Source organism: Cervus elaphus, chromosome 32 (genome assembly GCF_910594005.1).
Source record: "Cervus elaphus chromosome 32, mCerEla1.1, whole genome shotgun sequence".
Taxonomy (NCBI): Eukaryota; Metazoa; Chordata; class Mammalia; order Artiodactyla; family Cervidae; genus Cervus; species Cervus elaphus.
The window spans coordinates 40,642,314-40,887,744 of record NC_057846.1 but is presented as its reverse complement, the minus strand read 5'-3'; the positions used below and the strand labels follow the sequence as shown (position 1 = coordinate 40,887,744).

Here is a 245,431-nt window from a genome sequence, read left to right as displayed (position 1 = left end):
GGAGCCTGGTGGGCTGCAGTCCACGGGGTCGCGAAGAGTCGGACACAACTGAGTGACTTTGCTTTCACTTTTCACTTTCATGCATTGGAGAAGGAAATGGCAACCCACGCCAGTGTTCTTGCCTGGAGAATCCCAGGGACGGGGGAGCCTGGTGGGCTGCCATCTATGGGGTCGCACAGAGTCAGCCACGACTGAAGCAAGTTAGCAGCAGCAGCAGCAGCAGTAATTAACACAGCATTGTAAATCAACTGGACTTCAATTAAAACAAAGTAAAGAATTCCCTGGAGGAAGGAAGATGGCTCCAAGCTCCATAAGATCCCTTCCATAAGGATCCCTTCCATAAGAAGGGAAACTGCTGTAGAGTTCTTGGTGGTCTGGCGAGGACACTGGATTTTCTATCCGCCAGGGATTGGAGATTGAAGTCCATCTTGCCCATAGCATCGTCCATTGTCAGGGAGACTCCCTAGGTGATAACCAAGTCAGACATCAAGTCGTGTCTCCAGTGGGAGAGAAGGAAGTGCTCTGTGGGGGCTGTGCAAATCCCAGGTGATCTGCCTGCGGGAGCAGGCGGTGTAGACCAGCATCGCTCTCCACAGGCGTGGAGCTCACACGCTGCCCCAGCCCATCTGGGTTCCGCCCCTGACCCTGCCACAGGCCGGCGTGGATCGTCGGGCAGGATGACTTTCTCTAGATTCCTCATCTATGAAACAGGGATGATAGTAATCCATCAAGTCTGGAAGTGTATGGCTGTCCTCAAGGACATCTTCAATCTATAAAAAATATATTTTTATGGGCACATGGTAGTACTGACTTTTTAAAAAATATTTGTTAATTTGACCGTGCCGGGTCTTCAATCTCCGTGGAGGCACGTGGGGTCTTTCATTGTAGCGTGTGGGGGTCTACTGCGCTGACGAGGGATCAAATCTGGGCCCTCGCATTGGGAGGACAGAGTCTCAGCCACTGGACCACCAGGGGAGTCCCTTGTCATACTGACCCCTGTCAGAAAAAGATTGTGAAAGAATAAACGGGTAAAAGCAGATTCGTAAGTGCTCAGATCAACTCCCCAGCTCTGTTCTCTCCGCCTTTCACCCTCCAGTTCCTTTCAACTCTGTAAATAAAGCCTGTTGGAAACTGAACTAATGAAAGTGATCCCGTCCATAGACCCGTGTCCGTGTCATGCAGTTGACTATTGCCTTGTGGCTACACCTGTTTTGCAACTATTCCTAAGTTTAGTTCAGAATTCCTTATTCTCTCTATACGTCTAGGCTCTTTGGGCTCTCCTTTGAACCTTCTGTGACAATTTTACTGTTTCCCTAATTAATTCATGAGTTGAATAAAATCTTTGGAATGTGTTCATTTTATATATCCATATGACAGTCATGGTTAGCCAAGAAAAGTATCGGTCATAAGACTAGTTTACGTCCATGCTTACTAAACGATTAGCTTCGGTTCTGGAAACTACCGAAATCACAGTTCTCGGATCCTTATATCAGAACAAGAAGAGCAAGAAGGTTTTTGAATCCTTGTTATCTGTATTTTGACTAAGGATCACACAGTGGATTTCAGAAAGCTTTATTTAGACCATATTTGTAGTTGTGTGTGTGTGCACTCAGTCACGTCCAACGTTTTTGCGACCTCATGGACTGTAGCCTACTAGGCTCCTCTGCCCGTGGAATTTTTCAGGCAAGAATACTCAAGCAGGTGGCCATTTCCTACTCCACAGGATGGTCCCGACACAGGAATCGAACCCAAATCTCTCTGTCTCCTGCATTGACATGCAAATTCTCTACCACTGTGCCACCTGGGAAGCCAAGTATGTACTTAATAAATGTTAATAAAATGCACTGGTTTTTAATCTGTTAAAAAGTAACAGGGGGATGTCTCTGGTGGTCCAGTGGTTAAGATTCCGCACTCCCAATACAGGGGGCCTGCATTCGATCCCTGGTCAGGGAACTAGATCCCACATGTCACAACTAAGACTGGGCACATCCAAACAATTTTTTTTTTAATTAAAAAAAAAAAACACAAAGCCACTTCTTGGGGGAGTTTTCTAAAAATCCTTTTCACACTTCACAGGGTTATTGTGGAGTTGGAAGTGGGTTAACGCATACATGATCCTTAGTAGCGCTTGGCACATGGGAAGCACCATGCATTAGTGATCTCTGTAATTATCTAGACCACAGGGCTCAGTACCCTATGATATAATTGTTAACGTCCATCTCCCTCTACAATGTAAGGTCCTTTGGGATAGGAACTGCCGCACAGAGAACAATAAAAACAAAAGCCAAGAAAGAACCTGGTAGACAGCCAACAGATTAGTTGAATAGTGTCACAGAGGTTGGCAAATTTTTTTTATAAAGGACCAGACAGTAACACAGACTTTGCTGGTCACGAGGTCTCTGTCCAACAACTTAAATCTGCTGTGTGGGTGGGGAAGCCACACAGACGTTACATAAATAAATGTGGGCGGCTGTTACAGTAAAACTTTATGGATGCTGAAATTTGAATTTAATATAATTTTACACAACATGAAATATTATTCATCTTCTGATTTTTTCCCGAACATTTAAACATGTAAAAGCCACTCTCAGCTTGAGGGCTGTATAAAAACAGGCAGTAGGCCCGACTTGGCCATCAGCCATGGTTTGTTGAGCCCTGAATTAGATGTTGGGTCCATCAAAGCCAAGAATTTTGTCTTCTTTATATAGCCTTTCATCCAGTCCTTCTAGTGGAATAGATGTTCAGATATTTGTGGGATTAGGCAACACATGGACAAAGGCAAAAGGGAGACATTTTAGGAGAGTAACTAACTGAATCATTTCAGAAAGGTTCAACCTGTAGTTTGACAGGAGGATGCAAGCTTGGCCGGGGCCTGGCCGCGGGTGGGTAGAAGGGACTGGTCCCACGCACATCAGCCAAGTCTCTGTCATCATCACGCTTAACTGAAACCTTCAGTGACACTGATGTTTTTACAGACTGCCCATCAGCTGCCTCGAAGCCTTTTCAGAACAAAATGGAATTATAAATAATTCTGAAGAGTCTAGGCTGGACAGAAAACGTGACCTGAATCACATTACAAGATCCCTTCTCCAGACAAGCTAGAAAACCTGTTGGACTTATTCTGTCGACCCCGGTCAGTTTCATAGACCTGAATTGGGAATTTTCTAGAATTAGGAAACTGGCATCTTAGTGACCAAACACACAGAGGCCCATGAGTGTGATCCACCTACGAGACTGAAGAGGCTCCGGCAGGAGCTCCGGAGGCCGCAGGCTCCACCTCTGGGTGACCCTGCCTCTCGCCCCCTCGCTCTCCGACTCCCTCCACGGTGTTGTCTCCTGGACCAGCAGAAGCATTTGCCTCCAGCCTGGTGAACCGTCTCCTCCCTGAAGATCATAGCCCCTGCACACCATCGCTGAAGTCACTGCCACAAACGTACGGCTGTATTTTCGCTTTGTGTTGTTGTGTTAGTTGCTCAGTAGTGTCCGACTCTTTGCGATCCCATGGGCTGTAGCCCGCCAGACTCCTCTCTCCATGGGATTCTCCAGGCAAGAATACTGGAGTGGGTTGCTATGCCCTTCTCCAGGGGATCTTTCCGACCCAGGGGTCAAACTCAGTCTCCCACATCTCAGGCAGATTCTTTTCCGTCTGAGCCACTGTAATTCCATTTCATTTTTTGTGCCTCCAATTTCATTTAGGGCTCAGGCAAAGGTTATTGTGGAGGGTGAACTTCCAAACAGGAATCCCATAAAAAGCAATATTTCTTAAGGCAGACCTATGACCAGATCAATTAGAACATCTCTGTCCAGAGAAACTCTCTGGAATATGAAGGAAAACAGGACAGAAACTGGAAAAGAGCTCAAGTTGTAAAGACACATTTATTTTTAAGATAATTAATTTTAAAAATGTTTAATTATGAAATAAATTAAAAAATATTAAAAATTGAAATGTTGATTTGTAATGTTTCAGGTGTACATCAAAGCGATTCAGTTATATATATGTGTGTGTGTGTGTGTGTGTTTCTATTTAAAGCCATGGTTTTTCCAGTAGTCATGTACGGATGTAAGAGTTGGACTATAAAGAAGGCTGGGTGCCAAAGAATTAATGCTTTCAATTTGTGATGCTGGAGAAGACTCTTGAGAGTCCGTTGGACTGCAAGGGGATCAAACCAGTCAATCCTACTAGAGGAAATCAACCCTGAATGTTCGTTGAAAAGACTGATGCTGAAGTTGAAGCTGCAATACTTTGGCCACCTGATGCAAAGAGTCAACTCATTGGAAAAGACCCTGATGCTGGGAAAGATTGAAGGCAAAAGGAGAATGGGGCGGTGGAGGTGGAGAAGGTTAGATCGAATCATTGACTCAATGGACAAGAGTTTGAGCAAACTGCAGCAGATAGTGATGGACAGGGAAGCCTGGCATGCTGCAGTCCTTGGGGTCTCACAACTTAGCAATTGAACAACAACAACATATTCTTTTTCAGATTCTTTTCCATTATAGGTGATTACAAGATATTGAATATAGTTCCCTGGGCTATTCAGGGAACTGAATAAGTAGGTCCTTATTTATCTACTCGCTATAAAGTAGTATATATGTGTTAATTTATATGTGTTAAATTATCTACTCACTATAAAGTAGTATATATGTGTTAATCCAAAACTCCTAACTTATCCCTCCTCCTTTTCCCTTTTGGTAACCATAAGTTTGTCTGTGAGTCTCTTTCTGCTTTGTAAATAAATTAATTCATATCATTTTCTGGAGGTTCCACACACGAGTACAATCATGCTTATAAAAGGCGGGCAGCCCCAGCTTGCCACTTTCTGCATTTCTTGCCACATACATCTGCAATTATTGCAAAATAAATTTAAAACATTTAGGGAAACCTGCAGTTATTTCAACAAATATTCCAACCGACCAATTATTTTCCCAAACCTCTGGAATTCTCCAATTTCTACCTGCTTGACATTGGGGTGAACCTTCCTGCTTTTATCTTACATTTTTATGTCTTCAGTTCAAACGCTCAGATTCAACTTCAAACTTTATCACCCTTCTGCAAATATATGGGCCCCTCGGGACGTAGTCACTCACCTCACACACGTGGATTAATGGCTTGTGGTTACCAGGCTGAGGGATGACTTATGGGGTCATAGAAAATCATCCCCATCTTGTGAAGACTTATATCAGATCTCGGTAGCTGCAGCTACAAATGTTCATCATTTGGAACTAAACTGTAAAAAGAGAGTTAAGTACAGACGAGGAGAATTCTTGCTTATAACAGAGGAAGTGTGTGTTTCGTTGCTAAATTGTGTTTGAGTCTTAGCGACCCCGTGGACTATAGACCACCAGGCACCTCTGTCCACGGGACTTTCCAGGCAAGAATACTGGAGTGGGTAGCCATTCCCTTCTCCAGGAGATCTTCCCCACCCAGGGAATGAATCCAGGTCTCCTGCATTGCAGGCGGATTCCTTACCATCTGAGCCACCAAGGAAGCCCCTATAACAGAGGAGGTTTCAGATGTGGGTTGGGTTCATTTTTTTAAAGCTATTATCGCAAAACAGAAGTGGGGCTTCTAAACCCGAGTAACTCGCCCTCCGCTGCCAGAGAAGGGGAGGAGGGGTTTGGGGAAGGAAAAAAGACTTAATGCTATTATTTATTTTTTAACACACTTTATTTTTTAGAGCAGTTTTAGGTTCAGAGGATTTTATTCTTCATATGCTTGCCTGTTAGCTTCCTGTTTCCTTCTTTAGAACCTTCTCAGCTATCTTTTATTTTTCTTGCCTCATTGCTTTATAGTGATAAATAGAAATGATAAAAATGAACATCTGTACCCTATTCCTATGCCATATTTTACCACTAAGCATAATAATAGCTATAAGTTTTTCATAGATAACTTTTTAAAAATTTAAATACATATACAAATTTTTTGTACAATGCTGCGTTGGTTTCTGCCATGTAATACGCAAATAAGCATTAGAAAGAAATGGTTATCATGTCCTCTTTCCTGAATGCAGTTTCATGTGCTAAAGTTTTGATTTCTTTAAGTTACTATAAACTGTGTGGTTGCTGGTTACTAAGTGGTTGAACTCTGTAGTTTACTTTTAAAAGATGGATAATGTGAACGGAAGTTATTTTTTCCTTCCATAAATCCCTGACTGAGTCCACAGCCCCTTTTGCCCCAATAACCTAAAGTTAGTGGCTTTCAAACTTTTCCTTTTTTGGCCTTTTTAGGCCCCCAAGCTAAGACATTAAAAATTGCAAGCCAGTACACACGTATGCATGTTTAACTGAAATAAAAGTCTCACAAAACAAGGTTTGCCTTCACTGTTTCCTCTTACAAAAGCAGTTTTCTGCAATTTTCTATCCCATATCCTCTTAAGTGGGTTTTGACCTGCCAGTATAAAAACCACGGTCCGAGAGGCTGACTGTAAGCTGTGGGACTGGGGCCCCCAAGTGACCATTCTCACACATTTGCATTAGAAAATGATGCAGCAAATAAAATCATGTTTTTATTATTTCCTTTTTTTCTTCCTTCCTTCCTCCCTACATCCCTCCTTCTTTTGTTTCTTTCTTGCCTCACTGTGAAGCTTGTGGAATCTTAGTTCCCCAACCAGGGATTGAACCTGGGCCCTCGGTAGTGACAACGTGGAGTCCTAACCACTGGACCACCAAGGAATTTCCCAATGTATTTTTGCCTAAAAACCAATGTTACAAAGATCAGTTGAAAGGGAGAAAGGAAAATAATATCAGGGGGGAAAAATCAGGATTTCATAAGAGACACATTTTCAGGGCCAGTTTTCCAGTGAAGTAGAAGGCACATTATGGTATGTCACCGTGAGGTCTGGATCAGTCTGTCCAGGGATGCAGAGACTTTAGTAAAATACTGCGATATGCCTGACTGCACCAAATTCGCTCATTGCGCTGTTAGTTTTGGTATCTAGCACCAAAATGCCTTTTTGAATCTACACAGTGTCTTGTGGTTGACTATTTGTGATTATGAGCTTGCATATCTTAAGCCCTGGACACATTTAGTCAACTTATTCTCAGAAATGCAGACAAGACGGGCTGGCCTCCTTCACTGGGCGTGCACCTGAGCTGCTGGGTCTGTGGGCATGTTCGCGGGGGAACGTTGGGTGGTGGGTCCAGCAGCTGTAGTTCAGGCAGGTGGACAAGACCACAGTCATTCTGGAAAAGGACCAGGGAACGGCATGGGGTAAAACAGGCTTTGGAAATTAAAAACAAAGATTCTGAGGCCTGAGTCCAGAGGGGGGAAAAAAAACAGGCTTTAAGGAATAAAAGATTCACTTTATCTCTGGTACACTCACCAGTATACCTAGTTGCCACAAGGCAAGAAGCTCCACTATTAATTTTAAAGTTCTCTCTGTTCTGGTGCTTTATTGCAGAATATGCTCATGTATTTCTTTTCCCTCACAGAAGCCTTTCCTGTTCCTGACAGCCACCAAAGAGACACTTGAAGTTGATCAAAGAAGTATGATGATTTCTAGACATTATCAGTGATCATAAGGCAAACCTCCCTTTTTGAAGCCTGGTGGCTCAGACAGTCAAGAACCTTCCTGCAACGCAGGAGATGCAGGTTTGATGCCTGGGTCAGGAAGATCCCCTGGAGGAAGGCATAGCAACCCACTCCAGTGTTCTTGCCTGGAGAATCCCATGGACAGAGGAGCCTGGTGGGCTACAGTCCATGAGGTCGCAGAGTCGGACACGACTGATTGATAACACTTTCACTTTCGCTCCTTCTACTCCAGGAGCTGGCACTTTTTTTCCACCTTCACCCTTGGGCACAAACTGTCTCTTAGTAAAAAGCACAGCTGTCTAATTAAAAGCTTTTCTTGCCTGAGTCTTGGGGAAGTGACATTTCTACGGTAATGCTGTAAGAGGATCCGGAAAGGGCCCAGCAACCTGACACTTTCACTCTTGGGGGAGGCCTCAGAGGATAGAACCGAGCCTGTCCATTCTGCGGACAAAGCTGAGCCAGGGAGCTGTAGTGGCCGGAGAACGCGAGGGCATGGGCTTGGCTGTTCACCTGGGACTTGGGTCCAGGCCTCTTCCCTTCCTGGGGGATGTGGGCTGGCGCTTACCTCTCTAAACACTGTAGCCACAGGGAACACGGCAAAAAGTCCGGTGGATCCACTGTCTTATGACAAGTCCACTACTCTCAGGGCATCTCACAACAGGCGTTTTCAGAATGATTTTCAAAGAAAAACTGGGGGACTGTGGCCTTATAGTTAGCACTTGAGGCAGACTTGTAAAGTCATAGATCACAGGAAAGGGCCTGCTAGCTTCCTTAGTCCAAAGGAGGGGGTTAAGGGGCCTAGTCAAGGCAGCTGACCAAAACCAGGACTAGAAAGCACATCTCAGCCTTCACGCTAAAGCTCTTTCTGCAAACAAGGAGGGCAGAAAGGAGAACTGGAGCTCTGATTTCCCTCCCGGTGCCTTTCCAAGACAACAATGAACTATGCATCTTTAGGTTTTGTGTTCTTATTAAACTTTGGTGACATGATTATGCAATGGCTTCTCCGACATTCACTGAAATACTCTCATTTGAGATGAGAAACAGCAAGAAAATTCACTTGGTGAAGACAGAGTTGCTCCTGAGTCCTGGTGAGGAACATTTTCCAGTGTGCCCGACACGAACACGTAGTGGCCTGAATAAAAGTGGGATTCGAGATCAAAGAGACCTGGGTTCACACGCCAGCCACATTCCTGGCTGATTGATGTGAAGGGTTTTTTAGTTTCTGGGAAAGAATAGCTTCCATTAGCATACTGTTTATAGTGAAGTTTCAGGGAAACTTCAAAACATTTCTCTTTAGGTGACTAGCCTCAGAGATTTTATTTTTCTCTATTTAATTTTTATGAAGGTGAAAGTCGCTCAGTTGTGTCCGACCCTGTGACCCCATGGACTATACAGTCCATGGAATTCTCCAGGCTAGAATAGTGGCGTGGGTAGTCTTTCCCTTCCCCGGGGGATCTCCCCAACCCAGGGATCAAACCCAGGTCTCCCACATTGCAGGTGGATTCTTTACCAGCTGAGCCACAAGGGAAGCCCAAGAATACTGGAGTGGGTAGCCTTTCCCTTCCCCAGGAGGGTCTTCCTGACCCAGGAATCGAGCTGGGGTCTCCTGCATTGCAGGTGGATTCTTTACCAGCTGAGCTATCAGGGAAGCCAACCTTAATTTTTTTTTTTTTAAATAGGAACATCATCAATTTACAGTGTGTTGCTTCTTTACCAACTGAACTATCAGGGAAGCCAACCTTAATTTTTTTTTTTTAAATAGGAACTTCATTAACTTAGAGTGTGTTGCTTCTTTTATGTGGGCAGATTCATTGACATCTACACACACCAGGGCTTCCCTTGTGGCTCAGATGCTAAAGAATCTACCTGCAATGCGGGAGACCTGGGTTCGATCCCTGGGTTGGGAAGATCCCCTGGAGAAGGGCATGGCAACCCACTCCAGTGTTCTTGCCTGGAGAATCCCACGGACAGAGGAGCCTGGTGGCTATGGTTCATGGGGTCGCAGAGAAGTTTTTGGAGCTTATGTTCTAGTACAGTTTATTGAAGCATGCTGACTAGCATTCCTTTTACTCTAAAGCACATTTGCTTGTGAACTATTTATATATGTGTTAGTGTGTATAGGTTTCTCTCACCTCCTAATTTCTATTTTTTCCCCACTTTTTCCCATTGATAAGCATGTTTGTTTTCTCTCTCTCTTTTGAAATGCAGTTCATTTTGTTGAGTTTCCGACTCCACCACTAAGAGACATCACATGATGTCTTTCTATGTCTTATTTAGTATGATGATATGTGGGTCCATTCGCGTTGCCGGGGCGGACATTACTTCACTCCTCTTCATGGCTCAGTCGGAGTCCGTTTTCTCTCTGCACCACTTTTTGCTTACGCTCTCATCTTTCCATGGACATTTTCATCGTATCTGTGACTTGGTTATTTTAAGTACAGTGCTGTGGTGCCCACATCTTTTCAAATTCAGGCTTTCTCCTGCAACCCACTCCAGTATTCTTGCCTGGGAAATCCCATGGACAGAGGAGCCTGGTGGGCTACAGTCCATAGAGCAAGAGTCGGACACAACTGAAGAACTAAACCAGCCCTACAGCCCACATACCCAGGCATAGAATTGCCTGATCATCTGATAGCTTGACTTTTGGTGTCTTAAAGGAGCTCCCTAGTGTTCTGCATGCAACTCTATACCCTTCTCATTTTCTCGGACAGTATAGGAGGTCATCCTTTCCCAGGACCTTCTCCAGCACTTATACGTAGATGTTTAAATGATAACCACTTTGACTGGTGGGAAATGATACCCTGTTACAAGATTCAATCGCTTCTCTTTAATCTTTTTAATTGATTTTATTTTTAATTGAAAGATAACTGCTTTGCAATATTGCGTTGGTTTCTGCCATACTTCAACATAAATCACCCACAGGTATACGTATGTCGCCCTCCCTCTTGAACCTTCCTCCCACCTCCCACCCCTTCCCACCTCTCCAGGTTGTTACAGAACCCCGGTCTGAGTACCCCTGATGCATACAGCAAATTCCCATTTAGCCTCAGAGATTTTTGCCTGTTTCACTTTAACTCTGCAAATGCAGTATATGGTAAATGAATGAAGGTAGAAAAAAAAGGTCTTTGGTTTTTGATTGGTCCTTAAATGCCTCAACTTAGAAACTGACATACATATACCACCATCCAAACCTGGGAGCACTCGGAGGCAGAGAACTAAGAGGCAGAACAAAGGCCTAAGAGGGCAGCAAATTCTGTTGCCTGCTTTGAGAGCACGGATGCTCTGAAGTCCCAGCCACTGCACTGCTCCCTCTGGGACTCGGGGTCTGTCACAGTAAAGTGATTCTGTTGACTAGATCAAGTTTTTCATACTTGACCACCAGCCCAGCAAGAAATTCTGTTTTTCCTTTTTTTTTTTTTGCCGTACCACGTGAGTGCCAAGTGGAATTTCCTTGGCCAGGGATTGAACCTGCGCCCCTACAGTGGAAGGATGGAGTCTTAACTCCTGCACCACCAGGGAAGTCCCAAGGAAATAATTTTTCATCATGACCTAGCACACATTTGCTTATATCTGAAACTCCATGAATACTCATCCTTCTTTTGTGTAACGCACTCTACTTCCTACTGTACTTTCTCTTATATTTATTATGTATGTATTAATTTATTAAGTGCCATGCCACCTCATTTGGTAATTTCTTTAAAAAAAAAATGTATTTATTTGGTTGCGCCAGGTCTTAGTTGAGGCATGTGGGACCTAGTTCCCTGAAAGTGCAGAGTCCCAGACACTGGAAAGTCCTTCCTTTGGTCATTTTACAGGATTCCCTCTGGGCAGCTGAGGGGGCTCGTGAGAAATATTCTTTTTAAGACCTTCAGAGGCTGCCACATCTAAGAGAGTGACAGTGCTCTGGTTTTCCTTAGGATCCCCACCTAAGTTGTAGATGAAGCCTTAACTGGACTCTTAATTTATCTTTTCCTGTAAAAAAACCCATGACATTTCCTAACCAGTTCTCCCCCTCCTTGAAGTGGAGAGTTGGTCTGGTTAATACTGAAAAAAATTTTTCCTGATATTAACCTAGAAAAAAAACATAAAACCTCATCTCTTTTCTGTGGGCTGTGCTGCAATGTTTACACGGTTCGGGCTGACCCTGTGTCCTTCAAGAGCGGGAAAGCTTGGGGTGACTTAGGATTTTACAGCTTGACATATGCCAGGCAAACAGGCAGTCTGTAAGCAAAAGCAAGGAGTACCCAGTCAAATACTTTGCACACATGCAAATGCATGGAAATTTATATGGCAAGGTCTGAATTCCAAAATTTGTTTTTTAATTAACACAGCCAACCAAATGCATAAAACCTCACAAAATGAGTGTAGTGGAAATGTCTTCTCTTCTATTTTTAGACTGAAATATGAAGCCCATAAAAGCGAGGCTGTCATGAATCTTCATGTTTGGGGATAAAGTGACTTATAACCAGGGGTGGGTGGGGGAAGAAGTCTCCACACAAGCCACATCTAACAGTGGTAAACAGTTTTTATTCAGGCAATGAAACATGGAAAAAATATATTAGTAATCATTATAATAATTTCATTTGTGTGAGTATAACTTTTACAAATATTTACCTGACATATAAAAGGGAAATCACTTGTGCATATAAAATTTATGTTGACGATTATTCCACACAACACAATCCTGACAGCAGTAGTCAATGCAGCGTTAGATTCCTCCGGACGAGGCTCCTCACACACTTCATGGCACCCATGGGAACACAGTGGAAGCAGATGTGCAATTAACTAACATTACTTGTTGGCACATTAGTAAGTACACAGGGGTGTCTATTGGCAAATACACACTTGGCTACAAGCGACATTGAAAAGTTTGCAACCTCTGAGATTTGAAAGAAATGCCTGGATCCTGTCTCACTGGGTGGAGGACCAAGCGCGAGGCTGAGGGTATAAAACCTGCAGACCACCCTGCATTGGCGGGGGGTGTGGGGAAGGTTGGGGGGTGGTTTCAGAGCTCACATTTTTATATGTCCCCTTGAAAATTATCCAGAGAGCATCACTTAACAGCAGGACAGGGAGATACTTTGTGGAGCACATTTCAGATGCCACTAAAAGGCAGAGGGGGAGAAAAGTGGCGTTCTTATGATTCTAAAGTGACGATGGGTACTGGGAAGGTTCAGGCCACACCTCAGCGCCACGCCTGGCCTTCGCCGCCTCAGTCAGAGGGCTGGATGGACGACTGCCATGGCCAGCATCGCTCGCCCCATCTCCATGGTACAACTATAACCAGAGGGTGTGTACAGATATGTGTGTGTGTGTGTGTGTATATAGTAGCTGTAACCATATTATAGTTAATAAAGTCATTCCTTAGGAATCTTGTTAGTCCAAATCTAACTGCATGCTAAGAGGCACAGAAATGGGATTGCATTTGGACGAAAAAAATCATGAAAAGTGCAATCTTTAGTCTCCAGAATGCTAGCTCTGGGCACTAGGGAGGGAGTCTTCCCCGGAAAGTGTCATTCATACGACCTTCCAGAGGAGATCCTTAGAGAGAGGGCTCTAATACGTCTATTCCTTTGCTTTTTCTACATGGGAGACTCAAGGTTTGAGAGACAGACTGCTTTTTTCAAGTCACTGGGATCTGGAGGCCAGTCAAACCTTTTTGGACAGAAGTCTCCTTGAAATACTTCTTCATGAAAAGCTTTGAAGAAGATGACCCTACAGACCTTTGGCTTGACATTCTGGGATTCCCAGACTGTTATTTGTTCTTTAATAAGGAAATAATAATCTGCCATCTTTTCAATTGTTCAGAATATATACATCTTTACTTTAAAATGCTTTGCCTGAATCATTGAATCCTTCCAACCTCTAGTTTCTCTCTTCCCAACAAGAGGATAAAGTAAGAAACCACCCGAGTCCAAGAGCAAACTTGCACGGTTAACAAAACTACAAAGACCACCAGCTGTCTCGTGGACGATTCACGAGACAGCTACGAACTGCAGCAAAAGACCAAAAGGGAAAAAAGAAAAAGGGAGCTTTAGGGACTTTACTCCACTGAAAAAGGACATGCTGGATCATTTCCAGTTAGTGCACTCAGACTCGCCAAACGAGTTCTTACAACTCCGTTTTGAGCTTCAGAGTCATCGAGTCTGTTACCTGTCGGTACCATGACTGCTTCCCTATGGCTGCGTTGAGTCAGCCCAGGGATATCTGGGGCACTTCACTCTCCCAGCTTATAACCAGTCAGGATGAATCCGGGACCCAGCTAAAAAGTGTCCAGGTATTTGTGTGAGACTTGCAGAAAGCATGGGATGGGAAGAAAGAGTAACTGGCTGGTGAGAAAATCTGACTTGAGCCGTCCTCCAAAACCCAGTGTGAACCTTTCCTTGGACTCCATGTCACCTGGGAAGGCTGCCAGGTCCTCGGCGTTTCTCACGGTCATGTGCTTCCACACTTCCTAATCTTGGCTGGGTCTGAGGACACTAGAAGCCATAAGCAAAGTGGGCTTCTCACTGTTTGCAGGAGCATCTCCAAACAAAGGAAATGTCACGAGGTCTGTCAATGGCTTAGCCAACCAAGTGACGGACTGAGGAGTCTGGTTACATCAGATCCTCCCATTAAAACACTTCTCGGTAAAGACCAGCTGCACTTTGGCAAACTCAGAAATTAAAAAACAAAAACAAAAAACGGCTCTGGATCCACAGCCTCAAGCAGACCACTCACGCTCCCAAACCACTGTCCAGGCCAGCGGCTTTTTCTCATTTCCCTGTCATGTTTGTCACGGGGTGAATTACTGCCCAATTCACAAGTAATTTGGCCCACTGGTGTTTTGGAGCAAAACTCTAGGCTATATTCTTATTCCCCAGAGTAGGTCTCTTTCCCTTTTTTAAATAAACATCCTTCGTTCTGCTCAGTATACTCTCTTGATGTGACAGTTGTACCTGCTACATTTTTCTTCCTGCAGGAGACTATCCATCCACTAAATCAGAAGGAAGACCATTTCCTTGTAATGGCCATGGCAGAGTGGCCAGTGGCAAACGTTACTTAATGTGGGCCTTTTTGCTTTCCTCATGCAGTGACTTTCCTCAGTAGGGTCTAGTTTCTCAGGGGTCTCTTTCCACTAGCGTGCTCAGGAAGGATTGTCATCACCTCTGTTTCAAGACACAGCTACTATTTTCTCTTTCAACACAAGCAAGAAGCCTAAAAAAAGAGGACTGTGGGATTCTAATGGAGACCATGATAATAAGCCTTTCATGCTTATTATGAAATAATAAGAGCAATATGAAACAAGTAAACACAGATACGTCACCAAAACACAGCAGCAAAGAGGTTTAGCAACGTTTCTTTCTGCAAAACTGCGAAGTGAGTTTCTCTAGTCGTGAAGCGTTGGAAGAGGGTATGGTCACACCGCCTGAGACACCTGCTCCTCCAGGGCAAAGGCTACAGTAGGGCACTCACTTCAAACCACGGGGACTGCTTCCAGGGCCTGAATGATTGTCACATCACTTCTCCAAACACAGATCATTTCTGCTTTTCTGGTTTGTTGTTGCTTTTTTTAAGTACAAAATGTTAAAGACAGTAGGCTTTAAAATACAGCCTAAGCACCAATTATGGGAAATGCATATCAGTAAAATGGGACTTCTGGCTTGAAAAGACATTACTGACCTCCGTGGGGCTAAAGATTGCACCCGTGTGAACAGTACAACGCTAAAGAAAAGGTCACCTTGAGAAAGCAAGGGAGGGTCTCCACGAGGCACAATTCATTGCTGACGTTGTATCATGCAGTAGTTTTACAGGAAGAGGACCACAACTCACGTGTACTGGAGATAACACATGTCACCACGAAGACGCTCCGGGTGTTCAGGTTAAGACAAACGAGCGCTTTAAGATGCCTGCGTGGATTTGGTTTTGCCTATTGAACGGGAGGGGTTTCACACGGGAAATTTCCATTCGGGGGTTAAGGTTCCCCGCCACTCTGAATGGAGTCCAGGAACAGCTTGAGGAATTTGGTTTTGTGAGTAGGGGTCTGCTCCCTCTGCCAGTAGTCAAACAGCTGTGGTTTAAAAATACTCAAAATGCACTGATTTGGGGAGTGACTCATGTGATTTTCCTGCCCGTTTGGTTGAAAATTGTTAATTATACTATCTTTCAGCTTGAAAGGATTTTTTTTTTTTTTTGAAAGGATTTTTTTTTGGGGGGGGGGTGCTTTAGGGGAAAAAAAATTTGAAGACTAATTCATCACACTTGCAAAAATCCATCTGCTGCTTTACCTTACAGTTGCTAATGGGGTTCATTAAAGGAGGTCATCTAAACCTTTTACAAGCAGATTTCCTTTGCATATTGCAAACAGAAAGAAAATAGAGAGCAAAACGTCACTCTGGGGCAACAAATGGAAGTAGAGGGGACTGATGGCTCCAGGACGGACTTGCCAAACCCCAGTTGTGAGGGAACAAAGCAGATCCCCTGGGTCTGAGGACTAACCCCAGAGGGGCGGCGGCACCCAGGCTGAGGGCCGTCCAGACAGGGGGGGACAGGATGCCGTGGCCAAGGGTCCCCCCCATGTGACACCTGAGCCTGAGGTTAGGAGCCATGCCACACATGGAGTCTGCGGGTTTCACCTCTTCAACCCCCCAAATTCTGCAATTGGCATTTTGAGCCACAACTCTGTTTTCAGATAGGGTTTTAAGTTTATGGAAATATGCCTTTCTGTAGAGAAGTTCTTATTTGACTATGCTTCTGGGGGGCGGGGGGAACAAACCAGCATCACGTATAAATATGCGCATATGTGTGTAAGACAGTGAACGTGTCCATAAATAGGTACTCAACTGGAAGTAACAATAGGCCAGATCATCTCCTCAAATAAAACCACTAATATTGAAAATTAAATGTAAAAGATGTAATAAATAAACTTAAAAAAATCAGGTGGACAGGATATGGTCCCAAGTAATAGCCATCAAATCATAAACTGAACACACCTGGGCAAAGTAAAGAAGACTTTAAAACGAACCAAAGATAGAGAATCCTGCCCAGAGCCCATCGATGGGATGGTCGGGCCACTCTCTCCGCGTCTGCGTGATGAATCCTCCAGCGTTTTCTCGGGGCGGGCGTGTCGGCAGCAAAGCGGGACAGGCAGCAGTAGGCATGTGCTTTCATAAAGTTTTTTTTTTTTTTCTCTGCAAAGGGGCAATTATTCCTGGATAAGGCAAGATAATCGTGGTCACAAGAGAAGCAGCCGAATGCAGATCTGCTGAGCTTACAGGGGAAACTCAGTCCGTCTTTCCCAGCTTGGCAATCAGCTCGTCGCAGATTTTCGTCAGTTCTTCGATTTCTTGGTTCTGAAAAACAAACAATGGGATGATGCACTGTATGTTCCAAGATGAAAGGATTACGGTGAAATGGTCCTTAGACTGCCCATACCCTCTCTAGGCACCTGACTCAGTGGTTCTTCACTGTTCTGCATCAGAAACCCTTTTAAAGAAAGTTTTTTGTTAGTCGCCTCAGTCGTGTCCAACTCTTTGTGACCCCATGGACTGTAGCCTGTCAAGCTCCTCTGTCCATGGAATTCTCCAGGCAAGAATACTGGACTGGGTTGCCATTCCCTTCTTCAGGGGATCTTCCTGACCCAGGGATGAAATCCCAGTCTCCTGCATTGCAGGCAGTTTCTTTACTGTCTGAGCCATCTGGGAAGCCCTTTAAAGAAAGGAAGGCTCTATACCTTCTCCCCTAGGAAATGATCATATGTTCGCCAAGTTCTGCTTAGACTGAGTAAGGGGAGAGTGTAATGATTGGCCCTCTGAAGTTTGCTTCTCAAATGTCCTCGCTGTCATGGCAATCACTTGGGGGTATTTGTTAGAAATGCCGGATATCTGGGCCTCACTTGCTCCATCAGCGTCTCCAGAGACCTGGGATTCTGGAGGCTAAGATACCAAGGGCCACCATCTCTGGGGTTATCAGACCCACCCAATAAAGCCCCTGCCCTGGTGGAACAGATGCCACAGTCCTGAAAACACGTTTGGAAACACAGTAACAAAAACAGAAGAGGCACAAAGAATGAAGTCTAAGAATCACTGAGCAGCGATGGTTTTTGCTTATGTAGCAGTGTCTAGACCATGGCACCGCTGACATCGGGGCGGGGCGGGTCTTGATTGTGGGGTGTCCTGTGCACCTTGGGGTGTTTGGCAGCATCTCTTGCCTCTACCCACGAGATGCCCACAGCATCTCCCAGTCAAGACAACCACATACACCTCCAGATTTTGCCTAATGGCTCCTGGAGGGCAAAACTGCAATGAAGCGGGACAATAGCTTCATGTGTTACAGAAAAAAAAAGAAAAGAGAAAAAAGGCAACGTCGGAGCCTACGCCTTTGGTCCACTGAGCTTCCGTGAACGTGACCTTCCCTCTGCCCTGCCTGTGGGCAGGTCCCACTCACGCTCCCCTCCTCTGTCTCCACTCCAGTAAGTGGACTGAAGCATCTGAGCAAAGAGGCGAGGTTCCTTCACCCAGACCCAAGAGGAGGGAGCCGCGGCTGAGAGGCAACACCGAAGGCCTCCCGGGCATGACACCCCACCCCTCGTACCTTCTGCTGGAGGGCCCTCTCCAGGGACTCCACCTTCATCTGCTCCTTGCGGAGCCCCGCGTGCAGCGCCGCGCTCTCGGCCTTGGCTCTCGTTCGAACCTGAGCGATCTCCTCGTTGGCTCTGTCGTGGGAGGAGGGGCAGAACACACGGCCTGTCACCGTCACGGCGCAAGAGCCAGGGGGCCGACACTTGTGGCACAGGACGAGTCGGCTGACTCACCACAGAGGGGAGACAGCAACCAGTGAGCTACAGGACTCAATTCTAATTTATAAAAATTTAATTACACATATCCGCTAAGGAGATCTCCCTGGTGCAAACTACTGGCAGAATTCATCTCAAGGCACACGGTGCCCTTCAAATTCACATGCCACCCAAGAATGGAAGCACAGGCCAGTTTCTACAAAAATCTTAGATTTTTAAAAAAAAATCCAGTACAACAGTAAGTAAGCAGGATCTTTGTGGATTAACACAGCTAACAAGTCAGGAATACTAACTGTTGGCATCTATGAAACACAGACCTACAGGCAACTTTATTAAAGAGATGCAAAAGGAAAATTTAAAAACCACAGATGTCATTTGATAAACAGTTGATTGATGAAAAGATGCTAAAAACTCACTGTAATCAGAGGCGTGCAAATTAAAACGATAAACTTTTAAAATGTATCAGCTTGGCAAAAATTAGCCAGGATGATCTTGGCCTGTGTTGGCCAAGATGCAAGGTAAACTGGCTCGGGTGCTGACGGGGAAAGAAAACCCACAGAGCCCTCTCTGTGGACGCGGTCCAGCAGGAACACCTCCGCCCAGCGAGTCCACCCTGGTCACCTCCCCCGAGGAGCAGGCGCCCCAGCACCACGCTGATGGCACAATGTGTTCACTGCCGCACTGCTTGCAACAGGAAAAGGGTGAAATGCCCGTCCACTAAAGGGATGAGATAGTCTACAAACTAATAATTAGATTGAACAACATTCTGACATGAAAAAAAAGGGCCATAATATACGATTATGTGAAAACAAAAACCTGTGTAATACTGCATTATTTTTTTCAAAAAGTCCAAAGCCATTGGGTAGTATTTGTAAAGGCTCATAGAAAAGATTAGAAAGACGCAAAATAAACCTTTAATACAAATGCCTCTGGGGGTGGGGAGGGAAAAGGGGAACTTACAAGGCTTTACAAACAGGAAGGTGGCAGAATGTACAAGGATGTATTACTCTTTAGTTAAAAAATAAAGTTGGGTACATCCTTCATAGATCCTTTATTCCCCAGGATACATTCAAAATGCATCAGATTTAAGAATAAAAAAAATTAAGCCTTATTTAATAACCTATAATGGAAAAGAATCTGAAAAAGAATATACATATGTATAACCGAATCACTTACTTGAAACTAACACAACATTGTAAATCAACTATACTTCAACTAAAGTCAAAACAAAACAAATTTTAAAAGACAAAAAGAAAACTAAGCCATTAAAAGTACTGGAAGGCAGGGACTGCCTTGGTGGCCCAGTGGCTGAGACGCCACACTCCCGATGCGGGGGACCTTGGTTCAACCCCTGGTTGGGGAACTAGATCCCACATGCTGCAACTAAGACCCAGCACAGCCAAATAAATCAATAAAATTAAATATTAAAAACATGTTTAAAATAAATAAATAAATAAAAGTACTGGAAGGCAAACATGGGAAAATGTTTTACACTGAGCATGATGAAGATCTTTGTTATTATGACAGACGATCCTAAAGCTACAAAAGAAATGATTGAGAAATTACACTATATAAAAGTAAATTTTTGCATATCAAAAAAACACTATGGGTGGAGCCAAAAGGTAACAAACTAGAAAAATTATTCACAACTCATATCACAAAGGGCTGTCATCTGTAATATAGTTATATTTAAAATACATAAGCTGACACTAGAAAACTAGGCAAAAAAGTCATTCATGGAAAAGCAAATATATATACAGATGGCTGCTAAAATATGTTCAATTTCACTCATAAAATACATATGAATCAAAACTACATTGAATAAAAGAAATGCTCTATTGCTTGCCAAAATAAAAGAAGAAACTCAACTAAACTGAAATAACCATCTTTTGCTGGTTAGATGTAGTGAAAATCTGAATCCTGATCTGTTGGTGAAGCTGCATGGGAAAAGAGCTGCTTTCACACACTGCAGGGTTGTAAGGTAATAAAAGTCTAACGAGGGCAACTGGACAATATGATCACAGTTGTAAATCCATAAATCCCTTTGCCCGGCAGTTCACGTACAGGGATCTCACCCGCCTCCCAGACGGTAATATCTGAGGTTACTTCACTGCAGCACTGTTTGCAGTAGAAGGTGCTGAGTAACCTAAGTGTCCAACAGGTGGGACTGGTTAGGTAAAGGATACATTCCCACAACGGGACACCAGGTTTAAAAAATAAATAAAGAGGCTCTTCATGGGTTGACACAGAAAGATTTCCGAAACAAACAGTGATTCTTTTTTTTCCTTTCCTCTGTTGGTCTTCCCACAACAACATGAAAAATGAAATTCTTCCGCACAGGCTCTTACTTGTCTAGTTTTTCCTCGGCGTGGATCTTCAGGGCCTGATACCGTTGCTCTTCTTGTTTAACTCTGGCTAAGTAATCTTGAGCACATTTTTTCAAGGCTTCTTCATTCTGTTACCAAGTGACAATTTAAAAGGGAAAAAACAGGTCATTTTGCTTCTCTTCTACTAGTAACCTGCCATGCGTCAAAAGCTTTCCTTTTTTAAAACATGAGAAAACCTAATTACATTCAGATGCCTTCAAATAAGACTCCATGGTACTTTGAAAAAGGCACAAATAATTCCCACTGAGGAAACTGTAGATAACATCATGTATTAACTTTCAAATCAGACACTGAGCTACACTGACACGCCTGCTTCAGGAAGTGTGCACGCAGGAGTGTGAAGTCGCTTCAGTCACGTCTGACTGTGTGCAATCCTGTGTCTGTGGCCCCCCGGGCTCCTCTGTCCATGGCATTCCCCAGGCAAGAATACTAGAGTGGGTTGCCGTGCCCTTTCTCCAGGGAAGCTTCCCCACCCAGGGATCGAACCTTCGTCTCTTATGTCTCCTGCGCAGGAGGGCAGGTTCTTTTCCAGTAGCACCACCTGGCTTTGGGAAGGCCAAAGTTATTCAAAACTGAAGGGCAGGACTTCCCTGGTGGTGCAGGGGACATGGGTTCGATTCCAGGTCTGGGAAGATTCCGCATGCCGGGGAGCAACTGAGCCCGTGGGCCACAGCCTCTGAGTCCGAGCGCAGCAACTGCCGGAGCCCACACGCCTACAGCCCGAGCTCCACAGGAAGGGAAGCCGGAGCCAAGAGGGCCTTGCTGCAATCAGAGAAGGCTTGAGCAAAGCAACAAAGACTCGGTGCAGCCAAAAGCAGACAAAAAAACTGAAGGGCAATCTGATTCCTGTTTTGGACACCCTGGACAGTCATTTTTATTTTAATATGAAAAAAAGAATACTCACTGCTATAAATGTGTCTTTAGTGATGGTGGGTGACCAAATTAAGTCAATATGCCCACTTACACCTAAATTGGAAACTTTACACTTTCTTCTTTGATACTTTCAGCTTAAATTTTTCTGTGCTATGGCTTGATTCCCTTTTACTTTTGAAAAATTGGTGAATGACCAAGAAGAACGTTTCTAGAACTCTTCCAAGGTCTGAGGGCCCCAGCTTCTTACACGCTGTGCCACACTCTGGTCGTGCCCAGGGCTTGTTGCCCTGACTGAGGATAGGAAGGATTCAGACATGCCACCCCGGGTCCCCAATTCCCTGCTTCCAGGCCACCCACACCTTGGGCACATGGGTTTGATGACCCATCACCAAGAAGACACACCACATCACCAAGAAGACACACCACCGAGGAGACAGAAGGCAAAGGACAGGTACCTTCTTGAACCCTTCCAGGACGCCCTTCAGGTTCTCGTATCTCCTGAACAGGTCGGACAGGGACCTTTCCACCGAGTTGAGGTCGGCCAGGGCCTGCTCCTTCTCCATGGTCAGCTGCTGGAAGCTCTTCTGAGAGCTCATGCTTGTCCTCTGTTCATCTTCTGTGAGTCATGATCAGAGAACACGCATTCACCCAACAGGCAGTTCACAGCTGCCCTCCTGAGCTGCGAGGCAGCACTCTGGCGGGGTGGAGGGGGGAACCCAGCAAGGAAGGTGACAGGTTTCCACCCTCAAGGTCTGGCACTCTGGTGGGGGAGACAGGCCACAGGTGGTTGGAAAAGAATAAAGCAGGACAGGAGGGTGGGGTGCCTTTTACACCAAACTGCCAATCAGAGGAGAGATGTGAGCAGAGACCCAGAGGGCAGGAGCCATCGGGGGCATGGATGGCATAAGTTATCATCTCAGCACTTCGGTTAACATAGAGAGACCTGAAGTGACTTAGGGAGTCAGTCCTTATGACAGCGGCTACAAGAGGTTCTAAATTCAATGCAGGAGGATGAAGCACTGTCCTTTCTGAAGGCCCTGATGGGTCTGCCGCAGGGAAAGCGGGACCTGCAGTGGAGTGAGGCCCAGAGACGTCCCACTGGAGGGGGCGGGGAGCGGGGTGGGAGGAAGGATGTGGAGAGGCCGCCCACCCTGGTGCTGGAAGTGTTCATCCTCTACAAGGAATCTAATCTTAATGGTCCTCAATATTTGCAGATTCTGTATTTGTGAATTCGCCTGCTCGCTGGAATTCCTGTGTCGCCTCCAAGTCAAGACGTGCGGTGGGTTCCCGGCTGTTTGGGGGCACGTGTGGGGCGGCAGAGAACTGGGGTCACCCGCCAAGCACGTTCTCACCTAAGGCTGGACCAGGAGGTGCTCTGCCATGTTGCACACTGCCAACAAGGGCCCTATTTAGTCTATTTTGGGCCTTATTTTTGCACTTTTGTGCTTCCTGTTGGGAAATTTTAAATGGGCCCCAAGCCTGGGGCTGTGGAACTGTCTTGTATCCTAAAAGCTACAAGGCTGGAGGTGTCTCGGGGGAAAACACACGTGAGATGAGCTTCGTCTGGGTACGAGCTCAGTATTAATGAAACAACAATACACCCTGGATAAGGTTAGGTATTGACAAAATTGTTGCGACCTCAGGCTCACAGGCATCTGCTTTGCCTTCCTGAGGATCAGTGGGTTAGAATTGCCTAATTCAGTGTTTGTGGCAATTTTATAAAAACAACAACTGCATATAGTGAGAATCAACCGTATCTCAGGGATGGACAAACTGAGATTTATATTCTGATTTGAAAATCAACTTTGGATCCTGAGGTTCATATTCTAGAGAAAAATTTCCTTACCAATCATTTGGGCAATGGTCTTCTCATACTCAGCCACAATTTTCCTTAAACAGATAAAAAGTCTTATCAGAAGAGAATATCCAGACAAGGGAAGTTGGACAAATGCTGCCCTAAACAATTAAACACAGTAACATGTACTGACAAACTTACATAACCCAGCTACCTGCTTTGGGGTGCCCCCCTGCTTTTTTTACATTTGATGTAAGATTTGTTAATGCTCAGAAAGGCTTTTCTCAAGGTTCTGTTTAACAAGGCTTACATTTTATTTGGGCTTCCCTAATAGCTCAGTTGGTAAAGAATCCGAGGAAACAAGTGCCTTCATTTTTCTTTGCACCTGTGTGAACGACCCCAAGGCAGTCTATGAATTCTCCCTAGAGAAGTAACTCTTTTACAAAATGAGTTAATGATATCCTGGGGGCTCCTCCTAAGAGGCCTGATCCGAATTCAGGCTTTCCTGGCCCCAATCCACTCTTACAGGCAGTGGGTCCCCTGTGATTCAGATCCAGGTTTTATTTTATTGTCCTAATTCCAGAAGCATTTTAGTTATTCAAAGTTATTTAAAGATTACCCTGTCCTGTTCATGAAGGAAAAGTGCAATCTTTTCCTGACCCTCCAGTGACGGGTGCCCCTTCCTGAGACCCCTGGTGAGAAGAACCACTCCCTTGGTCCTCACTCTGATCAGGCATCCAAGTTCTCATGAAGGCGGCTAAAAGCTCCCCGAGATCAGGGACTGTGCCTTCCTCCCCAACAAGCCAGCACAGGGACCAGCAAGCACTCAAAACACCAAATAATACAAGAGCCACACACTAGAGTGGACCCATTTAAAATGTTTCAATCAAGTGCCCGCTGAACGGTTTGTAAATTATTTATGTCCCCCACTCTTTGATGCCATTTTTAGTTATTTCGCAGCTCTTAAATGTACGAGTGAATAGTAAAAATAAAAAGATTCCAAGTTACAGTCAGTCAGCTTTGTTTCCTGTTAAAATGCTTTTTATACTCTATCTTGTGGCTATGAAATCTGAAGCTACCATGTATAATTCGTTTTAGAAAAGGATTATGGATTGTAATGCCTCCATAATTGAAGATGTCAATAAATCTTATTATTCTATATTTCAAATGGGTATTTTTGCACAAATTTGTCTTTTCAAAAGACAAGGATTCTGTGGGTTCTGCTTACTTGTCATGTTCTGAACAACCCAAAATAAGCTACCACATTTGAATACAGAAACTGGTCAGTAATCCTCAGGAAATGACCTTACCCATCACAAATTAAGGTACAAATAGCAAAGCCCTCAAGTTCTCAAGAGCTGGTTCTATGTAAGCAAGTACTGTGCTCACTTCCTTTCCACTAAATCTAATAATACATAAAGGTACCCACCCCTCTCCCAAACCTCCAGCCTAACCTCATCTCCAAGACTTCTTGCCGGGTTTCTTCGTATTTTTTCTTCCATTCATTCGCTTCGATCTCTTTAGTGATTATCTAGATTATAATGCAGACAAAGCTTAGTTTTACCGACTCAGTCTCTTTACAGTTTGAATTCAAGACTAGAGCCTGAAAACAACACACAGCCAATGTTCATCCCAAGATATTCATTCTACATTAGGAATAAAAAACCTCAACTTCTGTGTGTAATGCTCATAGACACTGGGGAAATGTTGTCAGCCACATAAGGATGCTGAAACGTGGTCACCAGGGTGAAGGGGAGCAAGAACCTCTCCCAGGAAAGCCCCAGGTGGGAATTACCATCTCTATAAACTCCAGGTTGGTCCAGGGTCTGGCTCTTGGCCTAGAACCCTGCTGGGTCAGGACGCCAACAGCTGAGCCACTGGTCTAGCAGACTCCTCTTAAAGGTAAGACGCCAGAGCCCCACTTTATTAGTAATTAGGCTGAGACATGAAACCGTCACAGGATCAGAGCCGGGGGAGCTGGCCTGGCCAGGCAGTCTCTTTCTGCAGAGATTTCGGACTGAGTCAGAACAGGGCTCAGAAGGTCAGTGCCTCCGGGCAGAGGCACCCAACTCAAGGTGGGCAAGATCCTGCTTGTTAGACCAAGACCCATATCCTACATTTGGGAGGCCCATGCTAGCTGGAAAGGAACACTCTAAATTTACGGTCTCAGGCGCCTCTTCCCCTGAACAAGGCTCAGATGGGTACCTGTCGTTCTCCTGCGATTATACTTCCCTGTGCTTCTTTCTGATTGGTACAATCTTTATTTTGGTGCCATGAAGCAGGATTTCAAGAACCAGAAGCCAGCCTCTCTGCTTCAGGGAGGAAGTAGGAACACCTTTGTGTTTTTTTGGTCACTCTTTACAGCATACAGGATCTTTTCTTAGTTCCCCCTGTAGGGGTGAAAGTCTTAACCACTGGACCACCAGGGAAGTCCTAGCACATCTTTGCTTTGATACATCTGGTCAGTGGTTATCTCATAATTTTAACTCTCAGAAGAAAGAAGACACTTTTCTCATTTACAAGACTTTGTGGAGCCTCCTGACCACAGCGTTTTGACAACAGGACTAGCTGACACCACTAATTACCAAAGTTATTGCTCTGTTTTAAAGGTTTGAAAGACCTAGGTCAGAAGTACCTAATTAACCATTTTCATCACATTATAAAAATAAAATCACTATACCAAGGGAATTACCTTCTTTTAAAAAAGTGGAACAAATCCAAGAAACATATAAACCAAACACATCAAACACAGCACAGAGGTGTAAGGGGAGGGTGGAAAGGAACTAATGGTACCTAACAAGTATCTTTCCTATTTTCCAGATCACCCAGGAAAGGCCTGGCAGTGATCTATTTCAAACAGAAGACGTTCAATAAACATGACAGAGGAACTTGAGAGTTAATTAAAGAATGGATGAAGGTAGGAAGCAATTTTATATTCCTACAAGTCTAGAATTGAGGAACTCTTAGGCATGAGTCTATATCCTCTGTAAAACGAATGTGCTGACTTAGTTACATATGTGGGTAAAGTTGGAAAAATTCGGTACTTAAAACTTGAAGGATAAGTGATAAAGAAGTGTGCTAAAAAGTTCTCAAGGACACTTCCAAGCATCAGCTTTGCCCCTTGGACACCAGAAGGCCAGGACTGCAGCTCCAAAGGGCCGTTTTACAGGGAGCCCTTTATATGAGCTCTCCAGCCAGGGAGGAAGAACTCAAGCCAGCGGAGATGGAACCTCCCCACTGACACACGGGCTTGACAAAGAAATGAGCAACAGCGGACGTGGCACGGAAGCCTTCACCTCTTCCCTTATCAGGGTGAGCACGGCGGTCTTATCTGATTCGCTGAGGCAGATGCCGTCCAGGGGGCTCTCCACTCCGCAGCCCACGGACACGGGGCTCTTCTCCACCGGGGACTCCAGCAGTGCCTGTGGGGGGAGCAGGTGCAGGTAAGACGTATGGGCCTCGGCTGCTTAACCCCAAGTACCCTTCCACGACTTCCTCCTGATGAGAATGACCACATCCTTTAAAAACAGGTTGGAAGGGCAGGGGATGGGGGGAGCCAGAGGGGGGCAGGGGAGGGGGGAAGGAACCAGCAAGGGGAAAGCTTTAAATCAAAAACAAAAAATTAAAGAATGACCTTACGATTGTGAGTGGGGGGAGGGGGAAGGACAGGGGAAAGGGATGGTTAGGGAGTTGGGGAGGCACAGGTACACACTGCTGTATTTAAAAATGGATGACCAACAAGAAGGACCTGCTGAATACAGCTCAGGGAACTCCGCTCAGTGTTCTGTTGCAGCCTGGATGGGAAAGGGGTTTCGGGGAGAATGTGTGTGTCAGTCGCTCAGTCATATTGGACTCTTTGCAACCCCGTGGACTGTATCCTGCCAGGCTCCTCTGTCTGTGGGATTCTCCAGGCAAGAATACTGGAGTTGCCACGCCCTCCTTTAGGGTATCTTCCTGACCCAGGGATCGAACCCGAGTCTCCTTCGTCTCCTGCACTGGCAGACGGATTCTTTTACTTCTGAGCCACCAGGGAAGCCCTTGGGGGAGAATGAATACATGTACATGTAGGACTGAGTCCCTTCGCTGTTCACCTAAACTATCACCTTTTTAACTGGCTATGCCCCAATACAAAAATAAAAGTAAAAATTTTTTTAAAAAAGGAAAAAACATTCTAATGAGTATCAGGCAGGTCTGAGATTCTCTTTTAACAGGTGACTTAAGAGAAGTTTTCTTCTCCTTCAAAAAGGAGAGAGTGCAATTATCTCAGAGGTCAGTCACCAGACAGTCATGTGCAGAAGAGAGAAAAACATCTGCTGTTAATATCCTGTGAACCTGGGGATCTCTGGGGATGACGTGGTCCATGGAAATAAATTTCAAAACGCGTGTCAACCTTTTTACATGCTGCCTCCTGTGTACTACACTTTGGCCACTTTGGATGGAAATGTTTCTAAAATGACTCTCAGGCCTAAGCAGGCAGAAATGGCGAAGATAAGTGAACGCCGACCCCACCCCGGGACGACCTGGGGTCGTTGGGAACGGGAGAGGCCCCGAGGACTGGCGCGCAGACCCAGCAGTGCCGTCGGGGCACAGGCGTCAGGGTCTGGGCTGCAGTTCCTCATCCCAGACCTTCCTGCCGGAGTTTTTAGCTCCCTTCTGCTAACATGTCACCTTCTGAGGTGCCAGCCTGATTTTTTACCATAAACATGCGTTCCCGGAGCCATGGGCGGTTAGGATTTTGTTTTTCACAGGGATGTGGACTCTGTACCACATTTCTTCCTAAAAAGCATTTTTGAGGGCTATTTCCTCCCACCTACGTTAACTTTTTGCATAAGTGGAGAAAAATCTGATCCATTAACAACCAAAATGCCAGCCAAAGTGACCTGGGAATCTTTTTTTCTTTAATTATTAGAATTAGGGTTAAGATTGTGGAATAATCTTAATCATCTAAAATGTCAGCATGACTGACCAATTAGTTTACTGATTATAATCGATCTGGTTCTCTGGTGTCTTGTTTGAATCAAATTTGAATAGGAAATCCAAGGTCAACTTAGACCAGGGGTTTGTAAACTTTTCAAGGTCATTATGGACTGACCCTCACTTTAGAAAACACTCAAGACACACTCACCCTCCCTCTAGCAAGGACTCAGACACACACACAGTTTCTGCAAACAGCTTCACAGCCCTCAGCTGAGGGCCCAACACAGAAACCCTGGGCTGAGGCCACAGATACGGGAAACACACAAGCCACAGGCTGGCAGTGCCCTTCCCAACAGCGTTTGGGGGAGGGCGGCCCACCACCTGATAGAAGTCCAAGGCCCCCAGAAACACTCTTATCTTGGGAAAGACCCGTCACCAGAGCCAGAAGGCAGTCTCTAATAAGACGGCCCCAGTGACCCCAGCTCCTGCATGAGTTCTGCAGCCTCCCACCACCCCGAGTTAGTCTGGACCCAGCGACGCTCGTCTAGGAACAGAAGATAGTAAACATCACCGGGTGTCACTGGTTTACAAACAGGCTTCAGGCTGTGAGAAGCTCTGGAGAAGCCATGTGGGGAGGTCTCGCTGTGTGAGAGGGCCTGAAGTGGATCCACCCCAATGGAGCCGGGAGGTGACCGCAGCCGGTGACAGACCCCGAGTCAGGGGCACCCAGCCAAGCCGCTCTGGGACTCCTGACCCCAAAATTAGGAGACCGAGAGCGTGTGCTGTCGGTCACTTGATCACCAGCACACTGGACATCTGAGTCACCCCCTTACCTCTTGTGCCACGCACTCCTCATCAAGAAACCTCCCTCTGGGGACTTCCCTGGTAGGTCCAGTGGTTAAGCATCTACCTGGCAATGCTGGGGACTCAGGCCTGATCCCTGGTCAGGGAACTAAGATCCCACATGCCACGGATCAACTAAGCCTTCAGGCGGCAACTACTGAGCACTTGAACCACAGCTAGAGTCCGAGCACCGAAATGAAAGATCCCACAGGACGCAACGAAGACCCAACGCAGAAAAAAACAAACAAAAAAACCCAAGCAAAGAAGAAACCTCCCCGCAGCAGTCATGCTTCCCCTGTGTAACTCGCCTACTAGGTACTGCCCACACTTTTTTTTAATTTGTTTTTCCATTTATTTTTATTAGTTGTAGGCTAATTACTTTACAATATTGTAGTGGTTTTTGCCATACATTGACATAAATCAGCCATGGATTTACATGTGTTCCCCATCCCAATCCCCTCTCCCCACACTTTTGGTTCATCTTGTTATACTGATGATTTTAAATGAATACATTTTATATCAGTCTTTTGAATAAGTCAGAATCCCTGGGAAACTGGCCCCCTGTGCCTTCCATGACCCTCACGTTAGAAAGAATTTGGGAAATAAGCCAAGTTTTCTTGGTAGGGAAAATATCTGTCTCTTCTGGAGTTCTGCATCTCAGGCATCTGCGAGGGGATAAATGAATTCGGCCTGCCTGCCTGTTTAACGACTTCGCTCTAACAGACGAGGTATCTGGAAGGGGCAGCGTTCTGCGCTGGAAGATCAGACAGACCTTAGACAGAAGTGAACACACCCAGAGGCCTGGGCTCTCCCTGGCCACTCCCGCTGCCTGGCCATATGCCACAAGCCTAGTGCTCAAAACGCAACAGCTCTTATGAGGAATTTATAGCTGTGGCCTATTTTAGCTGCCTTTCCTGGTCCTCTAGGATTTATTTAGCTTTCTTACATTCCTCAGTCCTTCATGATGTTTCTCAAACAACACAGAAAGCCTACAGAATCTACCATCATCAGAAACTGGCCTGGCCATCTCTTCCAGGGCTGGGCAACCTAGTATGTGTTTAATAAAGATGTTAAACCAATCAGATCACTTATCACTTACATTCTTCCGAAAGGATCCTGCTTCACATCTCCTAGTCCTTATCCCTGTCCCACAAAGCATCTACCCTTGGGGACCCATGAAGACCTGTCTACAGACAGTGGGGCCCAGGGATGTCTTGGCTGCAAGTTGACAGTGAGCACAAATGCCACAAAGTAATTCTCTGCACTTGTCCTGGTGATGGGAGAATCTGGGTTCCTCATCTGTCAGGCTCATCCCATTTGTTCTTGAACCTGTCAGAGCAGGGCCCCCTCCCCCCACCACTTCTAACAGAGACACATTGTGAACTCAACGTTTGAGAAGTTTAAGGTTTCTCTGAAAAAAATAATAAACTCAATCCTAAGTTGAGAGATGCTGCAGACCAGCTGCTGAGAAGTGTGACGACTGTCCGCTGGCCTTAGTCATTTCACCCTGGCCATTCCCCCGAGCTGGATGGAGGATGCAATAGGAACACCCTTCGAAGTGACACTCATAGGCTCACAAATGCAAAAGCTAGATTGAACAGATTTCTCTCCTTTTTAATTAATTGATCTTTTTGCTGCCCTGGGTCTTTGTTGCTGTGTGCAGGCTTTCTCAAGCTGCAGTGAGTGGGGACTACTCTTCGTTGCAGAGCATGGGCTTCTCACTGCGGTGACTTCTCTTGTTGCGGAGCATGGGCTCTAGGTGTGGGGGCCCAGTAGTGTGGCACACGGGCTTAGTTGCTCCCGGGTGGATTCTCTTTTTTTTTTTTAGTGTATGTGCTGCCGAAGAGAGCACCCAGGTGGATTCTTAACCACTGGACTGCCAGGGAAGCCCTGAACAGATTTCTTACGCGGTGTTTTGAATATCGCAAGTTCTTTATGCAGGGTTTATTCAACATTCTAAAGAAGTAGAAATTAATTTCAGCCAGTTCAACTGGGATTACCATTCAAAGATCATGACCCAGGACGTGCTCTTTGCAAGGGGCACTGCAGAGAAACCCCCTCAAATCCCAGAGGAGTGCTTCTGTCGAGAAACAACTGTCCTTTGTGATGTCCCTGACCCCTATGTGCATGTCCTCCTCCTGCCTGGTGTCCACAGGTCCCTCCCCCGCCCCACATCACTCACTCTGCGCCCTCCAAGGAAACACGTGGGTCATGGCCCAACAGTGAGTCATGAAAACAGTTCCTGGAGCAAACAATGTGCATTAAAAAGCTGTAACGGAATAGGAAAAAACCAGAATGAACCACTGGAAGAAACGTGGAACTGTCTTGTGCAATTTGTTTTATAAAAATACAAACGCACGTGTGGAGAGAGTTTCCTATGTATCTATTAGTTAAGATGCAAAACGTGGGCATTCCCGGTGGTCCAGTGGTGAGAGTGGTGCTCTCACTGCTGGGGACCCAGGTTCAAGCACTGGTCAGGGAACTAAGATCCTGCAAGCCTACTGGAGTGGCCAAAAAAAGATGTAAAAATGTATTTTTACTGTGGATCAAGGTAAAGAATGTTTCCATGGCAAATTCACCTACTCCTTCAGCTTCAACCATCCTAAGGCCCCTCAGATCTATTAAAGCCAAGCCACACTTTTCCTGAGCTTGGGCTGTGTACTTCTCACTGCCTACAGGACATGTGAACCGAGAAGCTGGCCACACAGACGTCTCAAGGCCACATGTCTAACACTGAACTTGCACGATTCCGCTCTCTCTGTATTCCTAGTATACTGGCTCCTGTGTTCAGCAGTGTTCACTGTGGTCAAGGCTGGGATACAGCAGTGAGCACAGTCATAGCTCCACCTCGTGGAGGAAGCCAGGGAGAAAAGACAGTGACCCCAAGGGGCAGGTCCACAGAACTGAATGAAACCCCGTCTGCTTGGGCACGTATGTGATGTGGGAAGGAGGCAGGGTTCGTGCAGAAAACCAAGTCAGCAGCAGTCGAGTCTGAGCTGAGCCTAGAAACAAGGAAAGCCAATGAAACAGTTTAAGCAAAAAGGAACAACTCCAGCTTATGGAAAAGGAGGACAGAATAATCCCCAGAAGAGGGAAGTTTGTTAGGAAACTGCCACCATATTTAAAAAGGCTGGTGGTGGCCACAGGTTTGACAAAAGTGGAAGGATTTACAACACTTAATCAAAGTTAATTCCACTAATAACAGGACACATGGACACACTGACACCCACAAGGTCACTTCTGACGTACTCGAGACAAAAATGCACAAACTGAATTTCCTGAGGAAACACTAGATAAGCCCAAATCGAAAGAAAGTTGACAAAACAACTGACCAGTACTCTTCAAAAGAGTCAAGGTCGGGGAGGACAGAGACAGATTAGGAGCTATCACAGATTAAAGGAGACTGAGAACACGGGAACCAAATGCCTTGTGGGGTCCTGCCCTGGATCCTGTGCCAGAACATTACTGGGGCAGCTGATAAAACCTGAATACGGTTTACAGACTGGGCAGCAATACTGTACCAGTATTAATGAATTCTGATAACTGTATTGTGATCACAGAAAAGGTTAGTGTTTGAGGAGCGTGCATGGGTACAGGAGGTACAGGAATTCTCTGTACTATTTTCGTAAGCCTAAAAGTTACAAAAAACCCTGTTTTTAGCTCAGCTCAAATCCAGCCTTCCTGACACCTGCCGTACAGTGGGTCAGCCCTGGGGACGCAGCCTGTGCAACACTCACCACATGGGAACCGTTTCCACCTTGCATCTGTGGCCAGGGAAATAACGGAAGCCGTGTCTAAGTTAAAAATTCTCAGAAGCCGCGTTTACAGAGTGAAAAGAAATAGGTGAAATCAATTTTAATAATATAGTTTCGTTAAAACAGCAGATCCAAAATGTCAACATGTCATCAACATAAAAAGCTACAGGCATTTCATTTTCCTTTCTTTTTGGTATGGCGGCTTCAAATGCTGGCTGTACTTTACACCTGGGGGACATCTGGGGACATTCAGCTACCGTCTGAGCACTGGTGGTCTCACTCAAGACACCTCAGACATGCGCTGAGCTTCCCAGGTGAAGGAACTGAGCTTTATTTCTATTTCGTGCCCATCACCAAACACTGATGAGAATTTAATTACTGAGTTAACATGGGTTTCAAAACAAAAACTGAAAGCTCCCATGCCCACCCTGCACCCCCATGGGCCTGGGAACTCACGGACACAGTGGATCCATCCTTCTCCATCTTCTGACACAGATCCTTCTCGGTGCCTAAAACACAGAGGGTCATTTTTATAGTCATCCCGAGAGGTGGGTGCCCTTCCTTCCCACTGAGAGACTCCGGGAAACCCCAGTGTGGGCCTGGAAGGACATCTATGGACCCCTGAACCCCAGTATCTCAAGACCCTCAAAGGCACACTGCATTCTGTTGACCGCTGTGCTGTGTTCAAAGTCCAGAACGCCCAGAGGAAAGAGGCGCCAGTCGGCCACAGGCAGAATCGTGTCAAGTGGAGAGAACGGCAAGACTGCCCCCTTGTGTCCATGAAGAGTTTTGCAAATGAGCTGTACTAACCACAGGATCATTTCACAAAAAGCAAACTGTAACACTGGAAAGTATTTTATTACCAAATTGAGGAGAGAATCTAAATTCCAGCCCTGAAGAGTACCCTCAATGGAATTAATGTAGCAGATCAAAAAAAAAGGCTCTAAATTTCGATGCCTGGAAACTCAATGTCCTCTCCACACCCTTCAAGCTGGTTTCCTCATTCCCACTGACTCCCACCACGGGAGTCAACATTGACAAAAAACCAACACTATGATTTTTCTAATTAAAGGTATACGCATCTGCTGAAGAAAAATTTTAAATATGGAAAAACACACAAAACGCTAAAGCTACAATCCTCCACCTACAATCACAAATTATTATTTTAGGGCACTGTCTAGAGTGAATTATTCATAACACAAATGTGACCATTGGTATTCCACTTAGAAACCCTATACTCAAAAGCCCGAATTCCTCAGGACAACCTTGCCTCGAGTTCCCACTGGCCCAGGACTCACAGGGAACTGCTGGGAATTTCAGCTGTGCGGCAGGCTCCTTCCCATCCCCGTGAGAGATTCCCTGGGGCACCTCTGTGTCTGTATCCATCAGGACCCAGTCCAAGGGTGACCCCCGGGAACAGCTCAAACACTGTACACTCACACCCTCCCACCCCATGCTCCCGGGCCTCTGCTCACTACTCAGTCATCAACAGGGCTAATAGGAGTCGCTGTTCTGTTAGCAGAACCCCAGCTCTGTAAGCTTCTGCCAAAGGAATCTCCTCCTAGTGAGGAAGGGAGTAATTCAACAGACATGGACAAGGCCCCTGCAGCAGGGGAAATTTGAAGATGAATCACTCACAGTCCTTAAACCTCAAGGAGTTATCAAAGATGACCTTCTGTAACTACTACACAGAACAGGAACAGAAGAAGAAATGCAGTGGGAACCAAGTGACTTTTCTGAGACAGACCTACAAGGAGGGGCAAAATTTCTACAGGGTGAGGGTACAGAGAGTATTTCATACACAAGAACTAAGTGTAGGCATGAGTCCTTGGGGTGAGCCTGAGTAACAGGTAAAGGGGTACAGGGGGAAAAGGCAAAAGGGGTCTTTGGGGAAAATGTCAAAGCAGGAAGAGGCCTGGGAAGAAATCTGGAACAGTCCCCGGAGTGTTTATTTTACAGACAGGAAACTGAGACCTGGATGGGGGCGGGGTGGTGGTGGTGGCTGGGGAGATAACTCTTGTAAAGTGCAGATTTCCACCTGCTTCTCTGATTTGATAGATCATGACCTTTTAAAATCTAAATATAAAAGCCCATTAAATTATGTTGCTGAAGATATTGAGTTTCCAGTAATGGTTAATGAAGTCAGGAACAGGGTGCCAAGCCCTTCACAAGTCAAGGTTAAGGCCACAGATACAATCTGGGACCTGGCAAAGGGCTTTGGATCTAGAATGTTCTAAGGTGGAAAACAGCGAGAAGCTTCAGCACAGGGAACTACCTGTGCTCCCTGATATAAATGCTGCCTGATATAAAACAGATAAACAATAAGGACCTACTGTATGGCATAGTGAACTATATTCAGTGTCTTGTAATAACCTATATTGGAAAAGAATCTGAAAAATACATACACACACACACATACATTACATATATATATATAATTGAATCACTTTGTTGTATATCTGGAGGTAAAACAACATTGTAAATCAACTGCAATTAAAAAAAAAAAGAACACTGTCTAGTGAGGAGACATGACTTACTATGCATAAAGCACTCTTAACCTGTGCCTACATGTGGAAGTAACTATATCTGTTAGTTACTACCATTTCTATACATGAAACGAGAACTAAAAAATCACAACATGGTTGCAGATCACTACACAGGAAGCTGTGGCCAGACTGAAATAAATTATTGAAAGATATCAAGCAGTCCCACACACGGGTGTCTCCGTACACTCTGTCACACTTATCCACATGTTGCCTGGCATTCCACGGATACCCCTTGGTGTCTCCTCTCCAGGCAAAGAAGCAAAGCACAGACCAGCAGCCTAACCTATCCTTCAGGGGGCCCGGTTCTCCAATCGCTCTAAGCTGCCTCCTTGCCCTAGGCTTCCAGGCATTTTTATGCGTATGTACGTAAGAAAGATGAAGATTTGCTTGCGTACCTGCTTCTGAGGATGAAAACGCATGATTTATGGCAGACACAGGAACATTGGAACATTCAAAGTACTCCAGGTCGTCCTCTGGCTCACCTTTCCCCTCGGCCCCAGTGGGTTTCTGACCCGATGACGTGGACGCCAGCTTCTCCTCATCGGTAGCATGACCGTCCCTGTTAGAAATGTCTGAGATCTGGGAGATCACTGCTCCTTCATCCTGGGAAAGGCAACAGAGGCGATGCTACCATTTAGGAGGGGAAACTAACATGTCAGGAACGGCAAAGCAGCCGCCATTCCATACAATGCTCCCCACGGACCTGGGTACCAACCAAGGAAGAAGCTGCAGCCTCTGAACCATGGAAGGTTGTATTTTCTAGGGCTTACCCTCTGTGATTCAACTCCAGGGTTTGAAAAATTAGGCTTTTCTAGCCTAAATTATAAGAAAGAAGCTTAAGTGGCCCAAGGCAGTAGTTTTCATATTTTTACCTCTAATAGTTAATAAATTATGTACTCCATTGTATTTTCAGGTGACATCTAAAACCTTTCAGTATGAGTTTAAACAGTCACAAAGGACATAATATCTGCTACGTATTATTTATTTGCTCATTTATCTTTCCATCCAGTTTTATTCAGATGTAATTGACATACAGTACTATATAACTTGAAGCTGTATAGCATAATGACCTTACACACGTTATGAAATTATTACAGTAAGTTCAGAGAACATCTATCCTCTCATATAGATACAAAATAAAGGAAAAAAATTTTGTTCTATTTTAAATACTGATTTTGCTTATTAATTCAATTTAGTTACTCTAGTGATCCAATACTTTATCATCTATTGAAAACTGAACATGAATATGCTCTTAATGGTCAGAAATTTACATCATTCCTTTTCCTCTCTAAATTTGTATTTCCTCTTTACTTCCATTGAGAAATTATCCCAAAGAAATATATTTGCATGCCTGAAAGTCTTTTAAAGTTCTACTATTACATTTATTAAAAAAATCTTTTTTCTACAAGCCTAAGTCTTTAAGTCAGACTTTACTTCTTTGGGCTCCAAAATCACTGCAGATGGTGACTGCAGCCATGAAATTAAAAGACGCTTACTCTTTGGAAGGAAAGTTATGACCAACCTAGATAGCATATTAAAAAGCAGAGACATTACTTCGCCAACAAAGTTCTGTCTAGTCAAGGCTATGGTTTTTCCAGTGGTCATGTATGGATGTGAGAGCTGGACTGTGAAGAAAGCTGAGCGCCAAAGAATTGATGCTTTTGAACTGTGGTGTTGGAGAAGACTCTTGGGAGTTCCTTGGACTGCAAGGAGATCCAACCAGTCCATCCTAAAAGAGATCAGTCCTGGGTGTTTACTGGAAGGACTGATGCTGAAGCTGAAACTCCAATACTTTGGCCACCTCATGCGAAGAGTTGACTCACTGGAAAAGACCCTGATGCTGGGAGGGATGGGGGGCAGGAGGAGAAGGGGATGACAGAGGATGAGATGGTTGGATGGCATCACCGACTCAATGGACATGAGTTTGAGTAAACTCCGGGAGTTTGTGATGGACAGGGAGGCCTGGCGTTGCGATTCATGGGGTCACAAAGAGTCGGACACGACTGAGCGACTGAACTGAACTGACTGAACTGAAGTCTTTAAGTGTCAACATTTTTTTTCTTCTGGAGCATTATTTCATTTACAAATGCACAATTTATTCTAAAAATACTAGTGTTTGGTAAGTACAGTCAAACACAACAGTAAATTTTTAAAAAATGGCAATTATAACATTTTGTTGCACCAATTTTAAAAACTTTTACAAAGTAATAAGTGTTATTTTTCTGAAGCAAGTCCAAGGTAAATTTTTCATGTGGGTAGTTTTCAAATTATCCTACTATAGCACAGGGAACTCTGCTCAATGTTATGTGGCAGCCTGGATGGGAGGGGAGTTTGGGGAAGAATGGATACATGTAATATGGATGGCTGAGTTCCTTTGCTGTCTACCTGAAACTATCACAACATTGTCAACTGGCTTTATTCTAATATAAAATAAAAAGTTTAAAAACAAAGGCAAACAAACAAACAAAAAAGGTAAATTTCTCATGGTTCTTTTTGCCTGCTCTTTAGCAGCATTTGAAAGTGGACAGTTCATACATTTGTAATAGATGAAAAATCAAATTGCAAATCTTTTTTTCTTTAATCTTAAACTATGTACCAAGTTTTGATCCTAACCATGTAAGTTCAACTTAAAATGCATTATATTAATCAATGAATGTACTTCTGTAATGGTTATACTGAAATAAAATTTTAAAAAGGAAAAAAAAGTAATTCACTGCAATCAAATGGGCCTGGGTTTGGGGGGAGGGGTTTATTTGTGTTTCCCAATTAATTCATATAGTCAAGGATAAATATTTATTGCTAGAATGAAACAAAGGTCAGCATCAATTTTATTCCTGCTTTCCATTTTCATAATCAATTAGAAGCCAGAAGACTTACTAAAAATAAATAAGTGAAATAGAAAAAAGTTTGATAACAGAAACATCTCAGTTCTTTGAACCCCTTTCCAAGTTATGTACCAAAAAATTCTATCATCAATAATTTTCTTTTTAATGGAGATGTAAGTGACATATATCACTGTGTCAAAAGTTATTTTTAATCCTCAGCTGACAGTTCAGGCTCTCCTATCTGGTGGAAAGCAATGAACTGGAAAACCATCGGACTTTAAAAATATATTATCCAGTCATTGCAGTTAATCACCTTAAAACTTACACCAACATTTCAAAGCCCTCTTTAGTGCTCAGAGATTCCATATCCAATAGTACAGCAATAAGACGGAGAATGAGAAGGAACTTTCCCCTCCAAAAAGTGAGAACAAAGTAACTGTGAAGGAACAGGCTTCCTTTGTCTTAAAGGGCCCTTTCTCAGATCCACTTAGGAAGTCAAGGGCCTGGGAATCGGCTTCCTTAAAGCGGAGTACTCAGATCCCACTGGAAAAATCTTCGTTAGCCACCACCCTCAGGGGGAACACTGGTCTAAGAGATAAGCTGACGACAGGGACAGACTTACCTGAGAACACCCATCCAAAGCAAGAGACTGGGCTTCATATTTCTTCACCTTACAGCCACTCCTGGGGAAAAACAAACAGAACACCAGGCTGGTTTGGCATCACATGGAAAAGCTCCAGGCCGTGAGATGGAGCAGACAGCGGTGTGGGCAGAAACCAGCCAAAGCGCACAGCCCCATACGAGTCACACCACCACGCGTCAGAGACGGGAACACCTTCCCGCCTCTGAATCCTCTCCTGAGAGACAGGACAAGCGAAAACTGTAATTCAGTGACCCCCTCGCTTGTTTCTGCGGGATGCTAAACACCGGCTCTCAGGCCCCTATGGTTTTTAACTATAACAGCGTTCCCAAGAGCAGCCCCAGCATCTGGAGACGGCGGGTCACGTGATCCGCGCTCACCTGGCTTTGACAGTCACCAGAAAAATTACCACGCCGGACCACATTCTTTAAAAATTCTTTATTGTGCTAAAAGCCACAGAAGTCTGGTAAGACAGCTCCAGACCTGTGTGCTCACAGAGGGCTGTGGGCAACAGAAAGTATGAAGATAAAATATCTGAGCAATCTGTTACCGCTCCTATTCAGTAGTAAGATAGAAAATGAACGTCATGGCCGGAACTGGGGACGCTCACACCGCCCACTATGTTTAAACTTGCATGTAATTTGTGATCTGAAGACTAGTCCAGATTCCGTTCTGTTTTAATGAACCTAAAACTTCCAATACCACCACTCTGACCCACTCAACCCCATCACCAAATTGCAAGTTCTTCTTGTTTCGTGGGACAAAAACAAAGACCAGCATATACGGTACCAGAATATGGACCCCCACCTTGTCAGTGACTGATTTTCTTTCCTAATGCCTGAGTGTCACCCTGCTACCAAACTCAAGCTGAGCTGACTCAGTAAAATGTATCCCCTGTGCTCCAAGGCGGCAGCCTTATCCTATCAAAAAAGTCAACTGTTCCTGCCGCGAAACAGCACAGCAGTTCCTCAAACCACCGCGGGGATGACCAGGCGGCCAAGCCAGCACGCAGCATCACAGCGCCACACGGGGCGTGCCAAGCCAGGGACGCAAGCTCTCGCACCTAAGGTGGGAGGGCCTGTCTCCAAGCCTTTGCGTACAGATGGCAAGGCTAAGCTGACTCATGAAGTGGCAAATGAAATGCGAAAAGTCATCAGAAGATTCAACTCAGAAAGGGAGGCCAACATGCTGTGGAGGAGATGGTCCAGGGAAGGTAAGGGAGGAACTGCCAAGGGTCCCGGGGGAGCCGGAAACAGCAGGAGTACTTACAACAGAAAACAGAGAAATTTCACTTGTTCAGTAGTCCTGATGCACCAACAAAATTAGAGACGGGAAAGAGACAGACAGATGGAGAAAAAAATCATGTAAAGCCTGGAATATTTATCTCTAGTCTGGCAGATGTAAAGGCTGCAAAGTTCTATGAGATGAGACAAATTATAAATGTCAGATTCGTCAATATGACCACTAGTGAGTGAATGACTCTCAGGAGTGAGAGTGGTGGACACTCAGAAATGCCATGCGGTCAAATTTAAGGATGAAAAGTAAACTATCAAATAGTTGTAAATGTAAAAAAAAAATAACATTACTTCTGAGTATGTTTACTCTTAAATGTCGTCATCCAGATTAAAGACAATCAATGCATGAATAAAATATAATTGAAAATATATCTGCTTATACCTACTGTCAGTGTATATCACTAAGAAACTCAAAATGACTTTACGTAATTTATCTTATTTGCCCGACAAAATCCCAATCATAGGATGATCTATTTTATTTCATTTTTATTATACAACAGTGACTATATTTCCCTGTGCTATACATTAGGTCTTTGCTGTTTATTTTATATATAGTAGGGTGTATCTGTTAATCCCAAACTTCTAATATATCCCTGTCCCCTCACCTTTCCTCTGTGGTAACTGTAAAATTGTTTTCTATGTCTGTCGGTCTATATCTGTTCTGTAAATACATTCATTTGTATCATTTTTTCAGATTTCACAAACTGAGTGATGTCATATGACATTTGTCTTCCTCTAACTGCAAAGTCAGTGAGATTTTGATAGATTTGGCCAAGAAGATTTAAATATCATTTGAAATAAAAAAAATTTTTAAGTTAAAAAAAAGATTAGTAAAGAAAGTTTAGCATGCATTAAGCTGTCTTTATACTGGATGTCTCTATGTTACAGGAGAAGAATCTGAGACGCCAGTTCTACCATCTTTTAAGAAGTCACACAAGGACCCTGTGAACTCTCTGCTAGGTGCTACCTACTTCTACCTGTTTACTTCCACTCTTTTCTACAATAACAGAATTTGCTAAATAAAACCCCAGAGTTACACAAGGGGTTGAGCATCTTTCTCCTGTGGAAAGAAGGAGACAAGAGTCTTGGTTGCATAAGAGTTTTTTAAAAAAAATATACATAAGCTATTTTAGACCAAGACGTTCATTCATCAAAAACAGACTGGGAGGAAAATGCTAGCAAGTGAGGGAAGTATGTCTGGGAGAGGGTACTCCTTGCTACCGAAAACAAGATGTAGGATAAACTTTCCTCCCTTTGGATTTAATTTTATGCCACATGAATGCACGGGCTACACACCTTCAATAAGCGACTGAAAGAGAGGCTCCCAATGAGCCCTTATCAACCCTGAGAGGTAGGGTCACTGATATTTAGAGGACCCCATATTAGGAAGCACTTAGGCAAAGACCTGGCCATCGCATCCCCCAGGTCACAGGTAACTAGATACAGGTAACTAACCTGAGCCACAGAAGAGCACCCTGAGGACACCTGATCAATATTTTTTGGCAACTGTTTAACTGCCCGTCTGGCTCGGCAACCGCTTAACAATCGAAGAACAGAGCAAGAACCACAGATGACCTTTCATTCCCTTCAGACTTGGTGGGGATATTCTGAGGTTGCTGAAGATATGAGTTAGATTCAGGCAACTGGTTAAAAGATTCTTGATTCTTTTCCTTACTAATAAAAGCCAGAAGTTTGACCAGGAGACGTAAGAATTCACAGTAGCTCTGAGTGGTAGGCTTGTTTTCAATAGGAATCACAGCTTTCTGTTCAAGTGGAAAGACTTCCATACGCCCCTTCCCCCATGTTACTGACACTACACGGGTAACCTGCTGCCCTGGGAGCTTTGCTCCATCCAGAGAAGCTGCAGACGGTGGCTGGCACTGATCCTTGAGTTCTGCCTATGACACCCTACAGCTCAGACAGGATTTCTGAAAACCATCAGATCTCTACCTGCTTAGCTCATGACTTTTTTTTTTTTTTAAAAAGCAGGAAAAAACGTATCCAAGGTTAGAGGGGAAAGAACTCAGCGGAATAAGCTGAGAATTCAGAAGCAAGGCAGACATCTAAAAAGGAGACCCTCTGGCATCTCTGATTCCACAGCAGAGTCAGGCACAACAGTGAAGGCTGTGTCAGAGGCTACAAGCTGTGTGCCTGCCCTGGGGGCCTCCCCCCAAACCAAAAGCAGTGGCCAGACTCTCAGAGAGGACACAGAACACAACGCCCACGCCCGGCCCCACTCACGTTATTAAACGCGACTTGGCCTTCTTGGGTGATTCTAAGATTTCATTAACATGATTACCGGCGGGAGAACCAAAGTCACCGCTGGTGAAAGTCATACTGGGTTTAAAGGGATCCTCGGACTCGTCAAAGTGGTCCGGGTCAAAGCAGTAGGAGCCCTGAGCGGAGAGCGGGGGCGAGTGCTGCCGCGCCAGGGGGCCCCCGCGGGGCCGCAGGGTGGGGCTCGCCCTGGGGCCCGGCTCCGATGGCACCCCGGCGCCGTGAACCTGTGGCATGACTCTGCTGCCCAGTTTCCGGCCGGGCTTCCTCGGGAGGGCTCTCCTGGACTCCGTGGTCTCCGCATCTTCGGCGAAATCGAACTCGCATTTCAGCGGGCGGCTCCTCGCCTCCTCCGGCTGCTCGGCCCCCGAGTCGTGGGCATCTCCGCCTGGCGTTTCCATCATCTCAGGGGCACACTTCTGGCTCCCGGCCTTCCCATCCTCCCCATCGGGACGCACACCCTCCGGGGCAGAGGCCGCTTCCAAGAGCTCGCCACCCAGCGCCTTCTTCCGCAGGGGCACGGGCCGGGGCTTCCGCAGGCGGCTCCGGCCGGCCCCGGGCTCTGGACGCGGGCTGCCCGCCCCGGGGTCGGCTTCCCGGGCGGCGCCCGCGGTCATGGCCTCGTCTTCTTGCGCGCGCGCGGCCGGGCCGAGGAGCGCGGCCGTGCCGGGCGCCCCGGGGAAGTCCCCACAGTTCCTGGATTCTATGGAAAACGGCCTCACGACGGAGATCTTGCTCGCATCATGTTCGGGTTCTTCTCTGAAATCCTTGACTGCGCGAGACCCGCTAGCGGGCGGCGCTGCCTCCTGTCCTGCGGATCTAGAAGCAGCCGCAGGTGAACAGTTTTCAACCACTTCTGCTACCAGCTCTTCGTCCACTTCTTGTGAGTCTGAAACAAAACAGAAAAGCCATCGGTTAACAAATGACCTTTTCAGCATTAGTGAATCTTCACTACTAGCTGAACCCACAGGGACAGATGGCAGGTTCTCCCCATTTTGCTTTTACAAGCATCCCTAAGGTTCTGTAGCCATGGTGGTGTGGCCTGAAAGGGGAGACTGGTGGTACCTCTGAAGGGTGCCTGTGTATTACCCAAGTCATGATAATAATTTACTTGGGCTTCCTTGGTGGTTCGGTGGCTAAGACTGCACACTTCCACTGCAGGGCACATGGTTCAGTCCCTGGAACTAAAGATACCCCATGCTACCCACTTCAGCCAAAAAAAGTTATACAAATAACGATTATACCGAACAGACCTATTTAAGAAAAGGCGAAGTAGATCATGGGCCCCCTGCAAAGCCTATTAAAATGATGCTGAAATTCCATAGGTTAAAACAACTGGTTTGGAAGAAGCTTTGGACCCTGACAGCTCACAAACAGGGATCTCATCTGGCACGGACACCGTTCCCAAGCGCTGCCTGAGAGGTTCAGGGTCCAGATTTTTATGCAGCAACTGGATTTTAATCTCTGGATGTTAAAAATAAGAATTCCTTCTTCTCCAGGATAGAATTTAAATAACTGGACTGTTTTAAAATTAAATGAAACACTCATCATGGTTTGCTCAGAATAACTTGTCTGTACATGTAAAAACTGAAAGCAGCAAATAAAAAAACTAATTAGAAAAAGCAGATATAGCAAAGTGGTTTCAGGAACAAACATTCCTTATTTTACTAAGACACAAATCATAAAATAAAAGTTTTACTTTTAGAAGCTTTGTCTCCAGCTGGCCTGAATTCTCTCAAATCATTTGTGAAAATGAAAGATCCTTTTTAATCGGGGTCTAATAAGTAGAAACACTGCTACCAGGAAGTTGTGTAAATGAGGGTATTTCTTAAAAGCACAAATGAAGATAGTGCTTTCTTGACTCAGGTATCTGAAGTGACAGCAGAGTAGCAACTAAAATAAGTAAACTGGTTATTATCATACTGTCTCATGATTTAACAAAGACTCAGAAATGACCATCGAGTCATACTTCCTAACTGTAATCCAGGATCAAAGAGCTGAGTGTCACTAGGAGAGGTTTTGAAAGCACTCACACATCTTTTTACACGATTCCTTTATGGCTGGAACTCGGCAGTGCATTTACAAACTACTCTGCACAGATGCTTCAGATACTCTACTAATGTTCAGTATGTCTTGTTCTTAAAGATATATTTAACTGTTATTAATGCTAGAATTTAAAAAAAATATTTATTTTATTGGCTGAATCGGGTGTTAGTTGTGACATGCAAAGTCTTAGTTGCAGCATGTGGGATCGAGTTCCTTGAGCAGGGATTGAACATGGGACCCCTGCACTGGGAGTGCACAGTCTTAGCCACTGGACCACCAGGAAAAGTCCCCAGTGCTGGAATTTTTTAAAAAGCTCTCAGTACATGGTATCTGGGATTGAACATACTTCAAAAGGATTTTCTTTTAAAAGACAAAGCCAAAAAAAATAAAAAATAAAAGACAAAGCCGCTGTGGCAAAATCTTGGTAACTGTTGAATCCAGGGCTGGGTATATTGGAGTTTTCATTGTACTATTTCCTCTATTGTATATGCTTGAAATCTTGCAAAATAAAAAAATTTAAAACTCAACTGCCTTACACAGAATTTTAACGAAAACATTTTAAAGTGTACTGACTATTTAACTTGAGTGCCTACAGATTCTCTATTCTCCCTCTACATATTCTCTACATATTTGAGCTGTGATGAGGGTGTTATTGTTTCTCTGTGCTGATGGGAGGTAACAGTGAAAACATGCCATCAAAAACCCGGGGCTGCAAAAATCTACATGTGACAGTCTTGGTTAGAAGCCAGGCTGGGTTTGGGCATGCCTACTCACACCCTAGCATCAGTCGATTGAAAAAAATAAAAAATCTTTATTATCTCGAAGTACAGAAAATAACTACTTATTTTACATGAGCCACAGAGAATGTTTAAGCAGATTTACTTATAAATCAGATTTATGTTCTCAACAGCTCTAGCTGAAATGCAGGGAAGGGTTGGAAGAAGGTCAAAAAAGGAACAAACAGAACCGCTAGTGTGTTATTCTGGGGCTTCGACTAGGGCGGTGCTAATGGAAGGGAAGAGACGTGCACAGCAACTGAGAAAATGAGGTGAGACGGAGAAGGCTTGTGAGGCGCTGGATGCAGAGCTGCAGAAGGAGGCGTCAAAGTCAGCATGCACGTTTTCAGCTCGTGAAACGAGGGGAGGGTGCTACTACTCAGACTCGGGGGTACCAGCCAAGGAGCTTGGGGCTGTCAGACTGGGGCTCCAGGTCTGCCCTGGACACAGAGCTGTCTGGGACCCTGAAGCAGAGAAACTGAGTAGGAAGTGAGTAAGTAAACGCAGAGAGATCTAAGCTGCGATGAGGACGGGACATAACTGAAGCGATGACGTTCATGTCATTACCTTCAAAGTCAATTTCATTCTACATTTTTAAGGTACAAGCTGATTATCTTTTTCTCTAAAAAGTTTACCTAAAAAAAGATTAATTTAAATAAAAACTTAAAGTGTATCTTTTGTAAATTAAAAGTAATACTATTAATAATGATATCTGTACCTTTATTAATTATGATACAATGTCAGCTATGTAGGAACATATCCACACATCTTACTTAAGATGCTTACTGAAACATCTGTGACATGCTATCTGGTATTTGTTTTAAAAATAACTGAAGTAATAAAACAGAAGAGAGAGGATGAGGGGATGATGGGACCAAGTCTGAGAAAATCTTGACAATGATTTAACCCGGGAGGTAGGAACACAGAGGCTCCACTTTTCCATATGACATTGGGAGCTGAGGACAATCAAAGAAAAACTGTCTTTTGTTACGTAACTTCTCTCCCAATCTCTCCTTGCCATTGAGACATTCTAAACGTTTACGGTCAGTCTCTCTCACGGGAGCCCTGTCCTCTGTGTTCTTCCCCTACAGGCTGGAAGATCAGTTGAAGCGAAAGGGTGAGGCTGAGACAGGAGAGGACAGTGTCTCCAGCCCAGTGGCCCCGTCCCTTCTGGCAACATTTGGTCATTTCCTGATCCCTTCACCATCAATCCCACACCTCCCAAAGATGGAGAGAAGACCTCTGGAGTCGCCCTTCCCTGAGTCTCTCCTAGCTTTCTACTTCTGCCCTAGTCTCCCCTATCAGCAAAGGCAGGGCCTTCCCACTTCCCATCCCCCTCCACTTGGATCCACTCCTCCAGACCCCAACCTTCCCCATGACCACCGGCCATGAGGGATGAGGGATGAGGATGGATAAGACTCGGCAACCTGGGGACACCTGCGGGGCTGCTGCATCCTAGAGCACACCACCCAGCAAGGGGGAGGGGAAGACAGACAACACCCCTCGCCTGAATTCAGCCCCCGGTCTGAGCAGAAGACCCCCACCCAGCATTTCTTGTCCAACTCTAGGCAGGTGCCCAGTGGGCAAACCTGCCCATCCTAAGTGCACTCCCCGCAGGCCCCAGCCTGGTCCAGCACCGTCAGTCACCAGGACAGAGCACTGCCAGGCGGGGAGGGGAGAGGACAACTCACTGATTTAAGCCAGGTTGGAGAGTTTGTGAAAATGTAAAAGCAAAAACCAAGCTTCTCACCTAACTTGAAATGATATGTCTGAGTAAGGTTTTATTTGCATTTACACTCTCCGTCAGCAAGCGTCCCGGTGCCAGCTGACCCCGCCTACCTGGGGCTGCCCCAAAACAGGACCTAAAGGGCAAGCGCCGCACCGCTAGTAACTGAAGAAGTAAAACCGCCCAAGTGTCCTCAGGCTCCGGGTAGGTCTCCCACTGCTTAGCATGAGTTCTAACCTCGGTCTTCGGTCCTGGCTTTCATCTCAGAGCCCGTTATATAACTAACCTCTATTCATCCTTCCATTTTTACACAAACCCTGCTCTCCTTCAGAACCTTCCTCCCAGGGGCGCCGATAAGCTATCTCCCTGGAACAAGTCTCATGCGTTTGGATTCTGACAAGCACAGCACTGCCTGGCGGCATGGTGAACAGACAGAGATGAGATCAGTGGATGATTTCAAAGCAAACACTGAGGAAATCCAAAAATAGACCGACATTCCCACTTCTGCCACGTCTGTTGCTGTTAATCAAACTCTTCCTTTCAAAAAGCACCCTCCCCTAGATCTAAAATGTGCGATGCACCCATGGGTGCCCTAACACAGATGCCTTTTATGCTTATTCAGGATGTAGGCTAGTCTCTTGTAAAAAGGGATCTTCCCTCCCCCCGCCTTTATATTTTTAAAAGAAAAGGCACAGAATGCCAAAATTCAAAAGGCTGAGGTAACAGCTTGACTTTCTGCTTTGCGCTCTGGTACGATGAAAATATGGGCTTCCCTTGTTGCTCAGTGGTAAAGATCTGCTTGCAATGCAGCAGACACAGGTTCAATCCCTGGGTTGGGAAGATCTCCTAGAAGAGGGCATGGCAACCCATCCAGTATTTTTGCCTGGAAAATCCCATGAACAGAAGAGCCTTGCAGATTGCAATCCACAGGACTGCAAAGAGTCGGACACGACTGAAGCGACTAAGCAGCAGTTGCAGCATGTTGAAAATATACTGGGTTCAAATACAAGTGCATGAAAAACCTTGAAAACCTCAGAAGAGGGGGAAATGCCATGCACAGAAAATATTTTTGAAACTCAGAAATGTATTCAGCTAGCATATACTTAGAACCTGCTCAGCTGGCTGCTTCCACATGGATAACCTCATTTAATAGGAGGTGAACCGCAACCACTCAGAAAACACTGTATATTAACACTGCAGATTTGGCATTTTTCTCAAATATGCTTGACTCTTCCACCTCAGATTTTAACTTTCAGGTGAAATGCTGTCAGCAAGCTCCATTTGGATCTGCCCATCACTTCCTCTGCTTCAGCTATAAGAGGTCTCTTTCATGGCTTTTTCTTTTTTGTGTGTGAACCATTTTTAAAGTATTGAATTTGTTATAGGATTGCTTCTGTTTTAGTATTTTTGGTCCTGAGGCATGTCAGATCAGTTCCCTGACCAGGAATGGAACCTGCACCCCCACACTGGAAGGTGACATCTTAATCACTGGCCTACCAGGGAAGTCCTCTCTCTTATGGGTTTCTAAGTACTGGACATGTGGGACTCCCCTGGTGGTCGAGTAGTTCAGACTCTGCGCTTCCACTGCAGGCGCCCAGGTTCCATCCGTGGTTAGGGAACTAAGACCCGACAAGCTTTGCAGCAGGGCCAAAAATCAAAACAAATACTGGACATGTAAACTGATAAATCCACCAAAATTTGAACAGGCCTCCTGTGTCAACACACACGCCGGCCTCCTTCTAACCTCAAAATTAACCAGCACATCACATCCAAGTCTAGGATGCAAGGTCCGACTCTGAGGCTAAAACAAAATCTCTTAACCAATACATGAAAATGAATGTCTGTGCAATAATTCAGGAAGAAAGGGTCTCAGATAAATGTTCAGAGGGTCCATGAAGCCCCAGAAACTCAGTGAAAAATTACATCAGAGCCTTCTCCAGGGAAGAAAATCCATAGCCTTCTCCAAAGCCTAGCCTCAGAAGCCAAGGAGCAGAAGCTTGTATTTCAGCACCATGTTTAGGGCAGCTCAAAGGGCTCCTCTCTTTACTTGAGAGTTACAACTTCAACTGCCTCCCCACCCCCCATCCACCCTGCAATCACCACACCGAGCTTTAAAGGACCCTTGGCTACTGGGGAAAATATCCTAACATCAAAGAACAAAGCTCACCACCTCTCAGAACATTCCAAGGGAATGCTGCAAGTGCTGTTTTAAGTAGTTTTAAGTGTGGAATAAACGTCTGAGAGGGTACACTCACCAAAACACACATTTCAATAGTCTGTTTAAACAGGACTTAGTCACTGGCTCTGCATATGTTGACATTAAGATGGGAATGATGGGTGGGTGGCCAGGCCCGAAGGGGCACTGAACGTGTGGTGAGAGCTGGTGGGGATGGTCCTGGCAGGGCACTGGTGTGGAAGGAAGGGGCGCTGGGACAGACTACCCCATGGGGAGTCAGGCCTCTGAGGAACAGACCTGGGTGAATACTTTCCTTCTTTGGAGGGTGGTTTGGAATTGGAGGGCAGAGTAAGGGCAGGAGGCAGCCAAAACCTGGCCTAAGTCCGCAGAGCTTTCTCCACGCTCTGCCTAAAGGAGCCCCTCACCTTCTCTAACTGCCAGTGCCCGAGGAGCCTACCCTCGAGGGGCCGCCGCACTGCCAGGCTGCAGGGGCCCGGGGCCTGCACTGGCCCCGCAGAAGCCCAGTGTCTGAGGCCCCAGGGAGACAGGCGTGCACACCCGACGGGCAGGGGACACAGGGGTCGTGGCCGGACATCAGGGGACTGCGTCCAGCACGACTGGTACCGAGCAAGGCACAAGGTGGGGAAGAGGAGGGAGCCAGGCAGGGACCGCTGGGCTTGCTTGGGGACGGGCGAGTTTACAAATAAGGCTCATGTGATCACAAGGGAAGTTAAGGGGAACACACAGATGGTGTGGGAATGGAGGAGACAGGTTAATATACTAACACAGACCAAAAAGACGTTAATTCTACCAAATGCAATATGTGACTCAGTTTGGGTCCAATGTTAAAGACATTCTAAGGAGAACTGGGGAAGCCTGACTGAATATGGCCTGGGTTAGATGGTATTAATTAGGTTAACTTTACTGATATGATAGTCTTATGGTTAACAGGAAAAGCATCTTTACGTTTTAGAGATACACACTTAAATATTTAGAGAAAATGTCTCATCTTATAAATCCTTCAAAAAAAAAGAAGCAAGCATGGTAAAATGGGGTGATAAGTACATGGAGATTCATTATACTTTTCTATTATTACATGCTTACACTTTTCATAAGGTTAAAAAAATAAGAATATCTAGAAAACACTTTGGAAGGATGTATTTTTAAATAGTTCATCCCTTAAATTGGGACAAGGGCTTATTTTTTTTCTCTTATCTATTTTCTGCTTTGTGTCTGCAATGAATCGCACGTAGATAATTTTCCACAGCTACATACAACAATACATATTTCCGCAGAGTTCAAGACAACAAGTTCCCTCTTTTCCCAGGCGCCCTCTGCCTCCCACCCCCAGCACAACGCCGAGGAACAGAAGCCCAGATCCCTATGATCCGACCCCCCCCCCCCCCCCAGTGCCTGGATGCACTTGACCCCTTTCCAAACCTGGTTTCAGAAAACGACCTCCAGACACAGCCTGTCACAGAAGGACGAGAAGCAACTTAAATACACTGTCGGTGCACCATGCGACCAGACAAAACATTTCTCCAAGAACTGAAGCAGGAGGGTAATCACAGTCTGGCTGTATCAGCAAGTGTAAAATTGGCAAGCAAATGGCAGGCGGTTTCAGGCAGAAATGGAACAGCACAGGCTGTGGGAAGGAGCCAGAGGTGAGCCAGCTGTGCAACGGTGGAGGACGCGGGAGTGCCCGACGGGCAGACAGATGGAAGGACAGTCCCAAGGCGGAACAGATGCATCCAGTGCAGTTGTCTGCAAAGGCTCTCAGAGCGGCGAGAGGGCACCTGCCCTCCCCTCTCCTGTTCCTCCTCCCCGCCCCGCCCCCACCCTCTATCCTAAAACAGACACTCACCTGTTCAACGAACGACAGCAATACTGAGGTCACACTACACGCCAGGTAACTTTGCTTTTTTAACATTTATTCATTTATTTTTTATTTATTTGGCTGTGCTGCGTCTTAGTTGAGGCACGTGACCTCTTAGATGTGGGATCTAGCTCCCTGACCAGGGATTGAACACAGGCCCCCTGAATTGGGAGCAGAGTCTTAACCACTGGACCACCAGGGAAGTTCCATGTCAGGCAATTTTTGAGGGTCTCCAAATTCCTTTGTTGTTCTAATCACTGCTGTGATGAATAGTTTTCTGTACGTATCTTCATACTAGAAGAGGTAGTATAATAACAACGGCCTCTGTCCAAGGTTCCTGGCAAAGAGCTCCTAAAACCCTCGGAAGTTTCCTGGATGACTGGAGTGTCATGCGACTGATAACAAGCCCCCTTTGATCACACCTGAGTTTAATGAGGCGTCTCAGGGTGGAGGCCCCCGAGGGTGTCCAGATGGGGCTGGTCACCGGGAAGACCAGACTCGTGATGAGAAGGTGGGAACTTTTGGGAGCTGGCGACTGATCGGGTTATAAGAAGCCTTCGACGGTGAGAGTCACAGGGCCCCCAGGCAGGTGGACCCACAGAGGTGCTGGCGAGGTGCCTGCCCCCACCTGGCCCCTGCAGCTCTGCCATTCGCCTGATCCTGAGTCAAACCCTTTACAGTGAACCAGTAAGCGGATCTTCCTGAATTTTTTTTGAGTCCCTGTAGTGAATTATAGGGAGAAGGCAATGGCACCCCACTCCAGTACTCTTGCCTGGAAAATCCCATGGACGGAGGAGCCTGCTAGGCTGCAGTCTATGGGGTCGCTACAAGTCGGACACGACTGAGTGACTTCACTTTCCCTTTTCACTTTCACACATTGGAGAAGGAAATGGCAACCCACTCCAGTATTCTTGCCTGGAGAATCCAGGGACGGGGGAGCCTGCCGTCTATGGGGTCGCACAGAGTCGGACACGACTGAAGTGACTTAGCAGCAGTGAATTATAGGAGCTGAGAGGGGGTTGTGGGAGCCCCCTCAAAGCTGCAGCCAAGCAGAAGGGAAGTGTGGGCAGCCTGGGGACCTGGGAAGCACCTGACAACTCAGGGGAGGGTAGCCTTGGGGGACTGAACCCTGAAATCTCCGGCGTCTGATGCTAACTCTGGGCATTAGTGCCAGACCAGGACTGGACTGAGGACACCCAGTCCGTGGGTCCACCCCTCATGGAATTGGTGTTTGAAAAGACACCACATATTTGCTGTCAAAAAGAAAACCCCTCTCAACTACAAGTGCTATTTACATTTATTCACATATTTACGTATGCTAATAACCTACAGGTTGACCACAGGCAGTAGAGAAATATAGTCTTATCTAGTAGCAAGATGAAGGTTCTGTCTCCATGTGATGGAAAATGCAGCTTGAATTCACGGTTACCCAGGGCTGAAGAACTTCACAAGGGAAACTAGGCAGACGCTGCAAAACGTCCAGCAGTGATAACCATCCCTGCATCCCCCAGGAAAAAGAACAGAGGGAAAATCTCCCCACAGCACTGTTTACCCTTATCGCTACTAGCTGTCTGATTCCAGGTCAATGATTAAAACAAAACAACATATTGTGGTGCAACGTTAAAAACTGTGTTTGAAGCAGCTAATGACATGGAAAGATGCTGGCTGTATCTTGTTAGAGAAACCAGTTTCTAGACAACACTGGGACCAGAGCCTTGGCTTCACTTTCAGAATGACTTATCCACAGACTGCTTTTTGTGTAACAATTTTCAGGCGATAAACCTTAGAGAAGCACTAAATTATCCCCCAGTGTTTCAGATGTATAAACAAATGACTAATATTAAGCCAATCCTCCCATTTCCAGGCCCAGAATCCTTCTTATTAAGCACAAAAATCGCTTCTTTCTCAAACCTAATCCGCTTCTACCCTTTCTCCTCTGTCTTCATCTCAACACAGGACTCTTGTTCCAAGCCCACCCAGCCCCACCCCGCCTTCTTTTCCCAAGACAGAAGGGTGGGATTTATTATTGTTAAGGGCTATTTTTGAAGGATCTCCCTCCTGACAAAATTCTTCATAGTTACACTACTATTGTAACTGTGCTGCGAGTTCCAGCACTTTATTTCACACTCACAACACCCCTACGAGGTGTTCCTTAACCCCATCTTACAGGTGACGAGCCCACAGCTCAGAAAGGTTAGAACCGAAAGCAAGGGAGCAGGAGAGAGGAGAGGTGTGGAGCCAGGTCTAGGGTACAGGCGGGCCACGGCTCACCCATGCTATGCAGCCTCTGAATTAATTCTAGAGCTGTCTTCAATCACTCAATTTCTCTTCACTCCTGGGATGACTCTTAGAAAACCCTAACAGGGCCACAAGCCCAAGAAGAAAGGTTTTGAGGTGGAGGTTCAATGCTACAATAGGACACAGTCAAGTATATCGCTCTGCGGGGTTACGTCTATGAAGGGGGCGGGCACCCGAGTCAGGATGGAAGCAGGGGCTGTCGGTGTCTAGAAACAAACCATCCAGGCCGTGCTTCTGAGCGCTCACAGGTCAGGGACAGAACCTCATGACCAAGTTGGGCTAGACATTCAAACAGGGGGGACTGGGGGCTTCCTTGGCAATCCAGTGGTTAGGACTCTGGTACTCTCACAGCCCTGGACCTGGGTTCAATCCCTGGTCGGGGAACTAAGATCCCACAGGCCACGTGGAACAGGCACAACGAAAACAAAAAGGTGGGACTATTCCTCCCTCACTGCAGGGAGGTGATCTCACGGTTTCACACAACCCCCTGGGTGCAATGTGTCTCATAACAGGCAAAGCTCAATCTGACAGCTGCGAGAACAGGCCCCTGGTTATCAAGGCCCTGGGCCTGGACTTCTGAACTCTAGCCCACAGGGTGGGTCTCTGCAATTCGGGTCCAAAGAGAGGATATACACAGAAGTAACACAAACTTGGAGGGCCTGGCGATGACAGAAGTTTGACAATTGTATTACTGACTGTGAGCCAAGCTGACTGTGAGTCACAACACTAAGAAATCCTACATAAAGATCCAAACCAGATGTTCAGTGTCAGCACTCCCTAATTAGCTTAAACCCTTAGGTGCATCAGGACCTGAAGCCTTAAAATCAAATCATAAAATAATGTCTAAGATAATCATCTACCCAACCAACCACAGCCCCTGTGAGCCTGTGGCACGCGCTGCGCCCGGCATGAAGTGACCACAGAATAGGCACGTGGGGCTTATAATCCCGTTAAGGAGACGAGAGCCACGCTCCAAGCCCCTTCAGAGAACAGTCAGGGGTTGAGCTTAAGGAAGTTCCTACCACCTCCTCACATGACCTCCCCTGTTCCTATGGAGAAGATACCAGCACTGCTCCACCTCTGGACTTGTCTTCCCGTTCTAAGAGGGTTATTTCCCCTATGAATCTGCCTCCGTATTTAGCAAGAGGACTTTCCAGACTAAAGTAATTCTTCATTTTTGAAAACCAACTAAGTTGTATTTTTTTTTTTTATTTTTATATTTTTGGCTGTGCGGTTTATAGAATTCTTAGTTCAATCCCGAGTATATAGGATTCTTAGTTCAATCCCAAGTATATAGGATTCTTAGTTCAATCCTGACTAGGGATTGAACCCGAGCCCTCCACAATGAAAGCACAGAGTCTTTACCTCTGGACCTCTAGGAAGTCGCTAGGTTGTATTATAAAAGGACTTTTATTGCTGACAGAGCAGTAAGCTGGGAGAAGGTGAGATGAATGAATGCAGTGCCTCTAAGGTACAGGTTACAGGAGAGAGGAGGACATCTGGGGCTGAACCAAGCTCAATGCTTGTCCTCAGGCCTCAAGAAACAGCAGTTCTCGGGGCTGGGCAGGAGCTGAGCTCCTAATGCGGCACTGATGCCCTCCAACCCTGAAAGTTTATAAGCTATGTTCTGCTACCCCTCAAGAAGCAGGTAGACAGGCCCCGAAACCACTTTAATTCCCCTCCAGCCCAATCTTAGCTTATATTCCTTTGGTAACAAGGTCGACAATCTCACCCATGAAATGCAACTCACAAAGGGGGAACGTAGTAGAAACGTGAAGTTGCATTAACTGTGGACAGTGGTGCCCTGGAACTAAAAATTTATAACAAATACACTACTTCACAGTCATATGGTCTTCAAGGCACTTCCATACATAACTGCTTAACCTGATCCTCAAATCAACCCTGTGAAACAGGCACAGCAGGGCTTATTAATTAATTCTGTTTGAAAACAAGAAAATGACACTATGAATAACTGTATGTTAACAAATTTAATAAGTTAGATATGAGAGACAAAACCTAAAAAGACACAAATGACTGAAACTGACTCAAGAGGAAATAGAGAAATCTGAATAGATCTAAGATAAATAAAAGAGACTGAATTAGTAAATTAGTAAATTAAAAGCTCACCATCACATACACAAAAAGATCTGAACCAGATTGGTGAATTTTACCAATCATTTAAAGAATAATTAACATCAATTGCTCACAAACATCCAAAGACTACATAGGAACAGGAAACACTTCCCAATTCATTCCATCAGGCCAACATCACCCTGATGCCAAAACCAAAGATATCACTGAAAGTACAAAACCAAAACAACTAGAGACTAATATTTCTTATTGAAAATCAGCACAAAAGTCCTCAAAACGCCAGCAAACCAAGTCCACCAACACACGAAAAGGCATGATTCACTCCAGGAACGCCAAGGGTGGTTTAACATCTGAAAATCATTTAGTGTAACGTATCACAGCAATAGAATGGAAGACAAAACCCATATAATCATCTCAATATAAATGGAAAAAGAATCTAACAAAATCCAATGTCTTTTCATAATTAAAAAAAAAACTCAACAAATAAGGAATAAAAGGGAACTTCCTCTGACTTCCCTGGTGACCCAGTGATTGAGACTATGTGCTTCCGCTTCAGGGAGCATGGCTTCGAGCCCTGGCTGGGGAAATTCCACATATTGCACAGTGTGGCAAAAAAAAAAGGACTCCTCCAACTTGATAAAGGACATCTATGAAATGTCCACAGCTAATATCATATTTAATAGTAAAAGCTGAATGCTTTTACCCTAAGATCAAGAACGAAGTAAGAGTAAGACCGTCAGCTCTCACCACTTCTATTCAAAATTGTACTCAAAGATTTAGCCAGGTCAATTAGGCAAGTGAAAGAAAAAAATGCATCCAGATTGGAAAGGAAAAGTAAAACCATCTGTACTTTCAGATGACACCACTTTTTATACACAAAGTTCTGAGGCATCCACCAAAAATTATTATAACTAATAAATGAATTCATCAAGGTTTCAGGAAGGATCAATATGCAAATATCAACTGAATCTCTATACACCTGCAATGAAAAATCCAAACTCATAATTATGAAAACAATTCCATTTACAGCAGTATCAAAAAGAATACAATACTTTGAAATAAATTTAACAAAGGAAGTGCAAGATGTGTTTTATAAAAATTACAAAATACTTTGAAGAAATCAGAGAAGATCTAAATAAATGGAAAGGCATTCCATGTATATTTAATATTTTTAGGGTGACAATCTGCCCCAAACTTGACTATAGTTTGAACACAGTCTCTATCAAAATTCCAGCTGACTTCTTTGCAAAATTAACAAGCTGATCCTAAAATTCATGTGGAAATGTAATAGACCTGGAATAGTTATAACAAGTTTGAAGAAAATATAACAAAGTTGGAAGACTGACACTGATTTCAAAACTTACGATATATCTACCATAATCAAGACAGTGTGTTTAAGGAGACATACAGATCAATAAAACAGAATCAAAAGTTCAACTCTTACATCTCTTGTCAACTGATTTTTGTCAAGGGTGCAAAATTAAATAAAAAGGGGGAAAAAGTCTTTTCAACATAGTGCTGGAGCACTGGATGTCCACAAGCAAAATAATGAAGCTGTTCCACTTCTTCACAACATGAATAAAAACTAGCTCAAGACTGATCAAAGACCTAAATGTAAGTGTTCAAACTATTACAAGTTTTAGGAGGAAACACTGTAGTAAATCTCTATGACTGTGGTAGGGCAAAGCCTTTTTAAATATGACACCAAAAGCAGGGGAAAAAGTGACAAAAAAGAAGTACATAAACTGAACTACATCAACACTAAAAACTTTTACACTTCAAACGCTATCAAAGAAAGAGTGAAAAGACAACCCACAGAATGGGAACAAAATATTTACAATCAGATATCTTATAGGGGACTTGTATTTAGACTACATAAGGTACTCTTTACAACTCTCTAAGATAAGTAACCTAATTAAAAAATAGGCAAGGAATCTGGATAAACATTTGCTAAAGAAGATACACAAACAGCCAAAAAGTATGTGGAAAGTTGCCCAACATCGTTAGTCATTAGGGAAACACAAATCAAAACCACCACGAGACATCACTTCACATTTATGAAGGTGGATACAGTCAAACAGATAACAAGTGCTGACTAGGATGTGGAGAGACTGAAAACCCCCATATACTCTTGGTAGGGATGTAAAAGGGTGCAGACACTTTGGAAAACAGTTTGACAGCTCCTCAAAATTAGAAATATTTACCTTATGACCTAGCAATTGCACTACTAGGTATACAGCTGGAGAAATGAAAACCTTACACCCACATAAAAACTTGAACATGAATGTTCACAGCAGTATTATTCATAACAGCAAAAAAGTGAAAACAACTCAAATGTCCATCAACTGATGAATGGGTAAATAAAATATGGTTTATCCAGAGAATGAAGTATTAATCAAGAAGTAAAAAAAAAACAATGAACTACCAATATATATGCTACAACATGGATGAACTTTGAAAAACATTACGGTAAGTGAATAGAATCAATCAGAAAAGACTACTACATATTGTATAATTTCAATTACATGAAATGTCCGGAATAAATAAATATACTGAGACATAATACAGTAGATTATCAGTTGCCTAGGACTGGGGGTGGCAGAAAAATGGGGGCATGACTGCTAATGGGTACAGTATTTCTTTGGGGTAGGTGATAAAATATTCTTAAAATTAGGTTGATGTGGTAGTTGTACAACTCTATTCATATATTATAAACCCTTTAAATGGTGAACTGCATGCAAGTGAGTTATATCTCAATAAAACTGCTTACAAAAGAGAGAGAACAGAGATTCAGAGGGTAACAGGGTAGATAGCATGTCCTGCAATTCCTACAACATGTTCTACTACACCACAGACTTACACTTCAGAAAATGCTTTAGATAGTCTGTTATGCGTGTCCCATACTTGAGAGAGCTGGTAGGTCTCAGCATCACATCAATTTGGGATTTCAAATTTTTCTCAAGGAAGCCTACCATGTGCTAGATAAACTCTATTTACAGAAAGAGGTGAAAAAAGTGACATCACCCTTCTTTCCTCTAACAGATGCAGCCGAGTGTAGGAAGCATCTTAGAGACATCTCAGCTGGCACGCTCAAAAGGCTTTTGGTTTGTTTTGGGGGTGGGGGGGTTGTTTTTCTTAAAAAAATTCTTCCATTTATTTCTTGCTAACATTTGCCTTCTCAGACCTCCCTCACACATTCCCTTGCTAAAACTACCTACTGGCTGCAAAAACGTCTGGGAAAGCCAAGGAGGCCAAGGGGCCTGGGGAACGGAAGGCAGCCGGCTCCCTCCAGACTGAGGCCGGCAGGGATCTTACCCCGATTCCCTGTGTCCCCGAAGCAGAAACTGAGCGCCCAAGACAGAGCTGATGCGCAGGGTCACTGCTGAGCAGACGTCTGATACATACAGGACCCCCTGCCACAGAACAATGTATACAGAGTAAGCGGCGCTACAGCCGCTCAGCGCTCCTACCCACAGGAGGAACACCTGTTCTTCACTTGACACTTTCCCTGTGAAGACCCCTCCTCCTTTCAGGGTCTTTCCTCCCAGTCCTGCTCTCCCAAGTTTGAACCAAGGTGGGGCTTCAGAAGGGAAACAAGGGGTCTGCTCTGAGAAGGCTGTTAATAAGGTACACATTCACATTAGGCAAGTGTCCAAGATGTTACCTTTTTCTCAGTTTAATGTCTCTGAGTTCCCAGTCCCTCAAATTCCCCCAAAGTTGAAATATACTTCATATATGCATGCTCTTAGCCACTCAGTCCAGGACATCAGCCTTAAAATGGAGTAGGAGTGGACACAGTATACTGTCCACAGACAGGATAACAGGACACGAAGGCCTCTTCCAGGACTGCTGGGTAGACCCCAATGGTGTGGGCTGCAGGACTCACGTTCCCGACAGCCACGGGGCCCCAGGTCACCCAGAGAGCCTGGGCGTGGCGAGAGGGGTCCAAGCGGATGAGTCAGGGCAGGAAAAAGAAGAACCGCTTCTGAGGTACGCTGCAATGTTAAGACGTCACTACTAAACAGCAGAAAAACACCACCAACACACACAGACACCCATGCCCGAATCCAGACAACATACTGTCTAAATCTCCTCCTCCCCGCAAAACCAAACAAAAATATCACCCAGGAGCTGGGGGAGGGGTGGGGGGAAATAACTAATTTATTTGCTTTTTATAACAGTCAGAGCCAGGCGCTGGAAGCTTCTAACTCCTGAGAGAGGCAAGACTAACATGCAAGACTCCGCAGGTAAAGAACCACCTGGAAAGTCATTTGATAAACTGGAAAAGCTTTGTGCTAAGGATGAAGTGCCTCAAATTTCCAAATGAGTGCTCTGTGCTGTTTTATTTAGAAAGAGAGCCAAACCTTCCCCTCTGAAGGTCAAAGTTACCATAAGATAAGAGGGTGGGGCCCACAACCAGGAGGAGTCCGCCCTCCCCACCCTGAACCCAAGGTTCCCTGGAAGCTAAGCCAATGACAGGTGTGCCTTCTCTTCGCACTCAGGAGGTGCCCTGGGGTTTTGGAGCCACCTGGATTTGCTTAAGGCTGCATTCCCAATAAAGCTGAGACCCCCTCCCCCAAACGGGCAGAAGCCCCAGAAGGCCCCCCAGAGTCATCTGCTCCCTGTCCCCAGCAGGCAGCAGCAGGAGCAGAGGAGAAAGGGCGCGTGCTAATAGACAGCTCCTCCTCGCAGAGACCTGAACTTCACTGCAGCCAAACCACAATACGCAGCTCTTCAGAAATCATTAGGAGAGCGTTCACAACACCAACTGCCTCTCTCACAAAGTAGCAACCGCCCACACTGAGCCGGGAAGCTGACGCAGGATAGAGAGAAAGAGGGAGAATGTTTGACAGGAGAGAAGGCTCCAGACAGAGCGACCAAACGCCTCTGCGGCAGGACGGGAACCCTGGCCGGAAACCACGTCGCTGCTCCTGTCCTTCTGTTCCTGCACGTAAGAAGGGCGGCAGGGGCATCCCTGGTGGTCCAGTGGGTGAGAGACTTTGCCTTCCATCTCGGGGGGTGCCGGTTTGATCCCTGGTCAGAGAGCTAAGATCCCACATGCCCAACGGCCAGAAAACCAAAACATAAAACAGAAGCACTATTGTAAAAACTCCATAAAGACTTAAAATAGCCCACATCAAAAAATCTTTTTAAAAAAAGAGGGGCAGAAGGAGGACCAGAGAGACAGAGCAAACAAGAGATTGATGGCAGGCAGCCTCCAAGGCGGCCCCCAGAAGTCCCACCTCCTGGGAGTCACACCCTTGGGCTCGGGTAACCAAAAGGATATTGTAGAAATAACAGTATGGCTTCTGAGGCTGTCATCAGACACCGCAGCTGCCATACTGGAAGAACGCTCAGGCAACCCCACAGACAGAGCCCCACCGCACAGTAAAAAACTGAGATCTTCCACCCACAACCAGCACCAACGTGCCTGGCATGGCTGAGGAGGCGTCCTCCAGCCCTGGTCAAGCCTTCAGATGACTAGGGTCCCAGCCAATGCCAGGACTGCATTCTCACCAGGAATCCCAAGCCAGAACACCCAGCTGGGCTGCTCCCAAGTTCCAGACCTCTGAAAACAAAGTGAGATAATAAACATCCAGTGGCTTGAGCTACTACCCAGTTTCAGAGTTATCTGCTATGCAGCCTTCAGTTCAGTTCAGTTGCTCAGTCATGTCCGGCTCTTGGTGGCCCCATGAACCGCAGCACACCAGGCCTTCCTGTCCACCACCAACTCCTGGAGTTTACTCAAACTCATGTCCATTGAGTCGGTGATGCCATCCAACCATCTCATCCTCTGTCGTCCCCTGTTCCACCTGCCCTCAATCTTTTCCAGCATCAGGGTCTTTTCCAATGAGTCAACTCTTCACATCAGGTGGCCAGATTATTGGAGTTTCAGCTTCACCATCAGTCCTTCCAATGAACATTCAGGACTGATCTCCTTTAGGATGGACTGGTTGGACCTCCTTGCAGTCCAAGGGACTCTCAAGCGTCTTCTCCAACACCACAGTTCAAACGCATCAATTCTTTGGTGCTCAGCTTTCTTTATAGTCCAACTCTCACATCCATACATGACCACTGGAAAAACCATAGCCTTGACTAGATGGACTTTGTTGGCAAAGTAATGTCTCTGCTTTTTAATATGCTATCTAGGTTGGTCATAACTTTCCTTCCAAGGAGTAAGCTATGCAGCAATACAGCCTCTTAAGAAGCTCCTCCTTCTACGCCAAAATGGGCGCAAAGTCCCAGGAGGCTGCACACGCCCCCACACACCTGCCTCTCCTCACCCACACACGACTCACGGGTGGAGAGGGAAGCAAAATGAAGGCAAATGTTCCAGGTGCCTTTTTATTTCTCACGGACAAGCAGACACTGAGCACAAAGGAAGCAAATGTTTTTAATCCAACACTACTGCTTACCCAGTGATGCTTTTACTTTTCCCCCTTCTGACTCGATGTCTAAATTGTACTGTAGGCTTCTGATGTTCAAAATACATTTTACCCTTCATACATCATATATGCTAAGTTAACATGTGTGAAAGATGTAATCTCTTGATGATTTTTCTTCAAATTACATCATCTTACAAGATACTAAAGAACAGGCTTTCCCCCATTACATACTCTGTCCTGGCAACATTTTAAGAACTTTTCATTTCCTCTGATAAGTCATTTCCTAAGTCAGTGAAGACAGAGAGATTCATACATTCCCTGCAGAGAGAAGCTGGGTGTGTGATCTTCAAAGCTGAATCTACAGGACTTCCCTGGGGGTCCAGTGGCTGAGACTCCACCCTCCCAACGCAGAGCTGGATCTTGGTCAGGGAACTGGATCCCACAGGCCGCAACTAAAGATCCCGCAGTCAAATAAACAAACCTTCCTTTTGAAAGTTGAATTTATGACCCCACTGTACTACGAGCAGTATAGGCTCCGACTGTTTCCCAATTTCTAGACTGGAAACCACGAGTGGTCTATTTCGAAGCATCATTGTTATGAAGCCAAATAAGATGCTGAAAAAAAAATGCATTCAATACATACGATAAATGCAGCTAGAACAGAAAGTTGGTGGTCTGTTAGGCTGGAATTCTGCAGGGGGAAAGCTGGAGATCAATAATTTGCTGTCGTGATTTCCAGCAATGACAGAGGGAACAGGGATTGGCCAGGACAGTATCCGGATCTGCCAACAGAACTGCCAGATCACATTTTTCCACTTGTGAATTAATGAGATATTCCATTTGGTTACTATTCTCTTGCCAAGTCTGGCCATCATCAGTCTAGGCCCTGGGGATCTGATTATATTTGTGCAAGCCCATGAAATGAGGTTCATGTACGTGTGAAGGTGAGGGTGAGACCTTGAACTTACAAGCTGCAGTCCCTTCCTGGGTCCAAGGTTAAACCGTTCCTGGACACTTCAGTGACCCCTAGTTATCAAATCCCTACAGAGATGGCTATTTTGGGTGGATAAACCATGGTCTCCCTGTCACTCACTGGAGTTCAGAAGACTGTGACAAAATGGTATATTCTGCGAGGGCTTCCTATGAACAATATTATTACTAGTCACTTGAAAAAGAAACTATGACTGCTCTTTAAATGTGTTAAATGGCATCAGACCACATCCATTCTGTAGGTGGAGCACTGCTGTTGTTGTTTAGTTGCTAAATTGTGTCCGACCCTTTACGACCCCATGGACTACATGTAGCCCACCAGACTCTTCTGTCCTTGGGATTCTCCAGGCAAGAATACTGGAGAGGGTTGCCACTTCCTTCTCCTGGGGATCTTCCTGACCAAGGGACAGAACCCAAGTCTCGTGTTTCCTGCACTGGCAAGCAGGTTCTCTACCACTGTGCTACCTGGGAATTAAGCAGTAGCAATGCAATTTAGCAGGGCTGCCCCTTCAGTACACCAGAGAAAACACGTCCACCGTCGGAAGCTCTCAAAGGAAGCTATACTGTTTTATCTGGGGCTCAAGTGAGCCCTAAATTGGGAAATGCAGGTCTGAGGCGAATATAATCATCACGATATTTAAGAAGGTCTTGAATTCGCTATTCACATTAAAAGAATAATAACTACTTTGACACTGACTAAAATAAAATCTTCATTTCCAGCAGGCAGACTCTGCCCCTGCCCCCAAGATTTTTATTTAATACTCTCTGAGTCTCTGCGGGGGGAGCACCACACAGAGGTAGCGGTGCTCCTTACACGGCTCCTTTGTTGTTGCTGTTGTTTACTCACTAAGTCGTGTCCAGCTCTTTGTGACTCCATGGACTGAAGCCCGCCAGGTCCCTGTGTCCATGGGATTCTCCAGGCAAGAATACTGGAGTGGGTTGCCATTTCCTTCTCAAGAGGATCTTTTCAACCCAGGGACTGAGCCTGTGTCTCCATGTTTCCTGCACTGACAGGCAGATTCTTCACTGAGTCACCAAGAATGCCCACATGGCCCCTTTACATTGTTATAAAATAAAGCAACAAAGCCGCACGGCCGCATCCCATTTACTAACTAGTGGGAATTTCCAAGCAGAGAGCTACAAACATTACACAGGGCTGGGGGTGGGGGATGGAACTATATCATGCTGCCGAGGTTTTTAAGCGCATTTCAGAATAATATGAAATAGAGTAATATAGAAACTTAAACTGTGAAAGAGCCAATACAATAAGAGCATTAACCTGGAATGCTGCTGAAGGAGCCACTGGGGTGGACTGTCAGGTAACATGAAGGGTCCTCATTGGTCGCACTGTGTGTGTTATGTCACTCAGTCGGGTCTGACTCTTTGCAACCCCATGCCAAGCTCCTCTGTTCATGGATTTGTCCAGGCAAGAACACTGGAGTGGGAAGCCATTCCCTTCTCCAGGGGATCTTCCTGACCCAGCAATTGAACCCAGGTCTCCTGTATTGCAGGCAGATTTGTTACCATCTGAGCCACCAGGGAGGCCCGTTAGTCCCATTACCTCTAAGACATTCTAACAAAGCAATCCCTGCAGCAGGAGCCTGGACAGGGCGTCAAACTAAGTCCCTAGGAGAACCACACTCAGATGCGACTGGAACACTTCAATGTTTGCATATTTGCTTATACAAGTAGCCCAAAGCCTTAGGATCAAACATCTAAGACTCAGAGTTTAATAAGATTTCCCTTCTAAGTCTTACATAGGTACAATCTAAACCAATCAACCATACAACTTATACCAAAAATACACCACAGCAACAGTCAAATTACAAATTCTCAAACACCCAAAGTTACATTAGAAACAAAAGTGAAAAGTCTCTGAGTTTGTACTTGTATTAAATGATTGCCAAATTCTCCCCACTCTTCCCTAATTTCCTTTTTTCTCATATCTTTTATTTTAGTCAATTGAAAATTAAGTATGAACCAGACTGAAACGTCACTTTGCGAGGGAGACAAATAGCCAGCCCAAACCAGTCTTTCCCTGGAACAGCACCCAGAACCCACAGTTCATTTGCTAATTAATCAGCTACAGCCTTGTAGCTTTTTTAAAACTAAAGTTCAATTATAAAGGTCAGATTATACAGTACTTAAACTTTATCATTTTACCAAAATCATCGCAAGCGTGAATCAAGGTCGGCAAACTTCCTGTAAAGAGCCAGATTGTAAATATTTCAGGCATTTGCCTCTGTTCTGAGTATTCAATCTGCTGTCTTACTGCAAAAGCAGCCAGACTACACCTAAATGCACGGCTGCATTACAAAATGAAACTTTACTTATGGGCCCTGAAATTTGATCTTCGTATACTTTGCACACAAAATATTGTTTTCCGCCATTTAAAAATGTAGAAACAGTTCTCAGCTCTCCAACAGAACAGTAATAGGCAACAGCAGGCCTATGAGCTATTGTTGGCTGATGCCTTATTTACACTGACCCAAACTATGTCAACAAACAAGTCGGCAGTCCCCACAGGCCTCCGGCAGTAAACACCTATTGACTGACCCTGTTTATCTCTCTCCTGTTCTGGAGGACTATCTTATGTGTTTGGTGTATCTACTCATCTAATCAACACATCAAACAGGGTAACTGTTCCAAGGGCATAGAGAGCTTCAATGTGAATTAAAATTCCCTCTCTCAAAGAAAGGTAACAATTTGTAAACAAAGGCCTGTGTGTTTGTGTGTGCAGGCTGGGGGAGGCTTCCATTAACAGAGGACAGCAGAGAACAGCCACTGCAGCTTTCACTTTTATAATCTAAAACACGGGACAAAACCACAGTCCATCAGCACTGGAAACAACAACAAAAAACAATGAACTTGGGACCGTACCTCTCAAGTGAAGTCTCTTGAGTGATGTCTCCTTACTGATACATCTCCCAGCAAAGAGAAAGAACAGTAATATCAGCAACTTAAACACCCTTTGCAAAGCTTATAGATCATCCTGCCAGAAGACAGAGTCTTACATGATCTACAAGTGCTGTTCCCCTGCATCAAAGACTAACCATCTTTTTAGGGGGTTTCCCACGTGGTGCAGTGGTAAAGAATCTGCCAGTCAAGGCAGGAGATGAGGGTCTGATCCCCGGATGGGGAAGATGCCCTGGAGGAGGAAATGATAACCTGCACCTGTATTATTCTTGCCTGGAGAATCCCAAGGACAGAGGAGCCTGGTGGGCTGCAGTCCACAGGATCGAAAGAATCGGACACAACTGAGCAAAACTGAGAATGCACACCACCTTATCAGGAGTCAAATAATCAACAATTTTTAGAAAGAGAACCTTCCAGGCCGAGAAATTAAGACTTCAACATTTAGACTCCAGGAATTTTTGCCCACTGATATCTTCCCTGGTCAGACCTGTGCTCTGGCTGTATTTTTACACTCACTGTGTACGCATGACAAGGCCATCCACAGAACTCTGGACAAGGACTGGTGTTGGGGGAAGAAGCCCCAGAGGGCAGGATACTGCCAGGCCGATGGGGAATCATCCTGTTATTTAAAGACACTAAATGGCAAGACTTCATCATATGTACTGCTTGCTTCCCAGTTTGCTCCGCCTGCCACTTTCACGGTCCACAATCCTGAGCTACTTCACTGAGCTTTCTTGATCCACGCTCAGCTGCATCTGACTCTTTGTGACCCCATGGACTGTAGCCCCCAGGCTCCTCTGTCCATGGGATTTCCCAGGCTAGAATACTTGAGTGACTTGCCATTTCCTCCTCCAGGGGATCCTCCCGACCCAGAGACCGAACCCACATCTCCCACGTCTCCTGCGTTGCAGGCGGATTCTTTACCGCTGAGCCATCTGGAAAGCCCTTTCTTGGTCCGTGACTCTCTAAAAAGAAAAATTCTAAAGAGACCGAGAAAAGAGAGTTTGAGCCATAAGTGACCAAAACTTGTAAAAATGAGTCAGTGGTACAGGAAGGACCAAACAATTGGGTCTGTGTGGTTCTGGGGGCCTGGGCCATACTGGCCTCCATTCAATTAGTGAAGAATCTGTCAGGATGAATCAGACCACCAGCTGACAGGATGGTGAGGAAGCAGGCGGCCCAGGCTGAGCAATTCAAAGAGGCTTTCAAACTGTCTTGTGAGCTTTATTTAAATTTGAGGGGAAGGCCACAGAAAAGCTCTCTCAGGCTTTCAAATCTCCCTTCAGATCTGCCAATCTTGAGAGAAGAAAGGGGAAGCTATGAAGCAGCATCTTCTGTCATGGAGACTGCTACCCAGCCAAGTGGCACACACAAGTCCTCCAACACGCAAAGCTGCCTGTTCCCATGCGGTCTCTGCCTGAACTCATGGTAAAAAAGCGACCCAGGGCCAGCTAAGTGAATTTTCAGTGTCTGTTCCCATGCGGTCTCTGCCTGAACTCATGGTAAAAAAGCGACCCAGGGCCAGCTAAGTGAATTTTCAGCAGGGCAGCACAATATGGAGCTCACCATTTATTGATTTATTAAAAAAATTTTTTTAGCCACACCACGTGGCATGTAGGATCTTAGTTCCCTGACCAGGGATCAAACCTGCGTCTCCCTGCATTGGAAGCGTGGAGTCTTAACCACTGGACTGCCAGGAAAGTCCCTGGAGCTCACCACTGAAAGCAAAACCAAATCACAAAAAGCTGGTTTCATTTCCCCACTAAGTCCAGCTCCATCACGAAATCCAGCACAGACTTCCTGTGAGCTCCCCGGGCGACCTATGAGGAAGTTGCTAAGCAAGGAAATATAATAACCGTTGGGAGAATAAATTCACGACCTGATCAAAAATTAGGTAACATGGTAACTGAAAGCTGGCTCTATTTCGTCACTGCAGGTGACAATGCCACTCACCGGAATAGAGGAAACACAGGAAAAGGACATCCATCCCAGAGTCCCTTCTCCAGACAGCAGCCAGCTATCCTTTGAAAAAGGAAGTGACAGCACTGTCCCTCTGTTCAAAGCCCTGCTGTGGGTTGGACTATACTCCCTCCAAAAGATAAGCTCAAGTCCTAACTCCCCACACCTGGGAATGTGGTTTTATCTGGACAGTTGAGCCCTGAACAATGTGGGGGTGAGGGGTGTCTATCCCCAACCACTTAGTACAGGTGAAAACCCTCCATATCCACATTTCTCTATCCTTGGATTCAACCAATTGTGGACCGTGTAGTACTCTAGGACAGTGGTCCCCAACTTTTTTGGCACCAAGGACCCATTTCACGGAAGATAATTTTTCCACGGATGGGGGTAGGGAATGGGGAATGGTTTCAGGATAACCCAGTTGCATTACATTTACTGTGTACTTTATTTCTATTATTATTACATTAGATCCACCTCAGAAAATCAGGTATTAGATCCTGGAGGTTGGGGACCCCTGCTCTAGAACATACTTAGTGAAAAAAAATCTGTGTCAAGTGGACTAGCACAGTTCAAACCCATGTCGCTCAAGGCTCAACTGTAGTATCTCTGTAGATGTAACTAAGTTAAGAAGAGGTCGACTTGGATTGGAGTGCTCGCTAAATCCAATGACTGGTGTCCTCTCAGAAAGCCACATGAAGAGACAGAGATACACAGGGAGAAGCTGACCAGGTAAGATGGGAGCTTTGCTGCCACGGGCTAAGGAACACCAGGAATCACTGGCAACCACCAGAAACTAGAAGAAACTAGGGAAGAAGCTAAGGAAGAATTCACCCCTAGAACCTTTGGAAAGGGCCAGGCCCTGACAACACCTTGATTTCAGACTTCTAGCCTTCAGAACAGAAAGGGAACCAATTTCCATTGTTTTAAGCTGTCTGGTTTGAGGCACTTTTTAAAGGCAGTCCTTCCGATCTCACTCAGAAGGAAAATGAATGCCTTGTGACAACAAGACCCAGACCGTCCCCTACCTGGCTGACTCCGGCTCCCTGCCTAGTCACTGCTGCAGCCACCCGGGCCTCTTCCCTGACTTCCAACATGCTGCCCCCCTGGGCACTTCCCTCCCCACCCCTCCGCCTCAGGCTGGTGCTGTCACAGACCTTCCCAGGAGCCATGCTCTCTGCTAGAAGAGTTCTCCTCAGGAAACTGCACATATGCCCCCTCAATTCTCCTCCAGGACTCTGTTCAAGTCCGCTGATCAGTCAGGTTCCCCACCCCATCAGCCTTCAGCACCTCCTACCAGCCCTCCCCCAGCTCTGTTCCCCCTTCCCCAGCTTCATTTTTCTCTGTTCTACTTAGGACCAAGCTGACAGGTGTGTGCGTGCGTGCTAAGTCACTTCAGTGGTGTCTGACTCTTTGTGAACCCAGGACTATAGCCCGCCAGACTCCTCTGTCCATTGGATTCTCCAGGCAAGAATACTGGAGTGGGCTGCCAGGCTCTCCTCCAGGGGATCTTTCCAACCCAGGGATCAAACCTGCGTCTCCTGCACTGCAGAAGGGTTCTTTACCGCTGAGCCACCAGGGACGCCAAGCTGACAGGTAGGTACATTCTGCTTGCCCTCTGAAAGGCCTGTCACCCTCCATGATGCTGGCCTGCAGAGATGACTGTTTTCACTGCTGAATCACAGCCACTCTAAACAGCTAACTGCCTGCCATCAGGCCAGGTGAGATTTTACTCAGAACTGGCTGAGGGACAAAAACGGTTTCTGCTAATTGAGAGGAACAGCAGCAGCCTCTGCAGCTAAAACGCAGGCTCAAGGTTGGGCTCTGAGTGCAGAAGGGCATCTCCATGCCAGGCTTTCTTGGGTGGACTGGGGCTCACCACCATCCCTGGTGGAAGCAGGGGCGGTGAAGAACTTTGACACCGCCTCTTAAGATTCCTGCTTGTCTAAAAAAATTCAGCTCCTACCTCTAACTCTTGTCTCCAGCCACACCCTGAAGAAAATGCGCAGGCCTGAGAAATGTGTGAAGCCAAATCTAAACACACCTCCATCCCGACATCACCACCCACATTTTTGTTTTTCAGGGCCCAGCAGGAATGTTCTGATAATGATAATTTCTTACTGCAAAATGTACAACCTACTTAGAGAAGAAAGCTTCTGGCTTCCACACTCGGAAAAATACAAACAAACAAACCATTTCAAATATGCCAGGAGCTTTCAAACAGCTCCTGCTCAGTAAGGAGACAACCCCCTACCTTTTAAAATGGCCCTGAATTAACACTTTCCCTTCCCTTATTTACATTTTCAAAACTTTAAACAACAGCAGCAAAAAAAGGCAGAATAAGGGAAGTCTTTCCTTACCTTGGGTCTTGGCCCCGGAGCCTGCCAGTCCGAGGTTTGACTCACAGGATTCCTTGAGAGGGGATCGGATGGGCGTTTCAGTTTCAGGGGTCTCAAAATTACCTTCAGAATCCGAGCTGCCAAGGGGGAAAAATGAGGAATTACCACTTTCAACGGTATTTCCGACACCCCTTTACAGGCTACATCTCCACAAGGTCCAGTATTTCTTGCTAACTTTGCACCCCGCGCAGGGGTCCTCAGTGTGGACTGGCCCCGGGGTGGGGGGTGGGGGGGAGGCTGCAGTGCTGTAGCAGCGCCCTCCTCGGGCTTCCGTCTCCCTGAAATCTCCTCCATCCTCCGGGGCCTTTCTCCAGCAACGTTTATTTCTGAGGTCATCCTTCCCTCTGACAGCCCCCCAAAAGCCCCTTCAACAGACTCCTTTTCTCACAAGAGCCCTTTGCCAGAGGCTTAAAAATTCAGATCGCCCCTCAGCCTAAAATCACGAAGCCAGTTTTCGCCACGATGCCCTTTTTCTGGAGTTAGGCCTCTCTCTACCTGTGTGCAAGGCACCCGGCCAGAGGCCGAGGACGCTGTCACCTGCCTCCCGCAATCACACGGGTTGACAGCTTAGGAGAGACGACCATTTCTCCTCCAGCGGCCAGGGGGCCCGGCATCTCGCGACCTTCTTCACCAAGGCTGCATTTTCGGGGACACAGAGGAGTCCCAGGAGGGCCTTGGAGCGACTTCTTCCCCGTAGGGATGGCCCCAGGTGCCAGCGGGTGTGATCCAGGACTGTGTGTGTCTGTGTGTGTCTCCAGCGGGTGTGATCCACGACTGTGTGTGTGTCCTGCGGGTGTGATCCACGACAGTGCGTGTGTTTGTGCAAGGGCGGGGGCTGGGGGCTCGAAGCTTAGAGAAAGGGACCGAGGCACACGGGGATGCGGAGAGATTGCAGATTCTGGTTTAGGTTCAGAAAGCTCACACTGAAACGAGGGGAGGGAAACACCCGGCGGGAGGGCACAACGTCCTTAACTTTCGACTGCACAGAGGGGACCTGGTTACGGGCAGGGACGGCAGCACTGCCATGAACACGGTTAACGCGGGTGGCGAGAACACACACACACACACAGACACGCACACGCGCGCGCACACATAATGAGCCGCGGATGGATGGATGGATGGCAGCGCGTCCGCATCTCGGCAGCAACGCGTGTACTTGCCTGAAACTCAAGGATTTGGTCTCGGCTTGCGAGTCCTCGTCCTCGGGGTCGCCCTCGGGCCCTCCGGCCTCGTCCTCTCCGGCGCCCCCGCCGCGCACCGCGGACCACGTCCATCTCGCCCACTGCACGGGCGACAGGATCTGCCAAGGGCTGAACGCCATGCGCGCGGCTCCTGCGGCCCCGGCTCCTGGGAGGAGGGGAGCGGGGACCGGAGACCGCTTTTTTCTCCCTTTCAAGATGGAGGGACCCGGTGACAGGGGCCCGGACGCGCTTCCAGCGGAGGCGCGGATGTGGTTTCACGGGCGCCGTCGGGGGCGCGGGCGCAGCGCTTCCTCTCAGCCAGCCAGCCGGCCGGTTGCGCGCCGCTCCCTCCTCGTCCTCCTTCCCGAACGCGCGGCCGCGGCGCCGAAGCCCCTCCTGGGGCCTCCTCGGGGCGGGGTGAGCGGAGCCCGGGTCGGCGGCTCGGCCTCGGCGGCCCGGCGGCCCGGCGTCTGCGTTCCGAGGGGCCCGGCTCCCGGCTCCCGCCTCCCGGCCGGCCGGCCGCGCCTCAGCTGCCGCGGAGCCGCGCCCCGGGAGCCGCCCCCCTCGGGCCGTACCACCTGCGCTCGCCGCGAGGGGCGCCGACGGAGGCGGGGCCTCGGAAGCGCGCGGCTCAGCGGCCGGGCCCCCCCTGCCTTCGCGCCGCGGTGGTCGCGCCCGCGCTGCGGGGGAAGGGGCTTGGAGGCTGCTACTCTGGAGGCGGCGACTGGCCGAGGACCTGAGCGCCGTCAACGGTTCTGCCGGCTTCCCGTTTTTCCGAGTCGGCGCACGCTGGGTGTCCCTCCTTCCCTGTTTATTTTTTCATCTTGCTACTGCGACTTAATGGCGTTGGTGATACAGGCTCGCAGAGTTCAGCCTCTTATTGTAAAAAAAAAAAACACAGAAAACCAACTTTTGAGGCCGCTGTTAACGGCGTTTTCCCCTTTCTGATAGAACGGCGTGGAAAATGTCAGCCTTTTCACCCTCACCCGTCAGATCCCTCAGTGGTGGTACAAGAGTAGCCAAGGGCTGGAATTTTTAGATGTTTTTTTCGCTCCCCAGTCCGCACTGGTGGACGCGCCGTGGCCAGGTCTTGAGTAAAGGGTGCTAAATGACACTGAAATTATAGCCTGATCCGTCTCCCATTCTCTGTCTCTCTCTTTTTTTTTTTTTTTTTTGAGGCTTTCTTTTCATAACTTCGGTTTCTGACACTGTTTGCTGCTTCGAAAGTCGGTCAACAGGCCTGGTGATTTCAGCCTTCAAAGGGGAAAAAAAAAAAAAAACACCCCAACTCTATGTTTGAAGGGAGAGGGAAGTAAGTAGCAGAGCTGTCCTCGGATTTTCTTCATTTTCATTCCAGGAATTCAGCTTAGGGACGGCGGAATAAATTGCCTCAACCGACTGGGCTTCACGATCTCCGTGCCTGGATAAAGGCGTTTCTTATCCTACTCTTAATTTTCAGAGTTGCAGGTTCCCACAGAAAGAGCAGCTCCAGAATTAAGAACAGAGGCTGACACTGCCAGATAGACGTCTTCCCCTGAAAGTGGTTGGCATAGCATACTGTTGATGAATCATGACTGCCTTACACATTTTGATAACAAGAACAAAAGCAAAAATGATGCAAGATAAGGCCTGGCGGGTGGGTCTTAACCATAACAGAAGGGCAGGGGTTTGCCTGAAGTCTAGACGGGCTGGGGTGTCTGGATACTTTACAATTCATCCAGCTCCCAGAGATAAACACAACAGTTTTGATCGTTCTGGAGACTACAAAATAAGCAGGAGTTGTTTTTTTAGGTCTACGTGAAATATGCCACAACACTCTCCCACTGTTTGTATTTTTAGGTTTATGGCTCACCACACAACCCTTCAGATTATAAGGTTCCCCAGGTTCCTGGATCTGACACAAGTGTTTTGTTGCTTGGAAATGATATTGTCCATATACATCAGTGGGCTTCCCTGGTAAAGAATCTGCCTCCAATGCAAGAGACATAGGAGACGTGAGTTCGATCCCTGGGTCAGGAAGATCCCCTGGCAGAGGAAATGGCAACCCACTCCAGTATTCTTGCCTGAAAAATCCCATGGACAGAGGAGCCTAGGGGGCTACAGTCTAGAGAGTCAAAAAGAGTCGGACAGAACTGAGCAACTAAACGCACACACACACACATACATCAGTAATTGTCATATACTAGGTCCTGTTCATTTTACTCCTGAATGTTCTCAAATCCTTTCATTTCTCTGCAATTCCATTATGATTCCTGCAATCCCCATTTTTCATAGATCCTCTGTAAATGTCTCCCAACCGGTTCTACCTCGGAGAGTTTTTCCAGCCCAGGTCACCTTTGCCTGGCTGATCTGTGACTCCTACTCTAGCCTTGCTGTTCCTCTGCTCCAGCCCTTTAAAGTTGTAGCCATAATCCCTACAGAATTGGTTCTGAACCTTTCCCATGTCCAAGAATCATCTGTGACCCTTCTTTAAAAATCCAAATCCAGGGGAGGTCCTCAGTGGTCCACCAGCTATGACTCCAAGCTCTAGGTGCAGGGGGGCTGAGGTTCGATCTCTGCTCATGGAACTAGATCCCACATGCCTCGACTGAGACCCAGTGCAGACAAATAAACATTAAAAAAAAAAAAAAAGACAAGCACTTAGACTGGGAAAAAAAAAATTTTTTTTAATCCAAATCCAAATTGCCCCAGCAGGTTCTAGAAATTTGTATTGTGACTAAGTGTCCCAGGGAATTTATTCCACAGGATAAATTTAGGAATGATGACTAGCTTGAGTTGACTAAATGTTGCTTCTGGAACAATTTCCCTTTTGCCTGCACACTCTTCCCCCTACCCCCCCCCCCCCCCCGACCTCAAGCCCTCAGACCTTGAAGGTCCAAAGATACCAGCGCAGGTGTCTCCTCTGGGAATTCTCCCTGCTTTCTACCATCTCTATACCCTGAACATTCACAGTGACTCTCAGTGTGGCTCAGTGCTAAAGCATCTGCCTGCTATTGCAGGAGACATGGGTTCAATTCCTGGGTTGGGAAGATCCCCCAGAGGAGGGCATGGTAATCCACTCCAGTATTCTTGCCTAGAGAATCCCACAGACAGAGAAGCCTGGTGGGCTACAGTCCATGGGGTTGCAGAAGAGTCGGGCACTACTGAGCGACTAAACAACTATTAATAGTTATCACCAGAACAATAGGCATACATCAGGATGTCCCAGGACATAAGGTCACCCTACACACTATACATAATATGTTTGTTTACATGTCTTTCCCAAGTCTGAACCATAAGCTTCTAAACAGTAGGGGCCACATCGTAGTTATGACTTATTTTCCTTTGCCCAGAGATCATTACTGGACTATACTGTCAGTAGGGTGTTGAATTAATGTGCAGATAGTTTACAAACAGACCTAAGTTTGGCTAGCGTGCCAGAAATTCCTAAAGCCTGACTCTTCCTGGCAAAATCAAGATTTTGAACCAGCCTACAACGGAAACCAGAGAAGTGATGGCCCCAGCAAGACAAAAGCTTATCCAGAAATTTCTTGAAATTGGAGAAACAAAAGCCCAGGTTTCTGAAAATCTCTGCAGATTCCTGGACTTAATGGGAACAGCAATAAAGTAAGTATTCAATAGCTTGAATTAATTTTATTGTCTAGAAGAACAAATAATGAGGCTGATACATCAATTTTCCTATAACTCTGGAAAGAACGGGCAGTGTTTGACCAAGAAGGTAAATCAAATCACTTTGCTGCTGCCCTTAGCTTCAAGGACTAGAATGTCTGCAAATGGAATGTCTTTGTTTTGGAAATGACCGGAAGCACAGGAAGGGCCCATCTGTTCTCTTCCTTCCTCTGCTTCTTGCCCTTCACAGAAGCTCTGGGTCAATACTCCACGAAAATCTTTTTTATTTTATTTTTTTATTTTTTTTCCACGAAAATCTAAAATGAAACTCCTTGAAACATCCACAGTGGTGGCCGGGGCAGACACACACACCTTACCACTAATGAATTCCCCAGAGGAATCTGCGAAATGGGTCTCTTTGGTAAAAAATAGAATAATATAGTAAGCCAACTCCACACAGGCAAACAACTAGTCATTTGTATGGCACAGCTACTGTGAGAATGTCGGGGTTGGAAGGGGTTGTGGCAGGAGGGGAGGGCAGGGGTAGGGCGGGGCCTGACCAGGAACAATTCCTAAACCTAATTAAGGTGGCGGTGGTGGTTTAGTTGCTCAGGCAGGTTGCCCACCAGGCTCCTCTGTCCATGGGATTCTCGGCAAGAATACTGGAGTGGGTTGCCATGCCCTCCTCCAGGGGATCTTCCTGACCCAGGGATCGAACCCAGGTCTCTTGCATTGCAGGTGATTCTTTACTGACTAAATCACCAGGGAAGCCCATTAAGCACTAGATCTTAACTCATACTGAACTTGATCGTGCAGTAGGGCGAGCAAACACAACACCCTTCCTGGATAATGTGTCGGACATGACTTAGCAACTAAACAATAACGACAAATCTCTCACTCGAGAAGTATTGGAGCTGCAAGCAATCCACGCACAATGGGAACCCTTTTACAACAGAAGGAAGAAAAAACAGCTACTGTGAACAAAACCTTTTCCGACGGCCAGTGAAACGAGAAGGCCGTGTGTATGAGACGATGTTCCCAGAGAGGATGAGGGTGGTTCCAGGGTGGCAACGGGGAAATCACAGAGTTGAGGTCACCACCGAGAAAAAGCTCAGGCAGGCAGGCAGGCAAACGCATCAACTTATCTGTATTTCCTAACAATTTACAAATTCGGTGAGCAAAAGATACACCTAACTTCAATTAAGATGAAATGCCAAATTGAGGGATTCCAGGTGGCGCTATGGAGAAGGCAATGGCACCCCACTCCAGTACTCTTGCCTGGAAAATCCCATGGGCGGAGGAGCCTGGTAGGCTACAGTCCATGGGCTCGCTAAGAGTCGGACACGACTGAGCGACTTCACTTTCCCTTTCCACTTTCATGCATTGGAGAAGGAAATGGCAACCCACTCCAGTGTTCTTGCCTGGAGAATCCCACGGACGGGGAGCCCGGTGGGCTACGGTCTATGGGGTCACACAGAGTCAGACACGACTGAAGTGACTTAGCAGCAGCAGCAGCAGCAGGTGGCGCTAGAGGTAAAGAACCTGCCTGCCGATGCAGGAGATGCAGGAGACACCAGTTCGATCCCTGGGTCGGGACGATCCCCTGGAAGAGGGCATGGCAACCCACTCCAACCCACTCCAGTATTCTTGCTTGGAGAATTCCATGGACAGAGAAGCCTGGCGGGCTACAGTCCATGGGGTCACACAGAGTTGGACACGACTGAGCACACGCATGCCAGATTGATAAATGTCATCAAACCGGAGGAGTGGCTCTAAAGGGCTGAGAAAAGGCACCGGCCCATATGACTTGAAACAGCTGATGGCAACTAAGTATGGATGACTCAGTAGAACCTTGACAGACCATCTCCCCTCCCCATCCTGCTTTTGAGAGTCACCTTGTTCACGGAGCACACGACACAGTGGGGCGTTCCTGGTGCATGCTCACTCCATCAGGCCCGCCACTGGATGGTCTCGTCTCACCCCACTCACTGAGCTAAACCCCCTCAACCCTTCACTTTTGTCTTCTCGAATATAGGAGAGCAGAAGGTCTCTAAGATGCAATGATAACAGTACCTTACATAATCAAGTTTCCTCCGATCCCTACAACACTCTCCGGGAGTGGGGCGGGTTTTCCTATCCTCAGTTTGCTGATGAGGTAACTGAAGCAGAAAAGGCAGTCACCGGCCTAAAACCGTGACACGGGGCTGACTCTGGAGCCTGGTCTCATACCTTTCAGTACTCTTCTTGAAGAACGCAGAAATCACTCGAAGCCACTTGGTGGCCTGAGATTCCGTCAGTGGGACACGCTACTGAGTTTCTTGCTGCTGCTGCAGTGGTGGCTTCCTGCTTACCTGGCCAGGGCTCCGAAGTCCCAACTAGGAGTACCTCGCTCCACCCACGAAGAAATGCCATTGCCAACAATGGCATCTGAGGTATTCAGGTTAAGTTCAACATTACAGCCTTAAACCTTGCAAGATCCAATGTTATCCTTTACCTGCAGGCTACAGAATCTCAAACTTCCCTCCAACATGTCCAAACCAGGGGACTTATATTAATACTATGCGTTTATACCAAAAATTACATCCTAAAGAGAACCCTCTTCCTCATTTTTTTAAAAAACAGAAAACCTGGATTTATGCCCATGGCTAAGAGGCTTGAAGAGCTCCAGAAAGATGAAAAGGGATCCAGATTGCATCCATTAAAGACTTGGCCAAGCATCCCACCTAGAGGACCTGCTCAAAGACCCTTGCCCAGGCTCTGCTCTGGTGAATGACTCTCGTCAGGTCCACTTTCTCATTTATTTTGTTCTCTATCACAAAAGCAAAATTTGACTTCCCCAGAAAGTATGTCATTGCACCCAGATTACAATCAGACCTAGAGGAGAACATGACAGCTTTCGGAGAAGTGGGAAAAGGAACAGATATATGTTATCATGTTTACACGCAACTAGTGTCATGGAGGGGCTTCCCAGATGGCGCTAATGGTAAAGAACCTGCCTGCCAATGCAGGAGACACAAGAGACGCGGGATCAGTCCTTAGGTCAGGAAGATCCCCTGGAGGAGGGCATGGCAACCCACTCCAGTATACTTGCCTGGAGAATCCCATGGGCAGAGGAGCCTGGTGGGCTACAGTCCACGGGGTCGCAAAGAGTCAGACACGACTAAAGCGACTTAGCATGCAATGTCATGGAAGAACCCATTCTGTGAGGTTTTTTGCTCATCCCTAGCAGATGTCATGACTACATGTTTACTAACTTTATAAGAAAGTTCACTTTCACTGGAATGTAAGAGTACTAGAAAAACAGCTGTTGAGTACAAAAGATATAAACAGACTTAGGTCAACCAGTCCGTTCTATGTGAGAAAAATAACCCAAGCATTGTCACTGATCCTTCACCAACTACCACAAATCTACAGTTGAAAACAAACACAAAAGACCCACTGAGAGTGGTGAACTATCTTTAAATTCAGAAACACCTAATCCTAATAGATAAAGGTTTTTCCTGCTAAACAACATCACTGCAATTGCAGAGCCTGTTCAACAGGTATATCAGAATTACTGATTTAGCACATTCTGTTTTCTTCTGTGGAACTTACATTCTTTTTAGAAGATGAAACATTAGAAAAGGTCAGAGAGCTCCAAGACAGAGAGTTTCATGCACAAGTAACCCATCTGAAACCCTAAGTTGTTTATGAGTTTAAGTTTCTAATAATACACATTGCTCCAAATCTGAGAGATCTACTTTACTTCATGAACCTGTGAGGGGAGACTAGAATTGAGACTGTCTGGAGTGAAGGAGGCTGAAGGGAATTTGGGAAACCTGGGGAACCTAGGAAATTAAAATAAAATACCATTCCTTCTTCTGTTTTGATTCCCTTTCTTCTACCTACCTCCAAAACAGAATAAACCTCCCCCAATAAACCTCTCCATGTATTAGACTAGAAGGTCATTGATCAGATGGCCTAGATTTTCCGAGATCATCCTGATGTCAAATATTCCATCCACCATCCTCATAAATACATGTCCCCATTTTCATTTATGAAACGTTGTCACTAAGAAGTTAGAAGGTATGGGGACTTCCCTGGTGGTCCAGTGGCTAAGACTCTGCTCTCCCAATGCAGGGGGCCTGTGTTCGATTCCCACCCAGGGAACTAGACTCTGCACGCTGCAACTAAGATGGAACCTCCCACGTGCCACTACTAAGACTAAGACTTGGCGCTGCCAAATAAATAAATACTGAAAAAAGAAGAAGAAGAAGAAAAGAAATTAGAGGGTACAGACTGGGAGGGCACTTAGAAAGGGCAGCAGAGATTCATTGTAGGAAGATGGGAGAATGGTATGTACTCAGAAGAAAGAATAAAACCACATAAAGGTTTCCAGAGTAATTGGGAAACCCACTCCACTGAAGGGCTCACTCTGGACATGTGTGGGGATTTCATCACAGGACCTCATGTGTTCGTGGCTGAAAATCTCATGTTTCTCAAAGACAAAGATAGGAAGCTAAGAAGCAAATTCCATGACATGGTATGCAGCCTCCTGTTACTTCTGGCTTTTATCCTTTTACAGTAAAAGTTTCACTGCCATAAGTTGGCTCAGAAACTACATGTGTGTGGAAATTCAAGGAAACTATGTCCTTTTATATCTCTGTTACAGTACAAAGCAGGGAGAAGGGAAGTCTGTCCTTTCTGTGGGTGTTAAAATTTGTGAAAGTGCCAAATATTAACACATTGCTCATTTTCCTCACTAATAAACACAAGCTAAGTGACTAGCTGAAAGTCAAGAAGGGGATTAGTTCTGCAAACATTTAGAAACATTTATGCAGAAACAGGCATATCCTTGTTCTGTGAAACAGAACAAAAAGCCCAGAAAGGTAAAATATCTTACCTTGTCTTACAGGTAAGATACAGGAATTTGTTATATGATAGAGGAGAGGTTACAATACAGTGGGGAAGGAAAGATGACTTAATACTTGGTTGAAGGATTAATTGGTTGGCAATGGGAAAAAGATCACATTCAACCCTTACCTCAGAGCATATACCAAGATAAATTCCAGATGGATTAGATGGCTAAATAGTACAAATCAAACCACGGGGGAGAAAACCATCCAGAAGCAACAGTATCTGCCAGAGCTCTGTCAGAAGGCTGACTGTCCAAACTTCGGAGTAATTAACAAAATAACACACAAAATAATGATCGGAGATTTGGCTCCATAAGAAGAGGAAAACTCCTCATGTCTGCCTTCAAATTAAAAGGCAAATCAAGAGACATCCCTGGTGGTTGAGTGGTTAAGAATCGGCCGTGCGATGCTGCGGATGCAGGTTCAGTCCCTAATTGGGGAACTAAGATCCCATAGCCATGGGGCAACTAAGCCCACACACCACTAGAAAATCCACGCGCAACACAACTAAGACCCGATGCAGCCGAATAAATAAATACATATTTAAAAGGTAAATTGACAGGCTGAGGAAAATAGTGGCAACCCAAAGCTGGCACTGTTATTATCTAAGGAACTCAGTAAGAGCTCCCCTTTCTCCTCCTCTGAGCACTCTCTTCTTTCTAGCAATCCTCTGTCTGAATGTCTTTCTACTCTGAAGAGGCCACAACACCATAAACAAAAATCCACCAAGTTTGCGGGCTTACAGACACCCCCATATCTACTCAAAGGAAGGTGCCCCCTTATGGGCCCTTCCCAGCATTGGTTCTTGACCTCTGGACCACCAGGGATGTCTCTTGAATTGGTGAGTTCTTTAATGAGAAACCTGGCTAAATTCTGGTAGATCACTGGCTCCTGTTGCAGAGCCCGGCTCTAGGGCGCAGGGGCTCAGTAGTTGGGCCCAGACTTGGGTGCCCCGTGGAATCTCCCCAGACCACAGAGAGAACTCGTGTCCCCTGCATTGCAGGTGGTTCTTAACCACTGGGCCACCAGGGAAGTCCAAAAATAAAATACCTTCTGTGTGTGCTCTCTTTGAAGGTACCTCTTAAATCCAAGTGGTTGTTCAGTACTGTCAGAAATATTTACTGTTTGTTCCAGCTGACAGCTACGAAGTATCTCTGTGGTCAGAAACTGGCCACGATGCAGAGCCTGATAGAAAAACTTTTAGGCCTGCTTCCCTAAAATAAAACTATGTACTCAGAGGGAAAGAAAAACCTTCTAAAGCCCTTGTAAAAGGATTTATAGGTGAATCGACCTATGATATCATTTAAATTGCAGCCCAATTCCTCAGGAATTAAAAGCAACTGTCCTTCTCTCACATATCTTTGAAAAACCAGAAATTCTGCTCCAGCAACTCTTATTTAGGTCATCTCTTTAAAATACCAACTTCAAGGAGGGGATTCTTATCAGGAGGAAAACAGAAGGGATAAAAGGTATTTTGAAACTTAGGCAACTGAAAAATCCTAAAGGTCTTCTCCATAAATATTAATAAAATGCTTTAGCCATCTGAACAGGTCACCTTAGGTTACTGCAGCTGTCAGAAATATAATTTGGATCCAATCTCTTTTATACTACCTGATTCATGGCTAAATCTTTCAACAAAAGCTATAAGGTCTCTGTTGGCATCTGTCTCTGTGTGTGTATGTCTATGTGTTGTATGGTATTATCCACCTTCGGATGGTATTGCTAAAATTAATTTGTAGAAGAGCTCTATTTAATTGGCTTGAAGAGAATAAAGCACTTGTATGTATGAAGGATACCTACAACTTTCAGAAATACGATAGAAACTAACTTAAATATTTCTCAAGTTTACTTGATCTGAGAAAATCTTTGGTAAATAAAGTCTAGTTTAAATTTGTTGAATAGGTATGTCTTCAGAATTATCAGCATTAAAATAATGACAAAGCACATTATCCTAGTTGGGTTCATTGGTTTAAAAAGTTCATGTTATCTCTGTTATGAAATTTGTCAGCAAGAAAAATAGCTTGGGATGATGGCTGATTTTGTCAAAACATCTTATGAAAATTTTGAGTTTAGTCTAAACATAATTATTGAGAACAGGAGAAATAAATAAGACACTGCAGAATAAAATTTTTATGTGAACTTTTGAAATAATCTCCCCAAATCTTTTTGGTAACCTGAAACCTTAAAGTTTCGCCAAGTTCAATTAAATGGTGGATAGTTATCAAATATCTAAATCATTTACAAATAAAGCAAAATAATTATTGAACACAGATTTGTCCATTTGGGGATTTCTTCTACAAAGGAACTAAAGATATTTGGGTTTATTAGTAAACATGTTTTGTGCCCCATTGAAAAATTTACTATGAGAACACATTTCTACAGATTATAGAAAGCATTTATACACAAACACATACACAGAGTATTTACAAATTCACCAAGCCACAGAATGCTAATATAAAAGAAGGTTCACAATTGTTTATCACTTTATTTTCACTAAAAATTAAGGTTTTCAGCAGCCATGAAATTAAAAGATGCTTGCTCCTTGGAAGGAAAGCTATGACAAACCTAGACAGCATATTAAAAAGTTGGGACATTACTTTGCTGACAAAGGTCCGTGTAATCAAAGTTATGGTTTTTCCAGTAGTCATATACAAATGTGAGAGTTGGACCACAAAGAAGGCTGAGAGATGAAAAATTGATGCTTTTGAACTGTGGTGCTGGAGGAGACTCTTGAGAGTCCCTTGGACTGCAAGGAGATCAAAATAGTCAATCCTAAAGGAAATCAACCCTGAATATTCACTGGAAAGACTTATGCTGAAGCTGAAGTTCCAACACTTTGGCCACCTATTATGAAGAGTTGACTCACTGGAAAAGACCCTGATACTGGGAAAGACTGAGGGCAGAAGGAAAGGGGGGTGACAGTGGATGAGACAGTTGGATGGCATCACCGACTCAATGGACATGAGTTTGAACAAACTCTGGGAGATAGTGAAGGACAGGGATGCGGCAGTTCATGGGGTCACAAAGAGTTGGACACAACTTATCGACTGAACAACAAAGAAAATCACTGCCTAACAGGCTCAAGAACCCCAAGATATTGAAAAGAGAGGAATTCAAACTATAGGTATTATAAACTCTCACTCCTTCAGTGGAGTCCTTCTTTGACTTACTTTATTTTGATTGGTTTGTATCATGGGGATACATGCACTCCAAAATGCACTCCAAACATTAGGAAATTTTCCTGTTTGTAATAATCATAGTAGCCTCCCCGTCATGCTGTATTTTCTCAAAAGATTTAAATGTATGTTCGTAGCCACTAACCACCAAGCAAACGATCTCCCTGAGACTGGAAGGCCAGGAAAGGAATGAAGAAAATGACCAGCTGAAAAAATGTGAGCCTGAAGTTACAACCTGTAAATACCACATGGAGAATCAACAAAAACTGAGAACTTGAGAAGAGTAGCTGAGAGTGGCACTAACACCTTACATTTTTACCACATTTCTCAGTGACAAATGGGCTTCCGTGGTGGCTCAGACAGTAAAGAATCTGCATGCAATGCAGAAGACCTGGGCTTGATCCCTGGCCCGGAAAACCCCCTGGAGAAGGGAATGGCTACCAACTCCAGTATCTTGCCTGGAGAATTCCATGGACAGAGGAGCCTGGTGGGCTACGGTCCATGGGGTCGCAAAGAGTCAGACAGGACTGAGTGACTTTCACTGAGTCTGATCAAAAGGGGGAACTGTTCAAAAAAAGACAATAGGCCCAAATGGGGTCACTTGTGCTAAGCCTACTATGCCAAATGGAGACTTAATACCTAACCTGATCGCAGTTTCAGCCTCTCGCAGGAATATGATCTTAACCAGACAGTCTGGAATTCCCTGGTCAGCACTAGGGAGGTAAATGCCTCATAGCCCCCTACTGCTAGCCCCCAACAGGGAAGTGATCTTGCCTGAAAATGACCCACCCTTGTTAGTTTCTCTCTCCTGTCCCTTCTGTCCATAAAAGCCTTTCATTTCATGCAGCTCCAGGGAACTCCCTCCTATTAGCTCCATAGGATGCTGCTTGATTCTTGGCTCACAGAATAAAGCCAATTTGATCTTTCAATTGACTTGGTTGAACTGTTTTCTAACATTCCCTTTAGGTTGGTTTCTTCCAGGAAACCATGTTGATGAGGCAGATGGCACTCTTGGGAGCCTTTCTTCCCATCTGGGAAAAAGCGGGAACATAGTGGGGCTCTGTGGAGGAAGGTGGCAATGAAGCAGGCTGCCAAAGCCCCATTTTGTGAAGCAGGAAGCTTAGGAACTTGAGGGGGCGGTGCTCTTTTGAAAAAAATTACAAAAGAACCTTACAGAACGCCAGAGCCGCTCTGGAGATCAAGGAGGGGCAGCCCAACTGAGGAGTCTTGAAGTTCAAGCTTCATTAGCTTCATGGTAAATTCAAATTGGTAAGTGGAAATATTGATACACTGAGGGAAAGGAAGGGTGGATAGTGGACAAGGATATTATCTTGTTTGGGGAGATTTCCTTGAAAATAATGGTTTTTATAAATCCAGAAATACTATATAGTAAATATGAGAGTCTTATCCCAATTCAAAGACTAATAACTGGCTTCCCCGGTGGTTCAGTGGTAAAGAATCCTCCCGCAATGTAGGAGCCACAGGAGATGTGGGTTCAATCCCTGGGTCAGGAAGATCCCCTGGGGAAGGAAATGCGACCTACTCCAGTGTTCTTGCCTGGAGAATTCCATGGACAGAGGAGCCTGGCAGGTTACAGTCCATGGGGTCCCAAAGAGTCGGACACAACTGAGCGACTCAACAACAACAACAACAACAAAATAACTGGCGGATACTCTGTAAATGAATTAATCATTGTTATCCTTTGTCTGTAACACTAACTGGTATTAGTGATGATTTTCAGCATGTGCGTGCTCAGTCACTCACTCACGTTGGACTCTTTGCAACCACATGGACTATAGCCCCCCAGGCTCCTCCATCCGTGGGACTCCCCAGGCAGGAATACTGGAGTGGGTTGCCATTTACTCCTCCAGGGGATCTTCCTGACCTAGGGATAGTACTGGTGTCTCCAGCATCTCCTGCATTGATTGGCAGGCGTAGTCTTTTACCACTGAGCCACCTGGAAAGCCTGACGATTTTCAGCACTCACCCAACAAAGGACTTCCTGAGTATTTTCTTTTTTTTTTTTTTTTTAATTTTAACTTTTTGACTAAGCCATGTGGCATGTGGGATCTTAACTCCCTGACTAGGGATCAAACTCTCACCCCCTGCATTAGAAGCACAGAGACTTAACCATTGTATCGCCAGGGCAGTACCTAGAAACTATTTTCTTATGGACTCATAATTAGTAAAAAAAAAAAAATATATATATATATATATATATATACACACACATATATGTATATATATATATTTGACTATGCTCCATGGCTTACAGGATCTTAGTTCCCTGACCAGGGACTGAACCTGGGACCTCGGCAGTGAAACTGCAGAGTCATAACCACTGGACTTCCAAGGAATTCCCAGGATATTTTGTTAAAATTATCTTACAAAACTAGTGTAAGCAAGGTTACCCTTACTGCTCTTTTCGGCACCTCACCACATATGATATAGTAAGATCATATGTATTTTCTATTTCCTTTGGTCAAGGCATAGCTGGCTACTGAGTAGGTTCCTGAACTAACAAGTCCCTGACATCCAGCCTAAGCATCCACCCCAGATCTCGCAGAACCACAGGAAGTTTTAGCTGGAAAGGTCCTTTGCCAAAGATCACTGGGCCCAGTATCCTGGTTTCCGGACAGGCAGGTGAGTCCTCGGCGTTAAGGATTTCCTGAGGAATACCAGGCACCGAAGTCTGCATGGCTGGGACTCAGACATCGTGGGGAGGACATCTGAATTCCAAGCTTTCTCCCCAACCCTGAAGGATATTACAGGGAAGCAAAATTCACTACCCCAAAATGTCTCTTTGGCGTGTGGATTATTTCACACACCAAGGTGAAAATAATCAAGGCCCCAAAACTCAGGAAGAAATTCTGACTTTCCCCCAACTGATTAAAACCATTCAGATAGGGAGTTCCCTGGTGGTCCAGTAGTAAAGAATCTGACTGCCAATGAAGATGACACAGGTTTGATCCCTGGTCGGGAAAGATCCCACAGGCCAGGGAGCAACTAAGCCCATTCACCACAATTACTGAGCCAGCACTCTGGAGACCCAGAGCCACAACTACTGAGCCTGCGCGCCCCAGAGCCCATGTTCCGCAACACGAGAAGCCTGTGCACCGCAACTAGAGAGTGGCCCCCACTTGCTGCAACTAGAGAAAGCCTGCAAGCAGCAAGGAAGACCCAGTGCAGCCAAAAATAAATAAATTTAAAAAATTATTTTTTTTAAATTATCAAATCGAGGTCCTCTTCCCAGGACAGAGCTGTCACCAGGGTCATCTGCAGAGTGGGCTCAGCGTGGCAGGGGCATAAAGACCAGGGTCCTCTCTGGGCCCCAGTGTCTCTGCAGGCCCAACACACAGTTGCTTACCAAACATTTGCTTTTCCATCTTGATGTGAATTCCCTTCCATCCCTCCAAAGTCCCAAAACATTACCTCCAACATCCGCTCTCATCTTCAGCTGAAGGTGGTATACAAGGTGAGGGTTTCTGCCGCTTTGGTGAGTGACTCAGTTTTCCTGGGTCTCTCCCATGGATGTATGTTATTGAACTTTTGTTTGACTTTCTCCTGTTAATCTGTCTTGCTGGTGGTTTAGTTGCCCAGTCGTGTCTGACGCTTTTCGACCCCACGGACTGTAGTCCGCCAGACTCCTCTGTCCATGGGATTTTCCAGGCAGGAATACTGGAGTGGGTTGCCATTTCCTTCTCCAGGGGATCTTCCCCACCCAGGGATTGAACCTGGGTCTCCTGCATTGCAGGCAGATTCTTTACCAACTGAGCTACCAGGGAAGCCCTTATGTCCATTTAATTCCTAGACCAGCTAGAAGAACCTTGACAAGCAGAGGAAAATATCTTCCTCCCCAACAATGTACACAGTTGACCTGAGCAACAGAGATACAACATCCCCCCAAATTCACCTCGTTTGAAAAGGCAACACGAACTGTTTAAAAAAGAAAAGGAAGGGACTTCCCTAGTGGTCCAGTGGCCAAGAACCTTCCTTCCAATGCAGGGGATGTGGGTTGGATCCCTGGCCGGGGAACTAAGATCCTACATGTTGTGGAGCAACTACCGAGCCCGTGCCACAACGAGAGAACACACTCACCACAACTAAGACCTGATGCAGCCAGAGAAATAATTTTTTTTTAAGTACACTTAAAAAAAAAGGAAGAAGGAACTTCTCTGGCTGTCCAGTGGCTGGGACTCCATGCTGTCAGTGCATGGGGCCTGGGTTCTATCCCTGATCAGGGAACTAGCTCACACACGACATATCTAAGATGGAAGGTCTTGTGTGCCACAACTAAGATGCAGCATGGCCAAATAAATACTGAAAAAAACAAAAAAAAAACCTAAACACTGTCATGGCTGAGCAGAATCTCTGGAGGAGTGGTCTCAGGACATGAGTCCACCTTCTCCCTGCAACTGCCAATTTGTCTGATGAAAGCACCTTTCCTTTCTATTGACACTTGCCTCTTGAATTATTGGCTTTTGAGTGGCATGAGCCGAACATGAGTTTGTAAGAATTCCTTCATTCAGTCATCCCGCACACTTTACAAACGACCAGGCAGACCCAATTCTTGCCCTCACGGAGCCTGCACAGTGGTGAGTTCAGTAAGCAAAGAAAATGTGTAACTTATTAGCTGTCATGGGTGATGTATAAGGAAAGTGCAGGACCTCCCAGAGAGGCCCAGGAGGCTGGGGAGGGAGGACGAGTGGGGATGAATCAGGGAGTCAGGGAGGCTGCTCTGAGGACCAGCTGAGGGAGGAGCCTGAGGACTGTGTGGTCAGCAGCCCCGGCTCGGCAGCAAGTGGGACTTAAGCCAAGTGAGTGAGGGGAGGATCCTCAAGCATCAAGGAGCATAGTCTTTGAAACGGTGGATTTTGGATGGCCCAGAAAAATACCAGGAAGAAAGGAAAACTTACCCAGAGTTCTGTTTTTGGCTATAAAGAGCCAACTGTTAAAATGATGGTGAGCAACACCCCCGTTTTTATCTTTTTCTTAAAGCAACTTTTATACTTGGAATGAAGTTATTTCTATTTTTCCACTTACTGTCTTTCCCAACCAGAAGTGTGTTCTGTGAACACAAAGCGTCTTGTCTACCTTGTTTTGCTCTGTAATATGTGGCGACTGGATGAACAGACAGAAACCTCCCAAATCAACCTGATTCCTACACCAAGCATGTACTATGAGCAGGATGGACAGACAGATAAGCAGACAAGACAGATGAGCAGTTAAACAGACAACAGACAGACAGATAGGTACTTTTAAACAAATGAAATTTAAATATACATATTGAGGGGATATATTTATACGTATGGGCTTCCCCTGTGGCTCCGCGATAAAGAAACCTCCTGCAATGCAGGAGACGCAGGAGACTCAGGTTCGATCCCTGGGTCGGGAAGATCCCCTGGAAGAGGGCATGACAACCCACTTCAGTATTCTTGCCTGGAGAATCCCATGGACAGAGGAGTCTGGCGGGCTACAGTCCATGGGGTCACAAAGAGTTGGACACGACTGAAGTGACCGAGCACACCTGTTTACTTACAGCTGATTCACACTGTTGTACAACAGAAACTAACACATTTAGTCGCTCAGTCGTGTCCGACTCTTTGCGACCCCATGGACTGTAGCCCGCCAGACTCCTCTGTCCATGGGATTCTCCAGGCAAGAATACTGGAGTGGGTTGCCAGGCCCTCCTCCAGGGGATGTTTCTGATGCAGAGATTGAACCTGCACCTCTTACATCTCCTAAGATAAACCATAATGGACAAGAATATTTTTTTTTTAATTTTTTTATTAGTTGGAGGCTAATTACTTCACAACATTTCAGTGGGTTTTGTCATACATTGATATGAATCAGCCATAGATTTACACTTATTCCCCATCCCGATCCCCCCTCCCACCTCCCTCTCCACCCGATTCCTCTGGGTCTTCCCAGTGTACCAGGCCCGAGCACTTGTCTCATGCATCCCACCTGGGCTGGTGATCTGTTTCACCATAGATAGTATACATGCTGTTCTTTTGAAACATCCCACCCTCACCTTCTCCCACAGAGTTCAAAAGTCTGTTCTGTATTTCTGTGTCTCTTTTTCTGTTTTGCATATAGGGTTATCGTTACCATCTTTCTAAATTCCATATATATGTGTTAGTATGCTGTAATGTTCTTTATCTTTCTGGCTTACTTCACTCTGTATAAGGGGCTCCAGTTTCATCCATCTCATTAGGACTGGTTCAAATGAATTCTTTTTGACGGCTGAGTAATATTCCATGGTGTATATGTACCACAGCCTCCTTATCCATTCATCTGCTGATGGGCATCTAGGTTGCTTCCATGTCCTGGCTATTACATGGACAAGAATATTTTTAAAATGTATTAAAAAATAAATGTACTGTTCTCAGTTAGACGTAAGGGTTTATTCCCAGCATCTCCTGTTTTCATCACGAGCTCTGCTCCCAAAGGGAGGAAGTGGAATTCAGACAGTGGGGCCAAGACCCTTCCTGACCCCCCAGAGCCCACGCTCTCATCTCCTCTCAGCCGCATAACAAGCCTCGGCGTGTCCACGTGATTTACAAAACTTGCTCCCCGTGGAGGGATGTTTAGGCGCTTCACTGTTCCTCCTTACAAAGGAAACCGGGATGAATAACACATCTTCTCCCGTGTATAGGATCACTTCCTAGAGTTAAAACTCTAGATCGCATTTTGTACCTGGAGACACAGAGCCAGACTGCCTGCCAGCAAGGCTGTACTGACTCACAGCTTTAAACAGCAGAGTAGGGGACAGCCCCTTCCCTAAATCCTCACCTAGGCTGCATTAGTCCGTCTTCTAAAACGCTGGCAACTGGGGAGGAATGCGATGCCATTGCTGGCTTTATCTGAACACGTCTGATTATCAGTGAAGTCCGAACATCTTGTCCTGTATTGACTGAAACGCTGGTGGACTTCCTTCCTTTTCTTCTTTATTTCTCTTTTTGGTAAGTGGAGTGTTTCAATCCTTTGCCTGAAATTAGTAAAATGGGGGGGGGCGGGGGGTGGGGGAGGTGTCCCTGACCAGGCAGCATCAGCATCACCCGGGAATTAGAAATGCAAACTCCCGCGCCCCATGCTGGACTTGTCGAACCAGAAACTCTGGGCGTGGGTCATCCAGCGGATGACCACTCTGGATAGACTTAATGCCTTAATCTGGATAGATTTAATGCCTTAAATCGTTGGGATTTCACTCACACTAGACTCTCATTCTCTGTACAAGAAACATGTCCCTAACTTCTAAACTGGAGATACAAAGCTTTTTGATCAACAGCAAGCTCAACACTTCCTCCCTAAATCAGCATTTAAGGACCTTTAGTCCAGAAGATTCTGTAGATAATTAATTAAGACCCTGGTGGCTCAGCAGTAACGAATCCACCAGCAATGCGAGAGACCCGGGTTCCATCCCTGGGTTGGGAAGATCCCCTGGAGAAGGGAATGGCAACCCACTCCAGTATTCTTGCCTGGAGAATTCCATGGACAGGGAGTCTGATCGGCTACAGTCCATGGGGTTGCAAAAAGCTCAACACGACTTAGCAACTAAACCACCACCACCACCATATAACACAGGAAACTCTTTTCAATACTCTATAATGACCTATACAGGGTCAAAATCTAAAACAGAGCAGATATACGTACATGTAAGTCTGATTCACTTGGCTGTACATCTGAAACTAACACAACATTGTAAATCAACCACACTCCAATAAAAACTTTTTCAAAAAGAGAGAGACTGTGAATTACCACAACAAAACTCACCTAACTCACAACAGCCAAATCAACGCTGAGAAGGGACTCCCTGTTCTCATCTGCCCAGCATCGGACCCCTTTTTGAGCCACAATCTGTATTGTCTCTGACCCTCCACTGTTGGGACCTGCAGTCTGGCTCTGGTACAGGGGTGGGCAAGCGACTCGGCCTGACTCAGCACCACTCCCCCCACTGTCCCCAGACCTCCCACCCCGACAGCTCAGCTCCCCCAAGGACCTGGGACCCGAGCCCGTCGAAGGTTTCTGTCCTGGACAACCTCTCTCAACTCTTCCATCACTATGCCTCCTACTTCCTGCAGCAAATCCAGGCCCTTCTGCAGGATTCCCAAGGGAGAGAGGGTGTGCTGACCACTGCCCAGAGGGGCCACTTGCGTCCCGGGGGACAGGCTGAGCTCACTTCAGCCATATCCGGGACCGGACGTGCAGAAACGTGACTCTGTGCTGGGATCAGCCACCAGGATGGGCATTTCCATTAGTCACTAGCCTCCTGGGCCCATAATCCCTTTATTTGAGACGCTCCGTAAGCCTTCGGCAGCGACAGCTGGCAGACACATTTCCCAGGCTGCCGGGTGCCGGGGTGGATACGTGGAGACCGCGTGGCAACATTCCTCAGCCTCACTCCAGGGCTCCCGGTACGTCTGTAGGGGAAAGCTTGGCCTCGGACGTTCCCAGAACTGCCCCCCTCGTCAACACCATCAAGGGCCAAATGCTCAGGACTTCCCCAACTCAGAGCCATCAACCTGCCCGTGTGCTGGGACCTTTACTTTTTCCCTCTGATGCTGATTTTTGTTGTTGTTGTTCTTGTTCTCAAATAAGCTATTCAGGATGTCTTTATCTCTGTATCCACACTTGATGAAGCTGACTTGTTCCAGAACGTCTATGGAGCGGACCCAGGGCCCCGCGGATACTCTCTGAACTCCGGACACATAAAGCAGACACGTTACAGACCACACAGCGCGAGGAGCTGATGTGTTCCACACACCAGTGATGCAAGTGCGGAAGGCTCCAGGCTGCCCAAAAAAGGAAGCGGCACGGCTCAGCTTCCTTAGAGGGCTTGCGGCCGCGAGAGGGCCGCTGTGTGCGGGCAGGCGAGAGGAGGGGCCCCGCGGGGAGACGCGGGACCCAGAGCGTTTCAGGCCGGAGAACAAGGACGTCAGAAGCCGCCCTCCGCGCTCCGTAGAGAGAGGCAGAACTCAGGGTGTGACGGGTCAGTGGGTGTTCACGCTCCGCCCAGACTCACCCCAGGCGGTCAGCCCGGCGGGCAGCCAGGGCCTCCTGACACCTGTGTGTGCAAGGGTCACCGCTGCGTCAGCAAGGCAGGGCTGGCAGCACGGGGAGTCCACACACACACACACATATCTGTACACACCCACACCCCACACATATCTGTACACACCCACACACACACCCCCACATATCTGTACACACCCACAATCACACACCTACACAAATCACAAACACACCCCCGCACAGACACACACACACACACCCACACATATCTGTACACACCCTCACACAATCACACACCTACACAAATCACAGACACACCCCCACACATATCTGTACACACCCTCACACCCCCCACACACATATCTGTACACACCCACACCCCACACATATCTGTACACACCCACACCCCCCCACATATCTGTACACACCCAAACACAATCACACACCTACACAAATCACAAACACACCCCCCCACACACACACCTTCACAACATCCCACATGAACTCACACACCACACATATACATACACACACACTCACACAGTCACACGCACACCCCACACATATATACACACATTCACCTCCTACACAGTCACACACACATCCCACATATACATACACACCTACACACAACCACACACACACATTCACAGGCCACACACACCTTCACAACACACACATACACCTCACATATATATATTCACCCACACACAGTCACACACACACCTTCACAACACACACATACACCTCACATATATATATTCACCCACACACAGTCACACACACACCACACATATATGTAACCACCCACACACCCTCACAACATCCCACATATACTCACACATACACACTCACACAGTCACATACACCCCACACATATATATACACATACTTCCCACACATAGTCATACACACACACACTACACATACACTCACCTCCTACACACTACAGTCACACACACACCCCACATATACGTACACACCTACGCACAATCACACACAAACACACACCACCACACAGACGCACACACACACCTTCACAACACACACAGACACCTCACATAATCAGCCACACACAGTCACACACACACACCCCACTCAAGCATTTCAGTCCCAAACACAAAACCCTCCCCAGTCGCACTGATCATCCAAACAGGGGTATGGAATCAACCAAACAAAACAGACAATTGTCACGGATTAAAAACTTTTCCTTAAAAGAGAAAGGCCCTGAACTGGGCAAAGATTGCCGAATGGGAAACACAAGAGGAATTTGAAAGTGTAAAGCAAAAAAAGTGAGAAAAAGGCACGTTGGAAGAGCCAGTCAAGTCCTAGAACTGTCTGGGCTTTAGTCTCTGAAGAATATTCCTCCAAGCTGGGATGACCGGGGCCTGTTGAAGGGGACGCCCTGACCTGTGGTGTGGGGGGGTCTCCCCCTTTCTGAGGATGAAACCGTACTCCACAATAGCCACCAGGGGGCGCCAGAAAACTCTGTTACACATTCGATCAGCAAATTTTTTTGAAGGGCATTTCTTTCAGTTTGTTTCTATCCATCAAAAGGTCACAGTGAGCCCCGTTTCTGAGTCCTGGGCGTTTATACTGCAGTTCAACCAGTGGACAGTGGGAAGGAGGGGGAAGACTTCCACAAAAATATGCTCTGAACCACGCAATTTGGAGGAGTGATGAGAAATAACACACCCAGGAGAGGTGGATCCCAGACAGCAGGAGGAAATGGAAATATCAAAACCCTCAGCTTCATCCTCCCCCGCTCCCTAGTCTGTTTCCTTTTCCCTTACACGTACATGTAAGCTAGCATCCTTAGACTCTCTGGTTTTTATCCCACCCGGCCCAGGAGCCGGCTAAAGACCGGCCTGGTCACCGCTGGCCAACCAAGGCCAGAAACTAAGCACGTGGTGGCTGGTGCCCCCTGGTGGGAGAACTAGAGAACAGCACCCTCTACCGGGCCAGAGGCCGGTGGACCACAGGTGAAACACAGGTGAAGTCCATTGAGGACCTCTGTCTCCTCCTCCCCGCCAGCCACTCCTGAAATGTGGGCACATCTCTCAGTTCTAATCTTGTCAACAGAACCTGCCAAGCCCCAGGTATCAGCTGTAAAGGTGGCCCATGTTATTCACAACTTGTTTCCCCAAATATCCATCAGCGGACATTTCACAGGAATCATGGCTTCACCCGTGGTGGAACCAGAGAATCACGGATCGAAAAAGGCAAAGGAGGCAACTGGGAAAGGGACAGAGACAAGACACCACTGGACCCAGAGAAATGCCAAGAAGGTGACATCTGGCAGGTACAACGTCAGTCCTCTTCCCACCATTATGTCCGGTCCAAGCCTTCCGAGTTTTGTTTTCTCAAGCTCCTACTTAAGAACAATTTTGAGGTCGCCATGGAAACATAACATTTTGCAGTTGTTAGGAAAGCAAGACTCACAGATGAAAATAATTCAGCAAAGAAACCCCAGGGAGGCGTTCTAGCCGCCCTGTGTAAATGCAGCACAGTGTTCGGGTATTTGTCTACAGAATGGGTTGTATTTTTCAAACATTTACTGTCCTCAAATATTTATTTCCCTGAAATTGTGCTATCAGTAGGGAGGGACCCATAAAGACTTATTTTCTAGCATATAAACAGAAGCCTGAGCTGGTTAATAATTTGCTCCACGGTAGACCCACTCTGGAAATGACCGGTAATCGTTTCCTTTCAGCTAGGTTCACTTGAATTCTGCCAGCTCTGCAGCCTTAGTTTCTCAACTTTTCCAGGCCTCAGTTTACCCATCTGTAAAACGGAGGCAACAGATCTACTTCACAGGGTCCCTGAAAGGATGAAATGAGCTAATGCCTAGGCTCAGGACCTCTGACTCTCGTAACTTTTCTGTACTGTTCGGTGGTGGTGTTCAGTCGCTCCGTTGTGTCCGACTCTTTTGCAACCCCATGGACTGTAGCCTGCCAGGCTCCTCTGCACATGGGATTTCCCAGGCAAGACTACTGGAGTGTGTTGCTAGCCAGCCACTCCTCTTTCAGGGGATCTTCCTGACCCAGGGACCAAGCCCACGTCTCCTGCATTGGCAGGCAGATTCTTTACCACTGAGTTACCAGGGCTGCCTTGTCTGTACTGTGTGGATGTGTATTTTTGTTTGGAAAAAGTCTATAAAAGTTTCATATTATCACGGGATCTCTGACTCAATGAAGTTTTCAGAGCTATTGCTCTAAAGTGAAGCATCTTTGTCAGGTTCCTGAGAACGCTCATCCAGACCAGTGACTTCTCAAGCTGTCAGGCTTTTATGGGGACAAGCGGTACAAGATAGATGTACGGGTTATATTGGAAACAGAACTATCCTGCCTTCAGAAAATAGATACGATTCTAAAGTTTCTACATTCTACCCCCTAAATATAAGTAAGCCAAATATGATTCCTTGTTTAAAGCCAGACATAATTTCTTTTGCTTAAAATTTCTATTAATAACATTCACAGCAGACACACCATCAGATTGGCTAAAGGTGAAATTGTACCAGGTACAGCAAAAAAAAGTAAAATAAAGATACCCAAAGTATCCTTAACAGTAAGAATCCAGAGAATGAAGAAATGTCAAAGTGAAGGATTCTCGCACTTTCCAAGGTTCCCAAGTCTCCAGAGGTAGAAGACGTGTACAATCAGGAGAAGGGACAGAGTGGTTTATCATCTGTCATTCCTGATATAAATCTGCTAGGACGTTGTATCATGTTACTGCAGAAACTAAAGTGTAGACTGTACATGAAAAATGTGAGCCTGCCAAAGCATGCGGGTGTCCTGAGAGCATTTGAGGGTACCACTGTTTCTGCACAGGACGCTAAATTGTTTGAAATGAAACCTTCAGATGTACTGCAGAGTGACCCAGGGCGGTGTAAGACCTACAAGAAAAGTTCAGTCATTAAATGTCCTTTTGCCCCAAACTCCTTTTCCAAGTTACCTCCCCTTGTCCTACTCTCTGGCAAATGTCCTGCCCCTCATACTATTATCGATGAATATTCAGATTTTATACATTTAGAAATGCTTTCCTCGGCCCCTGTCAATTTCCACGTAAATAATAAACAACAGTCACAGTGCCTGAACATAAGAAAGTGGTCTACTCAAATCTGTTGAATGAGTGAGAATACAGAAAAAGCCATCAAGGGTTAAACAGAAGGAAAGGATTTTTTAAATGGTGTTACAGCACGGGGAATTGCCGGCGGTCCAGTGGCTAGGACTGGGTGCTCTCGTCTGGGTTCAAGTCCTGGTCGGGGAACTAAGATGCCACAAGCAGCACCACATGGCCAAAAAAAAAAAAAAAAAAAGGTATTACAAATCGGTGGGGAGAACAAGGATTATTTAAAAATATTAGTACTGGAGTAACTGATTATCTATTTTGAAAAAATATATATATTAGAGCCTTATCTTACACTAATAATTCTAAAAATTTCAGATGGAGTAAATGGTTTCTTATAAAGAGAAGGACTTCATGAAACAGCTAGAAGAAAAGAGTTATCTCATTTGAGGACAGGGAAGAGCTTACTATAAGCATAAAACAGAGGGGGGAAAACCCAAAGCAAAGCATGATAGGTTGTTTTATATTAAAAAGTAACGTGACTACTAAATGTAATATGCTCTGGAACAGAAAAAAAAATCAGGTTAAAAACTAAGGAAATCTAAAGAAAATATGGACTTTAGTTAATAACAATGTATCAGTGATGGTTTCAATAACTATAACAAAAGTACCATAGTAATATAAGTTAATAATAAGGAAAACTGCTTTTGAAATCTATGGGGACTCTTGGCACATCTGCTGAAATTTTCTGTAAATCCAAAACTGTTCTAAAATAAAAAGCTAATGAACAAAATACCTTCCCTTCAAAACAAAACAAAACAAAAACAGAGGACAGTGGTTAACAGGTTTGTTTAAGACAATGGCCAGGCATGTAGGTCTCTGGATTCAGGCTGCCTAGGCTTGAATCTCAATTCTGTCACTCCAGATGTGATAGCCAGCTGCTGCTAAGTCACTTCAGTCGTGTCTGACTCTGTGCGACCCCATAGACAGCAGCCCACCAGGCTCCCCCACCCCTGGGATTCTCCAGGCAAGAGTACTGGAGTGGGGCGCCATTGCCTTCTCTAGTATGTGACACCCTAGACAAGTTAATTAACCTCTCTGTATCTATTTCCTTGGGCTTCCCAGCTGGCACTAGTGGTGAAGAACCCTCCTACCAATGCAAGAGACATAAGACACAAGAGTTTGGTCCCTGGCACTGGGTTATTTGGCACTGGGACTTCCTTGATATCTCAGTTGGTAAAGAATCCACCTGCAATGTGGGAGACCTGGGTTTGATCCTTGGGTTGGGAAGATCCCCAGGAGAAGGGAAAGGCTCCCCACTCCAGTATTCTGGCCTAGAGAATTCCCTGGACTGAATAGGCCATGGGGTCGCAAAGAGTTGGACATGACTGAGCGACACTTTCACTGGGTTATTTTAAGAGGTTTGACAGAAAACAACAAAATTCTGTAAATCAATTATCCTTCAATTAAAAAATAAATTAATTTAAAAAATCATATTAGTGAATGTACATGCGAGACTAACATTTTCCAAAAACATAATAAGTGCTCAGTAAATGTTAGTTGGCTTCATAGTATAAAGAATTCTCACAAAAAATATAGAAAAATTAGTGCGTGCGTGCATACTAAGTCACTCTAGTCATATCCAACTCTGTATAACGCCATGGACTGTAGCCCACCAGGCTCCTCTGTCCATGGGATTGTCCAGGCGAGAATACTGGAGTGGGTTGCCGTGCCCTCCTCCAGGGGATCTTCCCAAGCCAGGGATTGAACTCAGGTCTCTTCCTGCATTGCATGCAGATTCTTTACCGTCTGAGCCACCAGGGAAGTCCTGAAAAATAAGTACCTCAGTACAAAACTGGCAAAGAGAAATTAAGACATTAAGAAATTACAAATGGCTGATAAGGAATGACTCGGTGGTCCAGTGGTTAAGAGTCTTCCTTCCAATGCAGGGGATGAGGTTTCAACTCCTGGTCAGGGAACTAAGACGCCACATGTCTCTGGGCAACTGAGCCCGCGTTCCACAACGACTGAGCCCATGGGCTCTGGAGCTTGTGCTCCAGAACAAAAGAAGCCCACAGCTACAACTAGACAGAAGCCCCTAACCCTTTAAACTAGAGAAAGCCTGTGTGCTGCAGTGAAGACCCAGGACAGCCAAAAAAAAATGGCTAATAAACATATAGGGGGAGAGTTCACGCTCACTGATAAAGAATTTAAAAAGTCAAACCAAGATTATAATTTTTTCCTCTTGCCAAACTGGCAAAGATGGAAAATGATAGTGCCTAGCATAGGAAAGGATGCTATTATACTGCCAAAGTGACAGTGGAAGAAAAGCTATGACCAACCTAGACAGCATATTAAAAAGCAGAGACATTATTCTGCCAACAAGGTCTGTCTAGTCAAAGCTATGGTTTTTCCAGTAGTCATGTATGGATGTGAGAGTTGGGCTATAAAGAAAGCTGAGCACCAAAAAACTGATGCTCTTGAACTGTGGTGTTGGAGAAGACTCTTGAGAGTCCCTTGGACTGCAAGGAGATCCAACCAGTCCATCCTAAAGGAGATCAGTTCTGAATATTCAGTGGAAGGACTGATGATGAAGCTGAAACTCCAATACCACCTGATGCGAAGAACTGACTCCTTGGAAAAGACCCTGATGCTGGGAAAGATTGAAGGCAGGAGGAGAAGGGGATGACAGAAGATGAGATGGTTGGATGGCATCACCAACTCAGTGGACATGAGTTTGAGTAAATTCCAGGAGTTGGTGATGGACAGGGAGGCGTGGCGTGCTGCAGTCCACGGGGTTGGAAAGAGTTGGACGCGACTGAGCAACTGAACTGAACTGAAAGTGGCAGTGCTGGGGGATGGGGGTATAATTTGGGATGACTTTTGGGGGAGTAATTTGACAATATACAGTAATACATAACTAAATATAGCCTTTAGAATATTTGCATTTTCACTCTATAATTAAACTTCTAGGAATGTGTTCTAAATTATTGATCAGAGATGCACAAATAATTATAAGAATATTTACTAACTGTGTTACTTAGATGAGCAAAAATGGCAAGCCTCACGCATAACTGGCAGGAATGTAAAATGGTAAAGTCCTTTGGAAAACGATTTGCTGGTTCTCTAAAAGTAAAACATAGAGTTACTACATGTGTGTGTGCTCAATCGTGTCCGGCTCTTTGTGACCCATGGACTGTAGCCCACCAGGCCCCTCTGTCCATGGGACTCTCCAGGCAAGGATACTGGAGTAGGTTGCCATTTTCTACTCCAGGGGATCTTTCTGACCCAGGTATCAAACCCGTGTCTCTTGTGTCTCCTGCATTCGCCAGCAGATTCTTCACCACCGCACCACCTGGGAAGCCCCAGAGTTATCAGGTGACCCAGCAATGCTACTCCTCAGCAAACACCCAAAAAGAACTGAAATCAGGTACTCAATCAGATACTTGCACATCAGTGTGCGTATCGGCACCATTTACAACTGCCAAAAGCTGGAAGCAACCCAAGTGTCCATCAAGAGATGAACAGATAAACAGAATGTGGTCTCTACATACACAGGAATATTACTGAGCCAGGCAAAGGAATGAAACTCTGAAACAGGCTACAACATGAGTGAACCTTCAGGACATGATTCTAAGTTAACGAAGCCAGCCATAAAAGGACAAATATTCGATGATTCCACTTATATGAGGAACAGGTAAATAGAGACATAAAGTAGAATAGAGGTCACTGGTGGCTGGGGGACGGAAGTAAGGGGGGTGATTGTTTACTGGATGCAGAGCTTCTCTTTGGGATGATGACGAAGTGTGAACGGATGCTTGTGACGGTGATGCAACATGGTGAATGGACTTAATTGAACACAAAAAGGATTAAAACGGTGAATTTTATCTTACATATACTTTACCACAATAGAAAATTGCAAAAAAAAAAAAAGCATCCTATAGGACTCAGAGGGAGTTTCAGAACATGGACCTCCATGGCATGTTCCACGGCCATTCAGGAAGCTACCGATTCATCTCCTGACCTGGGGTTAACAAATTCACACAGCCTGCAGCACACCCTGGCTACCAGCCAACAAAGATATTAAATAACCCGCTTCGCTAGCCCAGGACACCAGCAGCTGTGCCCATCCCCCGCCTTCTCTTGATTTTTGACACGAAATATGAATCAGCCGGGAGAAGCTGTGGAGTGGAAGTAAGGGTGGGGAACCGCTGACGCTAAAAGAGAGAAGCAATTGAGCAAAACCAGACCAGAACCTCTTTGGAGTCTCAATCCTTGAGAGAGTATCTCTCTTACCTTTTAATGATTTGCAAAAAGGGATTTTTCTTCCCTTAGTAACTCTTGTTTAGTATATCAGCTACCCTCACTGTCTAGAAGTTGTGCTATCTAAACTCAACATACACACACAAATAATTTCCATGTCCTGAAATGCAAACCATTTCCTGGGGGGGTTGACTTCACCAGAGAGACAGGCAGCCAACATCCTTTAAAAATTATATATTTCCACCATGTCACCAGTCCCTCCTTCAAGCTAAGTACCTCTTTCAACATTTATTCATAGAGCAGGTTTTTCTGGGTCTTTTCCACAAACTTGCTCTAAGTCTCTCTCTTAACTGTACAGTAAAACAGTTTAGATGGATGTTTGAAAATTTTCTACAGCAATCGGGGACCTAAATGTTTTCAATGAAAGTAAAAATTATGGGGTGAACAACACTGAATTTGAAAGCCGCGGGTTTCAAGTACGTTGCTTCCTAAGATTACTTGTTTTGAATCCTGTTTGCTTGTGTCTAAAACTTCAAAGCCAGCACCTCTTCATGTCAGGACTTGTGTTCATCAAAAGGCTCTATCTTTTGTTCTTGCTATCTCTGTTGTTGTTGCTATCTCTGCAGTTCATGAGACCTTTATAGAACCTGCATGTAATTCACGTGATCAGAAAACCCCAAGGCAAAAACACTCCAGTTCTCAGAAACTCCTGACTTTGCCAATGATCTAATCCATTAGAACATATTCCAAATGCAAACTAAGATTGGCCTAGAAATTTAACTGAAAGCGTTGACAAGTGCATTATGGTTCATTCCTCATGGACAAACTCAACAAGCCCTAGATGAGTTAGTTATACACCATAGTCCTAAAGGAAAAATAGGTTCTGCTTTATGTCATTGTCCAAACCTCGCCACAAATTATTTACTGCTGTTAGAAAACCCATCTTGGCCCCATTGCCAAAAATAGTTCAACTCAGGAGTCAGTGTTTTCAAACATTTCACCAAACTACCACATCCCCAAACACAGGGCCATTCTCAGGACAGAGCTTCTTTCTGCAAAATGGAAATTAATTGAGGAAAAAGTTAACTCAAAAGAGCCAGTTTTGGTTCTTCAAGAGGCCTCGCTGAATGAGCATGCAAGTCAACCTTCCCTTTAGAAGAGTCTTGTGTGTGTCATTTCAGTTGTGTCCAACTCTGCAACCCTACAAACTGTAGCCCTCCAGGCTCCTCTGTCCAGGGGATTCTCCAGGCAAGAATACTGGAGTGGGCTGCCATGCCCTCCTCCAGGGGATCTTCTTGTCCCAAAAGTCAAACCCACATCTCTGGCATTGGCAGGCAGTTTTTTACCACTAGAGCCACCTAGAAGGGCCCCAGCACAGACTCAGCCTTACTCAAAATACACATCCCACAGAAGCGAGCGTAGCGCCTGGTTTATAGGTACATACACATGGGAATGTATTAATAACTCAGGTAAGCAAGCACACCTGGGTACCAACCCTGCACTAATAATACACACTAGTTCATAAGGTAGGTATGATTACTATTGCCATTTTAAAGATGCGGACATCTGCCCAACTGAAGAGTTAAGTGATTCCTTTCCAAAGCTTCCTGAACTAAGCTACTGCTGGACTTCCAGCCCAGGTCTGCCTGATCCACAGCTTCTGCTCTTAATCACTACCTGTGCAGCCTCCTTGAATAACTGAAATGACATCTCCCTGTAGCTTTTACCAAAGCCGACTCACTTGCTTCCTCCGGTTTGGGGAAGGTAGACCTTCCTACAAGCCTATAAGCTATAATCTTCCATAATAATCAGTTTTATCTTAAAATCAGAACTTTCTCTTCATACATGTCCCTACTTGTTTACATTTCTTTTCAAAAGTAATTTTATTTATTGACTGCACCTCATGGCATGCGGGATCTTAGTTCATCGACCAGGGATTGAACCCTTGCCCCCTACACTGGCAGTGTGGAGTTTTAACCACTGGACCACCAGGGAAGTCCCCCATATGTGTTGATATTTCACAGTAGAACTCTGTTAAGACAGATTTATCTGGTTAAATTTCATACTTGATTAACTTTTTCTGCAATATAAATTGTGAGCATTCTGAAACATACTTTTCTCCCTCAAAAGACAAATGCCAGTGTTCATGCATCACTTGTGAGATTTTCATGTATTTTTATGTTTTTTTAAAAAGGAACAATAGATTTTAAAAATGCAACGGCCCGAGTAGGGGAACTTCCTTGAGGTCAGTATTATCCATAGCTGCCATGTGTCCGGCAGGAAATCTGTAGCCAGTGACATTAACAATGACCGTGGAGACACTTGTGGCTGTACATCCGAATGAGGCAGGATAAAAAGCATGCGTTTCGCTTTTCATGTATATCACAGGCATCAGAGCTCGTATTTCTCACCTTTCACCTGGTCTGTGCCAAGTGGTTTATAGGGCTGACTCATTAAGCCTGCACACTCTGATGAGGCCGAAACTCTCAACACAGCCCACATGTGTTTATGTCCTTCTTAATGCCCTCACTGCAGCAGGGTAGGGCATTCCTGGGTGGTATTCCTAGGTTTAGACCAAGGATGGCTTTAATGATTATTTTTAGGCAAGCTTTGGTAAATATATAAGGCATGTGCAGAATCTCCTTGGAGAAAGAGACCTTCTGTCTATTGCAAAAGTGCAGGATAATCTGACAATCAAAAATCAAATCCTCACCCTGACAGCTGAATCCAGCACCAAAAGCCCTGAGTTCGTTTCTCCAGCATCCTATCAGAGAACGATTCAAATATTTACTTTCGAGTTACACCAGCCACATGCTCACCAAGATTAAATAGTCAACCGTCATCCTTGGCTAAAACAACTTACCGCTCAGAGATAAAACCTATTAGCTTGCTTTTCATATAAATACACGATCTTACGTCATCCTCAGAGCAGCCTGTGAACTGGACGTTGTCTTCATTCCCATTTTACGTACAAGGAAGCAGACTCAGAGAGGTTAAGGACCAGATAAAAGCGCTCTAGATACTAAGGAGCAGAGCCTAGAATTCAACCCCGGGCAATCTGCCTCTAAAACTGTGAACATCATCTCTGTATTACACTGCCTCTTCTGTTTGCTTGTTTATTGAATATTTATTTATTTGGCTGCACTGGGTCTTCGTTGTGGCACAGGGATTCAGTAGCGGAGGTTCAGTAAGTGCACTGCAGGGGCTTGGCTGCCCCATAACCCACCATACCCCCTGCAAACTGCTCCTGCCACGGGAAAGCTTAGTTCCCAAACCAGGGATTGAACCCTCATCCCCTGCACTGGAAGAAGAAGTCTTAACCACTGGACCACCAGAGGCGTCCCTTACGTTTGCTTTTTATAAAGTTAAATCAACTTCGGCAATTTTTTTCTCATTAGGTATAAGCATTGCTAATTCAGATTTCTCCCTCATTTGGGAGGAATTAAAGGAAAAAGTGGGGTGTGTTCTGCCTGCTGAGATAAAAGTTCGTTTCCTAAAATCAATCCCAACACTCCCGTGGGAAACGGCCGCAGCAGGACCTCTGGAGTCAGAATCTGGGTCCCCCACCTTGTAGCTCTGTGACCTTGAGCAAGTCACTTCTCTTTGTATTGATATTTCAGCTTCCTCACCAATAAAATGAGGGCCACAAGAGAAACAAATTCAGTGTTCTTGGGGACTAACACGCAGAGTATTTAGAACAGGGTTTGGTACATTTTTAATCTACTCCATAATTCTCATCTATTCTTATGATTAATAAGATGCCTGGACTAAGTTTAGATTCGTGATCATATGTAAACCATCAGGAGGAACAACTAACATGTCTATCATCTGGATATTCTGGAAGTTACTTTGTCTTGAAAAGAGAATCCAAAGAGGCCCCTCCCATGGCCCAGGCTGTCTGTATGTGATGGCTAAGTGTATCTTTCTCCAACTAAACAGCTTTGGCATTGGCTGAATTAAAATAGAGTATGGATTCTTTGACATTACCTCCAAAACACACACACACACACACACACTTTAACATTTTTCATTAAACGCTTAAAGATGGTTTGGGTTCTCAGATAAATAGTTATCATCAACGTATCCTCTCTGCGATAAGGCAGCAAGGCCATCTTTCAAACCCCAGCAACTTGCTCTAAATCACGTTCCTAAAAACGTCCCTTCGAAACTTGCATTTCAGTACTCGGTGTCCCCAGTTGTTGCTGTCCCAGAACAAAAGCCTAATTGCTGCCGCTACAATACAGTCCTTTCTCTGAGATCATCATGAAGCCCTCGGAGCAAACAAGAGGGAGTTCTTGCGAACAACGAGCACGGCGTCAAGTTCCTGGACCCTGAAGGCCAACACGAGCCGAGTTATCTTTGCGACTCAAGTCCCTTTCTAATCTCTTCCCCTGCAGCAACTGGCTCCGTCTCCGGGGTGTTTCTGAGCCCTTGAGGACACGTGTGTGTTCCTGCTTGGACGAGTCTGGAAAACTTCGGGGTCCTCTCATCCCCGCCCCCTCCCCTCTCCGGGCGCAGCAAGGACGGGCGCGGGTCAGCAACCCGCCTGGAGGCGATACTGTTCCCGTGGGGTCGTGGTCGTGCGTCCCCCGGGCCCCGCAAGGTGAGGCTCGGGGAGGGATGTCCCACCAGGCCCACCCCTGAGCCCCGCAGGCGCGCGCGGGAGTCCCCCCTTTCCCAGCCCGGGTGGGACGGGCGCCGTGCGCTCCCATCCCGGGCCGGCAGGCAAAGCCCCGAACAGCGGCCCCGGGGGTCTGGGGGGCGGGAGTGGGGGTGCTGGGACTCACGCGGTCTCTCGGGGTCTCGGGGACCTCTCCACGGTCGGCTCCCGGCCCCTCGGGCTCTGAGAGTGGGCGCCTCCCATGGCTCAGAGCGCGGGGCCCCGGCTGCGCCCGCCGGTGGTTGCTCCGCGGCGCGCCGGCCCGGCCCGGACCCCGCCGGGAGGAGGAGGCGGGCGCCGGAGGAAGGGTGGGGCCGCGGGGTGGGCGGGGGTGCCGGGGACAGGGTCCCGGCCGCCGGGAGCGCCGGCGAAAGGGCGTTGCTGGAGACGCTGCGACTTCTCCGCCAATCGCAGGGCTCGGCCCGCCCGGCGGCCCAGGGACCCCCGCCCGGAGATCCCGCCCGGGCGAGGCTGAACGCGCGGGTCGAGCAGCCAGGGAGCCACCCCCCCCGGGCGGCGGAGGGCGACAGGTGGACTGGGGCGGGAGGGCCCGGCGGCCGTCGCGCTCGCAGTTCGCCCCGGCCGCGGGCCGGCCCCCGGGGAGCCCCCGCGCGCGGCTGCCAGTGGCGCAGCTGGGAGGGGGCCCCGCGGGGCGGCCGTGCGGAGAAGCCCCGGGAGGGGGCGGTGTGCGCCCGCACCCCAGACCCGGGCCGCCTTCCCCGCCGGGCGGCCTCCCCCAGACACTCGTCCGGCACAGAGGCCTGCGCAGAGTCGTGTAGAAAACGACCTGTTCGTGCCCCCCAAAACTCGGGACAAGTTACTGCGCCCTCCCCGAGTCTTGCTTTCTTTTCTTTTGTAAAATAAGAGGGCTATGATCATTCTTGACCTCTTAATGTCCCTTCCGGTTCTGACAACCAATGAATGAATTCTCTTCCGAACTCTTGTGTTGGAAATAAGATCCTGTCCCTCCCATCACCCCTGTCATGTACCTACTCATACTCCTTACAGGGCTTCCCTGGTGGCTCAGATGGTTAAAGAGCCTACGTGCAATGCAGGAGACCCAGGTTCAATCCCTGGGTTGGGTAGACCCCCTGGAGGAGCGAATGGCACCCCACTCCAGTATTCTTGCCTGGAGAATCCTATGGACAGAGGAGCCTGATGAGTTACAGTCCTTGGGGTCACAAAAAGTCGGATTCGACCGAGAGACTAACATACACACCATACTCCTTATAACTTACTTTCAAAATATTTCAGGCTCTTCTTCATCCGTTCCCTTCCCACCTCCCAATTCGCTCCCCTCCAGCTATCTCTCCTCCATCTCAGGATTTTTTTAGTTTAAAATGTAGAATGCCCTCTTTTCCTAACACCTGTTTATCCTTCCAGCCCCAACTCAGATTGCCTTCCACACCACTATCCTGTTTTCTGATCTTACAGCTTTTTATTATTGCCTGTTTCCTTCACTAGAAGGTAAACTCCGCGACGAAGGGGAGTTTGTTTTCACTGTCCTCCCAATACTGCCGGGCACATGCCTAGTAGATACCCATCATTGCTGATAAATGCATCCATCCTACATATGTTATCACCCTGCTCCCATATCACTTGTTAATTCCTCCAGCATAGCACCTACCGATCTTATTTTGCAACTATCTCTTCATTTATTTGTCTTTCTGTTCTTTAAGGGCAAGAAAACTTCCTTATCTCCGTATCCAAGCTTACTGCCTGGCACAACGCCTGTATCCTGGCTTATGTACAACAAATATTTGCCAAATGAATGAATGAACCTGTGGTTAAGCGCACAGACTGGTGCTGAATGTTAACTTCCTCCTTGAGTGGAAGCTACAGGCAGGAAAGATGTATGCAGCTATTTTCACATTTCCACAAAGGATGGGAAACCCCTCCTATATTTACAATGACTCTTTTTTTTTAATGTCAAATGTTGACTTCCTGTTTATACATTATCTTTACCCTCCTATAGCCAGAGAGTCCCCAGCATTCAGGATGCTGCTGCATTGTAGATAGACATAAACAAGCAAAATATTGGGGGCTGGGAAAAGAAAGATTAATTAGTACACCAGTAGAGTGAGACTGGGGCAATGAGGTTTTGTGGGGGAGGATTTCATAGAGCTGAAGAAAAGTTGACTCTTGGCAGATGATTTTTTTTTTTTGAAGTTCGAATTCTCCCCGCATTCTGTCTGGAATACTAAGGCAATGTGATCATCGAAGTGTCATTGAGAAGGCAAACAACCCTGTCAGAGCTGTGGCCCCTTCCCCAGGAACTGTTCAGCCCCTCCCAGGGAGAAAGGTGGGTCATTCCAAGGGGGAAATGGAAGGGGAAGCCAGGAGAGAAGGAAAAGGGGGATGGGAAAGTTTTCTCCCCCTCCCCCACCCCCAGTAGACAAGATGGGCTGTTGGGAGGAGTTTTCTTACTGTTTCCGCAGAAAAGCGGAGGGTAGCATCACTAAAATGGTTGAAAGGAAAAGAAAGGAAGCCTATATCCTACTGCGGTGCAGAGAAATAGAATGAAGGAGAAAAGGAGTCTGCTCAAGAATGTGAAAGGTGGTCCCACAGGGGTGCAAAGGGCATCTCTACTGAGATGCTTGCGTTTACTGCTCTTACTGCCCTGGCTTATCCAGAGACGGTCATCAGTGAAGTCAGTGAAGGGAATTCTTTCTTTTTTTTTAACTTTTTATTTTATATTGGAATATAGCTGATTAACAATGTTGTGAGGATTTCAGGTGCACGGCTGAGATCAGCCATACGTATCCATGTATCCATTCCCCCCCAACCTCCCCTCCCATCCCGGCTGCCTCATCACGCTGAGCAGAGTTCCCTCTGCTGTACCGTAGGTCCTTGTTGGGTATCCATTTTAAATATAGTCGTGTGTACATGTCAATTCCAAACATCCATAACTTTCCTTCCCCTCATCCTTCTCCTGGGCAACCATAAGTTTATTCTCTAAGTCTGTGAGTCTGTTAGTGAAGGGAATTAGTGTTTGGGGGAAATAAACAGAATGAGGGCTTTTCAGAGAAAAGGCCTGATGGGGACCAGGAGGGGTAGTGTCTGATACCCAGTGTTAGGGTTTCCCTTTGTGCTTTGTAATTCTGTTAGTAAGGCATTTTTTAAACATTGAAAAAAGAGTAAAAAAAAGACAATTTAACAAACTGAAATTCAAGATTTCCCCCGAGATGGCAAAAGACATCCTTCAGTTATCAAATCCTACCCCCAGAAGGTGACTTTTGCTCAGAGGAGGGATGGGAGCTAATGCTCTTTGGGTACCAGAATACTCTGTGCTTGGTGGTTGACAAAAGTAACCAGTTAGTCCTCAGAGTACTGGGGAAGGATCACAGTAGGTAATATTTGTTGAATACTTTATGTGCCAGATTCTGTTCTCAGTGCATTAGATTTATTAACTCATTTAGTACATCGGGACATTTTGGGTAGGTACTTTTAGTATGCTCAATTTACAAAGAGTAAAGTGAAGCACAGAAGGATTAAATACACTTAAGGCCACTCCGTAAGAAATAGCAGGACTTTCCTGGTGGTCCAGTGGTTAAGAATCCACCTCGCAATGTAGAGGACATAAGTTTGATCCCTGGTCTGGGACGATCTCACATCCCACGAAGCGACTAAGCGTGTGCACCACAACTACTGAGCCGAATGCTGCAAAGACTGAGGCCCACACGCCCCAGAGCCTCTGCTCTGCGACAAGAGAAGCCATCACCAATGAGAAGGCCTCGCACCGCAACTAGAGAAAGCCGTCTCACAGCAATGAGAATCCGGCACAGCAATAAGTAAGTGAATGAATAATCGCAGAGCCCAGGTTCTAACCCAGGTAGGCTAGGTCCGGAGCTATCACACAGAGCTTAGCTTCTGTTTCCTTAAATTTGACACTGTCCACCCCACTTCAAGCTGAAGAAACTGACAAGTAGAGAGGTAAGTCCAATATTTAAATATTCAATATTTAAATGCCCAATTTCAATGGGCATTAAATATTAAATACTAAAATATTGGACTATTGGATATTCACTATATCCAATAATAAAATATCCAATATTTAAACCCAGTTCTGTCTTGATTACAAAGCTTATGTTTCACATGTATGCCCCCCCACCCCAGTAATCATGCCAAATGAATACCTTTCAAAGTAGATAAGTTGGGAAGCTACATGCTTATCTTAGAGATGTACCATCCTTCCTATTTTGGAAATTATTTAAATGCCAATTTATAAGCCACAGGATAAACTGGATTTATTGCTTACAAGTCACACACTGTTCTTGAAACCAGGTTAATGTCAGTGCTCCAACACTGTTCTCAATTTTCAGAATAGTTTTGACTACTCTAGGTCCTGTGTCTTACTGTATAAATTTTGAAATAAAATTATACATTTCTTTTTATTTATTTATTTATTTTTTAAAATTTCTTTTTAAAAAACCTGTTTGGTTTTTTACAAAAAACAGGGATTCTATTGACTAATTCAAACGGGGATTCCCTGTTTAACAGTTTTGAGACTTCTGATCCATGGACATGATATAGCTCTCTATTCATGTAGATTTTCTTGAATTTCCCATAGTTTTATAGTTTTCAGCCAACAGGTCTTACATATCTCTTGCTAAATTTATTCCTTAGTGTATTTATACTACTGTAAATGGAATTGTTTTATAACTTACTTTCTAAATGTTAGTTGCTAGTAAATAGAAATATAGTTGACTTTTGTATATTGTATCCTGCAACCTTGCTAAACTCACTTATTACTTAATAGCTTTTTTGTGGGTTCCTTGGGTTTTTCTATACAATATCATTTGCACATATAGTGTTACTCCTTCTTTATAATCTGTATGCTTTTTTCCTCTTGCTTTGCTCCACTGACTAGGCACTTCTGCTGCTGCTGCTGCTAAGTCACTTCAGTCGTGTCCGATTCTGTGCGACCTCATAGATGGGGGCCCACCAGGTTCCCCTGTCCCTGGGATCCTCCAGGCAAGAACACTGGAGTGGGTTGCTATGTCCTTCTCCAATGCATGAAAGTGAAAAGGAAAGTGAAGTCGCTCAGTTGTATCTGACTCTTAGCGACCCCATGGACTGCAGCCTACCAGGCTCCTCTGTCCATGGGAGTTTCCAGGCAAGAGTACTGGAGTGGGTTGCCATTACCTTCTCCGAGGCACTTCTATACATTGTTAAATAAAACTGGTAATCCTTGCCTTGTTCCTTATCTTAGGTAGAAAGCATAAAATTCTTCACATTGTAGTATATTAGCTGTCAGATTTTGTAGATGCAGTTGAGAAGATTTTTTTTAATTTATAATTTACTAAAACATTTCTATGGTAAAAGGATGTTGAATTTTGACAAATGCTATCTCTGCACTTATTAAAATGATCATATTGTTTTCCCCCATATTCTATTAATTTGTTGAATTACAGATTTTTTTTGGATGTTAGATTAGTCTTGTATAGCCCCTTGATCATGTGTATAGTTTTCTTATATGCTGCTAATATTTGGATGACTCATATTTTGTTGAGGAATATTGTATCTATATTCATGAGGGTTATTGGTCTGTAGTTTCTTTCTTAAGATGTCTTCATCTGGCTTTGGAATCAAGATAATAGTGGCATCATACAACGAGTTGGAAAGTGTTTCTTCCCCCTTTATTTTTTGAGAGTTTTTAGGATTGGTATTAACATCATTTCTTCTTTAAATGTTTGATAGAATTCACCAGTGAAACCATCTGAGCCTGGAGTTTTCTTTGTCAGAAGGCTTTTCAACTCCAAATTCTGTAATTGATATAGTGTTGTTCAAGCATTCTATTTTTTCTTGGGTCAGCTTCATAATTTACATCTTCCCCAGAAAGTGTCTGTTTCACCTAAGCAGTCATTTTTTTTTTTTTTAAGCAACCACCTTTCTTATCTTCCTTTTCTTAATACTGATTGATTGATTGATTGATTGTATCAGGTCTTGGTTGCTACATGAGGGATTTTCCTTGCAGCGTGAGGGCTCTTCATTCCAGTACAGCCTCTCTAGTTGTGGCACACAGGCTCCAGAGTGCATGGACTCTGTAACTGTGGCGTGTAGGCTTAGTTGGCCTGTGGGATTTTAGTTTCACAACCTGGGACTGAATCCACATCCCCTTAGGTTTTTCTATACGATATCTGCATTGATAAGCAGATTCTTAACCACTGGACTGCTGGGGAAGTCCTTAGGTATCACATTTAAAGGCATAAAGTTGTTCATACTACTAATAATGGATTGTTGTTTGGATCGGTTTTAATGTCTGAAGGATCTGTAGCAACATATTCTTTCATTACTGATATTGGCAATTTCTTTTCTTCTTGTTTGTCAGCCAGGCTTGAAATTTATCAATCCTATTAACTTTTTCAAATGACTGGCCTTTGGTTTTACTGGTTTTCTTTTTTCTGTTCTCTATTTCATTGATTTCTGTCTTTATAATTTCCTTCCTTCTGATTGCTTTGGGTTTAATTTGCTCTGCTCTTTTTCTAGTTTTAAAGGTGGAAACTTAGATCAGTGATTTGAGACCCTTCTTTTTTCCTCTTAAAGGCATTCAAAGCTATAAATTATTTCCTAAGTGCTATGTTAGCTACATCCCACAGATTTTGAAATGTGTTTTTGTTACCCTTCAGTACAAAATATTTTCTGTCTCTTGTGATTTCTTCTTCACACCAGTCAATATTAAAAGGGTGTTGTTTCATTTCCAAATACTTGGGATTTTCCTAGCTCTCTTATTGTTCTTAGTTTCTAATTTAATTGTGCTGTGGTCTGAGAACAAACTTTCAAAATTTACTGAGACTTGTTTATGGTCCAGAATATAATCTATCCTGATAAACCCATTGTGTGCACTTGCGTATACACTTTGCGGTTGTTGGGTGAAGTGTTTCTCTAAATACCAATTAGGTCATGGTGGCTAATACGGTTGTTAAGATTTTCTGTCTTTGCTCACTTTTGTTTGTTTATTCAATTTCTGAGAGACATTAAAATCTCCAGTTATGATGGCCTATTTCTACCTTTAATTATGTCCATTTTTGCTGCATGTATGTTGAAGCTGTTCCTGAGCACAGACAAATTTGTGATCTTTATGGCGTCATGAGTAATTAACACTCATCATTCTGTTATCTTTAGTAATAAATTCTTTTTGGAATTTATTTTTGTTTGATACTAATATAGCCTCTCTAGCCTTCTTGTGCTTAATATTGATATATCTTTTATTATCCATCTGAAAGAGGAGAGTGAAAAAGTTGGCTTAAAGCTTAACATTCAGAAAACTAAGATCATGGCATCCGGTCCCATCACTTCATGGAAAATAGATGGAGAAACAGTGGAAACAGTGGCAGACTTCATTTTCTTGGGCTCCAAAATCACTGCAGATGGTAACTGCAGCCATGAAATTAAAAAGACACTTACTTCCTTGGAAGAAAAGTTATACCAACCTAGACAGCATATTAAAAAGCAGAGATATTACTTTGCCAACAAAGGTCCATCTAGTCAAAGCTATGGTTTTTCCAGTAGTTATGTATGGATGTGAGAGTTGGCCTATAAAGAAAGCTGAGTGCCGAAGAATTAATTGCTTTTGAACTGTAGTGTTGGGAAGGACTCTTGAGAGTCCCTTGGACTGCAAGGAGATCCAACCAGTCCATCCTAAAGGAAATCAGTTCTGAATGTTCATTGGAAGGACTGCTGTTGAAGCTGAAACTCTAATACTTTGGCCACCTGATGCGAAGAACTGACTCACTGGAAAAGACCCTGATACTGGGAAAGATTGAAGGCAGGAGGAGAAGGGGACAACAGAGGATGAGATGGCTGGGTGGCATCACTGACTCAATGGACATGAGTTTGAGTAAACTCTGGGAGTTGGTGATGGACAGGGAAGCCTGGCATGCTGCGGTTCATGGTGTTGCAAAGAGTAGGACACGACTGAGTGACTGAACTAACTAACTAGTTTTCATCTATCTTTGCATTTAAACTATTTATTTGTTTTTTTCTTTAACTGGAATTTATTTTTCAGAGAAGTTTTAGGTGCAGAGTTAAAATGAGCAGAAAGCACAGAGAGTTTATATATACCCCCTGCCCTCAAACTCACACAGCCTCCCCACTACCAACCCCCTCCCTCCAGAGTGATACATATGTCACAACCAATGAACCTGCACTGACATGTCATTGTCACCCAAAGTTGATAGTTTACATCAGGGTTCACTCTTGGTATGTATCCTACAAGTTTTGGCAAATATGTAATGACGTGTCTCCACCACTGCTGTGTCATACGGAATAGTTTCACTGCCCTTAAACATCCTCTGTTCTCTGCCTGTTCATCCTTCCCCTTCCCTCTCCCCTGGCAACCAGTGATATTATATTTTTATTGTCTCCATAGTTTTGCCTGTTGCAGAATGTCATGTAGTTAGAATCACACAATATGTAGCCTTTGAAGACTGACTTCTTTCACTTAGGACGTGCATTAATTTCTGCATGTCTTTTTTGTGGTTTAACAGCTCTTCATGAAAAGTGAAACTGAAAGTGTTAGTCACTCAGTCGTGTCCGACTCTGCGATCACACGGACTGTAGCCCACCAGGCTCCTCTGTCCGTGGAATTCTCCAGGCAAGAATACTGGAGTGGGTAGCCATTCTTTTCTCCAGGGGATCTTCCCAACCCAGGGATCGAACCCAGGTCTCCTGCATCGCAGGCGGATCCTTGACCATCTGAGCCACCAGGGAAGCCCCATAGTTCTTCATGTGTTAGACTGTATTATGGACATCATGAATATGAAGTTGTGCCGATTTCAGACTCCACTACTTTTCACTGGTGAGAGTTGTTTTCCTTTCATCTCAGCAGATCATTTTCTCGCGGGGCTTGAACTTCGCCCCCTGCTTCTTGGGTGGCAGCTCCAGTCTGAGTGCAGACTCCTGTGTAGCTGGGCTGCTCTGAGTATTTTCTGCACACGTGTTTCAATGGTTTGGCGATCTCCACTTAGGACTCTTTCCTTTCTGGGTTCCCCCACTTTTTTCAGCATTCATCATTTCCTGACTTCACTTCTTTCATCCCTTAGGAGAGCAGGCAGAACTTGAGAGTTTCCCCTATATGCCTCTTTATCACACAAGCCACTGGGTGGACTACACTTAGCCCTGTGCAAAAAGCATTGGCCGCAGGGACTTCCCTGGTGGTCCAGCGGGTAAGTCTCCAGGCTTCCAGCGAAGGGCGAGTGGGTTCAATCCCTGGTCGGGAAACTAAGATCCCACATGCCCCGAGGTGCAGGTGCAGCCAAAAAAAAAAAAAGCTGTGGCACAGAGTCCACTTGTCTGACTCCTCATCTCCTCTTCTCCAAGCAACATGTAGCACCAGAGTCCAACTATTTCTCTTTCTTCAGTGCCCTTACGTAATTGCATTATGTATTCTATCCAAGTTCTAGAGTTTCTTTCCTTTTTTTATATATTAATTAATTTATTTTTGGCTGCTTCAGGTCTTAGTTGCAGCACCCAGGATCTTTCCTCGTGGCATGTGGAATCATCATCGTGGTGGGTGTGATTCTCTCTACCTGCAGCTCACGGACTCAGTTGCCCCAAGGGACATAGGCTTTTAGTCCCCTGACCAGGTATTGAACCCATGTCTCCTATATCAGAAGGCAGATTCTTAACCACTGGACCACCAGGGAAGTCCTCAGAGTTACCTTCCGTAGGAATGGTCCTAATACCCAGTAGAGCCTATAATGTCCAGGAGTAAAAGCCCATATCTCATTCTTATGAAATGGTAATTCTCAGCTTTATCACACATCTTACTCATCACAGTTTTCCTGAGTGACTCTGGCCTGCTTTCAAAAATCAAAGTCACCTCCACAGGATATAGATTCGTTTATTCGTTTGGAATACTAAAAATAATTTGCTATGGGCCCTGCAGTTGTTTTAAGAGATAAGTACCAAAGTAGTTCATTGCATAACTGTAATAAGTCTGTAATCTCTCAAGGTGACAGAGACTAATATTCTCTAATACCTGTTTTCCCCCTCTCTCTTAAAACAAGCAAAAACAATGCTGGTTTTTAGATATTGTGAACAAAAGCTATGTTTCCCAGTCTCTATTGCACTTAGATGTGACCAAGTACCTAAATTTTGGTCAATGGAATGGCAACAGAATTGTCAAGTTCAACTTCTGAGAAGTATTGTTCATGGCCAGTGGGGAGGGTACTATGGCCTGAATGTTCGTGTCCCTCTAAAATTCATGTTAAAATCCGAACATGCAAAGGTGATGGTATTAGAAGAGGGAGCCTTTGGGAGACACTGAAATCATGGTGGTGAAGCCCTCATGAGTGGGATCAGTGCCCTTATAAAAGAGCTCCAGAGAGATTCTTTGTCCCATCCACCTCGAGAGGACACAGTTAGAAGGCACCGCTATGAACTGAGAAGAGGCCCTCATTGGAAAGCAGCCGTGCTGGGACCACAATCTCAGACATCCAGCCTCCAAAATTATGAGAAATAAATTTTTGTTGTTTATAAAGGACCCAGTCTGTGGTATTTTGTAATAGCAGTCCAGATGGACTAAGACAGGAGGTGATCCCCCACCCCCAACTTTTTTCTTTTTTTTTGGTTCTTTCTTTTCCCTGCTGGCTGGAATGCTTTTGAGATAGCTGAGTTCATACAGCCATACATAAACTTGAGGTGGAAGGACTCTAATCCATAACACCACGGAACCTCTAAGCCTGCCCTGACTTGCCTACCAACTGATTTCTTTTATGTATATGAAAAATAAACTTACATGCAGTTTAGCCACTATCAGTTTGGATTTCTCTAAGACTAAGCCAAGGCAAATACAAATCAATGTTCTGGTCATTAAACTGAGGAGAAGAAGGGCCCCATTGTCTTGAAGTTAAATCTCCTGTAGCTGTAAGAATTATCATACTTAGCAGCCTACCAGTAATCACCCCATTTTGTTCTATTTACAAAGTGTGCTAAGTAAACTAGTCTTAACCTTCATGTTTCCCAGGCCTGAAGTTCAGCTTTGGCTGAACCTCTCTATAAAACGTCTTCCCAGGCATCACTGCTAAGCAAATCTATTTGTTGTTATTTGTCATTTAGTCCCTAAGTCATGTCCAGTACTTTTGCGACCCCATGACTGTAGCCCGCCAGGCTCCTCTGTCAGTGGGATTTCCCAGGCAAGAATACTGGAATAGGTTGCAACTTCCTTCTCCAGGGGATCTTCCTGACTCAGGGGTTGAACCTGTGTCTCCTGCATTGGAGGCAGATTCTTTACCATCTGAGCCACCTGGGAAGCCCAAGTAAATCTATGCCCTATTCCATATAAACTTCCTCCAATGACATGCTAAAGCATATTAAAAAGCAGAGACATTACTTTGCCAACAAAGGTCCGTCTGGTCAAGGCTATGGTTTTTCCAGTGGTCATGTATGGATGTGAGAGTTGGACTATAAAGAAAGCTGAGTGCAGAAGAATTGATGCTTTTGAACTGTGGTATTGGAGAAGACTCTTGAGAGTCCCTTGGACTGCAAGGAGATCCAACCAGTCCATCCTAAAGGAGATCAGTCCTGGGTGTTCTTTGGAAGGACTGATGTTGAAGCTGAAACTCCAATACTTTGGCTACCTGATTCGAAGAGCTGACTCATTTGAAAAACCCTGATGCTGGGAAAGATTGAAGGCAAGAGGAGAAGGGGACGACAGAGGATGAGATGGTTGGATGGTACCACCGACTCAATGGACGTGAGTTTGAGCAAGCTCCAGGAGTTGGTGATGGACAGGGAGGCCTGGCGTGCTGCAGTCCATGAAGTCACAAAGAGTCAGACATGACTGAGCCACTGAATGGAATGGAATGCTTCCATTCCCTTCTCCCTCAGTGCTATCCTGACTGATTGATTGATTCACTCATTCATCTGACAAGTATATATAAACGCCTGCCTTGAAGCCTGTCTTAATCTCAGTTCATCTTTGCGAACATACTGGATGAGGTGAGAGTCGACTGAAGCCTGCTACAAGCCTCAAGATGACCGACCCTCTTGCAAGAAAGACAAATATCATAAGGTATTACTAGTATGTGGAATCTAAAAGTGGTACAAATGAATTTATTAGACTCACAGATGTAGAAAACAAACTTATGGTTACCAAGAGGGAAAAAGGTAGGGTGAGAGATAAATTGGGAGATTGGGATTGATATATATACACATACACACACTGCTACATGTGAAACAGATAACTAATAATGACCTTCTGAACAGCAGAGGGAACTCAATGCGCTGTAAAGACCTACATGGGAAAAGAATCTAAAAATGAGTGGATATATGTATATACACCACTCATTTGTATATATATGATATATATATGTGATATATGTATATATACCACCCACATATATATATATACACACACAACAGTGTAACTGATTGACTTTGTTGTGCAGCAGAAATTAATACAACATTGTAAATCAACTATATTCATTAAAAAATAATTTTTTTAAATAAAAAAATTTAAAAGATGACCTTCTTGCAAATCTACATCCTAATTCCACCTTGCATCATTGCTTTAGCCTAAACAGAGCAAAAAATTAAAAACTAAGAGGCTGATTCCTGGAACAGAGCTGGAAAGGCTTTTAGAGGCCATCTAGTTCCACCTTCTTTTTTTTTAATTTAAGTCAACCAAGGCCCTGGTGTGCCAGCGACTTGCCCAAGGTGAAGAGACACAGCCAAGGTTGGAACCCGGAGGCAGATTTGCCCATCCCTGCACAGTCCTGCTCCTTCTTCAATCCCGATCTCCTTCATTCACACCTAATCTAAATACAAAGATCATACGCCTGTTATTTTGATTAGAAATAAAACATTTTACTTTAGGAGCCCTCCTGTATATCCTCAGTGTCAAAGGGAGAAGTTACCTTTGTTGTTTTTTTGTTTTTTTTTTTTTATTAGTTGGAGGCTAATTGCTTCACAACATTTCAGTGGGTTTTGTCATACATTGATATGAATCAGCCATAGATTTACACTTATTCCCCATCCCGATCCCAGAAGTTACCTTTGTTGATTGTCTTTGAAATGATTCCCAGCCGACTCTGAAGAATGAACACGCCCGCAGCCCAGACCAGGACCTTTTTTCCTCTGACTTGGAACCCTTGGGACTGAAGAAAATTAAGTCAGGTGGAAGTCACATGCTGACTTACAAGGTAACTTTTTAGTGCAAGTTTCCAGCCAAATGCCCTTTGCCCAAGGCGACTTCTCAGCAATTCCTCTGTAATTCCAACAGCCACTTGCTGTGACTGTTCTCCAACTCGCTGTGCTAGCAAAAAAAAAGTGGGAGGGGGAAAGAAAGTGTTCCCCTATTTCAAGGTGAGGCAACTGTCATCTACCATAAGCAGGAAGTTTCCAGAAGAGAGCTAGTGCTTCAGACCTGTGACCTTGGTCTCCTGCGGAAGCAGCTGCCAAGTTTACGATTTCAATCTGTATTCTCAGGGAGAGGAATGAATGCACTTAAAAACCTTCTTCTTCTTTTTTTAAAATTTCATTTAGTTGCCATTTCTAGTCCTACATAATGCTTCAGGGACACTGCAAGCTTTGTGGGCTTTTTATTGATTTACTTTTTAAGCACAGTATTTTTTTGCGCTCTGGCATTGTGTTCAGAGACAGAACCTGCCTCTAATTCAAACATCCTGGATTCAGTAACCACAAGTATCTTCTTGGAATATTAACTCTTAGTACTTTTCTGGGTCTCATGTGATTTTGGGGTAGTGACCTGGAACAGCCATTGGGTATTTAAACATGGATTCCCACTCCATTGGTCTTCCCTGCTGGCTCAGTGGTAAAGAATCCACCTGCCAAGCAGGAGACGCAGGTTTGATCCTTGGGTCGGGAAGATCCCCTGGAGAAGGGAATGGCAACCCACTCCAGTATTCTTGCCTGGGAATCCCATGGACAGAGGAGCCTGGTGGGCTACAGTCCATGGGGTCGAAAAAGAGTTGAACATGACTGAGTGACTAAACCACCACCTACCACCTCCCACCCCACTTTCTGGTCCTGGGAGCGGAAGGTCAGAAGAGCTCATCCACCAATACTTTATTTCCACCCCCTGACCCAGCAGGTTTTTGACTTTAGTTATTCCACCAAAAAACGACAAAGCAGACACTAAAATGAGAAGGCTGGCAAAAGTCCTGAGGGTCTGGGTTCAAGGAAGCACTTTCACATGTGAGCCTTTGGAATTAAAATCAGTATGCATGGTTCACTGTATAAAAATAGCAGAATGAATATAAGAAAAAAAAATCTACTATTCTCTGGCTGGGCAAAACAAACAGGGTCTATGGAATCTGAAAATACTTCAAAGCAGAAACAAACATTAAAAGGAAATCTTTAAAGAGAGACAAAGTAAATATTAAAAGTCTTTTTGGCTCAGAAGCTAAGGCTGTCCTAAGAGGTTATGTACAGACCTCGCTTGTTTATCTTAGGACATTTGTGAGCCAGGCAGACCTGCCAAGTTGCAAGAATAAAACAGGCTTTTAACCTTTTAAATAAGTTAAATAAAAGAAAAAGTAACACAGGTAGAACAAAGCATCAGAGCCACACTTTCTTCGGGAAGTTTTCCACTTTGCTGCAGTTGAAAGACCAGAGTTGCACTGCAGTGATTCCACATCTGCAGATTAAAATCCAGGGGCACCCATAGGAGTTAGGATGGAAGAAAATAAAAGTATCCTGCCTTGCCAGGTGTGGTGTATGCACAGATCAGAAGGAAGTGCTGTTGTTCTGCAATTTTTCATGTTCAAGGCACAGGACATTTCCAAACAGGATTTGGCCTGTGTAGTCTTAGCTTTGAATTTTTCAACTTTTTCTTCCTGGTACTCACAGCATTTTATCTACACTCCACGTTGCTATTGATACTGTAATCTACCCCCCCCCTTTTTTTGAGCATCTGGAGTCTAAGAAGGTGTGGGCAATAGAGTGGGAGTCATAGTTTCCATCCCCCATGAATATGCTTGGTCCCTGATCTTATCTCTAGGACAGAGCAGGGCATAAGCTAGCGAGTGTAAGAAGAGAGGGGCTTGAGCAAGGTGGAATGAATATGAGAAATGGAATCCTTGAGTCTTCAGGATCAAGGCAGCTCGTCGTGGGGCCCAAGACCTGAAAGAGGCCAGTGGGATCACCTCTGCTCAAGATTCCTGAAATGGTTAGCCAACTTCTCCTTGGAAACTTCAGAGGTCTTTCTGGCAGACACAGAGTTGGAGCACTTAGACTCTTGTCAAAAATGGATTTAGCAGCCCAGCATCAAGGAATGTGGGCTTCCCGGGTGGCACAGTGGTAAAGAACCCGCCTGCTAACGTAAGAGAGGCAAGCGACGCGGGTTCGATCCCTGGATTGGAAAGATCCCCTGGGGGAGGAAATGGCAACCCGTTCCAATATTCTTGCCTAGAAAATTCCGCAGACAGAGGAGCCTGGTGGGCTACAGTTCACAACTGAGCAACTGAGCACACAGCATATTAAGAAATATGGTTAGCGGCTAATGTCCAGCTGTTATTGCTTTCAGAGTCTGCCCAGGATTTTTCTTTTCTTTATATACAATCTGGCTAAACAAAACATTTATTATTTTAACTTTAAAAAAAAAAGCCTTTTATATTGGAGTATAGCTGATTAACAATGTTGTGATAGATTTAGGTGCACGGCAGAGTGACTCAGCCATACACATACATGCCTCCACTCTCCCCCAGACTCCCCTCCCATCCAGGCTGCCACGTGACGTTGAGCAGACTTCCCTGGGTGCTACAGTAGGTCCTTGTTGGTTATCCATTTTACATAGAGCAGTGTGTACATGTCCGTCCCCAGCTCCCTAACCATCCCATCCCCCATCATAACCCCCCTGGTAACCACACGTGCGTTCTCTAAGTCTGTAAGTCTGTTTCTGTTTTGTAGATAAGTTCGTTTATATCATTTCTTTTTAGATTCCACATTTAAGGGATATCATACGATATTTCTCTTTCTCTGTCTGACTTACTTCACTCAGTATGACACTCAGGTCCATTCATGTTGCTGCAAATGCCTGGGCTTCTGAGCTATCAGCCTTCTCTGGCAGCCCCCAGTCAGTGGCTGAGCAAGGTGGTGGTACAAAATCCTGGCCACTCCAGCCCAATGTGGGAAGTCTCTCTCTGCCAATCTTGACTTTAGAGCTTCACGTTAGCTCAGCAGAGACTTAGTCCGACGTGTAGCATCACTGTCTGAAGGCTGTCCTATTCAATCTTGGCAACAGAAAGTGGACATTAGGCAAAAACTAATGAAATCTAAATGGTGTATGGACTTTAGTTAATAATAATGATGTATCCATATTGGTTCATGGCAGTCCAGTTGTTAAGACTTCACCTTCCAATGCAGGGGGTACAGGTTCAATCCCCAGTTGGGGAACTAAGATCCCACGTGTCTCATGGCCCAAAAACCAAAACATAAAAACAGAAGAAATGTTACAACAAATTCAATAAAGACGTTTAAAAAATGGTTGACACAAAAAAAATTTTTAAAAAGTTGTTACATATGCACCACGTGCGTACATGCTAAGTCACTTTAGTTGTGTCCAACTCTGTAACCCTACGGACGGTAGTCCTCCAGGCTCCTCTGTCCATGGGATTTTCCAGACAAGAATACTGGAATGGGTTGCCACGCCCTCCTCCAGAGGATTTTCCTGTCACAGGGATCAAACCTGCGTCTCGTCCATCTCCTGCATTGGCGGGCGTGTTCTTTACCACTAGGACCACCTGGGAAGTCCATGTATGCCTCACACAACTGTTAGATGATAACATTAGGGGATTTTGGAGGTGGGTTATATTGAAACACTCTGTACTCCCTTCAACAATTTTTCTGTAAACCTGAAACTGTTGTAAAAGACAAAAAAATTATTTTTTTAAAAAATCACCCACTTATATTGTTTAAATTAACTTTCCTATATTTAGTTAACATCTGCCTGTCAATCATTTTATTCAATGCCATTCAGTCTTAAAGAGTAGCTCCAGATCTGAACTCTACCAATAGATAAACTCTGGACAGAGGGACTACTGTCTTCTCTGATGTATTCCTCTGTCAGTATGACCTATTTGTGGGGAGTGGTTTGCTTAATCAGCAGTGAAGTGATGCCCTTCCAGTTGTCCTCTGGCCAGAGATCATCACACTGGTGTGTGATGAGATACAGAACCTGTAGCAGAATGTGTACCGACTACATCATTAATGCATTGTTTAGTCCGGCTGACTTGTTTCCATAGCAAGGCTTTCTCAATGAAGGAAGCTGTGTGTTGCCTCCCCTCTGCCTCAGCCTGCTCGTCTCGTGCTGACCGGGTCACTGATCCGCCACAACCTTCAGCACCGTTTCCTCCTTCCACGTATAAACACACTTGACGTCCAGTGCGTTCCTGCTGCCCACCAGCTTCTAGTAAGTGGGACTAACTGGGATAGAAATCCTACAAAGAGTATGCAAAGACTGCTCAGAAGGAGGGCACTGGTGAGAAGGTGTGACGGTGTGGAAGTGGCAAAGCCCTCACACTGAGTCCTAAGACTTCCAGTCTTCTCCTGGATCCAGAGAATATCCAGCCACTGACCGGCTGTGAGTAAGGACCTTCCCCTGCCCAGACCTCATTTCCCTCATCTGTAAAACAAGGTGGTGGACTCCAGTAATTTCCGAGGGTATTCAGATTTTCATTTTGTTTTTGTCTACTGGCCATGCCATGTGCCATGTGGGATCTTAGTTCCCCAGCCAGAGGTTGAATCCACGCCCCTTGCATTGAAAGCACGGAGTCTTAACCACTGGACTGCCAGAGAAGTCCATGTTTTTTTTGGTTTTGCTTTTTGGGAACATTCTAGTTTTTGTGCTCCAGGATTCAATTATTTTCTTCAATCTTATAGAAGTGTAGCTGATTTACAGTGTTGTGTTAATTTCTACCATAGAGCAAAGGGACTCAGTGATGTATATACACACACACACACACACACACACACACATTCTTTTTTATATTCTTTTCCATTATGGTTTATCACAGGGTATTGAATATAGTTCCCCGTGCTATACAGGAGGACCTTGTTGCTCACCCATTCTATATACAATAGTTTGCATCTGTTAATCCCCAACCCCCTGCTATAGGATTCAACTCTGGAGTCAAACGACTTCCGCATCCATACAGTCCCTTGGCTGGGCTCTTCCACAGTCTTGGTGTCCCCATCACACCTGCCACCATTTTGTCTCCTACAGCGTTTCATCTGGTGACAAATCTGCTGGCTTCAGCACGGGAATGTCACTGTGATGGCCAGCTGCCAGGCCCAAAGATAAGAGAACTAGAGAGTCGGGGGGGGGGAGGTGAAAGGCCTTCTCAGCAACATGTATCCCCCAATGACTGAATGATGCTTCCGTGAAGCATGTCAACACGTGTGGAGTTTTCCATTTCCGCATATAGAGAGCTTGGAGGTCACCACTCTGTCCTAACAACAAGTAAAAAGATAAACAGACTGAAAAGTCAGTAACTCCTCTGGGATTCATAAGAGGCGGGGAGGACAGAGTGCAAACCACTGCAGCCAGGACTGAAGAGACGTACCAGTGAAGGCAGGAAGTCGCCACTTAGTGGAGCAGAGATACACAATCAGAACCACAGCAGAAATCATGCTGGGGTGAACAGTCACTGACGAATTGCTGGGGGCTCAGTAAGGACAACTCTGAAGGTTTAAAACTCCAAGGGGACCCAGCACTGTGAGATTTACCTCCAGGAGCTCAACCAGATTCCCACAGAGAAAAATCCCCCGGGGCTTCCAGCAAAGGTAAGGGGCAGGAAACCATTTGAAACATTCCAGAGCATTCCATTCTTCTTTTTCAATTTTTACTTTACATTGGAGTATCATTGATTAACAATATTGTGTTAGTTTCAGGTGTATAGCAAAGTGATTCAGTTATACATACACATATATCTATTCTTTTTCAAATTTTTTTCCATTTAGGCTATTACAGAATGTGGAGCAGAGTTCCCTGTGCTATCCAGTAGGTCCTTGTTGGTTATCTATTTTAAATATAGTAGTGTGCATATTTCAATGTTTCAGTGATAGTGAAGTCATGTATGGGTGTGAGAGTTGGACCATAAAGAAAGCTGAGCGCCGAAGAATTGATGCTTTTGAACTGTGGTGTTGGAGAAGACTCTTGAGAGTCCCTTGGACTGCAAGGAGATCCAACCAGTCCATCCTAAAGGAAATCAGTCCTGAATATTCATTGGAAGGACTGATGCTAAAGCTGAAATTCCAATATTTTGTCCACCACCTGATGCGAAGAGTTGACTCTTTGAAAAGACCCTGATGCTGGGAAAGATTGAAGGCAGGAGGAGAAGGGGACGACAGAGGATGAAATGGTTGGATGGCATCACCGACTCGATGGACATGAGTTTGAGTAACCTCTGGGAGTTGGTGATGGACAGGGAGGCCTGGCATGCTGCAGTTCATGGGGTCCCAAAGAGCCAGACACAACTGAGCAACTGAACTGAACTGATACGTCAATCCCATACTTCTCCCCTGCCCCCATTTCCTGCTTGTCTTTGAATTCTGTCTTCAGCGAAAACTAGTTAACCAGAGTCTACCTTGCTGTGATCAGAGCCTAACTGACCTGGGAAGGGAAATACTCAACTCCAGCCCACCTGAACCATCCTCTCCTAAAGAGGCTGGAGTGAACACGGCCCTGATGATACCTTGATTTCTGCCCAGGGATGCTGAGGTTGGACTTCTGGCCTCCAGAACCTTGAGATATTAAATGCCTGTTTTTGTTTTGTATTGTAATTTTATTTATTTATTTTACTTTTGGCTGTGCTGGGTCTTCACTGCTGCACAGGCTTTTTCTCTAGTTGTAGTGAGTGGGGGGCTGCTCTCTAGTTGCAATGCACGAGCCTCTATTGCAGTGGCTTCTCTTGTTGCCGACCACGGGCTCTAGAGCACAGGCTCAGTAGTTGTGGGGTGCGAGTTGAGTTGCTCTGTGGCATATGGGATCTTCCTGGACCAGGGATTGAACCTGTGTCTTCTGCATTGGCGGGCGGATTCTTATCCACTGAACCAGAAGGGAAGCCCACGCCTGTTGTTTTAAGCCTCCAAGTTCATGGTCATTTCTCACAGCTGCCTCAGGAAACAAACCCACCCTCTTGCTGAATTTCATCTTCCTTTCGTATAGACTTTTCTTTCTCTAGTACACAAAGCCTCTTTTATCTGCCAGGACGTGGCAGGGTAACACTCTCCAATTGGAGAGCTTAATAAAGGGACTGTTTACAAAGGCCTTGAGCAGTCAGGAGACAGGAGACAGTGCTATTCTGCAGGTGGGTGCAGTCAGGGAGACACCGCCGCCCTGGGCCTGTGGGGGTCGGAGGGACAGAGCTATGGGGAGAGGGCCATCGACAGGAGTGTCAGGGACACGGCCACCCCGGGCGACACAGCAGGAAGGGGAGTGAGGGGAATAAACACCTTCGTGTCCTCTCTCTTCCCTCTGACCTCCTGCCTGAGGCCTCGATTGGCTGAACCTAAACCAGGAGCCAGAGGCAAAGGAGCCATTCAGGTCAGCCTCCTGGATGCAGAGGAGAGCGGAGATGCAGAGGTGGAGGGGACTTAGGGGCCCATGGAAACATCCAGACCAACTGCATCTAGACCGTCTGTCCAGCAGGCTGGTTTTGTGGGTCCAAGCTCTCCTCCGAAGGAAACTGTCTCCTCATCTGTAAAATGACTTTTTTTCTGTTTTTTTTTTTTTTTTTAAAGCCATGCTGCAGGGCTTGTGGGATCTTCGTTCCCCAACCAGAGATGAACCCACACACCCTGCCTCGGAAGCTCGGAGTCCTAACCGCTGGACCACCACGGAAGTACCCAAAATGAAGGGTTTGGACCAGGAAGCCTCTGAGAGCCCTTTCGGGGATCTGAGGCTCACGGTTCCGGAAGCAGACTGATCGCCCTCCCAGGCTAAGGCAGATCCGAACGTGCCTGAAGTCCCATAACTGTTTCTTTCCTCGCATCTCTTCTCCGGGACGCCCCTCAGATCTGGGCGGGCATCGCAGTGCACGCGGCCCAGAGCATCTCCCGGGAAAGGGGCCGGCCGAGCTCCCTCAGGGATGCTGGAAAAGGAAGGCCGAGGTCCGAAGAACAAGAAGGTGCTCTGGACAACCAACGGGGAGAGGCCAGTCCCTCAGCCATCGGGGAGTCAGCGCTCGGGGGGCCCCGGCCCTCGGGCTGGCTGGCCAGGCACAGAGGAGGCTGCCAGCCCCGCGCAGCTGGTAATCATTAGCCAGAAAGCCAAACTGCGGGAAGTTCCAAGGGTCCTGACCAAGGAGCAGACACCAAACCTTCCCTGCCGCCCTGGGGCGTTCTGTTCTGTACTCGGGCTGCTTTTGCAACCACCCCTGTCTGCTCCTGTTTCACGGAAACTCCTTTTGAAGATAGAGGGTGAAGCCAGGAGACCCTCCAGGGCTGAAAGTGCAGAAAGTGTTACCTCCCCCCAACGCCCATTCCCATATCTTGGGTGGGCTGGGAGGTACAACAGATTCCTCTTTTGTCCCTAAACCCTGCGTCTCCTGCATTGCAGGTGGATTCTTTACCAACTGAGCTATCAGGGAAGCCAAGTAAAGGAGATTACCCTAAAAAAAAAACAAACCCTGCATCCGGAAGTTACCCCACCCCTGGTAGCCTGACACTGTCTGCTGGCTGGGATTGCAGCTGCGCTGGGTCTCTCCTGTCAGGCACCTTTGCATCCTCTGACCTCTGCTCTCCATGTGCCTAAGAGGGCTGTGAGTAACTGCTTCCTCCATCCTTTTCCAAAGACAGCCCTCCTCAGGCAGACAGAAAGGGCTAAAATCCAGGAGGATTCCATTTGACATAAATGAATGTGAATCACAGTCAGTCAGTCGTGTTCGACTCTTGCGACGCTATGGACTGTGGCCCGCCAGGCTCTTCTGTCCATGGGGATTCTCCAGGAAAGAATACTGGAGTGGTTGCCATTCCCTTCTCCAGGGGATCTTTCCAACCCAGGGATGGAACCCAGGTCGCCCTCATTGCAGGCAGATTCTTTATGGTCTGAGCCACCAGGCAAGCAGAGTTAACCCCTCACACCCACACCCAGACATCCCGAGTTAGAACTCCCACCCAGCGCCTAGCAGCTGTGTGCTTCTGTGCACATTATTTCCTTCTCCAAGCCTCATTATCTTCATTTGTAAACTGGGGATAATTGTAGTACTGTTGACCCTTGAACACCACGGTGGGGGTTCAGAGGACCACCACCCTCCACAGAGTCAACCCTCCATATCCAACATTCCGGATCTGTGGATTCAACCAACCCCAGGTAGGGTAGTAACTGTATGTATTTACTGAAAAAATGGTGGCTCAGTTGGTAAAGAATCCACCTGCAGTGCAGGAGACCCCGGTTCGATTCCAGGGTCGGGAAGATCCCCTGGAGAAGGGAGAGGCTACCCACTCCAGTATTCTGGCCTGGAGAATCCCATGGACTACAGTCCATGGAGTTGCAAAGAGTCAGACACGATTGAGCAACTTTCACTTTCTAATAGGGACTCACGCAGCTCAAACCTGTGTTGCTTAAGGATCAACTGTACTCCCCTGATAGGGAAATGTAGGGATTAAACATGAGACGCTGTGTATGAAGCACTTAGCACAAAGCATGACTCGTAGTAAGTGCTCAATAGACGGCAGTCCCCCAGTTTATTTCCTGCCTACTTTAATTCCAGTAAGGGTAGGCAAACGGGTGCATGCTACTCTCAAAACCATTGCAAACTTGGTCTAGACTTAGGCGGCGCTCACAAATTTGTCCTCTGAGAAAGCCACAAAATTCTTTTGTAAGTCATGATCCCTTCCTGGGTTTGTTTTTTTTTCTTTTATCAGCTATATTTAGCTCTTAAATTTTATATCTCAGCTTGAAATCTTAAAGTCATCCTTCCAAAAGTACAAGTGGTTTAGCCAATGGCATTTACAAGCAAGTTGTTTTTTTGGTTCTTTTTTTTTTCCCCAGAAATAACAATAGGTCAGAGGTGAGACTGATTTCCATAACTCCAAAGATAAATAAGGTAAACTTCATTTAATCAAAGAATCCAATTTGGCAAGTCCAATTCTGAAGACTAGTTATTCCAGTTTTATTAAACTTCCAAGAGAACATTTAAGCTTTTTCTCGAAGGTTGTAAGCTGTCTCTCAGGGACCCTGGGTCTGGGTAAACACCCCACCCCCACCCCCAGCTCACAGTTGAAATTGTTGGTGTTTTTTCAATCTCAAATACTAGCTACTTCTTTTTTCCAGCCTGCCACCCAAACATCTAAGCTTAATCCAAACTCTTCTACACATAATAACATTTTTTTTTAAAGATTTTCTTGATGTGGACCATTTTTAACGTCTTTATTGAATCTGTTACAATATTGCTTCTGTTCATGTTTTGGTTTTTTGGCCATGAGGCATGAGGGGTCTTAGCTGCCTGACTAGGGATCAAACCCACATTGGAAGGCGAAGTCTTAACCACTGATCCACCAGGGAAGTCTCCATAGTAACATATTTATTGAGTCCTTACTATGTGCCAGACACAATTTTAAATGCTTTATGTGGACTAAGTCATTCTCGTATAACGTTGTTATAATATAAGTACTATTATTATCATCTCTCTACACGAAATATTATTTTGGGAATTTGCATAAGAGGATCTAGCTGATATGGGGCAGAGCAGGGATTTGAGGCCATCGAGTCTGGCTACAGAGCTGGCTCTTGCCCACTGAACCCTATCCCCTCTCCTAAGAGAGGTGACGTTTCCCAGGGACACAGTTCGCACAAGAATCCCAACTCTCCGTGTTCACAGCAGCACCCTTCCTCCATAGAATGTTCTGTCCTAGCCCCGTTTCTCCCAGCCTATTCTCAGGGGACATCCCTTACCAGAAACACGAAAGAAACACCCAACTAACAACAATGTCCTTCTTACCTCTGTCAAAGGGGGCTGCAAAAATATTCGAGGCAGGGTGGCTCAGACTTGGGGGAGGGGCTCCAAGTCCAACCTCAGCATTAGCTGGCTGGGCGCCCTTAGTCAAGTCATACCACATCTTCACCCTTACGTGCTCACCAGCAGAGCAGGGGACCAGGCAGAAACCACCTTCCAGGGCTTCTGTGGGGATTGCGTGAGCATATCTGTGCTCAGCACAGCGCCGGGTTCAATAAGGAAGCTGTCATCATTAAGGGAGATCAATAGCAGCTATTATGAGTATTGATCGTACAGTCCATCACTGTGAGTAGAACTGAGAAGGGCACATTCTGAGAAGACTCAGAGAGAGCCCAGGTTGTCATAGACGCTCTCTGGGGCCCTGTCCATTATCCACCCCTGACCCTGAGGACCAGCTGCCTGAGACGGAAGGGTCACCCCTGAGCCTGCCTGGCACACGACACCTGTGGGTTCTCCAGGGCGGGAAAGGGTCATTAAGTAGAAGGTGATGCGGAGAAGCAAATGAGAACCCAGACAGGACCAAGCTGGAAACCCCTCTGTAAATCAACCCTGTCCTGTAAGCAGTCATTTTCTCCCTAGACATGACATTACCTGTCCCAGGTTAGCAGTTCTGAATATTGATTTCAAAACTTGCTTTCCACTTGGCCCCTTAACACACAGTCAGGTGAAAACGGAGCTGCTTTGTCGGGAGAGGGAAGAGGAGGCTCCTGGAGCATCCACTTGTTGAACTCCTCCCCAAAGGGACCGGTGTCCCTTCGAAAGGGCACCGAAAGTCTTTAGACCACAGCTTGAGAAACATATTCCAAGAGAAACAAACGCATAGTCATCCCTTGGCTCCTTCCGCCCCCCGCCCCCAGGACCGGTTCCAAGATACTTGAGGGTACTAAAATCCACCCATGCTCAAGTCCTTTTCATAAAAGGGCATGTGTGCTCAGTCGCTTCAGTTGTGTCTGACTCTTTGCAACCCTATGGATTGTAGCCTACCAGGCTCTTCTGTCCATGGGATTCCCCAGACAAGAATATTGGAGTGGGTTGCCATGCTCTCCCCCAGGGGATCTTCCCTATCCAGGGATCGAACCCTTGTCTTTTATATCTCTGGCACTGGCAGGGAGGTTCTTTACCACTAGTGCCACCTAGGAAGCCCATAAAATGGAACAGTACTTGCATATAACCTACATACATCTCCCTTATACTTTAATTCATCTCTAAAACCTAATACAACAAGAATGTAAATACAATCTAAATGTAAATACAATCTCAATGCAAATAGGATTTAAATGCTATGCAAATAATCACCTGCGAATTCAAGTTTTACTTTGGGGAACTTTCTGGAATTTTTTTGGAGATGGCCTTCCGAGGTTGGTTGAATGCAGAACCTGTATACGATATGAACTTTGCTCTTAGTGAACTTAGAGTCTAGTGAGCTGGTGGCTACAGGTTTGCACTGGCTGGTAAGTGAATTCCAGGGTTCCTTGTTTAAAGTTCAAGTCCTAACAAGGCACTGTTGCTACCTTCTACAGAACCCTGAGGCTTTTCAGTTGCAAAAGTTTCCTTCATGTTTATACTGCACATGGTAGATAGGGGCTGGGTGAAGCATGCCTGCATCGTTCACCTGCTTCAGTAAAATAATTTATAAAATTAACTTATCTCTCACAACACTTCTGTCAGGTGGGGTTATTATTGTCTCATTTTGCAGATGAGGAAACTGAGGTTGAAGACATTTAACGTGTGTGAAGTCACCCAGCTAGACAATGCAGGAACCCAGAGTCAAACCCCATCTTGGTTTCAGAGGATGGCGGCCTGAACTCAGTATAGATTCCCTCTCTGCACTTACGAGTTGTTATCTCCAGCCTCAGTTTCCTCATCTGTAAAATGGGGATGATAATGATAACTGCCACCTTCAGAATGGTGCCTGGCACATAGCCAGTGCTCAACAAGTGTTAGTATCTGTCTGGGGATCACCAAATAATAGGTTATGACTCATTTGTCCAACTCACTCTCTCATTTATTTGGTTGGTTAGAATACTGGAGTGGGTAGCCTATCCCTTCCCCAGCAGATCTTCCTGATCCAGGGTTTCCTGCATTGCAGGCAGATTCTTTACCAACTGAGCTATCAAGGAAGCCCAGAAAACAGTGCAAGGCAGTACGTCGATAAGGAACCAAATGCATCCTGCAGAGAAATAAAGGCCATAGGAGTTCAGAGAAAGGACATTTGAAACGCTCCACTTACTATTGCTTCATAAAATTTTGAGCACTCTTCGTGCAGAAGCCCTGCTGAGCTCACTGCGTCAGGCCAATGTCAGCATGTGCTGCCAGGGCCAGCCTCTCGGCCACCAGCTGGGGCATGTCCTTAACAAGCCACATGCTGCCTTCCCGGTAGACCAGTTAGCTCTACCACAGACAGACATCCAAGTCTCCAGGGACAACTGGGTTCTGTCCATTAACACATGGCACTGGGGCCGTGTGCCATACCCCCATGCTGAGAAACAGCTCAAGGTGTGTGTCCTCAAGACAGCAGGTGGGCGGGGGGACGGGGTGGGTGGGAGGAGGGCATCAGGGGCCAGGAGGACCCAGGTCCTGAGAAACAGCCGGACCCCAGTTCATCAAGTAAAAAATGCCTTTTCCTTGTGCATACACGTGGTCCTTTCTCTCTGAATCTATTCAGAGGCGAAGGTCTTTATGAACCTTCCCTGATATTCCAGGACTCCCCTCCCCATGCCGCCTCTCTCCAAGAAAAGAAAGCAAAAGAGAAAAGAAATCAGGGAATCCCCAGAATTCTGCTCTAGCATTTGCCACACCAGGCAAACAACAGCGTGCTTCCAGAGACCCCAGAATTAAAGTTAAATTTGGAAAGAAAGAGGGAAAAGAAAGGCTGACCTCCCCCGGAGTCCACTCACCCACCGCTTATCCCCATCAACCAGAAAACGCCCCCAGCCCGAGGCTTAAAGGTCAAGCCCTCGCTTTGCTCAATAAATGCCAAGTGAGCCCAGGGCGCTCAGCCCCCGGTTCCTACCTCGTGGACAGTGGTCCCCGGTCGCCTCTCTCCCCCAGGCATCACCTGCTACTCCGGATCCAGCATCTCTGCTCGGGAAGCCGAGCGCCTCTCGTGTGGGAGAGGTTCCGCGGAAGGAAGGGGAGGGCAGGCTGAGATCACCGACGTGGGGAGGGGTGGGTCTCCCGAAGCAAGCACTTGGTTCCAGGGGAAAGGATGTTTTGTAAGTTTTGGCTTGAGTGTCCAGGGGCAGAACAGGAAGTGTGCACTAGGGCTGGGAGCCCAGGGTGCATCTCCGCAGCCTCCCTTTAGAGGGAGCTTCCTGGGGTCGCTCAACTGCGGCCCGGTTTGGAATGCAAAGCTCCGTCTGAATCCTGGAGCTTTCCCCGCCCTACGCTTTCCTCCAGCACTTTTTTTTTCTACTTAATGGACCGTCAGCTTCGTTCCTGACAAGCTGGAAAAATTTCCCTCGGCTTAAACTTGGCTCAGGAACACTCTCCCCTTGTGAAAAAACTTCTCCTGTTACACAGTTCAGATTGAAAAAAAAAAAGAGAGAGAGCTATTTGTTTGGCCAACTTTTGTACTAGGGACATTTTTGATGAATTTCCTCCCCTCTCTGAACCTCTGGATTCCAAGAAATATACACACCCACATCCCTCCTGACTTGTTTTTTCCCTACCCCTCTAATGAAAAATAACAAAAATAATAATTGGTGAAAGATGGCAGAGAAAATGTCCTTAGTTTGTGGGCTCCTGGGGTCCTTCCTGGGTCAGCCTCCTCCCACCCCCAAACACACCTTTGCCCACTGGCCACGTGTGTTGTGTGTCAAAGGAGAGGGGTAGGGATTGGCTTCCAAGCCCTCTCCTAGTTCTAGGTCTTTCTATGATGGAAGCCCAGGAATTGGCTATCTTTCCTTTTTTTTTTTTAATTTTATTTTATTTATTTATTTATTTTTTGGCTATCTTTCCTAAATGGAGTCCAGGTCCAATTACAAGCTCTACCTCCTCAGCGCAACCCCCGCCCCCCACCACAGATTGGGGTACTTCCTGCCAGCACTTGAGATGGAAGAGACCTGGGTTCGATCCCTGGGTGGGAAAGATCCCCTGGAGAAGGGGACAGCAACCCACTCCAGTATTCTTGCCTGGAGAATCCCCATGGGCAGAGGAGCCTGGTGGGCTACAGTTCATGGGGTCGCAAAGACTCAGACACGACTGGAGTGACTTAGCACGCACACACGCACGAACCTTTATGTGCAACGTGGATGAACCTTGAATACATCATGCTAAAGTGAAAGAAGCCAAACACAAAAGACAACATGCTATAGGATTCTATTTATCCTGCAAGGTCAAGAATGGACAAATCCCTAGAGACAGGAAGTAGATTAATGGTTGCCAAGGACTGGGGTGGTGATGAAACTGGGAGCTGGGGGAAGATAACAGGTTACAGAAGTACAGGGTTTTGGGGGGGATGATAAAAATGTTCTCAAGCTGATTGTGGCAATTAGCCCACTACTGTGTAAATATACTAAAAGTCACTGAATTGTACACTCTAAATAGGTGACTTTGTGGCATGTAAATTATATCTAAATAAAGCTATTGCAAAAATAATACACATACCTGAAAAGATAACTATTTCTGTTTATTTTGTAACCTAACCCCAACTTCTTAAGTGCCATAGTTTGTGTATAGTTTCTTGTTTCCTTGACTAACTCATCTGAAGGTTTATCTTGAGAAATTCAAGACACTGTCTGAGAAAAGAAAAGAGGATGTAGGAAACTCAAGGAAAGAGTCATTCTTTTTATTATTATTATTATTTATTTTTGACTGCATCAGGCCTTAGTTGTGGCACACAGGATCTTCACTGCGGTGTGGGGGGCATCTGTCCAGTTGTATGTGGTGAATGGGCTCAGTAGCCCACGACATGTTGGATCTTAGTTCCCCGACCTGGGACTGAACCATATCCTCTGCATTGGAAGACAGATTCTTAACTACTGGACCACCACGGAGTTCCCAAGAATCATTTTCTTAGAGGAACACATTATTCTGTGTATTGCTATTCTTTAATAATCGTCCTTCTTTGGGGACACAAATATCCCCAAACTCTCTCTATCCTGCCCTCTACCAAACTGCATGTTAAGAAGGACTTTGAAAGTAAAACTCCCTGAGATTTAGGAGCCTGACAGCTCTGACTGTATGTGCATGTAGTTAATGAAAAAAAATCTTGGGTGTTTTAAGCTAATGAAATACACTCATTCTAATTTTTCATCTCTCAAAAGTGATCAAACTCCTACTACATTTCAGGTAGCCCGAAATGTACAGGAGTCATGAGGGAAAAAGCAAGCAAAGCAGTGTCGTGGGCAGTTCCGGGTGCCCTAATAGAAGATACAGGTAAGACAAGGGCCTGGCGAAAGCAGAGAGTGTATGTCGTGGGGAATGGCTGGAGCGGCAAGTGTGGTTTTAACCAGGCCTATGGAGTTGCTTCTGTAATCGATGGAAAGTCTGAAGCATGGGAGAGTCATGCTTTAGAAGAGATGCTCTGAGAGGTGCTGAGAGAATGGTGAAAGTGGTCCAGAATTTCTGGCAGTTGGGAAAAAGAAGTTTCATTCTTATTATCGTTCTTTTGTTTTGAAGGATGGACTACATAGAGGTAATTTACTAGCAGCTTCCTGGTCCCTGAAAGGGTTTGCAAGGTTACAGAGGGGAAGAAGATTCGGCTGCCCTTTACAGAGGTCACCACCACGCCAATCAACCTCGCTCTCCGTGTCCATCGGGGGCCATTCTCAGGTTTGTCCACTAGATGGCGGCATTGTTATTCCGGAAAGAAAACTCTGCAAACTTGGTCTCGGTATTGCTGGGGCAATCCTAAAGGAAATCAGTCCTGAATATTCAGTGGAAGGACTGATGCTGAAGCTGAAGCTCCAATACTTTGGCCGCCACCTGATGCAAAGAGCTGACTCATTGGGAAAGACACTGATGCTGGGAAAGATTGAAGGTGGGAGAAGGGGATGACAGAGGATGAGATAGATGGTTGAATGGCATCACCGACTCGATGGACATGAGTTTGAGTAAGCTCCGGGAGTTGATGATGGACAGGGAAGCCTGGCGTGCTGGAGTCCATGGGGTCGCAAAAAGTCAGACACGAATGAGCGACTGAACTGACTGCTGGGGCAGCTGAGGATCAGCAATGTCTGCCCTTTATCCCTTTTTGTATCAGGCAGAGGGGTCCAGAATGTGCCGTGGAAAGAGCATGGACTTTGGAGCTGGGCTAAGTCGTGTCTTCACCCAGATCCCGCCTCTCTAGGTAGAGTTTGACTCTGGGAACCTTAGTTGCCTCATCCAAAACGCAAGGATTTCAGAGATCCACACTCCCTTATCCGCATTCCAGACTCTGCACTTGGCAAACCAGAAGCGTTTCGTAACTCACTTGGCAGCAAGACCTGACCTAAAGTGACCTGAGGTTACGTGTTTTCCTACGTAGTGTGAATATTCTCACACTTCCTGGCAGAAAGGGTTTATGTTGTTTGATGGCAAGGTGCTCCCCGGGTCCACCGGGGGCTTGCTATCATAAAATGTATATTGTGCAGCGCTACCTTTCCATAATCTGAAATGAATCAGAATTCTGAAGCACACCTGGCTTTTGCGTAAGAGATTGTGGACTTGCAGTATGGACCGCAAGGGTGTCGTGAGGATAACAGTTGACGGCTTGTCTGAAGCATCTAACACACAAAACCCATGGGGCCCCTCTCTCTCCAGCCCCAGCTAATCAGATTTGGGTTCTGGCACACGATAGAAAGGGGCGGTGGGGGAACAAAGCAAGGAATCTCTACGGATGCTTTCACATCATTCGTTCATATGATGAAGATATAGTAGCGTACTGACATGCTAGGTACCTTGTGGTGAATTGGCTCCTGGTCTTCTGCTGAGCCTGTGCTTATCCTTGATATTCGCTCCGAAGTTTTCCACTGGTTAAGCATTCCAGCCTCCCCCCGCAGCCCCCCCCACCCCCCCGCCAGGAGGAGGCATTTCTTGACCCTGGAGCGAATAGCCTGAAGGCCTGGGAATCTCACCTGCTTCAGATCAACCCACCAGCAGCTTGGAGTGACAACCCCTGGCCCCGCCCACTCCTCCATCCGGTTCCCCGTGCCCCCGCCCCGCCTCCCGGCTCTGCCCTCGGTGCTCTGTGGTATCAAGTACAGGCAATTTTTCCCATGGGCAGGCTCTCCCTTCATTTTTTGCCTTTGCTCTCTCTGTTCCCTTTTCCTAAAACCGCCTTCAACACTTTTCCCTTCTCTCGTATTAAACTCGGAGAAGGAAATGGCAACCCACTCCAGTATTCTTGCCTGGAGAATTCCATTGACAGAGGAACCTGATGAGCTACAGTCCATGGGGTTGCAAATAGTTGGACACGACTGAGCAATTGATTGCGTGTTTAACTCCCAGTAGCCCCTGACTGGAGCCCAGGGCTCAGTGGCTGCAGGTGCGGTACCTACCCTTCTCTGCTGCCAGTCTGGGGCCATCCCCGGGGACCCCGGGCACGCTGCCACCACGGTTCCCAGCCGAACGCACTGCACTGGAATCTTCGATGTCGGTGTGTCCCCCGCCCCCACCCTCCCCATCACACACAGACGCGGGCAGCGCCTTGAGGACACGCTGTGTTCTCTTTTGTGTCCTTAGTACCGCTGAGCTTGCCACTCATAGAAATGTTCGATTGAATGGTCGCTTGAATGAATGGCAGTGGGGATGATGCTGCTATATTTATGAAAGAACTCTGAGCTCTTGGGATTTATGATAAGGTTCTACAGAGCTGAAAATGGCCTGAATGTGCTGTCACTGCAAGAAATCTGAGACCTATTTTGAAGTCAGGTCCTGGCCCTGCGCAGCCCCTTGCTTCACCCCAGAAAGAGAGACTCTACTTGTGGGAAGCAAGCTGGGCTGGAAGTCCCAGCTTCTGGGCTCAGGGCTTACGTCCCCACCAGCCGGCTGTGTGATCTTTTCGAAACACAGCAGTACTCTGTGGTCCTCGCCTCCCATGTCCTCTGCCTGCTTTTTGTCTATGGAAAAACTTTAGCTGAAGAATAAGTTTAATCAAAATGCTTACATACACCAAACAAGAGAAAGTAGCCGAAGGAGACCAAATAATGATAATATAGTCATTAGGCATAGTCAAGGACCTTTAGTTCCTTCCCAAGGGCTATAGATCTTATTCTGAACCATATCCTGTGAGCTGTCTCATAGATACTGAAACCCCACCAGGTGGAAACGTTAGCTACGTGATGACCAGACTATAGGCATGACATAAGCTGCTCCGTCTTGCACAATTCCAAGAACTGGCCTCAAAGAAAGGGAAACAAACCAACCCTGGAACTGAAGATTAACTGTACTTAAAACAATCAAAAGATGATGCTGGTCAGACCACCGATGACCCATTTCAAGAAGACCGTCAGAGCTGACTGCTGTTGCTCCATGGAGCCCCCTCCCTCTCTCTATAAAACCTCTTGCCCCACCCCGATTGTCAGGGGATGGAGTCAGCCTTTGGACAGGCATCTGCCCTCCCCCTGCCCCCACTTCAGTTGCTGGCATCCAAAATAAAGCCAACTGTCCACCAACGTGGCCCCTTTATTGGCTTTTGAGCCAGACCTCACTTTCAGTAACAGTACCATCCAGCAAGCATCAAGTGGCAGCTTAGCCCCACTTTCTTGATCAGGGCAACTAATAGAGCAGCCCTAAGGTTCCTCCTCATCCTCATGTTCTGTGGCTTTGTTTTGAGTGCATAGCGCTGTGGGCTCATAGAACACATGGTGAGATCTAATCTAGTCTTCTAGTTCTAACTATAGTACGTCTGCGTGAGTGTGCACCCCCTTTGGTGTAAAGTCTGCCACACACACATCTCCGCGTTTACAGACTGACTTGTCTTCTGTCTTCAAAAAGTCTCCTCTTCAAATTTAAATACTTTGAGGTCCTACCTTGTCACCTTAAAATAGTAGAATTTCAAAGTTGGGAAGGAGTTTAGTGGCTAATAGTTCAATAGTTCAGCCACTCAGTCGTGTCTGACTCTCTGCGACCCCATGGACTGTAGCCCACCAGGCTCCTCTGTCCATGGGGATTTTCCAGGCAAGAATACTGGAGTGGGTTGCCATGCCCTCCTCCAGGGGATCTTCCCAACCCAGGGATCAAACCCAAGTCTCCCACATTGCAGGTGAATTCTTTACTGTCTGAGTCACAGGGAAGCCCATGAATACTGGAGTGGATAGCCTATCCCTTCTCCAGGGGATCTTCCCCACCCAGGAATCAAACTCGGGTCTCCTGCATTACAGGCGGATTCTTTACCAGCTGAGCTACCAGGGAAGCCCAATTGTTCAGTTATCCTGTTAAAATCTGGCAGGGATGGTCAGGCTCCAACTGGCACCTGGGTCACAAACCCCAGTGAAACCTGCAAGGCTGTTGATAGGAAGAGAAGTTAAACACTAAAATTGCCTCTAGCTTCTTGACTTCTCCTGTAGCATAAGCACTTCTACCTAAGAAGGACTTCTCTTCCAAACACAGTAAGTCTTCTACATGTGAACCAGTTCCATTCCATGAGTATATTGGTAAGTGAAATTTGTTCATAAGTTCAATGAAGTTAGCCTAGGCACCCAACTAACACAGTTGGCTTTATAGCACTGTTTTACAATATAATATAAATATTTACATTATAATATAAATATAATATAATATAAATATAATACTTTTAGCACAAATAATATATAAAGACAAACACAAAAAATAAACATTTTAAATCTAACATTACAGTACCTTAAAAAGTACAGCATACTTTTAAAAGTTAGTACAATACAGCAAAAAAAGTTAATAAAAGTACAATACAATAGCTGGCATCCAGGGGCTGGCACTGCGTGAATAGGCAAGAAGAGTTACTGACTGACTGGAGAAGGGAGGGGAGGTGGGAGATGGTGGAGCTAAGGACTGTCAACAATAGGAGTCAAAGGACAAGCTGCATGTCACTCATGCCTGACATTGATGGAACACACATTCAGATCTTTGAAAGCTCGAAACTTCAAGGTCTGTATGTAGGGGACTCACTGTACAAGGTCTTCTCCACGTTCTCATTCTGCTTTCTAGGTTCCCTCCACTATACACCAGTTGCTCAAACCAAAGCCCTAGAAATCATTCCCTCTTTCCCTACCCCAACATTCAATCCATCAGTAATTCTGTATTTGAATTCCTTCAAACGACCAGCTCATCACCTCCACTCCTGACACCCAAGTCAAAGGCACTTTTGCTAGGACTAATGCAGCAGCTTGACAGTCAGGTCTCTGCCTCTCATCTGGTTTCCCAGATATCAATCTCTGCACAGCAGCCAGAACCATCTTCTCCAGCCCAACACCCTCCCCTGGTTTCTCAGGATAAGGAGATCTAAACCTTCACCATGTCACAAGGCCCAGCCCACCCTTCCAACCTCAACTACCGAGGCTGGGCCGCACCAGTACACCAAACGCTTTGCTGTTTCAGGACCTTTGACTGTGTTACTGTCTTCTTCCCCACAGGCTCACCTCTAACATTCGAGGGGCTCAGGAAAAGACCACAAATGGAGGCCCACACACCACTAAAACTCTAACATAGGGTATGCTCTGGCCTCTTACCGTGACGAATGCCTTTCTAATGGCAAAATGGAAAAATATGCATAAACTTATGGTTTTTACGACTGTATGTTAGTAAAATACAAAGCAAAATTAAATCTAATTATTATTGTGCATATTTGAGGGTTCTGTGGGTTGACGGGTGGCATTAGAAAGAGCGACAGAGACATACATTATTCATAACTTACATGTTTACTTCACAAAAATTCATTTTTTTTTTGCTCTTAAGTGAAATCACTAATAAAATCATCTTCAAATAATTTGTATCCTATTGAGATGAATGATATAAAAGACTTTAAATGTTATTGTCCTCAGAGGTACAAAATCTGAATATATTGTCATTAAAAATGTAACTGAAAGTTAAGTGTGCACAATGAAAAGTTGAAATGGTCTCACATATGCTCTCAAGAAGTTATTTTCCTCAAACATTCAAAATTATTTAAGATGACATAAATACATATTATAGTTGGCAGGTATGATCATTTTAACTTAGAATTATTTAAAAAAAGCTGAAGAACTTTGGAGGAACCTTTACCAAAGTTGTATTAGTTTTTAAAACCTGTTCATTTATTTTGGGGCTGTGCTGGGTCTTTTTGCTGTGAGGGCTTTTTGCCAGTTGCGGTGAGTCAGAGCTAATCTTTAAGGTGCACAAGCTTCTCTTGTTGTAGAACATGGGCTCTAGAGCATAGTCTCAGGAGCAGTGGTGCTTGGGCTTAGTAGCTCTGAAGTATATAGGATCTTCCTGGACCAGCGATTGAAATCATGTCTCCTGCATTGGCCGGTGGATTCTTTACCACTGAGCCCCCATGGAAGCCTTAAATATTCCTGTTTTTAAAAATTCTTCTTTGATGAGTTTTGCATGTCTGTGTCTTTGTCAAGGAAGATAATTGGTAGGCATCAGGCATCTAACCTTTAGACCAACCTACATACAACTTAAAGAGATATATGAATTATTAACGTTGCACCATGGGCCTCTCCGGAACACAAAGAAAAGTTTTTTAAAAAAATGTATGTTAGGAATTCCGGGAAACAATTCTTTAGGCAGTATTCTTTGCACTGATGCCATCTGAGAAGAGTTTAACCAACTGACTCATTAGTTCATTGTCCTTTCCCTCTCCTAGGTGGTCCCCACCATGCTAATCCTCTCCGTGTTACTTTGCCTCATGACAGCAGAGTGGAAAAGCATTTCCCTGGCGTCCACAGTGAAGTAGTGAGGATGCTCAGAGTCCTCTTCACGCAGGGCCCAGAGGCTGCCACGTCCCCTTGGCCCAAGGGTAGCTCTGTTCATAAGGTCACTTTCTTCTCTGTCCCTTTCTTAAGCACCTGGATTAACTGAAGCAGTGCCCACCTCCCAACCCCAGTCTTACTCTATGCTGTCTTCCTAAATGCATTTCCTCACAGCCATGCACACCAGCCGGTAGGACAGTTTTACCTTATTTGTTGATAGTTTATCATCCGTCTCCCCCAACCGTGGACTTGGTCATGTCTACTTTACATTCTCAGCTTTTTACAAGAGAGTGTGGTACGTGATAGGCCTTTAGTAACTACTGTTACTAACTGAGCATCTCTGACCTTATATGGTAAAGAATCTGCCTGCAATGCGGGAGACCCGAGTTCAATCTCTGGGTGGGAAAGACCCCCTGGAGAAGGGAATGGCCACCCACTCCTTTATTCTTGCCTGAAGATTTTCACGGATAGAGGAACCTGGCTGGCTAGGAACCTATGGGCTCACAAAGAGCACCTAACACTTTCACTTTTACTTTTTATGGGTTTCCCAGGTGGTGCTAGTGGTAAAGAACCCGCCTGTCAATGCAGGAGACATAAGAGACTTGGGTTCGATCCTAGGTCGGGAAGGTCCCCTGGAAAAGGGCATGGCAACCCACTCCAGTATTCTTGCCTGGAGAATCCCATGGACAGAAGACTCTGGTGGGCTACAGTCCATGGGGTCACGAAGAGTGGGACACAACTGAAGCGACTTAGCAGACACGCACGACCTTACAATCCTAGAGTTACCATAACAGTGTATGTTTATTTGTGTGCTATGTTCTTGCCTCCACAGTACCGGCTCATCCAAGCTTCTGTGAGATGCCTGGAACTGACTAGGTACAAAGGGGCTAAGAGAGGTTAGGAGGTTTGTCAGTTTGAGCAAGCGATAGAGCTTGAAACCAGTCTCCTAACCATAAAATTAGGGTTTGAGAGGCTTCCCTGGTGAGTCATTGATAAAGAATACGCCTGTCAATGCAGGAGACATGGGTTCGATCCCTGGTCCAGGAAGATCCCACAAGCACCAGTCCATCACAACTACTGAGCCTGTGCTCCGCTACTGAAGCCTCTATATCCTAGAGTCCACGCTCCACAGTAAGAGAGCCACCGCAATGAGAAGCCCGCAGACCTCAACGAAGAGTAGTCCCCACTCGCTGCAACTGGAGAAAAGCCCATGCAGCAGCGAAGTACGGGCAAAAATAAATAAATAATAAATTTTTTAAAAGTTGGGGTTCTTTACCGGATGCCGTTGGGCTTCCCCGGTGGCTCAGTGGTAAAGAATCGGCCTGCAACGCAGGAGACATGGGAGACACGGCTTCCGTTCCTGGGTCGGGAAGGTCCCCTGGAGGAGGGCATAGCAACCCACTCCAGTATTCTCGCCTGGAGAATCCCCATGGACAGAGGAGCCCGGCGGTCTACAGTCCATGGGGTCGCAGAGTCAGATACAGCTGAAGCGACTTAGCAGGCATGCACGCACCCGATGCCATTAAAGTGAGTGAGGGGCTTCCTGAGATTTTAACCCGTTGCCTGGAAACCGTCCTCACAGCGGGCAGCTCCATGCATTTCTTCCCCTAGAGGGCAGTGGCGGTACACATATGGACCTCTGACCTATTTGGTCCATGGAAGGTGGCGATGGGTGCCCGTATCTTCACCTTGATTTTATTATTATTATTTTAAAATATTTATCCATTTGACTGTGCTTAAATGAAACTAAAACTGGTCTTAGTTGCAGCACACAAGGCTATTTGATCTTAGTTGTGGCATATGGGATCTTTACTTGCAGCAAGCAGGATCTAGTTCCCTGACCAGGGATGGAACCCGCCCCGTATTCACAACCCAACCGCTGCTACACGCGCGCACACACACACACACACACAGTTGTGACAATTTAACACAGACACACACACACAAGAATTGTGACGATTGAAAACGTCTACAGGACATCAACAAATGACTCCCGGAAGGGTGGGGGCGGAATCACCCTCTCACCCGAGTCCGCCACACTGTAAAAACCAAGACCCCAACTGCCCTGGAGTCCAGCTGCAGAGGCCGCTGAGAAAGTCACACACGTTCTCAGCACAGGATCTGGCGATTTCCCTGTAAGTGTTTCTTCCAGCCACATTTACTTTTTTTTTTTTTTATCATCTCCAAATGGCAATCTTTTGCAAATTAAGTGGTGTTTATCCTTCTGGCTATGAACTCTAAAAGGAGTGCAGGGGATTTTTTTTTTTTTTTTCCTCCTCTCTGCCTGCACAGTTCTCAGTCCCTGGGACTCATTTCTCTCTCTTTTATTGTTGTTTTTCTTCACTCAGCCTCCCCACCACCAGACAGGCTTAATGACTGCAATCATCACATCTCAGGGCAGAGTGGTAGGCAGCCACCCCCGCAACGGGGAGTCAGACGGTTCCTCCGAGCCCGGGTTTCTTTTGTTTTCTCAGGCAGACTGCAGTTTTGTCTCTTGGCTCTCCCTGAATGAAGAGAATCTTAAAACATCGTGGGGCTGCAAACAGCTTGGGGAAGGAGCGGTAAACAGGAAGTCAACAGCAAAGGAGAAATAAAAGTGATCATTCAATTAGGCTGTTAGAACGACTTGCCTCCCGACCCCCCAACCCCAGGCACCTCTGGGGAAAGCTGAACTGTATTAATCAGGCCAGGCATCCAGGCCTCGGAGCAGAGCTGCAGGGAGGCCTGCTGGGAGCCAGCCAGGGCCGAGAGCGCCAAAGATCTTCCCGGAGAGGCAGAACAATGTGGCCCACATGCCTGCCACGCAGATCATCAGAGCCAGGCTGCAGGACTTACAGGGCCATTTTTCATCCTTCCCTGGAGGGGGATAAAAGGCCACACTGTGAGCAGAGGGTAAAGTCCTCCTGGTGTTCCCGCCCCACTTCTGGCTGCTAGAATTTCCCATTCAGCAGGAGACAGCCCACCATGTTCTCCAGACAGGCAGGCCCTGGGATCCCCACGGTGCCCGGGAGTCTGCCACTTGGGACCCTGGCTGCCCTTTCTAGCTACCACCCAGCCCTGGTGCCCTGACCCCGAGGTGCTGCTCCAGAATCACGGCCACGCTGGTTTAGACCCTGATTCATCCAGCCGGGGAGCCTTTCCTAAAAACAGCATCGCAGAACTGGGGGGATAGTATAATGACTTCTTTGCTGTCAGTTGGATGCCTCCCGAATGTGAAAGAGAAAAAGAGAGACGGAGAGATACATGGTTCCTCGTAAATGAGACCCCAGGTTATGCAGACAGAGATTTTTCTAAAAAGGGATATCAGTTCCGTTCCGTTGCTAAGTCGTGTCCGACCTCTTGGGCTGCAGCACGCCAAGCTTCCCTGTCCTTCACCATCTCCCAGAGTTTGCTCAGACTCATGTCCATTGAATCGGTGATGCCATCCAACCATCTCCTCCTCTGTTGTCCCCTTCTCCTGCCTTCAATCTTTCCCAGCATCAAGGTCTTTTCCAATGAGACAGCTGTTTTCATCAGGTGGTCAAAGTATTGGAGCTTCAGCTTCAACATCAGTCCTTCCAGAGAATGTTCAGGACTGACTTCCTTTAGGATTGACTGATTTGATCTCCTTGCAGTTCAAGGGACTCTAAAGAATCTTTTCCAGCACCACAATTCAAAAGCATCAGTTCTTCGGTGCTCAGCCTTCTCTATGGTCCAACTCTCACATCCGTACATGCCTACGGCAAAACCCACAGCTTTGACTATACGGACCTTTGTCGGCAAAGTGATAGGGGCGGTATTAAACCACTTTGAGATCAGAAGGCCAAGAACCATATTCTGAGGCCAGTTTCTAAGGCTACCTGGAAGAGGCATGGTACCCAACGTTTAGAGAGCTCTGTGATGAAAAAGTAACTCCCTCTCCAGTCAAAATTCCTTTGATTCATTCATTTCCCCATAGTTCATTATACAAATCCAAACATGGAAGCAGCTTAGGCTGTGCCACCATACAAAGGTGCAACTGTGGATGGGGGGACAATTTTCAAGGAGGTCCCAAGAAGACTCGTATCAGGCAGGATGTCGAACAACAGGAGGATGGCAGAGTCCGACCCCAGGGCTCCTGAACTGGCGTCTTAAGCAAGTTGTTGTCCAAGAGTCAACACCTTAGTGACTACATGGAATTGTTAGCGATCCTGGCCTGGGAAGGTGATTGGTCTCCAGCTTCTGCTTAAGCAAAGCTTCTCATCTTCCTGGAAACACTGCTGCTGCCTGGACCCCGGGCTACAGGACCACTTACAGGAAGCAGTCATGCCCGCTGCCCTCCCCACCACTGCCAAAGGGAGGACCCCAAGGTGGAGGTCTCAGAACTTTCTGCCCACACTCAGACATCTCAATTTCATCAGCCCTTGAATGATTCCCCACCTTTCCTGTAAAAGTCCCGGCAGGAGCTGGGCAATCATGAGTACCTAACTTTGCAATAACTTGGAGGTTTATAGGGTAAAGATGGATACAGACTCTGCAGGAGTGGGGAGGGCCTCTTAGCATAACTCCCATTTCTCAGATGGGTAAAGTGCAGAGACTTGACCTGGCCAGTCATCACAAGCAATTAGTGGATCGATGACAAGAGCCTCTGCCGTGTGTCGGGGCCCATGTTCAGTCCTGTGGGTATTAAAGAAGACACGGTCGGGGCTTCTGTGAGGTTGCATCCTAGTTCGACTCACAGAACTAACAAACTGCAAGCCTGAGATGACATAAGGCCACCTGAACGTTCTGGCCCTCAGCTCCAGCCGGAACCTTTGGGTAGCAGAGCTTTGGCACTTTGTTAAATAATACCTCACATTGTTATTTAATCTGTCCTAAAGTACCCATTAGGTTATAAACTCCCCCAGGGTGGAAAGCACAGCTTACTCTTCTTAGGGGTTCATCACACACACACACACACACACACACACACACACATACACACATTAGGTGCTCATTATGCTGTTCCTGAATGCCCCAGTAAAGTATAATTGCGTGGAACAGAATATAATTGCATCAGAAGTAATCTGGGTAAGTAAGGGAGCAATCTGGGTGGCCCGGGGTAGTTGGAGGAGGGACGTTTCACTGGACATTCAGGGGGCAATTGACATACTGTGGTTCTCTTTTTTTCCTTTTGAAAGTAGTGATTAAAGGTAACATTAGGAAATACATACATATTAGGAAACATGTACATATTCATTATAGAAAATTTGTCAAACAAAATGAAGCAAATGCAAATCACAGGTAATTTGACTCATAAATTTGATTCATAAACATGCAGAATACTTAATTACAAACTGTAACAAGTGCTACCAAGGAAGAAGTAAATAAGAAAGTGAGTAACGGAGGACTTCATCTAGAACACAGGAGGCCCCTCCAGGGATGTGACATTTAAGCTGAGACCTGGGCGTGAGCAAGGTTTAGACAGGTGAAGAAAGGGAGGAACAGGATTACAGGATACATTTTTTTTTAAAGGTAAATTATGACTCTGTAGAATTATTCAATGTGTATCAAAGATTTTATTTAACTCATAAAGTAATGAGAGAACCAGTAAGATATTACAACTGGTCCAAAGGAGACTTCAAAGTACCACACTTATCCATCAGGAATGTTGAAATGAAATACAAATATTCAGATGCTAAACTGGGTACAAGAATATTAGCTGTCTCTCCCTTGGACAGCATCAGCAACTCAATGGACATTAACTTGAGCAAACTCTGGGAGACAGTGGAGGACAGGGAAACCTGTTGTGCTGTGGTCCATGGGGTCAGAAAGAATCAGACATGACTTAGCCATTGAACAATAACAAATCCTGGACAGAATTCACTGGCATATGGAAAACAATCATTTGCGTTATTCTCAGTTATCTACAACTTGTAGGCTTGTAAACTAGCTCCAAGGAAAGGAAAGATATCGATAATCAGAGTGAGCAAACTAGTTAAGACACCCATGATTTCCCCCACCCCATCCACACCGTTTCAAAGTGTTTCCCAGTTTTTCCTGACATGTGCAAATGCCCTGGGGAAGGAAAAAACAACGGAACTGAAAGAAGAGGAATGTTACTAGAATGTAATGAGCAGCAGAGTGGGTTGAGACGGAGGTCATGGTGTACGATCCAGATTGTATCCTGTGTTTTTCACTTAACAACATAGGATAAACATTTCTCTGTTATCACTGAACATCCTTTTGAAGCATGGTTTTTAATGGCTACACTGTGTTACCCTGCAATGGACTCACTGCAATGTATTTACTAACCCCCACACCTCCTTTGTCCATTTAACTGGCTATCACTAAATATTCTTGTTCATGAATCTTTGTTTTCACACATCTTCAATAATTTCCTTAGGATACATATCTGGACACAGAATCTCCAGATCAAAGATGACTTTAAAAGTGTTGATTCATGAAAATTGCTTTCCAATGCGATGTTTTAGGAAAATACTGAGCCCTGGAGAGGTGGAGGGTCTGAAATTAGCTAGAGGACCAGTGTAAGGAGGAGGGGTGAGGTGGAAACGATCTGACCTAGGCAGAGCAGTGGGGTGGAGAGGTCTGACGTGGGGGTCACTGAGAGTTTGGATGTGTAGAGACTAAGGAGGCAGGAGCAGATGACTCCAAGTCTTTGGGGTTGCTTTAGCTGTAAACACAGGTTGGAGATGGGCATTTTGGAGGAGAGGCAAATTTGAAGGAAGAAGACACATTTATTTTTGGACACAAAAGGCATGGCCTGGGCTTCCCAGGTGTCTCAGTGGTAAAGAATCCACCTGCAATGCAAGCTGCAGGAGACGCCGGTTCAATCCCTGGGTCAGGAAGAGCCCTTGGAGGAGGGCATGGCAACCCACTCTAGTACTCTTGCCTGGAGAATCCCGAAGACAGAGGAGCCTGGTGGGCTACAGTCCATGGGGTTGCAAAGCATCAGACACGACTGAGCATAGGACTGTAGCCCACCAGGCTCCTCAGTCCATGAGGTTCTCCAGGCAAGAATACTGGAGTGGGTTGCCATTTCCAGGGGGTCTCCAGGCCATCTTCCTGACCCAGGGACTGAACCAGTGTCTCCTGTGGCTCCTGCATTGCAAGCGGATACTTTACCACTGCGCCACCTGGCTACAGTCAGTCCATGGGGTTGCAAAAATAATCAGACATGACTTAGCGACCAAACAACAGCAACAAGGGGGTGACGTAACCATAGAGCGTGGAGGATGGTGGGGCAAAGTCTGGGCTGGAGAGGTAAGTTTGGGAGCCCTGCAGAGACCATCTGGTTACAATCAGCAAAGAGGGGATGGGGAGGAGACCCTGCAAAATCCACACACGGGGGTGGGGGGTGGAGGGGGTGGTGGTGGAGACCCAGGACGCAGCAAATGAGCAGGTGGCAGGAGAGAGAGAGGGAGGAAGGTGAGGAGGCCTGCCTGGGAGGCAGGCCATTCACAATGTCCAGTATTGCCGGTGAGGTCAAAAAGGACAAGGGCCACGGGGGAGGAAACACACAGTGTTCGGCCAGCAGACAGTCTCAGTGACCTTGAGGACACGTTTCCATAGAATCACGGGGGCGGGAGTCAGTGGTTAGGGAAGAGGAGACGGAGCCTCGAGTGTGGCCACAGAAGTGGAGGACTTTGGCAGCAAAAGGAACAGGAAAGTCTGGAAATTAGCTCGAAAGGAGTTGCGTCCAGCATGATTTTGGGAGCCTGTGTCTTGTCCATATTCCAACCCAGCGTCTTCCGGCCACCGCTCCACAACCCCCGGCCACAGTTTCCTCCGCTTATTTTTCCATCCCCAGTATTTCTTCAACCACAGAGAACAGATGTGGCTTGGTATGATGAGCACTTAACACAGAGCTGGGGCACGTAGTAAGTGCTCAGTAAGTGTTGGCAATTCTTAATTATTGTTATTAATCATGAGCCCTTGGGAGAAAGATAGGCAAACAAAAGAGAAGAAAAGAGCACCAGGGAGGGGTGGGAGCGGGGCTGTGGTTAAGGACGGGGCAACATCCTTCCATGGGGTCGCGAAGAGTCGGACACGACTGAGTGACTTCACTTTCGCGCATTGGAGAAGGAAATGACAACCCACTCCAGTGTTCTTGCCTGGAGAATCCCAGGGACAGGGGAGCCTGGTGGGCTGCTGTCTGTGGGGTCACAGAGACTCGGACATGACTGAAGCGACTTAGCAGCAGCAGCAGCAGCAACATCCTTTCCAGGGCATCTTTAGAAACATAATAGATCCTTTCTCTTTTTTCCAAGATTTTCTGTTGACTTAATCCTAGATACACTGTCTATATAAGATGTCCTAAGGAGCCTGCATTTCCTCAGTTTGTGTGTAGCTTTGAGATCCTTCTCAAGGATCTCTTTCTGCATCGCATTCATAGCCTTGGGGCCCAATTGCATCTTAGGTCTGATCCTTCCCTTGAGAACCTTGGAAGAGAACAAGGGACTATTCCTCCTCAAGGGATGAGATTTGGGAAGAGAACCAGCAGAGCACAAATAACCGAATGCCCGATGTGTGAGAAACTTGCAAACACAAGCCAGGGAGAGAGGAGCCCAGGAGCCCAAACCTTCGGGCTGGACGGAGGGAAATCGCAGCTTGTCATCGACCAGGAGGACCTGAGGAGGGCCAAAGGCCCAGAGGGTTCTGTTTGCCTGGAGATGAAGGAACCGCGTGGGCCGAGGAGCAGGGGGCCAGGCCCTGCTTTTCCCATAGCAAGAGAGCAGGGTCGATCCACACCGCAGCAGGGCTGAGCAGAGAAAATGCGCTTTGTTTATTTTGTCTAGAACTCTGCTGGTCTTCCCTAAGCCCTCTTCACCCACCAATTAGAAGGGGAAAGTAACTAATGGTCCAACTTCATTTAAAGCTTCAGTAACTTAAACAGTCCCTTTGGGTGGGGTCTGGTGTCTCATGGATAAAAATGGTCTTCCTCGTCCTTCTCACCCTAAGGTAGCCTCTGGGATGCAGAGGAAGAGATGCGTGTGGCTTACCCAAGGGAGGGCCTGAGATAACACCCTTAGCATCCCATGGAGGTCCAGTGAGCTTTCCTGTCTTTTCCTTGTTGCTCCTTGGCCTTCTCAGGTGAAGCAAGGGCTCTTTCACATGCAACCTGGCCTCTCTCAGCTTGACCGGAGCTCCGAGCACTTCCAGATTTGACCCACATTGATTCCCAAGTTGACCCGGCTCTCCTGTGTCTGCGTGCCTCTCAGAGGACCATCTGTGCCTGCCATGAAGTCCCAGTGCCTGGATTCCACCCTGCAGCCTGGCTACAGAGTCCCCCTTCCCGGTGATAATTCGAGACTCTCTCCCAGCAATCTCTTTTCAGTAGCCCAGCCGTTACAAAAGCTGACTGTCTCGTTGCTTGGTTTTATAACTGGGCTAAATGTCAGCCCAGGGCGAAAAAAAATCAGCTCTGAAGGCTACCCTTAATCACAAGAAATGAGGCCCTGAATTCCTCTGCATTGACTGGGGCTTTGGACCAAAGTGTTTGAACTGACCAGTTGTCCTGGCATCCAGTGGAGATGGCTTTTTTTTTCCTCCCCAATCCTGCAAACCTGCAAGGTCTTTTATTTCAAACCCTCTCAACTCTGCTCTCAATGAGGACGGAAAGTGTTGCATGTGGAAATTGCCTAGGTGACTGGGGGAAACATGCCAAAAGAGAAACTTTCCAGTTCTTAGCTTTCAAAGTGTGCACTCTGCCATAAGTCATGAGGTAATACGGATGTTCTGAATGGGGGCGCCACTGCCAATGAAAGCAGTGGCTTGACAGTCAGCAAATACAGTTCTAGTCACTAAGCAGAAGCAAAAGAATTGCCAAGAAAGAGCAAAAGAGCGGGCACCTTAGGCATCGAAGCAGCATAAGATGGAGGGAAGTCTGCCCTTAACTTCACTTTATTTAGGAGGAGAAAATGGTCTTGAAAGTGCTCCTGGAGCAGCAGTCTTCATATGAAGAGATGCCACCCCACCCCCCCAATCTGGAAATCAATAAAACTCAGATTTTGTTGTTACAGATTTGTACTGAAAACTGCTGCCGGCCAAGCAACTTCAAATCTCAGAAGTCTCCAACAGGGCAGTAAGCTTATAAACAATCATTTAGCAAGATCTGAGGTCAAAATGACAGACGAAGATGACTGTCTTTTCTGTGTGTACATCAAGAGATGAGGTCAGACGGGACCCAGTGCGTGGAGATGTGATCGTCTGGTGAAGTTTTTAGCAGTTTTTAACCTGTAGAGGCCAGCCTCAGGGACAAGCAAACTGGATCTTCTAGACTGTTTGTTCCCCTAAGAATCTAATGTCCTTGCCTTGACCCCCTCTTCCCTTCTCTGCCCCCAAGATCACAGTTCTTGGAGGGTGATGATTTAATGGATTTATTAGTCTTTTCCCTCAATCACTCTACCTTTTCTCCATGTTTTCATTTCATTTATTTATTTTTTTGGCTGTGCTGGGTCTTCCTTGTTGCTCATGGGCTTTCTCTACACGTGGCAAGCAGGGGTTTCTTTGCAGTTGCGGTGTGCGGGCTTCTCATCGCGGTGCCTTCTCTCATTGCGGAGCATGGGCTCTGGAGTGTGGGCTCAGTAGTTGTGGCTCTCGGGGATTAGTCATCCCACAGCACATGGAATCTTCCCGGGCCAGAGATGGGACCCGTGTCCTGCCCTGGCAGGTGGCCTCCCATCCGCTGGACCGCCGGGGAAGTCCCCCATATTTGCATTTTAAGAAGGTCTTTTTTTTTTATTTATTTTTATTAGTTGGAGGCTAATTACTTTACAATATTGTAGTGGTTTTTGCCATACATTGACATGAATCAGCCATGGATTTACATGTGTTCCCCATCCTGATCCCCCCTCCCACCTCCCTCCCCATCCCATCCCTCTGGGTCTTCCCAGTGCACCAGCCCTGAGCACTTGTCTCATGCATCCAACCTGGGCTGGTGGCCTGTTTCACCCTTGATAGTATACTTGTTTCAATGCTATTCTCTCAGAACATCCCACCCTCGCCCTCTCCCCCAGAGTCCCAAAGTCTGTTCTGTACATCTGTGTCTCTTTTTCTGTTTTGCATATAGGGTTATCGTTACCATCTTTTTAAATTCCATATATATGTGTTAGTATATTGTATTGGTCTTTATCTTTCTGGCTTACTTCACTCTGTATAATGGGCTCCAGTTTCATCCATCTCATTAGAACTGATTCAAATGAATTCTTTTTAATGGCCGAGTAATATTCCATGGTGTATATGTACCATAGCTTCCTTATCCATTTGTCTGCTGATGGGCATCTAGGTTGCTTCCATGTCCTGACAATTATAAACAGTGCTGCAATGAACATTGGGGTACACGTGTCTCTTTCAGATCTAGTTTCCTCGGTGTGTACGGCCAGGAGTGGGATTGCTGGGTCATATGGCAGTTCTATTTCCAGTTTTTTAAGGAATCTCCACACTGTTCTCCATAGTGGCTGTACTAGTTTGCATTCCCACCAACAGTGTAAGAGGGTTCCCTTTTTAAGAAGGTCTTTTGGAGTTAATGATACTTCTAGGGGGACTCCCTGGTGGTCCAGCGGTTAGGACTTAGAGCTTCCAGAGCTTCTACTGCAGGGGGCACAGATTCAATCCCCGGTGCAGGAACTAAGACTCCATCTGCTGCGCAGTGCAGCCGCCTTCCCCCAAAACGAAAGCAAAACAAATAATACAACTAAGAGAGTTGTCTGAATTGTGGGAATTTAGGCAGTAACCTGGTGGGCTTAGGGTGAGTGGGGTGAACAGAGAGGGAAGCATTTTAAGAGTTGGTGAAAGTGAAAGTCGCTCAATCGTGTCCAACTCTTTGTGACCCCACGGACTACACAGTCCATGGAATTCTCCAGGCCAAAATACTGGAGTGGGTAGCCTACCCCTTCTCCAGGGGATATTCCCAACTGAGGGGTCAAACCGAGGTCTCCCGCATTGCAGGCAGATTCTTTACCAGAGGACCCACCAGGGAAGCCCAAGAATACTGGAGTGGGTAGCCTATCCCTTCTCCAGCAGATCTTCCCGACCCAGGAATCAAACCGGGGTCTCCTGCATTGCAGGCAGATTCTTTACCAACTGAGCCATCAGGGAAGCCCAAGAGAGTTGGTACATTTCTCATATCACAACTTCTCAGACAGTCATCGCCTGCCCAGGACCATCCTGGGTTGAGGCTGTCTGTCGCTTTCTTTGACTGAGCCTCTCATCTCGGTCCACATCCCAGCAGGTGTGGTCAGGGGTAGCTGTGAAAGTCTTGCTCTCTTGTACTGCTTGAAACTAGCCTATTTTGGTGGCCAAGAGCAATTAGTGCAGATTTCCCCGGGTAGCTGAGTGAAAAACAGGCCCCATGTATAATTCCCTGCCTGCGTGTGGCTCTTTGCCAGCAAATTTCCCAGGCCAAACATCTCAGCTTCTCCCAGCACCCCCGTGTTCGGCTTCTGTCTCTGGCCCTGCCCAGCTGGGTTTCAGCAAGGTCACAGCCCCATGGCCTCCCAGCCGCCCTTGGGTGTTTCCTCCTGCTCCTTGCTGGACTGTGGGGTCATTCCTGCACTAGGGCAGGTCACAGGCTTGTTATTAATAATCAGATGGAAAGCAAAGACAGGATGCACATTTTTCTAGAAAGACACCAGCATAGTATGATGTCAGTACCGTTTTCCACTTTTCTCGGTGATTATGGCTGCTACCCTTTCCTGCTTCCTGAGGATGACAGTCCGACCTGCTTTTCAGCACAGTTAGAATGAACTGTTTTAGGCAGAGCCGGTGTTGAGGGGGATGTGGGCCTTCCAGCCACCAGGCGCTGATTTTTTCATCGACTTCTCAAGGGGGGTGTTCATGCAAAACTGTAATTGGGAACACATAGAATTTCCTGGCTCTAGTTTTATTTGTGAAAGTGAAAGTCGCTCAGTCGTGTCCGACTCTTTGCGACCCCATGGACTGTACAGTCCATGGAATTCTCCAGGCCAGAATACTGGAGTGGGCTGCCTTTCCCTTCTCCAGGGGATCTTCCCAACCCAGGGATCGAACCCAGGTCTCCTGCACTGCAGGCAGATTATTTACCAGCTGAGCCACAAGGGAAGCCCAGGAAGTTTTATTTGTAGGCAAGTTCTATTTGCATGAAACTTCTTTAAGAACGTTTTTTTTTCTTTTTGGCTGCTCCAGATCTTTGTCTAAGGTATTGTGTAGTATGTGAGTTCTTTTAGTTGTGGCATGCAGGATCTTTATCTGTGGCACGCAAACTCTTAGTTGAGGCATTTGGGATCTAATTCCCTGACTAGGGATCAAACCTTGGCCCCCCTGTGTTGGGAGCATGGAGTCTTAGCCACTGGACCACTGAGGGATTCCTGCAAGATGCTTTATTGTTGGCAAGCAGTTTCACCTTGACGATCTCATTTGGGCCAAACCAGAATCATCATTTGAGCTATATAAGGTGAGGATCACTCTTCCCCTTGAATGAGTGAGATAGCTGAAGCTCAGAGAGCTCCCACAGGCAGTAGTGGAAAAGTAGGACAAATCCTAGGTTTCCAGATTCCTAGATCCTATTTCTATTGTACCAGCATCCCTTCCTCTGGGAATTACTCCGCCCCCAATTTACTTGGTTTGACTGTAGTAGAACCCACCACATCCCTAACTAAAGAGATGCCCCTCAAGCCTGACCCTATGATTGGCTCAGGTATAAGCACGTGACCTAAGCTGGCCCGTCACAGTCTTCTCTGGATCTTGTGTTAAAGCAACTGGAAGAGAAGTTCTCTCTTGCTCTGGATCCCTGCTGAGACAGAGTAAGAGAATGACTAGGAATAAAGGAAGGCAAGCAGAGGGAACCAGAGCTGAGAGGTGGAGAGAGCCCTGGAGTTATTATTTAAACCTTTCATCCAGCTGTGCCTGAAACTCTTCAGTGAGCCAATAAATTCCTTTTTTGCTTAAGCCAATTGGAGTTGCGTTTATGACACTTGCAAATGAAAGGAGTTATTGACTAATAAAACTGCCGTTTCTGTCTTTCCCAGAATTAGGAAATTACCTCTTTAAAATTGTTTATTTGTAGTATGCTTTATTCCTTCCCACACACACAAAAAAATTCCAGGGCAGCTTAATAAATATAAATAGGAAAAAATAGGCAATAAGCCAGAAAAAAAATCAAAGGGAAAGTTTAAGACATAAAATATATGTCATATGTCATACACATATGTACAGCACAATCTTTATATTAAGTTGACAAAATTATTTTTTAAATTATAATACCAAGTATTGTTCAGGGTGCCGGGAAATGGACACTGGTGATGGAAAAATTATAAATTGGTGTGAACTTTCTGGAGAGAAATTTGACAGCACTTATTCACATCCAAATAACAATAACCAATTGTTATTTGCTTGTTCATAACCAATAATTGGAATGCACAGGAAGGAAACAATTAAGTAAGAAAGAATGAACGCAAATATTTAGCTATAAGAATGATTGTTACAATCACCCCAAATTGGAAAACAGCCTGAATGTCCAATGACAAATTATGGATCAAAAATAATATGCCCAATTATTGGAATATCATGTATTTATTAAAATAACAGTGTAGACTTTATTTACTGACCTGGAATAATATTCATATATTGTAGTAGATCCCTGGGTTGGGAAGATCCCCTGGAGAAGGGATAGCTTTGGACTAGCACATCTAAATTCCCCCTAAGCCATAGCAAGTTTCAAATAAGTTGTTCACTCTTAACCCTATGTTTTAAAAATCAGAAACAAAAGGCTATTTATTGGTTGTGGTCATTAAAAAGGGAGAAATATAGAAGTGGCAAAAATTGCCCTTCTAGTCTCATAGTTTGAGTATTCTTGCTTGAGTCAAATTCAGCTTTCCAGAGATGCCTGGTTAATTATCCCCTCTCGGACCATGTGTTATCTAAACACTCAACATTTTACAGACATTTGACTAGTATTGAGAGATTATTTATTGTCAGTGAGCTGGGTCTTGGGCATCATCTATTCCAGACCAAAGGTCACCAAAATGTATATAGGCTCAAAAAAAAAAACCAAGCAATAAAACACTGAATGGCAAGAAGAACATTTTAGAATTTGTATTTATAGCTAAGCCCTTTTTATTTTCTATTTCTGATATGTTTTATAATATATTAGTAACTGGATAGGGCATAACAAGTAAGTATACTAAGATCGCTAAAATGTTTTTGATGATGGAAGTAGGCTCTGGTTATCTGTTACTGCAGCCGATGCAATGGCAACTTAGTGGTTTTAATTTTGTTCATAAACTTCTGGATTAGAAATTTGTGAATAAATTGCTCACCTGAGCAGTTCATCCCTCCCGTCCCCCAGCCCAGACAGCACCTCAACTTGATCTAGAAGATCCACTTCCAAGATGGCTTGCCCACTTAATTGGCAAGTTGGGAGCCCAACAGAGCTGTTGTCTGTAGGAGGAGGGACAGGTCCCCATTCTCTGCCATGTGGCTTCCCCACTGGGGTTCTTGGGCTTCCTCATGAAATGGAGGCTGGATTCTAAGAGGGAATGTTCCAAGAGACAGGAAGTAAAAGTCAGTCTTCTAAGTCCTGGAGCAAGAATATACCATCCTGCCATCACTGCCATCATATTTTATTGGTCAAAGGAGTCCAAGAGTCCACCCAAGATTCAAGGGGAGGAGACACAGACTTTCTCTCTCAGTGAGTGGTCTGGCAAAACATTTGTGTCCATCTTTAATCCATTATGTGGCATGGAATCACAAAAGTCTGAAAACCACTAATTTACATAAATAGAATATGTACCAGCAGCTCCACCCCCAGACTGCGGCTCAGCTCTCTTACATAAGAAATTCCTGGCCATCAGAACCTGGTCTGCTCCTTGTACACCTCCCCAAAACTGTTTCAGCAGACTTTTCTCTTAATGGCTTATTTACTCCAGAGGCATAGACAGAAAAATATAAGCACAATAATGTAGGGGAAAATAGAACTAACTCGTATTGGTACTACTGCTTTATCTTGCTTAGGTAAAAAAAAAAAAAAAGATTGACTTAACAGTAGAAATAAAACATTCATCTGGTCAGGTGTTGGTGACCTGTAAAAAAACTTTCTTTTACAACAGTATACATTAAACCAGGGAACTTTGGTGGCGGTCCAGTGGTTAAGACTCAGTGCTTCTAGAGCAGGGAGGCAGGTTTGAGCCTTGGTTGGGGAACTAAGATCTCACATGCCACACAGTGTGGCCAAAAAAGTATTTTTTAAAATACTGAGTATAAACCTAATATAGTCAGGATGACGTTATGACTTGAAAGGCTATAATTGTAACAGTGTTCTACCAGAAATTCCCCAGTGCACAGGCTAACACCTGCTTTTCTTTTCTCGTTAATCAAGTAAAACAATCGCCAACAGAACTTTAAGACTTCTCCCATATAACATAATATACTCTTGAGGAAGATAAAGTGGCTTACTAAACAGAATAAACCCATTTTGTAAGAAAATGTGTGTGAGAGAGTCAAGAGTAAAATTTTTCATTATTTATGGTCCTAAATTCTGGCCCTAAGAAGAGCGGATCCCAAGAAGAAGCTGTTGTTTTCCTGAGCGGGCTGATGGGTGAATGTGCACATTAGAAAAAGTAAGGTAATAAAAAGGTGATTTTTTTTCATGAGAAAAGGAAGAGATGTTGGAAGGCAGCAGAAGCAAAGAGGGTGGCTTGTTTAAAAGTGTGGGTGGAGGATAGTTGTCCTAGTGGGCTGCAGGGAATCTCTTCCAGGTTGCCCCAAAACCTTCAGTAAAATCTGTGCTATTTGGCAGTTCTTTTTTGAAATTTTCTTTTGTTGAGGTAGCATTGATGTACAATATTATATAAGCTTCATGAGTGCAGCGTGATATTTTGACTCCTGTATACACTATAGTGTGTTCACCACCATAATTAAGTTTCTATCACCATACAGTTGATCTCCTTCATCCATTTTACCCTCTCTGCCACCCTTTCCCCTCTATTCTGCCCCCTGTGTTGTTTTTATTTGGTTTGGTTTGCTCACTTTTGGTTTGTTAATTAGATTTTTTTCCACTCCATATATGAATGAGATGATACAGTATTTGTCTTTGTCTGACTCATTTCACTTCGCATAATACCCTCAATATTGTTACAAATGGAGGATTTCATCTTTTTAGTGATTGAGTAATATTCCTCTGTGTGTGTGTGTGAGTGTGTGTGTGTGTGTGTGTGTGTGTGGTGTGGGGGTCTATGGGGATGTGGGGGTGTGTGTGGTATGTGGGGGTGTGTATGTTGTGTGTGTGGGTGTGTGTGTGGGGTGTGTGTCTGGGGGGGTGGGGGTGTGTGTGTGGGGGGTGTATGTGGGGAGTGGGTGTGGTGTGTGTGGGTGTGTGTGTGTGGGGTGTGTTCCTTGGGGCGTGTGTGGGGTGGATGTGTGTCTGGGGGTGGGGGTGTGGGGGGTGTGTGTGTGGGTGTATGTAGGGGGTGTGTGTAGGGCTGTGTGGGGGTGTGTGTGGGGGTGTGTGTGGTGGGTGTGTGGAGGTGTGTGTGGGGTATGGGGTGTGTGTGTGTGTGTGTAGATGTGTGTGTGTATGTAGGTGTGTGTGTGGGTGTAGGTGTGTGGGGGGGTGTGTGGGGGGGTGTGTGTCTCACATCTTCTTTATCCATTCATTCATTGATGGGCTCTTAGGTTGGTTCCATATCTGAGCTATTGTAAATAATGCTGCAATAAACATAAATTACACATATCTTTTCAAATTAGTGTTTTAATATTCTTTGGATAAATACCCAGAAGTGGGATAGTTGGCTCATATGATTGTTCTATTCTTAATTTTTTGAGAATCACCATACTGTATTCCATAGTGAGTGTATTACATTCCCACCAACAGTGTATGAGGGTTCCTTTTTCTCACATCCTTGTCAACTCCTGTTTCCTCTTTTTTGCCTTTTTGATAATAACCAGTCTAACAGGTGTAAAGTGATAGCTCATGTGATTTTGATTTGCATTTGCCCAATAGTTAATTATGTTGAACATTTTTTCATGTATCTGTTGGCCATCTGCATATCTTCTTTGGAAGAATGTCTATTCAGCTTCTTTGCCCATTTTAGTACAGAGACTAAAACAGTGATTGAAAGGCTCCCAGAAAACAAAAGTCCAGGATCAGATGGCTCTACAGGTGAATTTTACCAAAATTCTCCTTTTACTTTCTTCTTTTACTACAAGAAGATCTAATATCTATCCATCTAACTTTTCTTTGAAAAAAAAAAAAAAACAAAAAAGGAGGAGGGAATGCTTCTTAACTCATATTAGGAGGCCAACCTCACCCTAATGATAAAACCAGATGAAGATGCCAAAAAAAGAAGAAAGAAAAAGAAAATCACACGCCAATATCTCTGATGAACATAGCTACAGAAATTAGCAAACTGAATGCAACAATACATTGAAAGGATCGTACATCATGGTTAAGTAGGATTTATTCCAGGGATATAAGGATGGTTCAACATCTACAAATTAATCAACATGATATATACCACATGAACAAAAGTAAGGATAAAAACCATAAGATCATCTCAATATATGCACAAAAAGCATTTCACAAGATTCAACATTCATTTATCATAAAAACTCTCAATAAAGTAGATGTAGAATAAATGTACTTCAAGATAATGAAGGTCATATGTGACAAACCCATAGCTGATATCATACTCAATGGTGAAAAGTCAAGAGCTAGCCCTCTAAGATCAGAAAGAAGGATGCCCACTCCTGCCACTCTTATTCAACACAGTATCAGAAGTCCTTAACCGAACAATTAGGCAAGAAGAAAGGAATAAGAGTCATCCAAATGGAGAGGAAGAGTAAAAATGTCACTGTTTGCAGATGATATGATTTTATATGTCAAGAATCCCAAAGACTCCTTCAAAAATCCTATTAGAAATAATAAATGTAGAAAAGTTTCAGATTAAGGAATCAATATACAAAAAAATCTGTTGTGTTTATATATGCTAACAATGAGCTAGCAGGAAGAGGAATTAAGGTAGCAATTCCATTGACAGTTGCAACAAAAAGATCGAAACACCTAGGGAATAAATTTAACCAAGAAGATGAAAGACTTGTGCAGTGAAAACTACATAATACTGTTGAAAGAAATTGAAGAAGACACAAATAAATGGAAAGACATTCTGTGTTCATGGATTGGAAGAGTGAATATTGTTAAAATGTTTATATTACCTATAGAAATTCTTTTGGGTGTTGGATTGTTTTCTTTGAGGGAAAATTTGGGGCAACGTTGACATGAACTGAAGGCAGATCCAAGCCAAGAACAAGACTAATCTAAGGAATTTCAAGTCACTTGTGAGTAACATCAGAGTAGGAAAAATCCAAGATACACATGCACCAAATTATGGCAGTTAATATCTCTGCATGGTGGATTACAAATGATATGTATTTTATTCCCTCTTCATTTTTGTATATAAATTTTTTTCTATGAGCTGTACTGTGTAAAGGAAGTTATTTTGAAACACACATGTGCTTTGCAATCATACAGGCTTAAGTTAGAACCCACCTCCACTACTTGAATTTGTGATTCTAGACAAGTTCCTTGAACTTTTAAAGCCCTCATTTAAAGTTTCCTCATTTGTATAAAAAGGACAATAATCATACCTCATAGTTAATTGTGAGGATTGAATAAAATAATCTGTGTAAAGTTCTTCAAACAGTACTTTTGGACTGAGAAGCATACCATAAATCTTTACAAGTTATTATTGTTGATAAGTAAAGTTTGCTGATCGCTCTCAGAGCCTGAAAATGATCAGCCTTTTCTACTCTCTGCCAAGAAGTTAAGTGGCCCTGTGTCTTCATCCTCTAAAAAACCGGCAGAGGAAATTCAAGTTTTATCCCTACCATCTTAAGTCACACAACAAACATCATTATGAAGAAAAGCCTCTTTGAGCACCTACTGCGTGCAAGTAATATAAGTTCTCAGACATTAGACGGGGTCCCTGTGGCCTCCGACTTGTAGCCAGGTCAGTTCTGGCCACTAACCCTCAAGTGTCTCAATGCCTAATTAAAACCACCTCCAGGGTAGGCTATACTTAGGATGAACCCACATGGTCTTAATTCCCAATGAAGAATACACATTGCATTTCAGGACTTCCACACTAGCCCAGGCGTTCTGATGTGGGGTTTGAGTTCCCTGGCGTTGTCATCTGACAGGCTTTTTGATGTGGCGACGATTCCAGTAAGGTAACCTCTGGCATCTCAGAACTGGCGCAGCCTGCTTGGCTGCAGATGAATTCTGAGCCCAGACGCGGGCTGAATCTGCATGCCTGCGGGTGGACGGGACCGCTAACGACCATGGGGTTAATTCGCAGGGGGCTGTTTCAGGGCAGGTCCCACTCCTCAGGGTGTCCGAGTCGCTGCTGTGTAGCTTGGCTCTCTGAGGCCATGCGCCTCAAAGCATTTTTGCTTTCTGACCTCTTCGGTGGGAGGGAAAAAGAAACCCCTCTGGACCCTGCATGTCCCTGCTTGAGGTGACAGAGACAAGCTTACTGGGCTTCGAGAAACTTGTCATTGTTCTGGATGAGGTCTGCCCTGCGGTGGCTGCTGTTTATTCGTTACAGTAAGTAAATAAATAACTGGTGCTTGAAACAAAAGCAGAGGCCTTGCTAGACATTCCATGAGCACACCATCTGGGTCTCCTTACCTTCCAGGCATGTAGGAGACGGGACTGCCCAGCCTTCTGGGGCTGGTGGGGTCGCATGACCAGTTTAGACCAATGGGGGGTGAACTGGGGTGACTCCCGTCACTCCCCAGCATTAAAGAGCAGGTGAGACGTCCAGCCTCTCTCTTCCCTGGAGACCAAAGGAGTAACGTGTTCTAGATGTTACAGCTACAGAGGGTACAGCCTCCATCAGCCTGGATCCTTGAGTGACCGTGAAATGGGATTTTCCCCGCACACCTACCCAACACCCTTGACTTGGCAATGGACGTGAGACACATGCAAGAAATAAATCTTTTTTGTGTTCAACAATGGGATCTGGGGGTTCATTTGTTATCACAGAGCAACCTAACCTATTCTAACTAATACAATTCTCCCATAAACATTAGTGGCCCTTTCCTGGTGGCTCAGATGGTAAAGAATCTGCCTGCAAAGCAGGAGACCTGGGTTTGATCCCTGGTTTGGGAAAAAGTTCCCTGGAGAAGGGGATGGCGGCCCACTCCAGTATTCTTGCCTGGAGAATCCCATGGACAGGGGAGACTGGCAGGTTACAGTAAATGGGGCTGCAAAAGAGTCAGACATGACTGAGGGACTAACATGTCCACTTTCATTAACATTTGTAATACAGACAGTGGTCTGCCAGTCACCTGTAGGACCTGTCACTGGGAGTTGGCCAAGGCAGTCTGTAGTGAAAGGCTAGAGGAACATTTGCAGGGAGGAGCAGCAATTCCAATGGTCAAGTTCAAGGTGACTGCAGTCTACTCTGGGAGGCCAGGAGGAAGGCAGAGCTTCAGAGGACACTCAGGCTTTGGAGCTGCTCATCCAGACCCCAGACTCCAGACCAAGGTCAACCAGACTCCAAAGACAGAAGACATTCCAGTAGACTGCTTCTCTGACCTCCCTGCTTCGGAAGCTGTGTCAGTCAGCAGTATGTCTTTAGAAAGTGAAAGAAGATTCGTAGGTCGCTTTATTTTTTTTTTTAATATTTTTATTTATTTGGCTGCATCAGGTCTGAGTTGCACACATGGGATCTTCAATCCAGCGCACAGACTCTCTAGCTGCATGCCAGGCTTAGTTGCTCTGCGGCCTGTGGGATCTTAGTTCCCCAGCCAGGGATCAAACCTGTGTCTCCTGCCCTGCAATGCAGATTCTTAACCCCCAGACTACCAGGGAAGTCCCCCTCGGTCACTTTAGATGCACAAGATATTCGACTATAATGAGAGTTTATTTACTGGACTGTATTGGTTTTCTTTGCACAGACCTCCAAGGGCTGACCATCCACATGGGGGTTAAGACATACTTACACAGCCCGCATCTGAGGCTCTAGGAAATACTCCCTGTGAATGATGAGCAACCCAGTGAAAGGCCGTGCTGCTCTGCTCATTTCTAAACCTGAAAGTATCCAGCGACCCTCTCAAAATCCAGGAACATTCCAGTCTCCGGATGGAGAGGCACCTGGAAGAGAATGAGGAGAAGCTGTGCTCTTGTCGTTGCCGACGACATGGTTTGTAGCATCTGAGACTCAATGTTACCATCCGTCTTCTGTCTGGCCGGCCTGGAATGAGGTGGTCTTTAGCCCACAGCAGCAGAAGGCTGCTTGTAACCACATTCATCATGGTGCCAAACTGCCTTCTTATTCAAGAAGAAAGGATGATGTCTCATCCTCTCGTGATTCCCTGGATTGGAACTGCTGTATAAAATTGTCTTTGCAGAAATCGACTTCTCCAAATTCATCGGGAATGCAGAGCTAGATGTCTGGCCACTTTGAGACGAAAGGGTTCATTGGGACCAAATCTGTTTTTGCTCCTTTGCTACTTACCAGAGCTTTAATGCTAGAACCTCTCAGGGTTTTTAATTTTTACAAGGTAGCTATTTTCAGAGTCAAAAAGGTGCAGTTTTCTTTACCGAAAACCTCGTGATGCAAGAGAAATGGGATCTTCTTATAAATCCCTCAGAATGCTCTGCTCCCTCTGTCTAAATCCATGATGCCGGAAGAGCAAAGACTACAGCTTCATTGCCAGGCATGCGGGGAAGACAGTAATCACATCGGATGTTAATGTGATGAGTCCACTTAAACAGAGATAAATTTCAAATGCAAATATATTTTTATTTTGAATATCATACACTTACAAAGAAATGCTTATGCTTTTAGAGGAGAAGGCAGATTTCTTTTTCAGAAAATATTTACTTGTTTGGCTGTCGGGTCCTAGTTGTGGCACGTGGGATCTTCCTGGACCAGGGATCAAACTCGCATCCTCTGCATTGCAAGGCAGTTTCTTAACCACTGGACCACCAGGGAAATCCCTAGAAGGCAGATTTCTGACCCCCTCCTGAAACATTAACTAAAGGATTTGGAGAGAGCAAAGTCAGTTGAAAGTCTGTCAGTTGAAAACCCGTGGCAAGAACCTATTTAGCGGTTCCTTATCTTTTGATCCATGTTAACAGCATGAAACGTGTACTTTAATTATAATTTCCAAATCTCACCTTGATATTCTGTGCAATGAAAGAGTCCCACACAAATGTACCATGTGTGCATGCGTGCTAAGTCACTTCAGTCGTGTCTGACGTTTTATGACCCTATGGACTGTAGCCCTCCTGGCTCCTCCATCCTTGGGGTTCTCCAGGCATGAATACTGGAGTGGGTTGCCATGCCCTTCTCCAGGGGATCTTCCCGACCCAAGGATTGAACCTGTGTCTCTTACCATCTCCTGCCTTGGCAGGTGGGTTCTTTACCACTAGTGCCATCTACTTTTTATTTTTCAGGTGCTCTAAGAGCACTTTATTCCCAAAGGTTGCTGATATGAGGACTCTTGGGAAGCGGAAGTGGCAGGAAGAGCCATGTGCTCAGATCCCCAAGGCCTGAGCTAAACTGAAGCCAGATCTATCCACTAATGATGCCACAGGCCACAAGGAAGAAGGCCAAGGATGTGTGCTGGCTTGTGGAGCTGTAAGTTGCACCTCAAGGGTGGAAAGCATTCCCCTGACTTCAGGTTGGTCCTACGGCTGAGGTGTAGCACGATGGCCACAGCAAGTGGATATTGAGAGCAAAAGCTAGGAGGCATGTGCCCTCTCCACCAGGAACAGTTAGAATTTTCATCACCTAAATTGAGCCCCTAAGTAAATGAATATCGCCTCCATGAGATTGAAGCTGCAGAGATAAACAATGGAAGGAAAGGAAGTGGCATGCAAGGGGTATCTTTCTGAAATGCCAGGTGAAGCTGATGTCGACTCAGAATCTTTGCTTCATGCTGGTCCAAGGCCGTTGTCAAACTAAGTTCTGTAAAGGAACACAAAAAGACTAAAGAAACAGACTCCTAACTCGCTCACATAACGAGCGGCTCGTCCTTGCTGCCTCCAGCACCATCCCTGATTGAAGGGCACTGTGAACTCTCTTCCCACCTCGCCAGCCTGGGGAGCTGAGATTGATGTGCAGCCTGGGAAACATGAACCCTGGGCTTCGGGAGCAGCTTGAGGTCAAGTCAGAATTTGTTTCTGTCCTGCCTTTCAAAGCTTTGTTTTCCTATGAACCATCCATACTAACCACTCAGCATTGCTGGGCCCCGGAGAACCGGGGGTGGGCAGCTTCCAGGAGATTCATTCAGGATGGACATTCATTAGCTCTGAAGACAGCTGGGGCTTTTCCTAAAAGGGCTGAGGACAGCTGGAAATTCCCAGATTAATCATTGACCAGACCAGGCTACTGCCACCCCACCAAATCCCACCCTACCCTGAGGGTTGCTCTAACCAAAATAAATCATAAATGTGTACAGTTCAACACTGATTCTATTCAGAGTTACTGCCACCCGCTTCTAAAGCCCAGGCCAACGTAAAGTAACCCAAGACTTCACTTCTCTTCAAGGGGCTGCTCCACGTCCTCAGAGGCAATTAAATCACGGAACCTGTGTAAATAAGACTTTGCTGGAATGCTATTTTGAGGCATGGTGAAAGCCTTTCCAGTGAATGGAGTCTTCATTCTGACCATCACAGATAAATGAAGGACGGTTCTTTAACATACTAACGATAACAACAACTAATTGATACGTTTCCTTTGCAAAGCATTTCGTTTCCGCCAGATAACGTCACATGAATCATCTTTTATTTTCAGACTCATATAGCAAGGCAGGACGTGTGCTATTATTGACATTAAGCAAATAAACTGAGACTTCTTGGCAGTTAACAGGCTTACCTTGGGTAACAGAACTGATGGGTGTTGGATATAAGATTAAGACAGACTCCAAGTCCAATACTTTTCCCAATCCATCCCACTGTGTCTACAAAAAATCTTACCCTCTCTTAAAAGCTTTGAATTTTATAAATTGTTTAAGTGCTTATTGTTTTATTTGATGGGAATGAAGTACAGCTAACACTTGTTGAGTCGTGACTAAGCTGAGTCATTGTACTATCAAGTGCTCAACATGAAGGTCCTCGTTTATTTATTTTTTTTGAAGGTCCTCATTTATGAGGTGGTCATTATTATCCCCATTGTGATAGCCAAAGAAACTGAACACAGAGAGGTTTCTGCAATTTGCCTAAACCACACAGCTAGTAAGTAGCAGGAATTTGAAAATTGCATGCTCTAGAGCCTCCCACCTGCATCCTTCTGTTGAGATAGGCAGGTGTATAACTTCTCATGTTGTTTTTTGAAGAACCATAGGTCCAGTTGCCGGAGACAGAACCACCCACATTGCCAAGATGTTTGGCGTCGTTTGGGTCCGTGGGGATTCTTTCGTCTATGAGGCCAATCTAGAACCAATAGAAATAACCGATAAACAAAAGAAATAAACCAAACACCCTGATATGAGATGGGGCTCCTTCTTTCTTTCTCTTCAGGCTGTACTACTTGGCACGTGGGACTGTGGTCTCCCAGTCAGTGATTGAACCTGTGACCCCCGCAGTGGAAGTGCAGAGTCTTAACCACTGGACCACCAGGGAAGTCCCTCAGGGCTTTCTTCACAATAGGCACCACTATTGCTACTATTTCCAATACTAAAAACCACAAAGTTCCTTCTCCCTTGTGTCCCTTATCCAGTCAATTATCAGGGATTCCTATTTCTTGGTTGTGTGTGTATCTAGAACTTGCTTCTCCCTCTTCCCTCCTCTTCACATACACTGTCCAGTCAAGTCACTAGAAAGTGGCCCCTCCAGCTTCAGACACATCCCACAATATGGTCTATCTTGTCCCCAAGCATCCTGAAAGCATAGCATCTTCATCCCATCTCATCCCATGCTGTGTTCCTACACATGGCACCCCGCTGTCTATCACAAGCCCTCTGGTTGACATCTTCATGGTCTAGACCCTCCATTTTCCAGCCATTTTTTTGGCTTTTATTATCTATTTCTTTTTTACCTTTTGACTTCCCCGCATGGCATGTGGGATCCTAGTTTCCTGACCAGGGATTGAACTCACAACCGCTGCATTGAAGAGTGGAGTTTTAACCCCTGGGCCCCCAGGGAGGTCCTAGACAGCCATTTTCCTGCCAATGCTCTGTCTCTTTGTTCTCCTCTTGCCAGGCGGGGCTCCTCACAGCCCCCAGACCACGTCCACACATCCAGCTTCCTGTCTTGTGACTTCACTATTATTCTCCTCCTCTTGTTACTGCTCTTCTCTCACGTTTATGTCCCAGTCTAGACGTCCCACCTGTCTATGATGTCTTCTCAGACTATTCCTCCTTCTTGGATTCCTATTGTTCCCACAGAAGATTCCATGAAGTTCAGTGTTTAATTTTGTTTTCTCATTGTCTCACTGTTTATCTCTTCCACTAGACTGTGAGTTTCTCAGGTCAAGGACTCTGCCCTACTTTTTTTTTGTGATCCTTACTGGGCATAATGTAGTACTGGACTCAGAGACGGTGCTCATCTGGTGGACTGATCTCGCTTGGTGGAGGGACCTGGCATCAGACCAGACAGCAAATGAACATGAGCTGATTTAGTGTCTCTGATGAGCGACCTAGTGGCCTTGCTCGACATGGGTTATTTCTCCAACGCTAGATGCCAACATCAAATTCATGGGAAGGTCAGAAAATTACAAGCTGGTCAATTCGTTTTCTGTAGTAGAGTTGTTGTTTGCCCAACTTGAGCAGCTGAGGAACCCATCTTTTCTAATTCCTTTCCCAGTGGGCTCTTCCCTAAAGAGGTACAATGACTGGGCGGGGGGCGGGGGGTAGGGAGGGTGGTGGGAGGGTCAAATGAGTTGTCCAAGTGAAAGACCACAGCAAGTAGACTCTGATTTATAACCTCCAAAGTAATACATTAGAGAATGGAAAGTAGCTCAAGGCCAATGTTTTAGAATAAATCATGAGACAGTTTTTTACCAGCAGAGATGTCATTGGACGCTGTGCAGCCTTGTTCAGCATCAGCATGTTTAATGGCCATTCATCTAAGTTCAAGTTGCCTCAGGCAGATTTCAGAGGGGCCAGTACTTTGGAAATCTAATAGCAGAAAGAATCGAGTTAGTATATATGGACACATTTGGAAACTATGTCATACTTTCCAAACTGTGCTCTCAAGCTCCATCTTAAGAGTTGAATCCTTCTGAGTTGGAAAGAATGCCAAAGGTTATCTGGTTGGAAGAGGGATGACATGTCTGGAATACTACTAACACACTTTTCGCTTTTGTGTTTCGTGGGTTGATCCATCCCTTCACTTTCCCATTTTCTCAGAGACATAAGCCTACCTTCAGACTTCGAGAGCATGAATGCAAAAAAAAAAGAATAGGTAATATGCTGGTTTTCCCGACCCCAAATAGGTTTTTTGGAGGCATAATAGCAGTAAAAACTAGGTTTTGTTGAGAGAGAAATAATATTTTCTAAATTGATTTAGCTCCCATTTAGCGTAATTGCTAAAGAGCCAAGCTTGTAAGTAGGACTCAGATCCTGGAACTGCTTCCATGCAGGTGAGAACTGGTTTTGCTAGTGACAACTAAGGCTTCCCAGGTGGCGCTAGTGGTAAAGAACCTGCTTGCCAAAGCAGGTGGCGCAAAAGACCCAGGTTCCATCCCTGGATTGGGAAGATCCCCTGGAGGAAGAAATGGCAAATCACTCCAGTATTCTTGCCTGGAAAGTTCCATGGACAGAAGAGCCTGGCCGGCTGCAGTCCACGGGACTGCAAAGACAACTAGACTAAGAGGTTTGAATTGTAGAGGCAGGAAGCCTGCCCATTTCTGGTCCCAAGGGACCATGAGAAGAAAGAAGACAGAGGCTATTGAGACATTGAGCTTGATTGTCTGTCTCTGGGCTGCCCTGAGCGGGAAGTGTGTTAGATGTTCGTTGTTGTTCAGTCGCTAAGTTGTGCCCAACTCTGCGACCCCATGGACTGCAGCATGCCAGGCATCCTTGGCCTACCCTATCTCTTGGAGACTGCCCAAACACATGTCCATGGAGTTGGTGAGGCCATCCAACCATCTCATCAACACAAAGCCTCTCCCTCGTTTCAGACTGCATGAAACACAGGCTCCCCACACCCATGTGGGAGTGGCCACATCAGAGTAAACTCAGCAGTACTCTGTGGTCAGACAGTGGAAGGGCTAGCATTTAGCTTTCCCGAGCTACCCCCAGTTCCTGTGTGGTGTGGAAAGAACTTGGAATCTCCTGGGTGACCCTGGAGGGGGGAGGCACAGATGCTGGGTGGAACCTGGTTAGAGCACATACCAGAGAGGAATGACCATGGTGGGGGCAAGATGGTGCTGTGGGCTAAGGGTCCTGACCTCACGATTACAGCCAGGGGCTCAGCACCAAGGGAGACCCAGGGGTCCACACTCCAGGGGCGACCCAGGGGCTCAAGGCACCAACAGAGACCCCCAGGTCAAACCAAGGGGAAAAGTGGGCAGGGCTCCAGATCAATCAAGACAGAAAACAAACCACCAGCTACCCAGCCCAGCAACAAACACTGGCCTGAAGCCAAGGAATGGGACAAGCGGAACTTCAGTGGTCAACAGTCCAGGGAGCAGCCCAGACCAGCCACCCTGTGGCAGACACGATGAGGATCCAGGAAACCCCGTGTGGACTCAAGCCTGCTCCCCTCTACCCCCGGGGAACACAGTGAGTCCCGCTCACACACTCAGGCAGAGACTGAATTATCTACAGAAAACTCCTCCTAACTGTGGAATTGGGCTGAGATTACAGGGCTGGCGTTAACCTGGTCTTCCACCTCACAGGGGGATAGGGGCTCATTGAAAAGCTCCCAGCATTTAGTCACATCTTCCATACTCGACTCAGAGGACAGTGGGCACTTTGATGACTTTGCTCCCCGACATGCGCTTCTCCATCGCGTGTAGGAAAAGCCTCACGGGAACCTTGGGACCAGGCGAAGTGTTTATTATAGTCTCCACTCTACATGTGCAGAATCCAAGGTCCGGGGATGAAATGTCTCATCCACGGTCAAGATACATAGGGTACAAAATTACAAGAGGGGGACTTCCCTGGTGGTTCAGTGGCTAAGACCCTGTGCTTCCAATGCAGGGGGCCTGGGTTCAATTCCTGGTCAGGGAACTTATTCCCACATGCTGCAACTAAAGATCCCACAGGCTGCAACGAAGACTGAGATCCTGCATGCCACAACCAAGACGCGGTGCTGCCAAATAAATAAATAAAAATAAATATTGAAACACACGCACACACACAGGAGTTAGACCTTTCGACCCCAGCTTCCCGCTCCTCTGGCAGGGCTATGAGCCCCTCCTAGGAATGGGAGGGGGGTGCCTATGCACTCGGGCCAGGGGAGCCCCTGGTGAAAGGTGTGTATGCTCAGAAACAGGCTTCAGTTTCCCGTTCTAGTCCTGGTCATACCTTCAGCCTTCATTCCGGGGGATCTTCTGGCTGGAGAAGTTCCTTTGGCATTTTTGCACCTGGTGGGGGCGTGGGGTTGGCCAAAGTCCACCCTCCGCTCATGATGCCAAATGTTCCGATCGGCACCCAGCTAACAGGATAGTGACAGAACAAAGTGTTTCCGTCTCTCTCATTTCTCCCAAGTATCTCCTAAAATTGAAACTTCTGCATTGGCTGCAGTTTTCCTCCATCTGCAAAAACACATTAGGAAGAGAAAGAGGTTGGCAGCTGACTTCAGGCTTTTCCCCCCAGAGAGTTACTTACCTGACTTTAACCAGATGCTGTGTATCAGTCCGTCTCTCCCCTCCGCGCTCAGTGGGCAAAAGACAGAAGAAATACAAGGAATGCTTGTTACGCTCTGCACTCTCTCCCCCTCTCTTTCTCTTTCTCTCTTTCCCTTTTCTTTTTTTTTTTTTTTCCCCAGGACCGGATATACAAGTTCCAGAAGAGGAATATACATCCCTAGAGTCTGAAATCAAATCTGGAATTCATATCCTCTGTAAATGTACTTTATTAAAAGCAGGAATCAAGAAAGGTTTTGGAATTATTATATTGGAGAGCTTGATTGTGTAGAGAGGACTTGGAATTAGGGATAATTTTAGACATGTTTTGCAGGCAGCCTGCTCCTTGGATGAATGGAAACACTGGGTACTTTGGCATCAATCTTATCCCAGAGGTCTTAAAACCAGCCCTAAGACTGTGTTACCAACACGAGAAGGAAAACAGGAGACTGCAGTAAGACACGTTCGTCTATGATTACGCAATCGAGTGAACTGACAGTGTTGTAGGGACACAGAGTAGGTAACATTTTCAGACATCAGGCTGTCAGCTGGGAGGGAGTGTTTGTAAAATCCGCTTGCTGACACTTCATGGTGTTAGTGCAGCCCCAGACCATGGACATGGGTGGAAGGCATGAGTGTGTCTGTGTGTGTGGGCATGTATATGAAGAAGCTGTTGAGGTCCAGAATCAGAGCCAGTGGAGACTGTGAGGGGCGGAAGTGGGGCAACTCACATGAAATTCATCTCTGCCCCCACCCTCTGCTCCCAACCCCCGCCCCCAGACATGCTGGTGGCCTGTACCCCTGGCTCTTCCCTGGAAGGGGAACCAGGAACTTGTCTGTTGTTCCCAGAAGGCCCAGACCATTTTCTATCGGCTAACTGTCTCTGAACTATTTTTCTCCCGCGGTTTGGAATCACAACCTTCTGAATGTCATTGTAAGCTCACGGTATTTCTCTGATGAAAATCGCCATTTCACAGGGGTCAGCCAACTCAACGGCGGGAACACGGTGACTATGGGATTCGCATTCTGGTAATAAAAGATGAGCCAAGCCCTCCAACCCGTCAGAGAAAGGTGGGAGCCCCTGGAGTCCCAGGAGGAGACTTTATACTCTCAGAGCGCCCTGGAAGTAGAGAGAGGAAGCCAGTGTTTCTGAGCTCTTTTGAAGGAGAGCTATTGCTCTGCTAGGGGGAAGGCTTCTCATGTGGTTCAGACGGTAAAGAATCTGCCTGCAATGCAGGAGACCCCGGTTCAATCCCTGGGTGGGGAAGATCTCCTGGAGAAGGGAATGGATACCCACTCCAGTATCTTTGCCTGGAGAATTCCATGGACAGAGGAACCCAGCAGGCTACAGTCCATGGGGGTCCCAAAGAGTTGGACAGGATTGAGTGACTAACACTTTGACTTTCAGAGGAAAAAGGTTGGAATGCTGAATGGATGCTTGGGGGCGGGCGGGGCACAGGGGGTGCTGCTCTTCATTCACATCCAGGATGTCCCTTGTTCCTTTGTATAGAAAGTCCCCTCTCTTGGAACAGGCGGGAAAGTACAGCGAACATTTGGATGGCGAAGGTCCTTAACTTTTCACGTTGGCTTCCCTTTCCAAGACTTTTGAGTTATTGTCTTAATTACAGCAGCCCTAAAGAGGAATTTGAAATCACCCCTGCAGCTCCCAGGAGAAACAGCAGTGGACGCCTCTTCCCTGGCTCTTGGACTGATTGGGGTTTCACTCACCTCTTTCTCTCTCCCTCCACGGGGTCCTGGCCTCCGGAGGCAGACAGCGTGGGCCCGGATCCTCTGTTCTCAGCATCTCTGCAGGAAGGGTGGCCGCTTAGATTCCACGCTTCCTGCCGGCCTCTGACACCCCCTCCGGGGAGGTGGTTTGTAATGTTTGTCCCGTAAACTCTTAGGTAACTGTTCTGTTCCACCCGGGGAGGTCACATGGCTCAGAGAGAAAAGCTGTGTTTTTCTTGTGGATATCTAAGGACGCTGAGCCGCGGCCAGGCAGCAACGCCGCCAGAACCCCCAGTCTGAACAGAGAGCCCCGTTAGGGGAGCCAACGGGAAATGACACTCCCGGACAGGGGTCAAGTGCAAATCTGAGGGCTGCAGAAGCCCTGGGCCTGGGACATGCATCTGTCTTCCAAGACTTCCCCGCAGTAACGCCCCCTTTTCAAAGGGCGCAATGGGTGAGCTGATACCTGGTTCTGAAATTCTCAAGCCCCTCGGCCAGAGGGTGCTGGGGCCTTTGCTCTCCTTGTGTTCACTTCTGGCTGCGTTTCCCATCATTACTTCAGCCCTGGTTTGGAGTCTCTGCTCCCTGTAGTTCAGGCCCCCCGGTTGGTCTCCAAAAGCCAAAGGTGTGTGTATGTGCTCAGTCGTTTCAGTTGTGTCTGACTCTCTGTGACCCCGTGGGCTGTAGCCCACCAGGCTCCCCTGTCCACGGGGTTCTCCAGGCAAGAATATCGGAGTGGGTTGCCATTTCCTTCTCCAGGGGATCTTCCCCATGGAACCGGCGTCTCTTATGTCTCCTGCATTGGCAGACAGGTTTTTTACCCCTGGCACCACGTGGGAAGCCCTTGCTTTACTCCACATGCATTGAGACAGCGGGTTCTGAGCATCTGGGAAGAAGGGAGCTGCAGCCCAGGACACTCCGGGCCCAGACTGGGCTCTACCCAGAGGCTGAAGCCGCACTGCAGGCAGAAACAGGGCCAACTACTCTTCACTAAGATGTTTTATCTTCTTTTTTAAAAAATTTGAGGTATAATTGACACACCGTAAAATGCACATATATATGTATCAAAATATACCCTCATTCACCCTCTGCTCAGGTCAAATCTTAGACCTCCCCCAAGACCCCAGGAGCTCCTCTGATGCCCATCCTGCTGTTAAACGCTTGGAGTCATCACAGAGAAGCTTCTGGCCCCGCAGCTGGGTGAGGCAGCTGCTGCAGATTCCAATGCCTCCTTCTGAAAACTCGAAACTCAGAGAGGTCAAGCGATCAGCTCCTGGCCACACGGCCAGTGAGAGATGTGTGGTGGCCAGAACCACACAGTTCTGGGCCCTTTCTCTTCTTCCTGGACTTCCAGAAGAGTGCAGAGCTGTCTTCTGAGACAGCTGAGAAGACCGTGAACAGACCAGGATGCAGATCACACAGAGACCAGAGGGGCAGAGGCCTGGAGTCCTCTCTGTCCAAGTGACACAGCGTCCAGGCTTCAGGATCCAGGCTGTCTCTCAGCTGGGGGCCACCCCTGACTGGCAAGCGTCTGATGTGTGTATCTCTCTTGATACCCATTCCTTCTCTACCTTGAATGTAGATAACCCATCCTCAGACTTTAGGATGCCCCAGAATCCTGGGTAGAGTGAGCTGTACGTGTTGATTCTCCAGCTTGGGGCAAGGCCCAAGAGTCTGCGCCTTCACGAGGCTTGTTCTTCTCCTACCCGCACCCCTGCACCTCCCCCCTCCCCGACACCCAGCCAGGGGATCTTTGACCAACATTGTGTAAGGGGACCGCTCTCTGTCTCCTCCACCCTGGAAGTGGCATCAGTCATAATTTCCAAGATTCCACCCCATCACACCCGACCTCTCCCTTCCGGGAGGACTTCCCCTTTCCTTAACTTCTTCCTTCTTTTATCTTTGCTATCTGCCTCGTCCTTGGATTATGGGGCTGCTCTTGACTGTGATTCTAATATTCAACTTGTTCATCTAACCTCCAATCCTCTCTTGAATTGTCCCTTAATCTCTAGAAAGCCTTAATGGCTACGGTGATTTGAGACAGTCCACACACACCAGATACACAGACAAACACTCCTTCTACTGAAAACCCTTCTACGGTGTAAAGTCCAGACTCCTTCAAGAAGCACTGAAGACTCTTCAGTTTCTACTGCTTGCCTTCCAGTTTCATCACACATCCTTCTTCTCTGAAACCTATCCTTCCTTCTCACGACGATTTCCAGCTACCGTCATACCCTCGTGCTTAGGCAAACTCTGCTCCATTTGCTTGGAAAAGCCCTCCTCCGGGGCCCCTTCCTATAAACACCTCCTCAGTTTTCAGGACCAAGGCTGAAGGAAGGTTCCATCCTTTGGGAAAATCCCCAGCCTCTCCCAACACCCCCAGGAATGGATTGCTCATTCTTTAGGGGCTATGTCTTTTCCCCCTGGTGAATCCAGGAGCCCTGTATCCTCAGGACCTGCGTGGGGTCTGGGCCCTCACCATGGGGACTGAGGGTGGAGGCTCAATCCAACACTTCCACGGTGGTCCAGCATTAAAATCAAGTAAAATATAAGTAAAAGTGTTTACAGTAAATCCCCTACATGTGACCTTTCAAGCTATGAACTTTCACGATGCAAACGTTCATGGCGTCAACATCAGGCGTGAGTGACCCTGAAGCTTGTCCTTCGGCTCCTACTGCTGGTGGCGATTCTTCAGCTCTGCCTCCTTCCACCTCTTGTTCGCTTGATGCCAGCCCCTGGATGCCAGCTGTTTGTACTACTACAACTTTCAAGGTGCTGTACCATAAGATTCTAAATGTTTATTTTGTGTGTGTTTGCTTTTATGTATTACTTGTGCAAAACACATTACAAGCCTATTACAGTACAGTGCTATATAGCCAATTATGTAAGGTACGTATGTTGGACTTACCAACAGATTGGACTTAAGGGACAGGCTTTCAGAACAGAATTCATTTGTATGACGGAGACTTAGTGTATTGTGTTTCCTATGTGCTGGGCACTGTTTTAAGTGCTTTCTTCATTTTAGGCTTATTTGTGTAAAATGTGTTTTTCTCTGATGCTGGTAATTAGAGTGATCTGATGTCTGTATAGTGTAGTGTCTTAGGTTTCAGAGGATGCAACTTAACTTTTAACTGTAGCATCTATAAGAATTAATAAAGGCCATTGTCTCCCATTGATCTGAGTGTTCCACTTCTATACTGAGCTTCTCTGATTCATTCATCCTAGTGGGATATTTTTTTCAACTTGTTTTTTTTTGTAGGCTTAAAACAAAAGCTAGTTGAATAATTTGAAGGGCAATTTTATTTATCATGTCAACTCCATCTGCAATATATCTAAAAATTTGAGTGCTCGCCTCGGCAGCACATACACTAAAATTGGAACAATACAGAGAAGATTAGCATGGCCCCTGCGCAAGGATGACACGCAAATTCATGAAGCGTTCCATATTTTAAAAATAAATAAATAAATAAAAATTTGAATAAAAGTCAATGGGGGGGGAAATGATTCAAAATATATAAATGATTCAACATACAGAGGTTTATTTTAAAAGCAACCTCTCCTGACCGTGTCGGTTCCTGTAAGACATTTGGGATGCCACGAGGAAGAGGACTATGTCTCTAGACGAGCTTCATCCTCCCCTCGATTTATGATGCAGGATAGAGCTGAAGTGGATAAAGCTCTGTGCAGAAAGGAGAAACCAGCAGCGGAACCCTCTAGACGCCTAGTGATCACTGGAATGTGTTGGCATTTCCCAGGGGGCAGTCAGTTTCAAGCCACCAAACTGCGCTTCTCGATTCATTAATCTCTTGGTCAGGGTGGGAGTGGAGACAGGGAAATCTACTCCAGATAAGCATGAAGTACAATATGACTTTGCCTTCTTATAAGGAGCCATCATTCACGTAAATTGCATCCTTCAACCTTTCAAGGGATTAAATGCTACACGATAGACAGCATCTGGTTCAAACAACAGCAAATCAAAGAGGGTAACAATACACCGCGTGGTGAATAACAGGCAGGCTCCTATATCCATAAGAGGCCAACAGCAGAGGGGAGAAAAGAGGCCTGTGAGAGGCACCGTAAGAAGGGTACACCTGTAGATGTGTCGGGGAAGATAGTGATGTCGGCCGGCATAATAACGCCATTCTTCTAACGTGACCCAAAGCGGCAGGCAGCCGCCCTCCTTCAGGGGCTGGAACACAGCTCTCGGTGACCCAGGGACCAGAAGAGAGAATAGGGTACAGAGACGCTCCTTGCTGAAAGTCACCAGCCCGGGACTTTAATTAACATGCAGACTCACGTTGGCTCCTTAGAGGGTCTCATTGGAAAGCAGAGGGAGAGGCCATTTGTCTGGAATTCGATAAAAAGGACTTGGAGTTTGACTTCTTTGTTTCGTCTCCGTTTTCTCACCCTCCCCCACCTCAAGTCTCCTCCTCCCCTGGTCTCCAACACGGGTTCTCATTACTCTCATGACCTCTGCCCTTTGACCCTTCCAAGGAAGGATCAGATGCATGCCATTCACACCTCCGTGTAAAGTTAATCCTCTGGCATTTCCCAGGTATTCTGTTTTAGCCATAACCCCCTATGAAAAGCTCTCCTCTGTTAAAGGAATTTCAGGTTGAGATGAGTGTGTTTGGGGTTGGGGGGAGGGCACTGATAAGAATCAAATTCTGGAAGGTTTGAGTGGCATCCGCCTTGAGCATCTCAGGCCATCCTTTTTTGGGACTCCCCCCCACACCCCGACCTCCATTGGGAGTACTAATATATTGAACGGTAGAGTGCTCAAAACTATCCTGTGTGCTTTATTTCTGTATTCATCTCTTTTAAAGTTAGTTTTAATTTCTATCAAAGCTGTACGCCCACCTTTTCTTTTCTTGAGTGGTGCTCAAAGGTGGCTGACATTTAGACTCCTCTGGGAAAATGTTTTAAAATCCTGAAGCCTAGATTTCCCTCCAGACCACCTAAGGAAAGCCTGTTGGAGATATGGCCCAGATCTTAAGGGTTCTGAAGAGCCCGGGTGATGCAGCTAGTGGGTGCGCCTTGCCCATGGACTTGAGGGAGATAAACTTAAAAGGTATATTTAAAACCAGACCAACGTGCCTGCACGCTCAGTCGCTTCAGTCGTGTCCAACTCTTTGCGACCCCGTGAACCACAGCCAGCCAGGCTTCTCCTTCCATGGGATTCTCCCGGCAAGAATACTGGAGCGGGTTGATATGCCCAAACGGCAATATCCCCAAGACTTCCCGCTCCCCATACCCCATCCTCCAGAAACAACAAATTCAATGATCTGAGCTGATACATATAGTAGTTGCCCTCATACTTCTAAATCACATGATTATAATGCTGGTCCTAGACTTTTCAGCTTTAATCATCCATCAACTTCCCACCATGGAAAATATGAGTTAGTCCTCCTCCAACACCACTGCCGACCCCTCAAAAACTCGGCTTTCCGAACCCCACATCATCCCAGTACTGTTTTCATTTGGTTGCATCGAAATTTGTATTGTGACTCTCTTCTCTGTTCCCTGAGTTTTCTCTGTCCTCATCATTAATCCAACCCCCAACTCTTCCCAAAGCGTTCTCCTCTCACTTGGTTGAAATCACTTGAGGAAGTCTCTCCCACTGCCTGGGGACCTCCCATCTGGGCCAGCCCCTTGTCGGGAGCTGCTGGGTGACCATCGGCCTGATGATGCCATCTTTTCTTGTGCTGGATACTTTGTCTTTTTTCTCCTACCTTCTTTTTTGTGGGTTTGATCCTCTAGGAGCTTCTGGGGAAAGAGTACATGAGAGTAAAGATTCTGAGACCTTGACTGTCTGAAAATTCACTCTTCTCTCCTGGAGTTTGGCTGAAGATAGAATTTTAGCTGGAGGGGTTTCCCTGGTGGCTCAGGGGTAAAGAATCCACCTGTCAGTGCAGGAGACATGGGTTCCATTCCTGGTCCAGGAGGATCCCGCATGCCGTGGAGAGGCTAAGCCCGTGCACCCTGACTATGAGTTGACATTCCGCAACTACTGAAGCCCAAGGGCCCAAGAGCCTGTGCTCCGCACCAAGAGAAATCACCACAATGAGAGGCCTTTTCACCACCGTGAAGAATAGCCCCCACCTGCCACAATTAGAGAAAGCCCGCAAAGACCCAGTGCAGCCAAATAGATAAATACACTATTTAAAAAATTTCCTCCTTTTCCTCACTCTGGTCTCCTTTTTTGAACTTCCTCTTGTTCGACTATTGAACTTCAAGGATTTGCCCTCTAAATTTCTTCTATTTTTCTCTACTCTTTTTCTAAAAAATTTTACTCAAGTATAGTTGGTTTACAAAGCTGTGTTTAATTTCTGTTGTACAGCAAAGTGATTCAGATGTACACATATATTCTTTTTCATATTCTTTTCCATTATGGTTTATCATAGGATATTGACTATACAGTAGGACTCTGCTGTTTATCTATCCTGTAAATGTTAGTTTGCATCGGTTAATCCCAAACTCCCCCATCTTTCCCTCTCCTATCCCTTCTCTACTGTTCTCTGACTCTTTGTCTTTTTGTTCTACTTTCTAGGTGACCTCTTCATTGCCCTCTTCCAACGTTTCTATTAAATTTTTTTTTTCTTTTTTTTTTTAAAAATATGGAACGCTTCACGAATTTGCGTGTCATCCTTGCGCAGGGGCCATGCTAATCTTCTCTGCATCGTTCCAATCCCAGTATATGTGCTGCCGAAGCGAGCACTTCTATTAAATTTTTTACCCTCTATTAAGTTTCTAAGGTCTCCTGTTTTCAGAATGTCTATTGTGTAGAGCATCCTGGTATTTCAGGAGTGCAATAGCTTACCCCATCAAGGACTTTGGAAATTACACAGTGAGGAATGACGTGCAGCTCTGCAGCCCAGATGTAAACTCATCTCTGGGACTCAACCCATTACATACCTGGGTAAAGTGACTAGGGGACCATCTCCAAGAGACAGAAGAGAAACTTCCCTAGCACAATATGCAAGCAAAATAGTACACAAACCCAGAAAGACACTGCCTCCTTCTAACTATACTTCCATTACATTTGGCCTTGAGGGTCAGAGAAGAAAGAGTAAATTCTTTTTTGATGGCTTTAGAATAATATAGAAATGTTTGTTCTAATTTATAATCCACTTGCTAAAGATAAAAACTACTAGTGAACCATATGTGAATTATAATCCCCTTCCTCTATATGCAACTTTTTTATTTTATCAGGAATGTTCACAACCATTGTCCTATTTGGTCCTCAGAAAGACTGAGAAGACAAACAGGATAATTCTCCCATTTAGCAAAGGAGGAAAGCTTGTTTCCTTTTCTTCCACACATGCTACCTCACTAAGACACCTTGTAATCAAATTTGCCACATACATCAATAGTGAAAAGGGGAAAACATTGGAGTGGGAATCAAGAGACCTGGATTTTAGTCTGGACTCTGCCACTAATTAAAGTTGAACTTGGGCAATTCAGTTCCATTCCACGAGCATTTTTTCTGTGCTTCCTATATACCAGGGATTGTGCTGGAAGTACCAAGTTGGATAAGACATGGTTACTGTCTTTAAATTGCTTACAGTTTGGCTGAGAAGACAGATACAAACCAGTTCTCTATCATCATATATGAAAGTCATACACAAACAGATGCCTTGAAAGACCATCAGAGGGCATAATTAATTCCATCTGGAGAGGAAAGGCAGGGACGTTTTCAAAGGAAAGTCGAAAAAAAAATCATCTTTTTTTAAATTTAATGATGACAGTAATAAAGCGTTTCAAGAAAGTTCAAACAAAATATGATTCATAGAAAGTGAAAAATCACCATAACTCCCTTCCCCTCAAGAGATGAGTGCTACTAATTTGATGTTTATTAGCAGGTGACATTTGATCCACGTTTTAAAAAGCCAGTGGAGGTTTGCCTGACGTGAAAGGTGGTAGAGTCTGGAAAGAGAGTTCAAGATTGAAGAAAAGGGGTGATCCAGTTGGTTAAGACTCTGTGCCCTCACTGCTGAGGGCCTGGGTTCAATCACTGGTCAGGGAACTAAGACCTGAAGAAAGACATGGCAGATTTGGGGGCACAAATGAGGGTAAATTGCAGAGAAATGGCAGGAAATAAGGTGGGAGAGCAAAGCATCTATTGGAATAGGAGGGGTCTTTACCACACTGAGGATTTTGGATTGTTCTGCCACAGCTGGGGGACCATGGAGGCAGTTTAAGTTGGGAGGTAGATGGAGTGAAGTCTGAGTTCAATATTCCAGTCAGTGGCATTGTGGCCAGTGCAGGAAGGATGGGATGAGGCCAGACCAGTCAGAGAGACCAGTAAGGAAATCCAGGTGAAAATGGCAAGCTTGAACCAAGGTGGAAGGGTGACGATAGAAAGGGAAGGGTGGGTTTGGTAGACTCTAGGGGGTGGTATTAAGCAGAAACAAATGAACTGGGAATAAAGATAAGGGAAAAGAGGAGGCTAGAATGGCTCTTTGATTTCTGGTTGAATAATTAACTGAGCGACCACTAATACTAGTAATGAAGAGAAAAAACTACAGGGGTAAGAGGCATGTATGAGGTAGGGGATTAAAAGGTCCAAACTATCATGTATAAAATAAACTACAAGGAGGGATTCCCTGGTGATCAAGTTGGTTAGGACTCTGTGCTCACTGCTGAGGGCCTGGGTTCAATCACTGGTCAGGGAACTAAGATCCCACAAGCTACTTGGTGCAGTCAAAATAAAAAAGATACAAGGATTTGTTGGACAGCACAGGGGATATAGCCCATATTTTGTAATGATTATAAATGGAGTGTAACCTTTAAAACTTATGAATCACTATATTGTATACCTGTAGCTTATACTAGGTTGTATTCTTGTAACATTATACAGCAACTATCCCTCAATTAAAAAATATATATATAGGACAAGAAAGAGAAAAACAAATATTATATATTAATGCATATATCTAGAATCTGAAAAAACTGGTATACACAATCTTATTTACAAAGCAGAAATAGAGACGCAGACGTAGAGAACAGATGTATGGATGCCAAGGAGGAAAGAAGGGTGGTTGGGATGAATTGGGCAGTGGAGGTTGACACATATATACTACTGATACTACATATAAAACAGGTAACTAAGGAGAACCTCTTGCATCGCACAGGGAACTCTACTCCACGCTCTGTGCTGACTTAAATGGGAAGTAGACCCAAAAAGAGGGGATATATGGATACACATGGCTGATTCACTTTATTGTACACTAGGAATTGACACAACATTGTAAAACGATGCTCCGACTAAAAAAAAAAAAAAATACAGAATCAAGGAGCAGGTTTGGGGAGAGGGTGATGTCTGGAAGACGCCTTGGGGAAGCTTTCCAGAAAGCACTGGATGAAGCTGGCAATGTTCAGATTCCATTTGTCAGCCTGGGGTGACTCCCAGGACAAGTACTAGCCAAGGGAGGCTGAACTGGACCAGAAGATACGCTTACCTGGTGGAGCAGAAAGCAGTGCGTGGGCACTGTTAGTACCAGAGGAATAGTCTCCAATGTCTGATCCAAGCTGGGAATGTGAAACCACAATAAGAAATAAGTCCCGGGATCAGGAATTTAGAGGATGAAACAGCATCGGAGGCCGAGTGTACATCGTACAGACTGTGGGCTGCCAGGGAGACGAATAGGACAGGTCTTTTTATTTTTTATTTTTAAAATTTTAAGAAGTATTTATTTATTTATTCAGCTGTGTTGGGTCTTAGTTGCGGCAGGCGGAATCTTAGCTGTGGTATGCGGGATCTAGTTCTCTGACCAGGGATCGAAGTTGAGCCCCCTGCATTGGGAGCACTGGGGTCTTAGCCACTGGACCACTGGGGAAGTCCCAGGACAGGTTCTTTCAAAATTCTTGCTTCTGGAGCTTCCCTGGTGACTCAGTGGTAAAGACTGTGTCAATGCAGGAGACATGGGTTCGATCCCTGATCCGAGAAGATCCCACACTCAGCGGAACAACTAAACCCCTGCGCCCCAGCTACCGAGTCTGTGTTCTAGAGCCTGGTAGCCGCAACGAATGCGCTCACACGGCCTAGGGCCTGTGCTCCACAATAAGAGAAGTCGCTGCAATGGCGTGATGAGAAGCCTAGCACCACACCAGGGAGGAGCCCCATATAGCAACATGGACACAGCATGGCCAAAAATAAGTATAAAAAGAATCAACAAAAATAACAATACCGTATAAAAAAAATAGATAAAATTACTGGTTCTGACTTGGGAGCTGAGAGCCCATCTCCTGGCTGACAGTGTCCTTCCGGGATCAGGAATGCAGTGTTCTCCCCCGACAGCCTGCTCCGCTTTGCCCAGTGGAAACTCTAAGCCAGTCGGAGACAGGAGGGTCCTTTGAGACACCCTCTCTGGTTCTCTCCCTTCCCCTGCACTGAGGGCTCAAGCTGGCCTCAGTTCCAGCTTGCAAGATGAAATGAGTCTGGAAGCTAGACAGAAGGTGAAGGGATATGATTTCTGGTTCACTGGAAAACCTAAGAAACGGAACTGGGATTCGTATTAGGGTCTTACCCCACATATCCCGTTATCACAGGGTGGGTACCCTGGAGACGGTGTCTCCAAGCTTCAAGGACAACCATTGCTCACTTCCAAAGCCAAGTGGATTGCTTCTAAATTGCTTTTAAATCTTCACTGGAGGCTTCTTCTTCTTCTTTTGTTTATTTTTCCCAGAAAAAATGGTCATATTTTCTATATGCTTGGCTGGGGGGGCCAGGATTGGGGCAGGTGTAAAAAATTCCTTAAAATAATCTTGCTGCAGACGTCCAGCCAAGTCTCATCCTTCTTAACCGGACTGTATTAATACTGCAAGTGTCACGAGAGGGCCCAGCCGATAGGCTTTCATGGGACCAGGTCCAGGAAGAATGAAATGTCAACACTCCGATCTCTAGGTCTCAGGGTGTAAAGAGGTTTTACTCATTAGACCAAAGGACTTTGTTCAGAGTAACAGTGGCACTATGGGTAAAGAATCTGCCTGCCAAAGCAGGAGATTCAAGAGATGAGGTCTCAATCGCTGGGTCGGGAAGATCCTCTGGAGAAGAAAATGGCAACCCGCTCCAGTATTCTTGCCTGGGAAATCCCGTGGGCAGAAGAGCATGGGGAAGCTACAGTCCATGGAGTCACAAAAGAGTCAGACATAACTAGTGACTAAACAACAACAGTGTATAAACTAGAGAGGATTATTAAGCATTTGACTCTTTAAAATGCCCCAGGTGGATCAAAAATGCAGAATTCCTTCCCACCCACCCCCCGCCTCTGAAATATTTAATCAGTTTGGAAGATATCCAGAGAAATCTAAGCACCTGTAGGAAAACAAACTGGTCTGCAGCGCCATCTGCTTTTTGTAGCCTGACACCCTGGTTTTAGTGGGACGTCAGCACCCCACCCTCACCCTCAGCATCCAGAGCCCTACCAGCATCTCCTGCTGAGCTGGCTTGGACTCAGGCTGGATTGATAGCTGTGTTGGCCAAACCAAGGAGAGACACCATCTTCCCAGATGTCTGGAAGCCCACCTCCATATAGGTCTGTGGTTGGGACACCCAGCATTCTTCTTCCTGTCATCCCACCCCCCCTCAACACAATTCATACCCCAAAGTGGAGACAGATAAGAAAAAAGAGAGAGAGGGAGGCAGAAAAAGAGGGAAGAAATGTGTTCATTACTTTAGAGGAAAGGGAAAGGAGTAAAGGAGCTCCTCCTGAAGTCTCCTGTTTCTTTGGGTGGATTAAAAGGACTGACAGGACTTCCCTGGTAGTCCAGTGGCTAAGACTGCGCTCCCATTGCAGGGGTCCAGGTTCAATCCCTGGTCAGGGAACTAGCTCCTGCATGCCACAACTGGTGCAACCAAATAAATAAATAGATAAATAATTTTTTTAAAAAAGAAAGACTGACATGATGAAATGCATTAAAGTCTCCAGGAAAGCAAACTGGAAATGGCAATGAGAATATCTAGTTGTGGGAGACGAGTGCAAGGAGCAAGGCAGTGATTCTAGGGGACCAAGGATAACCTACAAGAACAGGATGTGAATAAAGATGAGGTAATATGATGCAGCTGAAAAGCACATTCAGTGGGAGTGGAAAACTAGGTGGGAGGGAGGTATGGTGGGCTGAACAGTGCCATGTTCCAAAAAAATATATCCACAACCCAACCCCTAGAACCTGTGATCACTACCTTACACAGCTAAAAAAGAAAAAAGGAAAAGAAAAAAAAAAAAAAAACTCTGCCAGTATGATTCAGTTAAGGATCTTGAGATGGAGAGATTAGCCAGTTTATCCAGGTGAACCCTCAACGCAATTAGAAGGGTCCTCACAAAAGAATGTCTGACACACAAGAGGAGAAGGCAAGACAAGAGATGCGGCCATGAGCCAAGGACCGCCTGCAGACAGCAGAAGCGGAAAGAGGCAAGAATTCTCCCTAGAACTCCCTGAGGGATGGAGGTGAGGCCCTGCCAACACCCCAATTTCAGCTCAGTAATAGTGATTTTGGACTTCTGGCCTCTGGAACTATGAGAGAATAAATCCCCCCCCCACCCCCGCAGCCACCAAGTTTGTGTTGATTTGTTACAGTAACCTCAGGAAGTTTATACAGGTGAGATACAGGTGAGATACATCAGGCTATTCAGATGAGATCACTGAGTCATACATCAGAAGAGGAGAGTGGTTTGGGGTGAGAATAAAATCTGACTTGTAGACACGTGGTTGCTAAAGAAGAGTGATGTGAAATTGAAACATCTTCATAAGCATTCACCCCATGCTAGGCATCTAAAGTGCAGTATCTCATTTAATTCTTATAACTACCTCTTAAGGTAGGTTTCTTTCTCTCTTTTTAAAAAAATATATGTTTATTTTATTTGCCTGTGCTGGGTCTTAGCTGCAGCATTCAGGATCTTTCTTCTTTCAGCTGAGGCATGCGGGCTTTTGGTCATGGCATGTGGGATCTAGTCCCCTGACCAGAGATCAAACTCCCCTGCCCTGGGAGCGTGAAGTCTTAGCCGCTGGGCCACCAGGCAAGAAATCCCTTAAGGTAGGTTTTTTATCCTATGTTTTTTTGAAGGTGAGGAGACTGAAGTGCAGAGCGATTAGGAATACATCGATCATGGAAATGGAACTTTAAGGTCCTATATATCCATCTTCAAAGTCGGGGTTCTATGCACAGCACCCAGTGAAGATGAAGCTCCTATGAACACTGTGTTCCCTGGACAGACATTGAGGGGATGACAGTAGTTGGAGATGAGACCAAGACTAAAACGTCTTGAATAAATATTCTACTCCTGCCCTGATTCTGAGATGTCAGTGTAGTTTGTAAGGGTGGGAGGGGAGTGTTGGGCCCTTTACTTGAGAGGGTTTCAGAGACAGTGGTATCATACAGCCCTGTTAGGAAAAGAAAGCAGAGAGGGCACCTTCTAGAAAAGGTTGAGGACAAAGGGAACTTCCTTGGCTGTGAAACTGTTAATTGCAGAGGGCTTCAGAAAGGGAATCTTAGAGACTCCCTCATCCAGTCAGTAGCCATAGGATAGCATAGAAATCCTCTCATACAGACACTGAGAAAATTCTTATATAATAAAACTCTTAAGATGCATGGCAACAACAACAGTAAAACAACCAAATTTAAAAACGGGCCAAGGACTTCAGTAGATATTTCTCCAAAGAAAATACACAGATGGCCAATAAGCACATGAAAAGATGCTCAACTAGTCATTAGAGAAATGGAAACCAAAACCGCAATGAGATACCACCTCACACGCATTAGGATGGCTGCTATAAACACAAAACAGAAAAATAGAAAATAGCAAGTGTTAGTGGGGATGTGGAGAAATTGGAACCCCTGTGCACTGTTGGTGGGAACGTAAAATGGTGCAGCTGCTATGGAAAATGATATGGCAGTTCCTCCAAAAATTAAAAATAGAACAACCATATGATCAGCAATTCCACTTCTGGGTACATGTCCAAAAGAATTGAAAGATATTTGCACACCCACATCCCTAGCAGCATTATTCGCAAGAGCCAAAAGGTGGAAGCAACCCAAGTCCATCCAGGGATGAACGGATGAACAAAATGCGCTGTACACATACAACAGAATATTACTCAGTCTTAAAAAGGAAGGAAATTCTAAAACATGCTACAATATAGAAGAACTTTGAAGACATTGTGCTTAGTCACTCAGTTGTATCTGACTCTTTGTGATCCCATGGACTGCAGCCCACCAGGCTCCTCTGTCCTTGGAGATTCTCCAAGCAAGAATACTGGAGTGGGTTGCCATGCCTTCCACCCCAGGATCTTCCCAACCCAGGCATTGAATCCAGGTCTCCCACATTGCAGGTGCATTCTTTACGGTCTGAGTCACCAGGGAAGCCCTTGATGACATTATGCTAAGTGAAATAAACCAGTCACAAAAGGACAAATTGTGTGGTTCCACTTATGGGAGGCAAATTGATGGAGAGAGAAAGTAGAATAGTGGGTACCAGAGGTTGGGGAAGGGGCAGATGAGGAGCTATATTGTCTTATGGATACAAAATGTCAGTTTTGTAAGATGAAAGGAGTTCTGTGGATGGATGGAGGTGAGAGTTGCACAACAGTGGGAACTAGTTAAGAGTGGTAAATTTTATGCTGTGTGCATTTTACCATGATTTTTAAAAATAAAAGTAAAAAAATAAAACATGGACAAACTTAATGGACAGAACAGGAAACTTTCAGATTTCCTGAAAGCTGGGAGAGCAGACTCTGGAACTAATACTGCAGTGGTCCTAGGGTGATGATCCCACACAGAAATGGCTGTGGACTTGGACTCTAACACCCATGCAGGGTCAGGAGATGAGGCCTCCAGTCTGGGTGAAATGAGGGGCTGGAATTGAGTCCCCTACATGAAACCCAGATGCTCCCAGAAAAGCCAAAAATCAACCCAGGAGGACATCAAGGAAGCTCAACTCTGCTCTGACTCTAAATGGGGAAGGACAGTCCCCTAAGAAAAATCACATCCCCAGTCATGTGCCTGGCACAAATTTAGAGCCCAAATAGCCACTACCTGCATCGAAGGAAAACCGCAAGCCAAGAAATTAACATAAAATTGGTATTCTGCAAGTGATACCCCTAGGATACCTGGCAGAAGCAAATGTAAAACCACTCTGAAATTAAACTCCAACACTCCAGGCCACAGAGAATTCCCACAGGAGAAATAAAGCTCTGCTTACAATAAAAAATTATAAAAACAGAAGGAAATAATCTACCACGTGTAAGAGTCAGCAGTCCAAAATAAACAGCAGGATTAAGCTCTTCAAAATTTTAGATGGTAGATAAACTACTAGATAGAGACAACAAAATTAGTGTTTTTAAATGATTTTATAAATCAAAGAAGGCTATTCCTAAGAATATTATAAGACATTACTTCTAAAAAATAGAAAGATCTGAAATGAACCAGAGGGAACTTTTAGAAGTGAAAAATCTGAAACTAAAGTGCAAGGGATGCTTACATAGCAGAATAGACACACAGAAGAGAGAATTAGAGAAATGGAGAGAGATCTGAGGATATATTTCAGAATGCTCCACAAGGAGACAAAGAAGTCAAATACATTAAAGAAAAACACCAGGTAAAAAACAGGATGGATGGAAAGAGCCAACATATGTCTCCCAGCAGTACCAGAAAATGGTAATAGAAAGAAGAAAAATATTCAAAATTTAATATCTAGATTCAAAAGCTGGTGCTGCCAATTACTGTCTTAGCTTGGGCAAATAATTTAACCTCTCTGTGACCCAATTTCCCTGATTGTAAAATGATTATGAGATTCTGTTATGGGAAATTAAATAGCACATGTAAAGCAGAGCACATGAGAAACAGATATGTGGCTATCATTATTTTTAATCTTTTGTTATTATTTTATTAATGAGAATGACTCCAGATTGGTAAAAGATTCAAACTACTGTTTAAAAAGTCATATGCTGCTGTAGGGCGCAGAGAACTATATTCAATGTCCCAGGATAAACCATAATGGAAAACAATTATGAAAAAGAATGTATACACATGTATCACTGAGTCACTCTGAGATATAGCCGAGATTAACACAACATTGTAAACCAACCATGCTTCAATGAAAAAAATCAATCTCAGACTTCAATTAAAAATTTTTTAAAAGAATGACATGGAAGATAAAAATCAATCCATACCTAGATACGTTATATTAAGCTGCAGAACAGGGGGGCTTCCCTGGTGCTCCAGTGGTTAAGAATCCAACTTCCACTGCAGGGGACGAAGTTTCCTTTCTTGGTGGAGGAGCTAACATGCCACATGCCTCAGGGCTACTGAGCCTGAGGGCCAAAACAAAGACCCAGCTCAGACAAAAATAGAAATAAGCAAACAAACTGCCAAACATCAAAGACAAAGAAAAAAATCTTAAAGCAACCGAAAAGGAAAGATGTATTCCCTACAAAGGACTACAGACTTACAAGACTTTAAGTCTTATTCCTACAAGACTGACAGATAGGATCCTCCTCAATAGCAAGAAAAGATAAAGGAAAATGTCTTCATCTTACTTAGGGGAAACGGGAGTCAGCCTGATATTCAATATCAAGCTAAACTGCCATTTCCCACTGAGGATGAAATAAAGGTATTTTTCAAAGTAAAACTGGGTTTGTTTGTTTTTTTTAAACCACTCACAAACTCTAAGGACCACTAAAGAACGTCCTTCAAGAAGGAAATTGAGGGAGTTCCCCGGCAGTCCAGTGGTTAGGACTTTGCACTTTCACTGCTGTGGCCCTGGTTCAGTCTCTGGTCAGGGAACTGCAGTCACGCAAGCCACGAAGGGCAGCCAAAGATAAAGGAGAGAGAGAAGGAAATCGATGACGTGGAAGAAGCGGTTGTGAAAAAGAGGAGGATCTCGCTGGGGTGGGGGTTGGGAGAGGATAAGGGCCACAGAGTCTGCAGGAGGGGGAAGGGGGTCAAAGGATCTGATGCTGTGACAACCGTCACACATCTCAGAGGAGGCTGCAATGAGGCTCGGAATCATGGAGGAGAGAGGAGGGTGAAGAGGACAGACTGTGTGGCACTGATTAGAATCTTGTCGAGGGGAGAGGCTCCCCTGGTGATCCGGTGGTTAAGACTTCGACTTCCAGTGCAGGGGGTATAGGTTCAATCCCTGGTAAGGAAGCTAAGATCCCACATGCCTCGAGGCCAACAAACTGAAACATAAAACAGATGCAATCTTGCACCAAATTCAGTAAAGACTTTAAAATGGTCCACGTTAAAAAAAAAAAAAAAGGATCTTAGTGAGGGGACATAGGTCCACTCCCAGGAGTTTTGAAGGAGTCGAGTGGCTTTTTGGGCCTCAGTTTTCTCATCTGCAGTGCAGGGTTGGCATTAATGATCTGCAATGTCCCTCCCAGCTCTGACATTCCACACCGTTGGGTAGAGTGAGGGATGCAGGAGGCTCTCGAGAACAGTTGGACTAAGTGCGTGGAGGTTGTGAAAGCTGAGCTCAACTCATTTCTGAAAGCAAGGTGACAACCGATTGGACTAAAGTCCCAATGAAGAGGAAAAAGAGGTGCCTTGAGAGGACCAGAGCAGAGAACGGGCCGGGGCATAGCCCAGACGAAAAAGGAGGAGGTACAGCTGGGACAGGGCAAGTCCTAAAAAGCCACATCCTGGCTTCCAGAATGCCTTCCAAAATCTGTTTGACAGAAATCCAAACATGCCTTGTCTCAGGCACTTTCCCCTTTAATTTTCAAATTGATGTATATTTTGAGGGAAACTTAATCCCTGTGGCTCTGAATCATGTACAACAAACTCCTCTTACAGACTCTGGATGCTGGGAGCTCTTCCTGAGCTTGGAACAGCTCAGTACAAGATGCTCTTTTCAAACTGATTCCGTTTCCAGTTTCTCTCTATCCATCTACTCGAGGTCCAAGATTTTGGTCAGATGCTAGGAACCTGCTGGATCAGGACTCTGCACTTTTCTTCCTTGTCTTCCTTGGCGGTCAAAGGGAACGCATCCAGGCCGTGGGCGGCCGACGGGAGGCGGGGAGAAGGGGGCGTAGGGCTTGGCTGTGTCCAAGAAACAGTGATGCTCATATGAGCAGGGCCTGAACTGGCTTCTCCAGCACAGTGGCTGCATTTGAGGCAGGCCTGGCAAAGAGGACTCCAGTTTCCAAGCCGCGTTTCCTTAGGTTTCAGTAAGGGCTCCACCCAACCTTCTTTCACAGGGCAAACCCCCACAAGCTGGTGGTTGGCACTCCTGCTAACCGGAGCCTGGTCCCACAAGCCCCAGGAGAGCAGGGCATCTAACCAGGATGGGCAGCGCAATATTTTCTTTTAATGGTTCTCAAAATCCGCTGGCTCAGAGCCCGTGGTCCCAGCTGACCCCGAGGCGCAGCGGTCCCGTGGTGTACCTCACTTCCAGGAATCCTACCCAACCCCGGGACCGAGAGCCTCGTCACGTCTTTACCCACAGACTGGTCGGTTCCAAGATGTAGAATCAAACCACTGGAAAGAATCTCGTCTGTGACTTTGGGCCCCATAATTTCCACATTTCCTTTACAACTGGTAATGATATGGGTCTCCCTTTAAAGCACTTCTCTTATACTTTATGTTCTTACTCATTTAATTTTTTTGACTTTTTATTTTATATTAAAGTATAGCTGATTAACAATGTTGTGATCGTTGCAGGTGGACATCAAAGGGACCCAGCCGTGCATATACGTATATCCATTCTCCCCCAAACTCCCCTCGCATCTCGGCTGCTATATAACACTGTTTGAGTTCCCTGTGCTGTACAATAGATCCTTGTTGGTTATCCTTTATTTAAATTAAAAAAAATACCTTTTTATTTTCTATTGGGGTATAGCCGATTGGCAAAGAATGTTGTGATAGTTTCAGATGAACAGCGGCGGGACTCAGCCATGCCATACATATATATGTGTCCACTCTCCCCCCATAAACTCTCCTCCCGACCATTCTGCCACATAACATTGAGCAGAGTTTCATGTACTACACAGTAGGTTCATGTTGGTTGTCCATTTTAAATATAGCCGCATGCACAGCTGATTTTGAGCTGGGCTGAAAAGAACAATCCAATGGAAGAGTCAAATCTTGCCACTTAAAAAGCATCATGGGAGCTGAAAACTCTCTCAGGGATGGTTTTCTACATTTTTTTCTTTTTTCCTGTTTGAGGTTGGAGTTACTGCTTGAGTGGCATCATCTTAAGGGTGACTTTTCTTCAGTAATATCCCCCTGTAACATCTGCTATTCCATGGTGAACTGTTACTAGCCAACCCGTCTGCGTCAAGATTGTTGGAGGAGAAAAAGAGGGGGAATTTGGAATCTGCTTGTAAAATGCATATACTCTTAGAAATGAAAGCACGCTGAGTCCAAAACAGCTTGACGTAAATGAGTTAATTAGAACAGGAAGCCCAGCGAGACAATGTGGTTTAGCAGAAAGAATGCTGGGCTTGGAGGCCAAAAAAAATAAGATTGAATTCTGGTTCTGCTGTCTTTCTCTGCCTTAATTTCCTCCTCTGTAAATGGGCAATAACCATCCCTGTCTTATTATAAAGGTGTGATCAAGATCTCCATGTGTGTGTATGTGTCCATGAACACACTCTGTGATAACTCTGCGAATGTCAGCACATCACCAGGGTGGGGAAAATGGGAAAGGGTGGAGGAAGGAGGATGGGGCTGCAGGATTTGCCAGGGACTGGGGCAGCGCAGGGGCCTAAGGAGCTCCCTGGGGGCTAGCCTCTGAGGGCCCCAGGCAGCTTGCCCCTGGACCAGCCTGCCCCAGGGAGATGCTTGGGAACTGAAAAAGGAGATGCTTCCACTCCAGCTCACCCCAGAGCCTGTCCCTCGCAGCCGGTCGGCCCTGGTTCCCTCCCCGGCCGTGAGTGTGGGTCTGCCCTCTGCCCTGGCCTGGGGCGGAAGGCTTGGAGAGCGGGCTGGACCATTGGAAGTTCCCTGGCAGTGTTTTAATGAAGACTGTGGTACCTCGGGTGTAACTTTTACTGACTCCTGGGGAAACCCGCTCACCTCTGCTTGAGGCACATTTACTCCGGCTTCATAAAAATTTGTTTATAAGGTCAGGCTCAAATAAAGTTACAACAGTGCAGCACCGTGGTGGGGATGGGTTACGAAGGACTTCCAGCCTGTTACACAAGCAGATTACCCTGTAGCCCCTGGGTCTGGAGGCTGGTGGATGGTTCCCAGGAGTTCTTTTGCTGTTCATTTTGGCAGGTTTCCCACCCACCCCCCAAAGCGGGCCCCTGAAGCCGCCAGGCCAGGGAAATGGGGAGAAACGTGGAGCTGACATGTGAGCCCTAGCCATAGGGGCAGGGGACTTGTTTCACCTCCCGGCTTGGAAATGAAGCCTGACTTTTGGGTGGGAGCCGAATGGATTCTACCGGTGGCGGGGGCACTGCCGTGGAGAAGACCCCTGGGACCAGGGTACCAGTGCCGAAACCATACATGCTTCCTTTAATTAACAAGAGCACGAAGCCAACAGACACACCGGCATCTGGGAAGTGAGGGCAGCTAAACGGGAAGCCTCTTGACTGCCTCGGGGAGCGTGCTGCCTGCCAGGATTGTTCCCTGTTCCTGTTTCCTCACAAAAAAGCCCCTGTGCTTCTTGAGCGGCCGGCCCAGGTGCTGGCAGGCCCCCAGCCTGGCCACACTGCCCAGGCTTGTCCGCCTGCCTCTCTGGCGAGGATGCTTTCCTTGAGTAGCTGGATGGAAGCGTTTAGAAGAGCCAGCGGATGTTCCCAGGGTTGTCCCGGCCTTAAATGGTCCTCTTCGGCCACCCTGGTGCTCTCCTGTGGCATTTTAGGGCCTTGGTTATTTCTGTCAATCCCCTGCATCTCCTTCTCCCTCCAGACCTCCTGCAATCACCACCCTCCACCTCGCCCCCTGCAGGTTCTGACATAGTCTCCACGCCCAGGGAGCCCGTCCAGGCAACAGAGGTAACACTGCCCGTGGCTTTCCTTGCAGACAAGGTCAGGGCCTTTCATTTCCAGAGTAGTCTTTTCTATGCTCTGTGAGTCTCTTCTGATTATTGGGCATTGTAAGCAAGGTCGAGAGACAGCGAGTCATTCATCAGACCTAAGTATCCAGTGTCTGGCGTATGGCAGGCTCTGTGCCGGGTGCAGGGGATTTCAGGCAGCCGAGGAGGGACCCCACCCCAGGAAAGAAGCCAGAGGCAGGACAGAAGCTGCAGGACACTGTGAGGGGCTCTGACAGGTACGTCCAAGGGGCCACAGGCACCCAGGGAAGGACCATCCCAGCTGTGCGCAGATCGTCTGTATCAGACTCAGACTTGTTACAAATTAGATTCCTAGCCCTCACCCTTGAACTTCCAAATCATAATCTCAGGGAGATTATAAAGCAGAAGATGTATTTTAATGACTTTCTCAGTTGATTCTTTTTAAAAAAAATTTACTGAAGTATTAGTTTATTTAAAATGTTGTATGAGTTTCAGGTGTAGAGCAAAGTGAATCAGTTACACACACACATATATCGACCTTTTTTTAAGATTTTTTTCCCATATAGGTCATTATAGGGTATTGAGTAGCGTTTCCCCATGTGGTACAGCAGGGCATTCTTTCTAGTTATCTATTTTATATTTAGTCGTGTGTATTCATCAATCCCAATCTCCCAGTTTATCCTTCCCTACCATCCCATGGTAACCATGCATTTGCTTTCTATCCCCATGACTCTGCTTCTGTTTTGTAAATAAGTTCATTTGTATCCTTTTTTTTTTTTTAGATTCTACATGTAAGGGATATCATATGATATTTCTCCTTCTCTGTCTGACTCACATCACTCTGACAATCTCTAGGTCCATCCAGGCTGCTGCAAATGGCACTATTTTGCCCTTTTTTGTGCCTGAGCAATACTTCATCATATGTAGGTACCACATCTTCTTTATCCATTCTTCTTTTGATGGACACTTAGGTTGTTTCTATGTTCTGGCTATTGTAAATAGTCCTGCAATAAACATTGGGGTGCATGTGTCTTTTTGAATTATGGTTTTCTCTCGTTATATGCCCAAGAGAAGGATTGCTGAGTCATATAGTAGTTCTATTTTTAGCTTTTTAAGGATCAGTTGACTCTTATTCACACTTAACTTTAAGAACCACTGACTAGTTTGAAGGCCACTGTCCCAGGGATAGTTAGGATGTGTGCACTGAAGTGATGACATTTGAGGACTTTTTTTCTTTTTGAAGAAATAGTCTTTATTTACATTTTTATTTTCCTTGAATGAAATTATCAGGAGATACTTAATCATTATGTCCTGTATATACAGGGACGGATCCCACCTTTGTGAGTGGGGCAATAGCTTGTAAGGCTTGAGTGACCCTTTTTAATCTTATTTTATTATTTCTAAAAATTGTGGTAAAATGTGAACACGTAGACTGTATCATCTTAGCCAGCTTTACGAATGTACTACCACCTTCCAGTGGGATTACATTCACCCAGGTTGTGCACACCATCACCACCGTTCTTCTGCAGAGCTCTTTTCATTTTGTAAAACAGACACTCTGTACCCGTTAGACAGTATACCTCCACATTCCCTCCTCTCTCTAACCCAAGTAGCCAACATTGTGTCGCTATGAATCTGCCTCATGTAGGTGAATATTCAGTCCTGAATATTCATTAGAAGGACTAATGCTGAAGCTGAAACTCCAATACTTTGGCCACCTGATGCGAAGAGCTGACTCACTGGAAAGGACCCTGATGCTGGGAAAGATTGAAGGCAGGAGGAGAAAGGGATGACAGAGGATGAGATGGTTGGATGGCATTACTGACTCAATGGACATGAGTTTGAGTAAACTCCAGGAGTTGGTGATGGACAGGGATGCCTGGCCTGCTGCAGTCCATGGGGTCCATGGGACATGACTGAGCGACTGAACTAAACTGAACTGAGGTGAAATCATACCATATTTGTCTGTTTGTGACTGTCAGTGATAAATTTTCTCTTCTTGGGCTCCAAAATCACTGTGGATGGTGACTTCAGCTCTGAAATTAGAAGACCCTTGCTTCTTGGAAGGAAAGGTATGACACACCTAGGCAGTCTATTAAAAATCAAAGATGTCATTTTGCCAACAAAGGTCTACATTGTCAAAGCGATGGTCTTTCCAATAGACGTATATGGATGTGAGAGTTGGACCATAAAGAAGACTGAGTTCTGAAGAATTGATGCTTTCAAACTATGGTGCTGGAGAAGACTCTTGAAAGTCCTTTGGACTGCAAGGAGATCAAACCAGTCCATCCTAAAGGAAATCAACTGAGTATTCATTGGAAGGACTGATGTTGAAGCTGAAGTTCCAATACTTTGGCCACCTGATGTGAACAGCTGACTCATTGGAAAAGACCCTGATTCTGGGAAAGATTGAAGTCAGAAGGAGAAGAGGGCATCAGAGGATGAGATGGCTGGATGGCATCACTGATTCAATGAACACGAACTTGGGCAAACTCTGGGAGATGGGGAAGGACAGGGAGCCCTGGCGTGCTGCAGTCCATGGGGTCGCAAAGAGTCGGACACAACTTAGCAACTGAACAACAGCAAGAAATAAACTTATTTACAAAACTGAAACAGACTCACAGACATTGAGAACAAACTTAGACGGTTACCAAAGGGGAAAGGAGGGAGGGATAAATTAGGAGTTTGGGACTAACAGATACACACTACTAGATACAAAACAGATAAACAACAAGGACCTACTCTATAGCACAGGGAATAATACTCAGTATCTTGGAAAAAGAAAGAGAGAGGGTCATTTACTACATACATTCACTCTCTCCAACACCACTACCACTGATAATAGATGTGCATGTTTGTATATAAAACAGACACTCATTCAGCAATTACTTGGGGCAGGCTTTTCTACTAGACAAGCATTGTTATCTCATTTTACACAGAGATAACTTGATAGGTGGTGAAAAGACAATTCAAGCCAAGGTCTTTAGGTTATGTGTGTAAAGCCTATGATGAGCAATTTGGTTTTTTTCCGTAAACTAGAACCACTCTGTCTCTCCGTGTCCCTGAGTTGGTTATTACACCACATCAGACAGTGAGTGTTTTTGAGCAATGGGATTACACTATCAGGTCTTTGTCTTGGAAAGATAATGATGACCACCAGGTATAATCCGGGCAAGAAATGACAAAGGCCCACAGGGGCCATTGCAACAGGAACAGAGGATAGGAGAATAGTTGGGAAAATAGGAGGTGCTCGATAAGATAGGAAGAGGGATCGAGATGTGTGAATGCTCCGGAACAATTCTCCCCTGTGGTTTCGGAAAACTGAGTGGGCAGTCCTGCCGCTTACCCAGGCAAGGAAATTCCAAAAGGACTCAGAGTCTGAGGTATTAGACCACTGCTTCTGTACCTCCCCTGTGGGACACTAGGGTTTCCCAACCTGGTTCTTTTACCATCTTCCCAATGTCGGACCAGCCCTCGGTTTGACAATGTTTGCCCTCAATGTCTGACAATGTCTCAGTTCATAAGAATATCATCGCCTCCCAGTTCTGACCAAGAGAAAACTGTGGGTGTGATATGTGCTTTGCCAATGGTGAGATTTCACCATCGTGTCTGTGGGCAGCTTCATGATTCCCAACTCAAACCATTCTCTTCACTGCAAAAGCCCCTGGAAGTTCTCTGGGTGAGCATCTCATCTCTTGGTTCGCTGCGGTGAGGTGGGGGTGGGGGGCGGACATTCCTTGCAGATGTTTTTCTGGGTGGTGGCCTTCCCAAACCACAGGGAAGGCGGCAGTTTACATCCGATCGGCAGGCTGCAGACCCGGGCTTACACATATTCGATGGCACTATTTGATGTACCCACAGCCAGTGGGGGTCTCTGGCAAACCCAGAGCAGTGGCCAAGGCCAATTCAATCCCTGAGAGGAGTTCTCACAGTCTTGAAATGGAAAAAGCTGTCACTCATTTGGTCCTGGGAAGAAGAGCGTTACCATCAGGTGCCCTGGTTCTGCTGAGCCTGGACAAAGCACAGGCTAAGCTGAAGGCTGGAGTACAGAGTTAGATTTGGCCCAGAAGCGGATGGTGCTCAGTGATAGTGGCTTAGAGCAACAAATATGTGCTTTTTCACATAGTTCCTGTGGGTCTGGAAGCCAGCAGCAGCTTAGCTGGGTGGTTCTGGCTCACTAGGGCTTCCCTAGTGGCTCAGCTGGTAAATAACCCACCTGCAAAGTGGGAGACCTGAGTTCGATACCTGGGTTAGGAAGATTCCCTGGAGAAGGGAACAGCTACCCACTCCAGTATTCTGGCCTGGAGAAATCCATAGACTACAGTCCATGGGGTTGCAAAGAGTCGGACACGACTGAGCGACTTTTACTTGACTTAATCCTGGCTCAGTTGCTCACGATGTTGTAATCAAACTATTGGGGGGGGGGGCTGTCATCTGAAGAGTCGAACAGGGCTGGAAGATCCATTTCCCACTTGTTCACATGGTTGTTCGTAAAAAGTCTCAATTCCTGGCCCTGTGAGCTTTTCCATAGGACAGCTCATGACATGGAAGCTGGCTTCACCCAGAGGACATGGGAGGGAAAGAGAGAGATGAAAGTCACGGTATTTTTTTAAAATCTAATCTCTGGGAAAGATTGAGGGCAGGAAGACAAAGGGGTGACAGAGGATGACCTGGCTGAATGGCATCACCAACTCAGTGGGCATGAGCTTGAGCGAACTCCAGGAGATAATGAAGGACAGGGAAGCCTGGTGTGTTGCAGTCCATGGGGTCGCAAAGAGTCGGACATGACTTAGCGACTAAACAACAATCTCAAAAGTAGCATAGCATTACTTATGCTATATTCTACTGGTTACTCATTCCAGCCCTGGGACAGCATGAGATAGAGCCACAAGAGGTTATGAACATGCGGAGGCAGTGGTCCCTGGGACCATGTTGGAGGATGGGTACCACATGATGAAATTTCTGGCGAGCCCCGCATCCCAGAGGACACCTGTTAAACAGCCAGAAGGAAAGACAATTCAGCCCATGATACCCTCTCTTCACTTGCTCGTCCCAACCTTATTACAATGTAGAAAACTTTGTGAACTTTAAGTGGCCTGCATTTTGACTTCCAGTATTTCCATCCCTTTCCTGCCCATGAACCTAATGTATACGAACCGACCAAACTTCAGTTGCATTTAAACTCAACGCTATACAGCTCACACTTTATCCTTTTCTCTTTATCATTACGGGTACTTATCTGGTTTCCCCCACTAGGCTGTAGGCATCTGATGAGAAGGGACCATGTCTCCTTTTTATCTGTAAGGGGCCATAGCAGCAAGTCTGATGCTAGACACAGGGTAGTTGTTTAACCAAGAGTTAGTCACTGACTGACTGATTTAGAGGCTCTCCTCAAATCCTCCTCTTTATGGTCTAGGAAGTCAAGGAGTCAGCAAGGAAAAAACTTGGTCGGATGAGTCATCCGTGCGGAGCAGAACTCCGTGAGCAGCTGCTGAGCCCAGCTGGAGCAAGGAGACAGGTTCTCCGACCGAGGCTCAGAGACCGCCCGCGGCATTTACTGGGGTTAACGATCAAGCCTCCGTTGCACTGAGCTGCCCAATAACTCAGGAGGCTGTTGGAAGCCTCATTTCTGTACAACCTGGGCTGGTTGCTTGCAGTCCACCAGGCGAGCAGCGATGCTGCAGGAGGAAGTGATCCCTAACAAGCAGAACTTCCCTTTTACATCTCCTGGTGATTCCTAACGGGGTTCTAAGATGGGCTGCCGGTCTGCTCTGCGGAGCGGAAGAAGGGCACTTGCCCTGTGCCGTGTTATTAGCACACACCAGTGGGTCCTACGGACGTGATTCTAGTCTGCACCTCAGCAGCGGATCAGACGAGAGTCGGCGATGAGGGAGGGAAGCTGTATTCATACCGGTTCTGGTGAAATAAGGTAGTGGTACCACCAAGCGCTGTCTGCTGCGGACCTGTCTAAGTAGCCACACCAACATCTTGGGCTGAAATCCCAGTGAAGAGAACAACAGCTCCCCCCCCCCCGCCCGCCCGCTTGGGTTCACCTGGGGTAAATGGGTCCCTGCCATGCTGGCTTACTCAAAACGGCCTTCGGAAATGTGTGTCTTTTGTTCTTTCTGTGAAGGTACCTTGGTTCCTGTGTTGTCTGCCCCTCCGCTTCTCCTACCAGTGGGTTTTGCCTTTGTGGGGACTGAGGGAGAAGGCTGGTGAAAAATGCTTTGTTACATTACTTTGCCCCCTGGCTCCAATGAATTGCTCCGTAAATCACCTTATTGTTAAAGCGTCCCGGCAAAGCTACACCACTTTCAGGGTCTAAGAGAGCACAGGGATATTAATCAGAGGCAACCGGTGCAGAAGGGACATTTAAAAAAGAAAGAAAGAGCATAAAAAACACGTTTTTTTATGTGTGGAATCTGGAGAAGAGCATATATTGGGCCTGGGGCCAAACCAGACAATCTTGACTCTTTCATAAATACTCTGATATAGGAACGCATTATCACTGAACACTTTAAGCCCCTTTCGTTTTATGGCAAAACAGTATTGAACACCTGCTGCATCGTAATGACCTAGTTCAAGCAGCACAGGGTGAGGATGGGAGGGCTGGGGCGGGGGCTACATAAATCAGGAGGACCTTTCATCAGACTCGGGCTGGACCTGCGGCGTTGGCTGAGAGGACCGCAGGTACCAGCATCTCACAGACGTTCCCGGGAGGGCCCGTCCGTGACTAAAGCACCACAGGGGCAGTGAACCCAGCTTCCCGAGTCCAAGACTCTACATGGAAACCTTAGGGGGAGGAAGTGGGCACAGGGGCACTGGTTTCTCAGATTATTGGTTAGGACAACTAATTAGCAGGCCAAGAGCCTTTCGTGAGAGCCTGTAAACCACTCAGTACTAGGTGTGATAGAAAAACACATGCCAAAGGAAAGCCATGGGACTTCCCTGGTGGTCCAGTGGCTAAGACGCCAAGCTCCCAATGCAGGGGGCCCAGGTTCCATCCCTGGTCAGGAACTAGATCCCACATGCCACAGCTAAGAGCTCACATGCCGGAACTAAGACCTGGTGCAGCCAAATAAATTAAAAAGAGAGAAAGAAAGCCAAATTCTACTATAACTAAGTAAATTCTGGAACTTTTGCCAACAGTATATCCCCCAAATAAGGAGTGCTTTCTTGTCTTTTTGTGACTTGGTTTTCTCATTACAGGATCTGCTTTCTTCTTTTTCTTTTTCCAGCTTTCTTGAGATATAATTGACCTACAACCTTGTGTGATTTTAATGTGTACGATGTGATGATCGGAAACACCTCAGCCCTGTAAAATGGTTACCACAATGAGGTTCCACAATGAGACATCTTTCATGTCACATAGTTTCCATGTTATTGTTGTTATGGTGAGAACACTAAAGCGCTACTTAAAAAAAAAAAATTGAAGTGCAATTTATATGAATTGTAGGCTTTCAATATAGAGATATACAATTTTTAAAGGCTGTGCTCCATTTATAGCTATTGTAAAATATTCGCTATATTCCCCATATTGCGCAATATATCCTAACAGCTTCTTTTAGGCATAATAGTTTGTTCTCCTTAATCCCTCCCCCTAAGGTGCCCCTCCCTCTCAAGGCTCTACTTGTGGCAACTTTCAAATGTACAGGGCTGTGAACAATAGGCCGCAGGCTGTACCTTAGATCTCTAAACTTATTCACCTCATAACTGAAGGTCTGTACCCTTTGACCAACACCTCATTTCCCTCAGCCCCTTACAGCCACCGTTCTACTCTCTGCTTCTGTGAGTTTGGCTTTTTCAGAGTCTACGTGTAAGTAAGACCATACAGTATTTGTCTTTTTCTGTCTGACTTATTTCACTTAGCATAAGGCCCTCCAAGTCCATCCACGTTGCTGCAAATGGCAAGATTTCATTCTCATGGCTGAATGGTATCCCTTTGTACACATGTACCACAACTTCTCTATCCACTCGCCTGACGGTGGACACTTTGTCAGTAATGCCACAGCAAACACGGGGATACGGGTAGTGGTTTTATTTCTTTCAGATAGCTATCCAGAAGTAGAACTGTTGGATCATGTGAAAGTGAAGTAGCTCAGTCGAATCTGACTCTTTGCGACCCTATGAACTGTAGCCCGCTGTACTGTAGACTCCTCCGTCCATGGGATTTTCCAGGCAAGAAGGCTGGAGTGGGTTGCCATTTTCTTCTCCAGGGGATCTTCCTGACCCAGGGATCAAACTCGGTAGTTCTATTCTTAGTTCTTTGAAGACTCTCCATACTATTTTCCGTGATGGCTACAGTAACCACCAGCACTAAACAAAGAGTTCCTGCTCATCCACACCCTCGACAACACTTATCTACCTCTTGTCTTTTTCAGGACAGCCATTCTAACAGATGTGAGGTGGTATTGTTTTGTGGTTTTGATCTGCAGGGTTTGCTTTCTAAAAGACTCTGACTTAAAGTAGATAGCTTATGCCCTCAAACGACTTATCATCTAATGGTATGCAATAAGCACACAAAAGTTCTGTCCCTAAACATACATTAGAGACAGATGTTTAAACCCCAGATGTCACAAACAAAATCTAACCAATGGGGAGAGAGATGTTTTTCCACTGATCATTTGCAAAGGAAACACTGCAACAAAGTTCAACCTTTTCAACCCCCTTCTTATTTCTTCAGCCTTTTCCTCACTCCCTAAACACACAAAGAAAAGAAAACTCACTGGACATGTCTTTTAATATTTTGTTACATAAGGATGATGATCAACCAGAGACTCTGGGGTCAGCAGGTCTAGGTGTGAATAACGGCTCTGTGTGCCCTTGGTGAATTATCATGAACTCTCTAGGCTTCAGCTTTTTCATCAGTAAAATGAAAAGAGGAGTAATATTAACCTCACATATAAGCATTGTGAGAATGAACTAAGACAATCTACCTAACAGGCTCAGAAGATTAGCAGCCAAGCAGTAAGTGCTCAATAATACTATTATTATAAGCATTGTTAAATATACATAGATCATTGCCATAGTGTTAATGTATACATACATTCACGAACTCTTTTTAGAAAAAAAAAGAACCATACTTTACATGGGCTTCCCTGGTGGCTCAGCAGTAAAGAATTCACCTATAATGCTGGAGATGTAAGAGGCAGGGGTTCGATCCCTGGGTCAGGAAGATTCCCTGGAGGAGGAAATGGCAGCCCACTCTAGTATTCTTGCCTGGAGAATCCCATGGACAGAGTAGCCTGGCAGCTACAGTCCATGGGGTCGCAAAGAGTCGGACACGACTGAGCAAGGGCACACACACACACACACACACACACCCCTTACATACTGTTTTGGTAAATGTTTTTATTTTTTATTTTTTTGTTTTGGTAATTGTTTTTAAACTTCTGATATATTATGAACACTTTTACACATCATTAGTCTCCCACAACATCATTTTTAATGGGTTCCAAGTATTCCCTTACATGAATGTAGCCTGAAGTGTTTAAACAACCTCCTATTGTCAGACAGTTATGCTGTTTCCATTGTTTGACATTATAAACACCCAGTGAGGAGCCACCTTGTAGAGCTTTCTTGCACACATTTTTGGTTGTTGCCCTGGGACGAATTCCCAGAACTAGATCAAAAGAAATGCAATTAAAACATTCTAAAAAGAATATAAACACATTACAGAAAATTGGGAAAAGAGAAAAAAAATACAATCCTCCCACACTAATACAAACACTAATATAATTTGAGTGATTAAGAGATTCTGATGTTTTCATTTCTACTTAAAAGAATAGAGGCCTGAAATAAAAGATGGGCAGATGTTTATTATGTCTGTTCCTTTCTTAAATCCAGTAAAATGACATTAAAGAACTAAAAAAAAAAAAAAAAGGAGAAGAAGAAGAAGCATAAATCCACAGTGAAAAAGAGAGTGGAAGAGGATGACAATAACCAAATGATGCGATCAAAATTCTGAAAACTGAGAGGCAGACCAGACAAGTGATAACTGACTTAGTGGACTAGAGGAAACTAACTTCTACGCTATGACTTAAAATGAATGACTGATCTTAAAGAAGCATCTGGACACTCCAAAGCCCCTCTTTGAGCCTGAGAAGCAGATTTACCATCAAGAGAAGCTGAACCAGACCAGTTCTCTTTCAGGAACATCAGGTACTGCTGAGGGCAGGGCGAGGCATCTTAGCGAAAGGAGAGTATTTAAGGTAAAGTTGACATCACCGGCCGAAAGGTAAGTTTCCCAGCCCTTTCCCCAGCTCAACTCCCAGAATGCCAGCAGCAAAAGCTCACACACTGCCCCACCTCCACCCCAGACAGGAGGCTGGAAAATTCTAAGAGACACTTACAGATCCAAGAGAAAAGACTAGGGAGTTTCCCCCAAGGAAATGTCAGTTTCCTGCATAAGCCATGGTGAAGCCTCTCCCTGTGTGGGGAGACAGGCACCCTCCCACCATGCAAAAAAAAAAAAAAAAAAGAGCAATAGACATTTGAGAAAAGCTCCTAACAAGAAACACACCAAAACAAAACAAACTAGCCAAAAAGAAGAACTCAGAAAAAAAACAAGGCAGGACACAAAAGAAAGTCTCTAAAAAAGAGAAAACACTGCATCCTTGAAATAAGAATAACAGTCTCAGGAGGTCCCTGTTGGTGCAGTGGTCAAGACTTCATGTTTCCAATGCAGAGGGCATGGATTCAGCTTTGGGGGAGCGGGGGAGGGCTAAGCGGGGATAGACTAAGATCCCACATGCTTCACTACCAAAAGATATTTGTTTTAAAGACTTACAAAGCAAGAAAATGCCTCCAGCAGTTAAATATATGAGAAAAAAAACTTTTCACCTTCCAAAAAATGGAACAAAAAGAAAAAGCTAAAGAAGATGTAAAGCTTAGAAAATTTTGAGACAGTGGTTTAAGACATGCTAGAAAGTGTGAAACAAGAAAACAAATAGGAGGAAATCATTCAAAAATTAATACTGAGCCTGAACTGAAGGACAGGACAGTAAGCAAGAAAAGACATGCCCAAACACACGATTCTAAAATTTCATATCATCAGAAATTAAAAAAAAAAATCACAAGTGTTGCTAAAAAGAAAATTTTCAAAGTCACTTAAAAAAACCCTGAGAATCAAAATAGCAATTGAAGACAATAAAGAAATTCTGAGGGAAATGGTTTGAACCCTGAACTCTATACCCAACTAAACTATAAATCAAGTGCACGCTTTTAAAAAACAGTTTCAGACATTCATGTCTCAAGACATTTACCTTCTTTTCTCAGAAAACTTTTGGTGGATGTGCTTTGATAAAACAGGGGAGTAAGAAAAGGAGACCAAGAAGTGGTGACAGGAGACTCAAAAAGAGATTCAAAAAGAATTTAATGGCTAATGAAGACAAGCTTTTTTCCTTCTTCCTCACAGAACGGTCTCAGGTTAGTTCTCCAGGTCTGCAGGGCAACTCTGCTTCACTTAGTCATTCAGGGAGCCATATTCTTTCTGTCTTGTTCCTCTGCCACTTCTGACAGTAGTGGTCCTTGCAGGGTGATCCTACCAGCATCACCTGAGAACTTGTGATGTTCTCAGGTGATGCTGGTAGGGTCAGGTTGTGCCAGTGGACGCACATGTAAGCAACATATTGCCACTTCCTGGCCTTTCCATAAAAACCTCGTCTTTTTCCCTCTGGGGAACTGGAACATGAAAGTGCCTGTGATCAAACTTTGATCACACAGAAAAGAATAATGCCCTAAAATCCCTCGCATTCTTTACCAGGCAGACTCTTTACCACTAAACCACCTGGGAAGCCCTGCCAATGCAGGAGATGCAGGAGACTCGGGTTCGATCCTTGGGTTGGGAAGATCCCCTGGAGGAGGGCATGGCAGCCCGCTCCAGTATTCTTGCCTGGGAAATCCCATGGACAGGGGAGCCTGGAGGCCTACAGTCCATGGAGTCTCAACTGAGCATGCATGCAGAATGTCCCAACCACAGGCCAGAACTATGACTCAGGCTGCCGAGTGACCAGTCCAGATGGGAACAGGAGAGCTGCAAAAGCTCCAGGAGGGTTGCCAAGGAAAATAATGGACCCAAGAGGAGAATACCTGTATTTGAATGTCTTGACAGGAGATTTTGTGGATGCATTAATAATAGGTACATAGAACACTAAATGGAATACAAAAAGAGATAGAAAAGCATTAATTCCAGGGAAAACAAAAGGTTGAATGAGAAAGGAAACATAATTATATGATTCTATGTGGCTTAGCTGGGAATAATATTTACAAAGTCATAATGTAAATACTTAATATTGATCTAACCAAAAATGGTGATGTAACTATATTGGGAGAATGAGCAGAGGAAAAAGGTGTGCCAGACAGTTCAATGATGATAAACATAGCATTTATATAGCTATGTATATTATACTGTGTGCCAGAAATTATGCTAAGCTCTTTATATATTCAACTTTTAATCTTCATATATATTCCAGGAGGTAAATACTATTATCATGTACATTACACATGGGAAAACTGAGGCGCACAGCAGTTAAGCAACTTGCATAAGTTTACAAAATTAGTATGTATTAAACTTGGAGTTTAAACCAGGTAATTTCTCTCTAGAGTCCATGCATTCATTCCTACGCTTCCTACTCTCACTTTCTGTGGTAGGAAAACAAGAGACAAGACCTACAAATCAATAAACTGAGAAATACAGGCCAAGCATGTTATTTTTAAGGACATAAATCCCAAGAAGAAACAGATGAGAGTCTAAAGTGATTGCTTCTGATCAGGAGGTAACTGGGAGTGGTCAAAGAACCACTGCTTCTCTTGTTATTGTTGTTACAGACCCAGCACTCAGGTTTGGCTTTTCAAATCTTGAAACAGCACTTTGATCAAAACAATTTGTTAAAAAGAGAGATGACAGAAAGAATGAGGCTGGCTAAGTTACCTTAGCGAACGGAGAGAATGACCCAGAAGAGAAGGTCAAAAAGTCCCTAATGGGTAAAATATGCAATAGAGCTAGGAACTGGGAAAGTTAGAGACAAAGAAAGTTTCCACAAGAAGTAGAAACAAAAGGATGGTATTCTTGGGGAAATTACCAGCAGAAAGGAAGAGAGCCAGAAAGAATGAGAAGGGGAGAGATTAAATAAGTCAGGGCAAAGATATTTGTCGTGGGCTATAGACCCAAAAAGGGGAGCAGCAGACTTCACGGAAATTCTGTGGGCTGAGTCCAAGGACGCTTCTGAGGTATCATTCTAGCGGCTTTACAGTCAGCCCCTGTAAAGCTCGGCTTTACCCAGAGCCCCTATCATGAGACTCTGTCCTCAGCTGAAACAACTCTGACCTTAAAACTGAAGGTAGACAGATGGATGCATTGCAAACCCATACTGAAGTGACTGATTAAAACCCAATTACATGTCAATCCAAGCCAAACCAAAGTAAGTAAGAAAACATTACTTGTCTATCTACTATGTGACCTTGGGTCTTCCTGGTGGGTCAGTTGGTAAAGAGTCCGCCTGCAATGCAGGAGACCCAGGTTTAATCCCCAGGTGGGGAAGATCCCCTGGAGAAGAAAACGGCTACCCACTCCAGTGTTCCTGCCTGGAAACTCCCATGGACGGAGGAGCCTGGCAGGCTACAGTCCATGAGGTTACAAAGAGTCGGACACAACTAAGAGACTAAACCACCACCATGTGGCCTTGGGGCAGGCAAGCAAGTCATTTATTTCTCCCAGCCTGTTTTTCCTGTTGCAAAAAAATGTGCTTGCTCTTTAACAAATCCTGCATATGTATATGGAGAAGGCAATGGCACCCCACTCCAGTACTCTTGCCTGGAAAATCCCATGGACGGAGGAGCCTGGTAGGCTGCAGTCCATGGGGTCGCTAAGAGTCAGACATGACTGAGCGACTTCATTTCCCTTTTCACTTTCATGCATTGGAGAAGGAAATGGCAACCCACTCCAGTGTTCTTGCCTGGAGAATCCCAGGGACGGGGGAGCCTGGTGGACTGCCGTCTATGGGGTCGCGCAGAGTCGGACACGACTGAAGTGACTTAGCAGCAGCAGCAGCATATGTATATGTACAGTATTCATACCTTTCAGAGTCACTTTTCATGTTACATTTACCTGAGCCAGTTTTTCAGGAGACAAAACTGAGGGAGGTGGGCCAGGGCCAGTGGGAGGTTGGGAGGGTGTGAGGAATGAGATGTGTTACCTAAAATCACACAGCTAGTTAATAGTGGAGAAGGAAATGGCAACCCACTCCAGCATTCTTGCCTGGAAACTCCCATGTACAGAGGAGACTGGTGAGCTACAGTTTGTTGGGTCACAAGAGTCAGACATGACTGAGCAACTCCACACACCCACACACACAGGTATATACATCCTAAGTCTATTCAGTTGTGTCTGACTCTCTGACACCCTATGGACTGTAGCCCACCAGGCTCCTCTGCCCATGGGGTTTCTCCAGGCAAGAATGGGAGAGGTTTGCAATGGTTTGCCGTGTCCTCCTCCAGGGGATTTTCGTAACCCAGATTATAAGAACCTGTGTCTCTTCTGTCTCCCGAATTGGCAGGCGGGGTTCTTTACCACTAGTGCCACCTGGGAAGCATATATAAGTTGGAGTATATAACTCCAATTTATAAAAGAAGAAACAAGATATTGCTCACAATACCTGTCTGGTTGGCATCAGAACCAGAACTCTAATTCAAGTTTTGGTGCTAAATTAAGAGTTGTTCAAAAACAGTATCTGTTGTAAGTAAATAAGAGAGTCAATTGTAATTACTAGAGGAGAGGGCATTGGCTCACAAGCCTCCTGGCACGGTGTCCTCCCCCAGCTGCTCGGGGACCAGCAGACAGGGGCTCGGGCACCCGCCTCCCCAGGAAGGCCAGAATTTAAACTCTGTCTTGTTTTCAGAACATCCGTTTGCCCGACGTTTTGATTTTAGAAAATACGACATAGGAATAATAACAGCTACGATTTGCTCATGCGTCGCGACTGTGGTGAGTCCAGGTCACGGATTCGGGAGGAGACAACAGCTGAGCGAAGCTGGCTCCGGCTGGAGGGCCGCGGGCCACCCCCGGCATCCTGCTCAGGTCTGGGCCGCGGGCTGCTGCATCCCTCCCGGAGCGGCCGGGCCACCCCCAGCTCGCATCCCGCCCGGCCAGCGCTCACGGCCGGCGGCTGCTCCGCCCGCCACGCCGGGCTCCTGCGAGGGCGCTGGGCCGCGAGCCGGAATCTGGGCGTTGGGCCGCCGCTTCAGGCCCCGCTCGGCCCTGGATGCCGGTCCCAGACACTCCCTGCGGGTCTGCGTTCTGGCCTCCTGGCCCGGCCGACGGTGACGGCGCGAGGAAGGAGCCGCCTGGGTCTCAGGCCCTCGTGGAGACAGGAAAGCCTGCGTGGCCTGCCCTGCACACGGCGCCGGCTCGGCAGGCCTGGGCGGCCCGGCCGCCGCCTTCGAGGGGCGATCTTCGGAGAGCGGGTCCCCGCAGCCCACCCGCCTGGACACCGTCCTCGCGGGGAGGGACCGCCTGACCGCCAGGGCCGCGCCTGCCGGTGGCCGCCGAGGTTCCTCATCCCGGATCAGCAAAGCAAAGCTGGACCAGAGACCAGTTCCTCGTCCCTGGACCAGCAAAGCAAAGCTGGACCCGCTGCCCGGGGCCCGCACCCTTCCCGGGGCCCTGCGCCCCGTCCCGCCCCCACCGCCTTTTAACTGGGGAATGCTGACGAGCCGAAAACGGCGGGAATAACAGCCATTTGTTCTGGTTATCGCTGCCGGTATTGAAGCCAGATGTGTGCGCTGCTGACACTGACATGGTACATCTGGCCGGGTTTTTAGTTTCCATCGCGGAGTTGACCACATCCACCCTGGTCTGCGAGAAGAGAGGAGGCGAACATCTGGAAGTCATTGCAGCTGTCGCGCTTCAAGGGGATCCTGTACCGCAGAGGAGAGAATTCAATACGTAACTGGGCAAAATTATCCGGCTCGTCTTGTCAGTCCAGATCTCCAAACACATGCAGGAAAGTGGCACTCGCGTTCTGGCGCCTTCCCTCGCCCTGGCGGTGCGCCACGGGCACCTTCACCCACCGCCCCAGGCGCCTGGGTTGTCTATGGAAGGACACTGGCTGCAAGGTCACATTCATCGTGGCCAGAATCTTCTGTTGCTTTTGGAGGGCGGGAGGGTAGGGGGGGTGTTGTTAAAAAGGCTCTTTCTTCTTCCTTTTGATCCCAGTTTGCTGGAAACTTTAAACATTGCTTAGTCTTGCCCCTCGCTTCTGCTTGTAGCCCCCTCCTTCTTGTGGCATTCAATGCTCTAGCCCTACCCTACCTATTCAATTTTGTCTCCATTCCTTTCCCAAGGCAAATCCTCTTCATCACCAAGGCTGAAATGAGTCATGATTATTCTGACCCCAACCTTGCCTTTTGTCTGAAATCCCCTTTCTTCCTCTCTTCTCTTCCTGCCAATCCAAATCTTCTTAAGACTCCAAGATCTACCTCAGTTTTATCTGCGTTTTGGGGGGTTTGTTTTTGTGCTGTGCTGGGTTGTCATTGGGGTGCTTACCATTTCTCTAGTTGGGGCACTGTCTCTAGAACAGCTGGGCTCGGTTGTTGTGGCTCCTGGGCTTAGCTGCCCCTTGGCAGGGGCTATCTTAGTTGCCCCACCAGGGATGAAGCCATGTCGGCAGCATTGGAAGGTGGATATTTAACCACTGGATCACGAAGGAAGTCCTGATTTGATTTTCATTTCTGAAACCTTCCTGACCACTCAGGCCTCTGCTGATCTTTCCTTCTGTGTGTTTTTAATGAAACTATAAGCCCTTGGAGAGGAAATACTGGCTTAAATTTTTCTTCTATCTCCCTCAGCAGCCAGCATTGTGTCCTGAAGTATAGTAAGCTGCCCGTAAACACCTGCCAAATAAAAGCACAAATTTGTCCTCTTGTCTCCTATTCTTTCCACATAATTTCTTTGTCTTCCGTTTTACGTTTCATGACAAGACTCAATGTCTGTGTATAATGTGTCTTGAACTCTTTGGAAAGATGGGTGTAAAAAGCTAGTATGGGACTTCCCTGGTGGTCCAGGGGTTAAGACTCCACCTTCCAAAGCAGGGGGCTCGGGTTCAACCCCTGGTCAGGGAACTGACATCTTTCATGCCACTGGGCAGCTAAACTTCTGTGCCACAACAAAGAGCTCAAGGGCTGCAAAGAAGCCCAGGCACAGCCAAAATAAAAGAAAATTTAAAATAAAATAAAAATAATTTTAATTAAAAGTTAGTAAATTAGTAATAATAGTAATCAAATAATTCTGTCAGCTGGAGGCTCTGTTAATTTGGAGTCTGCCTGCTATAGTGCATTGATAATTGATAAGTCAAGTGCTTGGAAAGAGAAGAAGATCACAATCAGGGACATGAAGCCTACTCCCTAGAGTGCCCCAAACTTGTTTGGTGACCTTTGACAGCCAATTATCTTCCTTCTGCCTCCAAGCTCCCTCTGTGAAAAGGATGGGATGTAGCCTCTGCCTGGTTATGAACAGAGCTGGGCCACTTTCCTGTGAAGAGGCAGATTCCCATCAGAAAACAGCTTTTCCCTACCACTTCGGCACGTGTTCTGGAGTTAGAAGGCAGCAGTCTTCGTCGTTCAGTGTTCCACCTGCCCAGCACCAAAATGCAGATAGTGGCACCTACATAAATGACACAGGAAATGCAGAATAAGGAAATAAACCAGGCATGAGTAAGAGCAGGATTTAGCCTTTGTGAAGGTCCAGCATTTTCCAAATCAAGACAAGCGACTGCAGGGACTTCCCTGGTTGTCCAGGGGTTAAGAATCCACCTTCCAGGGCAGGGGATATGAGTTCCATTCCTGATCAGGAACACCGTGGGGCAACCAAGCCTGAGTGGCAACTAGGGAAGCCCTCGCTCCCCAACAAAGACCCAGTGCAGCCAAAAAAAAAAAAAAAGACAAGCCATTGCAGCAATGGCTTGGGCATTCCAGCCATTGATGAAGTCCCTTGGGGTTTGTTCTTCTTTGTGCATCAACAAGGATGCAAAGCACCCTGCAAAGCCTTGCTCTGTGGGATGAATAAGAGTATAGGAGAATAAGTAGAATCTAGAAATAAAGGGGAGGGATAGAAGAGAAGAAGAGAATGTGCCTCTCTGGTGGGACCACCCAACCAAAGAGGATGGTTAACTTGCATGGGTAGAACTGCTTTACAAGATAAGCCTCTGCGCTCTGTGGGTGGGCAGGTGGGTTTCCTGCACTGACTCTCATCTGTTAAATGAGGCATAGGTGAATTGATCTCTAAGGTCTGTTAGCTCTTACATTATATAACTCACCTAGAAACCACTTTTGAGCCCAAACCAGCATTTCCCTTCTGACTAAACTCTACATCGCAGCCCTAGTCTGTACTCAGCACATAGAAGGGAAGTTCAGGCATTAGATTTCTGAAATCTCTTTACTTCATGCCTTCAAATTTCTTCAAATGGCAAGAGAAACTTTCTCCCCTTCTTCCAGAGAAGTTACGGTAGGAAGATTGCAGATTAATGACCTAGAAAAATCTTCCTCAAGTGGAATGATACTTAATTATGCTCCATTAAATCATAACTCCTGGCTTCTGCTTTTGGCCTCTTGCTACTGAGTCCAGAACTGAATAATTCCTCCACCCCAGGGGCTGTTGAATTAAAAGTGCATAAGCTCTAGGGAACAATCAGTTCACTTCTGTTACATCCGCGGTCACCCTCCTTCCTGTCTGAACACTCCAAAAAAAAAAATTACTAGATATGTCTGACTCCAGGAAAGAAGATGGTCATTTCTAATTTGTCTTGGTTTATGGGCAACTTGACAATTTGACTAACTACTAAAGAGCTATGACTATATCATCCTCTCATAAAAAGCCAATAAAAAAGGCTATTAATGCAGCCCATTAGTTGGCTAAAAATGAGAGGTTATGCAATCATTGTCTTAGCTGAGAGGAACGAAGCTCTCCAGGAAGAGTTCACTCCACACCCAAAAGCATCAAGAGGGAAGTTCTTGTCTCTGCTGCCGTTTGCCGGGCTTGGATGTTGAAGCATGTGACCTTTACCTCCTCCCAGAAATATTCCTCTGTGTTAAGTGGACCTCTTGCTTTTCTTGCAAAATGCCTCTCTCCAAATCCACTCCCTCTCCAGGACACTTCCCCCTCACCTTTCCCGCTGTGCTATCCTACAAGTCTCCAGTCCCATGGAAGCAAAGTGCTTGGGACCGCAGGCTAAGTACTCAGGTCAGCCTTACATCATTACACAGTTTGAGGGGTTCCAGGCCCCTTCCTCTCTGTAAAAAAAAAAAAATGCTCTTCTCAGGACTTCCCTGGTGGTCCAGTGGTAAAGAATCACCTTGCAATACAGGGGACCCAGGTTCGAGTCCTAGTTAGGGGATGAGGATCCCACATGCCTCGGATCAACTAAGCCAGTGCACTGAAAATCCCCCAAATGGAATTGTGGGTGCCATATCCTTTTATCCTGAGCCAAGGGCTCCCTTCATCTCTAAAGTCCAAGCCTTCTGCATGCTTTCCTCTGGCACTCTTCATCCACTGATTTGCTCTAGGAACTCAAGCAGATCACCATTCCTCTCTGGACCAGAGCTTCTCCCTTTGTGGACTCTGGCTGGCAAGATGGTAGAAGAACCAAGTCTGATCAGTTTTTCATTCTGATCATATAGAGCCAAAACACCTTGACACGCAGTCTCATCTCTTTGTGCGTCTTGTCACACTCGTGTGTATTGAAGGGATGATGGGGACAGTGTCAGCCTCCCCCACTTGCCTAGCGTTCTCTAGAACATGGACATTAATATGTGATTGATTTCATCTTATGCTCAACTTAACTTTCAGTATAATTCAAGGTACCTCTAAAGAAGGTTATAGTTCAGGATCCGTTTAACTGGAATCCATCCGAAGGAGTCAGAAGGAACTGATGCTTTCTGGAGAATGTTCTGCTCCTGATATTTTAGCAACAGATTTCGTCTTTATTTTTCTGGCAGCCAAGGTAAAGGGTCATGCTTGCTGGACAAATAGTAGATTGAATTTAGAAAGTTTTTTTTCATTGACTCTCATCCATCTTTTAGTTGGGAAGAAAAATTACTGATTGAGAAGTCCCAGAAGAACAGAGAACAGGGTAAGTGGCTAGCAAGGTCTTCAGCAAAAGGAGAACCCTAAAAACAAGTTTCAGATTCCCCTGTTTCCCCCCTGTTGCCAAGGATGGACCCCCTTCGAGAAATTCCCATGATGCCTGTGGGCCACCAGCATGGCCCTGGAGTGTGTGTGGCAGGCCCGTGACTTCACAGCTGCTGGGCACAGATTCTGTGGCTCCCTATATCAGCTCCCTTCCAGGAGGGAAGCTCCATCTTGACCTGCAGGCCAGATGTTTCTTTGAGGAGAATGTAGTAGTTTTTTCTTTTACTGTATCACACATCTTTGGAAGGGAAAAATAAAACCAGTCCTCTACCATGGATCCTTAAGCGTAAGTATCCACCAGCTGCAGAGCTGTCCCAGAGAATCTCTCATTACATAAAGCCTCTGTCACTGGCTAGGGGCTGAACGCAGCACCCCCTACCCCCACCAGCAGCCAGCTGTCACCCCTCAGATTCCCAAGCCTGCTGTTGGGGTTCATTGTCAAGCCCAAGCTCAGCCCCAGTCACCCTTGTGTGAAAGACCACTCAGTTAGATCCCTGAAATTCTCGGGGTTTCCCAACAGGGGGGGACGTCATCTTTATCCCTGCTTCTCCTTGGTTTCCACACTCCCACCCAATTGCCACTCTCTAAAGCTCTAAAGCGTTTTCTCTGCTACTCTTTTCTCAGATGCATGCTCTTTTCTACTGCAGGATCCTCGAAATTATTTCCATTTGCTCCAGTGTGGAAGCTAGGTGAGTAAGTCCCCCCTGAACCCTGTACCTGGCATCCTTATGGCCCCCTCAACCAACTCAGTTGCATTTGGAAACCTAATTTGCCCCGGTGCCCAAATGCTCCAACCGCAGACTCTTAACGACCAACAAAACAACCTTGGAGATGATCTTATGAGATCACTGGGTCCAGCCCCTTGCTTCTGGACAGGTGAACATCCGAATCGAATCGAGACAATTAATCTACCCCATCTCCGGATAGTCCTGCCGCTACTTAACGACCCTTGCAGGTGATGAGTTCTTCCTCAGATCAGACCTGACTCTTGCCTGCGCTAATGGGGGCCTCAACTCTCATCTCATCCATTGCGTCCGTGACAAATCACTACCGAGTGTTTTCTTTCTGTCCTTGGCCTTCTCCTCTTCAGCAGAGAAAGTTTCCCCCGAAATAAAACTCTGATTGTTCTGCTCCTTGCTTCCCGCCTGCCTCCTCTAAGCACCCTCTAAATCAGACCCGAAGCTCCCGAGGGAGTAATAGCCCTGCTCTCGCAGCTGGTCTGAGTTTTGCGTCTGGGAGCCTGGGCTTAGAACAGCTTGAAGTTAGCACAGAGGCGAATGAAGCTTTAAATCTCCAGCACTTAACAGCTTCTCTGCAGCCTCAGAGGTAACCGCATTTTCTTGCCTGCTTCCTCTCATCTCTCTATATATCTATGTAATCTCTGTTCACTGGAGCCTGACTCCAGCTCTCTGTCTGCACTGCTGAAAGAAGGAAGGGTGGGGAAGAAAAATTAATAGACACAGACCCATAAAAATAACAGGCTCTCTGGAGCACACATGAAGAAATAATTAAACAGATTAAATTTGGGGGTGGCGGTGGGGAGAGGGCTGAGACTGATTCCTCAGACTTCCATTCCCAGAGGGGCTAAGGCTCAGCCAAGGGGGATTTGGGAGCGTTTTCTTTTGTCCTGATGGGTTGGACTCAGAGCCGAATATTGTTAAGTCACTAAGCTCTTTAAAGGCTGCGATGGTGCCTTCTATTCTTTGTGTTCCCCCATAGGGTTCTCAAACAGCACCGCACCCCAGTGAGAAAAGGAAATTTGATATTTATTGAGGGTTCACTGTGTGCCACGTACAATGTCAGATGCTCTCTGTCATGGCTGATGATCAATGGAGTGTGTTTCAGACTTCAGAGCTGACTGCAATCTCCTTCCTCTGCTCGGGGATCAATCCTACCTCACTGCTACCTCAAGACCCTGTGATGCTCAAGTCAAAAAATACCTCCTCACACCTTGCCTCAACTACCCCCTTTCTTTCCTCCCTTTGGTGGGCAGAAGCTTCTGCTGTGATGGCAAGGGAAGGAGGGAGGCTGGCATTTAGAGATCATTTAATATCTCAAAATGTGTAGGTCAGGACTTCCTGACGGTCCAGTGGTTAAGACTCTTTGCTTTCACTGCAGGGGTTGTGGGCCTGGTCAGGGAACCACAGTGTGGCCAAAAATAAAACAAAAATAAACAAACAAACAAAAAACTATACTTCACTTGTTTAAAATTAATTTAAAAAATAAAAATATGTCTAAAATGACACGGGATAGAGAGAGAAAATGGCAATCAGCTCCAGTATTCTAGCCTGGGAAATCCCATGGACAGAGGAGCCTGGAGGGCTACAGTCCATGGGGTCACAAAAGAGTCAGACACGACTCAGCGACTAAAGAAGAAGGAAAGGGAGAGGACATGGGGGTGGAGATGGCGTCCTCTGTCTGACAAGTCTGTTCATCCCTCTTGCCTCCTTCCTTTGGGCTCAAAGGAAGACCTTGAAGAAGAATAGTCCTTCACTGCTATGATGGTCCATCAATACTCTATAGTCTATTACAAAATACCGGAAGGTTACAGAGTATCACAGCAGAGAATCAGAGGAAAGTGATTTGGCATCTAGTGGTAACCCTGAATTATTCAATATTGCTCTTCAGGACTTAGTATAATACTTGGCGTGTGGTGGACAATGTTTATTGAGTGAATAAATGAAAGGTTGTGTGTGCGTGCATTCCAAGTCGATTCAGTTGTGTCCAACTCTTTGCGACCCCATGGACTATAGCCCACCAGGCTCCTCTATCAATGCGTTTCTCAAGTCAAGAATACTGGAGTGGGTTGACATTCCCTTCTCCAGGGGATCTTCCCGACCCAGGGATTGAACCCTCATCTCTTATGTCTCCTGCATTGGCAGGTGGATTCCTTACCACTAGCACCACCTGGGAAGCCCAAATGAAAGTCTGCTGCTGCTGCTGCTGCTGCTAAGTCTCTGCAGTCATGTTCGACTCTGTGCGACCCCATAGACGGCAGCCCACCAGGCTCCCCCGTCCCTGGGATTCTCCAGGCAAGAACACTGGACTGGGTTGCCATTTCCTTCTCCAATGCATGAAAGTGAAAAGGGAAAGTGAAGTCGCTCAGTCCTGTCTGACTCTTAGCGACCCCATGGACCACAGCCTACCAGGCTCCTCCATCCATGGGATTTTCCAGGCAAGAGTACTGGAGTGGGGTGCCATTGCCTTCTCTGAAATGAAAGTCTAAGCAACTATAAACTATTAATTAATATGTTTAATAAACAGTCATGCAACAGTACTAAAAATACTCTAATTTTTAGATTACTTTTAATTACTTTCTGATTTTTCGACAATTTGAGGATAACTATTTCTGATACTGTGATTTATAATGAGAAATATGTATTTGGTCTTCATCTCTGTTTGGGGCTAGGAGTTTTTCAACCCTTGGAATTGCCTAAGTGATTAAAGCCTTGAAGGTGTCTTTAGTTACGTTAACGAGGTGACTTTTGGAAAGCCCCTAGGTCACCTAGGATGGGAGCTGGTCAGGAGAGAAACCAACCAGGCAATTAGAGGTTTGAAACTTTAAGTCTCCCCCTAACCCCCCACTCCCCAAGACACACACATACCACCAAGGAGGAAAGAGGACCTGGAGGCTAAGTTCCATCACCAACGACCAATATTTTAATCAATCACGCCTATGTGGGAAAGCCTCCATAAAACCTGGAAAGGGTGGTGTCCAAAGAACTTCTGAGTCGTGGAGATGGGGTCAGAGCGGCTCCCCTGGAGAGAGCATGGATGCTGTGCACCCCTTCCTACATACCTTTCTCTAGCTCTCTCTTCCATCTGGCTGTTCTTGAGTTATATCCTTTTGTAATAAAATAGTAAATAAGATGTTTCTCTGACTTCTGTGAGTCACTCTAGCAAATTAACTGAACCCAAGGTCATAGGATCCGCCAATCTGTCGCTGGTGGGTCAGAAGCAGAGGTGGACTTGCAGCTGACATCTGAAGCGGGGCCTGGGAGCAGACTTGTGGGGCTAGGCCCTTAACCTGTGGGGTCGGGTGCTCTCGCTGGGTTAGACAGAGGCAGGATTGGGTTAAATTGTAGGACAACCACCTGGTGTCTGAGAATTGCCTGTTGTAGGGAAAAAAAAGAAAACAGTATCTTAATATGAAAAGGTAAGTTTCCCTTTGCTGCCTGAAACTATCACAGCATTGTTAATTGGCTCCGCCTGTGTGTGTGCTAAGTCGCTTCAGTCATGTCAGACTCTTTGCAACCCCATGGACTGTAGCCCACCTGGCTCCTCCGTCCATGGGATTCTCCAGGCAAGAATACTGGAGTGGGTTGTCATGCCCTCCTCCAACAGATCTTCCTGACCCAGGGATCGAACCCGAGTTTCTTATGTCTCCTGCATTGGCAGGCAGGTTCTTTACCACTGGAGCCCCCTGGGTGGCCCTTAATCAGCTATACCCCAATACAAAATAAAGAGTTTAAAAATAAATAAATGAAAATTTTAAAAGAGAGATAAAGTTCAGAATACAGGTACTTTCTCTAGAGAAGGCAGACCTGACAAGCACCCAGAACAGCAACGGGCAGTGAGAACAGTGAGCATGGGGATAAGATGGACTGAATTCACCTCTTGATTTTTCTGTCCCCCGTCTGTGGAAATGTTACATCACTTCTTTGGGTCTGTCTCGCACTCTTTCTCTATTTTTTTTTTAAATCAATAGATTATATTTTTGAGCCGTTTTAGGTTTACAGAAAAATTGAGCAGAAAGTAGAGTTCCCTTTTGCCCTCTCGTCTGCCACCCCTAGCTTCCCCTGTTATTCCTATCTCCACTTTTGGTGGGTTTTGACAAATGCATCTAACACTGCAGTAGGGTATGGACTCGTCTCACTGCCTGCAGATCCTCTGTGCTCCACCTATTCATCCTTCCCTGACCCTAACCCCAGGCAACCAATCATCTTTTTACTCTCTCTGTAGTTTTGCCTTTCCCAGAACGCCATCTAGTTGGAGCCATTCAGTAAGCAACCCTGTCAGACTGGCTTCCCTCATTTAGCCATGTGCATTTAAGGTTATTGTATGTCTTTTCATGGCTTAATAACTCATTTCTTTTTTTTTTTCCTGCTTATTTATTTTTTTGACCATGCCATACAGTATGTGGCCTTTTAGATCCCTGACCAGGGATCAAACCCATGTTCCCTGCCTTGGAAGCATGGAGTCCCAACCACTGGACCACCAGGGAAGTCCCTTGATAGCCCACTTCTCTTTATCACTGAATCTCTAATTTTTTTTTAATTAAAGTATAACACATATACGTTAAAGCCCAGTGAATTTTTATAATGAGCACCCAAAGACATTATGCCAGCACCCTGGCACTCATCTCCCTTAGAGACCCCTCCCAGTTATTACCATCCCCTCTTCCCAAATGGTCACTATTGTGACTTCTACAATTGTACATTAATTTCGCCGGTCTTTGAAGTCATTTAAATGGAATCACACAGTAAGTACTCTTTTGCGTCTGGTTTCTTTTCCTTGATATTTAGGTTCATCCGACCATAGTAATTTGTTCTTTTTTATTGCACTGTGTAAATATGCCACAGTTCATCTCTCCATTCTAGTGTTAATGAGCATTTGTGTTATTTCCGGTTTGGGACTATTACAAACACTGCTGCTATGAATATTCTTGTATAGGTCTTTCGGTGAACATATGCTCACATTTCATTTGGGAATATACCCAAGAGTGAAATTTCCTGGGTACCACATCTGTATTTTTAAGTCTGGTAAATATGCCACTTTACCAAAGTATCGGGGTCAGTTTACACTCCCACAGTTTTTCATGCTCACCAACACTTTGTATGGTCAGTACTTTAATTTTAGCCATTTAGCCAACTGGTGGTTTGAATTTTCATTTCCCCAATGACTAATGAAACTGAGGACTGCCTCAGGTGAGCTCCTTGAGAAGCAGACTGAGATGGAGATTTCTAGGCAGAAAGTTGGTGGGAGGACGCACAGGGAGAGAGAAGGCAGCAAGACCAACATCCCTCTGACCCCTCGGGCAGCTTGGAGCTGGCAGGACCCTTTAGAGATGTCCTGCCTTAAGACAAGGAGGCCAGATCTTCATAGCAGTACTGACCAATCACGGAACGTGGGTTGTCCCGGGGGAGGATTATGACTTGGTGTAAAAAGTTCTCTTTTGCCAAAGGCCGTTCCCAGAGAGGTATACAGCTGACGACTCTCCCAGAAGCTAAGGGATGGAGCAATTTAGTCCCGAAAAGAGATCTGAGCTGAGGACTGCTGCTGCTGCTGCTAAGTCACTTCAGTCGTGTCCGACTCTGTGCGACCCCATAGACGGCAGCCCACCAGGCTCTGCCGTCCCTGGGATTCTCCAGGCAAGAACACTGGAGTGGGTTGCTGTTTCCTTCTCCAGAGCTGAGAACTAGCCGCATCTATAAGCACCTCTTCACATGCTAGTTGGTTACTGAGAGATCCTCTCTTGTGAATTACATATACTGTCATTTGCCAATTTCTTTTTTTTACTGGGTTATGATTTTGTCTTTTGTTTTTACTGGGTTGTAGAAGTTCTTTGTATATTTTCAAGAAGAGTCCTTTGTCAGATTTATGTAATATAAGAACATACTGACTTTTTACTCTTCATGGTTTTTTTTAATTAATGGGAAGTCTTAATTTAAACAAAGTTTTCTCATTTTTGATGAGTGAGTTTTTTGGTTTGGGGATTTTGGGGGGGGTTGTTTAGGTGATCTGTGTATAAATCTTTATACCCCCTAAGGTCATGAAAATGTTCACATTATGTTATCTTCTAGAAATTTGATTATTTTATTCTACACATTTGTCTCTGATTCACCCAAAATTAATTTTTGTGTATAGTGTGTGGTAGGGATCAAATTTTTTTCCAGTTGGACATGTATTTAATCTAGCAGCCTTTATTAAAATGATCATCCTTAACTCACTACATTTCAGTGACACCTTTGCCATAAGCCAGGTGACTGCATATATGAGGGTCTGTTTCTGAATCCTATTCTGTTCTATTGGTCTGTATGTCTAGTTTGTCCCAATTCTACACTGTGTTAGTCACTACAGATCTATAAGTCTTATATCTGATACTATATCTCATCTAACCTTGTTTCTTTTCTTCAAGGTTGACTTTGTACCAAAATAACCCTTTTCAGTTCAACACAGATTTTAGAATCAGCTTTTCAATTTCCACAAAAAAAACAGCTCTGCTTGGATTTCTATTCGAATTGCACTGAGTCATTGATAAATTTAGGGAGAGCTGACCCTGCACACTATTGAATTTTCCTATCCTTGAGCATGGTATATTCCATGGTGTATTTAATGATTTCTTCTTTACTATCTTTCAATTATGCTTTATAATTTTCAGTGAAGATCTCTTACATATCTTTTGTTAGATTTATCCCTAAATATTTTATTTTTATTTTTCTATAAATGGTGTCATTTAAAAGTCTTTATTTCCAAAGTGTTTGTTGCTGGACTATAGGAATACAATTGATTTTCGCATGTTGCTTTTTAAAATTAAAGTCTAGTTGATTTACAGTGTTGTGTTAGTTTCAAATGTACAGCAGAGTGATTAAGTTATACATACATAGATATCTATATTTTTCAGATTCTTTTCCCTTATAGGTTATCACAAAGTACCAAGTATAGTTCCCTGTGTTATACAATAAGTCCTTGTTGATTATCTTTTAAAAAAATTATTTATTTTTTTAAATAAATACATGGGTGTACCTATGGCTGATTCTTGTTGATGTATGATAGAAAACCACAAAATTCTGTAAAGCAATTATCCTTTAATTAAAAAAATTTTTTAAAAAGGAGATAAAGTTGCAAGCAACAGCATTTTAGAAAGTGAAATGCAAATGAATGGCTACTAATCAGCAGCCCGAAAAAAGTTGAATCTTAACCCAGTCCTGGTGAAAGTTAAAAAAAGAACCTATTTACATGCAGAACTCCTCAAAAACTTATGAATTCACACCAAGTCCCTCAGGACTTGGGAAGTAATAGACATGCTTAAAAGCCTGTTTACGACACAGATCTCTAGATCCCTTCCTTGAGGGAAGATCACACCTAGATCACACCTAGATCACACCTAGATCACACCTTGCAGCCAGGTGTACACCCTCTCCCACTCCGGTATAAAACTGGAAATCTGTTCTCTGGATGGGATAAAACAAATACACCCTGGGCTAGAGGATTCTAGGCACAGGTGACAGTAGGAACAAGACAGGAACAAGACAACCTACGTGTCCTAAATATTCAGGTCTCCAGCCAGTTCTGCCAGCATAGCTCTAAGAATGCCAGCAACCAGGCTCTGTCCTCCAATATAAAACTGGAGAATGGTGGATTCTTCCCCAGAAAGAGGAAAGATTTACAGAAAAAAAAAGAAAGAAAGAAAGAAAGTATTTATTTATTTTTGGCTACACGGGACTTCGTTGCGGCATGCAGGCTTTCTCGAGTTGCGGCGAGCAGGGGCTACTCTCTAGCTGCACTGCCTGGGCTTCTCGTTGTGGGGGCTTCTCTCGTTGACGGCTGCCGGCCCTAGAGCATGGGCCCAGTAGTTGTGGTGCCTGGGCTTTGTTGCACCAGGGTATGTGGAATCTTCCTGGATGAGGGATCAAACCTGTGTCCCCGATGTTGCCAGGCAGATTCTTGACCCCTGGACCACCAGGGAAGTCCTTGTTAGCTATTTTATATGTAGCAGTGTGTATGTGATAATCCCAAACTTGTAATTTATCCCTCCTCCTTTTTCCCTTCGGTAACTGTCGGTTTGTCTTCTATGTCTGCTGTCTGTGATTCTGCTCTGCTTTGTACATAAATCCATTTGTATCTTTTCTTTCTTTGCTTCTTATATTTAGTGGCCTTGATAAGCTCACTGATTAATTCCAAGTTGATCTGAGGATTCTTTCAGATTTCCCAAGAATACAGTCATGTAGTCTATGAACAACGACAATGTCATTTCTTCCTCTCCAATCCTTTTACTCTTTACTTCTCTTTATTGCCTTTAAAAGTGAAAATTAACAGAAATATCTGTAAAACACCTAATATTAATATATAGTTCCAGGTCGGTTGAATGAACATGTGAATAATCTACCCCTAGGCAAAATCTGATTTCTCAGTATATAATTCATTTATACTTATAGGTTCCTATGCTGGATTAGGGAAAGGCTAGAATAAAATTTAAAGAAAAACAGAACATGGGAGAAGGGATTAAAAAGTGAGATGGAAGGCCATACCATTCATTCATCTATTCATTCACTTAACAAATATTTATTAAGTGCTTACGTGGTGCCAGTCTCCATTCTTGGGTGGGATCTGCCCCTCATGGAATTTACATGTAATCAATTTAAAGATGAAAAACAAGGTGATTTAATTTTATGACTTGTCTTTGAGGGAAACAGGAAGTCCTGGATCTTAAGCAAGTTAGGGGGAGTTTGACTACCTCAGGAGTCAGTGGGATGTTCACCCCAAGACTTTCAGGGCCTCTAGCCTCAAGAGTGACCTGATCTTATATACTTTTTTGAAACTCTTGGCTCTTTGGAATTTGCTGGAATGTCACTGAGGGTTGTTCCCACCTCCAGATTCGAGCTGTCTTCCTTTCTGCCTCCAAAGGCTCCGAGAGCTAGAGTTCAGAGTTAGCTTGTCTAGAGCAGACCTCAGATGCTCTGGTCAAAGTTTTTGTCCAGAAAAACTCTGGAGGCCCCTGGAACAGAAGGGCTCCACTGAACAGATCCTGGACAGTCTCAATCCCCTTGATGAGGCTTCTTCTGACTCTAGGTAATCTATCTGAAATCCTAGATCCTACCAGCCCCAGAGACTGGGATAGCACAAGCCTCCACTTGGACAGGCTCAACCACTCACCCCAGAGATAACTTCTCCACTTCTGACTCATAAAATAGTCCTGGGAGCCAGACTTGATTAACCAGATTTTATGAGCACTGCAGCACCCCCATCACTATTGAACTCTACCCACAATGTATAAATTCCTCATTTATAAAGCACTTTCACTCACATGATCTCATAAAATCACAACTATCCCAATACAGAGATGAGGAACCTGAGGCTCAGAAAGGCCAACCAGCCTTCCCAAGGTCACGCTTCTGGTGAACAGGGAGGAGACCGGATTCAGGCAAAATTTTTCTGACTTTTCAGAGGGCTAGTGTGCTGACAGGAAGCTAAACCTGGCAGGCTTGTTTGCAAAAACAAACAAAAAAAGACTTCTCAGGTCCCCATGGAGACCTCCTCCAGCTGCGAATAAAGTCATCTTCTAAGGCTCTTGTTCTTGTCTAAGGGGACAGACTCTCAACCTCCAACCATGCCCTCCCCCTTCCTGTTTCTTCTGCTTTTCCACTGGGTAGTCGGAAGCCAGGAGTGTGAAAACTGGAGGCGTTTCAGGGCCGAGGTGCCCGTCGTCCTGATGAGCGGCTGTCTCCTTTGTTCCCAGGCTGAGTGAGGAGCCAGCTGCCAGGCCAAACCCGGCTGTAGGCACCCCTTCCCAGCTGGCAGCAGAAATCAAGGCACCCTCTGCCCAGGGAGCCAGGCCGTCTGTCTGTACTGAAGCATCCGGCTTGAGCTAATGAGCTCTTGGCGTGGATGGCCAATTATTTTAGCTCTTTAAACACCTGCCAAGCTCTCTCTCTCTTTTTTTTTTTTATTCACCATAGCATTCCCTTAATGACTGAGGACTAAAATCAAACCCCCTGTGTCGAAGTCTGTGGCCTTGCCCTAGGACACTCCCCACCCCTCTCACAACCTTAGGCCTCAGGCCCACGAGTAGAGTGGGATGTTTTCCCCTGGAGCCTAGCTCACCCCAACTCCCCACACCTCAGAGTCCAGAGTCCAAGGAGGGTCTCAGAAGCTTCGTTCCATTCCAGGCCACCCCAGAGTGTTCCTGGGCCAGAAGAGAGGCCAAGGCCCCTGGTCTGAGTCCTGCAGGCCTACAGGATGGGTGCGTTCTGCAGGCAGGCTGCAGTTCCCAACACAACTCCAGTGCCCCGGGCCCCACTCCCCACAGTGTGGCACCCCAGTCCATAAGCTGCTCCCAAGAGAGCCTGGGAAGTCACATCTCCAGCCTAAAGTACTTGTATCAAAGAAGACACACACCTTGGAGTGGGTGCCGTAAGGCACACTCTCCAAAATGACACCATTTCACACTTAAAAAAATAAATTACTCATTTGGCCACACCTGATCTTAGCTGGTGCACACTGCATCTTCATTGTGGTATGTGTGTGTGTGTGTGTGTATGCGCGCGCGCGCATGCTTAGTCACTCAGCCGTGTCCAGCTCTTTTCGATCCCCTGGACTGTAGCCCGTCAGGCTACGCTGTCCACGGGATTTTCCAGGCAAGGAGTGGGTTGCCATTCCCTTCTCCAGGGGATCTTCCCAGCCCAGGGATCAAACCCACATCTCTCGTATCTCCTGCCTTGGCAGGTGGATTCTTTACCACCGGGCCACCTGGAGAGTGTGGCATCCCTGACCAGAGATCAAACCTGGGCCCCCTGGCATCAGGAGCCCAGAGTCTTAGCAACTAGACCACAAGGAAGGCCCATTCCACACTTCTCACAGGTTGCTCTAGACGTGATGGCTTTGACTCCGCTGAGCACATACCGGATGGGCCGTGAGAGAGCAGGCCTGCGTGAGGCACAGACAAGGCTGTCCAAGGCGAGGCCCCTGTTAGGAACTTGCTCTGCATGGGCTGGACGCCCGCGCCCAGCTGGGTTCTCAGAGCTTTGCATGGAGGAGAAAACTGTCAGAGAAACAGTGTCTGCTTCTCGCTGCTCTTTGCCGCCCACTCCTTGCACACAGCAGGGCCCGCCGTCTCCACAGCAGGCAAGGTTTTGGTGTCTTGTCCTTCCCCGGCCTTAAAGAAGGGCTACAGATAACAGGTGGAGTAAGTTACAGATGTGGAGCCATGCATCCTGGGGCCAGATTGATCTCTCTAGGTCTCTCTGTCCATCAAATGAGGAAGGTTTATCGAACCTCACTCCGGGCCGGGGCCGGGGCAGAGGAGGTGAGTCATGAGGCCAGAGGTCAAACCCAGCTGCGGTGAAGAGCCCCAGCCGTGGTCACCCAAACCCCACGGGAATCATTCTGTCTCTGTGACTCAGACCAGCTATGCCGAGCCACTCAGCTCTTTTGTAAAATCCAATGTGGATTTCGTTAAATGAGAGCGCCGTGCTGTCCATAGGGAGCTCTCAAGACGTGTCTGCAAGGATGGTGGTGATGATGCAGGGTTGGGAGGTGGGGGCATTGTTCCCTTGGGTAACTTTTGTCTAGGGAGGGAGGGAAGACAGCAGCTCAAGGTGGACAAGGAAATTGGGAAGGCACGGATGAAGAACTCCCGGGAGCTGAGGGAGAAGCCCTGTCTCCTTGGGGTGATGAGGGAAGACTTGGCGAGGAAGGCAGCCCTTAGCAGAGCTCGGGAGGTGGGAGTTAGGTGTGCCATGGCCAGGGAGACATGCCTGGTGTAGGAAGCACCACAAGCAAAGGTCCAGGAACAGGAAGGTGGAGGCTCATTCAGGGACGGGATGATGGTGTCTCTCAAATCAGTGTGTGTGTGAAATTAATAAAGAGTGAGAGAGAGCCTGGGAAGGCAGTTTAGGGTTGCTAGAACCTTTGGGGTCACAGGGTAGAGTGGTACTTTCTGCATCTGTGCAGCAGACATCCTCCCCTCTTGTCTGTTTAAGGACCTCCCTCCAGCAACTTCCCTTCCTCTCCTGTGTCACTGTTTCTTCTTTTCTGTCTCATTCCCATCACCACACAACCATACTATTATTTCACCCACGTTAACATGAAACAGATCAAAGACATCTCCTTGACCCCACTTCTGTGCTCCTCCTAGAGCAAAGCTCCTAGAAAGGTAGCTACACTCATTGTCCCCAATTCCCCTCTCTCAACCCAGCTTTCATCCCCAGTGTTCCTCTGAGATTGTTCTTGCGAAGATCATCCCTGGCCCCCACATGGCTCAATCCAATGTTTATCTTTCTTGACCCTCAGGAGCATTTGATGCAATCAGTCACCCCCTTCACCGAGGAGCACTTTCTCCACTTGGCTTCCAGATACCACCCCCCTCCCACCTCATTAGAGGCTCCTTGTCATCAGCCTTTTCTCCCCAGTTCCCAGATGACCTCCTTCCATTAGAGTACCCCAGGACTCTTATTTGCACCACCTTGCTTTTTTTTTAAGCCAGTGTTTATTTCAGAATTATGTTAACTATGGCAAAATACAGATTACATGAAATTCACCGTTTACTCATTTTTAAACGTATGGTTAAGTACATTTAAATTGTTTGCGCAAGCCACCTCCAGAACTCTTTTTCATCTTGGAAACCTGAAGCTCTGTACCCACTAAACATCCACTCTGCCGTCTCCCATCTCCCAGCCCCTGGCAACCAACCTTCTACTTTCTGTCTCTGTGAATGGGACAACTCTAGGTAACTCATATACCTAGAATCATATGGTATTTGTCTTTTTGTGGCTGGTCCCTTTCACTTAGCATAATGTCCTCTGGGTTCATTCATGTTGCAGGCAGGAGAGGATCTCTTTCTCTTTTTATGTTGAATAATATTCTACTGTATGTATAGACCCCATTTTGTTTATCCATTCATCCATCGTTGGACTCGTGGGTTCCCTCTGCTTCTCAGCTATTGTGAATAATGCTGCTATGAAATTGAGTGTGCAAATATTTATTTGAGACCCTGCTTTCAATTCTTTTAGGTATTTTCCCAGAGATGGAATTGTGGATCACACGGTGGACCTCTTCACTTCTCTCCACACCATGGGGATCTCACCAGTTCCACACCTTGAAATATATTTGCTGATGACTTCCAAATTTACTGTTCCAGCTCAGATCTTTCCCCTGGTCTCTTGACTTGTATATCCAACAGTATATCTGTACTTGTATATCTCTACTGGGATATACAGTAAGCATCTAGAACTTGATATCTCCCTAAATTGAATATGTAAATTTTCTCCCCAGAACCTGATCTTCCTCTAGTCTTCTCACTTGATGACAACCCCATCTTTCCACCTGCTCCATCAAAAAATTTGGAGTCATCCTTGCCTCCTCCTTTCTGTCATATCTCAAATCCAGTCCATCAGGAAATCCTGTTGGCTTTATATCAATAAATTCAGAATCTGACCACTTCTAACACCTTGGCTGTTACTCCTGTGGTCCATGCCAGCATCATCTCACCTGGATTATTGCAACAGCCTATGAGCAGGTCTCCCTGCTTTTATACCTGCTGCCCTTTTCTAAATCTATTTCCAGGTAACAACCAAAATAATCTTTTCAAAGACTTTTTAAGTCCGATGACATCTCACCCCTTCTCTCCTTTAAACCCTCCTATGGCTCCCACCTCGCAGAGAGAAATGCCAAAGGGCTTTCACAACCCACAGCCTCCACAGATCTGCCTCGTATTGGCTCTGTGACCTCATCTCTTACCCTTCTCCCCTTGGGCATGAGTTATCTATGACAGCATAACAAATTACCCCCAAGCTCAGTGGCTTCCAGCAGCAAACATTTCTTCCATCCCAGTTTCCTGGCAGGAGGCGGGGTGTGGTGGTGTAGTTGGGTCCTAGGGCTCTGCGTCTCTCACGAGGCAGCCATCCAGGTGTCGCTTGGAACAGTGGTCACCTTGAGGCTCAACCCTTCCAAGCTTACCCACCTGGTTGTTGGCAGGACTCGGGTCCTCGTGGGCTCTGGGGGTGAGGGTTTCAGCTGCTTCCTGGCTGTTGGCTGCAGGCCATGCAGTCTCTCCGTAAGGAGCTCGCGACACGGCAGGAGCTTCCATCAGAGGGAAGTGAGAAAACAGGAGGAGGGATGCCAGAAACGGCACGCCGTCATTTTTGCTGCATTATATTCGTTGGAAGCAAATCTCTAGGTCCAGCCCACACTCAAGGATGGGGGGTTACACAAAAGCATGGACCCCAGGAGGCACAGATCCCCGAAGCCACTGTAGCAATGACTGTGTCTCCATCAACCCTGGCGTCCTGTCCTTCCTTCAACACACAGGGCTTCATCCCAGCGTGGACCCCTCCCCCCCACCGCCCCAGACCACGCTCCCTAACAGCTGGGTCATCCCCCTCAAGTCTGTGCTCAAGTGTCACCTCTTCAGGGATGCTTTCTCTGACCCTTCACCCCTCATGCTCTCTCTTCCTTCTCCCGCCTTTGCTTTTCTCCCTAACACTTGGGAACTTTGAACAAACTCCAGCGCAGGCTGTTTGTCTGCCTCCCTTAGAACACAAGCTCCTGAAGGGCAGGGATTTTTGCCTGTTTGTTTCACTGCTATATCCCCAGGACCTAGAACAATGTCTGGTACATAGTAGGTGCTCAGTAAATGAACAAAGCCTGTAGGTCAGTGACTTTCAACTTCTCAGTATGTAGCTCTTTCTTTAAAAAATATTGTAAGAGACTCCCATACTAAAGAATCTGCCTACAGTGCAGGAGAATTGGGTTCGATCCCTGGGTCTGGAAGAGCCCCTGGAGAAGGAAATGGCAACCCACTCCAGTATTCCTGCCTGGGAAATCCCATGGACAGAAGACACGACTTAGAGACTAAACCACCGCCACCATCCATACATCAGACAGATAGAAGCAAAGTGGTGGTGCTGGAACCAGAGGGTAGGATACACAGTCCTACTGCGTCTGCTATCCCCCACCCTGTTCCTCCCCTTTGGTGGTTGTTTCAGGGGCTCACAGACCCTCGGGCTTTCAGAGCAATGTGAGACGTTTTGTTCAGAGCTTGCAGTTCCAGCCCCTTGTGTGAGTAGTTGATCCTGCTGGAAGCTGGCCTGGTATTTTGAGCTGCAGAAAGGAGCCCAGTAGCCCCCGGCCTGTTCCTCCCACAGCCACCAATGACTCACTGTGTGGACTCAGCTCTCTCCCATTCAAAACTCTGTTCTATTCCTGGCCTCCGAAAAATGAAAAAACACTCAGAGACTCTCAGAAAGTCACTGTTACAATTGACCTTACACATTGCTTAAGATGACCTTCTGCCCTATTGGTGTCCAATCATTAATTCATTCAACAAACATTGAGTACCTGCTGTGTACATTCCGGGCACTCTAGAGAGACATAGGAAGCACAGCGCCTGCCTTCCAGAAGTACGTGGGAGTATAGCAAATCCCGAGATGTGCCTCTCCAAATCCCCTGTGTTTGCATACCTCCAGCACTGGGGAGCTCACTACCCCCTAAGGCCACACATTACACGGTCTGATGCCACCAGCAGCAAGACTGTTCTTTTTTATTGAGCCCTACATCTGTTTTCTTCTAACTTCTACCTTTGGTCTTAATTTTCTCCTCTGGCTCCACACCAAATAAATCTCTCTCTCTTCTAAATGATAGCCTGTTAAGGACTGGAAAACAGTAATCAAGTCCCACAGAGAGTTCTCCATAGACTTGTGGCCACTCTGGGGGGCCTGTGTTTTGCGGTTGCCCCCTGAGGATTTGGGATTTTGGAACTGGGTGGGGTTCGGCTGCTCCTGATCTCAGAGCAGAGCTGTGGTGATCGGAGCCCCCTCTCAGAGCCCAGGGCCCACCCCACCCCGTTACATCCCACCCTGGCACCAGGGGTTTCCAAAATGCTTTCACTGGAGGCTGAAGGGGTCAAGCCAGAGTCAAGCCCTGCGTCTTAGGTCTGCACACCCCCCTTCCTAGTGGGGCAGTTTCTCCTCTGGGGGCAGAGTTTTGCCCTTCTCTGATCTCGAGGAGGTCTCTGGTTTTCTGGGGTGGGCGAGACTCAGGCAGGGGAACCATCAGTGAGTCCAAAAAGCCTGGCTGTAGTTGGAGGAGGCAGCAACAGGGAATTCAGGGGGTTCTTAGTGTGTTCTTTGTTTCCATAAAATGTCGTTTTCCAAGTAATTGTCTGCCTGACGCAATCGGGGCCAGTGGGCCTCCGGGTGTAAATCTTCCCGACGACCAGGGGGCAGAGCTCCGCTCTTTTTTTTTTTTCCTGCAAGCCGAAGCCCAGCTCTCTCTCCGGGCCAGCCCCTCAGGTCTTGAAGTCATTAGTTGGGCCACTTAGCTGACCTGTCTCCGGCACTCCTGCCAGAGCTGTGGGCAGCTCGGCACAGTCCTGTCGGCCCTGGAGTGCGGGAGGCCAGGCTCGCCAGCCCCGGGAGAGAAGAGGGGGGTGATGCAGGCGGGGGAGGGGAGGGGGCGGGGTGTGCAGAGGGGCGGGGAGAGCCCTTCCCTCCTTGCTGGCTGGCCGGGGAGCCTCAGCAGGAAGAGCAAAAGCCTCAGAAAATATCCTTGGTCCCAGAAGAAGACCCAGGATACCAGAGAGACACCCTGCACAGCTGCCCGAAGAGGGAGGTTCCTGGGAAATATCTTAGATCCCGGTTACAGGGATAAGAGGTCCATTCTATGTATCTTACCCATTCATTTTAATATTTTCTGTATGTTGGTGGGGTCTTCATTTATTCGGCTGTGCTGGGTCTTAGCTATGGCGTGCAGGATCTCGGCCGTGTCAGCGTGTTCTTCCACGGCGGCGCACACCCTCTCTAGTTGTGGCACATGGGCTCAGCCACTGTGGCATGGCTGGAGGCTTAGTTATACCACAGCATCTTGTTTCCCCCACCAGGGATCACACACGCATCCCCTGCATTGCAAAGCAGATTCTTAACCACTGGACCACCAGGGAAGTCCCCGGAGGTCCACTTTATTAGATGGTCTCAAAAAGCTCTGGGTGGCACCGCCCTTGCCTCCCTCCCCTTCCTTCTCTTTCCCCCAGCACTTGTTTCCAGGTAAAATATAAAGAAATAAAGTAGAGCATCCCAGACATCCTTTTCCTTCCTCCTCCCTCCCTGTTCTTCACCCCCAGCTTCTGTCCATCTCAAATTGCATCCCAACCCCACTTCTTCCACATTCACAAGTGCCGGAGTAAATGGGGCTCTTCGCTTTGCCTGGGACCAAGTCCGTCTCTCAGGACTCCCCCTTCCCCGTATCACCTGGCCTTTGGTGAAGTGGAGGGTCGGCATCCTTGGGGACTTCTAGGCATCTTACATGCACAGAGAAGAGAAAAAAATCTGTCCTTCAGAGTTCTTTAGAACATAAGCTCGTTGAGGGCAGGAAGCCAGCAGGAATCCATGTCAAGCTCCCATCACGTGGCATCACCCAGACCCCACCCATCCACCCACTTCTACCCTCCACTGACTTCAGTAAAGCAGAGCCATTCTGGTACACACGGGCCTTTTAATCCATGACCCTAAGGCAGGGCTTTGGGCAGAACTGTTCACTGGGAACCAGTTCCACTCCTTGGCAGCCCCATTCCCCTCAGCTTTGTAAAACCCGGCACCCACACCCTCTCTTGCCTGCCCAGCAAAACATACCGGTAGGAAAGTTCTCTGAGCTCAATCCTTTAGACTTACATGTGAATTTCAAACCCCAGTTAGGTCAGCCTAGAGATATTTGCTTTTCGATCATCCCTAACCATGGAATTAAAGGCTTTAAAATGACCGCAGGCAGCATCCACCCAGGCAAAGGCCTTGAAGGGAGCATTGTCCTCTTTCATGTGCCTGGCGTAGACTCTGCGGGCAGCTGTGTCCTCGCTGCCCACGGAGGTCAGCCTAGAACCCAGTCCCGGAAGCCAGGTTAAGAGGCTGCTTGTCCTCACTTCCAGACTGGAGAAGGGCTGGGAAATGCCAGCGCGGTGAGTGAGGGCACTTCTGAAATAGTCCCTGCCACCCCCCCAGCTGTGTCTAGAGAGACACAGCTCAGCGTACGCGTTACCATGAGATGAACCTGGACGCGTTCCTGCCGGGACACAGGATCCTGGGCTGGGGGTTCTGGGAGCCCTGCGGTTGTGGGGTTCTCTGCAGGCGCAGCCCGTGGTCTCTACCAGAGCCAGACACAACACGAAGTCGCATCCTTTCACTTCTAGAGTTCAAATCCAAACAGCATCATCGTTTGGTGCGTGGTTAGCCCAGCAGGAGAACATTTGTCTGGACTTTCTATTTATTTAACTTTCGGCTGCACTGGGTCTTAGTTGCCCCTTGAGGGATCTTCCTTGTAACACTCAGGCTCTACAGTCGAGGCATGTGGACTTAGTTGCCCCAGGGCAAGTGGGATCTGAGCTCTCTGACCAGGGGTCAAACCTGTGTCCCCTGCCTTGGAAGGTGGGTTCCTAAGTCACTGGACCACCACGGAAGTCCCTTGTCTGGACTTGGATGTGCATGTCACCCAAGGGTTCTTCAGGGAGCGATGTTATGACACCAGCATATCGTCAAATGGCATTGTTTCCCCAGGATGCCCAGATAGTCACATCCCTAGGATGGGCCAATTAGATGGCTCACTCTGCAGTGTTGGGAGCTTTCTTTTCAGCATCAAGAGCCACTGTTCACTGCACACCCCCACAGCTGTGTTCTCCAGCCAGCTTCTCTTCGCTGTGTTAGTCTGGAAGTAGGAGGGAAGCAAACTTAACCTTCTCCAGAAAGGCTGCAGAGGTCTCTGAGGATCTGGCTGAGGCTGAACAAGAACCCTTCTTTCATTTGGTTGGTGGTCTCAGCCACAGAGCTAATGAGCTGCAAATACCCCCCTTCAAAAGGAAGGGCTGGGCCTTTGAAGCCTGGGTTCCCGCCCAGAAAGAACACCACAGCCTCCAGCCGCAGCCAGCTCTTTGCTCCCCAGAAGGGCCCTGGAGAGCTCCCCGGGACGGGAATCAGAGGGCCAGCCTCCAGGGCACACCCAGCCTCGCCTCCCCATTGGGAAAGGGGAGCTGTTTTGCTTTGCACCCTGTGTTTGGGACAAGCACCACTTGTGGAGTAATTAAGTCCACGCCAGCCCCTGTGCCAAGTACTGTTCGTGTATCATTGTCTCTGTTTCTCCCACAGGCCTTATTTTAAAGATACAGAAACTGGGACACAGAGAGGTGCGGTCATTAGACCCAGGTCCCGCAGCTAGTAGGTGGCAGGTCCAGGACTTGACCGTGCAGTGCTTGGACTCGGTAGTTGCAGCTCTTGGGCTTAGTTGCCCCAGGGCGGCTAGCTGACGTCCAAGACCATACATCTTAACACAGGGCGAATGGTTTTCTTTCTATAAAACCCTGAAAATCAGCCTTGATCTACACGTGGCTGGGATCCATGTGCTTAAGACCAAACAGAAATTGGTCTTTGGCCGAGAGGCTGAAATAAATTGTGCCATTGGGCAAATGCTCATCTTGAGAGAACGTGGGGAAAAGCCCTCTCACATTGAGCTCCCGCCTTCCTCTTCAGCCAAGCATCAAGTGTTTGGTGGGAAGACTTCTGAGTATAACATACTGCCCACCCTACGGAAGGAGGAGAGGTAAGAACAGTGCGGGGAGTTGGGCAGCCAGATAGATGTCTGTTTCCTAATGATTTCTGAGAACACACCAGAGGTTAACTGCCTGGTCTCTGCACAGAAGCAGCCAGCCCTGGGACAGGAAGGCACAGAGTCAAGCAGAATTAAAAGCAAGTTTCAGAAGCAGAGTAAGAGCACCAGATATTTTCACAAGACTGCTGTGGGTATGTTCCTAATGCTTGAAACTCAGAGCGGCTCATCTGGACACAGGGGAGGGCAGGGGAGGGTGGGATGACTCGGGAGATTAGCTTGGACATATCTATACTGCCATGTGCAAAATAGACAGATCGCGGGAAGCTGCCCTGTGCTCTGTGATGACCTCGAGGGCTGGGAGTGGGGGAGTGAGGGGAGGCGCAAGAGGGAGAGGATCGGGGGCTGCCTGGAGCTGCTTCCTTCATTGTGCGGCAGAGGCTGACACTGCAACCCAGTGCCCGCCCAGAAATAAATAGAGCAGCGGTGTCTCGGGTATACAGGGTTAATAGGATAATTGTTAGAACAACCTCACAGTAGTGTGTGTTTCTGTGTGTGTGTGTGTGTGTGTGTGTGTGTATGTGTGTGTGTGTCTGTGTGTATATCTGTGTATGTGTCTGTGTCTGTATGTGTGTGTGTGTCTGTGTGTATATCTGTGTGTGTGTCTGTGTCTGTGTGTATATATGTGTGTGTGTGTCTGTGTCTATGTATGTGTGTGTCTGTGTGTATATCTGTGTGTGTGTCTGTGTCTGTATGTGTGTGTGTGTCTGTGTGTATATCTGTGTGTGTGTCTGTGTCTGTGTGTATATATCTGTGTGTGTGTGTGTGTCTGTGTGTGTGTCTGTGTGTATATATCTGTGTGTGTGTCTGTGTCTGTGCGTGTGTATGTGTCTGTGTGTGTCTGTGTCTCAGTGTATGTGTGTGTGTGTCCGTGTGTGTGTATGTGTCTGCATGTATGTGTGTGTATATGTCTGTTTCTGTGTATGTCTGTGTGTGTATGTGTCTGTGTGTGTCTGTGTCTCTGTGTATATGTGTGTGTGTCTGTGTGTGTATATGTGTCTGTGTGTATATGTCTGTGTCTTTGTGTGTGTCTGTGTATATATCTGTGTCTGTGTGTATATATGTGTGTGTGTGTCTGTGTCTGTGTCTCTGTATGTGTGTGTGTATATGTGTCTGTGTGTATGTATGTGTGTATATGTCTGTGTCTGTGTGTGTCTGTGTGTATATATGTGTGTGTGTATCTGTGTGTGTCTATGTGTGTGTGTGTGTCTGTGTCTAGGTGTATGTCTCTGTGTGTGTGTATGTGTCTGTGTATATATCTGTGTGTGTGTCTGTGTCTGTGTATATATCTCTGTGTGTGTCTGTGTCTGTGTGTATATATGTGTGTATGTGTCTGTGTCTGTGTCTCTGTGTATATGTGTGTGTGTCTGTGTATATGTCTGTGTCTGTGTGTCTGTGTCTGTGTCTCTGTATGTGTGTGTGTATATGTGTCTGTGTGTATGTCTGTGTGTATATGTCTGTGTCTGTGTGTATATATGTGTGTGTGTATCTGTGTGTGTCTGTGTCTCGGTGTATGTCTCTGTGTGTGTGTATGTGTCTGTCTGTGTCTGTGTCTCTGTGTATATGTGTGTGTGTCCGTGTGTGTATATGTGTCTGTGTGTATATGTCTGTGTCTTTGTGTGTGTCTGTGTATATATCCGTGTGTGTGTCTGCATCTGTGTGTATATATGTGTGTGTGTCCGTGTGTGTCTGTGTCTCTGTGTATATATGTGTGTCCGTGTGTGTATATGTGTCTGTGTGTGTATATGTCTGTGTCTTTGTGTGTGTGTGTGTATATATCTGTGTGTGTGTCTGTGTCTGTGTATATATCTGTGTGTGTGTCTGTGTATATATGTGTGTGTGTGTCTGTGTCTGTGTGTGTCTGTGTCACTGTGTGTCTGTGTCTCTGTGTATATGTGTGTGTGTCCGTGTGTGTATATGTCTGTGTCTTTGTGTGTGTCTGTGTATATGTCTGTGTCTGTGTGTCTGTGTCTGTGTGTTGGGGCAGAGAGGATGGGGAAGGGGAGAATCTTTCGTGAACCAGCTGAAACATGACCACTCTTCTATATGAAACAACGGCACAAGTGGCCTGCACTACACCGTCCATGAGTGCTGAATGATTCAGTACCAACTCTAACCGCAGCCGGAGGCCAGGGCGGTGGGATGGAGGAGAGTCGGCAGGGGCTTCTCGGAGCATGAAGAGGACGTCAGATGGCCCTTGAAGGCTGAGATGCAATCATGTGCTTCAGGCAGGAGGGCTTTCCTGCTGAGAAGCACACATAGGAAGACGGGAAATAAAAGCTCAAATCCCAGCTGCATTGGACTTAAAATCACAAGCTGTTAGGGCTCAAAGGGATCTCAGAGCTGTGGGGTTCAGGCTTTCCCTTCGCCAATGAGCGCACAGAGGCCTGGAGAAAGCAAGTTGCCTCGGGTGAGCCGTTACCTCCTTGGGCTCAGTGGATGTTGGTCTCCATGGAAGCAGGATGCTCTGTAGACAAGATCTCCGTTAACCCAGTAACGTCCTTGGGAGCCAGCCCTGCACAGAGGTGGTGACAGAGCAGCTGTGGTGATTTGATCGTCTGTGTTACAATGAGTTGGAAAAGAACCAGGTCCCCCAACTCTGCTGAATCAGACTCTCTAGCTGCAAAGCAATTGGAAAGAGGGGGACCTTAGCCCCCCTCTGGCCTCCTGTTCCCTTCCCAGCTGTTCAGCCCACCACTGCCAGGTATGAAAAAAGTGAAAGTGTTAGTTGCTCAGTCTTGTCAGACTCTTTTGTGACCCCATGGACCATAGCACGCCAGGCTACTCCATCCATGGGATTCTCCAGGCAAGAATACTAGAGTGGGTTGTCAAGCCTTCCTCCAGGGGATCTTCCCGACCCAGGGATCAAAGCCTGGCCTCCCACATTGCAGGCAGATTCTTTACCATCTGAGCCACGAGGGCGGCCATATATGGTTTGGTACAATAAAACACCCGTTTTAAGTGCAAAATTTGATAAAATTTTAGAGATTGCATAGACTCCTGTAAAAATGACCATACTCAAGATACACGTGTTTCCATCACCATAAAAACTTCACCAAGCAACCACTGTGTTGATCCTTTCCACAATCCTTGCCCTGGGCAGCCACAGATCAGTTTTCCATCACTATAATTTCACCTTTTCTTAAATTCCTTGTGGATGGAATCAGCCAGCATGTAATCTTTTGTTTTAACTTTTTTCACTTAACAAGGCATTTTTGAGATTCATTCATGTTGCCCACGTTAATATTTCATTCTTTTTTATTGCCGAGTGTTGGATGGATATTCCACAATCTGTTTATCTACTCTGTGGTAGATTGACATTTAAGCTTTTCCCAGTTTTAGCTATTTTGAATAAAGCTTCTAGGGACATTCATGGACAGATCTTTGTGTGTGCTTTCATTTCTCTTGAGTAAATATCTAGAAGTGGGGCTGCTAGGTCATGCACTCATGATGCCAGGCTATCTCAGTTGGTAGAGCATGATGCTCTTAATTTCAGGGTCATAGGTTCTAGCCCCAAGTCAGGCAGGTCTTCTATGGACTTCCCAGGTGGCTCAGTGGTAAAGAATCTGCCTGCTGGTACAGGAGAAGTGGGTTCGATCCCTGGGTTGGGAAAATCCCCTGGAAAAGGAAATGGCAACTGATTTCAGTATTCTTGCCTGAAAAGTCCCATGGACAGAGAAGCCTAGTGGGCTACAGTCCATAGGATCGCAAAGAGCTAGACACGACTGAGCTTGCATGCACGCAGAGTGAGTATATGTTTAATTTTGTAAGACATTGCCAAACTGTTTCTAATGTTAAGTTCAGTCACTCAGTCGTGTCTGACTCTTTGTGACCCCATGGAATGCAGCACACCAGTCTTCCCTGTCCATCACCAACTCCCGGAGCTTGCACAAACTCATGTCCATTGAGTAGGTGATGCCATCCAACCATCTCATCCTCTGTCACCCCCTTCTCCTCCTGCCTTCAATCTTTCCCAGCATCAGGGTCTTTTCCAATGAGTCAGCTCTTCCCATCAGGTGGTCAAAGTATTGGAGCTTCAGCTTCCGTATCAGTCCTTCCAGTAAATATTCAGGACTGATTTCCTTTAGGACTGACTGGTTGGATCTCCTTGCAGTCCAGGGGACTCTCAAGAGTCTTCTCCAACATCACAGTTCAAAAGCATCAATTCTTCAGTACTCAGCTTTCTTTATAGTCTAACTCTCACATCCATACATGACTACTGGAAAAACCGTAGCTTTGACTAGACGGACCTTTGTAGGCAAAGTAACATCTCTGCTTTTTAATAGGCTATCTAGGTTGGTCAAAGCTTTTCTTCCAAGGAGCAAGCATTTCTAAAGTGACTGTACAATTTTGTATTCCCTCTAGGAAGATGGAAGGTTCTGGTTGTTTCACATCTTCATCAACGCTTGGCTTTATGTGAGTCTTTTTACTCAACTTGTTTTAGTGGATATGCAATAATATTTCATTGGAGGGTTAATACGCAATTATCTTATAACTAGTGATACTGGCATTTTTACACATGTTTACTGGTCATCCTTATATCTCTTTTGAAAAGTATCTATTCAAATTGTTTGCTTTTTTTTTTTTTTTTTGCTATACTGCCCAACTTGCTGATCTTAGTTTCCTGACCAGGAATGGAACCCAGACCCTCATCAGTGAAAGTGCAGAGTCCTAACCCTTGAACTGCTAGGGAATTCCCACTCTTTTTTTTTTACCTGCCACTTTTCTTATTACTGAGTTATTACTTATTACTGAGTTCTCTGTATATTCCCAATACAAATCTTATGTCCTAAGTATGCTATGCAAATAATTTTTTTCAGAGACCTGCTTTTTGTTTTCTTAACTGTATCTTTTGAAGAGCAAAAAGTCTATAATTTTGTTGAAGCCGATTTTATCAACTGATTTGTACCTTCTGTATCTTTGCAACTCATTTGCTTGATGTAAGAGAGATGCTAATTTGATATTTTCTTTTAACTTTGGTTCTCACATTTAGATTTTTAATTCATCTCGAGTTAATTTTTCTACATGGTATAAAGTAAGGAACAAGGTTTAATTTTTTTTCATACAGTGATTCAGTGGTCCCAGCGCCATATGCTGAAAAGTCTATTTTTTTTCCAAGTGAATTTTCTTGGCACTTTTGTCAAAAATCAGTTGATGATTCTTAGGACCATAAAACATTCTATATGATACTATAATGTTGGATACCTGTCACACGTTTGTCAAAACCCAGAGAATGTACCATAGCAAAACTGGAACGCAATGTAAACTCTGGACATCGGGAGATAGTGACAAGTCAACATAGGTTCACCAACTGTAATAATGCACGTGCCACTCTGGTAGGAACTGTTGATAGTAGATTAGGCTATGAGCTTGTAGGAGTAAGAGTAGGAAGTATATGGGAACTCCTTTTACTGTCCGTTCAATTTTGCTGTGAACATAAAACTTCTCTAAAAAATAAATTCTACTAAAAAAAAAGAAAAGAAAAGAAAGTCAATTTTTAAAGCAGCTGACTATATAAATGTGGCTCTTCTTCTGACTGTTTAGTCTGTTCCACTGATGTGTCTTGCCAGGTCTTAGTTGGGGCATGTGGGATCTAGTTCTCCAACCAGGAACCAAACCTGGGTCCCCTACACTGGAAGCTCTACATAGTGTCTTAGCCACTGGACTACCAGGAAAGTCCTCCACTGATGTGTCTGGATCATTATAAATTATGGTAAGTTTTAAAATCAGGTAACACAAGTGATGCAACTTTGTCCTTCTTTTTTGAAATTAATTTGACTATTCTCTGTATTTTGTCTTTTCATACAAATTTTAGCATCAGCTTGTCAGTTTCTTTAAAAATGCCTATTGGGGATAAGGAAGCTGTGGTACATATACACCATGGAATATTACTCAGCTGTTAAAAAGAATTCGTTTGAACCAGTCCTAATGAGATGGATGAAACTGGAGCCCCTTATACAGAGTGAAGTAAGCCAGAAAGATAAAGAACATTACAGCATACTAACACATATATATGGAATTTAGAAAGATGGTAACGATAACCCTATATGCAAAACAGAAAAAGAGACACAGAAATACAGAACAGACTTTTGAACTCTGTGGGAGAATGTGAGGGTGGGATATTTCAAAAGAACAGCATGTATACTATCTATGGTGAAACAGATCACCAGCCCAGGTGGGATGCATGAGACAAGTGCTCGGGCCTGGTGCACTGGGAAGACCCAGAGGAATCGGGTGGAGAGGGAGGTGGGAGGGGGGATCGGGATGGGGAATACGTGTAAATCTATGGCTGATTCATATCAATGTATGACAAAACCCACTGAAATGTTGTGAAGTAATTAGCCTCCAACTAATAAAAAAATAAAAAAATAAATGCCTATTGGGAATTTTATCAGGATTGCATTGAATCTATAGGTCAGTTTGGAGAGAACTGCCATCTTACTCATACTGACTTTTCCAAACCATTAACAGGGAATGCATTTAATTAAGTGTTCCTGGGCTTCCCTGATAGCTCAGTGGGTAAAGAATCCACCTGCAATTCAGGAGACCCCAGTTCGATTCCTGGGTCGGGAAGATCCCCTGGAGAAGGGATAAGCTACCCACTCCAGTATTCTTGGGCTTCTCTTGTGGCCCAGCTGGTAAAGAATCTGCCTGTAATGTGGGAGACCTGGGTTCCATCCCTGGGTTGGGAAGATCCCCTGGAGAAGGGAAAGGCTACCCACTCTAGTATTCTGGCCTGGAGAATAGGCCAAGAGTCAGACAAGAATCACAAAGAGTTGGACACAACTGAGCCACTTTCACTTCACTTCACTTCACTTTGCAATGCTTTCTAGTTTTCAGCGTACAGATCTTGCACATATTTTGTTAAATCTATACCCAACTATTTTTATGCTATTGAAAATAGAAATTTTTCCAAAATGTGTTTTCTAAGTGTTCATTGCTAGTATCTATGAATAAGATTAATTTCTGTATATTGATCTTATATCCTGAAACCTTGCTAAATTTATTTATTAGTTCTAGTAGCTCTTTTGAAGAATCTTTAGGATTTTCCTCAAACACATCGTGTTATGTACAAAAAAGATAGTTTTACTTCTTCCTTTCAAGTGTTTATGCATCTTATCCCTTATTTTATTTACATTCCTTTTAATTACAACCTCTGGCACAATATTGAACAGATGTGGTGAGGACAGACATCTTTGTCTTGTTGCTAATCCAAGGCGGAAGTCATGGGGCCTTTCACCTTAGAGTAAAATGTAGGTTTTTAGAAAAAGCCCCTAACCAAATTGAGGAAGCTCCCTTCTTTTCTTAGTTTGATGAGTGTTTCTTGAGTGCCTCATTTTGACAAAAGTTTTGCTACAGCTATTGAAACGATCATATTGTTTTCCTCTTTTATTCTATTAATTTGCTGAGAAACACTGATTAATTTTCAAGTTAATTTTAAGCCAATCTTGCATTCCTGGAGTAAACCTCCAAAAAGGAGGAAGACTAAAAAGTGCTATTCTCATCACATCATATCAAACAAAGGTACTTGTCAGCATTGTTTGTCAAGGTTCTCCACTGTAAAATTACTCCTCATCCTCCCCAACCCCTTTCCAGATTTTGCTCTTTGGAGTTACAAGTTACTCTCTGGCACAGGTATTCCAGGTTCATTTCAGATAGTCCCTGTCTCAGTCTTAGAGTTATCACCACTTTAGCCAATCCCACAAATTTTGATGTGGCTTATTTTCGTTATCACTTAATTCAAAATATCTTCCAATTATTTCCATTATGATTTCATCTTTGATTGATAGACTATTTAGAAGTGTGTTACTCAGTTGCCAAATATATGGAAATTTTCCTGATTATCATCTTAATTTGTAATTTAATTCCACCATAGAGAATACATTCTCTCTGATGTCAATCTTTTTAAATTTAAGACTTATTTTCAGTGGCCCAACTGATGAACTGTCCTGGTAAGCACACTGTTCATGTACCCTTGAAAAAAAGTATTCTGTCATTGTTGGGTGTTCTAGTCTATAAATATCAATTAAATCAAAGTGGTTGATACTGTTCTTCAAATCTTCATTGTTTGGCAGATTTTGATTTTGGTTTGGTTTGGTCTTTGGTCTAGTTTTATCAATTGCTGATGAAGAAATGATACAATCACCTGTAATGGAATTGTCTAGTTCTCTCTTGAATTCCATCAATTATGCTTCATATAATTTGAAGCTTTAATATTAGGTCTACACATATTTACAAGTAATATCTTCTTAATGAAATGACTGCTTTATCACTATGAAATGTCTCTCTTTGCCTCTAGTAATACTCTTTGTCTTAAATTCTTTTTTCTGACATTAATATAGCCACTTCAGCCTTCTTAAGCTTCATGTTCACATAGTATGTCTTTTTTTCATTCATTTACTTTCGACATACCTGTGTCCTCTTGTTTAAAATGTGGGGATTTCCCTGGCAATCCAGTAGTTAGGACCCCGCACTTCCAATGCAGGGGGCACGGGTTGGATCCCTGGTCAGAGAACTAAGATCCCACATACTGTGCAGCACAGCCAAAAAAAAATCTGTTTCTTGTAGAAAGCATAGAGCTGGATTTTGTTTTCTTCCAATCTCTTTTAAGTGAAGAGTTTTAATTTATTAGTATTTAATGTAATTATTGGTATTGTTGGGTTTGAAGCTACCATTGAAAATTGGGGTTTTTTTTCCCCTGTTTTATTGTTGTTTTTGTTCTCCCATTGTTCTTCATTTTCTATTTTTCGATTCTTTGAACTTTTTTTAAGATTCAATTTTCATTTTCCTCCTTGCTCTTTAGCTATCCTTCTTTGCATTATTTTTAGTGGTTGCTCTCCCAGGTGGTGCTATTGGTAAAGAAACGGCCTGCCAATGCAGGAGAACTGAGTTCAATCCCTGGATCAGGAAGATCCCCTGGAGAAGGGAAGGATACAGCAACCCATTTCAGTATTCTTACCTGGAAAATTCCATGGACAGAGGAGCCTGGCAGGCTACAATCTATGGGGTAGCAAACAGTGGCACATGACTGAAGCAACTTAGCACACACTAGAAATTACAATACACATGCTTAATTTTTTTACAGAATACTGTAATAAACATGGCACCATTTCACACAAATTATGAAAAACTTATAACTCTGTTGATCCATATCCCCTCACCCCGCCCCAGCCTTTATGTTGTAGCTGATGTATGGAGAGATTTTCTTTAGCAGTTCTTGTAGTATAGGTTGGAGAAGGAAATGGCAACCTATTCCAGTGTTCTTTCTTGGAGAATCCTATGGACAGAGGAGCCTGGCGGGCTAGTGTCCATAGGGTCGTACAGAGTTGGACACACCTGTAGCGACTTAGTATGGCACGGCACATACTGTAGATTTGCTGGCACAAGATTCTCTTTCATCTGAAAATTTATTTATTTAACCCTGATTTTGTAGGATATTTTCACTGGGTAGAATTCTGGGATGATAGTTTTTTCTTTCTGTACTTCAAAGAAATTCTACTCTTCTGGCTTCGGTGGTTTCTAATGGGAAATCAGCTCTGAATTGAATTGTTGTTCCCTTGTGTATATCACTTTTCTTTTGCTGCCTTCAAGATTTGCTCTTTATCTTTGATGTTCAATAATTCAACTATGACAAATCTTTTTTTTCCCCTCCATGCCTTACCTTGGATATTTTTATTGCTCTATTTTCAAGTTTGCTTACTATTTTCTCTGTCATTTCCACTGGATCCTAAGTCCATTCAATTCTGACTTTATATCTTTCAGTTCTAAATTTTCCATTTAGGTGTTTTTTTCATCATTTCTCTTTCTCTGCTCAATTTCCTATCTTTTCATTTATCATGAGCATATTTCATTTTAATTCATTGAGGATGGTTGGAATAGCTATTTAAAAATCCTTGTGTATAGTTCCAATATCTGGCTCATCTTGGTGTCATTTCCAGTTGATTTCATTTTCTCTTAAGAGTGTGTTCCATGTTCATGGCTCTTTGTATGTCAGATAACTTTGGATTGTATCTTGGTCATTATAAACATTAAGCTGTAGAAAATCTTGATTTTTTTTTTCTGATAAGAACTAGAAACTCTGTTTTTGAGTGGCATTTTCTGTGTTTGTCCAAATATTTTTCTCTAAATGAATGAATCCCTTTGAGTCTGCTCTGTACATGCGTGGTTCAGGGGACTATTCAGAGATACTGGGTAGTCAGAATTTGAGATTCTTTTTTTTTTGGCTTTTTCCCTTTCATGATTCCTTTACTCTCTTCAGCAGTCACAAATTTCTCTGGCTTCAATTTCCTGGTCTCCCAACCCAAAAAGATTACAATTTTTCCCACCAGTACCCTGCCACCTCTGGCATCACATCACTGAATTTGGCCCCCTGAAAAAAGCCCCCCAAAATGAGAACTCACTTTGGTAAAACTCCTTTCCTGGAGGGTGTACTTCCTTGAAGAGCGTCTACTTCTGTTACCCTTCTGAGCCTCACATAGCTGCTGTGTTGCACCTCAACTGGAAATTTTAAAGACAGTTCACAGAGAAAGATAGATATCAGATGATATCACTTATATGTGGAAGCTAAAAAATGATATAGGCACTTCCCTGGTGATCCAGTGGCTAAGACTTCACACTCCCAATGCAGGGGGGCAGGGGTTCAATCCCTGGTTGGGGAACTAGATCCCACATGCCTTAACTAAGACCAGGTACAATCAAAAAAAATTTTTTTTAATAAAAAATAGTACAAATGAACTTATTTACAAAATAGAAATAGAGTAGATATATGTAAAGCATGATGTAAAAAACAAATGTATGGCTACCAGGGGGGCAAGGGAGGGATAAATTGGGAGACTGAGATTAACATATACACATTACTATATATAAAATAGATAAGTGAAAGTGAAGTCACTCAGTCGTGTCTGACTCTTTGTGACCCCATGGACTGTAGGACCTACCATATAGCACAGGGAACTCTACTCATTGCTCTGTAATTACCTATATGAGAAAAGAATCTTTAAAAGACTGAAAAAATAATTTTTAAAAAAGTAGCTGTGAAAATTTTAATTAAATTAAAAAAAATAGTTCAATAAAGAGACCATTGAGAGGGACCATCATCACCTTTAGTGAGAGTGAGGTTGAGATGGCAGGTAAAGGGCAATGAGCTGGGAAGAAATGAGTGGGAAAGGGAGTTGGGAGTTGGAGAGCAGGACCCAGGGCTTAGGGGGAAGGTGCAGGGGTGTGGAGTGAGACAGCTGCACCCCCATAGTCATGCCCTCTAGGTTCCCGGTCAGGCCAACACTTTGCATGCTCCATCCCCAATCCTTCTCACAACAGCTCACTGCCAGCCCCATTTTACAGATCAGGAAACTGAGGCACAGGTGTTGTGATCACTCTGTTTCCTGTGGTCTCACTTTGAAAGTTAACATCTCAGGCTATCACTGACCACCACATGAATAGGCCAGCTTCTTTCAAACCAGCCAGCGCTCAGTTAAATGCCTCATGAGTTTAAGTGCAGGCCTTCTGTGAATGAAGAAGGTGAATGGAGGAATGCTTGACTTTTAAAGTAAACACTCTGCTTTTAGGAGATGACTGTCAGAGCCAGTTACTGCCTTGTGCCATCATATATTATTAATATATAAACCCAGGGCCACCATATTTTATAACTTTTAAAGAGAAGCTGGAAATCAGATCCTTTTTTTAAGTACAACTTTTAAATATTAGTTTAAAAGAACTTTTTTTAACT

The 245,431-nt window shown here is 45.7% G+C and overlaps 1 protein-coding gene, 2 long non-coding RNA genes and 3 other non-coding genes across 20 annotated transcripts; 2 read left to right on the top strand and 4 right to left on the bottom strand.

The window, feature by feature from the left end:
- Positions 1-12,035: 12,035 nt before the first annotated feature.
- TACC1 (transforming acidic coiled-coil containing protein 1) lies at positions 12,036-132,132 on the bottom strand. 13 transcript variants are annotated; one of them, XM_043893934.1, is made up of 15 exons: positions 131,893-132,132; positions 117,956-118,058; positions 70,053-70,168; positions 42,420-43,344; positions 40,153-40,188; positions 38,866-38,926; positions 35,814-36,021; positions 33,329-33,381; positions 26,654-26,779; positions 24,812-24,888; positions 23,409-23,452; positions 22,018-22,178; positions 20,651-20,757; positions 18,101-18,221; positions 12,036-16,860 (listed from the first exon to the last, which is right to left on the bottom strand). In XM_043893934.1, exons 4-15 carry the CDS (start codon positions 43,070-43,072, stop codon positions 16,792-16,794), a joined length of 1,716 nt encoding a protein of 571 aa, XP_043749869.1. In that variant the 5' UTR covers positions 43,073-43,344; positions 70,053-70,168; positions 117,956-118,058; positions 131,893-132,132; the 3' UTR covers positions 12,036-16,791. The 13 variants fall into 13 exon arrangements, with proteins under 13 accessions (XP_043749869.1, XP_043749866.1, XP_043749862.1 ...); XM_043893931.1 differs by lacking the exon at positions 70,053-70,168 and having other exon boundaries at positions 131,893-132,046; XM_043893927.1 differs by lacking the exons at positions 117,956-118,058; positions 131,893-132,132 and adding an exon at positions 105,086-105,267.
- Positions 86,666-86,737, bottom strand: TRNAC-GCA. Its single transcript has one exon. It is a non-coding gene; the product is annotated as a tRNA-Cys (tRNA).
- A 31,937-nt stretch (positions 132,133-164,069) lies between the features above and the next one.
- LOC122687992 lies at positions 164,070-170,498 on the bottom strand. Of its 3 annotated transcripts, XR_006339288.1 has the most exons (5): positions 170,453-170,498; positions 170,150-170,379; positions 167,678-167,794; positions 165,957-166,109; positions 164,070-164,643 (listed from the first exon to the last, which is right to left on the bottom strand). It is a non-coding gene; the product is annotated as an uncharacterized LOC122687992 (long non-coding RNA). The 3 variants fall into 3 exon arrangements; XR_006339286.1 differs by having other exon boundaries at positions 164,070-166,109; XR_006339287.1 differs by lacking the exon at positions 167,678-167,794 and having other exon boundaries at positions 164,070-166,109.
- A 5,043-nt stretch (positions 170,499-175,541) lies between these two features.
- Positions 175,542-175,648, top strand: LOC122688143. Its single transcript, XR_006339361.1, has one exon. It is a non-coding gene; the product is annotated as a U6 spliceosomal RNA (small nuclear RNA).
- A 3,160-nt stretch (positions 175,649-178,808) lies between these two features.
- On the bottom strand, positions 178,809-178,915 carry LOC122688145. Its single transcript, XR_006339363.1, has one exon. It is a non-coding gene; the product is annotated as a U6 spliceosomal RNA (small nuclear RNA).
- Positions 178,916-212,977: 34,062 nt separating this feature from the next.
- On the top strand, positions 212,978-214,301 carry LOC122687878. The gene is made up of 3 exons (XR_006339250.1): positions 212,978-213,286; positions 213,993-214,034; positions 214,222-214,301. It is a non-coding gene; the product is annotated as an uncharacterized LOC122687878 (long non-coding RNA).
- The last annotated feature ends 31,130 nt before the right edge of the window (positions 214,302-245,431 follow it).

Coding starts and splice junctions, on each gene's coding strand:
- TACC1 (XM_043893925.1), bottom strand. CDS start 71,412: ATGGCGTTCAGCCCTTGGCAGATCCTGTCGCCCGTGCAGTGGGCGAGA. Junction 24,889..26,653: donor TCACCCTGATAAGGGAAGAG/GTGAAGGCTTCC, acceptor ATTATAATCTAG/ATAATCACTAAAGAGATCGA. Junction 16,861..18,100: donor AGAGGGCCCTCCAGCAGAAG/GTACGAGGGGTG, acceptor TTTGTTTTTCAG/AACCAAGAAATCGAAGAACT.